This window comes from Neofelis nebulosa, chromosome 8, assembly GCF_028018385.1.
Source record: "Neofelis nebulosa isolate mNeoNeb1 chromosome 8, mNeoNeb1.pri, whole genome shotgun sequence".
NCBI lineage: Eukaryota > Metazoa > Chordata > Mammalia > Carnivora > Felidae > Neofelis > Neofelis nebulosa.
Window position 1 is genome coordinate 55,700,512 of NC_080789.1, and position 288,358 is coordinate 55,988,869.

The window sequence follows — 288,358 nt, forward strand, 5'->3', positions numbered from 1 at the left end:
AGCATTTCCAAAGTGCCTATATAATCTCAGCCAAGAATTTAGGTAGTGAAAATGCCCGTAACAGTACTATTTTGTATAAACTGAATTAATATTTTAATTATAAACCATCAAGTTGGTTAGTTTCTATCCACTAGAACTCTTATTTTGTAGCTACCAGAGCCTATTAAGCAATTTGGATTTAGCCTTAACTTTCTACTCATTCAAGGACATGCCTGTACTTCTGTAACTAAAAGTTTCTAGAACCATTTTTAATTTTCTTAGGGAATAATTACCAAGATATCCCAAAACTGATCTATCCATCAATATGTATTTACCATATATCGATCATGCCATAGCAACTGTCTTGCTGGAATAAATCAATATCTGTTTATCATGTATTCTCTCTTAATTTCTCCCTCTAATCTGTTATTGCCTCTTTGTATGCAGCTGTCTCTTGTTCTTTGAAGGATACCGTTGGATAATCAGACTATATCTGCAATACTGTGCTTAAGTACCATAATTTTTGAAGGACTTTAAAAAATAATCTGGAGGTTGATAATAATATTCACATGCTGCAATTCACCAAACAGGCATATAATACAATGTTTCTACGGAAACTAAGGATAAAAATAGCCCAAAGTTCACTTAAAGCACAATAATTGAAAAGTTGTCAATTTTGTTAGAACAAACTTCAGTGGGGCTCAAAAACTTAATCAGAAGTATTCAGAGAATTGCAGGAAAGAGGATTTGATTCAGTAAAAGTTAAAGATTCAAACTGTAACTACAAAGCAATGTGTCAAGTTTCATAAATAATATTTGAATTTGCAAATTATTTCAAATAAAATTCAAATTTAATAATACTTAGAAGTGAGCCAAGCACCAAAAAAAATTGGAAGAGACTGACAAAACCCTGCATAGGTACCAACAGAGACTAAATGTTCCTTGCTTATGAAACTTCTATGCACCCTAACATTTCTATGCCATCAAATGATATTATAGCATAAGCAGTTGCAAAGTATTTAAAAGATCTATGGTTCAAGCAATATGTTTATCACTTTCTATGCTATTTTAAGTGTTGAGTAGAAATGGCATACTTCCAAAGTTTTAGCAATGCACTCATTGACAAACATGCAGTGGATGATAAGTTACTTTCTATTTAGGGTTATACTACATGTTGTCAATTACTGTGTTAGAGATCCTATTTTGAAAGCAAGTAACAATGCATGGATGACATATCAAAATACCCTATAGCAGGGGCACCTGCGTGGCTCAGTTGGTTAAGCATCCGACTCTTGATTTTAGCTCAGGTAATGATCTCACTGTTGTAAGATCAAGCCCTGTGCCCGGCTCCGCACTGAGCACAGAGCCTGCTTGGGATTCTCTCTCCCTCTCTGTCCCTCTCCAACTCACATTCTCTTTCTCTCTCTCAAAATAAATAAATAAATTTAAAGAATACCCTGGAACAAACAACAAAAACAAAAAAACTGGAGTGACATTACATAATGCACAGAATTTAATCTAGACTCCAATACATTTTTATTCATTAAATTTGCCCCTGTGAAAGACCCGCCCTGGCCAGAAGAGCTTTGAAATAATAAGTTGGTACAAAAATACCGGGAGAGAAGAGGTGGGTCATATAAGTCAGACAAAATTTGTTCCAATTGTCTCTCATGTAAGATGAGAATGCTCGTAGAATCATGTTGAGGCAAGTATCACGAAGTGTGTGGGGTCCACATGCCATTGGATGAAAGGATGCACCTACCTGGTCTAGAAAGCTTTCTTTCTAAAGAAATTCATGAGTAAATTGAACAAAAGACCAGTCCTAGTTGATCACTGAATTGTAGGGTTTCCTAATCAATTTCATTACGTTCCAGGGGTTGCTGTTCTTGGCCAAATTAAGCAGAAAAGAAACAGGCAGAAACTGTTGGATTTTAGATTTCTGTCAATGTATTATAATCCTTTGTTTTCTGTGGATGATCCAGGAAGAAATTCAGCATCTGGGAACAAAATAAAGCAAGTTTCTGTATCTGATTTATAAAAATGTATATGGCTAGAATTCTGTGACAATACTAGGCTTTGTCAAGAATTTTATTGAGGGATCAAATATGTTAATGGTCTTCAAGTATCAGAATACCATGAAATGGTTTCTAAAGAGTCGCCAGAGAGTTTAGAGATTAGAAAATTATGATATTGACTACCTTGAGCAAGAAACTATTCTTCCTTGAACACAGTATTTGATTGCAATGTCAAATAGAAAAATATGATGATGTGACATCATGTACCTACAGCAGACTGACGAGATACTTCTAACAGTGAACATTATTATAAAGAAATAGTGTAGTATAAATAGCTTTCCCCATATTATACTGTTTGTTCTATAATGTGAACTTTGGCTCTTACAGATCTAACAGTTTGGGGGATGTAGAAAAAAACAAGAGAGATTGATTGTGTTTTTAGTACATCCAGGGAACACAGATTCAGATTTGGCCAGCTAGATTTCTGGATTTTTTATGTATCATTTCTACTCTGATAGATGACTATGATATACTTTGCTTCTTGGATATATATGAATAAATTTATGTTCCTGGCCAGCAGTTTCTGGATGCATTCTTTAGGATTTATCAGCTCCAGCTACAAGTACAGAAATATGAGCTAAGAGCCATAAAACCTTTTATATATATCTAATGCCACCTTCTCTAAAATTTTTTCTTGATAACCTTCCATTTTGTTTACTCTGCAAGTACATTACTATCCTTTCCACTTTCACTCCACTTATGTGAAATATGATTATGATGCTTAATTATCTTCAGCTATGATGTTCTTTCTGGTCTTAATACTTGAAATTCTTCGGGGGTGGGGGAAAGGCAACATATCTTTCTCTGATGTATACCTTAAAGTACTTAAGGTACTTTAAGGTCTACTAGTCTGTAGACACCTTACATGCATCAATTGAAAATCATGAACATGACAGTTGTGTAACCTGGTATGATCTAAATAGTTACCTAAATGCTGCATGGAATGTATTCTCTGATAACACGACCATAACTCCAAGTATCTAAATAAAGCATAAGACTTTTATGAATAATAGAGATATTGAGTTATATACAGCCACAAGGCATATTTTAGAAATGTCAAGCTGTTTGATATCTTACATAGTTTTGAATATCCTATCCTCACATCTGGTAAGACTGACGTTTACAAAGGGACCTTGTGATATTACTAAATCCACTAGATATGTAAGAATCGATACATTCTATAACAAAATACACTCAATTTTAGAACATAAAAATATAATTGGTTCAAATGTAGTTACTAATTATTTACTAATATTTTAAGTCAACTTCTTATTCATATATGAATGCACTGTTAGGTATTTTGTATCTTATTTTGCATCTTGTGTCTTTCCAAAAGTAAAAACTCTAACATAAATCAAACAAGAGCTGGAAAGTACAAATTGGTTAATTTTCTTGAGTCTGTCAGTGACCCAAGTCCACACAGTATAATGTGTTGAGAATTTTAGAGACCTCAAAAGAGGATGAAAGTATCCTGTATACGGAACAGATGTGAATCTTAAGGAGCCAGAAGACAGACTGTGGTAGTCACAATAATGCCCCCCCCTAAAGATGTCCGTGCCTTAATCCCAGAACCAGCAAATATGTTATGTTACTTGGAAAAGGAAAATTACAGGTGCTGATCTGCTGAACTTAAGGTAGGGATATTATCCACAATTATTTGGATGGGTTTAATGTAGCTGCGAAGGTCCATAAAAGTGGAAAAGTGAGGCTTAGGAGTAACGGGATATGAGAAGGACTCAGCTCACCTTTGTTAACTTTGAACATAAAGAACTACAGGCATCCTCTAGAAGCTGGAAAATATGAGGAAATAAATCATACCCAGATCCCACAGAGAGGAAACACACTGGCAAACACCTTGATTTTATCCCAGTAATATCTGTGTTGGACTTTTAACTCACACAACTGTAAAAATAATAGACTGTGTTGTCTAAGCCACAAATGTGTGGAAATGTTACAGCAGTCACAATAAATTAATACACAAGTCAAAGAACTGACCTGGAACCAGGGGAGTGGCAGACACCTGCAAGGAGCATGAGTTCAAGCATTAACTCACTCAAGCATCAACTCACCAGGTAGATGCCACTGGAGCCTATATAAGGTGGCAAAAATTTCAGCTGTATTTTGTTAAACACATTACACAAGGCCGAGTGTGGGAAAGCATGGAAATCTGAAGCCCCAAGCTGCTACAGACACACAGGGATTTGTACCTACCTGCAGGCCTTTTTCTACCCCCCCCCCCCCCCCCCCGGTTTCCCCACAAGCTTTACAGGCAGTCACATGAAAGATCAAAAAGAATACCAAGAAACTTGTTCTTGCAGTACTGGCTAACGAAAGGGAAAAGCAGCCACTGATGAAATTCTGCCAAGATCCAAAACCCCTGTCTCTGCTAGGGAAGGAAAAAGTTAACGTGAAGGAGTAAGAACAAAATCTGCCACCTTAGAAGGCTGGTGGAAACCCCTTGGAACTGAATGTTGTTTTTAAGAAATGTTTTTAAAGATAAAGACATATCTGAATTAAAATAAAGAATGAAAAGATGTGCCATACAGAGAAACAAAACAAAAGCAGAACAAGGCATCTAAAATTAAGAGGGAGTAGATTTCAGAACAAGGAATACAATCAGAGAAAAAGAGGGAATTGCATAATAGTACACAAATTTTCTAAGCAGACATGGCAACCATTAAGTGTGTTTGCACCTGACAACAGCACCATAAAACAAATTAGGCAAAATTGATACATCTGAAAGAAAAAAAAAATAGACAAATTCACAACTATAGTTGCAGGATTCAACACTCTCAGTAATTGATAGAACCAGGAAAAGGAAAATCAGTAAGGATATAGGTGACCTGAGCAATACTACTTACCTACTCTAGCTAATTGACAGTTATGGAAAACTCACCACCACCAGAAAATATGTCTTCTATCACGACAGATGTATATTCACCAAAATAAGGCAAAAATCCAAATCTTCATATATTTAAAAGAATAAAAATCATGCCAACTATGTTATCATAACAAATTATCAGTTATAGATCAGTTACAGAAATAAGTTTGGACAATCAGCAAAAATATTTGGAAATATAGAATTTTTTAAAAAACAACATGAATAAATGAGAAAGATTGAAAGAAAATTTAAAAAAGATTTTTAAATAAAAAATTAAAATAAAACATTTCAAAAATTTTAATAAAGCTGACATACTTAGAGGGAAATTTATAGCATTCAATGTTTATATGATAAAAAAAAAGAGATTAGGTTGGTTACCTTAATGTGTACCTTAAGAAACTAAAGAAGAGCAATAAAACAAAACAAAAATAAATAATGAAAATCACTACAGAAATTATTAAAATTAAAACCAAAACAATGAACAACACCAATCAAAACAAAGCTTATTTAAAAAAAAAATGAAGATTCATCTTTGAAGAGATGATTAAAGTGGACATAACAGTGAATAAAGTGGGTAGAGCCATAGTGACATTGACCAAGTAAAAATAAGAAGACACAAATTGCCAATATTGGAATGAAAATTGGGATAGCACTACAGTCTGTATGATGCTAAATGAAGTAAGAGAGAGAATGAAAAAAAAAATACCGTATGACCTCATTTATATGGAGAATCTAAAAAAACAAAAAAAACTGAACCCCCCCACCAAATAAAAAACCAAGAAAGCAAACAAACAAACAAAAACACAAAACCAAAAATCCCTCCAAAAAACAAGCTCCTATATTTGAGGAACAGGGCTTGGTAGAGGTAGAGATTGGGGGTGGGCCAAACGGGTAAAATAAATCAAAAAGGAGAAATCTCCAGTTATAAAATAAATAAGTCATAGGGGTATAATGTATAGCATGAAAACTATAGTTAATATCGATTGTACGTTTGAAAGTTTCTAAGTGAATATATTTTAAAAGTTCCCTTCAAAAGAAAAATATTTTGTTACTGTGTACAATAAAGGATGTAACTAGAGTTATGTGGTGATCATTTTGCAATATATACAAATATTGAATCATTACATCATATAGCTAAAGCTAATATAACATTGTATGTCAATTATACCTCAAAAAAATGAATCAAAATTTCAGGGGAAGACAAGTTGCGATGGAGATTTTGCAAAATGGATTAAATGGGTTACAAATGTATGATATAACGTCACTGAAGTAGATGAGGAAGAAAGTAATTGACCAAAATCATTTTGGAGTAATGTTTTGTCTAGATAATATAAGGTAAAGACAAATGTATACTCTGGCTGATAATTTTTTTTTTCTCATAAGGCTATAATTTCTCAATTCTTAAAGTAATATATGTATATTAAGGTTGAACAAATGAGTAAATAGATTATATATAATGAGAGCCCCATCTCTCTCTCTCTCTCATTCTCTCTCTCTCTCTCTCTCTCTCTCTCTCTCTCTCTCTCTCTTCTCTCTCTCTCTCTCTATCTCAGAGAAAGAGTTACAAATAACTAAGGAGGAATTCTTAATGCACACTGTAGTTTTGGGTTAGAGATGGAGATGTCAATACAAACTAACGTGTACCTTATAGATTATAGATAAATACAGAAATGCATACAATCATTTGTTTGGAAATGAGCTAACATGCTTACTGTGCTTGCTTTATACATATCCACAAAATCTTTTATATACTTCCCACTAAGAGGTGAAACTTAATTTTCCTCCCTTTGTATACATGCTGGACTTAGTTATTCACTTCTAAAGAACATAGAATGGAAAGGAAAATATTAACTTTTCATTGGAGAAACCTGGCAGAGACGACTTTAACCATGAGGTTTACTTCAATATCTTGAGTAATAACTCATGTCCATATCATGTACTCCCTGATAGGATGTTATAAGAAGGGCATTTCTCTTATGTGGTATTTTTTTCCCAAATCCATAGCCTTAGTCCAATCATGTGAAAACATTAGACAAACTCAAATTGAGGGACATTCTACATAACCTCTTAACCCTATGTGTTAAAAGTATCATGAAAAACAAGGAAAGATAAAGCTGTCACAAATTGGAGAAGGGGTGACAAATAAACATAGAAAAAAATCCCCCTGGAATACAAAAAACATCAGTGGAAAACTGGTGAAATCCAAATACAGTCTGAGTTCATAGCATTTAATCAATATTAATTTCTTAGTTTTGAGAAAAGTACCATTGTTATAGAAGATTTTGACATTCTGGCAGGTTGGGTAAAATGTACATAGGAAACCTTGTACTATCTTAGGAACTCTACTGCATATCTAAAATTCTTCCAACATAGGGGTGCCTTGGTGGCTCAGCTGGTTAAGGGTCTGACTTCAGCTCGGGTCATGATCTAGCAGTTTGTGAGTTCCAGCGCCACATCGGGCCCTGTGCTGACAGCTCAAAGCCTGGAGCCTGCTTAGGATTCTGTGTCTCTCTTTCTCTCTCCCCTCCCCCACTCACGTGTTTTCTCAATCTCTCTCTCTTTCTCTCTCTCAAAAATAAACATTAAAAAATTAAATTTAAGAATTAACATTCTTCCAACATAAAATTAAAAAGAAAAAGTGGTTTCAGATAGTCTATGATGACATTCATGTGTAAAGAGAAATAATATTATCAAAATAACAAACCAAAGTCATAAACACCTGTCCTAGGCAATTAAAAGTATAACTTCATCACAATGCTAAACCAACTATTGCCGCAATAATAGTAAGCATACAGAAGATTTTAATTTCGTATAAGAGAAGACTAATATTGCATTAAAAAATACATGTATCTTCAGTGTTATCAGACTATATGGTGTAATAGATTTGACAGGGTCAATTCATTTATATTCATATTATCATCACCTCTTTAAATGCTGAGAAAAAGTAAGATTAGGTCACTGACATGCAAAAAAATCTGTTGGCCTATTTTCCCAGCTAAACAGGTTTTAAATAGATTAAAATATTACAAGGAGAGTATAATAATTACAATCTGTGATGGCCATCTTGAGTGCACACCATACTCATAAAAGATAATTTTAAAACTAAAATACCTTGTCTAATTTATAAAATATTTTACTGAATATTTTTAAACTGAGACACAATCATGACTACTCTAACAATGGAAAAATTGTAAATAATTTATGTTAAACAGTTTTTAAAGGACTAGAAATATAGTTTAAAGCTTAGATAATAATACTTTAAAACACCATAGTATATAAATACTGGTGGGAGAATGATTTTTATTAAATTTTCACCAGTAAAAACATATATAAATGTGTGTACAACCTAGTTAATTTTCTACAGGAGATAAATAATGACCTGTTTTTATTAATTTAATTAATAAATTTTAAAAAAATCATGCACTTTTGTTTTTTCTTTCTATGGTGAGGATGACATACTAATTTCTCGAATATTTTCAGATACCTTGGACTGGTATATTTATGTTGTTATCTAATATTTCATATTGAAGATAAAACATTCCTGCAATGTTATATTTAAAATTAAAGTAAGTAGAATTAGAGAACTACAAATACGTACTCAATATTTACTTGGTGGCAAAGGATAGGTCAGTCTGTCTTAGAGAACTGAATCTTCCTTATCTTTCTGACTCACAGAACAGAATATTATTTACTTGAAACCCCTTCATAGACATTCTAAGGGGCTGAATTGTATTTCCCTAATTACATATATTGAAATCCTAATCCATAGTACCTCAGAATGTGGATTATGTGGAAACAGGGTTGTGGCAAATGTAATGAGTTAAGACGAGGTCATACTAGAGCATGCTGGATGAGCATCTAACCCAATATGGCTAATGTCCTCATAAAAAGGGGAATTTGGACATAGTCATGCATACAGAGAGAAAGCCATGTGAAGATGAAGGCCGATCTCAGGGATCTACAGAGCGGTTAAGGAATGCCAAAGACTGCCAGCACACCACCAGATGCCAGGTGGGGGCCTGGAACAGATTCCTTCACAAAGCCCTCAGAAGGCAGCAACCCTGTTGACATTAAATCTCAAACTTCTAGGCTCCAGAAGTCTGAGAAAATACATTTCTGTCATTTAAGCCACCCAATTTGAGGCAGTCTGTTACAACAACCCTAGCAAACTAACACAGATGTTTTCAGCCTCGCTCTGTTCCTGAGGCAAGGCTGACCAGGACGTAGAGTAGATTTAGAGACATTATCAGAAAGTCTGTTTCGAAAGGAGAGTTGTTGAACAGCCCCAGTATCCCAAATACTTAGAGCATCAGTATTACTGCTAAATTACAATGTATCCTTAACCCTACCACCACCTTGTAAAGTTTATGTGATAGAGCTTTTAATGCCTAATTTGACTTAGTTACCCTAATATATACTAAATCTGCACTCATCTTAGAAAATAATACTGGTTTCTTCCTTGTCTCAAGTGAGTTAAAATCAACAATATCCATCATGCCCATAAGCAGAGCTGAAAATTTATATAGAGAGGCTTCCAAAACAATTTAATTACTGGTAGCTAATGATGACATCTGTATATGACCATCTGTATAAAACAGATAGGATTTTATGATGCCAGAAGCATTTGTTGAATGAAAGAATGGTATCAAGAGGCAAGGAAAATACATTGTATCCTCAATGTTACTCTTTAAATTATGTATTGAACATTTTCTGTATGTATTACACAGGTGCATTATATATCTTTAGGTGTTGTGTCTATGCATTTAAGATATGTAACCTTAGCTGTGTTATAAAACTTGTTTCTGTGATGTAAGGTATAAACAACTCTATTGTATCTTTAAAACCAGAATAGTATCGCTTGTTTTCCCTTGGCAGAATAAAACAATAATCAGCTGGGACTATATATCAGGGGTTGGCAATCTGTGGACCACCACATGTTTAATTTGGGTCACTGCCTAGTTTTATAATTAAAGGTTTAATAGAACACAGACACGCCCATTTGTTTGTGTATTGTCTGAGTCTGTTTCTGGGATATAACCACAGAGCTGAATAGTTACCACAGAGAATGCATGGCTTGAAAAGTCAAAAATATTTATATATACTCCCTGGCTCTTTACAGATAAAGTTTGCCAACCTCTGCTATATATTATTGCATCAATATTGATTCTTTCACTCCACAGGGCCAATTTTTACCTCTGTTTCAAAGTACTGTGGTTAATAGAGCAGGTCCTTAGTCACAGTAACTGATAAATTCTAACTCAGCACGTGTTGCCATATTACCTGGTCAAATTATTATTATTTTTAAAATCTGATTCATCATTTGAAACTGAAGAAAAATTATAGTATTTAGTTATATGGTCTTGGTAAAAACTAAATTAAAGTGCCCATGTAAAAACATTACACAAATGCCTGACACTCAGTAAATACTCATTAAATATTCATTTTTATTAATAAATATTAACTCAAATTTAGTTTCCTTCATGAAACCTTCCTTCACTACCTATGTCCAATTTTCTGGGAAGTTTTGTAATCCTGACTTTTAAGTCATCTACTTTTTAGTCACCTAGTTTTCATCTAATTACACTGCATTAATAATGTCTAGCTATTAAGCTTCTTGAACACATGATCTAAAATAAAAATGAAAATTCAAACTCCCCACCAAAACAATTAAGGAAAAGAAGAAACAGAACAACCGGTGAACTTTTATCCAGGAAAAATAATAGGAAGAGAATCCTTATTTCAATTGCAAAATGTATGGTTGGTATTGGATAATTGAGATGACGTATTTACTAACTTCTATGATAGAAATTTCAAGGATATAAAAAAAGGGCTCATAAAAAGTTGAGTTCAAAGGAAAAGAGGACTTTTCTGTTTAAAAAGTTCATGCCATTGGTATGTTTCATTGCAAACATCTCCCATGTAAAAAATTCAATATTGAAAACATGCTGGGATAAAATAATTTTCTAATTAAGAGGCTCAAAAAAAATCAAACAATAAAAATGCTAAACTAGCTTCGAGTCATCTGAATGTCTCAGTTAGTTAAGCATCTGGCTCCTGATTTCGGCTCAGGTCCATGATCTTACTAGCTTGTCAGATCAAGCCCCTCTTGGGCTCTTTGCTGACAGCTCAGAGCCTGCCTGTGATTTTCTCTCTCTCTCTCTTTCTCTCTCTCTCTCTCTCTCTCTCTCTCTCTCTCTCTCTCTCTCTCTCTTCCCCCCCCCCACTCATGTGTACATGGCCACACTCTCTCTCAAAAGACAATGTTAAACTAGCTTAAGAGTTAGTTAATCCACAAATATTTTTAGCCTAATATGATCAAATGTTGATCATATTAATGATGTCATAATTATATAGTTTCTATAATGTTAATCAAAAACTGAAATGTCTGGAATAAAGGCTAATCATTTCATGTAAACATTGATGTAAAAATAATATTGAATTTTCTGGTTAAAAGGTTAATATATCATCAATGTAAAAAGTCTGTCCTCAGAATATTAATTTTCCCCAGAATATACAAAATATTATTTTCCCAATTTCCCTATTCCAAAAGGGAAAATGCTCCTACTTTACATTTTCAAGAGAATCTGACTTTATGTCAGAGCACATGTGTGGAAACTGACAGACTGAACATACATTCAGATATGTTGTGATAGGAAGAAAAAAGGTGGAGGAATTTCAAATTTAGTGAACAGAGAAATATAATTTCCTTGTGGAAAACTTGGTATCAGAAATAATATTTTTAATCATCTATTCTACTTCATATATTCATCAATTTCAGTATATTTAAGTTCACATAAACATACATAATTAAGTCTCTATGGGTATTTAAAATGACAAATTGCCATTCCAATCCACTTGGTTATATTTTTTAATATTTATTTATTTTGAGAGAGTACATGCATGAGCAGGCCAGGAGCAGAGAGAGAGGGAGAGAGAGAGAATTCTAAGCAGCATCCAAGTTGTCAGCCTAGAGCCTGATGTGGGCCTTAATCTCACAAAGCAGGAGAGCGGGAACTGAGCCAAAATCAAGAGTCAGACGCTTAAATAACAGAGCCACACAGGCGCTCTCCAATCCCTTTCATTCTTTAATACTGAAATATATTTCATCTCACTCATAATGATAAAAGAATCTTAATTTCAGTCACACCTTATCTATAACACATCATCTCGGCATTTTATTTCCTGCCTATTTTCAAAAGACAGGTTAATTGTCACTTAGTCTCTTCCACTTACATTAAAACTACCATGTCATGCATAAAAAAATACACTAAATATGAGTAAGCGAAAGGAAAATTTACATTTTTCTCCTGTTACCACAACATTAAATCCACAGCATAACAGGATACATGGAATTCAAAAATTCAACCCTAAAAAAGACAGGCTATTTTATATATATTAAAAATTAATAAAATTAAAAGTTAGCACAGATATGACTAGTTAGTGGATCCAAATTTCCCTTCCCAGCTCTAATAGTAGTTTTTTATCCATCTAAAATAATTGTAGGGAGCCTACAATTTTATCCAGGACAAATTAGTGGGTACCAAAATTATCCTCCCACCATAAAACTACACAAAAAACAAACAAGAAAACTAGAAAAATTTACAAACCAGCTGCTCTCAGGCATTGCACAAGAGACAGCATGAGGCTGTTTCCCTAGGGTCTTATAAATCAGAGAAGCACTACATCAACACCAGCCTTCTGCCTTAGAAACCCTTTCCACAGAGTAGTGCAGGGAAGTAAACCTAAAGAACAGCAATGGTGGAGGAAACAGTGGACTGGCCATTGGGCACGAAAGATAGCTGAACTATATAAAGCAAACATGTCTAGCTGTGCCAACAGTAACAAAATTTAGTACTTTTTAAAGGAAGATAACACAATCCAGACTCTCAGCAATATGGCATCTACTATGTCAAGCATAAAATCAAAGTTTATATTCTATACAAAAACAAAACAAGACAAAACAAAATGAAACCAAAAAGTGACAATAATCAGGAAAACAGTGAGACAAATAAAATGAAGGATGACACGGATGTTAGAATCAGCAGGTACATAATTAAAGCAGCATCATAAATAGGCTTTTGGATTTTAATTATTTATTTCTTTAAATTTATTTTATTTATTTTTTTTTGAGACTGAGAGAGCATGAGTGGGGGAGAAGGACGAGGAGAGGGGGCTCAGCATGGAGCCTGACCCGGGACTTGATCCCATGACCCTAGGATCATGACCTGAACTGAAATCAAGAGGCTCAACCAACTGAGCCACCCAAGTGCCACAGCATTATAAATAGGTTTAATGAATTAAAGGGAAGGTGGAGATTATGAATAAAAATATAGGAAATATTAACAGTGAAACAGAAACTATTAAAAGGCATCGAATGAAAATTCTACATGGAAAAAACACAATAAAAATGTCACTAGATAGATGAATGAACTCAGTGAAAAATCAGAAACTCAAGAGAAATGAACAGTTAATTTGAAAACTGGTTAAGGGGTGCCCGGGTGGCTCAGTCGGTTGAGCATCCGACTTCAGCTCAGGTCATGATCTCACAGTTCATGAGTTCAAGCCCTGTGTCGGTCTCTGTGCTGACAGCTCAGAGCCTGGAGCCTGCTTTGGATTCTGTGTCTCCCTCTCTCTCTCTCTGCCCCTAACCCCCTGGCATTCTGTCTCTGTCTCTCTCAAAAATAAATAAAAAGAAAAAAAAAGAAAACTGGTTAATATATGGTATTCAAACTGAAGGTCAAAGATTTGAAGGATTGAAAGAGAAAGAAAGAAAGAAAGAAAGAAAGAAAGAAAGAAAGAAAGAAAGAAAGAAAGAAAGAAAGAAAGAAAGAAAGAAAGAAAGAAAGAAACTGAAAGAAAGAAAGAAACTGAAAGAAAGAAGAAAGGGAAGGGAAGGGAAGGGAAGGGAAGGGAAGGGAAGGGAAGGGAAGGGAAGGGAAGGGAAGGGAAGGGAAGCTGCCTCATTGACCTACGGGATTATACCCAGATGTCAAATATCTTGTAATTTGAGTTCCACAGGAGAGAGAGATTGATGCAGAAAAATCACTTAAAGCAATAATGACCCCAAATTACAACATATAACTTTAATAGTACAAAGATAAGAAAGGGCTATGTGGAAACACACAGTTTTATGGCTCTTGTGTGGCTTGTAAAATGATAAAATATAATTTGAATATTTGTCTATGATAAGATCATGATATATACTGAAATCCCTAAAGCAATCACAGACATGCACACAAAAGCTGTATAGCTAAAATATCAACAGCAAAGATAATGGGAATATGAAAAATAACTAGCAATAAGACAGGAATGCAGAAACAGAAGAAACTACAAACATATAAATGAAGATGATAAATGTAAATTGACTAAACACTCAAATTAAAAGTCACTAAAAATGTTTAAAAAGAATACTTCTTTTTTAACTGTGGTAAGAATATCTAACATGACATCTACCTTAATAGATTTTTAAATGTATGATACTGCATAAGTGTAGGTATGATGTTGTACAGCCGATCTCTAGAACCCACTCATCTTGTATAATGACATTTTATATTCATAGAACACCAACCCCTGTTGCTCCCTCCTCCCTCTAACCCCCTCCCTCCACCCATGACAATCACTATTATATTCTGTAAATAATTCAACTATTTTAGATATATAAGTGAAATCACACAGCATTTGCTCTTCTGAGATTGGCTTATTTCACTTAGCATCCTCAAGATTTATGTATCATGTCACACATGACAAGATTCCCTTTTTTTAAGACTGTATAATAATACACCATTCTATACATATGGCACATTTTCTTAATAAACATATCCATCGATGGACATTTAGGTGGTTTCCAAATCCTAGCTATTGTGAAAGATGCAGCAGTGAACATGGGAATGCAAATATTTCTTCAAAATCCTGATTTTAATTTCTCTGGATACATACCCAGAAGTGAGATTACTGGATCATATGGTAGTTCCTTTACAAAAAGTGTTCTGACTATCCTCTTTGCCACAGTGATTGCACCATTCCTACCAGTGTGCAAGGGTTCCAATTTCTCTGTACCTTCAACAAATTTGTTATCTTTAGATTTATTTTTTATAACACTCATCCTAATAGGTATGAGGTGATATCTCATGGTTTTTATTTGCATTCCCTTGATGAACAGTGATATGGAGTTATTTTTTCATATACCTGCTGGCCATTTGTATATCTTCTTTGAAAAAAATGTCTATTTAAGTCTCTTGTTCATGTTGTAATGAGGTTATTTGTTTTTTTTTTCTGAGTAGTAATATTTAATTCTATATTTTCAATATTAGCCCTTACATCAGATACATGGCTTGCAAATATTTTCTCACAGTCCAATAGGTGATCTTTTCATTCTGTTAATCATTTCCTTTGGTTTGCCAAAGGTTTTTAGTTGATGTAATCACACTTGCTATGCAGAAGAATGAAACTGGACCCTTATTTTACACCATGAACAAATATTACCACAAAATAGATTAAAGACTTAAATGTAAGGCATACAACTGTATAACTCCTAGAAGGAAACAAGGGAAAAGCTTCATGACATTGACCTAAGCCATGATTCTTGGAAATGACAACAAAAGCACAGGCAACAAAAGCAAATATAAGAGACACATTTTTTAAGTATTAAAGCCCCAATCAGATTTATTTATATTAAAAGGGTAAAATATTCAAACTATGGAAACACTAAACATAAGAAGGCTATGTAACTCTACACCAAATACATTTCGACCAACAGTTTAATACCAGTGATAAGAGGAAAGCCCTAATAATAAAAAGGGTGAGTTATCAAGAAGACAATGCAAGTCTAGAAATGTATATAGTAGCAATTCAGATATGTGAAACAAAACCTAAAAGAACTAAAGGGAGAGATACAATCACTATTTTAGTTAACTATTTTGGAATTTCTTCCTTTAGTAATTGATAGAATGTGCAGACAAGTAAGGATGAAGAAGATTTGAAAAATACTATCAATAATCTTAATTAATTGAAACTTACAGACACACTGCCAACACTTGCAGCATATACTTTCTAAAGAGCATGTTAGACATTAACCAAGACAGAATATATGCTTGATCATACAGTCTTAATAGATGTCACAGGATTTCATTACACAGAGTATATTCTTTTACCACGACTGTACTAAAATTAAAATCAGTAACATAATGTCTTTAGGTAAGCCCCCAAATATTTGAAAATTCAGTAACACATTGGTAGATAGAATTGAAAATTTCCTTGGGGCGCCTAGGTGGCTCAGGTGGTTAAGCATCAGAATCTTCTTGGTCTAGGCTTAGGTTATGATCTCACAGTTTGTGAGTTCTAGCCCCACATTGGGCTCTGTGCTGACAGTGCAGAGCCTGTTTGGGATTCTTTCTCCCTCTCTCTTTGGCCCTCTTCCCCTTGTACTCTTTCTTTCAAAAATAAATAAATAAGCATAAAAAAGTAAAAAATTTAAATTTAAAAATTCCTTAAAATAAAAACTTGCAGAATATATACAATCAGAAATAAAAAAAATATAAATAGTACCATGTCTGCTCCAAAATTTTTCATTTAAAGAGCTTCTCACAAAGAAAATGTCAGTCTAATGGCTTCACTGGTGAGTTTTACTCATATTTGCTAAATATGCAAGAAAAATATAATACTAAGCTCACAAAACTCTTTCATATTTATAGGAAAATAAACTCCTCAACTTGTTTTTCATCAGTGAAATTCTGATAGTAATAATAATGACAATGACATTTCAAAAAGAGAAAATGAGTAAAGTCTCTTATGAATGTACAAAAAATATTCATCAAATATTGGCATTAATTCATCAATATAATATAAATAACACATCATGAACAAGAGGCATTTATCCTAGGAAAGCAATGTTGGTTCTAAATTTAAAATATATTACTTTAAATATATTTTAAATGTTCGATATATTCATAACATGAATGGAATAAAGGAAAAAAGCCACATGATCATCTCAACAGATACAGAGATAGCGTTAAACACATTAAACAGTCATTTATGATAAAAATAAAATCTCTCTGCAACTAGCAAGAGAAGGGGATTCTTCAATCTACAAAAGGGCATCCATAAAAAAAACCTGCAAGTATTATTATGGTATACAGAATATTGCCTCCTGTCCTAATCCTTCAACCCTGTGAATACATTACCTTGTATAGCAAAAGAGAGTTTACAAATATAATTAATAATAATTAAAACTTTGAGACTGGAAGATTATCCTTCATAAACTGAGTAGGGTAAATCTAAGAATACAAGTCCTTAAAAGTAGAGAGTATTTCCTAGATGTAGTCAGAAAGAGAACCAGAGAGATGCACCATGCCATTGCAAACTTGGAAGCTATAAGAAAGACGCCAAAATATGGATTGCCTCCAGGACCCGAATAATGCAAGGACACGGATTTTTCCCTAGAGCCTCAAGAAAAGAACAGTATACTGACACTGATTTTAAACCAATGAGACTTGTGTTGGGTTTTTAACCTACAGAACTGTAAGACAATAAGTTTGTACAGTTATAAGCCACGAAAATTTATGATAACTTGTTATGGCAGCATGAGAAAATGACTATACTCATAATCCATAAATGTTAACAGTGGCCAGTCTTTTCCCGGTGTTCTAAAAAAAAAAAAAAAAAAAAAAAAGCAAGGATTTGTCTACTCACCACTTCTATCCAACATTTTACTAAATTCCATATTCATTGCCCAAAGGCAAGCGAAAGGAGTAAAATGCATAATTTGGAAAGAGGAAACATCATTTTCATATGACAATTGATTGTCTACATAGCCTTTGGCTCAAACTTCCCTCCAAACTACCAGACGCAGGAGACAATAAGTGAATTTAGAAAAGTTAAACATTCAAAATGAATTTAATTTTTATATAAAGGAAGCAGCTGAGTAATTAAGTGAAAGTAAAAACATCATTAACAATATCACATAACCTGACATAATTAGGGATATATTTAGCGAAATATACTTAAGATCTATACATTAAAGTGACAAGATATTGCTGAGAGATATTGAAAATACCAACATAGGGGTGCCTGGGTGGCGCAGTCTGTTAAGCCACTGGATTCGGCTCAGGTCATGATCTCACGGTTCGTGGGTTTGAGCCTGCATCAGGTTCTGTGCTGACAGCTCAGAGCCTGGAGCCTGCTTCAGATTCTGTGTTTCCCTCTCTCTGCCCCTCCCCCACTTGCGCTCGCTCTCTCTCTCTCTCTCTCTCTCTCTCTCTCTCTCTCTCTCTCAGAAATAAATAAAATGTAAAAAAAAATGTTTTTTAAAAAAGAAAATACCAAAGTAAGTGGTAAGCTATATCATATTCTCTGATTAAAAGCCTCAATATTGTTAAGGTATCTATTTTCTATGAAATAATCTATAGATTCAACAAAATCCCAATCAAAACACAAGGAAGTTTTAAAATACATGTCACCAAGGTGATTTTAAAGTTTATTTGGACATGCAAAGAACCTAACACAACATCTGAGGTTTTACATGGGTTTATTTCAAAAATTATTGTAATGCTAGAGTAATCACATAGTGTGGTACTGACATAAGAAAAACAAAATAGGTTAATGGAGCTAATGAAGCTGAATTGACAATCCAAGGATAGATCAGCATTTATAGAATCATTTGGGAGACAGAACACAAAAAGCATGAACAATAATATAAAACAACAAAAAATTTCAAATCATACTATATAGTATTTTGAAGCTTCTCCTCATTAAAAGTCATTCTCGGGGTGCCCAGTCGGTTGAGCATCCGACTTTGACTCAGGTCACGATCTCACGGTTCGTGGGTTCGAGCCCCGCGTCAACCTCCATGCTGACTGCTCAGAGCCTGGAGCCTGCTTCGGATTCTGGGTCCCCCTTTCTGTCTGCCCCTCCCCTGCTCACGCTCTGTCTCTCTCTCTCAAAAATAAACAAACATTTAAAAAATTAAAAGGAAGTCACATTCTTTACAAGTGTGTCATTAAAAGTGTGTCAATAAATGGCACACCTTGGGAAAAATGTTTATTGTACTTCTATCAGAAACTAACATCTAGAGTATCTGGTTGTGATAGATACTCCCTCAAGGCAGATATATGAATGGGAAATAAGCACATGAAATAGTGTTTTACAGTGTGTACATCATCAGGGAGTACCAACTAAAAATGCAATGAGATATTATTATATACCCAGAGAATGGCTGTAATTATTTAAAAAATAACAGACAACACTAAATGTTGGTGATGATACAGAACATCCAGAACTTTGATACACCGCTGATGTATGCACATTTTCCCACTTGGGAAAAGAATTTGGCAGATTCTTATAAGTTACAAATACATATACTTTATAACACAACCATTTGCTTCTAGGTACTTACCCATGAAAATTCAAATACAAGGTTCTAATATGTACAAAAATTAAATAATATCATTTCTATTCATCATAGTCACAATCTGGCAACGACACAACTCAGTATGTATAAGGAGCATGATAACCAAATTGTGGACTTTTAAAATGAATATTATTTGCCGGTGAAAAGGAATGAACTATGGATACACAAAACATCATGAAGGAATCACAAAGATATGCAGAGAGAAAGAAGCCAGGCGCATACACATACACACACACATACACACACACACACATATATTTTGATAGTAAGAAAAATGGTTTCCTTCAGGTGATAAGAAAGAGGGCTTTCTGGTGATAATCACAAAGTCCTTTCCTTTACTAAATATTTGTTAATGGGGGATGGGTTACACTGGTATATGCATCTGTCCAAAATCTTTTGGGCTATATATTTAATATCTGTGCATTTTATTGTATGTAATCATAATTTTTTTAACATGGAAAATTATATCACTAGAAATGATACTAATTCCTGTGGCTGACCTTGACTTCTAGGCAAGCTGGCGTAATTTCATTTCTCCTCTAGATTTAGAAACATTTGTCCTGGAGAATACCCACCCTCTGCCTCCCTGTTTCTTTGAGGTGATGGTGGATAGTGCTCTGTGTTAGGTATTTTCCTCCTTTCAGCTCCCCCTTGCTTAATGTGAGGAGGGAGCCATGGAGTTTCATATTTAAATTCATGCTTTCGTGCCATTTTTTCCAGTATCAATCATGTATTATCACACTGAGATCTCTTCCAGTCATCTTCCTTCCCTTTCCTTCCATAACATCTCTGAGACAAGAAAAACTTAATGTTTCATTTCCATGAATGCTTCTTACATTTTTCTGATCTGCTAATACTCCCTCTCTATCACCTCCCCTACCACACCTTGCCAAACATACCTGATATACTCTGACCAGAGACATGAATTGCTGAGCCATGACATACAAAACCTACATAATATCATCATGTTCTATAATTTACAAAGACATGTTCATTCTTACCTCTTACTTGACATCTATAACAATTTAAGTACTGCTTTAATGGATTAAGCAATAGTTTCTCACAAGCTTGCTTGGACCAAATTCAGAGAAGTAGTAAGCAGAAGATCCTGGGTTTGAGAAAAATTGAGGGACAATGGGAGAAGGTAAAACATAAACTTTTACTTCCAATAAAAAAAAAATCATTCTCGGGGCACCTGGGTGGCTCAGTCGGTTGAACGTCCGACTTCGGCTCAGGTCATGATCTCATGGATCATGGGTTCGAGCTCCACGTTGGGCTCTGTGCTGACAGCTCAGAGCCTGGAGCCTGCTTTGGATTCTGTGTCTCCCTCTCTCTCTGCCCCTCCCCCACTCATGCTCGCTTGATCTCTCTCTCGCTCTCAAAAAAATAAAATAAACATAAAATTAAAAGAAAAAAGAAAAATTGTTCTCAACAGTCAAACATAATGAATAATAAGAAAATAACACATGCTGCCTAATACTTTTGACATAAAATCCAGAACACTTTATGTTGGCTGACATAAGTAGTTGTGGTTAGCCTAGAAATAAATCAGACGATTCAAGGCAGTTATGTAATCCTATGGCACAGGTGAATTGCAAGTTAGATCCTAAAGCTCCAGCAGATTTTGAGACTGTGTTTTCCCCTTAGATCTCCTGGCATTATCTCATATATTCTTAGTTTGACTCAACAACCTTTTATTCTCAAGGTGATATCTCATATACTTTCTTTGCCTAATCATTTATTTCTCCCTTTGTTTGTATTTTCACACAATATTCTTTGCCTTGGATAACACCCTTACTCATGTTAGTCCTGTCACAGTGACTTTGCAGGACATACATGAAGCTCTCTTTCTTTTCTGACGAGTAGATTGCTTGAATAGTGTGTAAGATTGCAGATTTAAAACAATAAGTTCCAGCTATCAATTATCAATTTTATTATACTCTTCAAAATGGAATGAGAGTTTGGTTCAGAAGGATCATATGGTTTTATGTAAATCTTAATACATAAGGCTATGTGTGTCAAAAGGTAAAATGTAAGACCATTGTAACAGAAGCCTAAAAGTGAAAAACAGGATTTGATTTAGTTTTTTGAAACAATGGAGGAAGGTATATAGGCAGAATAAATTACCTGACCAATTACATTCAATGATTGATTATATTCTTAATTGCTTCATTATAAAACTAGAAAGTCGAATTTTTAGACAATATCTAAGGGCTCTTTTAATTCAGAAGGTAAGTAGTTCGGGGGGCACTGGGTAGCTCAGTCAGTTAAGTGTCCAACTCGTGACCTCAGCTCAGGTCATGATCTCACAGTTCGTGAATTTGAGCCCTGAATTAGGCTCTGCGCTGACAGCACGGAGCCTGCTTGGGATTCTGTCTCTCCCTCTGTCCCTTTCCCGCTTACACACTCTCTCTCTCTCTCTCTCTCTCTCTCTCTCTCTCTCAAAATAAATAAATAAACTTTAAAAAAACACCAAAAGATATAGAGTTTGATTTCATGTAATACTTTACTTTCATTCTATTGATATATACAAGAAAACCACTACCTTCATTCATCTATTACTTTGAGTTAATTTTTCCTTTCCTGGTTAACCTAACAACTCAATTGAGAACATAAAAGCTTGGTGCAGTTATACAAAATCATGCATAAAAAATGAGATTAAGGGTAATAACTATTCTTTGAAAAACCTGAGATGATAAAACAGATATATGCAAAATAGCATGAGGGTGAACCAAATGAGACTTTAAGACTTTTTCTTTGTATCAAGAATTATTAACAAGTTCAACAGTGGTTTATAGAATAATGTGCTAGAATTTCATGTTCTCTCCTTAAAAGTATCCTATTTCCTAAAAAGTTTTATTTTTGTTTGTTAATTTGTTGCTTTTGTTGCTTAAACATTACACTCTTTGAGATTCAATCAGGATTAGGCTACATAGTATGTTCCTATAATTCCGTTACTATCCAGTGAAGTTAAGTACGGCTTGCCTTTGCTTATGGCTTTCTGACTTTGGTTGAACTTCAGTTTTAACTTTTATTACAAAATGTTGCACTTGACCACGTGTTTTCTATTGCTAACCATTCAAAGGCTGCATATATCAAATAAAAGCCATTTTTGCTTTTCCCTTCTTGAAATCAGTATTTTAAGTGTGTTTATACAGCAGTAATTATTTCTCCTTTGATAATTTGATAATTGGTTAATTTGATAAACTGAACATCCAGTTCTTCCAAGGGCCCTAACATCATTGTATTTACATCGAACAGAGCTACCCATGTACTTATTTTAATACTAAGAAATACTGTTATGGGGTGCCTGGGTGGCTCAGTCAGCTGGGCATCTGACTTCAACTCAGGTCAACATCTCATGGTTTATGAGTTCAAGCCCCCGCGTTCGGCTCTGTGCTGACAGCTCAGAGCCTGGAGCCTGCTTCAGATTCTGTATCTCCCTCTCTCTCTATGCCCTCCCCCACTCACATTCCGTCTCTCTCTCTCTCTCAAGAGTAAACATTAAAAAGCATTTATAAAAAAAAAAGAAAAAGAAATACTGTTATAAAGAATTTGCATAACTTTCTTCATGGTTTGCCTTGCTTAAAATTTTTCTCTAACAGTAACACATTATCAAGTGTTGTTAATTGGGAGGACTTTCATCTGAAGTGTTGGATGTAAAATACACTCAGCAGTAGCTATGAATAGCACTTTCTGAAGGGTTTCATTGTTTTAAGACTGGGTTAAATTCTAAACAAGGCCTACCACACAACCCATGGAAATACAGTGGGTTAGAGCACTCCATTTAGCTCCATATTAAAGGAATGAATAACCATTAGAGTGAATAAGACATTTAGGAAATTCTACAGAACACAGTGGAAAACATTTTTTCTAGCTTCCATGAGATTTAGAAATTACTCGTTATTATAGAGTTTAATCACTCTCATTCTTCACAGAGACAACTGCAAATGACTTTGGCCATAAAATCATCTTTCATCTTTAAAATTCCAGTTACCTTCTTGAATTTGCTACTTTTATCCATTACTGAAACTAGATGCCAATGAAAAATTACTTAATTTAAATAAATTTCTACCAAAATCAAAGTGAATAATTTTTTTATCACTGCTTTATGTGTATGTACAATTATTTAGATACAATTATTGGTACAGTGTCCATTATAAATAGAAAAAGTAAATCACACAATTGAATAGCCAAATAGTTTTTAAAGTAACCTTTTGAAAGTCACAATCTCAATTACCATATGTTTGCTCTAGCTTCTTTCCTCCTTGAAGCAAAATAATCCAAGTAAAATAATCTCTTCTCTGAATGTTTTGTACATTTAGACTCAGAAGTTTTCTCCATTATTCTTCTAAATATGGAAAAAGACAAACCAGATTTCCCTTATGTCCTATCTGGTTTATCTGAGTGAAGTTGGTGTATGTACAGAAGCCATCCTATTCTCATATATAATATGCATATAGGAAGTTGTGACAATGCTATATGTTAGATTTCATAGGGCCTATAAACAACAGGTGTGAAGTTACATTTGTTTATGAAATAGACGCAATTAGAAATGTTACATTTTCTTGTGCTCCCAGAATATTCCTATGAATCATAGAAATCAAAGCATTGCAATGTACTGAAGATCCTAAATATTAATTACAATGATTTGCACTTGTGAAAACATTATAGTTTAGAAAACACCCTTTCAGGGAGAACTTTATTTTATATTCAATGTGCATGAAGCATTTCAAAATAATTTCATGCAGACATATGAAAGATGAAATAGAGACTAACATGTTTTGTATCAGTTTGCTAGGACTGCCATAACACAATGCCAGTCTGGTGGCTTAAACACAAAAATTCATTTTCTCACAATTTTAGAGGCTGGAAGTGTAGGCTCAAAGGGTCATTAGGTTTGGTTTCTTCCTTAGTCTCTCTCTGCTTAGCTTGCACATAGCCACCCATATATGTGGCCATTTTTCTGTGCCTGCACATCTCTGGGGTCTCTTCCTCATATTGAATTAGGACCCACGCATATGACCTCATTTATCCTTAATTACTTCTTTAAAGGCCCTGTCTCCACCACTGGTAAATAGGTACTAGGGGTTAGAATGTCAACATATGAACTTTGAGGGGACACAATTCAGTCCATAAACATGTTTTTCGTGACTATCACAGTTACAAGGCAAGACTTTTCTTTATGTGTAGTTGGTGTAATAACAGAAGTTTAGGTATTTCCATCTTGTTGTGAGGACACCCAGATGCCTCCTATAACCTCAAGATAGATGGCTGATGACAGTTGTGCTCTTGTCCTCATGACTCTTTTTTTCTCTTTATTTGGGTAATCTAGCCTCTTCTCACATTAGCACTTTAAACACAGTACAACTTCTCACCACTCATTTGCCAAGTCACCTAAGTTACATATGGTTTGTTTCCGAGAGCTCTTACCCCTCTTATTATGGAGTTGAAATTTACATTTTGTAAAACTAACCATTTTTCAATGAACAACTCAGTGGCATTAAGTACAATCACAATGTTGTCCAACCACCATTTTTATGTAAACATTCTCTTCACCCCAAAAGGAAATACCTTACATAGTAAGCACCTCCTCTACATTCGTCCTTCTCCTATAACCTGGTAACCACCAATTTGCTTTTTGTCTCTATGGATTCACATTGTCTGTGTATTTCATATAAAAAGAATTATACAATATATGAACTGTTACAGCTAGCTTCTTTCACTTAGGTTTTGAGGTTCACTGATGTTGTAATAGTTATCAGGACTTCATTCTTTTTTATCACTGATTATTATCATATTGTACATACATATCCCGTTTATTTATCATTCACTGTTGAAAAACATTTGGGTTGTTTCCACTTCTAGGCTATTATGAATAGTGCTTCTGTGACATGCATGTACATATATTTGAGTACCTATTTTCAGTTCTTTTGGGTATTCAAATAGAAGTGGAAGTTCTGGATTATATGTTAATTCTATATTTAACTTCATTTAAAATTTTTTTAATGTTTATTCATTTTTGAGAGGGAGTGCGAGTGGGGGAGGAACAGAAAGAGAGGGAGACACAGTATCCAAAGCAGGCTCCAGGCTCGGAGCTGTCAGCACAGAGCCTGATGTAGGGCTCGAACTCACAAACTGTGAGATCATGACCCAAGCCAAAGTCGGAAGCTTAACTGACTGAGCCACCCAGGTGGTTCTTGAAGAACCATTAAACTTTTTCCTCAGGGGATGAACTATTCTACATTCACACCAGGAAATTATGATGCTTACACATTCTCCATATCCTTGCCAACATCTAACACTTTCCTGTTTTGTTGTTGTTGTTATATACCCATCCTAGCAGATATGAAGGGTTGTCATTTTCATTTCCATAATTATGTTAAACATTTTCACATGTTTATTGACTATTTATCTTCTTTAGAGAAACATGTATTCAGGTCCTTTGCTCATCTTTTTATTTTGTTTTCTTTTAATTGGGATATTTGTGTTGTTGAGTGGTAAGTATTCTTTACATATGTTGTAACTACACCCTTATCAAATATATGATTTGTAAATATTTTCTTCTGTTCTATTGATTTTCTTTTCACTTTCTTTAATGTTCTTTGATGCACAAAAACGTATCATTTTGATGAAGTTCAATATATTTTTTTCTTTTGTTCCTTGTGCTTTTGGTGTCATAATTAAGAATCCATAGTCAAATCCATGGTTATGAAGACTTACTTCTGTGTTTTCTTTCTAATAGTTTAATAGGTTTAGGGGCATCTGTGAGGCTCAGTCGGTTAAGTCTTGATTTTGACTCAGGTCATGATCTCACAGTTTTAAGACTGACCCCGCATGGATCTCAGCATGGAGCACAGAGCCTGCCTGGGATTCTTTCTCTCTCCCTCTCTCTTGGCTCCTCCCCCCACTCCTAGTCACTCTTTGTCTCTCAAAATAAAATGAACATTAAAAAAAAAAGCTTAATAGGTTTAGTGGTCATATTTAGGTCATTGACACTTTTTAAAACAATTTTGGGGGGCACCTGGGTGGCTCAGTTGGTTAAGCATCTTAATTTCAGCTCAGGTCATTATCTCGTGGTTTGTGAGATTGAGCCCCATGTTAGTCTCTGTGCTACCAGTGCAGAGCCTGCTTGGGAGACTCTCTCTCCCTCTCTCTCTCTGCACCCCCGCCCACTCTCTCTCTCAAAATAAATAAAAACTTTAACAAAATTGTATGTGGCATCAATGGTTTGTTTTCATCATCTTGCATGTGAAAGTCCAGTTGTCCCAACACCATTTCTTGAAGAAAGTACACTTTCCCCATTGAAGGCCATGGTACTCTTGAAAATAATTGGCTGTAGACATATGGCTTTATTTCTGGACTCTCGATTCTATTCCGTTAGAGTATATGTCTATCCTCTTGGTACTACACTATTTTGATTAGTGTATCTTTAGTAGTAATTTAAAATCAGGAAGTTTAAGTCTTGCAGCTTTGCTCCTCTTTTTCAGTACTGTGTGGCTATTTGGAACCCCGTGTGATTCCATCTGAATTTGAGTGTCACCTTTTCCATGTCTGAAAAAAAGGTTCTTGAAATGTTGATGGATGTTATATTGTATCTGTAGATTGCTTTGGGGGAATACTATCTTCCTAACAATAAATCTTCCAATCCATGAACACGAGATGCTTTTCATTCATTTAGATCTTCCTTAATTTCTTTCAATAATGTTTTACAATTTGCAGTGTGTATGCCTTCACCTTCTTGGTTAAGGCATTTTATTCTTTAGGTTTCCTTTGTGAATGGAATGTGTTGATCTTACAATCTGCAACTTTGCTGAATTCATTTATTAGTTCTAGCAGCTTTTTTTGTGGATTATTATGGGGATTTTCTACATATAGGACTATGTCACCTGCAAATGAAGATAGTTTTAGCTCTCCCTTTCTAATTTGATTTTCATATATATATACATATATATATATATATATATATATATATATATATATATATGTATATATTGTGGCTTACTGCTCTGCCTAGACTCATTAGAAGGTTAAATAGAAGCAGTGAAAGCAAGGCATCCCCATCTTGCTCCTGATATTAGAGGAAAAGCATTCAGTTTTCACCACTAAATATGATGTTAGCTGTGATTTTTTTCCTAATTTTCCAAGTTCTCCTTTATCAGTGTCAGATTTTGTGAAATGTTTTTCTGCATCAATTGTGATGCCATGTAGTTTTTTTTAACCCTTCAGTCTATTAATAATTGATTTTCTTATGTTGAATAACCTGCACTCTTGGTATAAATTCCACTTTGTCATAGTATATAATTCAGGTAATATGCTGTTGGACTAATTTTTTGCAAGTATTTTGTTGTGGATTTTTGCATCTATATTTATAAAGATATTGATCTATTCATCTATAATACTCTTATGGTGTCTTTATCTTGCTTTGGTATCAGGGTAATACTGGCCTCAAAGAATGTTAGGAAGTTCTCTCTCCTAATTTTGAAAAAACTTTGAATAGGAGTGGGTTACTTTTTCTTAAAAAGTTTGGTAGGATTCACCAGTGAAGTAATCTGGTCCCGATTTCTTTTACTGAAAGGTGTTTTTGCTTTATTATTATTTTTTTAAATTACTGATCTAATCTCTTTAATTGTTATAGTTGTGTTCTGATTTGTATACATATGTGTGTGTGTGTGTGTGTGTGTGTGTGTATATATATATATATGTATATATATATATATATATATTTTGAGTCAGTTCGGTAATTTGTGTGTTTGTGAAAACTTCCCCATTTCATATAGGTTATCTAATTTTTGGTATATAATTATTCCTACAGTTGTCTTGAAACTGTATTTGTATCTGTAACATTGATGGTAATTCCCCCACCTTATATTCTGATTTTAGTTACTTGTATCTTTTTTTTTTTTTCCTTTGTTAGTCTAGCTAAAGGTTTGTTACTCTTTTTTTACGTTTTTGAAGAATCAACTCTTGGCTTTGTTGATTCTCTTTTTGGTTCTTTTTTTTTTTTTTTTTTATTGTGTATCTATGCTCCAATCTTCATTATTTCCTTTCTTCTCCTAGCTTTGGATTTGGTTTGTTCTTTTTTAGCTACTGAAGATGTAAAGTTGGATTGTCAATTTGAAATTTTTCTTCTTTTTATTTTTTGTTACTATAAATGTTCCTCTACCCATTGCTTTCATTGCATCCCATGAATTTTGGTATGCTGTGTTTTCCTTTTTATTTGTCTCAAAGTATTTACTATTTTCCCATGATTTCTTTTTCTTTTTTTTTTTTTTGCCCCCCTGGTTGTTTAAAAGTATATCATTTAATTTATAAATATTTAAGGATGTTTCTAATTATCTTTCCTTTATTGATTTCTAGCTTAATCACACTGTGCTTAGAGAGCATTGTCATGATTTAAATAGCTTTAGTTATCTTGATTCCTGCTTAGGAGCCCAATGTATGGTCAATTTTGGTAACCATTCCACGTGCACTTAAATAAAACTGTATGCTGCCGTTCTTTGATTCAGTGCTTTCCATGTTTTCTTAAATTGTTAGATTTACTGGTTCTGTGCCTTCCAAATCTGTATCTTTATTGATGTTCTGATTGTTCTAATAATCACAGCAAGGGATGTGTTAGAAACATCCATTAAGTCTGTAAATTTGTTCTTCTAGTTATACCTAAATTATATCTTATGTATTCTACTGGCTATGTTTTTAGATGCATGCACGTTTAGAATTGTTGTATGTATCCATTAAATATTAACAGATTTATCAAATAAAGTATTTCTCTGGGTCTAATAGTAATTCATAGTTTTTACCTGCTTTTAGCACAGTGAAACCTTTATTACTCATATTTCCATGCTATAGTCTTTTAAAGTTCAGAGTTCTTATGTTTATTTATCTAGCTGGGATTGGGGGATGGGGCAAGCATATGGTGCTCTGCTACTCCATCATTTTAATTCCTCCTCAGAGTTCTTATGTTTAAAGTATGCCTCTTATGCATCTATTTGACAGATTTGGAGTAGTCACTTTCTGCTGCTAAGGCTTCCACTAGAGATGCAAGAAAAAAGTGTCCTCATGCTTTGTGTCTGTCTGAGTGTGGCAGTCAAGATTGAATGGGGCAATACAGGGGGGAAAATAATGCAATAAAATATTTTAATAAAGCATGTCTGTTGTGAGCAATGTAGTTTTTTTTTCAAGTTGGACAATTTTTTTTAAGTGGATCATTTAGCCCATTTTAAATTAAAGTAATTACCTTATTATCCAAGTAAATAACAAAGTAATTACTGGATGATAATTACATAATATAATTGTGTTTAAATTCAACACTGCAATATCCCACACACCACACCCTACAGGAAGACCACATGAGGATGAGCATTTACTATTTACAGGAGCTGTACCAACAGAATGCCAACTTAGCCCCTGACGCTTCAGGATAGGCTAAGAACCAGCTTTGTTTCAAAGTGCAGTTTCCCTGTGAGGGTGACTGCAGGTTAGTGGCAAAGGGCTCTGGGTTTCAGGTCAAGAAAGCAGACATGCATCTTAGTCTAGATGCCTATCCCCTGCCAGCATTATGTCTTAAATTGTATTTCTTGTTCATATACACTTTTTCTTGTTTTGGGTTTCATTTGTTTACTATTTTAAACACTACAACATCCATTCTGGATTCATTGACGTTTGACAGAAATACCTTCTATCTTATTTTTATGTATGTATTTTTCATTTCTTTTTTTTCCTTTTCTGTACTTCTGTCTGAATATTTTTTTACCCACTTACCTACTGCCTACAATATTTTTCCTTCTGCTTTATCCATCATTAAGCCAAAATAAGAATTTTTAATTCCCATTGTTGATTTTATTGTTATTGTTGTTTTATTGTTGTAGAAACAGTAAATCTACTACAGGAAAGAAACAAATGAGTTTATCTTAATATATCATTCTCTGTTAAAATTCTTCAAGTTGCTATCTGTTCTCTGGAACTATTAATCACAGTAATTTGACAGTCTATGTGTACTAATTCTATAATTGGTCACACCAATGGTCTGTTTGTCTTGTATATTTTAATTATTGCCTTTTCATTCCTTCCCTCTCATTTGGGCTTGTATAGTGGCATATCTTAATTTTATATTTAATAAAGGAAATTTTAACTAAAGAATTACAGTCCCTACATAATATTAATTTCATCAAGAAACCATTAATTTATTATGTTACATGCTACTCCATTATATCCAGCTGACTTTTTTCTTTACATTTTTTGTGTTTTATAGAATTACAGGTTATATCTCTTCATCATTTAATCATATAATAATTTCTGTTTTTTTACTGTTGCCATTGAGCAATCAGCCATCAAGTAATTTGTAAATCCAACCAAAGTATTCTCTTTGGTTATTTCTTTTTCATTAACTGTGCATTTTTTTTTAAATAAACATCTGTTGACTTACATTAAAAGTGATTTTTTTAAAAAAAATATAGTAGATGGAGCGCCTGGGTGGCTCAGTCACTTAAGCATCTGACCTTGGTTATGGTCATGATCTCACCCTTTGTGAGTTCAAGCCCCCTGCTGGGCTCGCTGCTGTTGGCAGTCCCACAGTCCACTTTGAATACTCTGTATCCCTCTGCCCTCCCCCATTATGCTCTCTCCCTTTCTCTCAAAAATAAACAAATATTTAAAAAATGGTTCAAATGTTAAATTAAGGCAAATAAATAAAAATAAATTAGCAAATATAAACCCAGCTGTTATAAAGCTAGTCATATAAGGTAATTGTGAACAAAAAATTACATAATACAGGAAAGTATGTATAATCATCTTATCACATAATACTGTATATGTCCAATATAATAAGGAATATTGATATTTCTATATCAAGCAGAAATGTAATCAGATGCATAGGTTTCTTTTTATTTTCTACTTCTACGTTCTTCATGGCTAATCTGTAGCCTTCACACTTAGATGAAAACATGGATCCAGGCCACAGGTAACAGAAAATAGAAGAGAAATTCTATTAACTCACAGACAATGCAAGCTAACTACAAATCATATTCTGGATCAGAGTTATGAAGTTAATTTACGTTAAAAATATTCTGGATCAGACTCATGAAGTTATTATTATGTTTAAATGAGCATAATGGTAAAGACCAAAAATACATGGCAATGGAAATCCTCATTTGGCATACTGTTTTAATCAGTATTGGTAGTTTTAACATTTTCAAGGTCTCTTTTGTTTATTTCCTGCATTAGAGTTACAGTTTCATTATCGGATGTCTCTCTCTCTCTCTGTCTCAATATTATTTACCTCTTTTCTTGAAGCCCATGCTGCCTCTTGGGCTGGTCAGATTCCAGAGTAATGACTTGTAATCTCCTGGGTGGGAGTTCCAGCACCAGAAGTCTAATGGGGAAAGAAGCCTATGAGTATATTAAAAATATTTTCTTTATCCTCTTATGATATCATGTTTCTCCCCTCAGGTTCAGAGGATGACATTCTATTCTATTTTTCAGGAACACAGATTATCTTAGATATATGTACGCTTTCATACTTTAATAGAAAAACTTAAAACATTCACAGATTTTATACCCACTGTATATTCTTTTAATTCAAATTACTATAGAAAACTCAAGTCTCCTACTTTCTTTCTTTCTTTCTTTCTTTCTTTCTTTCTTTCTTTCTTTCTTTCTTTCTTTCTTTTCTATCTATCTATCTATCTATCTATCTATTTATTTATTTATTTTTATATAGAGAGAGTGCACAAGCAGGGGAGAGGGTTAGAGGAAGAGGGAGAGAACCTTAACCAGGCTCTACACTCAGCACTGAGCCCGATGCGAGGCTTGATCCCACTACCCTAGAATCATGACCTAAGCTGAAATTAAGAGTCAGATGCTCAACTGACTGAGGTACCCAGGTACCCCTCAAGGCTCCTACTTTAAAGGCAAGTTCCTCAAATATTCCCTGTAACCTATTTTTTCTCAGTTACCATTTCTTTTTCTTATATATCAATCTTATTCTCAGCAACTAGGTACTCTTATATGATAACACGTGGTTAAGAATTTTCTAACACTGAGATGATGTTTTTCATCTTTTCTTATACCTTCAGTGAAGTTATTCTAATAGGAAGTTATCATAGAGTATATTAGGCAAGGTTGTCTTGCTTCCATTTTAATCAAGGAATGAATATATATATATATATATATATATATATATATATATATATATACACACACACACACACACACACACACATATATATAGCTTATGTCTATGACATTTTTAAAATATTGGTTTTGGGTTTCTCAATAAATTCATATTTTATATATAATTTTTATTTTTATTTGTATTTTCTTTTACTTCTGGATAGGATATTTTATTATTTTTTTATTTTATCATTATTTTTTTAATTTTTTTAATATGAAATTTATTGTTAAATTAGTTTCCATATAACACCCAGTGCTCATGCCAACAGGTGCCCTCCTCAATGCCCATCACCCACTTTCCCCTCCCTCCCACACCCATCAACCCTCAGTTTGTTCTCAGTTTTTAAGAGTCTCTTATGGTTTGCCTCTTTCCCTCTCTGTAACTTTTTTTTCCCCTTCCCCTTCTACCTTATATACAATTTTTAAACACCATTTCATTGGATTAGATTGCTGGATGTATAAACATATTCAATAAATAGCTTCTGTTTTTCTCAGCTTGATCATATATCAAAATTTTATTTTTGAGAGATAGCAACCTTCATGAATAATCTTTGTAGTATTCATGCTATGAAGTAAGGGCTCTCATATGTTTTTCTATCAAAATTTACCTTAGTCAAATTTCAAAATATGACCAATATTCTCTTTCTTGCCACTTGATGACAATTGCTATTTCTGAGAGCTCCCAATTTTATGCTTCTGTTTTTCCCATAACGTATATATATTATGTGAAATATAAAATTTTCCTTAAATAAATTTCTAATTTTCCTATGTGTACCTTCTAAGTATAATGTAGGAGAGTTTGCAATTATTGATTAATGTGTTAAATGGGAAACATATGGTCAAAATAGGTGAAAGATTGGACAACTTCAACAGAGAAGTAGATTCTATAAAAAATAATTCAGTGAAGACAGTGACATCACCAAAATGGTACAGTAGAAGATGTCAGCTTCCATCTCCCTACAGAGCATAATTAGACAGCTATCCATGAGCAAAGTTCTGGGAGAGACTCAGGGGTCCACTTAAAAAGTTTTAACAACAAAGTAAAGGAAAAACACCTGCGGATAAGTTCACAAGGGTAGGACGAACAGTTTCATTTGCCTTCATCATCTCCTGCCCCAGGCCAGCTCTATTTTTCACCAAAACAGAACTCCCAAGACTGAGAGGGCTTCCCTCAGCAGGAAAAGGAGATCAACTTGAGAAAACGGTTTCCTCAACTTTTCAGTGCTCTGCACAAAGTATCTGCTTTGGTCTCAACCCTCTCAAAGACCAGGAAAACTAAACAGCTGGAAACAAGGAACAAACACAGGGGCAAACAGTATCAGCCATATGGCAGGAGTGACAATGGTCCCAGTAGCCTGTACTGCAGAGGATCATGGCAACCTTTGTCACTTGAGGAGCTCAACAGCCCTTGTGGACATTTGCAACACCCAGCTTTCATCATTGAGGACTTCTCTTCATAGACCCCAGACTGACCCACAGAGGACCCTCACTGCTTTCTCCACTGAGAAAACCAACAGCCAACATAGCCACCATGGACCCCTTGCAGATTTTGCTACTGAAGTTTTCACCACAGGCTTTCCTGTTTGTAGACACCAGCTGCCTGAGAGCTTCCTCACTCCACACAGCTTCTTGTGGACCTGGTACCAGCCCTGACTCCTGTCACTGGCCAGTACCAATGTGTGTGTCTGCAGCTAGTCCCTAAAGCACTGTACGTACAAGCCACTGGCCCTCACCTCTATCACCAGCATCAAATTCTATGTGCACACCAGAAGATAGCACCTCCAGCTACTCAGACGCATGCAGACAGTCCACACCCCGCAGCTGCTTGGGTTCCCAGGCCAACCCTGACTCCTTCAGTGGACTGCACTAATATGTGTGCTTGCAGCTAACCCCAGGGGCCATGCACCTACATGCTGCCTGATCTAACTCTCCTCACTGGTCCCAACCATCATGCATGTGCCTGCGGCTAGCCCCTGCAGTCATGCAAGTATATGCCAACATACAGAAACCCCACAGCTGCTTGTGTGCCTGCAGTTGATTCTGACCTCTGTTGTTGGGTCCAGCCATTGACACTATGTGTGTGTCTATACTGGCCCTTTCTACCACATAAGATACCTTCATTCAGCCATCACAGCAGCATCCAACGCCAGTAGAATGTATGTTCTTCTCTGCATATGGATACCTTCTCCAGGATACATTATATATTAGGTCACAAGACAAGTCTCAGCAAATTTTAGAAGACTGAAATCAGGGGCAACTGGGTGGCTCAATCAGTTAAGCATCCAACTCCTGATTTAGGCTCAGGTCATGACCTCATGGTTAGTGATTTTGAGCCCCAGTCATTCTCTCTGCTGACAGTGCAGAGTCTGCTTGGGATTCTCTCTCTCCCTCTCTCTCTGCCTCTCCCCTGCTTACACCTGCTCTCTCTCTCTCTCTCTCTCTCTCTTAAAATAAATAAATAAACATTAAAAAAAGACTGAAATCCAACCAAGTATCTTTTCATCACAATGGTATGAAGCTAGAAATTAGTAGCAGGAGGAAAACTATAAAATTCACAAATATGTGGAAATTAAAGAACACACTCCTGAACAACTGATTTAAAGATGAAATCAAAACAAAAACAAAATACACACACACACACACACACACACACACACACACACACACACATATATATATATATATATATATATATATATATATATATATATACATACTGAAACAAATAAAAATGGAAGCAGAGCATATCAAAATTTACAGGATGCATGAAAGCAATGCTAAGAAGGAAGCTTATGAGAATAAATGCCTACATTAATGCCTACATTAAGAGCAAAAGATCTCAAACAACCTAACTATACACCTCAAGGAAGTAGAAAAAGAAAAAACGAAGCCTAAATTTAGAGAAAGAGAGGAGGTAACAGAGCAGAAATAAACGAAATAGAGATTAGAAAATCAATAACATAAATAAAACTGAATTGGTTTTTTGAAAAGATTAACAAAACTGATACATGTTTTGCTAGAGTTACCAAGGAAAAAAGAAAGAGGAATCAAATATATAAAATTATTTTAAAAAAGGAAACATTACAACTGACACTACAGAAATATAAAGGATCATTTGAAACTACTGTGAATAATTACATGCCTATAAATTGGAAAACCTAGAAGAAATCTTTAAGTTCCTAGAAACATAGAATAGAACAAGTAAAATCATGAAAAAAATAGAAAAATCTTAATAGAGAAATAATAAGTGAGGAGATAGAAACAGTAATCAAAAATCTCCTAACAAAGAAAGGCCCAGGATCAGATGGCTTCATAGATAAATTTCACCAAACACTCACGGAAGAATTAACATCAATTCTACTTACACTTACAAAAAATTGAAGAAGCATCCCCCACCAACTCATTTTACAAGGCCAGTATTATGCAGATACCAAACCCAGAGAGGAATACTGTAAGTAAAGGAAACTTGAGGACAGTATCTTTATAGAGAGGTATAGGATGTAAAGATTCTTAACAAAATACTAGCAAACCAAATTCAATAGCACGTTAAAAGTACAATATACCAACTGGAATTCATCCCTGGGATGCAGGGAGGTTTCAACATAGGACAGTCAACAAATGTGACACATGACATTAATGGAATGAAAGACAAAAATCATATGATCATCTCAAGAGATGCAGAAAAGAAATTTGACAAAATTCAACATCCTTTCATGATATAAACTCTCAACAAACTATGTATAGGAGAAATATACCTCAACATAAGAAGGGCCATATATGAGAAGCCCACAGCTAATGTCATACTCAATGGTAAAGAGCTGAAAACTTTCCATCTAAGATCAGGAACAAGACAAGAGAACCTATTCTCATAATTTCCATTCAACGTCGTACTCTAAGTCCTAATTAGGCAAGAAAAAGAAATAAAAGCCATACAAATCAGAAAAAAAAAGTAAAACTGTCTCTATTTTATGATGACATGATCTTCTGTATAGATGCCCTCTATTGACCTCATCAAAACATTCTTTGACCTAATCAACAAATTCAATAATGTATAAGGATACAAAGTCAGGATACAAAAATTAGCTGCATATTGTATACACTAACAGTAAACTATGTAAATAAGAAATTAAAAAACTATCCCATTCACAGTAGCATCAAAAACAATAAAATATTAGGAATAAGTTTAATCAAGAAAGTGAAAGGTCTACAGACTGAAAACTATACGACATTGCTGAAAAAAACTGAGGACACAAATACGTGGAAAGATATTCTATGTTCATGGACTAGAAAAATTAATATTGTTAAAATATCCATATTATCCAAGGCAATCTATAGATTCAATTCAATCCCTACCAAAATTCCAATGGCATTTTTCAATGAATAGAAAAAGCAATTCTAAAATTCCTATGGAACCACAGAGACTCTGAATAGCCAACACAATTTTGAGAAGAAACAAACATGGAGGCATCATGCTTCCTGATTTCAAACTATATTACAAAGTTATAATAATCAAAACAATATGATGCTGGTATAAAATAGATACATAACCCGAAGGAACAGAAAACAGAGTCCAGAAATTAACTCATACATATAGGGTCAACTGATATTTGTCAAATGAGCCAAGAATACTCAGTGGGGAAAGGATAGTCTATTCAATAAATGGGAAAACTGAATATATCCACATGCAAAAGAATAAAATTGAACCCATATCTCACACCACTCACAAAAATGAACTCAAAGTAGAATAAGGACTTAAACATAAGACCTGAAAATGTATACTCCTAGAAGAAAACATAGGTAAAGAGCTTCATGAATTTTTGTGTATGACATGAAAGGAGCAAGCAACAAAAGCAAAAATCAACAAGTAGGATCACATCAAACTAAATTCACAAAATGAAAGGCAACCTACAGAATGGGAAAAAAATTGTAACCATATATCTGGTAAGGTTAATATCCAAAATATACTTTTAAAAACTGATAAAAACAATGCAAAAATGTTTGTTAATGGCAAAGAAACAATCTAGTTTAAAAAAGGGCAGAAGACTTAAATAGATATCTTCCAAAAGATGACATAACCAATAACCAATAGGCACATAAATAAGTGTTCAACATCACTAATTATTGGGGAAATTCAAATCAAAACAATAATGACATATGACCTCACACCTATAATGAAATAAAAGTGATAAAAATGCTGAAGATAAAGAGAAAAAGAACACTTGCACACCACTGGGGGGAATATAAATTGGTACAGCCACTGTAAAAAACCAGTCTGAAAGTTTCCCCAAAAATTAAAAATAAAACTACCATATGACCCAGCAATTACACTGCGTATATATCCAGAGGAACTGAAATCACTCTGTTGAAGGGATTCCCATGTTCATTACAGTATTATTCACAATAACCAAGACACAGAAACAACCTAAGTGTTAACTGACGGATGAATACATAAAATGTGGTACATATACAGAATAGAATATTATTCAGCCATAAAAAGAAGGAAATTTTGCCATTTGTGACAACACAGATGGACCATGAGGGCAATATGCTACATGAAATAAGTCAGAGAAAGACAAATACTGTATAATCTCATTTATTATGTGGAATCGAAAAACATTAAATGATAGAGAGCAGAAGAATTAATTAGGATGTCATTGGGCTGCTTCTCTCAGAAAACAAAACAAAACAAAACAAAACAAAACACCACCCAAGATTTGGAGCTGGAGAAGCAGTCCATATTCTCACCATACATATCTGGAGTAGAACTTCCATCATACTGAACTGAGGAGAGAGGGAGAGGGTTGTGGCTCAAATGCCATAGGTTCTGTGTTCCTATGAGAAGTTGTAAGTGTTGTTAAACACATGTATTTCCATGTGCTTTGTGCTCTCAGGACAATTTCCACAATTAAAAAAATACAACATTCATCAGTTTTCATTGTATTTCTGAGGAGCAGGTTTCTGGAGCTTGTCATACTACCATTCCAGCAAATTCCTTGCTTCTTAAATACAAATTATATGGAAACTCAAGTGAAGGAAAGCAAGCCATCAATAAGAAAATGAAATAAATCTTTGAGTTTCACATAAAGTCAAGTTTCAGGTGGATACAGACCTATACAAGCTGTTAAAAATAGCATAAAGTACATGGTACAACTAACTGTCCCTACTCTACATGTCTTTTAAATATACATAGCACTTGAAGTTTTATGTTCTGTATTTGTAATCTGACTATGGTGTTGAATTTTTCAATTATAATTTTTCTGCTGCATTGTAACACTGAGAAAGAATGATATAAAACTTTTAAGTCATAACTTGTATTTTGAAAATACCTCAATAGTAAAAAGTACACAGATGAGGTGTTAGAATGGGAAGTTTAGAGAAGGCATTGAATCAACCTGTGACAATCATACATAAAAACTTTTGTTGTTTATTTTTTTGATATTGTATCTTATCATCCTCGACTATATATCACAAAAACTGAGATAGTATTTAAATTTATTGATAATCTCCTCAATCAGGGAAATGCTTCTATTTTAAGAAAATCCAATAAATATGACAGAAATACCAGTCAAAAGACCTAAAGTGAGACATATGTCAGATTCGTTGTTTTCATCTTCATCTTTAAACCTAACTGGATGGTTTGTTGTCTTAATATCAAATAATTTATATAAATTTTTCAAGTCCTTAATACTTTCTTTAAATTGGGGAACTCTAAATAGGAGTCTCTGAACTAATCGGAAGTACTGAAATTTTACTTCTAATAAAACATGTCTCTTCACATTATTTTTGAGTCAAGAGTCAACTGGAATCATCTCTAATCAACAGGCTCACTACTGTGAATGTTTCGGTTGCACCTGTGTTTTCTCAGCTTTCCCTTCTGCATACCATATCATTATATCAACTCTCAACAAGCGAGTGTCTTTTGGAATCTAATAAAAATATAATTAATTTTATGCACAACTTGTTTTCTAGTTCTTTAGTGAAAAAGGTTATCAGATTAGACTCAGATTTAGTCTGATATTTTCAGTTTCTAAATTACACTACTACTCTCACCTCCCTTTAGAATATTAACTTTGACAATAATTGGCAAAAGTATTAATAATGACTTCCAGAGAAGTACACACAAATCTCATGAAAATTGGATGATGGAGGAGATAAAGAACTCTGCTAAGTCATCCACAGCTTTGTAACTCTGAATGAAAATCTTCAACTAGAAAATATTCTGTTCAGTGACAGCAAACCATTTCATTTTTAAAGTTTCTATAAGATCATAATTCTACTATGCATTCTTTCATGTGTCATATTTGTAATGTATTTTTTATTATCAAAAATAACAATTCTTTTTAGAAGTGGATTAGAAAGATACCAGTTCTGAGATAACTTATTTTTAGCAAACTTCCTTCTACTATAAAAGACTTAAGGTCAAAATTCTGTCAACATACCTTTATCTATAATAGCAATAATTTTTTTTTTAATTTTTATTCCCTACACTGGTAACTAATAGAGCATGTCAACTTGAGGTACTTTTAAGTGACAGGAAGTTTCTAATTCACAAACCACATGTCACACTAGACAATCAGAACTTGACCTACAGATAATCTACCCCAACCTCTTAATTTTACTATTTAAGAAGTTGAGACTCAGAGGGTGAATGTGATATGCCCACCGTGCTTTCCAGTAGGGCTTTTCTAGAAAACAAGGTACCTCATTCCACTCCACTGTTCTTTCCTTCACATCATTTTGCCTATATTATGAACAACTTTCCCAAGTGCAATTAAAAAATATAGGTAGACCTACTTTTCTAAATATTTCTGGCCTAATTCAACGTTTCAGAATCCTTAACAGCCTACATTTTGCAACATATGAGCAGCCACCTCACATTCGTATTACTGTAAAACTCATCTGTACCTGCAAGCCTACAGCTATTGCTTACCTGCACCGTGCTATCTCCACACCATATATTGGCATTTGCTTTTCCTGGTCAATCTGAATTGTCTATTAAGAGAACATGAGCTCAGTGAATAATCTTAAAACTCTCTGCTTCCTTTCTTTGTCTAGATAGGATTTTTAACACATTCCCATTTTATTTAGACAAATGAAAATATTACAACATGTTGCTATTTGCTCTTCTCAGATTACTTTGTCATTGCCATCCTAGGATCTTTGCTTCTATGTAGGATTTCAAATGTAATTTCCACAGCATTGGTACTGTAGAACTGAAAGAACGATTTAGATCATATTCTGCTTTGATATTCCAATGGGTTATAATATAAGGTAATAGCTATGTTCAACTTAAAAACTGGTATACATAAATTGGGAACATCACTTAAAAAATTCTATTGGTGGCCAACCTACACAGTACCACTTTTCATTTCATTTTTTGGAGATTGACATCATTGCTTAGAAAGGATAAACTGATGATTTTTTTACTTCCTTTTCCATATGCCCACCCCATATTAAAACCTATCTTTTTGCAAATCCCATTTCTTTAGACCTGAGATAGGTACAGAGAAATTATGAGTTAACTAGATAGAGGATTTAGTTTTATACTTGTGATATAAAATATTTATGTAAAAGTTAAACAATGGGAAGAACATGAAGAAGGCTTAACTCTCATGTTGTGTTTACTCTATTATTGTCATTGAGGCCAATGGAGCATATTAATTCATCCTTTCAACATCTATTGAACATGTACAATATATAATACTCAATGACCTAACAGTATACAAACATGAATTATAAAGGATCACTGCTTTTATGAAAATACATATTTTCAAAAATGATGTATAAGAAATGTCTAACAATAATTTATTGAGGTTTATTTTTGAGAATGAATGAGTAGTAAATAAGAATATGTTATCTGAAGGGCACCTGGGTGGTTCAGTTGGTTGAGTGTCTAACCCTTGATTTCGGCTCAGGTCATGATCTCAGGCTTGTGGGATCAAACCCATGTTGGTTTCTGTGTTGCACGTGGAGCCTAATTAAGATTTTCTTTCTTTCTTTCTTTCTTTCTTTCTTTCTTTCTTTCTTTCTTTCTTTCTTTCTTTCTTTCTTTCTCTCTCTCTCTCTTTCTCTCTCTTTCTTTCTCTTTCCCTTTCTTTCTTTCTTTCTTTCTTTCTTTCTTTCTTTCTTTCTTTCTTTCTTTCTTTCTTTCTTTCTTTCTTTCTTTCTTTCTCTTTCCTTCTTTCTTTCCCCCTCCTTCCCTCTCCCTCTCTCCCACTCAGTACCTCTCCCCAACCCTCACAGGAACTCTCTCTCTCAAATAGAAAAAAAAAAAGAGTATGTTACCTGAAAACTAACATACCATTGATTAATATGAACTGAGCACTTATGATATGCCACACTCTTTGCCTGTATTAATCAATATATTTTTCTTCTAAAAAGACTACTTTTTAAGAGCAGCTTTAGGTTTACAACAAAGTTAGGAGAAAGAGATTTCTCACACATGCATATCCTCTCCTTATAAACATCAACAACCAGAATGGTACTTTTTACCAAGGATGAACCTATACAGACACATCATAATCACCCAAAGTCCATAGTTTAATTTGGTTCAATATTGGTACTATGGTATTATGGCATATTTTTTTAAATTCAGGTTTTCTTTTTTTTACATGTTTCTTATTTTTGAGAGACAGCATGAGCAGGGGAGCAGCAGGGGGGCACAGAGGATCCTCAGTGGGCTCTGTGCTGACAACAGTGAGGCCATCAAGATCATGATCTGAACTGGAGTCGGACGCTCAACCAACTGAGCCACCCAGGTGACCCTCAGGTTGTTTTCTAATTGTTGAGTTTTACAAGATACTTGCATAGTTCAAATAATAGCCTTATATCAGGTATGTATTTTGCAAATATTTTCTCCCAGTCTGTGGGTTGCATGCTAAATGTCTTTATACGGACTTTTGTAAAGCAGAGTTTTGAATTTTGATAACATCCATTTTATCAATTACTTCTTTCATGGATTGTGTCTTTTGTGTTATATTTAAAAGACATCACCATACCTAAGCTGATGCAGGTTTTCTCCAATTTATCTTCTAGGAGTTTTATATTTAAATTTAGGTCTATGATCTGTTTTGAGTTAATTTTTGTGAAAGTTGTAGGGTCTTCAAGTTCATTCTTGCATGAAAATATCAAGTTGTTTTGGCACCATTTACTAAAGAGAGTACTTTTTAAAAATCTTTTTTAATGTTTATTTATTCTTGAGAGACAGAGAGAGACAGAGCACAAGTGGGGGAAGGGCAGAGAGAGAGAGGGAGAAACAGAATCCGAAGCAGGATCCAGGCTCTGAGCTGTCAGTACAGAACCAACACGGGGCTTGAACCCACAAATTGCGAGATCATTACCTGAGCCAAAGACAGATGCTTAACCGACTGAGCCACTCCATTGTATTGCCTTTGCTCCTTTGGCAAAGATCGGTTGATTACATTTTCGGGGGTCCATTTCTGGGCTTTCTATTCTCTTCCATTAATCTATTTGTCTGTTCTTTGCTAATACCATATTATCTTCATTCCTGTAGCTTTATAGTAAGTCTTAAAGTAGGATAGTGTCAGTCTATCTACTTTCTGGGATTTTTATTGACTATGCACTGAATCTATGGATCAAGTTGGAAAAAACTGACATCTTGACAATATTGAATCTTCCTATCTGTGAACGTGAAATATCTGTTTATCAAGTTCTTCTATTTCTTTAATCAAAGTCTTGTTGTTTTTCCCCATATAGATTTTATACATATTTTGTTAGATTCATACCTAAATATTTCATTTTGGGAGGTGCTAATATAAACAGTGTTTTTAATTTCAAATTCCACTTGTTTATTATTGGTATATAGGAAAGCAACTGACTTTTACATATTAACCTTGTAACCTGCAATTTTGCTATGATTTCTCATTCTCATTCTACCTGTAGAACTCTTTGTCCAAAATGAGTTTCAAGAGGACATTTACCAATTTGTGAAACAGATGAGAAGAGAGTTGCTTTGGTTAAGAGGCTTAGAGAGATGGTATCTATCTATCTATCTATCTATCTATTTATTTATGAGAGAGAGAGAGAGAGAGAGAGAGAGAGAGAGAGAGAGAGAGAAATGGGGAGGGCAGCGAGAGAGCGGGAATCCTATGCAAGCTTTGCACCTCAGCACAGAGCCAGATGTATGGCCTGACCTCATGACGAGAGCCAAAATCAGTAGAATGCTTAACCAACTGAGAGTGACCCAGGCACCCCTAGAGAGGTGCTATTTCTTATACTTTCAAATATTTTATATTCAAACACACATTACAATTCCAAGATGAATAACAGATTCACTGATTGTCATTTTCTCATTAAAATCATAACTAATTTCTAATTTATAGAAGACTGATAATAAACTTGCCCATTTATAAGCCTTCATCAATATCCACATATTCATATTACTACTTTTGTTTTCTTAAAATTACCACAGTTTTAATTCTGAAACCCAAGGCAATTATAAGTGTTTTTCATCAAATATTTGTAGTTTCTCCCTGAAATGTTCCATATTTATAGACAGCTTAAGCACAGGTAAGGGAGTGGAACAGTTCTGAATTCAAATTTATTTTATATTCCATATGTTAGCTCTGTGGCATTGGAAAAGGAGGTGAATTTATGTATTGAACATTTACTATGTGGTAGGTATTGTGTTAAACATTATATATATTTCATCTTGAACATACATTTGTAAAGCAAATATTATTTTTCTGAGTGTATATCTAATGAGGATACAACTTACGAGAAACTGAATGGTTTGTCAAAACAATAAAATCAATAGTAGGACAATTTAGAATTTAGTCTATATTTGAGCCACTCTAGAGACTGCTCATTATTTACCACATGAAGCAATTACTTAACTTTATGAAATATTGTGTAGTAATAGGATTTGTTATAGGACTATTTTGTAGTCTTATAAATTAGCATATGTTAATGAACCATATAGATAATATGGGCTCAGCAAATGATGCCTCCTCAGCGCTTCATCCTCTCTCTCCTGTTGCGTCTGCCCTTTGTAATACCCTCTTTTAAAAAAGGCTTAAAGGGGTGCCTGGGTGGCTCAGTCGACTGAGCGTCAGACTTCGGATTAGGTAATGATCTCGCGGTCTGTGAGTTTGAGCCCCATGTCGGGCTCTGTGCTGACAGCTCAGAGCCTGGAGCCTGCTTTGGATTCTGTGTCTCCCACTCTCTCTGCCCCTCCCCCGCTCATGCTCTTTCTCTCTCTCTGTCAAAAATAAATAACCATTAAAAATTTTTTTAAAAAGGTTTATGGCCAGTACTTCAATTAATAAAATTTCAAGTTACTTGATATATGTCTAAAACTAAGATGTGATTAAAAAAAAAAAAAACAAGCATATAGATGATTAGAGATTTTTGTCAGTATCCCAAAACCATAAAATATACAAAATCTAATCTCTGTTATTTCTAGTTAAATATAACAATAAACCACATACATATATTTCCATTCAAAATGAACACTTTTTCATTTTCATTTTACTTTGTTGAATCACAAAGAAACTGTGATAAGGACCCATTTCCCACTACCAAGTAAATTTTGGAGTTACAGAGCAAGAACTTTATAAAACATGTATTTTTGGACACATGAACTAAGCAACAAAAAAAAATCTATGAACTTATTTAAGAATATGAAAGAATATCCTATTTTGTGAAACATGATTACTGGTATCTTTTTCCTTACTTCCCTGCTTTTAATGTCAGTTTCCTGAGTTAAAATCACTACTAGAAAAAAAAAAACATTTTGTGGAATTTTTAATAAAACTGCTTTAGAGTTAATTTCGGAAGAGCTTTTTCTTCTATAAGGAGTGCTATACATACTTTTATTCTTTTCTACAGCAGGAAGGTTTGCACAGCAGCAAGATTTAAGACAAATACCAGCGATCATTTTGGTTTGTCTGAATTTATTTTGCTCAAGCAGTTTCTGAAATTGCTTTTGTGGATTTATATTTCATTTTAATTGAGACAAAATGAGCAGTGTCAAGTGAAATATTGATTGCTTTTTAAATATGCTGACAGGGAAATACATCTTATTAGATAGTTGCTGGATTTACTTTTTAAATGGACCTGTGTCTTTAATAAAGCATTTAAAATATATTGACTAAATATTAAATATCCATCAAGAACTTTTAAAATGTGGATTGATAACATCTCATTTTAATTAAAACGTTTCTAATTTTACTTGAGAGAACAAGAAATTTCATTGGTTTCTCTTAATATTTTTGTCTGTATATTTCATTTCTCTGTAATTGCAGTAAGATACAGCTGTTCTCATTTAATTAATTTACTCCTAGGAAAACATATATGACTTATGTAAGTAACTAAATAAGAATAAATGTCTGAAATTTGCATTTTCTGGCACTTTATTAGAAGCGACTTCTGTATTTTAACATATAACTCAGTTACTCAAAACTGATTCCTGGTCATGTTTTCAAGCAACGGTTATATTATATAAAGCTATAATTCCTCTTATTAGTTAAAACCTAGGGTGGAGACTGTAATAGGATTCATCCTTCTTGAATTTCACTTCTGACAAAGATGATTATAACTACTCAGGAAAGTAACTGCCTGAACAATTGCTGCTGAGGGCTGCCTTTTTGTTCAGAAAGGCTCTAAGGTAATTATTCTTATTGTGCCTTCTGTAACACGGAGAACATAGAAATCAACAATACAGAAATTAATTTCAACAAAGATCCCAGATTTTAGGTTTCCTGCCTGATTTTAGGTTATTTTAAATATTTTTTTACAGTATCAACAATGAGGAATGTCAAGGGAGTCCCTCAGAAGATACGAGTAGTGGTCTCCAGGAGCAGTGGCCTCGTTGCTGTTGAACAACGAGGTAAGGGGTAGCTGCCTTCACTCAATGATATTTTGGTGCATTGCTATCTCTGTATCCATTCTTTTGTTTTACTAATTTCTTAATGAATAAGAAGGTTCTCAGCTGGCTGGTTCAGTAGGTTAAGTGGCTGACACTTGACTTCAGCTCAGGTCATGATCTCACGGTTAGTGAAATCGAGCCCCAAGTGTCAGGCTCGGCACTGACAGCACGGGTCCTGCTCAGGATTCTGTCTCTCTGCCCCTTTCCTGCTCATGAACGTGTTTTCTCTCTCTTGTCTCAAAATGAAAAAAAAAATTTAAAAAAGAAGGTTCTTAGCTGTTCTGCACTTTTAAATTTTCATAGACAGATCTCCAGGATAACAGACTGTCTTCACCATGGTTTTGATAGGAGAATGAAAGCATTACCACCAAGGGAATAAGGTTTTGACAACATTATTTTGGTCAAAGAAATCTTTTTTCTTTCCCCCTCCAAAGCATATCATAACATAGTGCAGAGTTCCTTTACCTAACCATTATGTCTATCCTTCACCTTTCTTCTATGTAAACACTGAAACTTCCAGCACATACACTTTACCCAGAAAGCAACACTATCACTATACTACTCTGGAGGGGAAAGTGCCTATATAGAGATGGTCATAGACACACAATAAAAGCCAATGACATTATGAGAACAAATTATCTCATATTCATAGTTATGTCATATACCTCATAAGGAATGCAGTTATGCTGAAACTCTCATGGAGCTACTATTACGAATTAAATGGTATAGTTCCTTTTTTTGTTTCGAATTAAATGGTATAGTTCCTTTTTTTGTTTCTCATTATGTGCAATGCTTATCGTCTATAACTCATCAGCTATCCAACATACTTTCCTTGTTCAGGGCCTTGCTCCTTTCTACAAATGGCTATATGTTTATGGGCAGTTGTCTTTATGTATTTATGTACGTATGTATGTATTTATTTTAAAGGTTTATTGATTTATCTTGAGAGAGACACAGACAGCATGAGCAGGGGAGAGGCAGATACAGAGGGACAGAGAGAGAATTCCAAGCAGGCTCTGCACTGCCAGTACAGAGCCCGATATGGGGTTCAAACCCATGAAACCTTGACATCGTGACCTGAGCTGAAACCACGAGTTATGGGCTCAACAAACTATGTTACCCAGGCACCCCTGGTCTCTTATTTTAAAATACGGATCATAGACTCTTTTAATACCAACAGGTACCATATCTTAGCCTGGATGCATGCTCCCACAAAACCAGTGTGGTGCCAAACTGTCTTTGAAGTCACTAAAAGTGCCAGACTTAAAGTGGCTTAGAAAATGTACTCAGACAGATGATAAATGAATGCAGGGAGAATAGTTTCCTTCTGCACATATTTCAGCAGGTTGGGTAATTTCTCTTTTTTAGGCACATGTTGACCTCAGGAATCTTCTAGGTAAATATGTCAGTCATAGTACTGACCTTATTAATAGATCACATATTGTAGTGCATATGTCATTAAGTAGCTGAAACAAAATTTGCCCTTCTGTAGACTGAGCATATGGAAAATTCATTGTGACTAATATCCTATACGAATTGTGTTCACGTTATTGTTTCAGCCAAATGTGTTTTTTGAAGATTGCCTTATTCTAAAAATTCTGGTCTGAATATGACTTACCTAGGTGAAGGTATCCCGAAATGTGATATGTTGTGGATTGTTGCAAATTTGAAGAATTACAGGTATCCTGATAAATGTCCCAGGTAAATCTGCAACCACCCCTTTTATTCAGCTCATTTGCAAAGTAAGAAAACTCTGAACTGCTTTAGGTTGGATAGTATTTTACAAAAAATAAATGAACTGATACTATATTTAACAAAGTATTGATCTACTTAACCACCTACATACACATGTGCATACTAAGTGTCTGCAGTTCAAATATTTGGAGAATTTTCTCAGCCAATAGTGGCTCTCCATATCCACATTTACCTCCACATGCAGCATCATCCTGTACACTCCAAGAGAGAAAAACACAATCTTCCTTTTCATCAGTCTTTCTCCACTAAAATGTCCTCACATTACACCTGGGACATACATGTTGTTGCAAAACACCTCTGGGTGATACATTGTCTTTTTTATGCCAATGATATGTGGGCCTGTTTTATTTTTCCTATTGGGCTGGTTTTTAAATATGAGCTTATTTCCAACCTTAATCAGGTCATGTATTTACAGGAATTTTACATAAATATAGTTCAAAAGCTCATGATGAAATTCATCGGTGTACATGTGAGAATCTGTCTTCTCACCCTTAAATGACTATTTCTCCCTTCTATGTTGTTTCATCACTGTCAGAGGCAGGGACCTGTTGTACGAGATGGGTTGCTTCATATTCCCGGAGGCAGCATTTTGTTCAGGCTGACCCAATGTTCCCAAGTCAGGCTGGATTTGGACGTATCGCACACTCAGCAGGACCTAGCCTGGAGAGGCTGGTGTCCAGGTGAAAGGAGGAAAGCCACCAGCAGATCAGGACAGCCTTTAGCTCTAGGCTTTAAGCAATAATGGCTAATGGAGACCTGAAGTTCCATTTATATTTGCTACCTCAGTTTATTCAGAAGGGGAAAAAATCCACAGTATAACACAACATAACAACAAAACAAAACAACCAACTTAGCATCAAGATAGAGATCACAATCTGAAGTAAAGACTGTGCTTTCTGTGGATGGTATTCCCTGTGTTAGCATTCTTAGAAATGTAAGTTGGTTGATAAGCTTTTAGGTCAAGCACAGATCCATCAGAAGGGAGGAGGCACAAACAGGAAGTAAATATAATTTGCTTTTAATGAGTCTTTGGTTCTCAGGCTTCTGACATAAAAAATAAAAAAAATAAAAGAATTTCCCTTAAGCTAATAAACTTATTTCCTTAAACACATAAAGACCTTTTAAATGATTTTATTCCAAATGTTTCAGAGACATTGTTTATATCATTACGCTTTTGAAATTTGAATGCTTTTGAAATTTTGAAATCTGACCAAAGAACAGATAAAAATTATTAAAATAATTCCTTGCCCAATTCGGTCTAGCACCTAGATTCTCTAAATTTCTATGATCTCTATGTTTTCTGACACCGATTCTTAAGAATGTCCTTTGATTTTATGATATAAGGAAAGCAGAGCCATTATTTGTGTTTGGAAACCAAGAGCCTTAACTTATATGAATTTGATTTAGTCTGTCTATGCTCAACCTGCATTCTTCAGGACTATGACAGCCTCCCCATACTGAGTACTGGCTCTTGTTTGCCTCCTGAGTTTTCTCTTCAAACACCTGTCTTCTACCTTTCTTTCTTTTTCCTTTCTTCCATTCACTTCCTTCCTTCCTCTCTCCCTCCCTCCTGTCCTTCCTTCCTTCCTTCTCTCTTTCCTTCTTTCAACAGTTTTTTTTTTCTTTTTTTAATGCTTTGTGTAGTTGTTTCCTAGGGCTAAATCAAGCAAAGCCTTCTCATAAAAATTAAGAGTGACAGTCCCTTCATCAAGATCAAAGATCAGAGCCACTAAACTGTTTCTCTTTTCCTAGAAACTACTGCAGTTTGTACATTTTGTTCCACATATTGGATAACTGAAAGGAAGAGAGGTTAATTTTACCAGCTATCTAAGCTGCACATCATCACTCCTCTGACTGTAGACAAAGAACTTACTTCAGAGAAATTTAAATTAAAAGCAGAGATTACAATCTTTGATAAACTTGTAAAATAAATGTTTGCGTAAAAATAAAAATGTTAATAATAAGTACTTAAGTCCTTTTTGAACTTGAATGCAAACTTTGAGGTTAATGACTTTTTAAAATTCTCCAGGCCTACGACAGAAAATTTAAAGTAAAATATTAAAAAGGTCTTACTTGATAGCAATTGAACCACAGGAGTTTAGTCATTTGAATATACAACTTGAAACTCAAACATCTTTTTTTTTTGAACCTATGATTTTCTTTCTTAAACATTTCAATGTTTCACATAGAGTTGACCAGCACAGGAATAAAAGGTTTAAAATTGCTGCTTGTTCGGAACTAGCTTGAAATGTATTTGCTTCAGTACTATACTAAGGAGGCCATAGCTGAACAAAACACATTTATTTTAAGGCATTCTATTTCAAAGGATATATTCAAATTTAAAAAAATCCAGGAAAACATGCAATGAAACAAGACATTAAATACATGCATTTTGTACAAAAGGTTAAAAGCACTGAACAAGCACCTGCAGAGAAAGTATACCTAGAGGGAGATATTTTGCCAACATTCTTGAGATGAAGGTCAACTATATTACATTTTGCTTAAAGGCTTCAACAAATCTAAATTTAAAACAAATTCTCATTTACCTTAAAAATTAAGTTTTACACAAATGAATGACAATACCATTCAATCAAATAGTACTTACTGACTGTATCCTATAAATAAACCAGTGTTCAATGGATCATAAAAAATGTTTTTTAAAAAAAGTGCCTTGCCCTTAAGGAGCTTACAATATAGTAGCTAAAATATAAAATAGAACATAACACTGTGATAAAAACTACGTTAGAGATTATGTTAGGAAGCAGTAAGTGGTACAGGTTAGAAAAACAAATTACAGAGTCAGACTAAGGAAAACACTGAGCAACAAGTTAAAAAATTTTTACTAGGGTCCAGGAGCCTTTATGAGACACTGATGACTTAGTGAAGAGAGAAATGACAATATTTAAGGTATGTGTTTTGGAAAAAGATTCAGAAGCTATGTACGTTATATAGGGAAGAGCTGAAATTGGAAGCAGGAAGGAAATATATGAAAACATGGCCCAAATCCAGGAAAATATAACGAGAGCCTGAATTAAGTTGGCATCAGTGTGACTGGAAAAACAGATATGTGAGACAATAGACGTAGATTTGAATGGCCATGGAAACTGGAAGTAGGTGGCAGCAAAAATGAAGAGTATAAAATGTCTTACACTGATGCAGTAGGTGGGGAAGCTGTTAAATGAAATACAAACACATAAAGCAAACTGTTTTGAGGTAAGTTTACAGTTGACTTTTAGAAATACTAAATGTCTAGGCAGAGGAAATCAATCTGAAATGTAAATCCACAGCCCAGACAGGAAGGAATGGCGCATCTCCATTGTAGTTTTTGCACAAAGGAAATGTGTGTATCATCAGGTGATCTATGTTCAGTTCTCTCCTTTAATGTCAGAAGGAAGAACAACACACAAAGCTATACCTACATGACCCCCGGGGAAGTAGACAAAACCACTTAGAGCACTAAAATCATTTAAGGTAAGCCTTTCAAAAAGGTTTCCATAGTCTTCCATTATGAGGGTAATTAGAATGGTTTAAGAAAATGTCTATGCAAGTGCTTCTTCAAATGTGGCTCCAAGACTATCTGGATCAGAATATCCTGGAGTAATTCTTACAAATGCAGACTGCTGGGATAGCAGTCAAACTTCAAGAGAGAGGATTTGTGATGTGTGGATTTTTAACAATCATTTCTTTGCTGTCATAGTCACAAAACCACTGGAAGGTACCACAGAGCACAAATTCTGGATTTTGGAACAAGATTGTAATAAAAATTCTTCACTTAACTGGCTTTCTGATCTTGTGGATGTTACTTAACTTGTGCAAACTATTTTTTATATGCAAAACCAATATACAAAATGACTCCCAACTTCACGGGACTGTGTGTAGATTAAATGAAACAATACTTTAAAAGTTCATAAGAAAGAAATCATGATGATATTTTCATCATTATGCTTGATGCATAACAAGTCTTTGATATTATTTATCAAAAGAATGAATAAAGGAAGGAGTGAATAAATAAAGGCACAGATAAGTAATGAAAGTATATATAACTTACATAAAGTGCAAGCTCTTATGATAAGGGCTATATGACGATGACAATGATGATGATAATAATGATGGCGGTGGTGATAACATGAAATTAGCCAAAATAATGAAGGAAATTCATATTCAACTACTATGTTCAATATCTTCTACTCACCAAATAATGAGCTTATTCCTTTTCTATGTGTTATCTTATTTAATTTTCACAGCATTGTGAGAAGAACAATGTCATATTTATCTTACAAATTGAGTAACTGAAGTTCAAAGGATTTGGTGGATTTTTTTCAGACTTAAGCCATCAGTATGTGGCAGGATAGTTTCTAATGCTGGTCATGAAACGAACATAATGTTTTTTCCACCATTAGTCACTGGGGACTGGCATGCACCTAAAATAATCCACCGAATTTCTTCTGGTTATCTCACTCAGACCAGAATCATGTACTTTCTTTTTACCTCCATGTTATTCTATATTATTATTCACCCAACTGTCCTATTTCATCCAAACCCTAAGAGATGGCTTATCAAACAAACAAAAAAAATGCATTTTACCTTTTACTTTCTAGAGGGAATAATTCTAAAATATCATCCATCCACCCATCTGTCCATCCATCCATCATTTATCACCCTGTGTGTGTGTGTCAAGCTCCAGCAGAGTATTTTGCATAGTATAGCTCCTGAAACAATATGTACTGATTAAGGATGAACTAGATTTTATTGCCTTCAACCACAGGAAGTGCCAGTTGATTGGGATAGTTTCTAATAACATCCTAGTTTAAAAGAGGAAATTCTTTGGGAACAAGTAGCATCTGTATATGTCTCTCAAACTGCCCTTTATCAATGGCTGCTACCTAATTCTCCTTTCAGAAAATCATAAAATATGAACAATTAGTTGAAATATATTATCAAAGATATCAGGCTTATTTTTAAAGATATACAAGCATAAAAAAGCAAAAGTTTGTTTTTCCATACTGATTTTTAAACAGAAACTAAACTTTATAATGAATTTAAATATTCTGATAATATAAAAAGTATTTTCCTATCCTGTTAATTCAATCTTACCAAGGCAAGAAGGGACACTGGATGGCTCAGTTGGTTGACGGCCCGACTTTGGCTCAGATCATGATCTCATGGTTCATGGGTTCGAGCCCTGTGTCGGGCTCTGTTCTGATAGTTCAAAGCCTGGAACCTGCTTTGGATTGTGTTCCCCTCTCTCTGCCCCTCCCCTGCTGGTGCTCTGTCTCTGTCTCTAAAAAATAAATAAATGTTAAAAAAAATTTTTTTAAATCTTACAAAGGCAAAGTTTTTAAGGCATATTTTATTTTATTGCAGCATGTGAATTTTTTGGTAGTGTTTCCTTTAATTATTTTCAGCTTTACAAAACCTGCACTATTCTTTACTGGGACATTTATGAGACTTTAAAAATGATTTTTATCTCCTTGACCATTGGAACATATTTCCAGTACAGAGAAAGGCCTTTAATAAATTATATGTTTTGCAGAAATAATCACTGACTCACTTTTACGGAAAAAAAAAAGGTTATCAATAGAGACACAATTACATTAAAGATAAATAATTCTCTGTATAGATTTTATGGTACTTAACAAAAAAGAATATAGATAATAAAATCCAATACTTAAGTTATACCTATAGTGTGCCAGACAATTTTTAAAGTATTTCATAATATCTTATTTAATCTTCTTAACCCTCTCTTAGACTAAGGTGCTCTTATTCATTTTATTGTAAAAAAAAAAAAAAGAGAAACACATAAAAGGTGTCTTTTTAAATACATTTCACAGTTAGACAGGAGTTCTAACTTTTAAGGTGCAAAGAAATGAACTTAACATGTCCATAAGAAATAAGAATTTTATTGGACAGTATGCTTAAAACAACTATTTTAGGGCTCTGTAAATTACATTAAGTCTAGACAGGTTAAAAATTTTCAAAAAGTGATATAAAATCACTGAGACATACTATTTAAAATGTCTAGATTTCAATAAATGTTTATGAGACATGCAAAGAAACAAAGCAGTCTAATGTATACTCAGTTTAAGAATATATTAGTCAATCAAAACAATCATAAGTGGGCCTAGAGGTTAAATTTATCATGGAAAAACCTCTGAGCAGTTACTATAAACATGTTCAAGGAATTAAACCATATTTAAATAACTGAAGAAAAATAAAATTACAGTGACATTAAAAGGGACTTAATAGATGGAAACTATTAAAAAACACATAAAAATTACAGTTGAAAGGACAATACCTAAAGTGAAAAAAATTCACTAGACTCAGTATCAGATTGGGATAGCAGGAAAAGAATCAGTGACATTAAAAAGATATTAACAGAAACTACACATTCTTAAAGTTACAGAGAAAAAGGAGAGAAGGTAAGTAACAGAACCTTAAAAACTAAAGAAACATCAAGAAAACAGAGTAGAAGGGAATTTCTTCCAACTCTTTTTATGAGCCCAGTATTATTCTGATACCAAAGTAAGATAAAGATGTTGCAAGAAAGAAAGAAAACTACGTCTCGGTATCACGCATGAACATAAACTCCCAAATCTTTAACAAAACATTAGCTAACCACATCTAGTCATGTAGAAAAAAATAACACATCATCACCAAGTGGTATCTATTCCAAAGCTGGTGTGACACCCAGAAACCAATTAATGTAATACATTATTTTAATAGAAGATGTAACCCACATAAGCATTTTATTAGATGAAAGAAAGAAAGAAAGAAAGAAAGAAAGAAAGAAAGAAAGAAAGAAAGAAAGAAAGAAAGAAAGAAAGAAAACCCTCATTTGAAAAATCCAACACCTATTTTTAATAAAAAGCCTCAACATACTGGGCATAGAAGGAGATTTCTTTAACTTGATTATGGGTATCAATGGAAAATCCAGGCCAACATCACAGGAAATTATGAAAGACTGGATGCTGTTACTCTAATATCAGAACAAGGAAAGTAATATTATGAAGTGGATATTTCTAGTCCATCTTACTTATGAGAACACCAAGGATTTATAGTTTAAGTAACATTTCTGGGCTTGCAAAACTTGCAACTGTAAGAGCCATGATTCAAACTCAGATTTGATTCTGAAGTTCATATGCTCACTCACCATGAGGCATTGTTTTGCCCTTGCATCTCTGTGGTTTAGTCCTGCACAATCCAAACCAATTAGAACAGTAGTTCTTACTATAGCATAACATCTACAATTACACATTTAGGTGGCTGGAAACAACTACAGAGATTTACCTTCCATAAAAACGTCATTTTCAACTTTGGAACTTCCATTTTAGTTTCAGTCTTCAGTTCTCCCTATCTTTTCATTGACATTTCCTTTAACAATGATTTTAGACTTTAAATCTCCTCCCAAATCCTTTCTTATTTTCAGTAGATAACTTTTATCCTTCACCACTCCTGTTACTTCGTCCAAACCAATCCTTAGACACCTTCAAGTATTTTATCACAGAATACTTTGTACATAACCTGTTCTTAAGTATGTGCATACAATGTCGTACTTTCTTGCCTTTTCTGGGATTTTGCTCATCAGTCATTTCCTTTCCATCACCCTTTGTATCACTTCTGGCTCCCTTCCTTCAGTCATTAAACATGATCAATATTCCCATCCTTAAAATCCCTCCTTTATCTCCCCGCCCCTCTCTACTCTGTAATCCATTCTATACAAAGTAAAATGGATACTCCAGGCTTCTAATGGATTCATTCAAGCTCACCATAGTGACAAAGAATAGAAAGGGGTTGCAAAGCATGCTATATCACTCCTCCTGGACCCCCTTCACAAGTCAGTTCCTTCCCTCGTTTTGCACATCTCAGTACATGACAGCATCATCTACCCCACTGCTCAGACCAAAACTCCAGGTGTCATTCCTTTTTTAAAAAATGTTTTAATGTTTATTTATTTTTGAGAGAGAGAGAGAGAGAGAGAGCACACGAGTAAGGGAGGGGCAGAGAGAGAAGGAGACACAGAATCTGAAGCAGGCTCCAGGCTTTGAGCTGTCAGCACAGAGCCCGACGCACGGCTTGAACTCATAAACTGTGAGATCATGACCCAAGCCGAAGTTGGACACCCAACTGACTGAGCCACCCAGGCGCCCCTCAGGTGCCATTCCTAATTAGTTTGGATCCCTTCAGGTCAATATTCAATCCATTACCACTGTTGCTGGTTGTTTTTTTTTTTTTTTTTTTTTTCACTGTTGCTGGTTTTACCTCCAAAATAAGTTCATAATCTAGTAACTTCTCACCATTTCCTGTTTCATTACTAGACCAATTTATCATCCTCTCTCACCTGAGCTATTTTAAGAGTCTTCTCTCTAGCTTTGTTTCACTTTTTTTCTTACAATAATCTATTTTCCACATAAACACCACATTCCTTTTTCTGAAGTATGTATCAGATCGTCCTCTTCCTGCTTCAACCCTTTCTATGACTTTTCATAGTATATGGAGCACAGCATAAACCCCTTATTCAGGCCTACAAAACACTCTACTGTACCTTGTACACATAATATGATAATATAACTTTATATTACCTCAACTGTGTGCCTAAATTCAACCACTAAAATCAACTCCACATTAAGTTACCTCTGGCCATTCTGTCTCCCTTATTGTAACTGATATTTCCATGGCTCACCTGTTATCATCCAGTCTACCTCAGATGTCAACCATTAAAGAAAGCTCTTTCTGACTGTTTTTGATATATTAGTTTCCATTTATCTACTTACGACAACTCCCTATTGCATTCTCCTGTTTTTTTTTCTTTTAGACCTTCTCAGTATCTGAAATTCTAATTTCATTTTTTACTTACATTTGTGTCAATATCTTGCCCCACCAGAAATATGACACATGAAGGAAGAAACTATCTTTTTACAAGCTGATAAATCCTCCAACATCTAAAACAATATCTAACACACAGCAGGTTCTTAGTACTTGTTGGATGAGTGAATAAATTAATTGTAATTACTCCTGTGTACCTATTACTATGAAAACTCTAAACATTCAGTGAGCTAAACCATGTAAATCATCACGCAAATAGTATGCGATATATGACTGTTTAGTTAATGGCCACGCTATCATTGGAATTTGTATTAATTACTAATTTTTAATTACATTATATTTTGTGAGAACATAGAAAATAACTGGCATTTAAATGTTTTTTTAAATATTAGTTTCTTCTTAAGTAAATTATAAATATGAAACTTTGTGATATATTCTCTTTTACTCAATAATATTTAACACTTATAGTGTACTAAAAATGATAAAAGGTATTAAGAATTCAAAAAATTAACTCACCATATCTAGTCTTGAAGAACTGAGATTATAAAGTGTCATTCAGAGAAAAAAATGCCATTTGCATTAGTATATGATAATTACTCTGCTGTAGATGTATTCAAGGCAGTGGGTTTGAGTACAAGCTTGATAGACCTTCCAAATACTTATCCCCAGCCTCAATTTCCTCATTTGTAAAATTAATTTTTGATTATATTAAAGAACTATCCCAGTTCTAAATATTATATACTAATTAATGGCCCATAAATTAGTATTGTACACTTACTTTAAATAAACAAAGAAAATATTCTGTCACAACTATTTCCATTTATTCTTTCAAAATTGTAGGATTGTAGGAGGATTTTTGTTTTGTTCCATTTCTACATTAATTTTGGCATAAAGTTGCATGTAGAATAATTACCTACCATACCTTTTATTTTTACCACAGGTCAAAAAATACCAATATTCACTACAGTAGACAGATTGTATTTATGCTCTCATTTCTTTTCCAGGTGAAAATATCTCCCTCTGGTAAATATTACTGCTTTGCTATGTAGGATTACAATAAGATGTCAATCTGTGAAATTTGGCAGTACATGAATTCACTGTGGGGAATCTCATAGATTAAAGAGCACCCTTTGTTTAATATCTTTGTTCCCTCAACAGAGCTGTAGGATTAATTGGCAAGCTGAATCATTCACAAAAGCCAAGCATTTTTTCAGTATAATGGCAGGAGGGATCAGATAAATTATAACCTATATCTCTGAAATTTTCAAATCAGTAGCCAAGCAAACTCTGACAGCTATTTAATTTTAGTGTCCATTCTCAATTACAGTCCTAGTAACTGGAAAAGAGGGCTTTGCTATTTTGAATCAATTTTCCTCTAGTTGTAGATTTTAAAAAGCAAAATGTTTACTGAGATAAAATCAAGATGATAATTTTCCATTATTTTCTTGATAGAAGTGCCCTTAAAAATAGTAAATTCAATTAATGGTTTAAAGTATGACTTCTTAAGAAGGTTCACTTCACTAATTGGTTATTAGGACTCTTTAACATTGATGACAATGATGCATATTGTAAATCTCTAGTATAATCACTAAAATATGGTTAAATATGTGTCACCTACAAGTTGGAGGTAGAAAAAAAGGAAATGATAATATTTGTATGATCTAAAAGTCATCAGGACAAGACAAACAGATAATATAACTTAAAAAACATGAGACAAATAGAAAATGAATAGTATGATGGTAGACCTTAAAAAAAACCCGTATTATTCAAATCAAAAAGAAAAATGCACCAAGTAAAAGTTTAAGATTGCCAAAATCATATAAAAAGTTATTCCAATTTCAATAGCTTAGTTAGACACTTCTATAAGGGTACTCAGAATGACTTAAAGAAACATGTGTGCAAATGTTAATAAAAAGAAACTGGTGTATTTATATTATACCAGGTCAATTTTAGGTAAGGGATCTTTAGCACAAATAAAGAGGAACACTTCATAATAGTAAAAACGTTATTCCAACAGGAAAGGATCATAAATTCTCTTGATATACCTCCCAGAGTTAATACAGTGTTGGGACTGTTGATTCTCACCATGGGTATATAGCAAGAAAGGTCAATGTTGGGGCATTGGGCTGGACATGTACAGGTTCAAGGCTGGAGGGGCCAGTTATAGTTAAGTTCAAGTCCAGGAGTGGAGGCAAGTGACAGGATAAAGGACCAATTCTGGGCCCATAAGTGGCTTCAGGGTCCCGGCTGTTGACATGGTCTTCTATGCCACTTCTATGGCTGTGGCATGGTCCTCCTACTGGCATGTACATGGTGGTGGTAGCTAATGCTGAGCCACTGGGCATGGGCATGCAGACAGCCAAAAGAGGGGTGGTGGCTCGCCCCAAGAGTCCATTTGGTGGTGGGGATCTGCTGCAGGGGATCTTGGCTGGCATTTTGTACTTGCACAGCCACAGAGGCCTCTGCTGGCTCCCATTATGGGTCCGAGGCTCCACAGTGGGGGATATGTGCAGGAGTAAACAGGGAGGGTCTCAAGTAGCTAGCCTCTGCTAACAGATACCTGCAAAAACCATGAAATTTGCAAGGGATCCACAGCAGCTGTGCCAGCCCTTGGTTTCTTCAGTGGCAAAAGCTGGTGAGGTCACCTGCAAAGCAGACCACTAGCAACCACTGTCAGCCTTACTATGTGGCTGATACTGATAATTCCTGTTTTTCTTCCTTGTTCTCAGCCATTTCTATACATCTCAGCTTTTCTGGGCTCTGGGTGATATGAAGCTGAATTGTCCTTCCTGCGGTGCCACCAAAGGCTAGGAAAGCTGGTAACTCACCCTGTTCTGCCTTTCCTGATGAAGAAATCTCTTTCTAGCTGGAATTTCCTGTTGGTGCTGAGCTATGCTGGCTTCAGGGGTTAGATGATACAGACAAAATGAAGCTGTTCTTCTTTCCTTTTGTGCATAATGATTTTCAGGTTTGTGTCCCACTATGTTACTGAGGTTCCTTAAGTAGACTCCAGACCTCTCCCAGAGAGCTGTTTTGTTCACAAACAGCTGTCTAGTTGTTGATCTTTTGTGGGGGGAAGAAGGCTGGGGTCTCCTACTCTGCCATCTTGGTGACAACACTCCTACTCACCATCAATTCTTATTCAAGATTTTCTTAAAAGGAATGGTTGCCAAATATTCAATAATCAAAAACAAATATATTGTCAAAATATACCGTCATGCCATTTGCTTTTTCTCTTCAATCTTCCGCTGCACATAAAAGATTGAATTTGAAGATATAAGGGTAAAAAGTTTGTTATTTAGCTAAACAATGCAAGAGTTTCTATTAAAATGCAAACTTTTCATAATATAGATCACTAATAATTTTACACATTTTTTTTCTAAAATGACTCAACATAGAAAAGGTTGTAATTATAACTGATAGCATTTCATGATGGAAAGCTACAAAAAATATAACATTTTTCAAAGAACATGTTCTTGATATTGATAAATTTAGCAATGCTTTCAAGTTTATATAGTACCCATTAGAATTCAAATTCAGTAGGGGCGCCTGGGTGGCTCAGTCAGTTAAGCGGCCGACTTCAACTCAGGTCATGATCTCGCCGTCCAAGAGTTCGAGCCCCGCGTCGGGCTCTGCGCTGACTGCTCAGAGCCTGGAGCCTGTTTCAGATTCTGTGTCTCCCTCTCTCTGACCCTCCCCCGTTCATGCTTTGTCTCTCTCTGTCTCAAAAATAAAATAAATAAACGTTAAAAAAAATTTAAAAAAAAGAATTCAAATTCAGTAATTGTGAGTTGACATGAGTTGGTGTATTTACTTAACATGGACATAGTTTCAAAACCAATACAGTTTGCTTTAAAGTCAAATCAATTACTCTAAAAAATTAACTAGTTTAGGTTTTATAAAAATGAGTTTTAAAGAAAAATTATTTTTATGCTCTATCCAAGTTTTGGCCAACTTTTAGGCATGTTTTGAAATATCTAAGTATGTAAATCTACTTTTTCAACCATAAATTATATTAACGCTAAATACAGATCAATTTTTCTCATTTAAATATACCTTCTGAACTGATAGGTGTTGTTTCAAATACATCTTCAATTCCTAAGTATAAAAAGAACTGCAAAATATCTCATTGATGTTTTTAATATTTATTATAAGTTGAAATGTCAACATTTTGTATTTATTGGTTTAAATAAAATATATTATTAAAATTAATTCACGTGTATTTTTTCTTCTTTTAGTTTTGATAATGAAACTACACTCACATTAAACACTCATGTGGTTTTCATTATATTTCTACTGAACACCACTACTGTTGATTATTTTGTCTGGTCAGAGATAGAATGTGTCTCTGAAATATTTTGATTCATGTATATAATTTGAAAATAAACTATCCCCTTGGGGCCCCTGGGTGGCTCAGTCAGTTAAGCGTCCGACTTCGGCTCAGGTCACGATCTCACTGTCTGTGAGTTCGAGCCCCGCGTCGGGCTCTGGGCTAATGGCTCAGAGCCTGGAGCCTGCTATCGATTCTGTGTCTCCCTCTCTCTCTGACCCTCCCCCGTTCATGCTCTGTCTCTCTCTGTCTCAAAAATAAATAAACTTAAAAAAAAAAATTTGAAAACAAACTATCCCCAATGATAGCCTATATCATACTGCCAATGTGCTAATTCACAAGCTATTCATTTCACCAATGAAAATCATTTCTAACATTTATTTTACTTATTACCAAAGTCAGGTGCTGAAGGAAATCAGGATGGCTAAAGTAAGGGTGGGAACTATTAATAGCATCTACCTATGTGGTCTTCCTATGAAATGCTAATAATCCCTGGAATCAGAATTTCTGACTTGTATAACTCACGCTCCTATAGTTTAAACTAACATACATGTACAAATATTACTGTCTCTACAGAAATATTTTAAGTAATTATAGATATTCTAACTACTGTGGCCCCACTTAAAATCCTGTGGGGGTGCCTGGGTGGCTCAGTCAGTTAAATGCCCAACTCTTCTTGACTTTGGCTCAAGTCATGATCTCACGGTTCATGAGATTGTGCACTGCTGACAGTGCAGAGCCTGCTTGGGATTTTCTCTATCCCTCTCTCTCTGCCCCTCCCCTGCTTGCTCACTCTCTCTCTCTCAAAGTAAACATTGAAAAATAAAACCCTGTGATTTATTGTGGTGAGTACCAGCAATAAAATTATATGTGTGTTTATAACTGCTTATCCAATGTGAATCACTACATAAAAGTACCAGGGTCTGAGTTAAAAAGACAATTTTTAAACCAAATGTTTTAAAACAGAAATTTTCTACCACACTTCTCTTTAGAAGGGGTGTTAAGAATACATATAGTCTTATATTCTCTTTAATTGTGCCAATATAAATAGGTAAAGATATTTATTTGTTGTATAATATGCCTGTACTACTTTTATGACAGATGACATAGCACAAAAACTTCACATGCAAATATTTTAGAAGAAATTTCTAACTGGTCAAAAATGTGTCCTTTGATTCTGAGTTTCTTAGGTTCCCCCAATTTTTCTCCAAATATTTATTAAATATGTGATCTCTTATTTCCCTGTTGATTTCATTCTTAAAAATGATGATTTAAAATCACTTTGATGAACTTTTTATTTTGAATTATTTTAGATTTACAAAAAATTGCAAAGATAGTATAGACTTCCTATATACCTTATATTTAATTTTCTCTAATATTAGTATGGTACATTAATTATAATTAGTGAACCAATGGTAGTACCTTGTGGTTAACTAAAGTCCATACTTCCTTCAGATTTTGTTAGTTTTTACTCAATATCCTGTTTCTGGTCCAGGAGACCATCTAGGGTACCACATTACATTTAGTTGTCATGTATCCTTTGGTTTTTCTTGTCTGGGATGGTTTCTGAGAATTTCCTTGCTTTTCATGACCTTGATAGTTTTCAGAAGTACTGATGAGATATTTTGCTAAATTCCATGCTATTGGGATTTGTCTGATGTTTCCTCATGATTAGACTGGGGTTATGTGTGTTTTGGAGGAAGACAACAGAGGTACAGCAAACTGTGAACACATCATATCAAGAGTATATGCGGCCAATAAAACTTTTCACTAACGTATACTTTTATCATATGGGAAGTATATGGCAGGCTTTTTTTTTTTTTTGGTCAGGTTTCTCCACTGTAAAGTTACTTTTTTCTCCCTTCCATTACTTTATCCTTCAAAAGCAAGCCACTAAAAGTAGACTACACTTAATGGATTCGTAATTATGTTCCAATATTTTAAAGAGGGCAGTGCAACTACATAATGTACTTAAGTTCTTTTGTATAAAAGGTATTTTTAACAAGAAAGTAAATTTTCTCAACTGGACTGTAAGTTCCTTGAGGTCAATATATGAAGACCTTCTCCTGGCACCAGCATGGCCTATATAAAGACTAAGTTGACCAATTAATATTTATAAAATGAGAAATGAGAAAACTACCAGCCTTTGTGGATGATAAAAGTAGGCTCTTCTTTCATCATAAGAGAAAAAGAGTACTATGTGTTTCCTTGTGTATAATATCTGAAGAATGGAAAATTTATGGTTGTCAAAAACTAATTTCCTTCTACACTTTCCAATGCACTGTCATAAGGCAAAGCTTTTAGAAGAGTAGACAACAATCATGATGGTTGATTCTTTTTTATCTTTTTTGAATCTATACACTGTTCAAAATCGAAGAAATAAGTATATGACATTTGCTAAACAGCTTACTTGATGAAAGGACGGAGTAACATGGGCATTGGGTGAGTATGAGACACAAACAAAAATACACTTTCCTGTGGGTTTATAAAAATACATTTCCTCTTCTACAATAACGGCTATGAGAAGTGATAGACAAGAAAGTCTGACATGTAGAAAGATTTCCTAATTTTTCTATACTTGCTTTAGAATTAATATACTCAAAGTTTTTTCTATAATTTCATTTCACTTAAATGAATTTTTAATATGTATCACAAGGCTTAATACTTGCTAAACTGTAAGAATCTTTCAAGAATTTATAGTTCGATTTTTCTCTTTGGAGATTTTAATTCTATCAGGTTTTCCAAAAAGACAGAGACTGACCTGAGTGAGTTGAAGTGGAGTAACTGAAAAGCAAGGTGGGCAAATCGGGATGTGCAAAGATGTAAGTATTGCTTTTCACAAAAACATTTTGTTATAGTTAGTAAACTATTCTATAGAGCTACAGATAAAAACCTACATACTTCACTCTACTGATTAAATTATAAACTTTCTTCTTATTAATTGTATGTTTAACATTTACAATTACCAAATTATTTTTGTTAAAATCTCCATTATATTTTACTTGGTATAAATGTTTATTTATTTTGAGAGAGAAAGAGTGTGAGCACATGTGAGGGGAAAGGGCAGAGAGCAAGAGAGAGAGAATCCCAAGCAGGCTCTGCACTGTCAGCACAGGGCTCCATTCCATGTACCATAAGATTGTGACCTGAGCCGAAATCAAGAGAGAGACACTTAACTGACTTAGCCACCCAGCCCCTCCAATATATTTTATTTTTCATTATTTATTTATTTATTTATTTATTTATTTATTTATTTATATTTTTTTGAGAGAGAGAGACAGAGAGACCTAGTGTGAGCAGAGAAGGGGCAGAGAGGAAAACACAGAATCCAAAGCAGGCTCTAGGCTCTGAACTGTCAGCACAGAGCCCGATGCATTGCTCAAACTAGGGAATGCGAGATCATGACCTGAGCTGAAGTCAGACACTTAACGGACTGAGCCACCCAGGCATCCCTAATATATTTTAAACCATAGCAAAATTGAATTAAAACCTAGGTAAAGTAGTACCATGTAACAATTAACCAGATTACTACTATAATTACAAATGACTATCTCTAAAATCATTTGCTTTGATAGTCAGGAAGAAAAAAAAGAAAAGAAAAAAAAAAAAACCAGCAGCACTTTATTTAATCTTTTATTGAATACCAGTCTTTGCAGATCAGACTTTCATTTCTTTTGGCCTTGTGCAGATCTCCCCTGCATTAAAGATTCTCATTGATTTCAAAGGAACTGAACTGCAAGGTAGGGAGTAAAATGAAAAACTGAACCTGTCTAATTTTTCTGCTTTTGTCAGATATTTACTTTCTACATTTGTTCTTCTCTTTGTCAGGACATCTCCAGAGGAAATGCATTATGTCAGAAGGGTCCTTTCTTGCTTGACCTCTCAAATGCATGATTTTCCAAAGGGAGTAATTTGTGCTAAGAGGAACGAAAGGTAGATCTCAAGAACTTTAAGTTTCAAATAACATTTGATATTTCACACTGACCTACAGTGGTAAATGACCAGATCAGTTGGAAGAAATAAAGGAAGCATTGTCTACATGCTCACTCTATTCAATTCACTTAGAAATCACTTCTTCCCAAGTCAAGAGTTAGCACTCATCAGATTTCTTCACTGATACACACATGGTAAAAACATGCTTTGCAATTTCAATATAAGTGCATGTGTGTGCCTGCCATCTTAGTATTTATGGTGTCTTAGCTCCCTAGACCATGGCTGTCCATGCATCAGAGAAGACCTTAAGCTGACTGGTGATTTATAAAAAAAAAAAAAAAAAAAAAAAAAAAAAAAAAAACAACTTTAGAAGAACATCTGAATAGCAACTAACACAGCAAACTATGGGAGAAGAACTAAACATAAAAATCTCTGGAGTGGGCCTCTTTGTCTAAATCATAGTCAGCAAACTATGGTCACAGGAAAAATCCAGTCTAACACCTGCTTTTGTATAGCTCATATGCTGATATATATGCTATATATACCTATTTATCTTTTTGATGGTTGAAAAAGTTGAATATTTTTGACATATAAAAAATATGTGAACTTCAACTTTCACTGTTCAAAAATAAAGTTTTACTGGAACAAAACCAAGTGCACTCATTTATATGGTGTCTATGACTGCTTTTGCACTTCAAGGCTGCATTTGCAACAGAGGCTATATGGCTTGCAAAGCCTAAAGTATTTACTACCTGGATATTTACAGAAAAAAGTGCTCAACCTCTGGTGAAACCCTTCACATCCACTCTCTTTAAATTGTGCCAAATATATTCTCAATTCACTATGATGTATCATGAAAATGTATTTGATAGACTCCAGAACTCTGCTCTACCTGTATACTCAAGTCAAGGTATAATAAAATACTTACCTTCATTGTTTATATGTTATTGTATATCTAGGAAGGAAGGTCAATGAGACAACTGGGTATGGAGAGGACAAGTTTAAAATAATAAAGAGTGAGAATAAAGAAAAAAAAACAGATCAGGTAATTCTGGGAGGTGATAAAAATAAGATATGTTCATTATTCTTACTTCACACTAAAGGCTATTCTAAATATTTTCTATAACTGTTGATTCATTGAAGACTTATTATAACTTATGAGGTATTTACAAGCATTGGTCCATTTTAGAAATGGGAAAACTGAAATAGAGAAAATAGAGCATGTCCATATCACACAACCAAGAGGTGGTAAAGCTAGGAGTCAAATCCAGTAACTCTCGTCTTGACCATTTGTCACTTTGCCTGATTAAGGAGAAAACCTAGAACCACCATTTATAGCTATATGATCTTAAAGAGTTAAGTATGCTCTCTGAACACCATCTTTATGATTTATATAAAAAAATGTGAATTAAAGTAACCTTGTAGATTTGAAAGAAAATAAGAAATTTCCAAGAAGTTAAGGTAACTAAAACACATAAAGCACTTGTCCCAGGCACTGTCAAATAGCACACATTTAATATAATTAGCTTTTTCGTCATAGGTTTTATCAGCATCAGTGACACCACATTTTAAGGACAAATGTTCACGGAAATGCAAAGGAGCAGATATCAGACCCTGGAGACTATAAGTAGAGAGGAAAAGATCAAAGACATAGAAGAAAACCATGTCTACGTGGTGAGACAGATGTGTAATCAAGTAATTAATTATGATAGCACATTGACAATGCAGACATTTACAAAATGCTATGGAAAGGAAGAAAAAGAAAGGTCTTATTTTTACCTTTAAAGAATGGAGAAAACTTCTCAAAGTTGAAACTAAAATGTACTGAAGTTTGAATGAATGTTTGCCAGGCAGACAAGATTAGAAAGAATAATCTAGGCAGAAAGAACCTAATTTCCTAATTTCTAAATGGAAGAGGGCAACAGTGTGTGTTTAAAAATGTAGAGCAGTCTGATATCTCTATCATGTGGATGGTGATCAGACAATAGAAAAGAGACCATGAGATGATTCCTAGAATATACACAGGTAGAGATTTTGAAAGATCAATGACAGACTTAATGATGTGGAATTTATGTAGACTTTGTGGAGCCATTACAGAAATTTTGTCAGGAGTGTGGTATTATCAAATTTTTCATCCTAAAGAACACTTTTAGTGAGGAGGATAAATTGCAGGATGCTGGTTCCGTAAGGGAAAGTTGTCAGTAAAGATGTCACTGCAATATTCTGAAGAAAGCATGTATGGTGTGACGTTAGAAAAAAGAAAATAGTGGTATCTCAGAAAATATTTAGAATCCATTTTGACTGGTTGTGGTGTTCCAATCCCTCTTCTAAGGTGGAGCCAGGGAGAGATGCCCTTTTGTACTGGGGAACATCCAGATGGTTTGTAAAGGCCTTGGGGCAAGTGAATACTGTGGAAAATATTCCTGACTTAAAATGAGACCTAGGTAGGGGCGCTGGGTAGCTCAGTTGGTTAAGCGTCCAACTTCACTCAAGTCATGATCTCATAGCTCCTGAGTTGGAGCCCCGCCTTGGGCTCTGGGCTGACAGCTCAGAGCCTGGAACCTGTTTCAGATTCTGTGTCTCCCTCTCTGCCCCTCCCCTGCTCATGCTCTGTCTCTCTCCCTCTGTCTCTCTCTGTCTCTCTCTCTCTCAAAAATAAACATTAAAAAAATCTTTAAAAAAAAAATTAGATGTAGGTAACAATTGGAAATTGTACCAAACGTAGAAGCCAAGTTTAAAAAGGGGAGGTAAGAGAGGTATGTAAATGTGAAATACATGAGCTGAAATGACCAACATTTCATAAAAATATATGGAAATACTTAACAAATGTGAATATTTATAAGGAAAACCAATTTCTAGAGGAATACAAATCCCTAATCAAAATGCATTTTATTTACCTTTGTAAATAAATGTTGGGACTAGTATTACAGACACTGAAAAATTACACAGTGGGTTGAATATAATTAATCTAAACTCTCTTTGGACCCAGAATGAGTACAGCTTTTCATTCCATTACAGGCTATTCGTTTATCTCATTTGCCCTATTTTAGGAGGTCGTCTGACTCTGGAGATTGGCGTTCCCATCATGATCACTGTGGAAAGCTACATTCAAAGGGTAAGTTAAAAAAGTGATCCTGATAATCACATAACCAGCCAAACGACAATTCTTTTAAAACCCTATACCACAAAAAGTTATGGCCCTTATTGAAGAGAACTGGAGGAAAGTTGTTGATTTTTTTCACTTGCCCCTTTAAATATCTTTGTTTCATGAATTCCGAACAACTATGAAGCCAAATGTGTGTGTGTGTGTGTGTGTGTGTGTGTATTTCTGAACAAAATAGTTAGCCTATACTAATTAAGCCTGCTTCAAAAGGGATATTGTATGTAAGCACTGTGTTCACATATAACATGAAGGCAAGAAAAAAGATAATAATTTAGGTTAATTAGTGTATAGTCAATTGTTGTTTAGTGTTGAATCTAAACAGGACTTTAAAACATACTACTGTGTGCCTCTGGGTGGCTGAGCCATCCGACTCTTGTTTTCAGCTCAGGTCATTATCTCATGGTTTCATGGGTTCAAGCCCCACGTTGGGCTCCATGCTGGCAATGTGGAGCCTTCTTGGGAATCTCTCTCTCTCTGCCCCTCCCCACTCGTGCTGTCTCTGTCTCTCACAAAATAAATAAATAAATAATTAAAAAAAATAAAGCATACTACTGGATCATATGTAGAATGGAGACCTGTAAAATATTTCATACTGAACTGTATTTTCCTCATAAATGCAATTGCTTTTTACACTGTAATAAAAACACATAATATAATCATTTTAAAGAGTTAAATTCAGTGGTGTTTAGTACATTCGCTATGCTCTCCAAGCTTCACCACTATCTCATTAAGAAATTTTTCTTCACTCCAAAAAAAAAAAAAAATCTGTTATTAAGCAGTCACGCTCTATTCCCCTATACCCTAGCATCCAGCAAGTCCTGATTCATTTCTGTCTTGGGGATCTGCGTATTTTATATGCTTCATGTAAGTTAAATTATATAGTATGTGAACTTTTGTGTCTGCCTTCTTTCACTTGCCATGATGTTTTGAAGGTTTATCTATGTTTACATTCACCAGTACTTCATTCATTTGTATGGTTAAATAATATTCTATTACATGGATATACTATCTATTATTGATCCATTCACCAGTTTATGGAATTTGGGTTGCCATCTTTTGGCTATTGTAAATAGTGTTGCTATGAACTTCTTTTAAACATTTTAATTGAACACCTGTTTTCATGTATTTTGGTTATATATCTAGGAGTAGAATTGATGGGTAATATGGAAAGCCTATGTTTAACATATAGAGGAACGGACAAACTGTTTTCCAAAGTGGCTGCACCATTTTAAATTCCCACCAGAAATGTATAAGGCTTCCAAGTTCTCTACATCCCAGCAGCACTTGAAGCTCCTCTTTGTCAAGAGATCACTTATGAGGGGCGCCTGGGTGGCGCAGTCGGTTAAGCGTCCGACTTCAGCCAGGTCACGATCTCGCGGTCCGTGAGTTTGAGCCCCGCGTCAGGCTCTGGGCTGACGGCTCTGGGCTGACGGCTCTGGGCTGACGGCTCGGAGCCTGGAGCCTGTTTCCGATTCTGTGTCTCCCTCTCTCTCTGCCCCTCCCCCGTTCATGCTCTGTCTCTCTCTGTCCCAAAAATAAAAAAAAAAAAAAGAGATCACTTATGAAATCTCAAGTTCCTAGGTTATGTTATGTGCTGTAATAAGCTTATTTATAATACATGACAATCACAGCAAAAGAAAAATAAAAATTATTTAATACATAAAGCACTGATACCTGTTTGGGATTGTTATGTCTTCGTGGATATCTCACTTCTTTTTATGAATTGCATTAATTATTCCATTATTAAATATACCCAGACTGTCCTCTATAGCAAAGGGCTACACTCCAGGAAAAATACCTCACAGATTCTTATCCCTTCTGGGGAAGACATTTCTCTTATGCTAGCCCCTCTCACTTTCCAACCTCACCTCAGGAAGGGAAGGAAAGAAAGCTAAGAAACATTTGCAAAGGGCACAGTACATATACTGAGGCCCATGAAATGGCTGATATTTAATCAAAAGATTAGAGAACACTTCTCTCTCCACACACCTTATCAGCACATCAACAGAATTCCAGAATAAAGAGTGGGTTGCTGATAAAAGGGTTCAAGATTACATCTGCAGAGGAGTTATTAGAAAATCTGAAGGTCAAAAGAAAAGACAGAAAGGCATTCGAAGAATTTCAAGCCTCCAGCAGCTACAAAACCAAAAAAAAATTGAACATAGCCCAAATCCTGGCCTGATTAACATAAAACCTCATACTAAGTGTCTCTTTATCTCAGTTCCTACTACCTTATATGTCTTCTCCAGGTTTCAACAAGATATGCTTTTCTTATTCTCTTGCCAGAGCTACAAGGAGATCTTTATTGGTTTTTGCCATAAAACCTGGTGAAATTACTGTTAATTATGTAAGGGGTAAAAATGCACACAGGACCAGTTTAAAACCAGCACTTTAATGAAAACTTTTGGAAATAGGTAACTTCCCCCTTATAATGGATGTAAATACCAATATACTTCCTTAAAAATGAAAAAAGAAGTAAAAATGGAAAAATCCTGAGCACCAGTCACCTCACACACAGTAAAAAACAGAGTTTCACCATCATTCATATATATATATACATATATATATATATATATATATTTAATGTTTATTTACTTTTGACAGACAGGGCATGAGTGGGGGAGGGGCAGAGAGAGAGGGAAACACAGAATCTGAAGCAGGTTGCAGGCTCCGAGCTGTCAGCACAGAGCCCGACGCGGGGCTTGAACTCACAGACCGTGAGATCATGACCTGAGCCAAAGTGGGACGCTCAACCGACTGAGCCACCCAGGCGCCCCTAACCATCATATTAAGAAAAGCGAAAGAAATTTATGAATAAGATCTGACAACATTTTTATTTGAATTTGGAGTTGCTATTCACAAAGTATCATTTACTTTGAAAAATCTACTGAAGGCCATGTTTTACTAATATTTGAAATCCTAATAACTGAATACTGAAAGCTTCAAACACAAACACACACAAAAAAGCATCATTTTCATAATAAAGCTTGAAAAGAGGTATAAAACTCACATTTGAATATAGGTCATATATTTATATGCTTAAAATTCACAGAGATGTATATAAAATATACATTTGAATATGGGTATATATTCATTAGTGCACCCGTTCAGGCTCCTCTTTTCGGGGGTGGGGAGGAGGCAAGGTGATATGAATGTGGAAGGGGTACAGAGGACAGAGCTCTATTGCCTTCATTGACTCCTCAGTACTAAATGCTGAACAAAAACATCAGGAACCAGCACCCACAAACAACATAGATGAGCTTTATCTGATTTTGCTCTGTTTTAGTTAGATAAGAACTAATGTGTTATTGTTTTTCCTGTGTTCAGGGTGTTTAATGTGAACTATTTCTCCATTGTTAAATAAACAAATTGAGACACTACTATGGACAAAATCATCTCACAATTCTTTGGCAAGATAAGGTACACTATTATCTCATCATGGATTTAACAGTTCAGACAGATAGTAGTGTAAATCCAAGTATCATTAAACACTGAATTTTTAAGGAATATCCATGCTATATTCTCTGGTGCTAATGCACTGTATAAATTCACCATCCTCTTTAATGGCCTTTGCATTTCTCATTTCCATTACACAGTGGGGTAGTATTATTTTTGCAATTCTGTTTGAAATGAAACTTTGGATACTAGAGAAAAAATATGTATGTATTTGCAATTTACATTTTTGCTGTTATTTAAAATAGACATTTAGGGGCGCCTGGGTGGCGCTGTCGGTTAAGCGTCCGACTTCAGCCAGGTCACGATCTCGCGGTCCGTGAGTTCGAGCCCCGCGTCAGGCTCTGGGCTGATGGCTCGGAGCCTGGAGCCTGTTTCCGATTCTGTGTCTCCCTCTCTCTCTGCCCCTCCCCCGTTCATGCTCTGTCTCTCTCTGTCCCAAAAATAAATAAAAAATGTTAAAAAAAAAAAATAGACATTTAACAGTTAAGCTATTTCCTTCAAGCAAAAAAAAAAAAATCACAATTGCTCTGTTTCTATAGTTCTTCAAATGTAAGTCATGTTCAACCCAAAAAGATTAGCTGAAATTCTATTTTACTTCATAGGTACTAATTCAAATGTTCTAGTTTGTATTCCTAAGCTTAAAACTTACTAAATTCTTTTGTAAGTATATATAGAATTGTCTTAATTTTTATCCATATTCTCATAATCATGGGCCTACATTTCTAGCTAGCATTGTAGTCTATCCGTATGAAACTGGTATTATCCAAAGCAAATCAAAAAGAAAAAGTGTGGGGGGGGGGGCGGCTAGGGAACCTGTATGATTCAGTCAATAGAGGTCAGTCTCTTTTGAGAAAGGATTGGGAGCAAATTTGTAGAAGAAAACCAAGACTATCCTTCATACAGTGTTTGCTGATGTTGCCACAGTGATTGATACAGAGCCAATTGATCAGGCTACTGACTTCCTGGCTGTACTCAGAACGTTTCCTATCATGCAAGAGTCAAAAAATATTTCTTTGTGCTTCTAAGGTTGGAGAGCTTTTAGTAAAATTTTCTTACATTTTATGGCCTCTACTGGAATCTGCCACAATCACTAAATGAGAACAACATTGTAGTGAGAGGGTATCATATATAAGAACAAAACAAAACAAAACACTTTCCTAAAGTTTCTTTATCTGTCCTGTAAAAAGATCCTATGGGCTTTCTAGATAGCCCAACAATGATCTTAAATTCTTACAGATACTCTGCTACACATAGTTTATCTGAAGTCATGTAAAGGTGAAGGAAGTAAACATGTCTGTTACATAAATATTTCTTTTTTTTTTTTTTTTAATTTTTTCAACGTTTTTTATTTATTTTTGGGACAGAGAGAGACAGAGCATGAACGGGGAAGGGGCAGAGAGAGAGGGAGACACACAGAATTGGAAACAGGCTCCAGGCTCCGAGCCATCAGCCCAGAGCCTGACGCGGGGCTCGAACTCACAGACCGCGAGATCGTGACCTGGCTGAAGTCGGACGCTTAACCGACTGCGCCACCCAGGCGCCCCTTTTTTTTTTTTTTTTTTTTTTTTTTTTTTTAAATTTTTTGTTACATAAATATTTCAAACATGTTCAGCTGCCTTTCCTCTCATGCATGCATACACATATAATATGACATGAAAGTTTATATTGGGCTTAAAATCTACTTTATTTTCAAGTAATTTCTAAGCTACTTTATTTTCAAGTAATTTCTCAAATACTATAATATTTTTAATTGAAATCAAGTGCATTGCACTATGCTCTAATTTGTATTTAATATTAAATATGACATTAAGTGATTGTTACTGGATTAACTGGGATGTCAAATTTAAGCACCCACAGATCTGATCAGGAAACAGCTATATTTGGGGCACCTGGGTGGCTCAGTAGGTTAAGCATCCAACTTTGGCTCAGGTCATGATCTCATGGTTCATGGGTTCGAGACCCACTTCGGGCTCTGTGCTAACAGCTCAGAGTGTGGAGCCTGCTTCAGATTCTGTGTCTCCCTCTCTCTCTGCCCCTATCCCGCTCATACTCTGTCTCTCTCTCTGCCTCTGAAAAGTGAATAAACATTAATAAAAATTTTTTTAAAAAAAATAAAATTTCCAAACAAACCAGTAGCAGATGTTTTCCTCATTTCCAATTGGTGACACAGTCCAATCCTGGAAATAATATAGCTTCATACATTTTTTTTCTTCATTTGCAAATGGTCTCTATTGTTGAACTGGAATCCATTCTTTCCTGTAGGGTCTACTCATATTTCTAATGCCAAAGTGTGAATGATTTATAATAAGCAAGGGCAGGGGTGTTACTCTACAGCTGTTCTCACTTATTAGAAGCACCGTGCATGTAAGAAAAAATACCAACCTTGGACAATACCTTTGCCTTCCCTACAGCCCTTGATCCATTATTACCAATGAGCCATTGTGCAGATTCTGCTCCTGTAAGCAATCTGTTCTAGTTATAATCATGGGCATTCTGTTCCCTAACAAGAATACTATGCCCATTCCCTCTAGCAACTGGTTATGTTATTCACAACAGTTATTTTTTATGATGCAATCTCCTGAAAATATTGCTTGGTTAAAACAAGAAAATGAACAGATATTTAAATTGTTGATCCTTATTTGCAGCTGCATCATGGATTAGAAATAAAATCAATACACTATTATATAGGAGCATCTAGTAAAAGGACGCCCAAAGTATGTAAACAAACATGAATCAACTACCAAAAGATTACTTGAGACATGGGAAATATTGCCTCATAATTATAGGATAGTTTATGTTGAACCATGATAAAATGAAAGTAAAAGAAATAAACTCTATACATTTTCAGAGAGGAGATAAAATTCCTTTTTTTTTTAAATCCATAAGGAGGGAAAATGGGGGGAAAGGACATAAAACACATTGTTCACCATGTATGTAAAATTTGTTTTGACTTCAATAGAACATTTTAAAATTATGGTTTCCTAAAGACTCTAGAAAATGTGCTGTGATGTATTGCTTTGTATTTGTGTACTGATAAATATATTATTATAATTATTATAATTATTAAAGAAGTTAAAGGGCTAGACAAGGTTCAAGGACTGGGCCAGTCTTCACTGGTCTCCTGTGTTTCTCCATGTTTTATAGCAAAACATTTTGTCCTTCACTATCTCCTTAAGAATGTTTATATAGCAACCATCATTGGAAGATAGAGATAGTGTCCCTCTCCAAGCCAAGGACAGGCTACTTACTGCACAGTGTATTAAAGGCAATGTTTCCCCTCTGGACCAAAGGGCTTACTGCCCATTATAATTTCTGGGTTCCTTAAGCTTGGTGTTCCTCTCCTATAATGAAACATATCATATATGCAGACATCACATGGTCCTTTTCAGGTTATGCTGTAAGAAGTAGAATTTAGAGAATCAATGCAAAAGCACTGATATTTTGGCCATTGTTATTTATGTAAATAAACTTGACTTCATCTTTTTTTTTTTAATTTTTTTTTAATGTTTACTTATTTTTGAGACAGAGAGAGAGGCAGAGCATGAACGGGGGAGGAGCAGAGAGAGAGGGAGACACAGAATCGGAAGCAGGCTCCAGGCTCTGAGCCGTCAGCCCAGAGCCCGACGCGGGGCTCGAACTCACGGACTGCGAGATCGCGAGATCGTGACCTGAGCTGAAGTCGGACGCTTAACCGACTGAGCCACCCAGGCGCCCCTTGACTTCATCTTTGATCCAAGAGTCCTGCGTCTTCCATCAACACCTATGAGAATGTGGCAGGCTGACTTGGCAGCTTGAAAATAGAGTAACATTTCAGAACCTTCATAGTTTTTGACAGTCAATGCCCAGAAGGAGGGAAAGTTTACCATTAGGGTTACAAACAGGAAGTATGATTGTATCACATTTTGGATTTGGGTGCACCATGGAGATATTATTAGCTTAGTATGGGTGAGCTATGTCTAGCTAAAGCATATTTTTTCATAAGAAAATACACATGTGCTAGTGATTGTTTTTTAAATACATATTTTATTGCATTATACCTTTTCCATGTTAACCCTCTAAGCAGAGTAGTCCCAAGTCCTCTAATAGCCAAAATGAAATCAATAGATGTTCACTTTGTCTTTAGCCCTGTAACTTTTTAGAATTAGAAAAAGAAAACATGATATTAAGACAAAGGTTATAGAAGAGAAACCTGCTGTCCCTACTTTAAGGGAAGATATACAAGGAAAAGCAGTGGTGACTTAGTAGTAGTTCATTTAGATTTATCAGGCTTATTTATTGAGATACTACACAATTTCTGCACCCGACCTGACAGGAAAATTACATCCTTGTAATCCTGGAGTTTAGAAAATTTTATAATTAAATATTTGTAGTCCTGTATCATATTCAGTCTGCATACTAATACAGCAAGGTAGACATACCAATTTCGTAAATGACCAAGTTGAGACTCAGAAAGGTTAAGGAGTCATGTTTAAGGCTTTTTAAAATTTTCTGAATGAAGGGGACAAGGTGTGGCCTCAGTTCAGTTGGACCTCAATTATCATGCATCTTGCCACCACTGAACACTTCTCTCTATAAGAAGAGTGAGAGCAGAGGGCAGCAGTGGCTGATTCAGAAGGCTTTTTGCCAGATTCAAGGCAGTGTTGCAGTGGCAACAGCAGCTGTCTCACAGCCTCACAGGTACATTCAATATCAACATATGCAATGTCCTGCATGTGGGCATCTGGCTCTTCCACAAAAATCATATATCAAGAAGTAAAATGTCCATTTCAGTATTATAGGTTAAATAGCAGACCTCATGAGCATACTTAATGTTCCAGGGACTCCTTAAAATACTTTAAACATATGTATTTATTTTATTTTTTAATTTTTTAAATAAAAAAATTTTAAGTGTATCTATTTATTTTTGAGAGAGAGAGACAGAGAGAGTGAATGGGGGAGAGGCAGAGAGAGAATCCCAAGTAGGCTCTGCACTGTCAGCACAGAGCCCAATGCAGGGCTTAAACTCACAAACCTAACCGTGAGATCATGACCTGAGCCAAAAGCAACAGTCAGAGGCTTAACCAACTGAGCCACCCAGGAGTCCCTAAAAATATTTACTTTAGAGAGAGAGAGAGCACACACAAGCTGGGGAAAGGGGCAAGGGAAAGAGAGAGAGAACCTTAAGCAAGCTCCATGCTCAGTGCCAAGCGTGATGCAGGGCTCGAACCCACGGCCCTGGGATCATGACCTGAACTGAATTCAAGAGTCCGAAGCTCAACCAAGTGAGCCACCCAGATTCCCTTCCCTAATATACCTCTCCGAGGTCCTGACCTTTCCATAATTGTTGGATAGATTAAAAACAGAAATAGAATCTTGCTACTCTCATTATGACTGTAGTTTTAGTGCTTAGTTCCAGGAGTTCGAGAAACAAAGAGTCACATCTGTGGTTTTTCCTGCCTTCTCCAGTTGATTATGAGCCTTTAAGAATGGGGTCAATGTCTTAGCTGTTTCCATTTTCCCATACCTCATTTCAGTGCTTGTCATATAATAGCTCCTAAATGTTTAATGAATTAATGATTGAGTTAGTGATTAACAGTAAGTGAAATACATAAAAAAAGAATCAAAAAAGAAAGTAAATTATGAGAGAGAATATGAACAATGGAAAGGATTATCTATTGCCAGTAAAGATGTTAAATGTAGAAAACTAGGAAGCAGCTGTTTCCTATAAACTCCAAGCTTAATAAGCTTCCTGTAACCCCAGAGTTAGAGTTAAAAATTTTAATAGTTTTTAAACTATTGATTGAACAATAATTTAGCAATATTTTTAGTAGTATTTAATTTTTTGATTATTACTTAAAAATTATTAATTAATGATAGTAATTTTTAAACCTTTCAACTATTGGTTGAAAGAAAATGCAAAAAGATAAAGGCCAAGGCAGAAAAGGAATTTTAAGTTACTACATTTTCTTGCTTCATGAGTCACTGATCAGGTTTTGCAATGCAGGAGATTTTCTTAATGACACGATTACATTACATACATCATTCATTTTTTTTTTTTTCAATTAGCAAGTCTTTTAGCAAACGTAGATTGGGCAGCTACTCTGTGCTATGAGCTGATATAAAGGGGTTATACTATGTGATTATACAGAGATAAGTAAAATAGTTCCAGTCATGAATTATTCCAAAGTCTATTGGATTAGAAAGACACAAAAGCAAACAGTAATAATACCGCATGTTGGACAATGAATAGGATATGGGTAAAGAAAAGTTGTACCAGTGCCTCCTGGTGGATCAGAAAAGGCTTCCACATGAGATCATGCTGACGATGCGTCGCTGTTCTCACAACAGAAAACATCTGTTTTAAGCTGACCTGATCTGTCCACCGACACAAGTTTTTACCTAAATATATTCCGTTCTCCACTAGAGACTCCATTCACAAATAATTACAATCCCTTTAACCCCTCCTTGTCCTCCAGTTCAATGGAGGACAAGCATGTTCAAATGCATGTTCAAATCTATTTTATCTTTGTAATTCTTACAAATGTGTATGTGGCGGGAGGGAGAAAGGATGCATTAGGAATTATAACTGACCTAAAAAAGAAAGAAAAATGCCCTAAGGTTTAATGATTTGTTTAAATCTGAACATCTACTAAATCTAAAATAATTAATTTCTCTTAAAAATGGCTCATATAAATTCTATACAATAGATTAAACCACTGCTCTTCAAACTAATCTTTGCAAGTCTAGACAATTATCAAATGTGTTTGTGAAGTCAATGCTGAGAATAATTGGTGGCAGGGAGAGCTGGTAAGTTTTGGCCTCCTCATCTTCTTTGACTTAAGTGCTCCCTCCTCTTATCTATCTTCTACATTTTAATATCACTTTTTAAGATTTCATAAAAATAAATATTCAATGATCTCCAAAGCTTGAACTTGCTTTAGTCATCAGAGAGGACCCTCCTCCATTATTACACATTACTGAAAATATTTGTAACACTAACATACGAGCAAGGAATATGGACTTTATAATGAACTTTGTTAACTACCTTTGAGTAATTAAGTAGTGACAATAATAGGACCTCAAATATGTGTTTGTGTATAATGCTAAAGTAACTCCCATGTTTGTTTCTGTTGTATTCCAATTATTCTATAATATGCTGACATGTCACTTTTCCACATGCTACATACCAGTTGTAAGAGCAAATAAACCAAATTTAATTCAATTCTTTCCATTCAATTCTGACCATGTAGTATAACTTGGCACTTGGTCAGAAAGAATGAAATGCATGATGACACACATTTTCTAATTTGTGAAATCTCAGAGAAATATCAGGTCATATTATGCAATAATTGTAGGGGAAAATGTAGTTTTCTCATTAGTAGTCAATGTTATACTATTAATGTGCTTTTAATTGTTTTTATTTAATAGAACTATCAAAAATATATAGCACTGCACAGCAAAAGAAAACTTCAACAAAGTAAAACGATAGCCTACAGAATGGAAATAACTATTTTCTAACCATTTATCTGATAAGGGTTAACATCAAAAAATAAAAATTAAAAAACCCTCATACAATGCAGTAATAAAAAACAAATAACCCAACTAAAAAATGGGCAAAAGACTTGAACAGACATTTCTCCATAGGAGGCACAAGAGTCTTATAGGTACGTAAAAACATGCTTAACATCATTAGTCATTGGGGAAATGCAATTAAAACTACAGTGAAACATCACCTCATCCCTGTTTGAATGATCAGCCTGAAAAAGACAAGAGATAACAAATGTTGGCACAGATGTGGAGAACAGGGAACTTTGTGCACTACTGGTGGGATTGTAAATTGATACAGCCACTGTGGAAAATAGTATGGAGGATTCTCAAAAAATTAAAATCAGAACATTGTTAGCAATTCTCCTTCTGGGAATATATCTAAATGAAATGAAAACTCCAACTCACAAAGATATTTGTAACCGCATATTCATAGCACCATTATTTACAATAGCAAAGATACAGAAACAAGAGAAGTGTCCATCAATGGATGAATAAATAAAGAAGTTGTGAGGGATGTGTATGTGTATATGTGTGTGTAAAATGAAACATTATATAGCCATTAAAATGAAGAAATCCTACCACAAACAACAACATGGATAGAACTTAAAGGCATTATGCTAAATGAAATAAGTCAGAGGAAGACCAATACTGTATAATCCCAGTTATATGTGGCATCTAATTATAAACCTCATAGGAAAGGAGATCAGACCTGTGGTTATCAGAGGTTGGGGGAAGATTTCAAGGAAGGTGGTCAAAGGGTACAAAGTTCAAGTTGCAAGATAAACAAGTACTAGGGATGTAATGTAAAACGTGGTAACTATAGCTAACACTGCTGTGTAATATATAGGAAAGTAATTAAGAGAGTAGATCCCAAGATTTCTCATCTCAAAGAGATAGTTTTTCTTTTTCTTTTCTTTTTACTTTATCCATATGAGAAGATGGATGTTGGCTGAACTTATTATGGTAATCTTTGCATAATATACGTAAATCAAACCATCATGCTGTGTGTCTTAAACTCACATAGTGATATATGTCAATTATTTCTCAATAAAACTGGAAAGCATGTATAGCAAAAGGAGAAGCAATCTGAAACAAAACAAAACAAAATCCACTAGTTTCCAGTGTAGTTTACTCACAGGGAAAAGAAAACCAAAGTTATTTTTATTTCGTAAAACATTGTTTAGGTTGAAATTTTGACTTTTCCATTCTTAGTATATGATATATCTGTTTGAGAATCACAAGATTTCTTCTTATATAATAGAATAAATTTCCTCCTTAAAATGAAAGATTCTTGTTGACTAAAGGAATATATTTTGGAAAGATGGAGAAAATCTCCCATTTCTAAGATGCTATCATGTAAAGTGTTTAAAAAGCTAAATGTAACTGTGATTTTGGGAGCAATGGTAAGGTAATTTACATTTATGCATGTACACCAGGCTTATTAGTCGTATGCTTCCTGCTTTATAACAGAAGCTGAATATTTTAAAGACCAGGAGGTTTGTTTTTCAGAGACTGTATCATAGCAAGTGTTGCTATTCTTTGAAACGCAATATATAACTTTATCACCTTAATGACTCCTCACAGAATCAGTCCAAGAATCTCATCAACCTTCCTCCTAAACTGTTGCCTTAATACCCATGGGACACTGTTTAAGTGAATGCTAAAAATAAAAAATAAAATTAGGCCTTTAACCACTCATCATTCACTCACATGAAAAACTTCCAAATAATTGCTAAATCTGTAATTTTTCAACATGCCATTACATTTTACCTGAGTCAAAATTGTTTTTAAATTTTAATTTTGGATTTATATATGTTCAATTTTAGGATAACACTCAATAGCTCTTCAAAGCCACTATCTTCCATTTCTTTACTTCATTCTAGGCAAATTGATCAGAGGTATTTTGAGGATTGGCTGTGTGCCCAGTTTCCACAAATGCCAAAGACTTCTGTGCACCAAGTTAATTAAAATTGACTGCTTGTTTTAGGCAGAAGAAACAGGCAGAATGCCGGATAGTTCTAAAGAGTGATTGAACAATTTAAGCAAACAGAATAACCTGCCTTCAAGCTAAAAATAAAAATAGTTTATTATGTTGCCTTTGCTAAAAAAAAAAAAATCCTTTAAAACTGTTGGCTTTATGTGAAAAAATTTGATATATACGCCTGAATCAAATTGAAAATGCTATACTAGTCATTAAAAAACATTAAAAATATGTAAACCATCACTTTTTATAAAAACTAGACTTTTTGTTGACCCATGTTTTAAGAAATTTGCTTAGATTACAAATATATGCTAAATTTATTTTACTGTCTATAATAAAAAGTTTATTTTCCAATATTATGCACATATATGTACTCAATTAACATCTAATTGCTGGAGCTCAGGAAAAAAATACAGCACAAATTTTCTTTTTTTTTTTTTTAATTTTTTTTTCAACGTTTTTTATTTATTTTTGGGACAGAGAGAGACAGAGCATGAACGGGGGAGGCGCAGAGAGAGAGGGAGACACAGAATCGGAAACAGGCTCCAGGCTCCGAGCCATCAGCCCAGAGCCTGACGCGGGGCTCGAACTCACGGACCGCGAGATCGTGACCTGGCTGAAGTCGGACGCTTAACCGACTGCGCCACCCAGGCGCCCCGTACAGCACAAATTTTCTTAAACACAGTAACAGTATTTGAAGATAGAATTGAGTTTTAAATAATAATCTGGTCTAAATGCTTGTGGAAATCTAGATTTTATTGCATTAAAGAAAGTTATCAACTTAAATATTTAATGTATAATGTTAACACAGCTTAATGAGCTAAAACTTGACTCTATAAGCATAGCTTGGTAACTTTTTAGGCAGGAAATGGAATGCTGCTAACTAACATGTAATGAGAGCCTCTTAACTGGCAGGAACATACCACATATAGTATATTCAATGTATACTATTGCTTTTAATTCTTATGTTAACAATATGAAATAGATACGTATATATGTTTTTTACAGATGATGAAACAGAAATAAGAGAGGGTAAGAAAATCCCTAAATGTAAGGCAAATATTAGGATTAATTAATTTGGATTAATTAAATCTATTTTAATTATTTCATTATTCTGAGTTTTGATTAGTCCCTTAAGTTTGCTCAATCTGTTCTTTTCAAATCGTTTAACTGCTGGATATGTAGAATGAATTTTTATTTGGAACTTTTTCAAGATCCAAGGAGTTTAAACATGAGCTTGCATCAAAACTATACAATCATGCATTAATACTCATGCATTTTCCTCAAAGAACTCAGCATACACTCAAGTTCACATACATGCCAGCCAAATTTGATTTTCTGATTTCCATGAGAAGATCAACTTAGATGCTACATATTATGAAAGGGTGGAGGACTCACAATCACTGGGTACCCAAAAGTTACACAGTCTTACATTAATAGAAGAAAATTAACTTTTGAGAAAAACAAGTCAATAATCTCAAAAGGCATGAGATTTTGAAGTCCTTTTATTTGAAAGTTAATTGCCTAACATATCTCAACAGGGCATACTTCAATTAGCTGTCTCTGTATTATACTCTTACCTTGCACAACAGAGTTTTTGAGATAGGGTACTGGAGCAGTACATGAGGTTAGCTTATGGGCAGTTGGGGGCTGGAAGTCTTCATTATCTTTTCCTCTGGTCACATCTCAGCCCACTGCAGCTTGATTTGCCTTTCCACTACTGAAACTGCCCTACTTGAAGCCAAGTGCTTCCTAATTGTCAGTTCCTTTTTAACCTATTCATCAAGTATTTTGAGCACATTTTGTTGCAAAATACTATGTTAGGTAAAGGATATGCATTGTTGAATAATAATGATGATAATTACGATAATGTTGATGTTAGCTAGCCAAAATCTTTAGGAATATACTTGAAGTCAAACAATTTAAGTTTCATTTCACTTGGTACTGTTAAGAACTTAATTCAAGGAAATGTGGAAATTTCCCAGTAAGGGGGAGTCTGAAGCGACTTCTTACAGGGTTTGAGTTTTCTCCAATGGTTATAAAGAGAAATTAAGGAATTCTGACCTAGATTAGATCTGTTAAGAAGTGTGGCCAATTAGGATATTTTGTATTTTAACAATTATCTAGGAGGTGGAAATAACTAAAAAGGGATTAGAGTTATCACCAGTAAAGAAGCAGTAATCACTCATTTTGGTTAGAAGGGCTTGTTATAGAGATATGAAGGGCCATGTCTCTGTCTTATTCCTTTCAAGGTCACAGAGTGACCTTGTCTACATCTTCCACTGAGAAAGATTTATTTTCTCCAATTATCACCTGACAGTTTCTCAATAATTACTAATAAAGTTTTCCAGCTGTTTACTATATTGCTAGCATCATTCTGAGCACTTTATTGTGTTAAGTACTTTGATCTTCACAAAAACCTATAAGGTAAGTATAGCTATTATTCTAGTTTACAAATGGAGAAGATGAGATAGAAGAGGAACAAGCAATTTGCCCAAGGTCATACTGCTATTAAGTGACAGAACTAGACCTGCAGTCTTCTGAATGCTACAAACACCAAGGCTACCATCTTGAAAACTAAAAATTCTGTGGCATGTTACATTACACTGGAAGAGTTGACTTTGTTCACTACCTTTCTTATTAAAATTCCTTTCCTTGGCTTTTGTGACATCATTCTTCCTTGGTTCTTCCCTCATACCACTCCTGTTTAATCTTGACTTGTTTCTCTTTCAGCCTGTTTTTGAATACAGATAATCCTATGATTCATTTCTTAGTTCTTGTCTCTCCCCACTGTATGTATTCTCCACAAGCAAAAGTATGCCCATAGTTTCACCTCCTCTATAAGTGCCAATAATACTTAAAGTTTTATCTTCACTTCTCTTGTCTCCCCTAATTGTAAACAATTTTAATTACCTAGATATTTCACATGCTGACAGTGAAATTAATTTATCTCTACTTCTACTACTACTAATGTAACTCAGGCCAAATAATCTCACTTAGGCTATTTCAAGTATCTTATTACTGACCTTCCAACTCCAGTGTTTCCCATTCCCTACCTGTCTTTTTCCTTATGTTCTCTTTGCATTATATATAATAGAACCTATCTAAAACTTAAAGCCAAAAATATTTCTTTCACACAATAAAATTTATAATAATGTCAAAGCAAATGAAATACTTGGTGTAAATCCACAAAGACTTGTATGGAATCTGTATTCTAGAAACAATAAAATACTATGAAAGAAATTAAAGAAGATTAAATAGAAAGAGTCATAACCTGTACATGTATCAGAAACTCAGTGCACTAAAGATATCAATTATCCCCAAGTTGATTTATAGATTTAGTCTTCTATAGTAAACCTTAACATCAGTAAGAATGACTCCTCTCACTTCACTCTTCTTTTTCAAAATTGTTTTAGTTTATTCTAAAATTTATACGGAAAAGCAAAGGACCTATGCCTATGCGTTTCCTTCTACCAATACCACACTGTATTGGTTAGCTACATAGTAAGCCTTAATATCAGTAGGAATTATTCCTCCCACTTTACTCTAGATCAGTGGAACAAAATAGAAATAGGTCCACACAATATGCCCAAACTGATTTCTGATAAAGATGTAAAAGCAATTCAATGTAGGATGGATAACTTTTTCATCAAATAATGCTAAAGCAACTGGACATCCAAAGGTTAAAAACATCTCACCTTACATTTTATACAAAATTAATTCAATATCCATCATAGCCTTAAATGTAAAACATAAAACTGTAAAAATTTAGAGTCAAAAATAGAAATAACCCTCAGGATCTAGAATTAGGTGAAGAGTTCTTAGACTTAACACTAAAAACATTACCTATAAAAGGAAAAATATTGATTCCTTGAACCTGTCCAAAAATTAAAAACTTCTTGTCAAAGGTAATTTAAAGATCATGAAAAGACAAGTTACAGACTTGGAGAAAAAATGTGAAAACCATGTATCTGACAAAAAGTTAGTATCCAGAATATAAAAAGAACTTTCAAAGTTCAACAGTAAAAATATAACACATCAATTAGAAAATGGGCAAAATACATGAACAGACACTTCACCAAAATATACACAAATACAAAATAAGCACATTTAAAGATATCCAATTCCAGGGGCGCCTGGGTGGCGCAGTCGGTTAAGCGTCCGACTTCAGCCAGGTCACGATCTCGCGGTCCGTGAGTTCGAGCCCCGCATCAGGCTCTGGGCTGATGGCTCGGAGCCTGGAGCCTGTTTCCGATTCTGTGTCTCCCTCTCTCTCTGCCCGTCCCCCGTTCATGCTCTGTCTCTCTCTGTCCCAAAAATAAATAAAAAAAAAAACAAAAAAAAAACGTTGAGAAAAAATAAAGATATCCAATTCCAGGGCACCTGGGTGGCTTGGTCAGTAAAATATCTGACTTCAGTTCAGGTCATGATCTCACAGCTCGTGAGTTCGCGCCCCACTTCAGGCTCTGTGCAGACAACTTAGAGCCTGGAGCCTACTTCAGATTCTGTCTCCCTCTCTGTCTGCTCCTCCCCCATTTGTGCTCTGTCTCTCTCAAAAAAAATAAACATTAAAAAAATTTTTTTAAGATATCCAATACCATTAGCCATTAGTGAAATGCTAAAATCACACTGATATATTATCAGTACACACCTATCACAGAATAGCTAAAATTAAAAAAAAAAAAAAGCGACAACACCAAATGCTAGCAAGGATGTAGAGACACTGGATAACTCATACATTGTTGGTGAGAATGTAAAATGGTGTGGATATTCTGCAAAATAGGCAGTTTTGTTAAAACTGCACAGGTATCATCTGACCCAGGATTTATCCCAAGAAAATGAAAAGTCAATCACATTCATGCAAAAACCTTTGCACAAATGTTTATAGAAACTTTATTCATAACAGCCAAAATAGGAAATAACCCAAATGCCCCTCAATGAGTAAAAGGTTAAACAAACTTTGGTATATCTGCACCATGGAAAACTAATCAGCAATTATAAGGAATGAATAAGGCCAAAGTAGCAACTTAGATGTACATTAAGGGAAGCATGATGACTGAAAAAATTTAAATTTAAAAGATTACATACGATTCCATTTATGCAACATTCTTAAAATAACAAAATTATAAAAATGGAGAACAGATTAGTAGTTGCCACATTTCAGGGATGGTTGGGGTGGAGAAGGGGCAGATGTAGCTATAAAGGAATAGCACTGGGGAACCTGTGTGTTGAAACACTTTTGTATCTTGACTGTGGTGGTGATCACATAAATCTACACATGTGATAAAATTGCCAGAAACACACACACATAAAAATGGCGAAATCGTCAAGAGCTCCATGGGTGAAGAGTACATGGAGCTTCTCTATGGTTTTTATGTTGTTGTTGCAACTTTTGGTGAATCCATAATTAAAGTAAAATTAAAACAATATTATCTCCCCTTTCCAGCATAAAATGTTTCATTGACTTCACACTGCTTTCATGAAAAATATCTAATCTTCCTAATTTTGCTCATGCTATGAAGCTTTACCTTTTGCCCAGATTTAACTCACCCCCTTGGCACTCTGGTAGTCAACCGTCCAAAACACACAAGCAAACACAAAATTTTCTTTGAACATAAACTTTACTGTTATCTCCAGTTCTAATGCTTAATGACCCCTCCCACATCCCTCAGCTCCAAGATTTGTTATTTTCACTTACTCTTCCTTCATACCAATTCAGGCATCATTTCTTCCACAAACAATATGTGACCCTACAGAACCAGATTAAGTACCAGTCCTATAATTTCTTACCATTTTTCATACATATTGTTGGCCACCAAGAATGTAGATATCTTTTTCTTTATTATTATTTTTTTAATTGGGAGTAGGGGCATTATTCCCATCATCAATCTTGGTATGAAACAACCCACTGGCACCATATATAATGTAAATCCCAGTTTCTCACTTTCCCAGGTCCTTCTTGCAATACTGTAGGCTTATTAGGTAGTGTCCCAGGGGTTCTCACAATCAGAAGCATCCTCCTAAGACATCAGATGCTAGTGACACAAAGAAATAGGGAGCTGACAAAAACTCTCTGGAGCCTGCAGATGTTGCCACAATATAGGGTAGCAACTTGCTCTTGCAGAGATGTGGAGGTAACAGGACTTCAGGCAGAACCCCCTCTTACTGGGCCTTTTTTTTTCTCCTCCAGTGTTTGCAACCTCAAACCTGTATTTCCACCTTTCTTTCATTCTTTAGTGTTTATTCAGTATTATTTCTGATAAACTTATTCTAGGATTAAAAGGATCAAAATTAGTGTCTAGTGCTTACAACTGAGAGATCTGACCCATATAATACAGTAATTTAGTTGAGTATGGTTTTGCCTACAGCCCTATCAGGACTGTAAAATCCCTCATTACAAGGGCTTGGAGTATAAACACCATGGCTAGCACAGCTCCATAAATCTAGCAGGAACAAAGTAAACACTGAGTAATATAAACAAATGAATTCCTCATATACAACACTTTCAAATCTGCTACCCCCTACTCTAGTCCTTTCTCTAGAGAAGCCTGAGATGTTGATGCCATTCTAGTTGTACAGCTTGCCTTTACCCACATCACATTGCCAAAATTCTTCCATGCCCCACACTCAAATAAATATTTCTTTCCTTCCGTTCCTCTGTACCCTACAATCACTTGTCATTTCAACACATCCTTTCCCCCTGACATACTGTTATGGCTCTACTCATCAGCGTTTCTCCAGTCTAATCACTTGCAGTCCATAATTTACATGGAACTAAATTAAAACTGAATTTTGATCACATCGTTTTTTCTGCTTAAAAGTATTCAGTCAGTTCCCAGTGGTATAAGATAAAATCTAAACTTTCTGAAGTAGTGTTCTGTCTCTGTATAGTCTGCCTCTTTCCTACACCTTCTGTCCCTCTCACACATCAACAAGCACTCTGTATTACAATGGCCTTTGCTAATAAACTTCCACCTTCCTGTACATACTAGTCCCTTTCATGTCTCAATGGCTTTTAACAGCAATTTTCCATTGTGTTAAATACCTTCCTCCATGTCCATCTTAGACATGTAATCCAATTATCAAACTCATTAATCACTCTCTCTGAAATGTCATCTTCAGTACTATTAGGCAGTTTGTCATTTATTATCATGCTTCCTCTTCATCACTATTGTAATGTGATTTTTTAACTGATGACATTAGTCAAGTGACAAGTACATAGCTGGTACTGAATAAGTATTATACAGTTAAGCACCAAAGGAAAAAATAAATCAATACATTTTTGAGAATGATAATGGATTACATCTCTATGTATATGGCATATGTATAAAACTTTTGAAACTTTAAAATTTTCTCAATTCATGAGAACATACAGTTCCCATTTCAGTATGGAGAATAATCATACCATTGGTGTCGTCAACATTCTATCTTAATATCTCCTTACTCAAATGAAGATTATCTTCAGTGTTATGTTATTGGAGGAAACATTTTGCCCAAACACTGAAAAATGAGTAGATATATCCTACAAAGTCTGAGAGATGGAAAAGAACTTAGAAATCTCAAATCCAAACCCTTTATTCTAATATGAGAATACATAAAATATTCTAGATCATTCTTATATTAAATTCGAGTTTATTCATATTATTCACATTAAGAGACTGAACCATCCAAATACAACCACCTGCACATTGATTTAAAGTATTTCTTATGAAAACTCCTCCACTCTCACCAGAAAGAATATCTGCAGGAGAAATTAAAGGAGGCTCATACAACTCCCCAGTATTCTATAACACTGTCCTTCTTCCAGATGCAAAAGCACCCAATGATAAGGAAGCTGAAGGAACCTCCATGTTCCCAAGGGTGAACCCACACATTATCCCTATCCCTCACTTCCCACACTAGGCTAAAATGCTAGCTTGTACCCAGGGAAAAGTGCCTAGCTGACCATTTCTCTGAGAAAAGTTTACAGCACAAAATTATGAATCATCTTTTCTGAAAAGACCGTCAGAACTAATTTTATCATGTCTTATATATTTTTATCTCATTCACAACCAGAAAACCAAGTCTCCCTGATATTCCATCACTAATCCAACACTTTTATTCTTTTCAGCCTCTGCATGCTGATTTTTTGCCTAGTCTCATTGTCATAGTGGATCTCATGAATCCTTTCCACAAGGCCCTCTGTAACTCACACACTGTCAATCATCAACAATACCATCTAAGCCCTTAAGCTCTTTTCTCAGTATTTCCTCCACTCCCTCATTTTTATGGAAATTGTGGCTACCCTTCAATGACAGTGCATGTCTTGCAACCCTTTCTCTAGTGGCTCTCTACCTCTCATGTCCCAACTACTTTAAATCATATGTCCTCATATTTTATCATCTATTTCTCTTTGTTTCAGTCACCTGTACATTCTTTTGGGGCATATTTATAACTGCCTTAAAATACCTCCTACTAGTTTCATAGTTTTTTTTCTTCTGGTTATGCATTATAATTTCCTATTTTTATGCCTGTTAATTTTGTGTTGGAAGCATGCCATTGTGAGTTTTGCATTTGGGGGTGCTTCATTTTGTTCTGGCATGCAGTGAAGTTTCATGGAATCTTTTTTTTTTTTTTTGATGCTTATTTTAAGATTTGTTATGGTAAATCCAAAGCAGTCATGAGGGCTAATTTAAACCACTAGTAAGACAACACTCTTCGTATTCTTTCCCATGTCCTATTTATTTATGATGTCTCTCTTTCTGACTCATGAGAACACAGTCTAGCTAGACTCCTGTGAGTTCCTAGAATTGTTTTACCTACTACATATAGGTGAGTTTCTGTTCTTTCCCCAGTTTTGTGTAGTTTCTTCACATGCATGTGGCTATCAGTACTCAAAGACTCAAGAGGAACTCCCTATATATACCTCCAGGGCTTGCTCTGTAACAACCTCTTTTCCCTGAATTAGAGCCATCTTTTATCCCCAGATACTGATCTCTGTCTACATAATTCAGCAGGACCACATGGCTATAATTGTGCCTATCTTTACTATGTTAGGACCCCAAAAATGGTCTCTAGGTAATAAACTGACAAAATCCTCAAAGTAATTTGTCTTCCTTCTTTAAAAGATTATAATCCTGTATTACATGGTACCCAATTTTTTTAAATTTTTTTTTTCAACGTTTTTTATTTATTTTTGGGACAGAGAGAGACAGAGCATGAACAGGGGAGGTGCAGAGAGAGGGAGACACAGAATCGGAAACAGGCTCCAGGCTCCGAGCCATCAGCCCAGAGCCTGACGCGGGGCTCAAACTCACGGACCGCGAGATCGTGACCTGGCTGAAGTCGGACGCTTAACCGACTGCGCCACCCAGGCGCCCCCATGGTACCCAATTTTGAAAGCCTTAGTCCTATATATGTATTTTGTCTTGTTCTAGTTGTATATCTAGTCCCTGTTACTTAATCTTGCCTAGAAGTCTCTATTAGTGTTTGTTTTAATTTTCACACTTTCGAATTTTTCATTTTTTGTTTTCATTAACTTGCATTATGACTGCAGTATATGAACTTTATATTGCATATCTTTCAATAATATGATAGGCTTTTAAGGGCTAATGTCGGGTCAGTTTCACTGAATATATCACGTATGCTTGGCATGCAGAAGTACTCTTTAAATTCAGAAAGCAATATTCATCATTTGTTTTAAGCATTTCGTCAACAGTATTTCTTTCCACATTTTCAATAATTTGAAAAAAAATGCCTGTGTCTTTATATTTTGCTAAGAAATGTGGTATCTGTTCATATAATAGTAAAATATTTCTCATCATTTCATCATCAGTTTTGTGTTACAACATGATGCTGTATCAAAGTATTTAACAGCTTAAAATTACAAAATATTTTGATTCAAAAGCAAATTTAAAAATCTCTGCTTTTAAAATGGTCAGTCCACACCACTTAATGAAGTTGCTGATGAAGGAATATTTCTAAGGTGTTATTTGCTGCTTTCCATTTAAGTTTAGTTACCTTTCTCCTTTTTTCTATCACCTTTTAAAAAATTTTTTTAATATTTATTTATTTTTGAGAGAGAGTGAGAGACAGCGAGCGAGAGAGAGAGAGAGAGAGAGAGAGCATGAGCAGGGGAGTGGTAGAGAGAACCAGAGACACAGAAAGAATATGAAGCAGGCTCCAGGCTCTGAGCTGTCAGCACAGAGCCCAACGCAGGGTTCCAACTCATGAACCGTGAGATAATGACCTGAGCCAAAGTCAGACATTCAACTGACTGAGCCATCCAGGAGCCCCTCTGTCACCTTTTAAGTTGAGTTTTTCTTCCTTTTTTTCTATATATCTCAGAATCTTTAAAATTAATTTTATTCTTTCATTCTTAATTTAATATGTTTACATGTATACTTATCAAATCTAAAAAAGCTAAATAAATATTTCTACTTACATCCAGAACAACGCAAAGATCTTGGACCACTTTAACTCCAATTAATCCTACCTACCTCATTCATTATTATTATTCAGTATCTTTGTCCATTTATTTTTACTTTCACATTAAGATAATATTATTAATGTGTTATGAATTCAAAGTTCACTTCAGTGTAGCATGTGTATCAATTTATTTGCTACCATCCCTTCTTGCATATCATCAATTTCTTCAGGGATCACATTCCTTCTTTCTCAGTTAGGTTTAGAAATTTCTTCAGTATGGTTCTATGGATGGAAAATATGTTTGTCTGAAAATGGTTTCATTTTGCTTTCATGCTAGAAAGGCAGCTTTTCTGATTAGACAACTTTTAACAATGATCATTCCACTTTATTTCAGGCTTCTATGTTTAGTATTGATAAATCTAATGTTACTGTATTTATAATTGATTCTTAGATAATCTGAAATCTGACTCATTTTTCTGTCTGGATAATTGTAAAACTTCCCTTGGTAACTGTTCAGTAGTCTAATTGTAACAAGTCTAGGTATCATTTTTTTTTTTTTCTTAATTGGGCCCATATTTTGTTTAGCATCCTAACTCTTAAAATTTTTTATCAATTTTGAAAATTTTCACTTTCTATTTCTTTATTTCCTGGCACCCTTTCAGTTTTTCTTTCTGGAATTCTATTTACATGAAACTAGAACTTTCTCCATGTCCTTTCAATTGTCTTTTTTTAACATTTTTAAAGCTCTTTGTCATTACAATGTGTTTCCAAATAATTTCTTCAGATCTATTAGGTGGTTAACTCATTTTTTCAGCCACATCTAATCTATTTAAATAGATTTTAATTGCATTCAATTTATTTTCATTTCTAGAAGTTCTCATCTATTCTTTCCAAATTGTCTGATATTGTATAGTATATATTTTTATTACTTATATTTTGATTAATGTATATATATCTACTTCCATTTTATGACATTAATATTTTATATATGAGATTTCCAATATCTGAAGTTCTTACACATTTAAAGTTTGCTGCTGGATTTTTGTTTGATCCTTCCTATCATCTTCCATGATTGCTTATTTCTTATGAGTTTTAGGTTAAACTATTAATTTGTAGTCAGCAGGGTTTAACTGTTAGAATTTTGGTTTTAAATTGTGTTTTTCAAGGTGCTTTAAATTGCTTCTTCCTTGAAGAAGCATGCATCCAGGAATATCTGTTGTTAATTCCCTTTTTTGTTAATTTTTTTTTGTTAACTTCCTTTTTTGAACTTAATTTCCTTGCATTTATAGGGAATTTAAATCCAAATGAAAATATTTCAAGAAGGCAGAGCTTTTCTTATAAATTCTCCTAAAAATTTTTGGGAGGAGCTATCTTCCTTTGCCTAAGGTCAGATTTTATATTTTATTTTTACACTGATGTGGCTGTTTAAAAGTCACATGTTTATGTAGGAGTCCCAGTTCCAGCTCCCCAACTGATATAGATCCAAACCTGATTTTCTAGAAAAGTCAGTGCCAACCCCTCAAGTAAAATAAAGTGGAAACAGAAAAATTTAATGCTGGCTGAAGCTGACTCTACGGTCGTCTTGGGGGCATTTACAGATCTTTCTAACCTAAGAATCTGGACTCTGCAGCTTCAAACCTAAGATCCTATTGCTGAAACTTCAACCTCTTCCATCGGTGGGCTGCTGTTATTGTGAGCACTTAGGCAGCTTTCTCCAGTTATTGGTGCCTATCTGCTCCAAGGAGGCAGTCTCTCTGCAGGTTCTCTACAGTTCCTTAAAGGCAGACTACCCTTGCTGGTTTCTCCACGGTAGGCTCATGATGGGCCAGTCAGATAGCTAGGTTCCATTCCAGCTTCAGTTTTGGCAGGCTCTGTGTGCCTGAGCCTTTTAGACTCTTGTACATCTGTGGACTCTGGGGTAAGACAAAGTTTCTTGCTCCCCCCCACAACAGTAGCACATCTTTTCTTTACAGGATCCTGGGTTCAAGTGGATTATCTTGTTATCTTCCTGGGACAGATGATTTTTGCCTCTCTCTTTTCCTTAGAAGCAGTGGGTTTGAAGCAAGAATTCTTGAGGCAGACACTAGAGGCAGAGTACTTTGCTTCTGTCCTCCCTCTGGACTGGATCTTCCCCTGGGGCTGGAAATCTATCTGTCCCTCCTCCAACAGTTTAAGAAATTTTCTTTGTATCAGAGAAGAATCCAGAAAATTGGGCCAGGTTTTTTCTGTCATTCACTCGTTGGCAGCCATTCCCCATCTGTACACCTGCTCCACTATAGAAGGCTCTCTCTGGTCTCTTGTCCTGCCTCCAGTCTTTATCAGAAATACCTGGTGCTGGTTGGCGGAAATGAATTTCAAAGTGGGTGGACCCTCTATAAGAACCTGGACTAAATGTGGTTTTAACAATTCAGGATAAAACCCTCCTCTATTGAACTTGCTAATTTTAAAAATGCTTATTTTTAATGGATAAGTAATTCTAGATAGGTTTTCTCTCAACAAATAGAACAAATCTGTGAGTGACTCATAAGCATTTGTTATTAATAAACATTACAGAACATCTTTCTTTGAAAAAAAAATGTCCCTTTATAATAATATACAATGGAAGCAGAACTCTTCCAAGGGGCAAAGGCAAATTTAAAATTAATTTTTGAAATCTTTTATATCTATCTCTTTCTGCAGATGTTCAACAGAGATGAGCCACAAGCCCAGTTGCCAATGCATTTAAATATAAATGTTGTTACATTCAGAATCACAGAATGCCAGACTTGAAAGGGAATTCAAATCATATCTAGGCCAGCATTTTTACTTTTATAAATTACGAAGGTGTGGCCTAGATAAGGTAAATTTTCTTTAGGAACACAAAAGACTAATTAATACTGTAGCATAAACTGTAACTGGTATTTCCTGTTGCTACTTTAGAACTCTTTCTGCAACTCCATGATACCTCTTCTATTGAAATGTTAGCATGTAATGAATGAAGACTGTGTCTCAAGATAGGCACTTCTCTTCCCCCAGGACGGATTTAAAGGAGAACTTTAAAAGACCTTTACTTAAATTCCCATTTAACTTCCTATAATGTCATTTCACCCAAACACTGTATGTTAAAAGGGAAATGTTATTCTAACTGCTTCTCATTATCTTCTGTACTTTATAGTTCACACATTGTTGAATGTAAGGGCTTGCATAAAAATATGATTCATTGTTTATTTTTCAGTCATTAATACCTAGGTCAACAAAGAAATATCATGGTAAATTTTTATTTTCACTATTATTCTGTGTTGTGATAGAGCCAAAAAAGGAGGAGGAGGAGGAGAAAAGGAGAGAGATGTTAAAACACAAAGCAAACAAACAAAAACAAAAATCTAACAGTTTATTATAAATAGACTTTCCCATACTTGTTGCATTGGTTCTTGGTTTGAATTATACAATAATCTCTGTACAGAGACTGGAGGAAATGAGAGAATAACACACTAAAGACTAAGACTCATCAGCACATTTACTTCTCTGGGCTACACCAGTTTTGACACAATATTAATAGCATGTGGTTCTGTCCCCATGAGCTTTTTGCTAGAATCACAGTTCCATTCTCCTCTAGTTCAAAATGCCCAGAACATTGAGGCAACCCAGAACTACCTTCTTTATGTCTCTCATTTTTTGGCTTTCAGATTACTGGGGAGACTAATGTTTGGCTAACTGCCCTACAAACCACTATAGGCTTTGCTGCCATCATTATAGCTATTCCTGACTTTGAGATATAGCTGTCTCACTCAAAAGCTTTTTCTTCCTTGGTGGTGCGAGGTGAGAGAAGTCTGGGTCCCAGAAAACCAAGCTGGCAACAGTGCTGTTGTTTTGACAAAATGCCCTCTGTATTCCTGCTGGAGGAATAAAAATCATGTATTTTAAATCTCTTTAACTTAGCCACAAGTATACAATGAAATAGGACATAAAACCAAAACGCTTAGAAGGGGAAAGACTTCCATTTAGGATAAGAAATAAAACATGCAACTACCTTCCATATTTTCTCTAGGAATATAATACAGTATCGGAATTTCCTCTCTCAGAATGCAAGAGGAGATTTGCAGATGCAATGTATCTTCGTCACTTAGACTGAGACTTAACTTTGTCCTGAATAAGACAGAGAAGTATTTGGAATTCAGGATATCATTTTAGAAGGAACCATTCTTCAAGGAATGCACTATCGACTTTTTACAGTGATCCTCACTGTTGCTATCTAGCCACAACAGCAAGAAAACTCTGCTTTCGCCAAGCACATCATATCAGAAAAAGGAGGAATGAATTAGGGATGACAATTATTATGTTATCATCCTTCCCCATATGGCCCATTCAGAGAAGAAAGGAACTTAGTTGTCTCAATTGCTATGTTGATCATTTTGGCAAAACAAACAAACAAAAAAAACAAAACAAAAACACAAACAAAAAAAACCCAACTTTGTAATGCTAAATAAAAAGACAGTCTTTTATCTAGGTGTCTGGGATTAGCAAAGTGTCTATCATTTACCTTTTTATAACACATTTTATCACATGACACTTCTTATTCTATGCAAGTGTATAATACCATCAACAATATTATGTAAAACCTTCTCCATACCAAGATAATCTAGTCTGTATAACATAATGGAACATAAAGAATGCTTTTAAAAAGAATCCTTTTAAAAGTCTCATATCAACATCTCATATGCACATGCAGTTGTTCATTCTGATCACTCAATATCATCTCAATGACTTTCCAGAGCAGGTGCTCAATACATTTTTATTGGAATTTTCTTCAGTAAAGCCCATCTCACATATAACCATGTCCTTCCTGCTGCTTTGCTGCTGGGCAATCATCTTCCTTGCCAAGCTCAGCCAGTCTCTCACTGGCTGTTTCTTTGTTTCCCACAGAGTTACGGGAAATGTCAGTTCTCTGAGTCTGGGTGGTACAATTCCTCCTCCCTATCCCTTATTTCTCTTTAGCGAAACCCTCAAACAGCCCTGGGCTTCCATTCATTTCCACGAGTCTGACACCCCTTGGAGCAAAGGAGGAAAATCTCAGAGACATGTATATTCACAACCATAGGGCCTCATACCTCAGAAATGAATTATTATACCCAAAATCCACTTCCAGTGTTTTGAGTTTTTTGTTTTTTGTGTTTTTCCTATACCAGAATAAGAGTATGATTTAGTAACAGGGAGTTCAAAGTGATGAATATGCTGGGCATTAGTTTATGTAGTGCTTGTCATTTTGTATTATTTTAATATCCATTTAATGGGTTTTTTTTGTTTAAATTTATTTAATTGTTCAATATGTCTATTTCTAGGCCCTCTAATTTAGGCTCTAATATCTGGATAACAATAATTAAATTTTAACTAGCGTTAGCTACTGTCTTTTTCTTACATGTGCTTTTATTCTTATACAATAAATCATATAAATATTTATAACATGTGGACTCTGAATTGAAAAAAAAAGCAAACTTTGTTTAGTCTTTGTCATCTAGCCATTTCATAACATAAAGCATTCTTTTATGTTCCTATCTTATAGAAGAGTATATAGAACCATCCAAATACTCTCCAGAGTAGAGAACCTAGGTTTCTAGTTTCATAATCTCATTAATCAGGTGTTGCTAGTAGAGAAATCAAAGATCACTCACTTAGTCTAAGTATATAAGATAAAAGTTATCTTCTGAGTTTTGGAATAAGATTTTACAGAAGAGGTGATATTTGAGCTGGATTTAAATTCCAAATGATATGAAAGGGGAACTTCTATGAACAGATACACAGTGTTTATGATATTTTGGGAGAAATCATTTAGGACTACTCTGTGGGAGCAGCTTACTTTATGTAGTCAGAATATAAGGCTACAAAATACTTTGGCCCAAGATACTGAAGAAACATAAAAATCACAAAGGAACTTTGTAACAGTAGAGTCACAATAAATCTCTGTTTCACAAACATTTTTTTTTTTCTTTGTAGAAGAAAGATGGGGATAGGAGACACAAAATTTAGGGAGGCCAATTAAGAGCATATTGTATTATAAAGGCACAAAAAGAGAAAACACTAATTTCAGAGGTAATTAGGAGAGAAAGCCAATTCAGGAAACTATGTTTCTTGTAATTGATAGGTTTCCAAGAATTGTTAATTAATTAAAAAGAGAGAATAAAGGAAATGAAAGAGACAGAGAAATCTCTAATATGTGTTTTTTAAAGGCAATGATGTAATTAATGAAGATAATAGCACAAACAGTAGTGCTAGTCGTGGAAATACTTAACGATATAACAAAGACTAAACTAAATGATGTCACCACAATTTATTAAGTGACATTGAATAAGTCCTGTAATGTTTATAAGGTTTAATTTACCTCTAATCAGGATAGGACTACCTGGCGTATAAGTCAAATGAAATAAAATATCTCCATTTCAGAAATTGGGAAACGAGTTTAAGATCACTTCTCTAGTAAATATAGAACTAACTGCATGCTATATCTAACTGCAGTTCTCCATTCCCTGGCTTCTTCCCAGAGAATGTGGATCTACTCTGGCCTGGGACCACTAAGAGAGCTTCTTTAGAGCCCATTGGCATGCAACCATACCTTTTCTAATGAGATCCGAATCACAACTATGGGGTCCAAAGGAGGGGCCCTTCCAAGTTTATTCATTCCTTAGGTACTCTCCTCAGCCCTAGTTCTTTAGAACTCTCTTTACCCTTTATAGGTAATCCTCCTGTTGTAGTTCATAACTTTATATTGACATGTGGCTTCTGTCTCCTGAGTGGACCCTGACTGATAGGTCCATTTTATTATGAGTAAATTGTGGCACAGGAATGTTAATTGATTTGCTTAAGTTCACACAACTAGTAATTGATAGAATCACTTTACAAACTGAAACAATCTGGTTCCACATCTGTAGCTGCTGTTTGTAAAAAAAGCAGGAGTGAACTAGATATTTGGCATATTGAATTACAGATATCTACGAGGTATCTCAATGAAAGGAAAAAATTCACTATTTTTCTTTCTCTTTATTCTACTTACCACCCTACTGTCAACACTTTGGGTCACTAACTGAAAGGAAAACACTTGTTTCTTTCACTCACTACTCACAGAATATTTCTGACACCAGATCATGGATGTTTTTTTTTTCCCCCACACACAATTCTGCAGTTCTCCATGGACATCTCTATAACTCAATTCTGAACTATCTACCTGGAGTTAGCATCAGATCTTACAGGTTAAGGGTGCATTCCCATAAGACTATTCTCTCCATCTCAGATGCCAATCACAAGACCAGGCTGTCATTTGTGACTCTGACTGCTTAAGTGTAAATCAGAAATTTCCTTTTCAGGCTGGATGATTTGAGGGATCAGTTTACCGAACTCAGGAAAACAGTTTACTTACTACATCTTCAGCTTATTAACAACCACATGGAAGAGATCCCCAAGGCCAGGTGTGGGAGGGTGCAAACTGGGCTTCCTTGTCCTTTCTCAGCTCATCACCCTCTAGGGCCTCTATGTGCTTGCCAACCCAGAAGCTCTCCAAATTCACAGTTCAGGGATTTCTGCAGAGGCCTCATTACTTAGGCAAAGTTGATGAAATCATCAGCCATTAGTGATGATTCAGTCTCCTGGCCCTCACCCGGCCCCAAAGGCCAGGGGTAAGTTCTGAAAATTACAACTCTCTAATCACAAGGTTACTTCCTCGGGCAATCGGCCCACATCCTATGATGGTCTAGAGGCTTTCCAAAAATCATCTCATTAACATAAACACAGGTGTGGTTGAAAGAGGCTTTTTATGTATACAAGAGACACTACTTTCACCTTCATGGCTTTGGAGCTATTTCAGGAACATGGACAACAGATCAAATATTATTAAGAAAAGATGCTCCTGTTGCTCTTACCACATAGGAAATTATAAGAATTTTAGAAGCTGTCCACCAGGAACAAGGATGAAGACCAAATATATACTGCTTATTATAAATCATGGTATCACACTGGATTACATTCATATCAATAATTTGACAATTATACTGTACAAATTAAGAGAGGTAGAGGGGATCTATGGATCTAGATAGTATAAGCAATTGCATCTATCATTCCAAAAGAGGGTTTGAAGAAGTGGGTGCAAAAAGAGTGAGCCACATGTTGGAGATGTCCACATGCACATTCCATTTGGCTTTTAAAGTATTCAACTGCATGGTTTCTTAAAACTTTCTAATTAGCATCCTACATTTAAAAATCAGGATATTTCACACAATAATCGAGTTTTTAGCTTCTGTGAAAAAAAAATTAGAAAATTACAACTTCAGAGGCAGCTGCTCAAAATAGTCAACAAAATTAACATTAATTACTCCATTTTGTTAGTTGTAGGCAATTTCTTTGCCTATTTATTATCTATCTTGGTTTATTAAAATAATAATTCTGTGACAACATAGCTTGTCTATGTTTCTTCCATTGTTACTCAGTACCTAGAGCTATTCTGAATATATATTACCTCAATAACTTGTTTTTACCTAATTTTTTAAAAAAGTAGAGGCAAAAGTCAATTTGTTGTGAGTTAAAAGCAAGGCAATGAAGGTATTGAGTATATTGCTAAAATAGCCCAACAAAAAGCTTTTTACTTCACAGAAAAAAATTTTAAAAAACTAAAAATTGTATTGTATACCTATATATGTATGAAATCTGATATATAAAATATTTTAGTATTTTTTAAAAGTTAATACTACACATTAGCAAGTAAGGTAGGTAATAAACATACTTATTCTTGAGTTTTAATAAATGTTTTGAAAGAGTATCTAACACAAAGTAAACAGCAGATTCTCATGATTATTGATATATTAGTAAAAACCTATGAAAAAAGACATACAATCTAAACAGGCACTCCATTTTTGGTTGATGTTTTACTGAAATTAAATTACACACACACCCACAAACACACACACACACAGGCACATGTGCACCAACCACCAACAAAACACATTCTAAAGTCATTACACTTATTCCAGGGTATAAATTGAATTTTAAGTATTAAAAAAGAAGAAGAAAAATCATATATTTGTTAGTGCTAAAAAACTTTTTTTGAAATTTTCAATGGTTTTATTCTTGGAAAATGCTACATGACAAATACCGAATAATTTTCAGTATACTTCCAACTCTCTCATTTTAATAATCTTTTCACACTGTGGATTATATCACCTGTTTTAATCTTTTTTTTTTTTTATAACATTTATTTATTTTTGAGACAGAGAGAGACAGAGCATGAACGGGGGAGAGTCAGAGAGAGGGAGACACAGAATCTGAAACAGGCTTCAGGCTCTGAGCTGTCAGCACAGAGCCCGATGCGGGGCTCAAACTCACAGCCCTCATGGACCGCGAGATCATGACCTGAGCTGAAGTCGGCCACTTAACCAACTGAGCCACCCAGGCGCCCCTCACCTGTTTTAATCTTACTATTCCTCTTCTAAAACCGTTTTGCCCTACTCCAAAATATTGGAACTCAATGCTTTGAAAGATAAGATCTTCAAAATGAAAGATTATGTCATATGCTTATTATATAAAGTGCTTTGCATCTCAAATGATGCTCTTATTTATATATAGTAACATAAAAATATACTAATAAAAAAAATTAAGAAAATATGTGGATCAAGCCCAGTACCAAGCTTAGCATGGAGCCTACTTAAGATTCATTCTCTCTCGCCTCTCTCTCTCTCTCCCCCCCTTCCTCCCTCTCATTCTTTCTCTCTCTCTCACTCTGCCCCTCTCCCACTTGCTCTATACTCCTCCTCTCTCTCAAACAAAAAGTAAAATTAAAAAAAATAACAAAATGGAGTCCCAGAGGCCAGAAGGGAGAGCGCTCACTTTGTAGCACTCACTGCAGTCCTTTGCAGACCCAACAGGAAGAGGCCTAATTTACTACTCCAGCAGAAGGAAGGGAGATTTTCTTTTTGCCCAGCCAATGAGAGATTGCCACAACTCAGCCAATGAAAGGCCACTACGCTGTGAACTTCCACTTTCTCCAATGGATTTTCTGTTTGTAACTTTCCCTCTCAACACTGCACTTTCCTCTATAGAAGAGTGTTTCCATCCTTTGTTCTCTGGACTTGCCTAAGGCTTTTGCTATAGCGTGTTTGTCCCAAATTTCAATTCCTCTGCTATTCCTAAATAGACCCGTTTTGCTAGTAAAACGTTTGTTTTATTTTCAAGGTCAACAAACCTTATGTATGTAAATAAGTCACTGACTAAATATGAATTCTACACTTACTAAATGATATTCCTGATTTCTTTCTTTCTTTTTTTTTTTTTTTTTTTTTTTTTGGAAAGAGAGAGAGCACAGGTGAAAGGGGCAGAGGGAAAAAGAGAGACAATTTTAAGCTTCATGATCAGCACAGAGCCTGACACTGGGCTTGATCCCATGACCCTGGGATCATGACTTGAGCTGAAATCGGATACTCAAGCAACTAAGCCACCCAAGCGCCCCGATATTCCTGATTTCTCAATTCTAATTTAATAGATGAATTCATAGGTACAGAATTTAAATCCACGAACCTCATTTATACTGAAAAGACTATTGCCAGTCTTCAGTTAAAATTATTTTCTAGCCAAGTAAAAATCTATTTTTTAAATGTTTTTAAATTAGGTGTTTGTTGTAACAATTCAAATTTTTAATTTAATCTTTTATGTTTTCTTCTTATCTTTGTACTACTGTTCTGTCCATATTTCTTTCCAACATTTCATTTATTTTTATAAATATTTTATAAATCCTACAATCTCTCCTTAGATTTCTGGCCTGCATTTACCTCTTTAAAATCTAGACTCATATAACATCTATTTGTTTGGGAATAAATATGTTTCTATGTAGCAACTATCTCAACTTTTCCATGTAGTTCACTCTTTTAATCTGCTGCATAAAGGTTGTGTTTCCCTATGTTTATGGGGATGGGGATACACGGTTGTGATTAAGAAATGCAAAAGTCCAATACCGCATATAGTCAATCAACTTAAAAAATAATTTTGAATATCTTCTGTGTGTTTTAATAATGAAATTTACTAATTTAATAATAGAATCATCACATCAGCCTAAATCTATGATAACCATAAGGATGCTAGGCATGCTTCTGGTTCCTGTTCCCTTTTCCAATAGTAAAGACAGATTTAGAAATACTACACTTAATCTCTCTCATATCATATAGCAAACAAAATATGTAAAAGTATAGACTATTGATAGTATAACCAGATATATAGAAATGTCTCATATATAACTGAATTGTATAAATGAGTACAGTGTATAGTTAAATGCATAGAAATGTATGTAGCGTAGAGTAACATGGACCTAATTATGGAATTATTATTAGAAACCTTCAAGAGTGTTTTCTTTAAATCAGGTCTTTTGTTTAAGTGCTTTACATATATTCAGAAATTTAGTGCAGTAGAAACTCTCTAAGGCAGGTATTCTTATTAACATACTTGGATGAAAACTGAGGAAATCTAAGAATAGGGAGATTAAGTAAATTGGTCAAGGTCTCTCAGTAAATAAATTATGGTGCTAAGATTCAAATTCAGGCAGTTTGACTCCAGCATTTGTCTTTTTTAATTTTTTTTTAATATTTATTTATTTTTGAGACAGAGAGAGACAGAGCATGAACAGGGGAGGGTCAGAGAGAGGGAGACACAGAATCTGAAACAGGCTCCAGGCTCTGAGCTGTCAGCACAGAGCCCGACACGGGGCTTGAACTCACAGCCCTCACGGACCACGAGATCATGACCTGAGCCGAAGTCGGCCGCTCAACCGACTGAGCCACCCAGGCGCCCCAGCATTTGTCTTCTTAAATGCTATGCTATACCATGGCATAATTTAGAAAATATAATCTGATTTCACTGATCTGTGGCAGACATATTTTAGGCATAAACAACAATTAACTATGAAAATACTAATATCTACATTGAGGAATTTACATAAAGTTTCATGTTCATCATCCCTAATGAACTTCAATTTCGGATGAATACATAGCTGCTGAATGAAGCTGAAGTTACAATGACATCAGTGATATAATTTATATGTGTGTGTGTGTATGTGTATTTATAGCATTATTATATTCATTTTTGCTAAATATCTTATAAAAGATAAAAGTTTACTGTCACATAGTCAGTACTGAAAATAATTCCAAATTCTGAGGAAATTTTCCCACTCTTAGTCATGGGAAAAGCCACTGCTGAGCTTCTATGCAGCTTCTTTTTGTATCTTGCAAAAAGATGAATGAGATGCAAGTCAATGTTACTTTCATTCATAGTTGAAAGACTGATATCATTTGGCCTATTTGCTCTATCATCATAAAGCAGAGATGAGAACTGTGATAGAATTCACATCTTCGAGAGAGGCTTATGAGCCTTACTTCAAAGAAGGTTATTCTCTAGACCAGACAACACTGTAGAATGTGAAACAAGGTAATACTCAGTCTATTTCTATTCATTGTAAATCTTATCTTATTCCCTTACATGAAGCTCTGTTGTACAGTATGGTATGGCTCTGTAATTCAGACTGTGTGTGAGGTTACAGGAAACAAAAGAGTGCTTAGTAAACTTTCATTCTTTAATTTCACTCCTTTGTACTTTGCCCTCCACAGGAAACAGATTCTAAATATATTTCATTGACTCTAATTTCCCAGCCTTGACTTAGAATACACTTGATATCTTCAAAATTCTTTTCGTTTGTAACATCAAAATTGATGTTATAGATACTTAAAAATCTCTTATTTAAATCATTTATGAAATCAGATAGGGTAAGTTGGGTGCCTTTTCAGTACCTGTATAAGTGCATAGGCATCTGTTTATATATGATATTTTTCATGGCAGACCTCTCTCCCATCCCATTTCCAGCACAACAGTTAAACACCCTTTTGCTATGCCTTTCATAAATCTGTAGCAGTAGTTGGTATTTTTAAGAAATGTGCAATGTAACGAAAGCCAGAAGTCATATACGCACTGATAAGAGTACATTTTTTTCCTAACATCAAAGAATGCTGAATGTATTATAAAGTAAATATTTATTCAACATTTAAGAAAAGCTGTGCTTTCAACTTGCACCAATTCATCATTTGAAAGCAAGGTAACAATCTCCTTGAGCTTGATGGAGAGAAGCCTTTGCCTTCTTCTAAGATTCTCTCTGTTATTTAGGATTTGTATTTTTCCTCATAATCACCTTCCCCTTTTTGAACAGTACTTACAAACATAAATGCAGTGCATCTGAGTCAAAATTACTGTTCTAACATTTATTAGTCATGGTAATACTGAGAAAATTATCTAACATTTCTGAGAATTTATTTCCTCTTCTCGTAATAAGATTTATACTACCTACCTCACAGAATTGCAAAAAGAAAACAAGTTAGAATACTAAAAATATTTAGTAGAGTACTTAGCACATATTGCCCTATTTTATATGACAGCAAATGCTACTTTATTTGCTTTTGACACAATAAGGTCTCAAATGACTTTAATCAACAGCTAGTCCAATCAAAGGCAAAATCAAAAACAAAAACAAAATAATTCTTAGCTTATTACAATCATACTTCTTTTGATTTGGCTATCTAAAAACCTGCTCAGACACTAACTTTTGGGTAAAATGAGGAAGATATTTTCCTTCCAAAATAAGACAAATAAATCATTTATAAATATACAGTCAAAATAAATAAATAACCAGGGGCGCCTGGGTGGCGCAGTCGGTTAAGCGTCCGACTTCAGCCAGGTCACGATCTCGCGGTCCGCGAGTTTGAGCCCCGCGTCAGGCTCTGGGCTGATGGCTCGGAGCCTGGAGCCTGTTTCCGATTCTGTGTCTCCCTCTCTCTGTACCTCCCCTGTTCATGCTCTGTCTCTCTCTGTCCCAAAAAAATAAATAAAAAACGTTGAAAAAAAAAATTTAAAAAAAAAATAAATAAATAACCAATGATAGTTATAAAGTTTAAAGTTAATCTAGAAAAGTTTTTTTTATCTTATGCTAATGACAATATAAATAACCAATGATAATTATAAAGTTTAAAGTTAGTCTAGAGGTTTTCTTATCTTCACATATGACAATGAAGGGGTGTTACTGTTTACAAAAAGATGTGTATTCTAAAATAAATGTTCACATAAATAGTACTACAATTTTTTTTAATGTTTGGGTTTATTACAGAATATTGGAAATATTACAGAGAATTGGGGCAATAGCTGACCCATCCACTTACATAAAATGATTTAAGTACAGAACTTACTTTGAGATCCTAAAAATGTAATTTCCATATTGAAATACATATATTTTAAGTCTGGCATTATGATACTATATCTTCTTACTTATATATTTATCAACATGTTTACTAGATGCTATCAAATATTGGAAGACTAAAAAAAAAATTCAGAATTTAGTATCCTTTCATTTTGCCAGAGAAAGCTACAAAGGCAGGGTGAAAATCCATTTTTTTTTTAATTTTTTTTTAACATTTATTTATTTTTGAGACAGAGAGAGACAGAGCATGAACGGGGGAGGGTCAGAGAGAGAGGGAGACACAGAATCGGAAGCAGGCTCCAGGCTCTGAGCCATCAGCCCAGAGCCCGATGCGGGGCTCGAACTCACGGACCGTGAGATCGTGACCTGAGCCAAAGTCGGCCGCTCAACCGACTGAGCCACCCAGGCGCCCCGGTGAAAATCCATTTAACACAGATATCAATTACCGAAGGAAAAAAAAAAAAAAAAAAAAAAAAAAAAACATTAATTCTAGAGTGTCTGAAGAACTTGATTTTCAGCAGAATCCATTTACAATCTTCAAAGTGACACTGACTCCATTAGAGGCCAAGTGTAAGTAAAGGATCAAGCTTAACAGAAGTGCTTAAAGAGCCATAAGTCAGGAAGAGCTTGAAAGTGAGGGGATTATTAAGGTTAACTGTTGTAAGATAAGGAGGTGAGAAACCTTGACAGAGCAACAAGATAGTTATCACTGCTTTAAGGTAAAATCATTACTTTATAAGGGGAATTTAATTTGTTCCTAAATAAAAGAAGATTGATTTTCGTTTTCATTTTGTAGGTTTTATTTTCCTATTGAAATTCCAAGCTGGGGATTGAGGGTGGTGGGAAGGATAGAAATACTGATGCATTGAAAACAGCTTGTTAAGAGAAATGCATAAGTGTGCATTTGTTTCTGTGACCATTAAGAACTGAAAAATGTAAGTCCCCAAACATTCAGCAACCTATTTTCATTTAATTTACATCACTGTTATATTTGCAACACTAGAAATTTTCACAAACCATGGAAAATTAATAGAAGACAGATAAACCTAGGAAACTGCCAACCTTTTGCATACACGTTTACCTGAACTCGGTTATTTTGCTAATGTAAGTAATTACTGATAATAGCAAAATGATAGTAATAAGATCTTCAGATGTGTTTTATATCTATCTTAAAAGAAATTAGGAGACAATTTTCAAGGTAGGGATCAGGATTCAAACAGCTCTTTCCTAATTAAGTGGGAACAGTTCTCAATTGGCTTTGGTAGAATCTAATCTTCAAAGCATAATGAAGCTAAATTGACAGAAAAACCCATACATAGAAAAATATAACTAAATATAACTACAGTGGATAAATACCAAGTCAGCAAAATCTACCATATAAATAGCTCTTCTCTCTCTCCAGCTTTTAAAGTGATGATTGCAACTTGGGGCAAGGTTCAGTTCAATTTTGTTTCTTAAGTTGTACAATAAAAATGATATCCCTTCTGCACCTACTATGGGCTAGGTGCTTTATTAGGCACTGAAAATACAAATATGAATGTATTTTCTGTTCTTAAGAAAGTCACAGTTTATAAACATGTTAAATACTGTATGGCTTTCTATAGAATGGGTGTTATAATACAGATAGAACACTGAATTATCTTTAAATGAACATAGTCAATTTCTTCTCTTAATTTTTCCCTTACCACCACTTTCAGCAAAGGTTTAATAATGCAGCAGAGAGTAAAAAATTAAGTTTAATAGTAGCCAGTGGCTTTCCAAAAATTCTGCAATTGCTTCAAACTGCATATGGAAGAATCAACAAATCTTTAACTTTTCATAACTGACTTATCGTTTCATGGTACTGCTATACTATATCAAAACGCCTCCACCCCAAACACCTGTTCTGTAGCATATGCTTCACATCCATTTCGAAGAATGTCACAGTATCCCGGTTCAACCATTGCTGCAGAAATTTCAGTTGTGTCAATTATCAAACGTTATATGGTAACTTCATTTATATCCTAAAAGGCCAGGGCTTTTGATTCACTACCAAGTTGATCCTCTTTAGAAGAATCCTCCAATACTTCAGGGTTATAGTTAAATCAGAAGAGGGTTGAAATTCAGAGAGAGATTTATAGCCTACATAGGCTACCACAAAGCCCACCCTCAGATACCAGGGAACTGGTGGGATGCTGGAATTAATTTTCTTGTTAAGTTTATAGCCAGTTATCTTATAGCCAATTTATCTTACATCTTTGCCATTTTTGAGCATCCTGCAATGTGACAGCCCTCAGGTCATCATCATATCCCACTTTGCTCCTCTCCTCTGCCCTTACTCCTATTTTTTTCCCTGCGCTATAACTCATGCTCTCTGAAAACTTCATTCTATGGAGAGCAATTTTCCCTAAATCCTCAGGCTCTTTATTCTTTAGTTGAAAAATGGCTTGTTGATGAGGAAATGACTTTCCACGAAGTCTTTTCAAGTCCTACATCCAATGGACACTAAATGTGTGACCTAGATTTCTATACTTTGATGCCTTCCAAGCTCTTTCACTTATTTACTTATAGTGGGAAGTGGATAAAAGCTGGGCTTCTGAGACTTAGTACACTGTACTGACAATGCGCCTTCCCCATCTTTGTCTTGAACTCTGTCACTTCTTCTAAGACAGTAAAGACTTTCTAGCTTTTATAGTGTTTCCACACATGTCACCTACCATCCTGACTCAGCAATTCCTTTTCTAATTATCTCCAAATATCTCCTCTTCATATCATTTTGGCCACCAGTGTTCCTTCCTTCTCATTCTGGGACTTGATAATAACTTGAAATAATAATTTCAGACTCTTGTCTTCTTAGCTATCTAACTCTGTTATTATCCAACTTCCAGTATTCCTCTACTTCCTTCTTACCTAACAGACCCTTTACTTTCTTTCATTTGTAGATCAAATTTAATAACCAAACAGCTTACCCAATATCTTGTCAATATTCTTAGCTCACTTTTCCAATATATTTCTATTCATCCACTTGGACAAAAAAATCATTCATCTGTGAATTTGACTGCGTTCTCTTTTCTGTCCCTAGGTTACTATAGCAGCCAGCCTCAAACTGACCTCCAATGATCCATGGTTTTGGCATGCAGCCTCCTACACTGGACCAGGATTGACCAGTGTGCAAAACAGAATATGGTAAAGGTGTAGTATGGAACTTCCAAGATTAGGTTATAGAAGACACTGTTAACTTCTGATTCTCTGTGTCTCACTCTCATGACTTACTCTAGGGGAAGCAATGTTTTGAGCAACCATATGGAGCCTCTTTTTTTTTTTTTTTTTTTTTTTTTGGAGCCTCTTTTAACAGTCATGCGAGTGAGCTTGGAGTTGAATCCTTCAGCCCATAGTACATCTTTACAAATTACAGCCTGATTGCAGCCTCATGACAGACCTTGAGCAAGAACTATAGAGCTAACCTGCTCAGAAATAACCGATCCATAGTAATAGCTTGTTACTTTAAGCTAGTAAGTGTGAGGGTAATTTGTTACACAGCAATAGATAATAGAGCTGCTGAGCCCTGCTAGGGAAAAAAATAGATAATTATAAAGACTTGTGTTACATTCTTGTGTCTTTACTTTCTATTCTGTGTTTCAATATTGTGTATTGAGTATATTTTCTTAAGTTTCTGCACTCTTATCAAACTTCCAAACTCCACCTCTGCTATGTCTTTAATTAAATACCTTAGACTATTCCAATATCTTATAAATCTTGGTTAGATGTATAAAATATATTAAATATAGCCCTTGTCAATTTTCTGCTATTAAAGATACATGGATACATTATATAATATATGCTACATACATGTATGTAACTATCTTTCAACTTTTTCTTTTCTTTTGGTTTCTTCCAGTTGACATTTAATTATGCCCACTTCATACCCCACAGCTTCCCTTAATTCTAATTCTTTATTCAGTTAAAGCTTTAGCTGAGAGTTGACCTTTCAAGTCAAACTTTCAGAACGAATTATTCATACTTTTCGCTCATTATTTCCTCTTTTCACATTATTTCTCATCAATGGCAATTTCGTTTCTGTTCGTAGTATTCCATTAAATTATTCTCACCACAATCATTAGTTGGTTATTTTTTATGAATGATAGGAATATATCCTTTGCAAAATAATCTTATTTAGCTTGATTTCTTCCATTGATTCCATAATGCCATACGATATTCTTTTTTTTTTTTTTCCATTTAATTCTCTGAACTTGGATTCTGTCTCTTTTGTTGTTGCTGTTGATCCCTTTTATAAAACAAATACTTGGTAGAAAATTTCCATTTGTTGAAATCCTTTTATGTATGTGATTAAAACATAACTATGGCAACTTTACTAGTCCTTAGTGCTTTAGAAATAGATCTCTATGGATTATTATTGAAAACATAAACTAAAAAGTTATTTACATTAGTTAGTATAAGGAAATGAGTATTTCCTGGGCATAAGGAGGTTTTTTAAATGTTTATTTAATTTTTGAGAGAGACAGCATGAGCAGGGGAGGGGCAGAGACAGAGGGGAAAGACGATCTGAAGCAGGCTCTGTGCTGGGAGCAGAGAGCCCGATGCAGGGCTGAAACTCTTGAACCAAACCATGAGATCATAACCTGAGCCAAAGTCAGATGCACCTGAACCATCCAGTGTCCCAAGCATAAAGAGTATTTCTATAAAGTGTTAAGAAGCTAAGAATACTTTGAAAGCAGAGATGACACTTGGTAAAATTATCCATATGCTTTAATTAAAAAATCAGTCAAGGGAAATGACAAATAGAAAGTGAATAGAGAGTATCCTCCCTTGACTCATCTATGTAGACTGACAGACCAACTTTCTATCACTACCTTATATCCTCGCTATAAGACTGAGTCAACAAAAACCAAGACAGAAAAGCTTCTCATACAACTCTGCTTCATATGTTTTCACTCTTATGTGGATCCTGAGAAACTTAAAAGAAACCCATGAGGGAGGGGAAGGAAAAAAAACAAACAAACAAAAAAAAGGTTAGAGTGGGAGAGAGAGCCAAAGCATAAGAGACTCTTAAAAACTGAGAACAAACTGAGGGTTGATGGGGGGTGGGAGGGAGGGGAGGGTAGGTGATGGGCATTGAAGAGGGCATCTTTTGGGATGAGCGCTGGGTGTTGTATGGAAACTAATTTGACAATAAATTTCATAAAAAAAAGAATTAGTTCTAGAAATATTTTACTTTTTAAACTCCAGCTTTTAAAAGAGTTCTCTGTGATCCAGATATCTTGCCAAGATAGTTGGAGTTCCCTCCTGCTAAACACAGAACATCTGACTATATACCCTTTTATCATCTGCTCTAATCCAAAGATTCACAAATTCTCATTTTATGGTGTCTTTAAAATACTAGTAATTTTTCCACGGCAGGCCCTAAGTCAAAAGTAATTATGTAAAAGCAATATAATAGTAGTAGTCAGGGTAGTATATGAGAGATGTTGCTTTTCTTTTCTTGAATATCTAAAATATATTAGGAGGTACTGACCAAGACTGTCTTAACATTCCCCTCAGGTTGACTAAACATAAGACAGGTTTCTTTCTGACTATAGAGTCTGACTCCCCTTTACTTGGAGCATTTACTTTAGAAAACTTGCAATGGTAAGGTTTTTCTGCCTCTTTAAGATAGAAATCTTCTCCCAGCCTCTTGTCAGTTTTATAAGCCAGGAATGTCTTTCTCAAGTACCTGGAAGCCATCTTTTAAAAATGTAATCATCAGAAAGACAGTGCCCCTATCTCCCAGGCTGCACTGGGGGAGATGAGCCTAACTTCATTATCCATCAGTTAGAAAACATGGATGGCCTAATCACATTGACCAATCTCCCCACTAACGTCCTTCAGTACCTTTCCACTAGGTTACCGTAACAGTTAAAAACTCTCCTGCATTTTGTTTCAGCAGAGTTGAGTTCAGTCTCTCCCCTGTTACAGTGGTATTCTATACAGGTACTGGGTGCCATTTCTCTTTGGCAGCACACCTATGAGGTGTCCTGGGGGACACCTCAGTGTACCTTGGGAAACCATCATTCTAATCTAATCATGGGTCTAAGAAGTAGGAAAAAGCAAGAATAGTAAAACAAAACAAAACAAAAAAAGAATATTTTCATAAAATACCTCCCTTCCCATTCCCTTCCCTGTCTCTTTTCTCTCAAATTTTACCTCACCTAACCCCAGTTTTAAAACCAACCACTATAGAGGAAAGGTAGGAAATATGATTGGGACTCTGGAATTCTATTCAAAACAAAGGACATTTTTTTCTTCTACCCATTTCTCAAAGTGTTCTGTGCCTCAGGATTCTCCCCTTGGCTCATTTCTCACCCAACAAAATCTCTCTAAACTATTTCATACCAAAACTGCTGTACCTTCAGTTACTATCAATCAGTTATTTTAAATGGGGTAGGATGATACAACTTCTACTGAGAAGGGGTAAACTTACATCAAATCCTTCAAAGGGCATTTCCAAATTACATGATCCTTCCCACTGCCCAATACTCAATATATTCACCCACAGCAGATTCTTCCTTTCTAATGGAGAATAATTTTTGTTGTGAGTTACTGCCATGGAAATGGATATTTTAGAAAGAACATTGGTAACTGTTGCATTCTGGTGACTCTCAAATGGGTTTCTATGCCTAAAGCTCTTTTCCTGACATCCAAACATGGATTTCCACTGTCTGTGGACATTTGACATATACGTCAAAATCAACATATCAGAAGTAAAAATAGTATTTTCTCACCCAAATTAATTCTGCATCTTATATTCCTAGGACAATGAATAGCACTGGGTCAAATTGATTCTACTTCCTAAGAAACTTTGCATATAATTACCTATCTTCACGTGCAGCGCTGCTACTCAAGGTCAGGTTTCTCACTTGGATTTTTGTAGGTCTTATTGTTCTATCATCCTTTAAATATTAAATTAGTTTAATTATGCTAAAAAAAGACATGTAACATTCCACATGAAAACTGCCCACAGAAGTTTAAAGCAGCCTTGTTCATAAATGCCCAAACTTGGAAGTAACCAAGATGTCCTATGCTAGGTAAATAAATAAACTGTGCTACATTGACACAATGGAATATTGCTTCTCACTAAAAAGAAATGAACTATCAAGCCATAGAAAAACATAGAGGAAACTTAAATCCATATTACTAAATGAAAAAAAGCCAATCTGAAAAGGTTACATACTATATGATCATAACTATATGACATTCTTGAAATGGCAAAACTATGGGAACAGTAAAACGATCAATGGCATAGGGATTGAATAGGGAATAGGCAGAGCATAGAGGATTTCTAGGATAGGGAAAATATTCTATATGATATGACAATGGATAGATGTCATTATACATTTGTCCAAGTTCACAGGATATATAACACTAATGTATAACATAATGTTAAACTATGGACTTTGGGTGATTATGATGTATCCATGCAGATTCATGAATTGTAACAAGTACTTCTCTCTGGCAAGGGGTGTTGATAATAGGGGAGGGTATGTACATGCGTGGGCAGGGGATATATGGGAAATCTCTCTACCTCTCAGTTTTGCTGTGAAAACAAAACTTCTCTAAAAAATAAAAGCCTTAAATCACATAACATAAACTTCATGATCCTTAACTATTTTTTAAGTGCATAGTTCATTAATGTTAAATACAGTGACATTGTTGTGCAACAGGATCTCTAAAACTTTTTCATCCTACAAAATTGAAACTACTGCTTACTCATTAAAACTCTCCATTTCTCCCTAACTCAGGCCCTGGTAACCCCTCCTCTACTGTTTCTATCAATCTGACTACTTTAGGTACTTCAGATAAGTAGAACCATATGGTATTTACCTTTTTGTGACTGTCTTATTTCACTTAACATAATGTCCTCAAGGGTCATTCATATTTTAGAATGTGATATCATATCCTTTCTTTTTAAGGTTGAATAATAATCCATCATATGAACATAGCACATTTTGTTTATCTCTTTTAACTTTTTTTCAACGCAGAAGTGTGAATCAATTTTATAAATGCAAATGTAATAACATTCCCTTGCTTAACATCTTTAGTAGTATCCTTTGACATTTAGATCGTCCTCAGTAAAGTTGATACGTAATTAATTAGTAATTTCATCTGTTTTTTCTTATTCATGCAGCCTCATCTTTCACCATTTCTCCTTAACTTGGCTTCTTCGTCACCCATAATTTTTTCATAGTGAACTTCTTTTAATTCTGTTAAGATTTGTTTTAAGTAAACTCTACACCCAACATGAGCCTTCAACTTATGACCCCGAGATCAAGGGTTGCATGCTCTATCAACTGAGCCAGTCAGGTGTCCCCATGGTGAACGACCTTTAGATTCCCAAACTTCTGAAGATTACACTCATTCCTTGGCTCTGATTTATATTGTCCTCCTTGTCATAAATACTCTAGTTTTGTTTAGTAAATTCCTACTCATCTTTCATATTATACACTAAGTGTTAATATCTTTTGGAACTTTTTTATAACCACCTTTGACTGTGTCACGTGCTCTTGGAATACATTCTTATACCATTCAGTGTGGTCTTGTTTCAGTGATTTTCACATATTACTACAACATTCTATCCTATTCTATCTCTCTCAATAGGTAATACACGCTGTGAAGATAGCAATAGCAACTATATTTTTCATTATCTTATTCTAAAAAGCTAAAAACATCGTGCTTACTAAATGGTCAGTGAATAAGCTAAATATCAAATAAATTAAACAATGAGTGAGGACTCAGCCCAGTTATTTTTTATAAGCTGTATTTTTAAAAAATGAAATAAATTACATTGCACTTTTTTAAAACATGAGATATTAGGAATGAAATTTTGTGATACAATCTACAAAGCTGTTCAACAATGTTTGAAGCAAGTGTTTGCAATTAAACAGAAACTCAAATCACCAGAATTTTCCATTACATAAGCACTGAAGTAAGAATTCAGCAGCAATGCAAAGTTGAGATGATAAATTAACAAATTACTGATGTCTTGCTCCAATTCCCTGGCCCCTTAGGCTTTCAGAACATGTATTTCCTTAGCAGGTGAATACTAAGAGTACTAGAAACTCAGAAACAAATACAAGTTCCTTTTTATCTGGTTCTGTCTTCATAAACTCATTTCACAATTAAATCCTTGATAGTTTTCATTAAGTCCAAGTATTTATCTTCATATGCTTCCAGCCACGTTGGCTTACTTGCAATTTTCAGTCAGTCTTACTGACCTCCTAGAAAATGAAATTCTACCCAAGAGTCCAGATCCATGGCTGAAATGGCATCATATTTTGCCCAGTTTCACTTACACTGACTTACTGCCTAGGTACCGGGATCTTTATATATCTTCTATACTTGACAACCCATTACAGTGACATGCACTTGCCTGCCCACCTTAAATACCATCTGCCACTATATTCACCTGCATCCTTACTCCACTTACTTGTTTAGAGATTTATTGGTTTATTTATTCGATGAATCCTTCTTGAGTGCTTACCTTGAACGAAGCACAAATGTAAAACCGTGACAGATGACTTGAAAGAGCGTTAGTATAAAGTATAGCGAACTTCACAGAGCATAAAATCTGGAACCATATGGTCTAGATCTGAATCCCAGATTTGGCACTTCAGAGTTGTGTGCACTTGGGCAGTTTACTTAAGTGTTCTCTTCTTCTGATTCTTTATTTGATGTGGTCAAGTATCCAAGGAAAGAGGTTGTATAAGCCTGCAGACATCTTACAGCTAACCAGGATACTTCTTTTAAAGTTTGTAATCATCTCCATCTAAGAATTCTGTGAGAGAGCAGCATGCCTAAAGATGAATTTATCTAATGGGAAAAACTTACCTATTAAGAGCAACAGATGGGGACACAACGGGCACCCTGTATTAGTGGCAGAGAATAAGAACAGCTCAGGGAACATGGAGCTTCATGAAAAAGGAAGTAAGAAAGTTAGCATCAAAGTCTCTATGTGATTTCTGAGCTATCTGAGTTCACCTTTTCTGCTTAGGTTTAGAGAAGAGGCAAGAGAATCCAACCTGCCCCCCACATCTACTGTGTTCATAAAATCCCAGTGTGTTCACTCCAAACACACATTCTTTTGTGTTTGCAGTCATGAAAACTCCAGAGCCTGCTGAAGAGGCAGTGGAAGGGACTAGAGTATCAACTGACATCACAACAAACTGAGATTATCCTTTCCTTAGTCCTTAGCCAAACATGGAACTCGTAGGGTTGACAAAAAATAAATAAAAGGCAGAGCAGCTCAGGGAGCAACAGACATAGGTCCTTCACTTAAAATGTCCCAGCCAATTTCCCCTGAAGAATCTAGGGCAGCTGGATAAATAAGTAGAAACACATCTACAATGACTTCAAAATCCACAGATTCAACAAAATTGGCTTTTGCCTCATCCACTTTATGGCTTAGTTCCCCAACGCTTTAGGGAAGGAAGCAAGGACAGGACACCTGACACCACATGTGGCTATTTAAATTTCCATTAAGTGAAATCATATAGAATAAAAAATTGAAGTCCTCAATTAATTATTTTTATAGAATTAAAAATTGAGTCTTGAACAGCTGACTCTTGAACAATGTAAGCATTAGGGGCACTGACCCCTATTGAGCTGAAAATCCACATACAACTTCTTCACTCCCCAAAAACTTAATTACTAACGGCCATAATTGGCCAGAAGGCTTACCAATAGCATCAACAATCAATTAACACATATTTTGTAGATGTATTATATACTGTATTCTTACAATGAAGAATGTAAGCTACAGAAAAAAATCTTATTAAGAAAGTCATAAGAAAGAGAAAACACATTTACAGTGCTGTACTATATTTATGGAAAAAAGTCTGTGCATGAATGAACCCACATAATTGAAACCCAAGTTGTTAAAGGGTCAACTGGACTTAACAGCACATGTAGCTAGTGGCTACCTATTAGCCCAGATGTACAGAATATTTATATCATTGCAGAAAGTTCTACTGAACAATATCATCTAGATACAGCAATTCTATTCCCAGGCATCTACCTTGGAGAAACCCACATACATAATTCAAGAGACAACTATAAGAATGTTTATACCAGATGTGGTTGTAATGGGAAAATACTAGAAACTGCCTAAATGCTCATCAAGAGGAGAATTTACAAACTCTATCATATGCATACAGTGGGATACTACACAACATTGAAAATTAATAGTAGGTATACACATTAGTGTGGATGAATATCACATAATGTTAGGTTAAATAAAAAGGCCACAAAAGAACCATGTAACAGTTAAAACCAAACAACATGCTGTTTAGGATAAGTATTTGGTAAACTTGCAGAGAAAAACAAGGGAATGAGCAACACAAAATTCAGGATACTGATTTCTTATAGATAATAGGAAGAAGTGATCAGGAAGGTGTGCAATAGGGATACCAACGTTATTGGGAATTATTCTATTTCTGAAGCAAGGTCATGGGGATGATGGTACTTACTATTGTACTTTTGTTCACATTTTGACAACTCTAAAGTCAGAACGGTCTTACAATCACTGTTAGCATGTAGCAGTTGTGAGGTGGTTGTTTTTGCCTTAGAAATATCTTATCCAAAATGATTTCTCTATGTTTTTCTTTTTATACATGCATAAAAATGATATGTCAAGAATCTGTTTAAATCTAAAGATCTCTTTTAATACATATTTAAAACTCCTAAGTTGAAAAAAAATAAAATTTAAGAACAAAAATGACCGAAATTTAAGGGGCACCTGCGTGGACCAGTCTGTTAAGCGTCCGACTTTGATCAGGTTATAATCTCGTGTTTTGTGAGTTCGAGCCCTGTGTCAGGCTCTGTGCTGACAGCTCGGAGCCTGGAGCCTGCTTTGGATTCTGCGTCTCCCTCTCTTTCTGCCCCTCCCTCACTCACCCTCTCTCTCTCACACATAAACATTATAAATTTGTTTAAATGACTGAAACTTAAAATTCAACACTATCTCCTCAAAACAGAAATATTGCTACTGTGCATACAGAAAAGTACATATCCCAATTCATAAAAATGACCATTTACCCTTGAACCCCACTACATTGCCTAATTTTAACATGGTCTTTAAACTGGTGGATGAGGTGAGGTGAGCATTGACAAAGTGGATTACAGTGATCTTTTAATAATAACCTATGAATTGTGAGAAAAATATTCTAAAATGGCAAGAAAACAAAATAGAGAATTTATGGTATCTTCTAGTGGGTTAAAATGTCCTAGAAGTTATCAAGTAAGTACAAGACAGTTTATCCAAAGAAAGCCATATTTCTCACAGTCTTATAAGAAAAGATCAATAACTTTCATGACTTAAAAGTTACAGGTCTCAGGTGTTCATTACAGCTGTAGCTGATCTATCCCATGATTACATTTCCTTTCGAAGAATGCATGTTCCTAGTCTTTGTTAGATACCCAAATAGAGAAATTTTATCGTTTCCTTGGAGGACTGCTTCTTGCATAGTAGAATGCAGCATTTACAAAAGCTTAAAGAGATTTCTTGGAGTAAATAGAACTTCCCAGCCCAAGCAATGTTCACAAAAGGCATTTTATAGAATATTTTTGCAAGTGGGTGACATGAGTGTTATATCAGCACAAAAGAGACAGTTTGGGGACAGAAATTTTCAAATCTAATTTCCTTAGGCAAACATGGTGCAGACTTGAATGTACTTTTTCAAAAACATGGGTGGAGTTTCATTAAATTAATTCATAGGAATACATACAATTCAGCTTCAGCACTCTAGAATTCAGCATTAAAAGGAGATACAAGAATTTCAATTTCTTACCTATCATTTTCATTTGAAAATAAAACCTTTAAAAGAGTATTTATTAATTTATTGCAAGGCCCAAAAAGCAGACAAAAGTTTGTCTTTCATTCAGCACTGTTATCTACTAAAACCACATTTTAGGTCCTCCAAAGCATGATTACTACCCTTGTTCGTCTTGACCCATTTTGTGCAAATGTTCTTGCTTTCGCTTTTTTCTCCTTCCTCAAAACCCTGAATACTGCTTTGGCTGGCTTTCACATGCCAAAAGATTAATATGCTAATTAATATTAAACATTCATACTTGGTAAGTCTGAGAATACCTCCCCCACCTGCAGAGGTAAATATCTCCATTCTCATTGCTAAGTTTTTGTTGTTGTTTTTTTTCTTTCTTCCTTCCTTTCCCTTCCTTCCTTTCCCTCCCTCCCTCCCTCCCTCCCTCCCTCCCTCCCTTCCTTCCTTCCTTCCTTCCTTAGATTGTAGACAGTTTGGAGAATCCACCAAGATATGGCTTCCTAACATTCATTGAAGAGTTCCTTCAGCAACAATTTCTCATTCATTACAAGTAGTAGAGAAGTAGTTATGTATTCTAGAGTATCTGATACTCTGGTATCAACAACCTTACAGTGGAAGATAAATGGTCATGAGCAAAGAATTCCTACATAGGATGAGAATTTCTGAATTTCCCTTGAGATTTAAAGATTTATTGGGGTGTAACCTTCCCTATTCCTCCAAAGAGGGCAGAGAAGTTATTTGAAAGGAGTTAAAAGAAAGAAGGCATGGTCTGAAGGTGACAGGGTTGGTCCACAAAAATGACTAGGGACAGCACTGCAAACAATTTACTAGAATTTGAAATCAGAAGCCAGCAAGATATTTGTTCTCTCAGTAGAGACAAGGGGAGGCAATCCTGAAAATCAAACCAGTAATTTATGTCTCAGAGAATAGACTGATCTAAATCTAACCATTTCACAACCCCCTGTATCCCCCCACCCCACCCCCCACCCCGCCCCCCAGTGTCATAGAATTGTATAAGCCAGGCACTCAGAAGTGCTCCCAGGGAGAAGAAGGTAGAGTGGGCTGGGAATTTTTAAACCTAAAACAACTGAAAAGAATCCTGGAATTTGATTTAGTTTTCCTGGAAATTACTAAATTAAGTTTTGGGCAGCAGGTTGAAACAAATGTGAGAAAAATATGAAGTCCAGGATAAATCAAAGCAGACAGTTCTGATTTTTGCACATCAGAATGTGTGACTTATGAAAATTATAAACACTGAGCCCTGCATGTGACTTGGCTAGTTGCAGTATGATGAATACCTTTTGAACTGTTATTCTGAGGTAGCATGAGTGCATATAGAATATCCAATAATCTTATTTCCCTTGGCTTCTAGTGAATTTACAGTAAGCTAATCCCCCAAACTTTCTTCAAATGATTTTTAACAGGAACTTCTACATGTATTCATATATTTTGTTTGTTTGCTTATTTTTTTAGAGAGAGAGAGAGAGCACTAGCCAGGGAGAAGGGCAGAGGGAGAGAGTCTTAAGCAGTTTCTACACTGATTTTTTCTGGGCTCTCAATTCAGTTTCATTGATCAATATGTCCATGTGCGGAGCTCAATCCCACAACCCTGGGATCATGACCTGGGCTGAAAAAAGACACTCAACTGACTGAGCCACTCAGGCATCCCTACTTGCATATTTTTAAAAACATAATTATGTGAGCTTGTATTTCCCACTCTGGCCATTAAAATGAACAAAGAACCCCTGCATGGTATGTCATGGAAAACACATGAGAACTAAAATTCAACGAACCTGGGTTTGAATCCCACTTGGTTACTTAAAGAAAGAAATATTATGTAAATTATGTAACTTATCTTGGACAATTCTGTATGAAACAAATATTGTTTTACTTTCTCCTTTCCATTCTTCAGGCCATTTTAAATTTGATTCTTTATTAGCACAAGATATTTGAGATTTTTTATTTTAGTTATCAGTCTTTTAAATCTATAAAATAAGTGCACATGATCAGTGTTTTGTTTACTCATTATTAATTTCTTTAATTTTCCCTTGAGGATGGAATACTAAAGTTGTTTCAAGGCAGCCCCATCTTAACATGTGTGTTCCCAGTCTCCCTTATAGCAATGAATGAGCACGTGACACTGGGCACCCTTATTAGTGGTGTGTGGGTGTTTGATAAAGCTTCTGCTTTCCTGATTAAAGGAGGCACTGATTATTGTTGTTGTTGGCCCCCTTCCATTTCTTTTTTTTTTAAATTTTTTTAACATTTATTCATTTTTGAGAGTAAGAGAGACAGAGCATGAGTGGGGGAGGGGCAGAGAGAGAGGCAGACACAGAATCTGAAGCAGGCTCCAGGCTCCGAGCCGTCAGCACAGAGCCCTACATGAGGCTCGAACTCACAAACCGTGAGATCATGACCTGGGCCGAAGTCAGACACTTAACCGCCTGAGCCACCCAGGCGCCCCTGCCCCCCTTCCATTTCTAATTCCTGTACTGAACACAGATTTGGTATCTGAAGCTGCAGCAGCCATCTTTTGATAATGGCATAGATAACAAAATTACATTTTCAGGAAATGGAATAGAGAGAGGCAGAGCCTCGGTTCTTAGTAACCCAACTGAACAATTATAAAAACTCTGGTGCATTTTTCACAGATAGAAAAAACAAAGTCCTAAATTTGTACGGAAATACAAAAGAACCCAAAAAGCAAAATCAATTTTGAGAAAGAACAAAGCTAAATAAATATACCACACTTCCTGATGTCAAACTATATTACAGAGCTACAGTAATCAAAAGAGTATGGCGTTGGCATAAAAACACACAAATCAATGAAATGCAATAGAGAGCCCAGAAATAAATCCATGCACACATGGATTAATAAATTTTTCACAGATTAGCCAAGAATATACATACAATGGAGAAAGGAATGTCTCTTGAGTAAATCATGTGGGAAAACTGGATAGCCAGATGGAAAGGGATGAAATTGGGTCCCAGCTTATACTACACATAAAAATGAACTCAAAATATATTAAAGACTTGCATATAATACCTGAAATCATTAACACTCCTAGATGAAAACAGAGGGAATAAATTCCTAGACACTGGTCTTTGAAATATTTTTTTGGGTTTGACACCAAAAGCAAAGATAACAAAAGAAAACAAACAAGTAGACCTACACCAAACTTACCAAGCTTCTGGTCAGCAGAAGAAACCACCAACAAAATGAAGACAACCTATGCAATAGGACAAATATTTGCAAGCCACATTTCTGACAGGAGATTAATATTCATAATTTAGGAGAACTCCTACAACTCAATAGCAAATAATAATAATTAGTAATAAGCCAATTAAAAACTGGGCAAAAAATCCCTGAATAAACACTTTTCCAAAGAACATACACAAATGGCCAACAGGTACATTAAAGGTACTCAATATCACTAATCATCAGGGAAATACAAAAGAAAGCAAAAAACAAAACAAAAAACAAAAGACCATGATGGAGTATCATGTTACACCTGCTGGTAACCCTAGCATCCAAAAAGATAAGAGATAACAAGCAATGGCATGGATGGAGAGAAAAGGAAACCCTCTTGCACTGCACTTGAACTGGTGCAGTCACTATAGAAAACAGTTTTTAATTTCCTCAAATTAAAAATACAAATATCATATAATCATGTAATCCCACTTCTAGATATATACCCAAAGAAAATGAAATAATTATCTTGAAAAGATATCTACACTTCTATGTTTCATAGTAGCATCATTTACAGTAGCCAAGTCATGGAAACAACCTAAGCATTTGTCAATAGATGAAAGGATAAAAATGTGATATTTATATGGAATATTATTCAGCCTTAAAAAAGAAGGAAATCCTGTCATTTGCAACAGCGTGAATGAACCTGGAGGGCATTATGCTAAGTGAAATAAGCCAGACAAAAAAAGACAGATACCACATGGTAATATTCATATGAGAAGGAAAACAGGGAAGGGAAGTGAAGGGAAGGGAAGGGAAGGGAAGGGAAGGGAAGGGAAGGGAAGGGAAGGGAAGGGAAGAAGCCAGACAGAGAAAGATGGATACCACATGGTAACACTTATATGAGAAAGAAAAGAAGAAAGAGAAGGAAAGGAAGAGGAGGGGAGGGGAGGGGAGAAAGGAAAAGGGAAGAAAAAAAAGAAAAAATAGAAAATGAATAAAGAATAGAAAAGTGTTTGCCAGGGGCTGGTGTAGAGGAAATTGAAAGAGGTCAGTAAAAGGGTACAAATTTTCAATTATAAGATTGAATAAGACCTCAGTAATATATAATATGGTGACTGTAATTGATAACACTATATTATATTATTGAAATCTGCTAAGAAAGTAGAACTTAAGGTAAATATGTAAGATGAAGAATGTATTAACTTGATGGGGGAATCCTTTTGCAATGTATGCATATAACCAATTATCATGTCGTACACTTTAGATAACTCACAATCTTGTCAATTATATCTCAACGAAGCTGAAAACCTACTCCTGTTTGCCACCAGCTTAATGGCAATTAGTATTATTGTATTATTTTTTAGAATAAACCCAAAGGCTATTGTGGGGGAATTAGTGCCAAAAGGCACCAGGATCCTCAAAATCTGCATTGCTCTGTTGCAAAGACAGCCAGAGCTGCCTGTTTCTTCCTTTTATGCTGCCGTATCGTTTCAATTATACATACAGAAGTGGATAGGGTATGAATCGGACTTCCTGGGTCTGTACCCAGAAATTAACTTTTCAGCTTTAGAATGGGAATAAATACGGCAAACTTTGGAATGGTCAGTTGCCAAAATCAATTTCTGTACAGTCTCTGATTTTATGCTGTATTACCTATAGCAGGGCTTAATTACTGGATTTTCCTTTCTGTGATATGAGAATAAAGATGAGTAGTTTAAACAGGACAAAAAAAAAAAACACTCTAGCAAATGCGTAACTCCAAATTTCTCAAAAGAAAAATAAACTCTTATTTCTTTAAGCTACAGTGAAATGTGTTTTGTTATTGCAATTAAGCACAATGCATACTAAATAGTAATATGCCACCTGTGTCTTAATCCAAGCAACTACTATCAATATTAAACCATATACGAATAACAATAGGGCTTTATGGCATGCTTCTAAAAACATTCTTTAGCCTGGGAATTTATTATTCAGCACATCCTATGTAACATTGTTAAACAATTTATAAATACATGTAACTCAAACTCCCAATTGTTAGATTTTGGCATAAGATAGTGCCATATAAAACTCTTACTTTTAAATTTTTTTAAATATTTAATCAAACAATAATAAGAGCATATAAAATTTAAAGTTTTAAATTTTTTTTTCAACGTTTTTTATTTATTTTTGGGACAGAGAGAGACAGAGCATGAACGGGGGAGGGGCAGAGAGAGAGGGAGACACAGAATCGGAAACAGGCTCCAGGCTCCGAGCCATCAGCCCAGAGCCTGACGCGGGGCTCAAACTCACGGACCGCGAGATGGTGACCTGGCTGAAGTCGGACGCCTAACCGACTGCGCCACCCAGGCGCCCCTAAAATTTAAAGTTTTAAAAGAAGTAAGTAGGCCCTTACACCCATCAGAGTACATACCTTCAAAAAAGCAAAAAGTGCACCTGGGTGGCTCAGTCCATTAAGTGTCTGACTCGGTTTCAGCTCAGGTCATGATTTCATGGTTTGTGAGATCCAGCCTAGTGTCAGATTGACAGCAAAGAGCCTGCTTGGGTTCTGTCTCTCCCTCTCTCTCTGTCCCTCCCAAGCTCATGTGCACACTGTCTCTCTCAAAATAAAGAAATAAAAAAAAAAAAAAAAAAGTAAGTGTTGGGTGAGGATGTGGAGACACTGGAACGCTTGCATACTATTAATGGGAATATAAAATGGTGCACCCACTATGGAAAACAGCACGCAAGTCCCTCAAAAAACTGAAGAATTACCACATGATTGAGCAATTCTACGTTGGGATACATGCCCCCCCCAAAAAATGAAAGAAGACACTAAAATAATTATTTGTACAGCTACTTTCATAGTAGCATCATTTCCAATAACCAAAAGGTAGAAATAATCTAAATGTCCACTGGTAGACGAACGAATAAGCAAAATATGTTATACACATTCAGTGCAATATTATACAGCCTTACTTTTAAGAAAGAAAGGGAATTCTAAAGAATGCTACAACATGGATAAACCTTGAGGACATTATGCTAAATGAAATAATCCAGTCACAAAAAGACAAATACTTTATGATTAAACTTACATGAAGTACACAGAGAAGTCAAATTCATAGGGACAAAAAGTAAAATAGAATCATGGTTGCCAGTGACTGAGGAAAGGGAGAAATGGGTGTTATTTAATGGATATGGAATCATAAGATGAAACAGTTCTGGAAGTTGGTTGCACAACAATGTGAATGAACTCAACTACTACTGAACTATACACTTAAAAATAATTGAGATGGTAGGGGACGCCTGGGTGGCTCGGCTCAGGTTATGATCTCACAGTTCGTGGGTTTAAGCCCTGTGTCAGGCTCTGCACTGACAGCTCAGAGCCTGGAGCCTGCTTTGGATTCTGTGTCTTCCTCTCTCTCTCTGCCCCTATCCCACCCACACTGTGTGTCTCTCTCTCTCTCTCAAAAATAAACAAACATTAAAAAAATTTAAGAAAATAATTGATATGGTAATTTTTATGTTAAGTGTTTTGGGCCACAATTAAAAATTGAAAAAATAATTGCTGGAGCCTAAATCCCTGAATTCTTCCTCAAAAATGACCCAAGTCCCTGCTTCTCTTTTCTCTATTTTTCTCAAAACTGTGTGTGTATACATATAATTAACTCACCATTTAATACTTATTCTGACCGTTTATGTGTTGTTTACTGCTGATTCAAGTAATGATTCATGATCACTTTCCCTATATTCAGTAACTTTTTGTACTTTCTAGAGTCAATAATGAAACTGATTTTGTATCTTTTGTTTCCTATGCTCTATCACAATTTTTCCAATGAAATTACAAACCTCTGTATAAAATAGTCTCCACATTATGTTACACATAAGGTACTCAGTCATTTCTTCCTTCTCATTCTATAATCATGAAGCCCTCACAAAATTATCTTCCTTCTCCAATCTGTACCGTTTGCTGTCTAAATTGATGGACAGTTACCTTCCTGAGACTCCCAGTTCTGTATTAAATCCTGTTTCCCAGGTTCTTTGCTAATTCCTTTTCTGGCTGACACTATTATTTAATGCTTCACATTCTCCTAAGTATCCTAAGATAGAGAATTAGATGTTTTAAGAAATTCTTTGCTTATAAATTACCTGTTTCTTTTATATTCAACTTTTCTTAGCGGGGAGGACTGGGTATAGATTTTTAGATAACATTTTTGCTAAGAATTTTAAAGTAGTTTTACATTTTCTTCTAGCATGAGTGGTATTGAGAGATTCTTTCCCATTTGAATTCCTGATCTTTGGTAAGTAACCTATATTCTCTCTTTCTTTAATTTTGCTTTTGGTTTCTGTAACTTTTCTGTTGAGTACAGATGTCTGGCAATCTTTGTTGTTCTGTCATATAGTGTTTGGAAGCAGTGTGAATGGGGAAAGGCAGTCACCTGATATGCTTCATTGTATGGTAATCACCTAAAGCATCAACCATATTATTGGAGAACTTCATGCATTGGAATCTACAGTTTTTTATTTTCTTTTTTTTTTTTTTTAATTTTTTTTTTTAATTTTTTTCAACGTTTTTTATTTATTTTTGGGACAGAGAGAGACAGAGCATGAACGGGGGAGGGGCAGAGAGAGAGGGAGACACAGAATCGGAAACAGGCTCCAGGCTCTGAGCCATCAGCCCAGAGCCTGACGCGGGGCTCGAACTCACGGAGCACGAGATCGTGACCTGGCTGAAGTCGGACGCTTAACCGACTGCGCCACCCAGGCGCCCCTACAGTTTTTTATTTTCTGTGTTTCCTCAGGCTACTCAATTTCTCCAAAGGATCTCCCCAACCCCTTCCAGGGGAATACACAGTTGGCTGTATTTCAGTACTCTTGAAGCCTAACAATGCAAGAGGGTGCAGGAATGAAGACTTACTCTCCTGTTTCCATATACCACTTTCCCCCAGCTTTTCATGGTCTTACTTCTCTAGGACTTTAGTCTTTATGTTCCAATTTATGTATAAAAAATACACAGTCTTTGTGGAAACAACAGATCTTATGCAAATATTCAAACAAGGGAGAAGATGTGAAGATCTCACTAATTCTTACAAATGCTCTCACCTGTTTCCCTTGTTTCTGGCCAATCCACCCATCTTGCCTTTATTGTCCTGTCTGCTGGCTCCCTGAAGCTCTCTGGGAATATGAGGCTTGAATTATCTTTCTTGTCATAAATATTCCCCTTTGAAGGCTCTTGATGTTTAGCTTCTTTAGGTCTGCTAAATCTTTTTATTCATTTCTACTACCTGTTAATATTTATTCATCATTGGCTCTTTTTTTCCCCATGAATCTGTTTATACATGTTTGTACATTCTCTTTCTGATACTATCACATTAGCAAAATTTCAGTATGGAAGCAGAGGTAAACACTTTCATCCAATCTACCGTGTAACAAGCATTCTTTACACTGTATACAGGACTGGCCGGAGAGATCTAATGAGAAGAAAATAAAAATATTGCACAAATTTCAAAGTATCACAAAACCTAGTGTTATACCTATGACTATCATGCTCTCCAGTTTAAAACTTTATTTTCCTCTTTTTGACGAAACCTAAAATTGTCATCGAAATCCTGACACAACTTCCATTTTCCATTTATTTCTCAAAAGTTACAGTAAGCTTAAGCTTACTCATTTTGGTGCCTCAGTATTTAGTTACACAAAGAACCATATATTACCTTACTTAAAACAGTAAACTAAATTATTTTTACTTCCTTGCATACCATGGTTTTCATTCACTTATAATCATGTTAAATATCATTGTTCCTTTTTAAACATGATATTCTGTATTTCCTCTGATATGTCATTCTCTTTGACTGAAAGGACCAATTTTACTTAGGAAGTAGAATATTTGTTTGAAATAAATTATCTTCCATGAAAATAAAATGTAAATAATCACCCAGGCAATTCTCCAATTTTCTTCATGCATTCAATGTTAAAACTATAACACAGAAGGAAAAAAAGTCCACAAAATGAAGGTCACCAAATACAGTCAGTTAAAAAAATCAATGAATGAATACAATTCAATCTTAAAATGTTTAAGGACACCTATTTTAAAATAATGATGAATGCTTAATGCTTGAATTGGTTTTTCATGCATATATAGTGACATCTAATATTTCATTTTCCTAAATTCCTTATGGTTTGTATGAGAAAAGTCACTGCCTTGAAACTGATACCCAAATCAGACACAGTACTAGTCTACCTGGAAAACAAAACACAAAAACAAAAAAAACTAATCTTTCACACTGAGCCAATTCAATACCTGAACATTTAAGACTTCTTTCCAAATTTTAATTTTATGATAAACTTGAACAAAAAGATGTGAGATTTTGTTTTTGCATGTTTACGTTCTATTAGTATGATTAATAGTGATTAAATAAAATTTGACTGTTTAAATTGTCTATTATTTGTCTTCTCTGAAAATATTATTTTTATACATTTCAAACATATCTAACATCATTTATTTATTTATTTTTCTTTTTACCATTTGTTTAATTTTGAGAGACACAAAGAGACAGAGCACAAGCAGGGTAGTGGCAAACAGAGAGAGAGACACAGAATCGGAAGCAGGCTCCAGGCTCTGAGCTGTCAGCACAGATCCCAACACGGGGCTTGAACCCATGAACCGTGAGATCATGACCTGAGCCAAAGTCAGACACTCAACCGACTGAGCCACCCAGATGCCCCTAACATCATTCATTTATTAAGATAGCATATTAAAATTTTGCAGTAAAATTACTTAAATTATAATTAGTATTCATATTGTAATTTTGTGTACAGAAATTTTCTATATGTATAAATGTTAGATATACATTTCAAAAAAATGATACCATCTTAATTTTAATTTGGTAAGAAACAAGGCTTTACAAGATCAGAAATTTGGTTTTAAACAACATCTAAATATTTATTTTTACACATCTGTTTGGGTTGAGAAACATACTAATTTGATATAGTTTCTTGTTAAATATCTGCCACACAGAGTTTGCAAAAATAGATTTTTTAAAAAGTAAGTACAAACATTTTTTAACGAATACCTCAAACTTCATTCCTGCTGAATGAACACAAAATTAACTCAGAGGAATTACTTTATTTGGGCATACTAAAATATACCTATATAGGTGGATATAATCATATCTAAACACAGGTAGGTATAATCATAGTTAACAACTAAACAGATAAACTAAAACAATTTTTCACCTTGCCCAAAGATACTTTGTTTTACAAAGAAATCCCTTCAAATGTTTTTTCAGATTTAACTTAAAGTATTTATAGTTCGGGGCGCCTGGGTGGTTCAGTCGGTTAAGCGTCTGACTTCGGCTCAGGTCAAGATCTCACGGTCCGTGAGTTCGAGCCCCGCGTCGGGCTCTGGGCTGATAGTTCAGAGCCTGGAGCCTGCTTCCGATTCTGTGTCTCCCTCTCTCTCTGACCCTCCCCCGTTCATGCTCTCTGTCTCAAAAATAAATATACTTAAAAAAATTTTTTTAAAAAAGTATCTATAGTTCTTTCATATGCAATGCTATGGTCTAAATATTTGTTTCCTCCCTTCCACCCGCCCCCTCCACCCACAAAAACTCTTATGTTCAAACTCAATCCTCAATATGATGTTACTTGGAGGTGGAGTCGTTAGGAGGTGATTGAGGGATGAGGGTGACCCAATGAATGGGATTAATGACTTATTGAAAGAGATGTCAGAGAGCCCCCTTGCCCCTTCTGCCACACGAGGACACAGGGAGAACACAAGGTCTCACCAGACACAGTGCCTCCATCCTGGACTTCCTAGCCTCCAGAATTGTGGGGAAGCTATTTGTTGTTGAAGTAATTCCATCTATAATATTTTGCTATAGCAGCCAGAACTCAGACATGCAACTTTCTGACAACACATGACTTGTGCTAAACATAAATATGAATAAAAATTATACATTTTCCAGTATAAATAAGCAAATTGTATATTACTTTAAACCTCAGCTAAAAAACATACCAGGGTATTTTTTTTAAATACTGCCAGGTATTTTAAAATAAACGCCAGGGTCAGTGGCAGATGATCAAGACTCTTCCTAACTTTGCCATTTCTCTGTAGTTTTGCTGAAGATACGTCATCGTTTAAGTTATTAATTTTATACTAAGAGGACTGGAGCATATATATCCTCTTAATTTCCTTAGAAAACCAACATTCCCTGTTTATCATGTTTTGCAAGTTTCAGATGACTTAATGTGAGTATACACGACAATGATAAGAGTATTAGGAATACTGGATTTATCTAGAGATCTGCCTAAAACATCCAATCATAATGCTTTCATTAAATGGTAAATGATGTAATTCAGTACGGAAATAAATTTAGCTTTATGTGTTTTATATTCATACAACAATAATACTGATCTCCTCCGGAAGTTCATTGCTCAAGTCTTCTTAATCCTTTGGCTTCCTTCTGTCCTTTTCATATGGCTTCCTAAACCACTGTGTTGTAATAGATTCTCTTTCCCTGATAGAGAAACCTGGCCTGTATGTTAAGATTAGACCTCCCACTGCTGTGCATAAGTTAATAACTAGAATAGTAAAGAAGCATTTCAACTGAATATACTCAAGGCAACACTAAAAACCTGGATGAAAGTCTTTCATATCTTATCCCTTTTTGAGAAAGTTGAGTGGTTTTTGTTTGTTGTATCAAAGAGAAAAAAGAGACCTCAGGGTACTTGGGTGGCTCAGTCGGTTAAGCATCTGACTCTTGACTTAGTCCCAGGTCATGATCTCAAGTTTCATGAGTTCAAGCCTCACGTTGGGTTCTGCCCTTTAAGTGCAAAGCCTGCTTGGGATTCTCTCTCTCCCTCTTTCTCTGCCCCTTCCCTGCTTGTACACATGCACGTGCTTTCTCTCTCTGAAAATAAACAAACATTAAAACAAAGAAAGGCCTGAATTTCACTAATGTATAAGCAGGCCAACACAATTGAAATACAATATGATTCCTAAATTTAGCAACGTAGGAGCTCAGAGCCAGCCATAATTGTGAAAATGCTAGCTGCAGGGAATGTATAACAATCTTTGACAGGGCTCTGCTCTCCAGGGATTTTAAGATTTACTTTAAATATTAAGGGACAAAGACACCCTAGCTGGCATCTGGCTACAAATGCAAGACTTTTATTTGTCTTGAAACTATTTTCCAAGGTGTTTTAAGAACTGAGAATTCTTAGCTAAAACTAAATATTGATAATCTGTTCAACCATCTTTTGTTTCCAAAAGGGACACTAAAATTTACTCTTTTTTTTTCTTTATGAAAGTATTCACCCTTTCTTATCCAAAACACTTTTATTTGCTTTTACTCAGATGTGCTTTTGGAAACAGTAAGAAAAAAACTCCATTAGAGTAATAGAGGAGCAGCAGTAAGAGAGGATTAAGACTGCAATTAAGGTTTGGAATAGACGCTGAGCCAAAACCATCCAGTTTGAAAATACTAGTCTATGACAGTGCAGTCCTGGAACATTTGAAAGTCAATTTTTCCAAAGATTCAAATATATTAGGCTCACCATGAATTTTAGTGATCAGTTCTTCCTAAAATGAAAAATCCTATTAGTCTAATAGTAGACTATTAGTAGGGTTGAAGAACAACCCACTGCTTTGAGTTGTAGAAGTATTATCAATCAAATAAAGCTTGTTGGCTTTATTTCTTGAATTTGAGCTTCTGGTTTTTGTATTTAATAATTACGGTTTATATAACATGCAACATTCTCTCAACTCTGTATTTACATTTTGGTAACTTTGTTTCCATTGATCCACTGAAGATAATTTACTTATTTTGTCATTGTTTTATTTAGACTGAGACTGTTTACTGTTTACAGGTTATACAGACACTTTCCACAGAACTATATTCCTTAAATGCACTGCATAAGTAAAACCCCGTTTCTCTGAGGCACAATCTCTAGAAGCTAATTTCTTAAACATCATCACCCTCCCTGAAAGGACTGCACCATCATAATTCCCTCCTGGCGGAAAAAGAAGACAACAGTATTCCTTCCTTCGTGATCCAAAGAAATCTTTCCCTGTTGGTCCTAGGTTTATGGCAGCAGAAAAGAGAAGAGAGGGCTAGGGTGATAGTTAGAGGTAACAGAGCTGGCTCATTCACCTGTTGATATGCTGCCTCTTTTCCAGATTCCTTTATAATGAAGCTTTCTTGATTCCTCTTAACCTTAAACTTGCACTTCCAGTTGCCAATGCTGGGCAGTGAAAGTCCCACTCCAGTATCTTATTACTGCTTTATAAAGAAAGTGTAAACTCTTGATAGAATAATCTGCAAATATTCACCATTAGTTATTTTAAATATTGCCCACGGACAATATGTATGCAACTCAATTGCTATCAGACATTCATTAAACTACTTTATAGAGTAAATATCATAGCATTTTGGAAAATATAACCATTTTAAAAGATAATAGCCAAAACTTCTCTTCAGAATTTTCCTCCCTTTCCTTTCCTATTTTTTCTGTGTTACCTGTCTGTATTTCTTCTCACACACACAACAGACATACACACTTTATTCTAAATACAGAGATGATGCTGTTTTCCACTTTTTTTGACAAAAAACTACTGTCAAAGGGCAGAAAGGAAAACACACTGTCAAAGAACTATTTCTGTAGAATGATTCCTCTAGGGACATATTTTAACATCAGTCATAGTAGGAAGAAAGCATTAATTCAAAAGAACACTTTTAAATTTGGAGGTGTGCACAGAGCATATATATGCAGAATATATAACTTATATATGTTGATATGAACTTCTGTAATATCTAAAATTTATGGTTTGATCAGAATTTCCATGTTTCATTACTGTGGAGGCCATTTCAATCATATGAAGATTAACTTTAAGGTCATATAACATATTTCTTTAATATATATATTTAGGAAATTCTGGTGGGAACGTCAGATTTGTGTTAAAATACTATCTCTAATTATCTAGAGATACTAGGTCAGAACCAAGCAAAGTTCACCATTTTACAAGTTTAACTCAAATTTTACTGACTCCAAATATGATTTAAAAATAACTCTAGGGTTTTAGCTCTTTTTTTCACTATGTGTAGAGAGATAACCATAAAAACAACTGATCCTCTTATTTAGTAATCAAAACAATTTCTTCAAATTATCCTCATGAATAAAGACTATGATTTGAATATGTTCTCAGAACAAAGTAATATTAAGAAATCCTATTTATTCCTCTCTGAATCTCTATGGAAGCAAATAATTTAACTGCTAGATGATTGATAAGTATCCCCATTACAACAGAGTATTATTACTGTAGTATTTGCTATAGAGGAAGATATTGCAAATATATTTTGTTTTTATCTCAGACATCTTCACAAAAAACAATTTTAAATTTTACATATCTATATAGGTATATAGGTATATGTGTTTACGTGCATGTATAAATGCATAGACCTGTATATCTATATACATTCATGTAAATGGTATTATTTTCTTAATTTCTCTAACACTTCATTATTAGTGTACATAAATGCAACATATTTCTGTACATTAATTTTGAATCCTGTGACTTTGCTGAATTCATTTATCAGTTCTAGTTTTTGGTGAAGTCTTCAGGGTTTTCTACATATAGTAGCATGTCATCTGCAAACAGTGGAAGTTTTAACTCTTCCTTACCTTTAGATACCTTTTATTTCTTTTTCTTATCTAATTGCTGCACCTAGGACTTCAGTACTATATTGAATAAAAGTGAGAGTGGGTACACTTGTCTTGTCCTGGTCTTAGAGGAAAAGCTCTCAGTCTTTCACCATTGAGGATGATGTTAGCTCTGGGTTTTTAATATATGGCCTTTATTATGTTGAGGTATGTTCCTTCTAAATCTGCTTTCTTGAAAGTTTTTATTATGAATGGATGCTGTACTTTGTCAAATGCTTTTCTTTTGCATCTGTTGAGATGATTATATTTTTTATCCTTCTTCTTATTGATATACTTACCATGTTCATTTGTTTGTGAATATTGAACCACTCTTGTATCCCTGGAAAAAAGTACCACTTGGTCATGAGGAATTGATTTGACTTGCTAATATTGCTAATATTCATCAAAGTCATTGGCTTGTAATTTTGTTTTGTTTTTTTTTTGTAGTGTCTTTGGTTTTAGTATCAAGTTAATGCTGGACTTGTAGAATGAACTTGGAAGTGTTCTTTCCTCTTCTGTTTCTTGGAATAGTTTGAGAAGAATATGTTTTGACTTTTCTTTAAGTGTTTGGTAGAATTCACTTGGGGAGTCATGTGGTCCTGGGCTTTTGTTTAATGGACATTTTTGATTACTTGTTCAATTTCATTGCTGGTAATTGGTCTGTTCACATTTTCCATTTGTTCCTGATTTGGTGTGGGAAGGTTCTATGTTTCTAGGAATTTATCAATTTCTTCTAAGTTATCCAATTTATAAGCATATAATTTTTCATAACATTCTCTTATAATCCTTTGAATTTCTTTGGTGTTGGTTGTTATTTCTCCTCCATAATTTCTGATTTTATTTAAGTCCTCTTTTTCTTGATGAGTCTTGCTAGAGGTTTATCAATTTTGTTGATCTTGTCAAAGAACTAGCTCCTGGTTTCATTGATGTTTTATTGTTTTTTGGTCACTATTTCATTTATTTCTGCTCTAATCCCTATTATTTCCTTCCTTCTACTGTCTTTGGGCTTTGCTTTTATCTTGCCTCTGAGGTACGCCTGTATAGCTATATATTTACCTCTTAGAACAGTTTTTGCTGCATCCCAAAGATTTGGGACTATTGTGTTTTCATTTTCATTTGTCTCCATGTGCTTTTTATTTCCTCTTCGATTTACTGGTTGACCCATTTACTGTTTACCAGCATGCTATTTAACCTCCATGTCTCTATGTTATTTCCGATTTTTTTCTTATGATTGATTTCTAGTTTTATACCGTGTGGTCAGAGAAGATGCATGATATGATATGTGATATACATACACACTCACAGACACCTATGCAGGTCATATGATTTCTGTGGCAACTATTCACCTCTGCCATTATAGCATGAAAGCAGCCACAGACTCATAAATTCATAAATGAATGAACTGACTGCATGCAATAAAACATTATCTATAAAAACAGGTGGGAGGCTGCATTGGGCTATTAGTTTCCTAGAGCTACTATAACACATCACCACACATTTGGTGGCTTAAAACAATGAGTTATGCTCTCACAGTTGCCTGGCCCATTGGGCTTAAATCAAGGTGTCAGCAGGGTTGATTCTTTCTGGGCACTCAAGAAGAATCACTTCCATGCCTCTCCTAGCTTCTCTTAGTTGCTGGCAGTCCTTGGCATTTCTTTGCTTCTAGATATAACTCGTCAATCTCTGTTTCCATTGTCGCATAGTATTCTCCTTGTGTCTCTTCTTACAAAGATACTACTCATACTGGATTTGGTCTCAACCTAGGTTTAGAGTAGTCAGAATATTTTTCATTTCACATTCTACCTCAAGATGTAACCAGCCCATCAAATGAAGGAGAATATTTCTTCTTTCCTTGTATATAAGCTGAACTTTTGACATATTTTGACAGTATACTATGGAAGTTAGATTGTGTAACTTTTAAGGCTGGATTTTAAGAACTATGTTCATGAAAAAATAGATGTCTTAAAATCCTCTGTGATAAAAATCATTGCCAGGTGCTGATTTAAAGTTACAGTTGTTTCATATAACCAGTTAAGTGTTTACCTCCTATTTTCTGAAATAATCTATGTAAAATTGAAAAATAATTTTTTAAATACTTAAATGAGTTCACTGTTGGTGCAATATGGGACAGATATATGTTTAATTTTGATAAATCTTGTATGTGTAATTGGAAATGTATTCTTTTTCCCCCTAAAGCGCAATGCCTTTTGTATTTCCATTAGCTTATTTTGGTTAAATCGTTTTCAAATTTATTATACTTTACTAATACATCATCTGCTTGTTCTATTAACTATTGAGAGGTGCTAAAGCCTCCCAATCTGTTTATAGATTTCTTTATGTCTCCTTTTAGTCGTGTCAATTTTGTTATACATGTATTTTTCCAACTTCATTGAGATATAGTTTATATCAATTAACTGCACTAACTTTAGAGGACAATTTGATAATTTGACATATGCATGCACCTACAAAACCATCACCAAAATCATAAACATGTAGCTCACTCCTAAGTTTCCTCATGCCCCTTTGTAATTTCTCCCTCCTATCTTTCCCCAACTCCCCACTCTAGTTGTTCAAGCAGACACTCTACAGATTTCTGCCACTATAGATTTCTTTGTATTGCCAGGGATTTACATAAAATTTCTCATATACTATTAAACACAGTTTATAATTCACTTAGTCAAACAACCTTAAAACGATGCCATTTTAATTTCAGTTATTTGCTTAGATTCTCTTTTATTGATGTTTCATGAACATATTAAATACATTTTTTTATTTTATAACTTCAAACTTAATTCATATGCCATAATTGTCCTATTAAAAGCTCAAAGAACTCTCTTAAATATGGTCTATGTATACTTGATATAAAATATTTTATTCATGTATATATTCTTAGGAAATTGTTTTATTTCCTATCATGGTCATATTACTTAATGATTTTGAGAGTTAAGATAAAACTGAAATGTAAAAAAGAAAAAAACCTTAATGGATTATTTTCCTTTAGCTTTAACCACTTTTCTAAAGAATGAATTATTTTGAAGAAGGAAATTTTTTTAAGTTTTTAATTTTTGTGAATTCTTTGTAAAAAAATTAAAGAAATTTAGAAATGGATGATGATAGCAGCACAGGGGATATAAACCTGTGTACTCAGTTTTCAGTATGGAAGAGCTTGCAAATCCACTACTGTAGTTCAGATTGGACCTTTTATAGGGAGGAACTGGAGGGTACTTTATTTATCTTTCAGTTAGATGTGCAATAAAGAATTTTCTTTCTTTTTCCAAAATTTCTTACATGGAAAGTATTTTATGTCCTGTCTTCTGAAATTTTAATATTATGGTTAAATTGAATACTTCCGTAAAACTGTTGGTTTAGAAGGTTAAGCTGAACCCATACTACTAAACAATAAAGGCAAAATAATTTTCATAAAATGAATTGATTCAAGATATGAACACAAGAGGAAAACTCTTTATCAATAAGGAAAAGAAAACATAAGCTAACACAAAATACAAATGGTATCTGAAAGCAGAATTTAAGGTAATGTTTACTCAAATAATGAGTTTTTAAAATGGGTCAACTGAATACTATTGCAAATTGTATGGAAAGTTTCTAAAGTTTCACAGGGAATGTCAGCTTATTGACGGTTACTAAATTAATTTGTCTACTTCATGCTTGGACTTGAATTGTTCAATTAAGTAATTTGAATGAATGAGCCAGCATCTGGTCAATAATGAGGTATTGAAGGTTAGATGTGATGTTTAGAGGAGTGGCTTTCCTTGACATCACTTCCAATATCCACTGAAAATGTAGCTTTGTTTAAGTACCAGAAGCTGTTCCCTGAAATCAATGGACTAAGTGATAAAACTGTCACAAGATTAAGGGATCCATAATCATATCAGAACTAATTATTCTATCCTAACACCTTTTCCCAACCAACTTCTCCCCCTAGTGAGTGCACTGCAGGATCATGGAGGAAAACATAGGTTCACATATGCATATTTTGCATTGCTTCATTTGGTTTACATTCCATGAGGAGAAAAGTGAACAACAGACAACATTATTCCTTGGGCATGTAGGCAATACATAGCAATGGCAATAGAGGTAACCCCAGTGCTGAAACAAACAGTCAAATGGGTATAAATAAAAATGCATTCTTTGAATATACTAATATTGTGGTCTATAAAACTCTACAGAAACTGTTTTACAAACGGCTTCTTATTTAATTTTACTCAGTTACCTCTCTCCAAAGGGTACTTGCATTTTAAGTACTCTATAATTATATAAAAGTATGTTCACATCCTATAATCATCTAGGCAGATATATTATTGACTCCCCAAAATAGAATTATGTAGAAACATAGCTTAAAGAGTTGGAAGAGTTTCCTAATAGGAATTTGAGTAACACAAATTGTCTGTAATAGGAGTGAGGGGAGGGAAGCTTCCATGGCTCACTTATTCTGATAAAGTCTCATGTATAAGTAAAAAATGAGTAAAATCTCCATAATGCTTTAAATATCAACTATTTCAAAACAAAAAGGGTTTTTTTGTTAAACATAAACTATATAATGATATCTCTAATCTTCCATTCTATTTGGGGAATCCAACAGAGATTTAGATATTATTATTCCAAATTTGAAATAGGAGAAAAGTCATAGGCTTAAGAGGTACCCAAGTTCAAAAAAGACCATGACACTCTGGTCCTATATTTTATTGACTCTTTATTATTCTGTAATGGATTCATTTATCCTTGAAACTTTAGTTATTCTACAATAAAAATGCTTGTCAAGTACTAGATCCTAGGAAAATGAATGTTTAAAATATGACAAAATGCCTGCCTTCACTGAGATTTCATAAACAAGAAAACTAATATACAGTACCATTTAAATAGTTTTGAATTAAGTAGGAGAATCACAGAAGAATAACGGGTACAGAACTGTAGATGAAGTATACTATTTTAGTTGTTTTATGGACTGAATATTTGCATCTCTCCCAAATCCATAGGTTGAAATCTTAACCTCCAGTGTGGCTGTATTTGGAGATGGGGCCTCCAAGGAATTAATTAAGGTTAAATGAACTCACAAGTGCAGAGCTCTGATACAACAGAATTAGTGTCCTTATAAAAAAGACAACAGAGTTTGCTCTCTCCTCCTCTGTGCCAAGGAATTGAGGAAAGACCATATGAAGACATAGCAAGAAGGCAGTCATCTATAAGCCGTGAAAAGAGTCATCACCAGAAATTTGCCAGCAGCACATTGAACAAAGGCATTTCTGTTGGTTAACCCACCCAGTCTTATGATAATAAGACTTATTCAGTAATAGCACCCCAATCAGATAAGACATGTGGTGAAGAAGACCTCTCTCTCAGAAAAGCGTTATGTTTACTGCTTACATGAAAAAACGATAAAAATTATGGGAAGAAATGAGCAAGTAAGGAGATAGGGGAAGCTAGGCAGAATTTCACGTAGGGGAAACAATAATGACAAGGTTATAAAGCATGAATGGTAGGTATGTTTGAAACCAATTAAAAAGTAGCACAAAGAAATTTGGCAAAGATTTCAGATGTAATTCATCTGAAATATGTCAGGGAAACATAGTTGGGAATTAGAAAAATTGGCAGAGATCAGATCATATAAAACCTACCATATAAAACCATTACAAGTGTTTTGGATTTCATTCCAAGGATGATATAAAGCTCTTGAAATGATTTGAGCAAGGTAGAGACATGATATGATTTATGTTTTTAGAAGAGCTGTATAGCAGTCCTAATTATGAATAGACATGGATAGATTCAAGGAAACTAATAAGGGTAATTCTGAAATACTTCACATGCCACCTTAAATAAACGTTCCATTATGCCAAGTAGTAAAGGAGACAATAGAATCTCACTTGAGCAGAATGTTGAGTTTTATTATAGAGATAGCAGTGTAACCTTAATAAAAAAAAAACATTTCTGGTGTATTTTAAAAACAAAAACATAATGTAGCAACTTTACTGAATAATTTGTTCTGAATTTAGTGTTATGTCCAGTGTTAGAGCAGACAGCAAGATACACACACACACACACACACACACACACACGTACAAATTTAACATATATATCTGTAAATATATTTGTATAGAAACAAACTTTATAACAAATATGTATGTGAGAGAGATGAATAACTCCCATAATTATGTAGTTAGCATATGGATATGTCCATAAAAATGATATTATGACTTGAATAATATGACTCTAGGAGATAAAGGATCTTACATTCCAGTGGTATAACAATGCTACAAAAATAGGAGAGAGAGAGAAAGAGAGAGAGAGAGAGAACCTCAATTCTAAGCTCTTTAGAAACAGCTACAGGACATTAAAAGTTATCAGTAGATGGAAAGAGGACAGGATGAAAACTTTGAGAAATGAAAAGTTAAAGTGAATTATATTCTTTAATAATGTGATCTTTTTAAAGTATCAGTTTATTGATGAAAGGAAAAGGATAACCATCAGCTTTCTGAAATTCATTTGAGCATGATGAGATCACTATAGACCTAAGATAAGAAGATCTATATTTATTTTCAAATAGATAAGTAAGAGGAAATAGGTAATGACACAGTTAAACAATGAAAAATACCATGTGTAATTGAATATAGATTTAATTTTTCAGTGGAAAAGGAAGATAGATGGTATGATTAAAACAATTTCAATAATAAGTAGATTTCCAAAGATGAGGTGTATTTTAGACACAGAAATCAAAATCGAAAGTCCTTCACAAAAGAAGGCTAGATAAACTTATTCAGACAATACAAACAGGAATGCATGGCAGAAACTCCTTTATGTCCTTATGTATCATAAAATCTTGACTGTCTTATGAGGAGGATTGCTTGTACCACTAACCCCTCTTTCATATTCATTTAAGAGTAGATGACAACTTGTCCTTGAAATGTTCATATTTTTCAGAAGAGGCTAGGAAATGCTGCAGTCACAAATTCACCCTCTCATCTAATAGTTTACATGACAAACAGTTGCATTCCTGGTGCATGTCCAGTGCAAGGACTTTACAAAAGGACCCAGAGACGCTGACTCATAGCAACTCCACAAACAGGTAGCTGCACCATTGGAAACACATGGTATCTCCCACTCAAAGTTTATCCTAATGTTAAATAAATGTGGATTTATAGATATTCAAAGCAAGGACTGATTGTATTAAAGATCAAAATATTATCCAGGCATCTGATGTTCTTTGTTTATTCTGCAACTTACTCTGAGCCTGGTCACAAACCTTTTAGACTGATGGACGTACAAACCCAAACCTGTCTTCTTTAAGCTGGTAAATTAAGTGGTTAGTAAATTGGTTTTCTGCTTTTTAAAAGACATTCTTGGTACACAGGTGTTTTCATAGCTGTGAAGAATACAGATCCTATTGATTTGAAGAATAAACAAGAATGGCTTCTGTCAAAATATTTATAAATTGTTATGAAGAGTATAGCTCTTCTCTATTACCGTAAATTTCATGAAGCAATAATTCTGCCATACTGACAAGAAGGGTTGCATGATTCACACAGTAGGTATGGAGCAATCAAAACTGACCTGGATACAACAGGACAATTTATGAATCAATCAGTTATAATATCCCTATTAAGTCAACCTCATATACTTGCAGGGTTGTTCTGAGAGATGACATTTTCCAAAAGCGAATGCAATGTTTGCTGACCTTGAAGGAGTTAAAAAAAGAGGAATGTATCTCTATGCTTTAGTCAATACACTCTCAGCTCTATACCTGGTTTTCAGGTGACTATTCAGGAGATAAAATTTATTCATTCAAGGGATCTTAAACCTATATATTTCTTGGGTTGGTTGTAGGAATAACTATAATTCAGGGGAAAGAATCCAACTGTGTTTTTTTCTAATATGTGTGTATATATTAGGTAAATATACTTAAAAAAAACATGCACTCACACACACACACAAAACAGTATGAATAATGATTATAACTTCCTTCTCAAGTTAAATACAATAGCACCACTGAACTAATGCTATGAAAATACAAATTCTTTATTTAAAATGTAAATCTTGCACAAATATTTGAGTTGCACACTACTTGAAATTCATGTGCTATACGTTATTAACATAATGCATTTTCAGAACCTTTTGTAATTCCTATCCCTATGTGTATGTGAATATGAACTTATTTCCTGGAAGTTATCTCTCCTTGCCTCAGTTGTACCTTATCTGAAAACAGATAAGTTTCTCTCAACATACCTAGAGAGATCTAAATTCAGAAAGAATAACTCACACCAACCAAACTTAATATAACTCTGATAAATTATCCAGAATATCAACTTCTTACATTTAAATGAGAAATAGAACTATCAAAAAGACTGGATTAGTTACCATTTTCCTAGAAGTTGAGGTAGTAATGACATATTTTGTTTTTCAGTTTTCCCTACATATAGGATATGATAACATGTTTATTTGCAGACTATAACAAGAGCCACTTACATATTTTCCTAAATTTTAGTTAATAAAATATATTTGAGATTTTAATCTCAATTTGGAGATATAATAATATTTTTAGTATTTATCAGATTTTTTTAAGCACAAAGTAAGGGGAAGGATGTCCATTAATAAGAAATTCTACTGTATCCATTCACTTAATATTTAGTGAGCAACTACCAGGTATTGGGCATAATTACCAGCATGGGATTACAATTTTGAATAAAATGGTCTCTGCTTTTGTGTTTTGTTGGTTTTTTGTTTTGTTTTGTTTTAGAGAGAGAGGAAATGCCTGCATGTGCTTGCTTCGGGAATAGGGACAAAGAGAGAGAGAGAGGGAGAGGGAAAGAATATTAACCACGCTCCATGCTCAGCATGGAATCTGACGTGGAGCTCAATCCCATGACCCTGGGATCATGACCTGAGCCAAATTCAAGAGTCCGACGCTCAAATGACTGAGCCATGCAGATGCCCCAAACTGTCTCTACTTTTAAGGGGTTTACATTCTACTTGAGAAGACAGACAGTAAGCAAGTAAACGTACAAAGTAACTTGACATGTAATGTTAAGTTCCATTTCCTTTTTTTCTTTTTTAATAAGGATGTCTTTTTTATTGTTTATTTATTTTTGAGAGTGAGAGAGAAAGTGGGGGTGGGGCAGAGAAAGAGTGGGGTGGGGAGACAGATTCTCTGTGCTTCATGAAAAGCCCAATATGGGGCTCAAACCCATGAAATGTGAGATCATGACCTGAGCCCAAGTCAGACACAACTGACTGAGCCACCCAGGCACCCCAAATTCCATTTTTTTTATTTAATTTTTTTTTTTACCATTTATTCATTTTTGAGAGAGAGAGAGAGAGAGAGAGAGAGAGAGAGGTGGAGCGTGAGTGGGGAAGGGGTAGAGAGAGAGGGAGACACAGAATCTGAAGCAGACTCCAGGTTCTGAGCTGTCAGCGCAGAGCCTGATGCAAGGTTCAAACCCCTGAACCAGGAGATCATGACCTGAGCCAACGTTGGCCACTTAACAACTGAGCCATCCATGTGCCCCCTCCATTTTCTTTATAAAAAAAAGTGGGGTAAGGACACTAGAAAAGGCCTGATGACTGTAAGGGTTATGTTTTTCATACAGAGAGTGAGCAAGAAAAGTTTTCTACTAATGTGGTCTTTAGCAGAGACAAAAAGGAACTGAAAGTTAGACATGTAACTGTCTAGAGGAAAGGCATGAAGAGAATGGCAGTGAATGGTCTTCAATGACAGAAAAAGCACAGCAGTAAATGATTATGTGATACATTTGACAATTTTGTTCCATAAAAATATAGATAAATTGCTTCTATTTTCTCAGTAAAGAACATTATAATGATCATCTTTGAAAAACTTATCTATGATTAGTTCCTCAAACTAGATTTTGAGAAGTAGATTATGAAACATTAAAGTTGCCCTATCAATGGGGAAAGATTAAAATTAAAATTAAAAGAAAAGGTTTTAAAGAAAATTGACACAATTTAGAATTTTACTACCACAGTTTGGCTCTTCATTTCACTGGATTTTAGCCAGTTTTGATCATCACTGAATACTTTTTTTTTATTGCTTTAAATAGTTGCTGATATAAAAGGCCAAAAAAAAAAAAGAAAAATTATTCATTTTTCTGATTACTAATTATGTTAGTTGGTTCACTTTTTGTAAGTTACTTATCTTTTTAAATCTCCCAAAGTTGTGGGGCGCCTGGGTGGCTCAGTCGGTTGGGCGTCCGACTTCGGCTCAGGTCAGGATCTCGCGGTATGTGAGTTCGAGCCCTGTGTCGGGCTCTGTGCTGACTGCTCAGAGCCTGGAGCCTGTTTCAGAGTCTGTGTCTCCCTCTCTCTCTGACCCTCCCGTGTTCATGCTCTGTCTCTGTCTCAAAAATAAATAAATGTTAAAAAAAAATTTTTAAAAAAAATCTCCCAAAGTTGTTACTTATATGGTAAAAAATCAATTAACTCTCTTATATTTTTATAATTTTTGATTCATTTTTTTCTTTGGCATAATAAATTATATATTTTAATTTCTTCATGAATCATTTGTTTTGCATTTTTCCTTTGAATTTATTCTAAGAAATCTTTCTATATTCCTACAAATAAATATTTTCCTCTATTTTGCTTTGACTTTATATACATTCATTTAGATTAGGATGTTTATAATTTTCTCAGTGGAGATTAGGATGTTAGCCTCTTATTTTCTTGTTTTAAACATTTCCACTCTTCCTAACACCTCTCATGGAATTTTCCATTCTTTCCTTACTGTTGTATTTTGCTCTTTTTTACATATGAATTTCCTACACATACTAACAAAGATTCTCTCTCTGACCAAACTTTAGCCAGGCTCCACTGAGCCCTTTCTAGACCAGGCCTGAACTTGGGCCTATAAAGACTTAATGAAACCAGTAACTAACAGTTTCTAACAGCTTAAGGCTGCATCGCTAACATCCCAATTCCTCTAGCAGTAGACTGCCTTATGCTTAGAGTAGGCACCAAAGGGATCAGAGTTGAGAGTAAGAGCAACTTCCCTTGTGTCTGGGAGTCCCAGGGTTTCTACATCATTCTAGCCTGCACTTGACTTTTAGCCAATTCATTGCATTTTTAGCTCACACATATTTTTTATTTTGTATATCTTAAATATACTTCTATATTTTCTTTTGACATAAGAATTCTTGTCTATATGTCTCCTAAGGCAAGGGAAACAAAAGCAAAAATAAACTATTGGGACTATACCATAATAAAAAGCTTTTGCACAGCAAAAGAAACCACCAACAAAACAAAGAGGCAACCTACCAAATGGGAGAAGATATTTACAAATGATGTATCTGATAAAGGGTTGACATGCAAAATATATAAAGAACGTCTATAACTCAACAACAAAAAATGATGCAATTAAAAAAAATGAGCAGAGTACTTGAACAGACATTTTTCCACAGAAGACATATAGATGGCCAAGAGGTACATTGGAAGATGCTCAATATCACTAATCACTGGGGAAGTAAACAATGAGATGTCACCTTATACCCATCAAAATGGCTAAAATTAAAAGGATGAGAAATAACAAGTGTTGTCAAGGATGTAGAGAAAAGGGAACCCTCATGCACTATTGGTGGGGATATAAGTTGGTGCAGCCACTGTGGAAAACAGTATGGAGATTCCTCAAAAAATTAAAAATTGAAATGCCATATAATCTAATAATTCTACTACTGGGTATTTAGTCAAAGAAAACAAAAACACTAATTCAAAAATGTATGTGCACCCCTATGTTTATTGCAGCATAATTTACAGTAGCCAAGATATGAAAATAACGTGTCCATCAATAGACAAATAGATAAGGAAGATGTGATATGTATGTGTGTAATATTACGCAGCCATAAAAAAGGTGAGATCTTGCCATTTGTGACAAAATGGATGGACCCAGATGGTATTAAACTAAGTGAAATAAATCAGACTGAGAAAGACAACTACTATACGATTTCACTCTTATATAAAATCTAAAAACACAACAAATGAATAAACAAACAAATGAGTAAACAAACAAAAAAGTGGAATCAGATCGGTTCCAGAAGATGGCGGCGTAGGAGGATGCTGGGCTCACCCTGCGTCCTGCTGATCACTTAGATTCCACCTACACCTGCCTAAAGAACCCAGAAAACCACCAGAGGATTAGCAGAACGGAGTCTCCGGAGCCAAGCGCAAACGAGTGGCCCACGGAAGAGGGTAGGAAGGGGGGCGAGGCGGTGCGCGCTCCACAGACTGGCGGGAGAGAGCCGGGACGGAGGGGCGGCTCGCCGGCCAAGCAGAGCCCCCAAGTTTGCTGGCAAAAGCGGAGGGGCCGGAGGGACTGTGTTCCGACAGCAAGCGCGACTTAGCTTCTGGGAGGTCATATGTTAACAGCTCTGCTCAGAAAGCGGGAAGGCTGGAGGACAAAGGGAGGGAGAGCTGCTGAGCCCCCAGACGGCAGAGCTCAGCTTGGCGGGGAACAAAGGCGCTCGCCAGCGCCATCTCCCCCGCCCATCCCCCAGCCAAAATCCTAAAGGGAACCAGTTCCTGCCAGGGAACTTGCTCGCGCAGCGCAAACACCCAACTCTGTGCTTCTGCGGAGCCAAACCTCCGGCAGCGGATCTGACTCCCTCCCGCTGTCACAGGGCCCCTCCTGAAGTGGATCACCTAAGGAGAAGCAAGCTAAGCCTGCCCCTCCAGCCCCTGTGCACCTTGCCTACCCACCCCAGCTAATACGCCAGATCCCCAGCAACACAAGCCTGGCAGTGTGTAAGTAGCCCAGACGGGCCACGCCACCCCACAGTGAATCCCGCCCCTAGGAGAGGGGAAGAGAAGGCACACACCAGTCTGACTGTGGCCCCAGCGGTGGGCTGGGGGCAGACATCAGGTCGGACTGCGGCCCCGCCCACCAACTCCAGTTATACACCACAGCACAGGGGAAGTACCCTGCAGGTCCTCACCACTCCAGGACTATCCAAAATGACCAAACGGAAGAATTCCCCTCAGAAGAATCTCCAGGAAATAACAACAGCTAATGAACTGATCAAAAAGGATTTAAATAATATAACAGAAAGTGAATTTAGAATAATAGTCATAAAATTAATCGCTGGACTTGAAAAAAGTATACAGGACAGCAGAGAATCTCTTGCCACAGAGATCAAGGGACTAAGGAACAGTCACGAGGAGCTGAAAAACGCTTTAAACGAAATGCAAAACAAAATGGAAACCACGACGGCTCGGATTGAAGAGGCAGAGGAGAGAATAGGTGAACTAGAAGATAAAGTTATGGAGAAAGAGGAAGCTGAGAGAAAGAGAGATAAAAAAATCCAGGAGTATGAGGGGAAAATTAGAGAACTAAGTGATACACTAAAAAGAAATAATATACGCATAATTGGTATCCCAGAGGAGGAAGAGAGAGGGAAAGGTGCTGAAGGGGTACTTGAAGAAATTATAGCTGAGAACTTCCCTGAACTGGGGAAGGAAAAAGGCATTGAAATCCAAGAGGCACAGAGAACTCCCTTCAGACGTAACTTGAGTCGATCTTCTGCACGACATATCATAGTGAAACTGGCAAAATACAAGGATAAAGAGAAAATTCTGAAAGCAGCAAGGGATAAACGTGCCCTCACGTATAAAGGGAGACCTATAAGACTCGTGACTGATCTCTCCTTTGAAACTTGGCAGGCCAGAAAGGCTTGGCACGATATCTTCAGTGTGCTAAACAGGAAAAATATGCAGCCGAGAATCCTTTATCCAGCAAGTCTGTCATTTAGAATAGAAGGAGAGATAAAGGTCTTCCCAAACAAACAAAAACTGAAGGAATTTGTCACCACGAAACCAGCCCTACAAGAGATCCTAAGGGGGATCCTGTGAGACAAAGTACCAGAGACATCACTACAAGCATAAAACATACAGACATCACAATGACTCTAAACCCGTATCTTTCTATAATAACACTGAATGTAAATGGATTAAATGCACCAACCAAAAGACATAGGGTATCAGAATGGATAAAAAAACAAGACCCATCTATTTGCTGTCTACAAGAGACTCATTTTAGACCTGAGGACACCTTTAGATTGAGAGTGAGGGGATGGAGAACTATTTATCATGCTACTGGAAGCCAAAAGAAAGCTGGAGTAGCCATACTTATATCAGACAAACTAGACTTTAAATTAAAGGCTGTAACAAGAGATGAAGAAGGGCATTATATAATAATCACAGGGTCTATCCATCAGGAAGAGCTAACTATTATAAATGTCTATGCGCCAAGTACCGGAGCCCCCAGATATATAAAACAATTACTCATAAACATAAGCAACCTTATTGATAAGAATGTGGTCATTGCAGGGGACTTTAACACCCCACTTACAGAAATGGATAGATCATCTAGACACACAGTCAATAAAGAAACAAGGGCCCTGAATGATACATTGGATCAGATGGACGTGACAGATCTATTTAGAACTCTGCATCCCAAAGCAACAGAATATACTTTCTTCTCGAGTGCACATGGAACATTCTCCAAGATAGATCATATACTGGGTCACAAAACAGCCCTTCATAAGTTTACAAGAATTGAAATTATACCATGCATACTTTCAGACCACAATGCTATGAAGCTTGAAATCAACCACAGGAAAAAGTCTGGAAAACCTCCAAAAGCATGGAGGTTAAAGAACACCCTACTAACGAATGAGTGGGTCAACCAGGCAATTCGAGAAGAAATTAAAAAATATATGGAAACAAACGAAAATGAAAATACAACAATCTAAACGCTTTTGGACGCAGCGAAGGCAGTCCTGAGAGGAAAATACATTGCAATCCAGGCCTATCTCAAGAAACAAGAAAAATCCCAAATACAAAATCTAACAGCACACCTAAAGGAAATAGAAGCAGAACAGCAAAGGCAGCCTAAACCCAGCAGAAGAAGAGAAATCATGAAGATCAGAGCAGAAATAAACAATATAGAATCTAAAAAAACTGTAGAGCAGATCAACGAAACCAAGAGTTGGTTTTTTGAAAAAATAAACAAAATTGACAAACCTCTAGCCAGGCTTCTCAAAAAGAAAAGGGAGATGACCCAAATAGATAAAATCATGAATGAAAATGGAATGATTACAACCAATCCCTCAGAGATACAAACAATTATCAGGGAATACTATGAAAAATTATATGCCAACAAATTGGACAACCTGGAAGAAATGGACAAATTCCTAAACACCCACACTCTTCCAAAACTCAATCAGGAGGAAATAGAAAGCTTGAACAGACCCATAACCAGCGAAGAAATTGAATCGGTTATCAAAAATCTCCCAAAAAATAAGAGTCCAGGACCAGATGGCTTCCCAGGGGAGTTCTACCAGACATTTAAAGCAGAGATAATACCTATCCTTCTCAAGCTATTCCAAGAAATATAAAGGGAAGGAAACCTTCCAGACTCATTCTATGAAGCCAGTATTACTTTGATTCCTAAACCAGACAGAGACCCAGTAAAAAAAGAGAACTACAGGCCAATATCTCTGATGAATATGGATGCAAAAATTCTCAATAAGATACTAGCAAATCGAATTCAACAGCATATAAAAAGAATTATTCACCATGATCAAGTGGGATTCATTCCTGGGATGCAGGGCTGGTTCAACATTCGCAAATTGATCAACGTGATACATCACATTAACAAAAAAAAAAAGAGAAGAACCATATGATCCTGTCAATCGATGCAGAAAAGGCCTTTGACAAAATCCAGCACCCTTTCTTAATAAAAACCCTTGAGAAAGTCGGGATAGAAGGAACATACTTAAAGATCATAAAAGCCATTTATGAAAAGCCCACAGCTAACATCATCCTCAACGGGGAAAAACTGAGAGCTTTTTCCCTGAGATCAGGAACACGACAGGGATGCCCACTCTCACCACTGTTGTTTAATATAGTGCTGGAAGTTCTAGCATCAGCAATCAGACAACAAAAGGAAATCAAAGGCATCCAAATTGGCTAAGATGAAGTCAAGCTTTTGCTTTTTGCAGATGACATGATATATTATACATGGAAAATCCGATAGACTCCACCAAAAGTTTGCTAGAACTGATACATGAATTCAGCAAAGTTGCAGGATACAAAATCAATGTGCAGAAATCCGTTGCATTCTTATACACTAACAATGAAGCAACAGAAAGACAAATGAAGAAACTGATCCCATTCACAATTGCACCAAGAAGCATAAAATACCTAGGAATAAATCTAACCAAAGATGTAAAAGATCTGTATGCTGAAAAGTATAGAAAGCTTATGCAGGTAATTGAAGAAGATATAAAGAAATGGAAAGACATTCCCTGCTCATGGATTGGAAGAATAAATATTGTCAAAATGTCAATACTACCCAAAGCTATCTACACATTCAATGCAATCCCAATCAAAATTGCACCAGCATTCTTCTTGAAACTAGAACAAGCAATCCTAAAATTCATATGGAACCACAAAAGGCCCCGAATAGCCAAAGTAATTTTGAAGAAGAAGACCAAAGCAGGAGGCATCACAATCCCAGACTTTAGCCTCTACTACAAACCTGCAATCATCAAGACAGCATGGTATTGGCATAAAAACAGACACATAGACCAATGGAATAGAATAGAAACCCCAGAACTAGACCCACAAACGTATGGCCAACTCATCTTTGACAAAGCAGGAAAGAACATCCAATGGAAAAAAGACAGTCTCTTTAACAAATGGTGCTGGGAGAACTGGACAGCAACATGCAGAAGGTTGAAACTAGACCACTTTCTCACACCATTCACAAAAATAAACTCAAAATGGATAAAGGACCTGAATGTGAGACAGGAAACCAACAAAACACTAGAGGAGAAAGCAGGAAAAGACCTCTCTGACCTCAGCCGTAGCAATCTCTTACTCGGCACATCCCCAAAGGCAAGGGAATTAAAAGCAAAAGTGAATTACTGGGACCTTATGAAGATAAAAAGCTTCTGCACGGCAAAGGAAACAACCAACAAAACTAAAAGGCAACCAACGGAATGGGAAAAGATATTTGCAAATGACACATCGGACAAAGGGCTAGTATCCAAAATCTATAAAGAGCTCATCAAACTCCACACCCGAAAAACAAATAACCCAGTGAAGAAATGGGCAGAAAACATGAATAGACACTTCCCTAAAGAAGACATCTGGATGGCCAACAGGCACATGAAAAGATGTTCAACGTCGCTCCTTATCAGGGAAATACAAATCAAAACCACACTCAGATACCACCTCACGCCAGTCAGAGTGGCCAAAATGAACAAATCAGGAGACTATAGATGCTGGAGAGGATGTGGAGAAACAGGAACCCTCTTGCACTGTTGGTGGGAATGCAAATTGGTGCAGCCGCTCTGGAAAGCAGTGTGGAGGTTCCTCAGAAAATTAAAAATAGACCTACCCTATGACCCAGCAATAGCACTGCTAGGAATTTATCCAAGGGATACAGGAGTACTGATGCATAGGGGCACTTGTACCCCAATGTTTATAGCAGCACTCTCAACAATAGCCAAATTATGGAAAGAGCCTAAATGTCCATCAACGGATGAATGGATAAAGAAATTGTGGTTTATATACACAATGGAATACTACGTGGCAATGAGAAAGAATGAAATATGGCCTTTTGTAGCAACGTGGATGGAACTGGAGAGTGTGATGCTAAGTGAAATAAGCCATACAGAGAAAGACAGATACCATATGGTTTCATTCTTATGTGGATCCTGAGAAAAGTAACAGAAACCCATGGGGGAGGGGAAGGAAAAAAAAAAAAGAGGTTAGAGTGGGAGAGAGCCAAAGCATAAGAGACTGTTAAAAACTGAGAACAAACTGAGGGTTGATGGGGGTGGGAGGGAGGGCAGGGTGGGTGATGGGTATTGAGGAGGGCACCTTTTGGGATGAGCACTGGGTGTTGTATGGAAACCAATTTGACAGTAAATTTCATATATTAAAAAATAAAAAAAATTAAAAAAATTAAAAAAATTAAAAAAATTAAAAAAAAATTAAAACCTCAGATGTTATTCAGCTTCAGTATTTGTCTCTATAATAATAAAGGCTACTATTTCTTTAATATTAAAAAAAAAGTGGAATCAGATCTATGCACACAGAACAAACTGGTATTTGCAAGAGGGAAGAGGGGATCAGAAAAATAGGTGAAGGGGAGAGGGAGATATAGCATTCCAGTTAATGAATGAGTAAGTCATGGAAATAAAAGACACACTATAGGGAATTGCTTTTCTAGTTTCCTGACTTGAATGCTCCTTTTTCTAATGTCCTGACAAAGTGATAAAAATAACATACACTTGTACTTTCTGAGATGGCATCTTCTACTGCCGTTACCTTACTTTTATCTAGATCTTTGTTTTGCTTTGCTCTTATTTTTGCTGCCCTGTTCAATGTGTATTTCTAGACATTTAGAATGACATTTGTCAGAAAGATACTTTGATTTGTTAATTTCAAGAGTTTACAGGGCTAGATCTGATTCAGTTCCTGGAAACCACTTTAGACCCTTTGCACTCATATATGTAATGTGGTTTGCAAAAACATCTCCCGGTTTCCACTGCTTTTTCAAATTGGCCTGTGGTACTTTCCAGTTAACCCTTATTGGAGAATTTACTATTCTGTTCTCAAGTCTATCAGATGCCCTGTTCTCAGTTCCATTTTCTACTTTTGTCTCACATAGTTTTCTCATAGATATCCGTGCATGTTTGGTTTTGCTATTGGAAAACAAATCAAATCACCGATACACCAAAAAAATAAAAAAGATCAAAATATATAATGTAATAAATAAATCCAGAAAGTCCAGTATTTAATAAATGCATTCTGAGAAGCATAAACTATTCAAAATTCCAAAAATGTTCTTGCATAGTAAATAAAAACTATAGTGGAGTATATTGCCATGAAGGAATAAATATCTAAAGGTATGGAATTCAGTTAGGTATCTGATTTCTCTGTATCACTACTATATACTAGAAAACTGAGTGAACCATATGCAGCCAATATCAATCAAGAATAAGGGTGCAATGAAATTATCCTTGGACACAAAAAAATCTCAAAATATAAAGTCATAAATTATTTCAAAGGAAATAATTGAGAAATAAGCTTCAACAAAATTAAGGTACAAACCAAAGATTTTGGCAAGTTAATCCAACTCAGAAAGACAAGAGCTATGCCACAGGCTTTGATAAATTAGTTCAGTTTGGAATACAAAATGGAAGAGGCATAATACAACCAAAAAAATGTACTTGACGGTATGGAAATATATAGAAAATGGGGAATTATTAACTTAGAACAACAACTGGCTCATAAATGATACACTATTTTCATAATTAGAAAATGAAGCAGTCACCACTGATTTATCCAAATATTATTCAATAAGTCTACTAGGGAATGAGAGAGGAAAGGTAATAATAGTAGTATAGTTGAGTTAATCCATCATTTAACATACTAGGAATACAATAAATGCCCCAAAATGGCAACAGTTGGTTAGGTATATAAGCATAATATTTTAGAACCATATGATGAATTCTAAAGCAAATATCTAGAGGGATTGATAGTTGTTGCTTCGGAGAATACAATTATGGGTAGGAATGGAAAAATAAAAGGAATCGTTCCTTTTACCGTTGCCTTTTAATATCACTTAGCTTTTATATATGAATACGTATGACCTGTACTTAAATAACTGAAAATAAAAACAAAGTAATATAAAAATAAAGAGTTTATCAGTATAGAATAAATGTGAAGTAGACTTAGGAAGACAAAAATGATACATTATAATATGGGAGAAGACTAGGTGATTCTCTGATTACTGATTTATATGATCATGGTGATGATATGAATAACAACATTATCATGATGAAAATGACTTCTATCTGTTATTTCCAACCAAGTCTGTGCTGAGTTAAACTTTGGACTTAATACTTACTAAATGCAAATAATACATAGGTAAAGAGATTAGTTTTAGTCTCCCAGGAACAAGAACATTAATATCAGCTGATTGATCTGTTAACAGGTTAATAGGAATGAAAACAGTGTTTAAATGATTGATACATATATTGATTTATAACATCAACTATCTTGGGTGATAATAGATACAACACCTTTTGAGATGTTCAAGACTTCCATTTTCTTTTGATACTTAAAAAAATCCAAACCTTTAATATTTACTGTTGCCAATAAATTCCATATCTTAATTCAGATTGTGTTTTTTCCACTCAAAGAGTTTTAGAACTTGATTTACTTTGTATCCTCTACTAAATCATACCTGGAGGTACTGTCAAAAGTTACCTCCGTACTTCTCAAACTGTGTTGCATGCTTTCTGGTTTCCTAGGCATTAGATTTAATATGATTATTTCAGTTTGATTAGAACACCGTTTGCCTTAGGAATCATCCGTATCTTTTTGCTGCTCACAATAATTAAAATTAATCAGATCCTTCCTTTTCATGGTCTTGAGATTTAATATAAAATATGCTGGAGGCTTGGGATTCTCCAGGAGGGAAACTCTCATTATTACAATTTTTTCCCCTTTGAGAGGATGAAATGTATTTTTAGAACAACTCAAACTTTTCAATTAATAGAAAGTACAATAGTAATCTTTATATGGTTTTGGTGTCAATCCTGGGCTTCAGTTCTTGGATCCCAAGGGAAATATTACAGAAAAAAAATCCTTACATGCTGTTAATTTATATATCAACATAACATATATTAAAACTTACTATATAAAATGTAATTTCTTGTTTATTCAAATTAGATGACTCCAATGGATTTCTGGAATTGGGACGCCTTTGTTAAATAATATGCAATTTAGGATACTGAAGCATTTTAAATCTGTGCTCATCTTTTAATATAACTAAAGAGACTTTGTCTTTATGAACACAATAGAATATTTTAGAGAAATTAAGCCTATGCTAGAAAATGCATAATAAATTTACTAAACATGGGATGTTCATCTATTATTATATAAAGCAGTCTATAATAAACTATGTACAACACACTTTGATGTGTCCCTGGATTGTTATTCCTTAGAATAACACTAGAACACTGAAGAAACCCACACAAATTGGACACTAAGTTTGTCTTTTATCCTAATCCCCACTGAAGACTCTCTCTTTTTTTTTTCTTGTTTTAAAGCTATAATTCTTTACTCCCAAACCCAACTTTTCCCTTTTTTGCTATTCAGCTTTGCTCTACAGTTGCCTTTGGCATATGGGAAAAATTAACAAATCTAGAAAATTAATTTGTTCAACATTTGCCAGTGAGAGTAACGTTAAAATCTTTCTGAAGTTATATTTCTAATTGTTCAAACTGAGGATCATTAGAAAGGGCTTGAATTTGAGAACTTAAAATAGCACCAATAGGCTTTATCTCACTGTGGAGAAATCCTTTCCTTTCAAAATGTCTGTTATATGAACTGAGCTCATTTCAGAACTCATAACAATGCTAAAAATAATAATTGATATTTATTGAGAGTTTTCTAAGTGCTGAGCAATGGCATTAGCTTTGACACTTCTCACCCACATCCTCTGAGTGAGGTGTTATTTTTAACTCAGTTTTATAGACGAAAAAAGTTAGATACAGAAAGATTGAGTGGCTGACCCATGTTGTCCCTCAGACCTATGCCATGTATTTTAGAAAAGCCTGTCCACATGGTCATTATAACATTATGGTGTATTCAAACAAAACCTACAGTTAAAGACAGAAATCATGTATCAGATTTCCCTCATTGTTTTGGTAGTCACATTTGGATATGTCAACTTGGTACTCTAACCCCTCTCCTGCTCCATGGATCATGCCCTCTGCCATGCTTCAATATGCATACACTAGTGATGTCTTTACCCATAACTCCACCCTCTTCATTGTAAGCATCCTAGTCTCTAAATAGTACTTCTTAACTTTACAGCTTGCTCTTGCTAGTATCCTGTCTCAAAATGTGTGTGACCTTCTGGGACCAAATTTAACATTTATAATACTAAAATTTAACTATTGCTTCACTGTTTCATATCATGACTTCCCTTCCTTGCAAGCTGAAATCCCACAGTCCTTTGTTAAATCACTCCTTTCAGTATATCCTCAACTTCTTTGTAACTGTCTACTCATATCAAATCTACCTGGCAAAACCTCAAAACCAATTAATTCCGATCCTCTTCCTGCACGGCATCTGCACGTGTATCACATTGGATAACGTGCCTATATTGAAGTAACAAAATCAAAACGCAACCACTAAAGAAAAGCTTTGGCACTCACAAACATGCCAACTATCCTCATGGTAGATTTATAAACACTTCGAGTTTTCCTAAGTATGACCATCATAATCATTCTGTATTTTCCCAGCCACATGCTTCACCCCTCCTTATCTCTTCCCACTCTTGCACCATTTGAATCAGACTCTACCTACAACTTCACCAAAATCAGTCTTGTCAAGGTTACCAGTGATCTCAACATTGTTACATCTAATTGTCTATTCTCAGTCTTTATCTTACTTGGTCAGCAGCAATTAACACAATTGATTACTTGATTTTTTTTTTTTATTTGGTTAAGGGACATTCTACTCTGATTTTATTCCAACTTCATTAATTATTCTCCTCAGTGCCTTTTTTAGTTCCTTCTTTTCTCCTTGATCTTTAAATGTTGGAATTCCCTGAGGCTCAGGTTTTAGAGTTCTTAACTTCTCTGACTTCACTCAATTCAGTCTTTAGTAGTCTTATGGCTTTAAAAACCATTAATATACAGATAACTCTAAATATAGGTCTCCAGCTATACTTCTCTCCTCTGTTTCAGGTGCATTTATCCAAAGCTTTCAATATCTCTATTTTTATGTCAAATTGGCCTCTTACACCTAACATACCAAATTCAAACTCTCACTTTTAATCCAAACCTATTCTCCTGGTTTTGCTTTTCAGTCAGTTGTAATTCTTTCAATATTTGCAAAAAAAAAAAAAAAAAAAAAAATTGAAGTCTTTGGCTCTTCCTATCTCTCACAGTCTACATCAATCTTTCAGAATAAATATGCTTTCAAAATAAATCTATCATATAACAACGTACTACTTTCCATTGCTTCTATCCATGTGTTCCAGCTACCATCATATCTCCACCACCTACTCTCAATGTTAGAGTCATACTATTACTTTTAAAATGTAAGTGTTAAGCATGTCAAACTTCTCAATATCCTCAAAAGTTTTTATAAAATGGTAGAATAAAGATGAATACAGTGAGATATAATGTCTTATATTATGCCTGTCAGATTTTAGCGACTACCACTCTCTTCCTGAAACACTCTTTTGTATCCAAACATCCTTAAAATCATATGGTGAAGATGTTCCCACCACAGGGTCTTTGCATTTGCTATTCTCTCAGGCTAAGTTCTTTCTTCTCATTTCCATGACCCCACTCATTGCTTCATCTTCTGTAGCTTTCTGCTTAAATGTCAGCAGATTAGTGAAGTCTTTAGTGCTACCTGTATGCTTCCTTATTTATTTTTTCTTCACTGGATTCAGCATTACCTAACACAATGTACATTTTACTTTTCAGCAGTTTACTATCTATCTTCCTCATGAGGATGTGCACCATGGGGGGCAGGAAATTTTTAAAGTTACACTGTTCACTGTTATATACCATACATTCACTGTTACATACCATAGAAAAGTGCTGCCAAAGCAGAAAGGCTCAATACATATTTGTTGAATTAATTAGCAAAATAAACAGGTGTCTTCACTATCCAGATGGAATAACACAATATGGTAAGTCCAGAGAACCATCAGTAAACCAAACCAAACCAACCAAAGAATAAAAATAATGTTAAGTTCTGGGAAATCTACATAGATGAAATGAAAAGAAAAAAAAAGGGCTACTTTGCAGATATGCTCTATGCCCTCTCCCCTCCACCCGCTACACTCACTGCTTTCAGAACTACTTAAGAAAAAAATTAAACTAAACTACACAGGTACGTGTAGACAGACGTGTAGACAGCACTGTAGGATTACTCATCTATGATATAAAACACCATCAAAAATTCTGTGAAGAATAGTGCAGCTCAATGTGCCACAGCTTTTCAATTAATTTCAATTAATGTTTATAGTATTCCAAGACAGGCCTGGCAGATTTCTTCCAAAGTATCTCTAAAAGAAAGAAAGAAAATGTACAATGGGAAAGGATCAAGAAGCTTTTACAAAGTGGTAGCCAATAATACTGCGAAGTACTTGGAGCTCTAATCCACTCCTGATTTGTGGTAAAATTATGAATCTTGTCCACCTTCTGGTTGAATGCAGTTACTACTGCTACTTCTCATCAGTGAGTTGTTACCAGTTGTGTGCCACTTCTTGGCTAAAATACTCAACTCCTAGCATAACAGCTTCCAGAGCTGTGTTTTCTCTCTGACATGCTGACCAGGTGTGTTTGAGACTGGTGGATGTTTCATTAAAAACCTGGGTTTCCTTTTTTTTAATGTTTATTGATTTTGGGGAGACAGAGTGAGGGAGAAGACACAGAATCTGAAGCAGGCTCCAGGCTCTGAACTGTCAGCACAGAGCCTGACACGAGGCTTGAACCCATGAAGTGTGGGATCATGACCTGGGCCGAAGTCGGACACTTAACTGACTGTGCCCCCCAGGCGCCTCTAAAAACCTGGGTTTTTTACTGACTATGATAAACAGATATCCAACCCTCAGTCTGCACAAACCTGCAGTACAAGTAGTATAATGGAAGAAAAATCCTTATCTATGCCTAGATCTCTGTATTTATAGATCTCTGTCTCCATTTCTACCTCTATGCCTAGCCTATTCTGAATGATACAAGAGTAAGTCAAGGAAACAGCCATTTCTCTTAATACAGATACATCTGTCCTTTGTTTGTTTAAGTTTTTTTTTGTTTTTTTGTTTTTGTTTTTGTTTTTTTTTTGTTTTTTTTGTTTTTCTTTTTTAGCAGATGAGGGAGCACCTAGGCTGCTCAGTTGGTTAAGCATCCAACTCTTTCAGCTCAGGTCATGATCTCATGGTTCATGAGATAAAGCCCCACATTGGGCTCTGTGCTGACAGCATGGAGCCTGCTTGGGATTCTCTCTCTCCTTCTTTCTATCCCTCCTCCAGTCACACTCATGGACTCTCTCTCTCTCTCTCTCTCTCTCAAAATAAATAAATAAACCTAAAAAAATAAATTGTAGCAGATGAAATCATTCTTTCATCGAATATTTTGATAACCATCTGAAATATATTTTTGAAATCAAGTGGGTTTTTCCTATTGTATCTGTTATATATTGCTGCATAACAAACTCCAAAATTTAGCAATTTAAAACAGTGAAAATATATTACCTTACAGTGTCTGTGGTCCGGGAATTCAGGAGTGACCTGACTGTGTCCTCTGTCTCTGGGCTGATCAAGGGCTGTGGTCTTCTCAAGGTTTGACTTGGGGAGATCCACCTCTAAGATAATTCATGTCACTGTTTGTAGACTGCAGTCAATCCTTGTTGACTATTGGCAAGGATCATCTGTGTCTTGCCTGATGGGCCTCTTTGTAGGGTAGCTCACAACATGGCAACTGCCTTCCCTTCAGAGCAAGCAAGCAAGCAAGCAAGCAAGACAATGAGAGAAGTAAGGCAGAGGTCACAGACTTTGTAACCTAATCACAGAAGTGACATATTTTTGCTGTATTTTATTTTTTAGACATCAATCATTAGGTCTGCTCCACATTTAAGAAGAGGGGATTAAACAAGGGGGTAATTACCAGCAAGTAGAAATCGCTGGGGGCCATTTCAGAGGCTGTCTACCACACCATTATTAGCCTTTGACCCACTTTTTGGCTAATCAGTACTTAACTGGTCAAGCAGGTGCCTTAAAACATAATATATTACTTATCATCATATTACTTACCATCATTGAAAAACTTTAAACCCAGTTTTTAAAAATTAAATCCAGTATTCAAAACTTAAAAGAAAATGTACTATCTTGATCTTAACAAATTTAAAGGAGTAAACTGCATATATCCTGAACATTCCTCATCTATAAGAATTTGCATGGTAGATGATATTCTTTAGAAAAGCATTCCATGATCATGGATTGGAAGAACATTGTTAAAATGTCTATACTACCCAAGGCAATCTATACATTTAATGCAATCCCTATCAAAATACCACCAGCATTTTTCACAGAGCTTGAACAAATAATCCTAAAATTTTTACAGAACCCTAAAAGACCCCCAGGTTGCAATCCTGAAAAAGAAAAACAAAACTGTAGGCATCATAATTCTGAATTTCAAGCTATATTACAAAGCTGTAGTCATCAAGACAATACTGTACTGACATAAAAACAGATCAGTGGAACAGAATAGAAAACCCAGAAATGAACTCACAACTATATGGTCAACTGATCTTTTAAAAAAAGCAGGAAAGAATATTCAGTGAGAAGACAGTCTCTTCAATAAATGGTGTTGGGAAACTGGACAGCAACATGTAGAAAAATGAAACTGGACCACTGTCTTACACCATACCCAAAAATAAATTCAAAATGGATTAAAGACCTAAATATGAAACAGGAAACCATAAAAATCCTAGAGGATAACACAAGCAGTAACCTCTTTGACCTCCACTATAGCAACTTCTTACCACACACATCGCCAGAGGCAAGGGAAATAAAAGCAAAAATGAAATATTGGGGCTTCATCAAGATAAAAATCTTCTGCACAGTAAAGGAAACAATCAATAAAACTAAAAGACAACTGACAGAATGGGAGAAGATATTTTCAAATGACATATCTGATAAAGGGTTAGTATCTAATATCTATAAAGTACTTACCAAGCACTCAAAAAGCAAACAACCCAGTTAAGAAACAGGCAGAAGATATGAATAGATACTTTTCCAAAGATAACATCCAGAGAGCTAACAGACACATGAAAAGACGCTCAACATTACTCATCATCAGGGAAAATACATATCAAAACCATGATGAGATACCACCTCATATCCATCAAAATGGCTAAAATTAACAAAACAAGGAACAATAGGTATTGAAGAAGATGCAGAGAAAGGGGAACCCTCCTGCACTGTTGTTGGGAATGCAAACTGGTACAGCCACTCTGGAGAACAGTATGGAAGTTCCTCAAAAAACTAAAATAGAATTACCCTATGATCCAGAAATTTCACTACTAAGTATTTACCCAAAGGATACAAAAATACAGATTCAAAGGGGTACATTCACCCTGATGTTTATAGCATTATCAACATTAGCTAGATTATGGAAGAGTCCATATGTCCATTGACTGATGAATGGATATACAAGGTGTGGTATACATACAATGGAATATTAGCCATCAAAAAAAAAAAAGAAATTTTGCCATTTGCAAGAACATGGATGATCTAGAATATATTATGCTAAGATAAATAAGTCAATCAGAGAAAGATACCCTATGATTTCACCGCATGTGGAATTTAAGAAACAAAACAGATGAACATATGGGAAAGGAGGAAAATAAGAGGAGAGAGGGAAATAAACCACAAGAGACTATTATAGAGAACTGAAGGCTGACGAAGGGAGGTGAGTGTGGGATGGGTTCAATGGATGATGGGTATTAAAGAGGCCACTTGTTATGATGAGCACTGGGTGTTGTATGTAAGTGATGAATCACTGAATTCTACTCCTGAAACCAATATTGCACTGAATGTTAACTAAAATTGAATGAATGAGTGAAGGAAAGGAAAGGAAAGGAAAGGAAAGGAAAGGAAAGGAAAGGAAAGGAAAGGAAAGGAAAGGAAAGGAAAGGAAAGGAAAGGAAAGGAAAGGAAAACCATGCCTAGTTCAACTGAGGGTTTGTTTGTTTTACACTTAAACTACTCCTTGGGTATCATTAATTACTCCCAAGAACCCAGATAATTATGGATAAGTCATCCCTTCTGAGCACTTATCTTTCTATCCACCTTCCTATTAAATATCATTACATGGAAAATTCACCAATCTTTCAAAGTCTAAGCATCAAAAATTTTAAAATCCTTTAGTAGGTTTAGGTTGTATTTGGAAGACACATGTCCTTAACCCTTAGCATGACCTAGAAGGTTCTGCCAATCTCGCCATATATATTTTGTACCACTGCTCTCCCTATTTCTTTCTGACACAGATACACTGACTTTCACTTCTTTTCCTGATATTCACTTAGATAACTCTCACAAGAGAAATTATAATTTTATTGCGAAAAGAACAAATGACTTATATTGTATCCATCCACATGACAGATGTGACTGCCTCATAACAATGAAACTCAGCCATATAGTATATATTTTGAAATTTAAAAGGGGTTACAAACACATACACATAAATATATACATACACATACATGCATGCACACATATAAAATACAAGAAAGCTTCTTTCCCTAGTTAAGCCTGAATTTTTTAATAACCCCACACACATACATATACATGCATGTATACATATAAATACATACACACACATTAATAGGGGTATTAATAATTCAAGCTTCATCAGAGAAAGAAGCTTCATTGTATGTAAACATATCAACTTGTAGTTGACTTGATAGAAAATTGTTTTTCACTTTTTGGAGGTATGTATAGCAAATCCTCTTAGAAATTACAAGATATATTACAACTGTTCTAGTATGAAAGTTTTATCTGAAAATTGGCATTGGATACTTCATAAGCCAGCTGTCACCTAATTACAAAACCTGAAAATCTTTTAGGAGGTTTTACTCTGAGTTGAAAATTCCACATAAAATAAGTGAAATTATTTTTTAAATCCTAAAGTCTGCAGTTTCATTTCTTATTTGGTTTCATATACAACAGGGTCTAAATAAAAAGAAAACATAGGATTAGTGACAAATGAAAATGGAAAAAAATATTCTTTTTAGGGAAAAAAGAATCCCAAAGTATTAAATGAATAAATAATGTTCTTGATGTTGCCTTCCCACATGATGCTCAGCAGTTTCACTTAACCATGTGTAACTCTTGAAGCCAGCAAATGAAACAAAATGTTCTAGTTTACCTCAAGAGAAAATAAGCCACTTATATTTGTTTATTTCTAAACCAGTTATCTCTGGAATAATTTGAGAATATTTCATTAAATTCTCAAATAGTTTTGCACTTGTAATTTAATGAAACTAGATTTAGATTTTCCTCCATAATAAAACACAGAAATATTAATAAATTGCACAAAAAGAATATGCACCTTGTACCAAAAGTTAGCTGTGTGCAGTGTTTACAAATGCAAGCCACCTTATATAAAAAAAATCCATTATACTTACAAAATGTTAACCTTATAATATTGGGAACTTTAATTTTCATATCAGATTATTTCAGTATCCATAAACTATCAAAGAACAAACAGGATTCTCTTTAGTGTTGATGTACTAAATGGAATGGAACTGATTTGTTTTAACAATAAAATAAACTATAGCCTAATATAGGTAAGTAACTCAAATATGGCTCCAATATTGGCTGTATAGTTGTGCCTAGATTTGGCTAAAAATTTAAGAGAATGCAAAGTGGTTCTTCACAGCATCATGGCGCTAATAACTTAACCATCTCTGTTTTTATGATTCTTTTACTTACTCATACCTTTGCAAATCTCACCCTAGTGCTTCTTTGCAGACCCTCTTTATCCTCAACTGTCATTTTACAGGTTCACCCACATTTTTTTTGTCTTTATCTTTCAAATTCATGCATGTTTTTTTTTCTGTTATATTCCAAATTCTGTTCTTTTCATATGTACAACTTTTTATGCATCGCTTTGTTTTACTGCTCTCTTAAAAGCTACGCTATAAAGCTACGCTGTATGAGCTTTAGATTTTATAATCAAACACAATTATCAAGGTTTTTTCAAAATGAAATGCTATGCATACTCAAAGCACACGATGAGCACAGAGTGATGTATGGAATTATTAAGTCACTATATCATACATCTGAAACTAATATAATACTGTATGTTAACTAACTGGAATTAAAATATTTTAAAAAGTGGTTACTTCCAAATAAAATATACAGCAAATTTTCTTGTGTTTGTATATTTTTGTAATTAATAACTTACATTTTAGTATACTTTTAGATTTATGGAATTATAGACCAGATAGTGGTATACTTGCTACAACTACAGAATCCATATTGAAACATTATTATTAAATATAATCCATAGTTTACATGAGACCTCACTCTCTGTGTTATAGAGTTCTCTGAGTTTTGGCAAACGCATATTGCCATATATCCACCATCACAGTCTCGTAAAGACTGGTGTCACCACCCTAAAAATTCCCTGAGCCTCACCTAGCAATCGCCTCTGAAGAGGAGTGAAATATACTAACCAAAAATATGTCTTTTTGGCATATTAATTATTCTTAGCTGATTATTTTTACGGAACTGCAGATAAAATAGCTCTGAAAACTGAGTGCAAGTTACCCATTTGTAAAAGACATTTACACTTATAAAGGAAATCTCTATTTGTAAGGGTGTCCACCTGTCTATACCACAAGAGGATGACTGTAAGTCTCTAGAAACTCTTATCAATGGAGAAGACAAAGACTTGAATCTGTATAACAACCTCACCTTTATTCACTGTGCTTTTTTTTAGTAATCTCCCATAATTGGCTACACCTCCCTTCGCAGCCCAACATCTCTTGTCTTTAGATGGTATAAAAGAGATGGCATATAAGGTGATAGCTTAGGACATTTTAGGTAGTTCTCAGTTTTCCTGGGTATCGCCATGTACACAGGAGGTATACATGTTATTAACCTCCTGTTTGTTTTTCTCCTGTTAATCTGTCTTCTTAGTTGAGAAGTTAACCGAGAAGCTAGAGGGGGGAGAGAAAATTATTTTTCCTCCTCTCCACTTCTTTCTAGAGAACAGCTGGTAATCACATACCTTTTACTATCCCTATGGTTTTGGTTTTTCCATAATGGTATATAGTTGGAATCATTTATTATGTAGCCTTATCGGATTGACTTCTCTCACTTATCAATATGCATTTAACATTCCTCCACGTCTTTTCATGGCTTGATCGCTCACTCTTTTTTATGGCTGAATGGTATCCCATTATGAATACATACCACAGTTTACCCTTTCAGCTACTGAAAGACATCTTGTTTCCAGTTGTAACTATGGGTAAAGCTGTTATAAACATTCATGTGCAGAATATTGTGTGGCAAAGTTTCCATCTCAATTGAGTAAATACCTTAGGAGGCCTGTTTAAGTGGTGGCAAAGTGTAGTATGTGTGGGAGAGGGAGCATTCTATACTCTTATGCTTAAGTGCCAGTCTTATAGTGGACCTGGGTTATGACTTCACAAGAGCTTCTCCGTATTTTTCCTCTCTTATTTGAGGCAGGAAGTCTAAAAGGGGCTGGAATTAGATGATTTCCTCTCCCTTAAGTCAGATAGGACTTTAGGGAAGTCTTTTCCTTTGTAGAAGCTGCTAGAGCCTTTTTTCACCAAACACTTCCTCTAGGTGTACGTCAAAATGATCACCTTTCCCTTCCTCTTGGCCAAGCACATGGGGATTTTTCTCTGATCTTTACCATGAGAACCTGGTGGGACTCCTGAAGGCAAAACACCCAAAATGGGGGTGGGGATCCCCAGAAGCTTTTAACCCACAAACTGGATCCACATTCAGCCTCCAGCAGTTTAGGAAGTTCCTCTGTAAGTGTTCTTCACTGGCGGCAGTGACTTCTGCTTCGGCTAAACTGTTCTATATTCTCTGCATTTAACTTCTCTCCAGTTTCCAGGGTGGCAGTTTATACTGTGACCTCAATTCTCTTATGGATCTAAGAAATGTTGTTGATTTTCAGTTTGTTTAGCTTTCTTCCTGTTGTGAAGGTTGAAGTGATGCCTTACAAGTTCTTTACATGTTCGAGTGGGAATTGGAAATCTTTCAAATGTAGTTTTAATAACAATTTTCCTCCTCTCTGCTCACAAGAAAGAGCATGTGGTGAAGGAAGAGACAGATCAATATTGTCTGCAAAATTCATGTTTGGAATATAAGTCTAGTATACTATTAAATAAAACTCCAGAAACTTTTTTCTTTTTTTGAACTAGTGACCAATATGCCTTAACGTTCCCCTCCCCTTGACCAAACTTTTGATAGGCTTTTTTCTGACTCTAGTCCCCTGACCTCCATTTTTTTAAAGAGACTTTGCTTTAGCTCACTGTAAAATTTTCTTCTCTCCCTTAGACATGTAAATCATTTTAAAATCCTCTTGCTAGCTTTACAAGCCAGAAATGTTTTTCTTAAGGAGCTGGGACTATCCCTTTGAAACGTAATCTTCAAGGGCAATAGCACCCTGTCTCCCAGTCTCTGTGAGAGGGTAAGAGCCATACTTGTAGTGCCTTGGTCCAAGTTGTAAAACCACCTTCTTTCCCAAAGAGAAATTTGATTTTTCCTTTGGGTAAAGCCAATTAGCAAACAAAAATGGCCTGTGTTTCCCCTCTCATTCCACTGCTTAAAAGTCTTCCTATCATTTGTTTCAGCTGAGTCAAGGTCAGACTGAATTCTGATCTCTCTTTGCTATTGCAGTCTTGCATGTATGCATACATGTGTGTGCATGCATGTGCGTATATAAGAGAGTGAGAGGGACCTGAGACAGAGAGGGAGAGAATGATGATCAACTGGCCACAAAAGTAGTATAATTTTAAAATTATAAAAGTATGTAATTTCCACAATCCTCAGTTTATATAAAAGGGAGTTAGTAAGACTATAAGTAGATCATACAGTATATATAAAAGCACAGTGCAACTCTACATATCTTTACAGAATCAAGTTTTCCAGGAGTGATTCAACATCTAAAAATCTAAATGAACATTAAACTATCATTAGTAAATTATGCAATTCCCCCATTCATTTCACTAATGTAAAAGGCTTGCGTCATTTACTAAATTTGAAACTGCCTCAATTCACTATCTTTATTAGATTGAACCATAAGAAATTTCCTTTTATGTAAGAAAAAGATGGTTTAATATTGGCGATTTCATTTGGGTCAATCTAAATACAATGTAATTAAAATAATGGTCTCTCTAAAAGAGTAATTTTGACAAGCTCTTCACGATCCAGTGTTTAATATAAAATACAATGATAATTATTATAATAAGTATTCAATTTATTATTAATTGGACTCCAATTATATTAGTGTCACAATTTTGTAAAAGATAATCACCATAAAAACAATTTCTACTTTTAACCCTCCCCCAAACTATCCTCATAAGTGAACAGAGGAGATCGTCCCAGTCCCAGTTAGTATCTAATATTCCAGAGGTAAATAAAACAGATGCATGTTCAGCTGAACACAGCACATAAATATGCATTTCAATCATTTGTCTCTTACCTACTTTTGCAATTGCAAATTATGGTCTTTTTAAATTAGAGAACACAACAGAGTTGGGTTAAGAGTTAAAGTGATGTTTCCTTTAACAAAGTATGGTGCCAAGTGATCTCATACTACAACAGCTTATTCATTCACTACAGTAATTTATTTACTTCATTAAAATATGTTGGATTAAATAGACATTTCAGCCTCACTTGCTGTATGGAGAGTCTGACTTTAAACTAAATGTCACTGTAGTGTATTCACCCCCTATCTAAAAGAAGAAAGAATGGATGCTGCAAGCTTAGTAAGAAATCACACTCTGTAAAATGACAAGATTCAGCATAAGAAATTAAATTTCTATCCTCAACTTCCTTCATGGGAAAAGAAATCTTACATATGTATAAATATCATAATAATAATAATAATAATAATAATATGATTTTAAGTAAAATGAATCTCAAAGACAGCATACTAGTAGCCCACTCAAGTACAGTAGCTTCTTCTTGGATAGGTCATTAAGCTTGTAAATATGTTTTATACATACATGTGTATAAATTATGTATATATACTCACACACACATATCATACATACCACAGGGAATAATTATTCAGTGGGGTTTTGACTAATTGGTGACAACAGATTTAATACACAACATTCAATATTTATACATACCTATGTATGAAATATATGTATACATATATTATTTTGTTTGTGCAAGAGTGTACATTTCCCACTTCCAAATAATCTGGTTATATGACATTTTAGGACAAACTCAATAATATCTCCCCACTTCAAAAATGTTTCAAGTCCACTAATTATGCAAATATATGAGGGATCCAAAATATTCTGACTGTGGATGGTAGTCTTTGTGGCTATTAGCATAATGAAGTCAATTTTATTGGAAATGAAGAATTAAAACATGTTAAAAGAGCCAAAGTAATTAGATCCTTTTACACTTTCATAGATCTAGATTTATGTTATATTAATGTACAAAGGCTAAAAAATGCTTTATGTGCACAACTAGAAAGATAATTTAACTTAAATTCCTAGTGTTAGTAATGAAGCGTATTCCAGATTATTTTCCAAACCATGAAATTTGTCTCCAGTCAAGAGAGGTTTGTGGGGGAAACACTGAAAGCATCTTATGGAACTATCACTGCAGATATATTTATTTTCACCTGAAAATATCTCAGATTAATGTCTAGTGTAACCTTTTTGAGTGAGTGAATTCAGTGAGGGTACATATAGAAAACAACTACATATATTGGTTCAACCACATTTCACCAAGTGAATGTCTGTATTTTTCCATGGTCATATGCTGCCTGGTCTCAGCAGCCCTCCTTTAGGTCACGTTGGGCCATTCATCGGTCCTGCAGGACCCTCTGAACAGTCCAGCTTTCAAGACTCTGAAACACTTTCTGCCGAACTCCTTCAACCTCCTCAGCTCTTGCCTGCCACCGCCCAATGACACAGGCTGCAACCTCTGACTGCTGCAGTTACTCTGTTCCAATAGACCACCTCATTTGGGTCTCCATCAGGATAACCGACACCCAGCTCCTTTTCTGGATCACACATTGCCTACCAGAGGCCCATGTTTTCTTGACATAATAATTGCTGGTGATACAAACTTCTCTAATATTTCTTTCTTCACTCCAGCCATCACCGGAAGTTCCAGCTGGCCATTACCCTCAAAATTCACCCCTTTTTTTTGTTTGTTTTTTTACAGAGGACATCCAATTTCAGAGAACAGATGGTGACTTCTCCAAAGAATTCACTCACTAAGGCCCGCTCTCTCTCTCTCTCCCTCTCTCTCTCTCTCTCTCTCTGTTACACTGAAGTGCTTATAAAATTTTCAATTGCTCATTTCAGCAAAGATCTAGCCAGGCAATAAGACACTAGTTTTCTCTTTGCAAAATACCTTCTCCTCCTAACCAACTTTGTTTAAAGTGGGGCAGAAATATCTTCTGGAGAAAAGACCATGGATATGTCAACACATCACAGATTCTAGACTTGTCCTTTTCTATTTTCTTTTCTTATATAGACTGTTAGTGAGTAATCAGGAAGATAGCATCAGGACCTTTTTGTTTGTTTGTTTGTTTGTTTGTTTCATACATCTTTCCTGAATGGGTCTGGCACTTCTTTTTAGAAAATGGAGATATTTCTCTCACATCATTCCAAGATAACAAAGACAAAATTTAATACCACCAACCTGTCACACAGGTTTTTGTTGTTAATATTTTGGTTGCTTAGTTTTGCTTTTTCTCTCCAAACATTACATCAGACATTTTGAATATATTCTTAGGTTGATTTTTAATGAAACCAAAATGTGTTAAAACACTTGATTGATAAAGATTGTGTCCTAATTTCTAAAATGCACTCGGCAGAGAAATAATATGTTTTTGAAACTTGAGACAGCAAAATCTTTTTTAAGCTACTCATTCAAAATCTGAAAGATTAAGCATTTATTGTTTAAATGTTGTTCTAATTGGTATTTCCAAGACTCTGCCCAAAGGAATCTATTAAGTAGATCACTTTTTTTTTTTTTGAATGGAATCTCTGGTAAGTGTAGTTCATAACTATTAGGTCATAAGGCATAGCTACACATTTAAGCATTTATATTTACCTTCTTAAGACAAATAACATAGGACTTTACTCATATGTGGAATCCATTAAGCAGATCACATTATTTTCTTTGAATGGAATTTCTGGTAAATGTAGTACTATTAGGTCATAAGGTATAGCTACACATATAAGCATTTAAATTTATCTCCTTAAGACAAATACCATTTTACTGGTATGTGGAATTTAAAACAAATGAATAACAAAAAGCAGATCTAAATACAGAACAAACCGATGGATGTCAGAGGGAAAGAGAGTAGGGGGATGGGCAAAATGGGTGAAGGTGAATAGGAAGTACAGGCTTCCTGTTATGGAATGTGTAAGTCACAGAGATGAATGGAACAGCACAAGAAATATAGTCGATGATACAGTAATAGGGTTAAATGGTGACACGTGGTAGCTATACTTGTGGTGGGTATAACATAACGTATAAACTTGTCAAATCACTATGCTGTACACCTAAAACTAATGTAACATTTGTGTCAACTACACTCAATAAGTAAATAAACTTTCTTAAAAGTCATATTTACATCTAATAAAGTAAAAAAAATTAAGTCACAGTAGAATGTTATGCTTCATCATTTTTCCCCACATATTGAGTTATTTTTGAAGAAAATATATATTGGAATACTTGTTTTTTTGGTTTTGGTTTTTGTTTTTGCTTTGTTTTTTTTTTTAATCATTTGGAAGAGGCTTACATTATTCCTATGTCCTAGTCTGTTCAGGCTACTATTCAAAAGACTGGGTGGCTTATAAGCAACATTTATTTGTCACAGTTCTGAAGTTGGGAAGTCCAAGACCAAGATATCAACAAATTCAGTGTCTGAGGAGAACCTGCTTCCTGGTCATGGCCATCTTTTACACTATGTCCTAACAGGTACAAAGAGTGAAGGATCTCTCTAGAGTCTCTTTTGTAAGAGCACTAATCCCATTCATATGGATTCCACTCTCATGATCCACCTATTAAGGGCCTCCACCTTCTAATACTATCACCTTGATGGTTAGGATATTTTTTTTTTTTAGATCCAAGTTAGTTAATACATAGTGTAATAATAATTTCAGGAATAGAATTTAGTGATTCCTCACTTACATATAACATCCAGTGCTCATCCCAACAAGTGTCCTCCTTAATGCCCATCACCCCTTTATAGCCCTCCCCCCCCCCTTAAAGAGAGTATTTAAGAATCTCTTATGGGGCGCCTGGGTGGCTCAGTCAGTTAAGCAACCGACTTCGGCTCAGGTCATGATCTTGTGGTACATGAGTTTGAGCCCCGTGTCAGGCTCTGTGCTGACAGTTCAGAGCCTGGAGCCTGTTTCAGATTCTGTGTCTCCCTCTCTCTATGACCCTCCCCTGTTCATGCTTGATCTCTCTCTGTCTCAAAAATAAATAAATGTTAAAAAAAAAATCTCTTATGGTTGGTCTCCCTGTCTGTTTATATATTATTTTTGCTTCCCTTCCCTTATGTTCATATGTTTTGTGTCTTAAATTCCACATATGAGTAAAATTATATGATATTTGTCTTTCTCTGACATACTTAACATGATATATGCGAGGACACAAACAATTCAGTCCATAGTCGCATTGTTGCTTCACCTCTCTGGTTTACCCTGGGTTTCTTAGTATTCTCTTGGAAACAGAAATTCAAAATGAAATATTTGACATGAATGTATTTGTCAAGGTTTATAATTTGTATGAATGAATATATAATATTTATGCAATAGGTGGTATTTGTGTGTAAGTGGAAAAAAATCATGTGCAGAGGGATTATGTTGTGTATACTGGCCAAAAATTTTGAATATTGTGCATTATTACACTTCTTGATACTGATTGCCAGGGACATTTATGACTCCAGTGCACAAAACACACTCTTATAAAGTGTTTCTTTTTATAGGCCTCTTCAAGATCACATTATATATGATAAAAGTTCCTTGGGGAGCCTGGGTGATGGCTCAGTCGGTTGAGCCTCCAACTTCGGCTGGGGTCATGATCTCATGGTTTGTGAGTTTGAGCCCTGTGTCGGGCTCTGTGCTGACAGCTCGGAGCCTGGAGCCTGCTTCAGATCCTGTGTCTCCCTCTCTCTCTGACTCTCCCCCACTCACACTCTTTTCTCTCTCTCTCTCTGTCAAAAATAAATAAACATTTTTTTAAAAATATTTATTTATTTTTGACAGAGAGGGAGACATATATATATATATATATATATAGACATATATATACACTATACTATATAAATATATATATACTATATATATATATACTATATATATAAATAAATATATATATATATATATATATATATATATATATATATACCATTAGGAAAAAAAGGTTTAATTGAAATACAAATTTAATAAAAATAATATCTACAAAACAGCATATTTTTATTAGAATATAGTTATACACTATTAATCAATATTCATTTATTAATAATTTTCAGGTTGACTATTTCTAATTTGCATTTGAAAATGAATAGTCTCGGGGCGCCTGGGTGGCGCAGTCGGTTAAGCGTCCGACTTCAGCCAGGTCACGATCTCGCGGTCCGTGAGTTCGAGCCCCGCGTCAGGCTCTGGGCTGATGGCTCGGAGCCTGGAGCCTGTTTCCGATTCTGTGTCTCCCTCTCTCTCTGCCCCTCCCCCGTTCATGCTCTGTCTCTCTCTGCCCCAAAAATAAATAAAAAACGTTGAAAAAAAAAAAAAAAAAAAAAAAAAAGAAAATGAATAGTCTCACAAGGCATACAATTTTCCCTCTGTGAAAAATGCTAGTTTAAATAATTTGAGTATTGTTGATTTATATCATTGGATAGACAACACAATGGATCATTTGCCATGTACTTAATCTTTTATTATAAGAGTTGACCAAATTTTAGTTAGCAGTTAACACTTTAGCAAAACTTGAAATTTTTAATGGTACATTACTTTCAAAACCAACAATAAAAAAGCGATAACGAAAGAGACACAAGTCTCTAACAGAAAATAAGTGTCATTTCTGGGATTATTTCATTATTGCTTAGTGATTATAGATAATGGTTAGTAAATGAATACACAAATATTTACTCTATGGCACTACTTTTATTCGTATAGTCCAATGATAGTACAGTTTTACTATAGTCTCTCATTATATTTCCTACACTCTAATAAAAACCACTAATTGCATCATTCTGCAGCAAAGCGAACAGGAAGAGCAGAAACTTGAGGATGATGTTATGCTCTAGAAAGAGAAACTAACCTTGACAATACACAGGGTTAGGGTAAAATTCAAGACTAAATCAGAAGGCTAACTAATGATAATCCAGGTTCATGGGATAAGAAAAGAGAAAGGGTCTATATGAATATGAATAATGTGTCAGAAATAAGTTTGGGGCACCAGGCTGGCTCAGTTGGAAGAGAATGCAACTCTTGATCTTGGGGTCATGAGTTCAAGTCCCATGTGGGGTATAGAGATTAAATAAATTTTTAAAATCTTAAAAAAAAAAAAAAAAGGAAAGAAGTTAGACATGCAAGAGTCACATGTACATACAACAATAGAAATGAGGAAGCTGAGATACTTGAAGTTCAATATCAAAGCAATATTCAGTACTACTCAAGTAAATACTTGATTTAATGCATTACAATTAATAAAGACTGCATGCGTGTGTATGAAAGAAAATAAGAAATGATTATGACATAGAATGTAAGGAAGGATTAGAGATAAGACTTAAGTATTAATTAAAGCACATATGTTGAAGACGTTGAGGGCCAAGCTAAGGAATGGTAAGCACTGAGAAGCTTTTGAAAGTCTGAAGTTTGAAGAGAGTTTAAGAGAGTTACTAAATTGGAAGGTAACACTGTCCGTAATGTGGAATCTGTTACAAAAGTAACTAGATTGCATACATATTCAAAGCATTCTGCCCATATTGTCCATAAGGTCCAAAAGTACTTAGGCTAAATCCTTGTTTTCTCACTTACTAGCTGTGTAATCTTGTACCAGACAATTAATTTCTCTGTGCCTCAGATTCCTCTTCTGTAAAACAGGGATAATAATCATACCTACTTCATAATATTATAGAAATTCAACCAAATAATCTATTGTTTGTAAAGCTCTTAAAACAGGGTCTCCAGCACAGTAAGTGCTAACTACTTTTGGATACATTAATCATAAAAGTGAATAAAACAAGCAAAGAAAATTGTATTAGCTCTTGGAAAATGGTCAACAGTTACCAACAAAGCACTGATTGAAATCTTTCACTTAAGAGATGGTGATGGCTGGAGTGTTAAAGCCTCTCATGCAATACCTCTGGTCACTCCTGAATCAAATGACTATTCATTAGGGGTTTCTGCTGTCCAAATTTATTTTATTCAAAATACAGTCTCTCATCCCCAATTTTGGGTTTGGTACAGTTATTCAAATATCAGTAACCTCTGATGGATTATGGATCTATCCAGATTTCTGGCAATTCACCTAATACTAGTCAAAACTTCTGACCATTGATGGGAGAGATTCAATGATAAATCAGTTGTCCTAACATGATACAGAGATGAGGCTAAGTAGACGGAAATGCCATAGTAGACACTGAGATAAAATTCCCAGACTTCAGTGATAACATATCACTCACTCACACACACACATTCCATATTATTGTTGCTATCGTTTGTTCAAACACAAGAAAATATGTCACCTATATCTTTACATTACATGCTAAATATTTAAATGTTTTACATATTTATAAACTACAATACCAATTCCTAGCATAAAGACAGAAAAATAGACTGGTGAACAGAGAGTAGAGCCTCAAAATAAATCTACACATATATGGTCAACTGATAGTCAACAAGAGTGTCTGAATACACAGTGGGAAAAGAATAATCTCTTCAACAACTGGTGCTGGCAATGTTGGATATCCACATGTAAACGAATGAAGTTGGACCCTTATCTTCTGCCACACACAAAAGTCAAATCAAAATGGATTAAAAATTTAAATGTGAGACCTGAAACCATAAAACTCTTAGAAGGAAAAAAAGAGGAAAATCTTCTGGAGATTGGTCTTGGAAATGATTTCATGAATATCACAGGCAACAAAGCAAAAATAGACAAGTGGGTCTATATAAAACTAAAAAGGAAACAAATCAACAGAGCATAAAGGAATGGGAGAAAAAATTTGCAAACCATGAATCTGATTACAGGTTAATATCCAAAATATGTAAGGAACTGCTACAGCCCAATAGCAAAAATAACTAATAGACCAATTAAAACATGGGCTAAGGCTTGAGCAGAAATTTTTCTAAAGAAGAAACACAAATGGCTAACAGGTATATGAACAGGATGCTCAACATCCCTAATTATCAGGAAATGTAAATCAAAACCACAATGACATTATCACTTCACACCTCTTATTATCAAAAAACAAAGGACAACAGTGTTAGCAAGGTTGTAGAGAAATTGGAATTTTTGTACAGTGGAAGTGGGGATGCAAAATGGTACAGCTACTATGGAAACCCGTCCAAAGGTTCTTCAAAAAATTAAAAATAGAATTACCATATAATCAATCAATACCACTTCTGGGTATTTATCCAAAGGACCTGAAATCACAATCTCAAAGAGATATTAACACTCCTATGTTCAGTGCAAATATTCATAATAGCCAAAATGTAGAAACCACCCAAAGGTCCATTGATGAATGAATGGATTTTTTAAAAATACAATATTCATTCAGTGAACTATTACTCAGTCATAAAAAAAGGGGGGTGGGGAGGAAATCCTGCAATATGTAACAACATGGACGAACCTGGAGAACATTATGCTAAGGGAAATAAGCCGGTCACAGAAAGACAAATACTACATGTTCCCTCTTATATAAGGTATCTAAAATAGTCAAACTCATTGAAACAAAGAATAGAATTGAGGTTGCCAGAGGCTCAGAGAGACGGAAATCAAGAATTGCTAATCAAGGAGCATACAATTCCAGTTATGCAAGATGCTTAAGTTCTAGGGATGTGCTGTACCACACTGTGCCTATAGATGACAATATTGTATTACACACTTAAAAATCCATTAATAGGGTAGAGGTCTTGTTCTTACCACAATATATTTTTGGAAAAACTACCATTACCACACATAAATTTCACATGAATTCTCTAATAGTACCTACTATTCAATCCATATTCAAATTGCTTCAATTTCCTCAAAATGTCATTTGTGGCTATTTCCTTTCCAGGATCCAGTGACTGAACCTGGACTGTCTTTTGTTTAATCTCCTTTAACTCAGAAGAGTCCCCTGACACTTTGGTCTTTCGTGGAACTGACATTGTTCAGTTTTCTTGCGGGTTATTGACAACCCCAATTTGTCTGATCATTTTCATGATTAGAGTCAATTTAAAACTGTTCTGAACAATACTACATAGGTGATATTACTTCTCATTGGATCATATTGACAAATATCTAATATCAGTTTGACCCAGTTAAGGTGGTGCCTACCTACTGCAAAATGTTATTTCTTTAAATTTTTTTTTTCTCCAAGTATACATGCATTAGAAACTAGAGGGCTGTTTGTAACTGAGACTCTCTCCTCAAATTGTCTCATAAACAGGTATTTTCACCTAAATATGGCTTTTTTTTTTTGCATCCTTGGTTCAGAATTCTTTCCCAAACTAATTTGTGATAACATGTATGGTCTAAGGAAGTTCACAATACCAACCTATGAATATTCCTAATTGATCCCAATAAGGGAGTGTCAGCTTTATTCCTCAGAAAACAAAGTTCTGCTTTGAGAAGTACACTTTACTATCAGTTTTATCTGTAGGTAACTTGATCTTAATCACTCCATTTTGTGGTTCACTTCATTTAGTAGTTCCCCCTCATATATTTTGATTTAGGGTCACAGATACCTACTATTTTTTTTTTTAATTTGTACCTATTCTCTTTACTTTGTCGGGGGTGGGGGGGTGTGAGGTTCTAAAAGGAGCAGAAATAACTCTAATTTAAAATAAGAAATGCCTGGACCTGGCTCCTTCTGTAACTGACATTGTCTCTCCCTACATATTTAGAACCCATTTAACTGTACCCTCAAGGCACTGCTTACAATATGTTTGCTCTTTATGAGCACCCCCCTAGAGTCTCACATGGCTCTCTGCCTGACAGCAAAAAGTCACTTCTGCCCAGAAACTTTTGCTGTCATTCTAGTCTCTATATAGCGATAGCTTGTATCCATTGTGTACCTGTTCCAGGAACCATCCTAAGCACCATACATGTATCATTTAATCCTCTTACCACCACAGGCCATTTTAATTATCTTCATCTATATATGATCAACTTACAATACAGAGAGCTTTGTTCCAAACCCATGTCACAATTGAGAATTCAAATCAAGACTTTCTGTTTATTAAGCATCTTCCTTTAATCTCTATGCTCTGGTGCCTCATGATATACAACCAGGCTCTATCAGAACTTGAATAAGCAACTCTCTCTTAAATCAAAGCAGAATATGCTCCTCTGAACATAATGATTTGAGCAGAACTGAATTTCTCCCAATCGGTTGCTGAAAACAAAAGCAAAACCACTAATCTCCCTGCCTCTAAATGACTTTTTTCTTTTTTAAAGATTTAACAACAACAAAACAAATAACAGCACACCACAAAAATTCTTTATTAGCTTAGCTAAGCTGCTGGTTAGCACTTGTTCACATTTGGCCATTTGACTGCATTGGCTAACTCAAGCAATTATGTTTCTATCACTGCTACAGGAATATCTTATACTTGCACCTGACGTCTGGAACTCTGAACTCCTAAGTACCCAAGCAGAGAAGAAAGTATCACTCTTATGCTTCTAGGATAATACAGAATTTAGCTGCATTTCTAGAACTACCACAGAACACTTGATTCTTCTTTCATCTTCTATTTTTTTTCCCTCCCTTGCAAGGAAAAAAATATTAATCAAAAAAAAATCTGGTGAACTGAGAACAGTTATTCAAAATTGTAATTGCTCCTCACCTATTTGGTGATCTAGCAAATTTTTGCACTAACTCTACTAATCACTGACAAATAGGACGAGTGTTCGGATATGTATATGTATGTGTATATGTATATATGAATGCATATATATATCTATGTATGCATACACATAGATACAAAATTTTGCAGTGGGCAATATTTTTTGCCTGAAACTCTTCTGTGATGTTGGTATTACTAAATTGACTTTATTATATTTACAGTGCATGAATTGTGTTTTCCTATCCTTGTACTTTTAACATTTCTGTTTTCTAATATTGAAGTTAGATCAGGAGGGAAGGACGCTCCTGGAAAAAATCTGACTTTTCTCCTTTTCATGGGTTCCTATTTCTCAACCTCTTCCATGTAATATTCACCTAATGGTAAATAGTGGGTAAATACCATATATAATTTATTTAATAATATATTTTAGAAGAAAACAAAGAAATATTATTTTCTTTATAACAATAAGAATTTACCCATATCCTATATCATCGCTCAAACTCTGCTTCATAATGTTGTCAAAAGAAATTTAAGCACCTTTTCAAATAATTCAAAACTTAATTAATACACTGTGTCATTTAACAAATTTAAAATAGATCAAAATATTTTTAAGTCATGTTTGAGAAGGATTGCCAAAGATGGATTGAGGGAAAAAAATGTATGATTGAAGTAATATAAATTCAACAATTTGATAGAGATGTAATATAATTGAGCAATTCAGACAATATAAAACCTTTTAAGATGGAATGTCTATAATTTAGATGACTTGAATATGAATGAAGTTGATAAGCACAACCTTTTACTAATATCTTCTTTGATGCTGAGAAGAGAACGCTTTGCAGAGGTATGTACTAATTGACCTCACTACCTACAATATGATAATGCAGTATTTTATTTGAAAAGCTGAATCACAACGAGTTGTTTACTTTGTGAAAAAGAGTATGAAAATTGTTTCCTTCAACGTTTTTTATCAATAAAGTAAAACACCTTTTGGTCATCTCATCTCCAAATGACTTGACATTTAGCAGCTTAAAATGCAATTGGCACTAAATATTAAGCATTCATCAAAGCAAATTCAGAGCAAATATTTATATGTCATACTTTCAAGAAAAAAATGTTAATAGCACTGAACCAGTGATTTCAATTACCAAAAGGAATACAGGATTGTCAGATATGGAATGTTGACAAGACAACCTTTACATTCTCATCCAGAGTCATTTCTTCTACCTGCTCTGTGACCAGAAGAGTTAGCTCTCCACAGGAGAATTGTGACTGTATCTGACTCTTTGTTACTCAACCTCACACATGTGGGGAAAGAGACACAAATGTAAACCAGAGAAATACCACTTTGTTTCAAATGTAGCTTTAAAAATATTTTTGTTGTTTTTGATTTTATAATATACTGGTTACGATTTTGAATTTGATAGCCTACTAGACCTGAATGAGAATCTTAGCCACAAGTAAGTTTAGTGAAGTTGGGGATCTTATATAAAATCAATGATTCTCTGTTTTCTCATAGGTAAATGGGAAAGATAACAGCTACTTTATGAATTGCTCTACTGTGATTGGTTACTTTTAAGTGTCAATATGGTTAGGTTCTAGTCCCGTAGATTTCATCAAACAACAATGTAGGGGTTGCTGTGGAGGTATTTTGCAGATATGGTTAACATTTACAATCAATTGACTTTAAACTGATAAGAACAGATACTACACTTGATCTTAGTCAAAAGGCCGAGAAGCGATTACAATCAATTGACTTTAAATAAAGCAGTCTACCTTTAATAATATTGGTGGGCCTCATTCAGTCAAAAGGCCAAAGCTGGGCTTTCCCAGTGAAGAAATTCTGCTTCAAGGCTGCAATAGAAAATCCTGCAAGAGTTTCCACCCTGCCATCCTCTCTGCAGATTTTGTATTTGCCAGACCTCACAATCGGGTAAGTAGGTAAGTCCTTTCAATAAATTCCTCAATATACATATTCCCCCAATGGGCAAGAATATATTCCTCCATTTATTTGGGTTTTCTCTTCACAGTATGTTACAGTTTGCTCCGTAGAGCAATAATCTGTACAGAATCTATTCCTAAATATTTGTTATTTTGAGTAATTGTAACAATTGTTCACATGTTAGTTTGTTGTTTCTGATCAGTTTTATTATTATTATTATTATTATTATTATTATTATTTTAGACTTGCATCTACCAAACTTATGAAATCTTTTATTTAATCCTATATTCATTTAAATATCTCTAGATAAAAATAATAAATTCTGGTAACAATGAAAGTTTTACTTCCTATCTAGTCTTTGTATTTTTGTTAACTTATCTTTATTATTGTGCTGGCTACTAGTAAAACTGACTTTGAGCCTCATGCCTTTTTTATGATCGAAAAGAGAAATCATTTTTTTTAATATTTATTTTTGAGAGAGCCCAAGTGGAGGAGGGCCAGAGAGAGGGGGACAGAGGATCAGAATGAGGCTCTGCACTGACAGGCTGACAGCAGCAAGCCTGATATAGGGCTCAAACTCCTGAACTATGAGCTCATGACCTGAACTAAAGTTGGACGCTTAACCGACTAAGCCACCCAAGTGCCCCAACAAGGAGAAACCTTTCAACATTTCACAATCTAGTAGGAGTTTTTGTTTTTGTTTTTTTTCAAGTTGTTTTTTATTTATTTTTGAGAGAGAGGAAGAGTAAGAAGGGGAAGGGCAGAGAGAGAGGACAAGAGAGGATGAGAAGCGGGTTCTGCACCGACAGCAGAGAGCCTGAAGTGGGGCTCGAACTCACAAACCATGAGATCATGATCTGAGCCAAAGGCACATGCCTAACCGATTGAGCCACCCAGGCGCCTCCTCTAGTAGGAGTTTTAATGTAGTATTTGTTATATAAAATTTCACACCTTAATCTAATTTTCTTGTATTTTTAATTTGCTGAGAAATTTTAACAAAAATTGAGTTTGTATTTTAACTGTCCTTTTTTCTCCATTATTGAAATAATTGTGTAAATTTTCTCATTCTGCTAATCTGGTGAATTACAGTAATTGGTATCTAAACGTGAAAACAATATTGCATTCCTAGAATAAAACCAATCATAAGTGCAATTTGTAATGCACTTGAGTGCAGTCTTTAATTTGGTTTGTTAATATTTTGTTTACAATTTGTAATTCTATGTTCATCAGTTAACCTGGGTTTCTCTTTCTTAATATGCTTGTCTTTTCATTGTCAAAATTAGGCTGCCTTCATAGAACTTTCCCTTAAAAAAGTATACGGAAAGGTTTATGTGAGATTGGACTTGATTTTTCCTTATGTGCTTAGTATAATTCATTAATGAAGTTTTTGTGGCCTAAATCTTACTTGGTGGGATTGAAAAATATATATTATAAATTCAATTCCTTTATTATTTATAGAACTACACAGATTTTTTAGTTCTTTAAGATTATATAAACTGTAATTTCTTCAAATTTATCTATTTAAAACAGCATATAGCTGCATTTTTATTTAAAATACATTTTTAATGTTTATGTTTTTTTGAGAGAGAGAGAGAGAGAGAGAGAGAGAGGGAGTACATGTGAGCAGGGGAGGGGCAGAGAAAGAGAAAGAAAGAGCAAATGAGGGGGGGGGGCAGCAGAGGGGGCAGGGAGAGAGGATCTAAAGCAAGCTCTGTGCTGACAGTAGAGAGCCCAATGTGGATCCTGAACTCACGAATTGTGAGATCATGACCTGAGCCAAAGTCGGATGCTTAACCGACTCAGCCACCCAGGTGCCCCCAAAAATATCTATTTAATCTGCAATTCCATAAATGTATTAATATCCTTTCTTATAATAATACTTAATGATGTTCCTTGTCCATTTTTGGTATTAGTTTTTCTCTTATTTTCTTGACAAAATTTGCTAGATTTATCAGTTTTACTAGAACTTCCCCCACCCCCCGCCAAATTCTTAGGATTTGATCTTTATTCTTGTTATTGTATTTCTTTCTCATGAATTTCTATTTCTTCTCTTACCTCTGTCTGCTTTTTTGGGTTGAATTTGCTTTTCCTCTCTATTCTCTAGATACAGCCTGTCTCTTTTGAGTCCTTTTCCCTCCTTCCTCTTTCTCTGTCTTCCTGTTCATTATTATCTCTTTGGTTGTAAGTAACAGACTATTCAACCCATCCATTAAGTTTTTAAATTTGGTTATTCTACATTTCAGCTGTGAAGTTCCTAGTTTTCTGCCACGTTTAACTTTTCTAATATTTCTAAAATACTAAATATGGGTATTTTATATATGAGTCTGATGACTCCATTATTTAGAGCTTCTATGAATCTATTTCTATTGTCTGTAGTTTTCTTTGGTTTTGATCATGTTCTTTCTCTCCTACTGGCTGGTTAGTTTTTTTATGGAGCACAGAACATTCATCAAAATTGTAGAAGTACCTTGACGTGCAATACATCATATTAATCTCCGAGGAACTTATCTTTGCTTCTGCCCTGTACTAAGGGGCACATTTAGTCTGCAATCACTTAGTCCAATTTCAGGAATTGATATTATTTGGGCAAATGGCTTCACTGGGGTGCCCTCTTGTGTTCCTAACACCAATTTCTGCTGCCATGGCCCAACAACTAAGTTAAAACCTCAGCTCGACTTCTTAGCCTACTCATTTTCCTTAAAAATTTTGACAAAAAAAAAAAAAAAACAAAAAAAAAAAAAAACAAAAAAAAAAAAAACAAAAAAAAAACAGGGCAAAGGGTCATGTATTGCTAATCTCATCTCACTGGACTTCTATCCTGTCCAGATTTGGCCTATAACCCTCCATTCTCTTGTTAAGTATCTGGTGCCTTCAAGCATATGTGTCATATACTTTTTCTAGTGAATGGTTGACTCTCATTATTGGTCTACCATAATCCAGACTGTGTATCACCTTTGACTCCCCAAAGAGATCTTTAATTACTTGAGAACAGGATTAAAATCATTTCTGGATAAAGGTAGGCACAAAATTTCGCATTCCATTTAACTGAATAGTTGATCACTCTCTTCTTTTTGAAACCTGTTCTTCACATGGCTATCAATTTGATTTCTCCCCTGATTATCTGCCTACTGCAATGCCTTTTCCTTTGCCTCCTTTGATAGATTCTCTTTATTTCCTTAACATTTCCTTAACACTGCAAGTCCCCAGGGCTCTGCCTCTTAACTTCTTCTCTTTTACCTTTATAACCTCTTATTTGATGAGCTCCATCAGTCACATGTCCTTATCTATGTGCTATCTTTATGTCTATTTTTGCACATTTCAAATTTATACCTCTAGTCAGACTCCCCTCTGAGTTCTGAGCAGATTAATCTGTCCAATTACCCACTAGATATTTCCAAACTTATTCAATTTCCTACCTGACAGAAACTCAACATGCCTTGAACACAACTATTCTTCTTCATCTTTTAACCTGCTTTTTGCACAACTTTTCCCTTCTCAGTTAACAAAAACCCTGTCAAGCAAAAACCTTAGCAACATGCTCAACTCCAGTCTCTCTTACAGCTTACATGTGCTGTTTCTATACATCCTTTTACCTTTGTTTTAGAAAAATAAAACATCCAGTCCCTTCTCACCATATCCACTGCTATTTGCCTGGTGCACGCCACCATTATTCCTGATCTGGATTAATGAAGGTCTCAGTACTCAGCACAATAGCCAGAGTAATCACCTCAAAACATAAATCAGATCATATAACACTCCAAGGACTTCCTCTGGCACTTAGGGTCAATGTGAAAATCCTTTCGATAATATACCTCCCCAATCTTTTCACATGCTATTTCTCTTCTTTTTCAAAAGTCCCAGCTTCTTTTAGTTCATCAAACATTTAAATGGTTACTAATTAAAAAACAGTAATTAATGAATGAAATTCATCAGGATTAGATAAAATCATGCCTATCTAAATATGATACAATTCCAAGCATGCAATGAATAATCAATTGTTTTATCATTGTTGTTTACCTATTTTTAATTATATTTTTAAAAAGCATATTTAGGTCATGTTAGCACATACTATTTTAAGAATTTACATCTCCGTATCCTTGAATCTGCCTTCCTAAGTGCCTTATCTTGAGTGACTCTGCACAATATTGATTAACTTTCTAAAACTGTATGTACTACATTAGCAAAGAAAATACTTCCTTTAATTTATAGACTAAATACTTAAAATGGTTAGGCTCTTCACTGTGTCTATTTTGGCCTCTTTGTCCCTATTAAAAACTAGTAGAGAGATTTTTATTATAGAATTTGTGATTCCTACTTAACCACCATTTTGTAACCATCTGTAAATATTAAGAGACACTTATTCATTGATTTGTCCTTATACAAAGTCCATTACCTGACCATGTTTTGACCCTTAAAGAGGTTTTCTCCAAAGATGAACACTAGGTGCCCATTATGATTAACTCAGCAATGTAACAAATTACTACCTCTGTGAACTTTTAGTCATTGACAATGGCCTTCCAGATTTTACTGCCCTTACAAGAATTTTACAAGAGTATTTGGACATGAGTGTTACAAAAGAAACCATTGAAGAGGTTTCAGGTTACATTTCATCAAATGTTTGGTTGCTCTGTCATTGGTAATATAAACACAACAGTAGATAAAGTACTTTTTAATCAGAGTAATCCTCAATGGTACCTCACAAGAACTAGTTCAATCTGGTTTTTATAACTTATTAGAATGTTTTACTATACACATCACTTGAAAAGCATATTACTAAAATATTTTTTATTCCTTGACTAATTTATGCAACCACAAAGGGGAAAAGATGTAGCACATTTTTTACCACGTAGATTCTGAGAAAATCCGAAGGCAGCCACCACATATATTCTGAAGTAGTCACATATCAATGATAATTTTAGTTAAATGATAGTCATGTGATATCAGTTTCTTAGAAAAAATATTAAGGACCACTTCTAAAATAAGGTAATAACCAGAATAGATATGAATCTTTAAAAAAAAAAAAAAACAATGTTCATTTCCTTGTTTTGGGTCCCTACATCACAAACAGGACGAATCAGAATCGATATCTATTGTAATTTTGGAAACTTTCACAGCTTTTCCCAGTTCTGAGCCTTTAACAGACAATATTGAGTTATTTTGTATTTTCCATAACCTCTCAGAATATATGGACATGGATGCTATTATCTGTACTGCTTCCGGTTTTTTGACATAAAAATGATCATGTTCTTCAAGATTAGGTTGAAAACTGAACCTGACCGTATTTGTGTTTTTCTTAAAATTGGCATGTTCCACAGAAGGAGATATGGAAAAATGGTGGTCTACCATTTTTTACGTATTTAAATATTTCTTGTCCATTCATTAGATATCGTATCCACTCATTTAACCAACTTTTTTAAGGAACTACTAGATCCTGTAGACTCCAGGGTAAATCACATTGTTCTAGTCTCGAATGCCCCCTGCAGTCTAATGGAAAAACTGTCCCTACTGCTATTCTGCTACTACTACCACAAACTATTCCCCGCACAACACTTAGTTATGTTCCAGACATGGTTCCCAATTCTTCACATGTATAATTCTGTAGGTTATATCTCATGTAATTTGTTTGTAACAATTGTTCTAGTTAAGGTGACTTCCCTACAACAGGTAAAATACAATAAAGCATGTTAATTGCTATTCAGGAGTAATTGCTGTTTTTCAGTGGTTTCCAATGTTTAGGAATTACAACACATTGATAAAATGGATTATCCTACATAAAGATGCCCTATTGCATATATTTTAGGAATCATTTGGCAATGGAAAACTGAAAAACAAAATATTAGTATTTTAAAATAATTCTTACCCTAAACAAGAATGTAAAAAAAAGCTACTTAATTCTGAGGGAAATAATATAAGAAGAGAGGAGAAATTATTTTTATAGTTCTTTTTCTATTTATTTACCTCCAGTAAAGTTAAGCAGCCACCCTTTCCCTCTACCCACTTCAACTAACATGTACCTAATTATCTTAATTGTCTTTTGATTCATGTAAATCTTATGGAATAGCTACTATTATTTCAAAAATTACAAATGAAGAAAATAAAGTTTTCAGAGGTTGTGTGTTTCATATAATGTTACTGAGTGAGTAAGTAGTTGAATAAGAACATATATTTAGAAAGTCTAGCTCAAGATCCTGTGTGCTTAACATTACACTATCTTGGGGCATGTCAGTGACTCAGTTGGTTAAGCGGCCAACTTTGGCTCAGGTCATGATCTCGCCATTCTTGAGTTCAGGACCCGTGTAGGATTCTGTGTGGACTGCTCAGAGCCTGAAGCCAGCTTCAGATTCTGTATCTCCCTCACTCTCTCTGCCCTGCCCCTGCCCGCCACCACCCATGGTCATGCTCTCTCGCTCTCTCTCTCTCTCTCAAAAATAAATAAAAAACATTAAAAATTTTTTTAAACATTACACTATCTTTCCCTCAAATCATCAGATTCATCAATTTTACCTACATCGACTTAGGGTAGAAAACTCAGAGAAGCAGGTTTTTCCATTCTGAATTATCAGAACAAGCATTATCAGAATAAGCAAAAAAGTCTACCTGAGAATATTAGACATATGCAATTTCATCAACAATGAAAACACTATTGCACTATTATGGCAGTTACTAAATCATGAAAAAGAAGAAAATGTCAGGCAGTAAAGATAGATTCCAGCCTTTGGAACTAAACAACCCATGTTTGAATTCTCTCTCTGCTATTTGTAAATTGTGTGACCTTAGCCAAACCACTCAACCTCTCCGTGCATCAGTTTATCTTTAAAATATAACAGTAACTACCTCATTATATGATCATAAATAGTAAATGAATTAATATATGTAGGGTATATAGCAGGGCCTGGTACGTAGCACTATCTGAATTATAACTATTGACATTATTACCACTCATTATTGGTTCATACACATTATTACTCAATGTAGAAATAGCTTACTGAGATTCTCTTTGTAAAATAGGAAAAACCCTATAAGCTTCATGTAATATACTTAAAATTTTGTCATTTTATTTAGTATTAAAAAATGCTTGGGTTGTTGTTACTAAGTTGCACTGTGCCCTTAATACGAGAACCTAAAATGTTCTATTTGGTCACAGTAACAAAATGCACTTCTAATTAACATCTTTATCTGTTTTAAAAAATGGTTTTAAATGGTATGGATATTGATAAACATGTGATAACAGTGAGTGTTTACTTTTTAGTATCACAGCCAAAGTTTTTACTCCTCTCAGAGGTCATTTTTTTTAAGTTAGCACTTTACCTGCTAGAATATTTCATTTCTGATATTGATGTCCTTATTCATTATATCTATTTTTTTTATTTTAAATTGCATTGTATTGCTGTTTCCAAGTTTTGCTGATAATAAGACAATGTTATGCATTTTAAAAAGCATTAGGTAACAGCTGTAGATAACTTCCTCTGAAACAGACACAATGATAAATGCCATATGTATATTAACATATTCAAACATGTCAATTAATCACCATAACCTTTTAATTATATTCTATTATTATTAAGATAAAACAAGAGAATTGCTCTTTGGGAGTCTAAAGCTGTCAAATGGTGCCCTTTTTATAGATTTAGTATTTAGAAAATCAGGTTGCCTGCAAATAAAATGTTTTAATCCTTCCTTTCCAATATGTATTTCTGTCATTTTTTTTTTTAATGTATCACATGGTCTAAGACCTTCAGTAAAATGTTGAATAGATGTGGTTAGAATAGATATCCATGCCTCACTCTCAAAGTCAACACATGCGGTCTTTTACCAGTATGAGTTAGTTGTGAGTTTTACATAAACATCTTTTATCAGGTTGAGAGTTTTTTATCCTGAAAGGAGGGTAAGTTTTGCCAAATGCTTTTAATCATTCTACCAAGGCAATTATAATGTTTTTTATTTAGTCTGTGGCCACAGTGAATTACACTGATTGATTTTTAATATTGAGCTAATTATTGTATTACCAGGATAATCCCCAACTGTCATTAATCTTTCAATATATCACTGGATTTGATGGTTTTTTGTTAAAAACTTTTGTGTCTAGGTCCATAGGAGATTTTGTTCTTACACAGACTTCTTTCTTGTAATGTCTTCATTTAGTTAGGGTTTCAGGATAATACTAGTCTCATAAAATACACTGCACGGTATTCTTTCCTCCTCAGTTTTCTAGAAGTGTTTATGTAGTATGGTTATTATTTATCAACCATCTAGGGATAAATTTCCTTTTTATGGAAGGTTCTGTTTTTGTGGTTGTTGTGAAAGCAATTTCTTTAACAGATATATGGCTACTCATATATCTATTTTTTTGGTTGAGTGAGCTTTGGTAATTTTTGTCTTTCAAGGAATTTTGCCACTGTATTTAATTAACCAGGTTTCTTAGTAGATGGGTGTTAATAATTCTCTTATTATTCTTATTATGTATGTAGGGTCTGGAGTAATGTCACCTCTGTCATTCCTGATACTGGAGATTTGTGTCTTCTCTCTTTCCTAATTTTATTGGTCATTTCAAAGAAACAACTATTTATTTTTCTCTATTGTTTTCTGTATGCAAAGGTTTAAAACAACTATATATAATCACCTAAAACAGAAGACAATCCAAATGTCTGCCAAGAGTTGAATGAATAAACAAATTATGGAATATCTATACAATAAAATACTAGTCAGCAATTATTTTTGATACACTGAAAAACATGAATGACTCTAAAAATAATTATGCTGAAATGAAGGTTGGACTAAAAGGGTACATACTGCATAGATTCCATTCATTAAAAAAAAATCTTGAAAAGACAAACTAAACTGTAAAGACAGCAAATCAGTGCTTTCCTAGAGATGGGAGGTAAGAAGACATGGATTTTTAAGGGGCACAAGAAAACTCTTTGAAGTGAGTATTCAGTTTATATCTTGATTATGGCAATCATTTCTTACATGTATTTACTTAGGAAACTCATCAGGTTATACATTTTAAATGTATGCAGTTTATTGTAAATCAATTATACTTCAATAAAGCTATAGAAAATAGCCAAACCTAACAATTTCATGTGGTTCAACCTATTATCATCTCCATTTCACAGAACAAGAACCAAAAGGAATGGGATATAAAGTACTTCTCTTGGGGCACCTGAGTGGCTCAGTTGGTTAAGCTATCAACTCTTGATTTCGGCTCAGGTAATGATCTCGCATTTTGTGGATTCAAACCCTTCATAGGGCTCTGTGCCAACAGTGCAGAGCCTGCTTGGGATATTCTCTCTCATTCTCTTCTCTTCTCTTCTCTTCTCTTCTCTTCTCTTCTCTTCTCTCTCAAAATAAATAAACTTAAAAAAATAAAATTTAAAAAGGATACTTCCCTAAAGTCAAAAAGCCGGTAAGTTATAGTGATAGGATTTGAAGCTATAGAATATCTCCAGAGTCTGAATATTTACACACTATCTCATACTACCCCTTTATGTGTTTGCTTATTATTTTTATTTTTTATTTCTTTAAGATTTTATTTTTTAAGTAATCTCTACACTCAACATGGGGCTCAGATTAACAACCCCAAGATCAAGAATCACACGTTCCACTGACTGAGTCAGCTAGGTGCCCAATGTGTTTATTTTTTAAATTACATTCCCCAACCATCCTTCTGCCTTTAGGCCTTTTTATATTTTACTTGCTATCATTTAAGAAAAACATGTTATATTTATCTTAATCAATTAGTCAACTTTACTTTCTTTCTACTAATGGGTACTATTGAGACCATACTACATTATTTTCATTCTACTGAAGGTATACTATAGATCAAATAATTTTTGAGTTTTCTTAGGACAAACAAGCTCACAAATCAACATATGTACCTATGAAACAAAATTTGTTATATACAGGTAGTATTTTTGAGGGCAAATTGTCCTCAGATGGCAATTTCCCCTCAGATATATTACCTGTATATAGCAAATTATGGTAAGTACTATTACCATATATACTTGGCATATATGTTGTTCAGATATAACAACAGGAGAGAATCCTCACTCCTCTCATGTACTCCTCCAAGGGTTGGGGCCCTCCCCGGTAGAATGTTTATCATACTTTATTATAATGAATGATGTATTGGACATTCCTCTTAGTGATGAGACAAATGCTCCTCTAGGAAAAGAGTTGTTACATTGACCCTTGTTTACCCAGAGCAAGAACATAAAAAATGTTGAGTAAGAATTTGTACAATTAGTGTAAAAGATGCATGTTTTGGAGAGGAGCCTAGAGACTGAGAGTAAACGTTACTAAGTCAAGTCAGTAACCTATACCAGTTGGATTATGAGGACTACGAAAAACTGAGTTTAACTTCAGTGAAGGCCAAGACCAGGTTCAGTGGCATGATGGAGCTACACACTGGAAAAATATTTGTCCAGTCTCTCAACTACAGTAAGAAAAAAATGAAATCTTTTCCAAGAAAAGTCTTGTGCTGAGTTCACTGTATCATACATATATGCATGCTGCACAGTGCTTCTAAAATATGCAACCTGAAAGTACAGAGGATTTTCAAACAATAATTGGAAGGTTCCCACCATGTTCAGAACACAACTTTTACATATAAATGTAGCTTGGGAAATATCGCATAATACATTTCAATTTTTTCTTTGATATAAAACAATTCATTAGAGAAGTGATGAGGGTTGTATACTCCAGAATTCTTAGGCTAATAAATATCCATATATCATATGATTTATAAGGCTTAAATGATAGCATCACAAGAGATAATTAAAACTCTCAAAAACTTACTTAGCAGTTTTATTCAAAAGCAAAAGTATTACTCCTTGAGATACAGGAATTCCCATGTTATTATTAATAATCTGCAACCATTCTCCCCATTTTACTTAATTATCCTTTCCTTTAAATCAACTTTATTTTCCTCTCATTTTGTCTTTTTTCTTAATTAATATACAAATACCTACTGGGATACAAATAACCCCAAATACTCTGCTTGTGAAACTCCCAAATTATTAAGTGTAATTTTAATTATGATTAGCTAGCATGGGTAAAATATTCATCACAATGGGAATATAATAATCTCATTACCAAAAAACTATTTGACTCAGGTATTTATCTGTCACCATGCATTTATCTCAAAAGGCTAGTTACCCATCAAAACATTGCTAAGTAATTTTAGCAATTTTCTGTGAACATAAGAGAATAAACTCCACCTCATGCCTCTAATCTCCTGCCTATCCTTTATCCCCAGGTGAGTTTTAATCATTTGCAAATAATATGATTGTGTATTTATTGTAAGTGCATATAAAGAAATATAAACATGATACATGTTAAATTTGAAGATGTGGGGGCGAAATCACTTCTTGGAAATTTTCAAAGGAACTATTTCCACAATTATTAGACCCCTCAGTTTAATGCACACAGAAATAGGCCACGACTAGGAAGAAAGATTTATTGACAAGAACTCTTCCAGAGTCCAGTTGGCTGCCTCTTTACCTCCAACCCAGAGGAATGGTTCAAAGGATTCCCCTGTAACTCTGCACAGGAAGACAAAGCGAACCTGTCCCTGACTCAGGCCGGCAAAAGCTAAAGTGGGCTGTGCCAGCTTGAGAGAGACGGCTGCATTAGGAGAGGAGTGCATTTCTGGCATTCATCAGGACAAAGCTCAGGTCGGCATTTCCTCTACACCAGATTCTGCCACAGGAGAAATAGTGTATAGATCGGAGGTTCCCACCACCTCTTCCTCAGGTTTGATTCATTTGCAGAGTGACTAACAGAACTGAGGTAAACATTTTACTTACTAGATTACCAATTTATTATAAAAGAGTATAACTTGGGAACAGCCAGATGGGAGAGATGCATAGGAAAAAGTATGTGATAAGGGGCAGAGAGCTTCCCTGCTTCCTGGGAGCACCATCCCCCCTGCATCTCCTTGTGTTCACCAACCCCTCTATCTGAACCTCATCATTTGGGTTTTTTTGTGGAGGCTTGGCTACATGGACATGATTAATTAATCACTGACCCCTGGCAACTGAATCAAACTCTAGCCCCTCTACCCTCCTTGGACTGAAAGTTCCAACTCTCTAATCACATGGTTGGTTCCCCTGGCATCCAGCCCCATCCTTAGGGTCCCCCTTGATATTCTTAGGGGCCTTCCAAATTCTCATTAACATAAACTAAGATGTAGTTGAAAGAAGTTTGTTACGAATATTGAGACATCTTCATTGCTCTTATCACTTAGGGAATTAGAATGGTTTTAGGAGCACTATGCCAGAAATGGGGACAAAGACCAAATATGCATTTCTTAGTATAAATCACATTATCACAGTGTGTGTCTACCAAAGGTTGCACAAATTCCAGCAGAAAGGAGCTGGGATGATGGCAGATTTCTAAAGACAGGGGATAAACATCTGCCTAGGTCATAGAAATTGTAGACAAAGGAGCCTATAAGGAATGTCTGGAGGAAAAACTCAGTCAGCTTAAATATCTGTCAGTCCCAGAGAGTGAGAACTAGCTTCCAGGGGAAAATCTTTTCCTGCTCCTTTCCTATTCTCTTAAACTTCTTTTCCACATCCCCTAAACAGAAACTGCTATTAAGATTAGAGAACAGGAGAAGGAGGAAGAGGAGAAGCACAATGGAGAGAAAGAGACAACATTCCAAGTAAGGCTCCGTTGACAGCAGGCTTGAGCTAGTTGAGAGGTTTGACATTAAAACAAGTTCAGGGACACTTCTGTGGCTCAGTTGGTTAAGTGGCTGACTTCAGCTCAGGTCATGATTTAATGGTTTGTGAGTTCAAGCCCTGGGTAGGGTTCTGTGCTGACAACTCAGAGCCTGGAGCCTGCTTCAGATTCTGTGTCTCCCTCTCTCTCTCTCCCCTCCCCCACTCACGTTCTGTCTCTCAAAAATAAATAAACATTGCAAAAAAATATTTTTAATAAAACGAGTCCAGAGTTTGGACTAATAATTTGTACTCAAAATTCCAATTTCTAAAAAAAAAAATCTTTTTCTAATTATTTATCTTTGAGAGAGAGAGTGTGTTAGTGGGGTAGGGACAGAGAGAGAGAGAGAGAGAGAGACAGACTGTGGATCTGAAGTGGGCTCGGCACTGATAGCAAGCCCAACACGGAGCTCGAACTCACAAACCATGAGATCATGACCTAAGCCACCCAGGTGCCCCTCAAAATTCCAATTTCTTAATTGAGATTATGTTTGTAATTTTTAGGAAAGACATTGTTTGGGGACTCAAGGAAGTAGACACTAAGCTTGTACATACATATTTGGACAAATTTCTATGAAGAAAAAGAGTTGGGGCCAGAGAGGGCCGGGAGAGCCTTCAGACTTGAAAGCAAGGTGTTATGCCTGTCTCCCTGAAGGAGCCAGGGTGGAAAGTGTCTCAGCCTGCAGAACATCTCTAAGAAAGTTTTTTCCAGACAGATGAACCATCTTAGAGTCAAAGTTGCCTATTAGGGGAGTCCTATACCTTGCGTAAAGATAGGATATCTGTTGGATGCAGCCATTGGCTATGGAAATCAGTGCAGCCTATGGAAATCAGTGGTGGATTCAAAAGGGCTACAGCTGGCGACCATCAGAAAACAAAGCTGTTTGCCACAGTAAGAGATACGAATGACACATTTTTTATAACCATCAAAGTCACACACTTGCTTGAATTGTCATATGGGCAACATCAAGTGACTCACACCACACAGATGTTAAAGGGATGGTGGGAGATAAAATAAGGTATTTTTATTTTATCAGAAGACATGTGTAATGTAAATACCTGTGGCCTAGACAGCCCAGAGTATCCCAGCACCCTGTGGTCACTATTTCATTTAAAAAAAAAAAAAAAAAAAAAAAAAAAGAAATGACTCAAGACCCATTCCAGGTAACAGCTATGTGCTACAGGTTCTAATGAGTTACCTACTCCCTCTGACCACCCCACCCCCACCTTGCAAAGTAATAAAAATCAATCTCCTTAACTTGGTGAAAATGACTTGCTGCATGTACGCTCCTGAGTTATTATATCCTACGTAGTGTCATTTGGATTCTATTCTTGTTTCCTGGGGTTCCTAGGACACAATGGTATCCAAAATCTACAAGAGCAATTTCTTTTCAAAAGTTTGAAAGTATGTCTCTGGGAGTGGCTGTTTAATTGGTCAATGCAGTGGGAGAACCGGCCGGTGTTTCCAAATTTGTAGATTTGTTTGGAAAACCCAGTGATGGCTGCATAACCAAACCTCCTGTGTGCCATAGCACATCTATGATTTGATGATGAAAACTGCAATAATTTCTTCCCTACCTCGTGCCATACCATAAACCTGGATCCAGACCACAGGTTATTGATCAAAGCAGAAGAAACCTTTTTTCTCCCCCTAGCAGTCCCGCTCCTTTGCTTTCCTTCACTAACCTTCCTGTTTTCTTTCTTCAAGCTCCATCTGCCTTTTAATTAAGAGTCAGAATGAACCTTTGAACTATGAACATCTAAAAGGCTTTTTAATTCTAACTCATTTGTTTCCAGAGATGAGAATTAATTAATTTATTTTTTAAGTTTCGAATGCCATTTTCTGTAGTTTGAATTAATCCTCTGGGCCAAAGGCCAGGCCTGGTGCCAGTGGATGGAGTTTCCAGGCAGGCAAACAGGGCGCAGTCGGAGCCCACAGGGTGAGCGGTGTGAGCAGCAGGGTGAGGCAAGTACTATGGACCCACACAGAAAGCTTAGGATGGGACCCACTGAGCCTCGCAGGCAGCTCGTAAAACGGCAGAATCCGGCCCCAGTCTCTACAGCCTGAACACTCTTCCCAGAGGAAGCTCCGGGGACGCCGGGATTTCTACAGGATCCGGAGGAGAATCCTGGGCCCAGAAATGTCAGCTTGCCCCCTAGCTCCAGAGTCCCTGCCTTCCAGGCTCATTTGTAAGGAGTCTGGCTCACGCGACCTATCCCGCAAACACCAATCCTCCCGACACCTAACCACCGCCCCCCGCCGTCCCCCCCACAACTTCTCCACACAGAATCCCACAATCACACTCACAGTGCAGCAGCTCCTCGCCCCAGAGGCCTAGCAAGGCCCGCGCCCCCTTCAAGAAAGGCAGCACCTGACGCCAAACCAGGAGGTGAACTGCGCATGCCCCGACTGCAAAGCTGAGGCCCTCTCAGAGCTCAGAGGGAGATTGGAAGGGGGCAGGGGCTTCAGGGTGCAACCCTGGGGCGATAACTTGACACCTGCCGTGGTCGAAAGCTGTAGCAACACTAGCATCCTCCCAACTGAACGTCTTCGGGGCCATTTGTTCTCCCCTGCAGCTGTAAGTGTCCAAATTGACCCACGAGACCACCATTGCCTGTTATGGGAGCCTTTTCCTTGAAGAGCAGCTGCAGGGCATTATTCTCTCTTTCTGGATCAGCTCATCAGCATCTTACCTGGGGGCGGTGACTCCTTCACCTCTTTCTTTCTTTCTTCTTTCTCTCTCTCTCTGTCTCTCTCTCTCTCTCTCTCTCTTTCTTTCCTTCCTTCCTTCCATTTTCTTTCTTTTCTTTTCTTTCTTTCTTTCTTTTCTTTCTTTCTTTCTTTTTTTCTGGCTTGTCAAGTTTTAGTCACTTCAAAACCTTAGAGACAGTTCTAGTCTGGGGTAGAAGGTGGCCTCAACCCTCAACATCCAGAGTGGCTCTGATCTTATCCCTTCCTCAGGCAGGACAAACCAGACCTCCTTCTCCAGCTGCAAGCTGGAGGTCAAGGCCTGACTGTGGTGGGGACCTTGGGCCTCCAAATGCTCACCCCAGAAGAAAAGATTTGGTTCGCTGTAATGAAGATCAAAGTCTAGGCCTCTCCAGCTTTCCTTCACCCTGAAAGAGGGGCAGGGAAGTGTCAGCTGCTCTTTGGGGACAGAGGGAGGAAACATCCATTTCTCCATCTGGCTGCAGGGAGGAGGGACACAGGACAAGAGGAGCCCATCTGTCGCCTTTGGTTCTGCCAGCTCCTTGAGGTGGCTAGGCTGGGGCAAGAGATGGGAGACAGCTGTCTGGCCTGGATCTTCTCAGGCCAAGGTGGGAATGGGGGCCACTTTAACTTTTAACTTTGTTTTAAAGTTTATTTCCTTTCACTTCTTAAATAAACACACACACACACACACACACGACTTTTTTGTGGAGTTGGACATCCACTTGATCTGTGGGCAGTCTGGCTTCCCAGCATCACTCTTCATCAAAGTTCTGACTCAGGAGGAAATTGGCAGCCAAGTCCTCCCCTACCCCCACCCCCCAAGAGAAAAAGACCAGGATTACCAGATTCCCTGAGAAGCCCAGGGCCTTCAACCTCCTTATAGCTTCCTTCTGTGGCTTCACCTAGAGGTAGTTCATCTGCAGGGCCTCCTAGTCTATGGACCTACCTCACTCTCCACATCTGCCAGCTCCCCAGCGGTCTCATGTAGCATCTGGACGAATTGCCCCTGTTGTTGGCTAATTGCTGCGAAAGCTGAGGGTTCCTCTAGCCCAGAGCTGAATGAAGAGATAAGCATGGACTTTTAACCCCCTGCTGACATTCCACAGCAAAAACCAACTTCATAGAGTAAAAGTCTATAAATGAGCAATGAGCATTTCTCAGCCAAGTATTTTTTTGTTTGCTCACTTACATTGGCAGAGATTGCATGATCTTTAGTGGGTAACATTTTATTCATACACTGTAACACAGATTCTGACCAAACTTTTGTGTAGAAGTTATGGCTGTAAGCACTGGGGAGGCAGCAGTGAAAAAAACAAAAAAACAAAACAAACAAAAAAACACAACTCCTATCTCTCTCTTATGCTTACATTTGATTTGGGAAAAAGAAAATTTAAATTATGGAAAAATTTCTTTAATGTTTAAAATATGTGTGTGTGTGTGTGTGTATGTATATATATAAAATTTACACCTACACGTACATATACATACCTTTATTAACACATTTATTAAACATTGACACTTTGGATTTTAGGAAACAAGTTTTAACGTCATTGGTTAGATAGGTTTTAGAAAAATACGAAACATTTACACAATAGTTAATTAGGAAACTAGCTTTTACTATAACACAAGGTAGATAAAGCCATCTTAAAATTGTTAAGCATTGCATGCTTTTCTGCCATGGGAAAAACTTATTAAAGCAAAATTAATTATTAATAACAATATATTGTTTGAAATAAAATACAGAGGGTTTCTTAAGGTTTTTGAACAAGGACACTGTTCATACACTAAAAAGCAGTAGTCTGAGTTAAGGTCAGAGTATCTACTGATTAGTGAATTTAATGAATATTATTTGGGTGAGTTTATATCTCAAGTGTTGAGTGCACAGAAGGCTTTTTGCTCTATTTTTTAAATTAAGTCAGTTTCAATTCAGTTCTCAGAAAACTGAGGATAGATAAATTACTGACATCTTGATAAGTCAGGAATAATGCCTAAAGTATAACTTGCACATTTTATCTATAGGCTTCATCAGTTCTTAATTTGCAACTGTAAACGTTGACCCTATTTTACTCAATAGAAAATTGTGTTCAAATGGATCTACTCTAAGGGCATGAAATAATGTTTATAATATAAATAGGAGATGAATTTTACTCATCTCGGCCTTCTCTTTAAGTGTGTTCAAATTTAAATCAGGATAGCTCAGGATTAAATGAATAACAAAGCAAAAAATGCAGTTTTTCCCTCTCCACAAAGGGCCTGAGCCCAGCCTACACACCACAGAAATACTTTGATTACTTGTAGACCTTTGCCAGATAAGGCAAGAGTCCAGGGCACTAGCTCCTTATCTCACTCCAGCTTATTCTAAGGATGTAAAATTTGGTGCAGATTCCCGACTCATAATGCTTCAAAGTGTATACCTTTTATCCCATGCTACAGCTGTTTCTGTGAGCCAAAGGTAAAATAATGAGCTATTATTGAAGAGAGCTGGGGAAGTCCCCAAACAGCAAAGATGGTGTGACCATCACAAAATCCATTGACTTAAATGCTAAATATAAAAAATATTGGTGCTAAACTTGTTTGAGATGTTGCCAGTAATGCAAATGAAGAGGCTGGGGCTGGCAGGACTACTGCTGGTGTACTGACACGCTGGGTTGCCAAGGAAAGCTTCTGGAAGGTTAGCAAAGATGCCAATCTAGGGTAAATAAGGAGAGGTGTGATGTTATCTCTTGATGTAGTAATTGCTGAATTTAAGAAGCAGTCTAAACTTGTGATGACCCCGGAAGAAATTGCTCAAGTTCCAATGATTCCTGAAAACGGAGACAAAGAAATTGATAACATCATTTCTGATGCATGAAGAAGGCTAGAAGAAAGGGTGTTACCAGATTAAAGGATGAGAAAGTACTAAATGGTGGAGTAGAGATTATTGAAGGCATGAGGTTATATTTCTCCATACTTTATGAATACATCAAAAGATCAGAAATGTGAATTCCAAGATGCCTATGTTCTGTTGAGTGAATAGAACATTTCTAGAATCCAGTAAATTGTATCTGCTTCTGAAATGGCCAATGCTCACCAGAAGCCCTTGGTCATAATCACTAAAGATATTGATAGAGAAGGTCTGAGTACATCAGTTCTGAATAGGCTAAAAGTTGGTCTCCAGAGTGTAATGGTCAAAGCTCTTGGTTTGGGTGACAGTAGAACCAGATTAAAGACATGGCTACTGCTATTGGTAGTACTATGTTTGGAGAAGGATTGACTAAATCTTAAAGATATTAAGCCTCAGGACTGAGGAAAAGTTGGAGAAGTCATTGTGATCAAAGATGATGCTATGCTCGTGAAAGGAAAAAGGTGGGAAGGCTCAAATTGAAAGCTGTATTCAATAAATCATTAAGCAGTTAGATATCACAACTAGTATATATGAAAAGGAAAAACGAAATGAGAAGTTAGTTATGACACCATGTTTGGAGATGGTGTGAATATGATGGAAAAATGAATCATGGATCCAACTGTGGTTGAAAAAACTGTTTTAGTGGATGCTGCTGGAGTGCCACTCTGTTAACTATAGCAGAAATTGTCATCACAGAAATTCTCAAAGGGAAGGATCCTGGAGTAGGTGGAATGGGTGGAACAGCAGGTGGCCTGTTCTAATTCCTAGAGTAGTTCATTGCTGCTATTAGTGAACTAAAAGAGAAAGCTCAAGGCAGTGCCCCTCACCAATAACTTCAGGGAAGTCAACTGAAGAAAATGACTGAAGAAAAGGCTGGCTGATGTTGAAGAAAATCTCTATAGCCATGAGTTACTAGTTTCAGTTGACAGTCAATAATGGTTTGCTGCTGTCATCTTCCATGCTGAAAAATAATTTATTTTCCATTTTTAGTAAAAAGACATTTATACATTCCTAATAACTGAGTGCAAAAGCCATGTTCCAATGTACCCCTTTCAACTGAAATCACTGAGGCATTTTTACTACACTTAACTCTTCTGTTAAAATCAGGATTTTAACACTTGCCATCACCACATGAGAAGTTAAGAAACAGCCTTTCTGTGGAGAATAACAGTTGTGTGCAAGGTAGAGAAATATTCAATTATGTGACAATACTTGGGTAATAAAAATTTGTTTCCAGTTAAAAAAAATTTAACTTGATTTGTGAAGAAAATCATATTTGATTTTGGCATAACCATAACTATTTCCTCAATAAATGTGAATTTTATTAGTAAATGGAATGGGTATTCTTGTTGCTTAAAATTGTGTAGAACATGGAAATACAATATATTTTGGTAGGTTAAAAATCTGGGAAATTATTTCTGTGAATGGTAATTGATTTTAGCAATTAATATGTCACTCTGATTGCTAATGTAAAAAATGAAAACCTTTACCCCATATTTAGACAGAAATAAATTTTCATGCAGAAATGGAGAAGCCGTATATGTACAACCCTCAATATAATTAATCTGCATATGCTAAAAATATTAGACTCTAATTAATACTTTAGGGCTATTTAATCTCTATTATGCCAGTGGAAAAATTAAAACATAGTATATCAGTCTTAGAATAACTCAATTATTGAAGCACCAGAATTCCTGCCACAATTTTTATTCATTTTTAGTATATTAATAATTTTTCTAAAATAAGTAAAATAATTTTAGTATATTAATATTTTTTCTAAAATAATTTAGAAAGCATATTATCAAGGAAAGCAATGCTCCAGAACTGAAAAAGACATAATCCTTACCTTCCAGTTTAAAAAAAATAGAAAAAGCATGCAAAAATGTTCAATACTAGTTTCCTAAATGTCATATCTGAAGAAACTGTAATGAGAATATAAGAAATGGAATTGGATTACACTGGTCCCTTTTGGTGAAAGTGTAAGAAGTCCAACTCAAATTATTTTAAGGAAACAAAAATACTCTTGGCTCATATAACTGCAAAGATAAAAAAAATCAGAGTAAGTATAGTCTGGACAATTATGGATCTAGAAACATAAAAGAAACAAAACTATCTCAGCTCAGATTCCTTCTCTTTGCTTTATTGTCAAACAGCCTATTGCAATCTAATAGAAAACGTGAGTCTTGAGGGTTGCTATCTCAAAGAGTTGGTATGACTGGAAATTCCACATTACAAAGCTTATATGAAGATACGGAGAATACTTGAGCAGTAGTTGCATGTTGAAGATCCGGTGTATAGATTGTCAGATGGGCAGTATGACAGTGGTTTAAGTTGAACATTGTAGTTAGTAGATGCTGCTTTAAATTCTACACTTGTGTTCCTAAGCTGAATGATCTAGGGCAAATCATTTAGCCACTCAGCATGTCTTACAGGGCACAGGCTTTGCCAAATAATAAAGGCTTGAATACTGTTGGTCAATGTTATTGTCATTATTAACTTATTATAGAACCATTGCTTGAGGAGGCACATCTTTTGCAAAGTGTAAAGTGTTGTGGAGATAGAGATAGGAAGTCAGGAGGAGAGGTTATTTTATTCCCATAAGGCTATTCTATGATCTCCTAAAACACTGGATTTCCATAGAATTTCTATTGACATTCACCACCACATCTACTTACTTACCAGCATTTGAATCTCATACATGTCAACTGGATCATTGCGCTCAGCATATAAATCTGAAGGTATTGCTCTAGTCTGAAAAATATTCTGAGCGGTGCCTGGGTGGCTCAGTCAGTTAAGTGTCCCACTCTTTTTTTTTTTTTTTTTTCAACGTTTTTTATTTATTTTTGGGACAGAGAGAGACAGAGCATGAACGGGGGAGGGGCAGAGAGAGAGGGAGACACAGAATCGGAAACAGGCTCCAGGCTCTGAGCCATCAGCCCAGAGCCCGACGCGGGGCTCGAACTCACGGACCGCGAGATCGTGACCTGGCTGAAGTCGGACGTTTAACCGACTGCGCCACCCAGGCGCCCCTAAGTGTCCCACTCTTAATTTCAACTTAGGTCATGATCTTACAGTCGTAAGATTGAGCCCCGTGTTCTGCTCCATGCATGGAGCCTGCTTAAGATTCTCTCTCTCTCTCCGCCTACACCTCTCCCTCACACACTCTCTCAAAAAAAAAAAAAAAATGTTGAATACATCTCTCTTTTTTACAAATAAAAGATTTGTTCTTACTCAATATCACCACTTACTCTACTTCCATTTTGTTTTAATCCCATTCTGATAGTATTGTAATGTTTTCCTACACTCAGGTAAAAACTGTAATATTGTAAACCCCTGGTAGAGGAACTGTGAGGGTTTAAGTCTATTCAGTTTTATTAAATAACTATTTCGCCAAATAGTTATTCAAAGTAGTTGTAACAATTTAATTTGCACTTCTAGGATTAGTGGATAAGGGTTTCTGATATTGTGTATTCTTGCCAGCCTTGATAGTGTTAAGTCTTTTGTTTGTTTTGTTTGTTTGTTGTTTGTGTGTGTTTAATTTTGGTCACAATAATAGAATGATAAATCATAATTTTGAACTTTGGTGATTACTAGTATAATTGAAAGTAACTTTATATAATTATTTGTGTATTAATTTTTATTTTGTTTTAAATGATTTACTGAATATCTTCATAAATTTTGAATATTAATTGCTTGTATGCATTAAAATATTTTCTTTATCATATTTTGATACAAAGGTTTTAATAATAAGTAAATCAACTTTATCAGCTTTTCCATGATGGCTTATGCTTTTTATCTTCTTGTTTTAAAAATCCCCCTTCCCTGAAATCACAAATATATTCTTTATATGGATGCCTTTAAAACTTCTGAAGCTTTTCAACTTAAAAATTTTAATCTGGGACACCTGGGTGGCTCAGTTGATTGAGTGGGTGACTCTTGTTTTTGGCTCAGGTCATGATCTCAAAATTTGTGGAATCAAGCTCCAGCTCCCATCAGGCTCTGTGCTGACAGTGCAGAGCCTGCTTGAGATAGTCTCTCCCTCCCTCTCTCTCCCTCTCTCTGCCCCTGCCCCACTTGCTAAAAATGGAAGAAGGAAATAATTGTGAATGAACATAAAGGCAACACTTTGGGGTGGTGATAATATTCTGAAACCAAATGTTCATGATGGTTGCACACCTATATACATTTTCTGAAATAACTAAAATGTATACTTAAATAGATGAGTATTATGGTAGTTAAATTATACCTAAATAAAGCTATTTTTAAAAATGAGTCAATAGAATCTTTCATATTTATAGAATAAAGAAGCAAAACCAAATGATATAAACATATGCTTAAAAGGCATTTAAGATAATTCAATATGCATTAATGATAAAATCTCTCAGAAATTTCAGAATGGAAGAAAACATCCTTAACCTGAAAAATAACATCAACAAAACTTACACCTAACTTCACACTTAAAAAAAGACTAAATAGCTTCTTCCTTGTAATTTGAAACAGGTCATGGACACCTAGTGTCACTCTTCTTATTTAAGATTTCACTAGAAGTCCTAGCCAATGCTATAAGCAAAATAAATTAAGTAATTAAAATGCATTTAGATTTAAAAGGAAAAATTAAGACTGTTATATTCACAAAAGACATGCTTGTTTACACAGAAAATACTAAGAAATGTACCCCAAAGTTCCTAGGAATAAAAAAACATCGTCCAACAGACATTTATAACATTATCTTAATAAATTCTGTATTAACAGAATACAAGGTCTATATGTTGATTATATTTGTTGTATTTATTAGCAAAGACGAATTGAAAGCTTAAATAAAGGGTTACCTTTAAATTGCTCCAAAAGTTAGATACTTTGGTCAAAATTCTAACATGTGTAGGATTAGTACATTGAAAATTATACAAAGCTGATAAAAGAAATAAAATACATAAGTAAATGGAGAGACATATCATGCTCTTGGACTTGAAACCTGGATGTAATTATGATATTAATTTTCTCAAATTGTTCCATAGATTAAAGAAATCCCAATGAAATCCCAGCAGGACTTTGTGTAGATATCTACTATCTGGATCTAAGTTGTTTATGGAACACAAAGTTACTATTATAGCTAAAATGATTTTGAAAAAGAATAAAGCTGGAAATCTCTATATCTGATTTTAACTAAACTATATTTATCTACAGTAATCAAACTGTTAAGGGTGAGAGAGAGTCTGCATTGTATGAATAGAGGTCCTTGGATTCCCCACGGAGAAGATTTAGGTGAGATCCACTCTCAGAATAAAGAGAGCCAGAGGAAGTAACAAGCACAAAGCAGCTTATTAAAGAGAAAGTACACTTTCAAGGCCGGAGAGCCGGCAGGTTCTGCGATATAGAACAGGCCCCTAGGTCGTTTTGGAATTGGATATTATTGGGTCTCTCTGGGCTAAGACATACAGTGGGGTGGTCTCTAATCCTTTTGGAAAGTTGTCATACAGGTGGGGAGGGGGAGTTTTTGATGCTACAAGCTTTGTAGCAGGGGGGGTCAAGCAGCCTTTCTCCATCTGGTTGCGCTGCTCCCGCAATGCAAAGGTATTATAGTGACTCTAGGGGTTCCCATGGGGCAGAGGTGGAAGAGGAGAGAGCATGTTCTGCATCTGAAGCTCTTGGTCTGTCAGGCCCAAGGTCTCGGACGCCAGAAGGTCAGGATGTTGGGCTCAGGGACTTACAATGTGTTGCTAATTTATCAGCAGCAGCATTGCCTCCAGCTCCTGTCTCTCTAATTCCCCTTCATGGACTTGGGACACTGCCTCCGGCCTTGTTCCACTGCTCTTGTCTAGCTTCTACCTAACAAAACTAGTGTAGTCTTTGTGAGAGGATAGACATACTGATGTGCAAAATAGAATAGAGTCCAGATATAGACATGTAGAAACATAGTCAATTGATTTTCACAAAGGTGCAACGATAATTCAATGGAAAAAGGATAGTCTCTGCAACAAATTGTGGCATAACAACTGAATATCAATATACAAAAAACAATTGAACATGATCTCTGCCTTTGTAGGGTAGAAAAATCTTTTCCTCTACCCATCTTAGGTTACCCAGCTGGAGCCCTTTACATGAGACTAGCTAAAGACAGATTAATGGCAGAGAAATAAACAGGTTAATAATATGTGCATAGCACCAACAAGTGGGAGTACCTAGAGATCAGTAACAAAATTTGGTTAGATCTTGGGTGCTTAGATCATCTCAGGCTAAAACAAAAACAAGAGAGAGAGAGAGAGAGAGAGAGACAGACACACACTGAGATTTGGGGCTTCTGGACAAAAAAGGCAAGTTATGGGACAGTCACCAGGACAATAATGATAAACAGAGGTTGTTTAGTTTTCCTGATAGGAATCTCTATAAGAGACCATTTATTTCATAAATGTAAATTTCTCTAAAAAGGAAAATTTGCACACTGTTTCCAGGGCTTTTCTCATGTCTGGTGGTTCTCAGTGGCCTTTAGCTCACAATAATTTATATGCCAAAGAGGCATATTTGGGGATGCCATATTCTGGTATCTCTCACCTTATATTTCATACAAAAGTTAATTCTAAATGAATAATAAATCTAAATGGAAATGTAAAATGATGTAAAAAATGTAAAATGATGTAAAAATGATATTTTTACAAGAAAACTTATGAGAAAATCCTCATGACCTCAGATTAACCCAACTGCTCTTTGTTAAAACATCAAAAGCATGATTTTAAAAAAATTGGTAATTGGGCTTCCTCAAAATTAAAAATTTTTGCTGTGAGAAAAATATTGTTAATAGAATACATAGAGAAGCTAAAGACTGAAGAAAACATTTTCTCCGTATCTGTTGAAGGGCAATGTGTAAAATATTTTAATTAATTTGAATATTTGAGGGCGCCTGGGTGGCTCAGTCGGTTGAGCGTCCGACTTCAGCTCAGGTCACGATCTCACGGTCCGTGAGTTCGAGCCCCGCGTTGGGCTCTGGACTGATGGCTCAGAGCCTGGAGCCTGCTTCCGATTCTGTGTCTCCCTCTCTCTCTGCCCCTCCCCCGTTCATGCTCTGTCTCTCTCTGTCTCAAAAATGAATAAACGTAAAAAAAAAAAATTTTGAATATTTGAATAATAATTTACCACTGAAGATATACTGATGGCAAATATGCACAATAAAAGATGCTTAACATCATTAGACATGGAAAAGTAGAAATTAAAAACTCAAGGCAATAACCTTAATGGGGGATGGCTATCAAGGGGGCACTTGTGATGAACACTGGGTATTTATATGTAAGTGATGAATCATTAAATTCTACATCTGAAACCAATTTTACCATATATGTTAACTAACTAGAATTTAAACAAAAACTTGACAAAAATATAACCACTGCATAACTATTTGAGCGGCTAATTTTTTTAATAACAATAGTAAGCATTGAGGATCTGAGCAAATGTTAAGTCTCATTCATTGTGGGAGGGAATGCAAAATCATATTTTTTACAAACCTAAATATACTCTTAAAATATACTCCAGCAATTCCATTCCCAGGTGTTTTTCTCAGAGAAATAAAAACTTCTGTTGACAAACTAACCTGCATGTGAATGTTTGTAGCCATGTAATTTATAATTGTCAAAACCTACAAACAGATGTCCTATGGGTGTGCTCTCGTACAATAGTGCGCCACTCAGTAATAAAAAGGAAATGCTCTTACAAGCAGCAATGTAGATAAGTCTCAAATGTATCATGCTTCCCGAAAGAAGCCAAAATCAAAAGGTTACATACTGTATCACACTGTGTGATTTTATTTATTCGACATTCTGGGAAAGTCAAAGCTATCAGGAAGGAAAATAATTAGTGGTGGAAAGAGATAGGGGGAGAAATTGAGGAAAAGAGATTTTTTTTTGTGGTGAAAGAACTCTTCTGTATTCCAGTCATGGTTGTGATTACCTGTCTCTACAAATATCTCAAAAGTCACTCAATGTGTATATATGCATTCATATCAATTCAAAATTGAGACACATGATATAAATATAGACATAGATATCTGTATATATATATATATATATATATATATATTCCAGTCCATAAATTTTATGTGTATGCATATGTGTATTTGTTCTAAGTAAGCTAGTGACTGCAATTTTCTTGTATGTTTATCTACTTTTCTACTTACTTCTTGAGATATTAATTATTTCTCTCAGCTTATGTAACGATCTCTTAAATATACTGAAGAATCAAACCAGATTACAGAAGTTTTTAAAAACTTCTGTAATTATACTAAATAATTACAGAATAATTCTGCAATTATACTAAATGGCAGCATGACAAAGGATACTCAGGATTTATAAAAGCATTAATTTGAAAGATATGAGTACTAAGATTTATTAAGATGTTATTTGATATCAATTTAACATATTTCTTTTTTTTAAGTTTATTTGTTTATTTACTTATTTAGAGAGAATAAGTTGGGGAGGGGCAGAGAGAAGGGGAGACAAAATCCCAAGCAGGCTTTGCACCCTGAGGGCAGAGCTCAATGTGGGGTTCTAACTTACAAACTGTGAGACCATGACCTGAGCAGAGATTAAGAATTGGACGCTTAATGGAATGCGCCCCTCAATTTAACATGTTTCTAATCTTTAAGCCAATCTTTCTTCAATCACATTTAGAGTTAAAGGAAACCATCACAAAACATAGGCATATGTGAATATACCATAGTCGATTAAGAAAAAAATTATTTAAATATTTACATAAATGATTATTTTAAAATATTAACATGTAGACTCACAATTATCTCATTTGGTCACAAGCTACAACTGGTTGCATTTCATCTGCTTTGATCACTTGTATCAATTGGTAGTAATTAATGATTTTAATTAAATTAAACAGACCATTTCAAAATTTTATGTGTACAGTTGTAATTCCTCTAAAAGTCATAAGCATATGCCTAAATAGTTCATACTTATTAAAAGGTTTTTGACTGTTGCAATAATTGTAAAACACCTACAATTCACCATTGAAAAATTAACACTTTTCTGAAGCATTTGCAATTTACCTAAGAGCACAAAGCTAGGTCTTCACTAATTAGAACAATACTGGCATAAAAACACATTTATTCAAATGAGAATAAATAAAACATACTCAGCATGATTATTTCATATATATAATAGCTAAGTAATAATTCACAATAAAGATGTAATGCTTCTGAAGCTGTTGGCTCATTATTCTGTCAGGGAATGAGAATAATGGCTGTTGAAAATTTCTTGTACATGTCATTATATTCTAACTTCAAATATTTAAAACCCTTTACAGACTACTGAATCCATTGGCTCATTCACTAAATTCTCTAGCTTTCGAGTTCACAGAAGGAATTCTTTTGTATATGCCCGTGCCAAATTTTCAAGTCCTTTAATTTGTTGTTCTGTTATGTTGTTTATTGGCATTGACCCTTCACCCTTCTAAATATGCCCTCAAACTATGTTGCTTGAGTAGGTCAAGAAGTATTAAACAGGAAAAATACATAGTGAACACTACGTGGATCTTTAGAGTAGAAAAGCAAGCGTTTAGAATAAAAGCGAGGTACAAAAGAGGTACAAAAGGGTTTGAAACTGTAAGTATCAATGTTATGAGGAAGCTGATATCTCTCCTAGTCCTATTTGTGAGCTTAAGACCACCATAGTTTTTTAAAAAAATTTTAATGTTTATTTTTGAGAGAGGAGAGAGAGAGAGAGAGAGAGAAGGGGAGGGCAGAGAGAGAGGGAGACACAGAATCCAAAGCAGTCTCCAGGCTCTGAGCTATCAGCACAGAGCCCCATGAGGGATTCAAACCCATGAACCACGAGATCATGACCAGAGATGAAGTCAGATGCTCAGCTGAGGGAGCCACCCAGGCACCCCAACCACTATAGTTTTAAGGCAAAATATTATATAAACACACTGTAAACCAGATCTCAAACTAGTTGTCTGTAAGACAGGCTTTCCTAGCCATGTTCCACTAAAAATGAAAAGTAAATACCTCCTGGAACACGCAATCTTCATGAGTGAAACTCCTCTGCTGCCCATAATCTTAACATCCTTCCATTTTACACATTTTATGTCAGTGTCTACTTTCTGTAAGAATATGAGTTTGAAACCCCTGTAAATCATACCAACTGATTGAAAAGAAACAAGATCATGCCTGTGCTATGAGAAAAGTCACTTTCTTCCCTTATAATCTGGGAGCTTGCTGGTAATGACAACAACAACTTTAGTTACCTTGTAGTTAATATTTGAAAGGTTACAGGTGGTTTTTACTTAAGTTTCTCATTTATTTTTCATGACAGCATTGTATATAAAGTGTTCTAAATGATCCTTGTCCAGATTTGGTAACAAAGGATCAGAGGGATTATATGACATTTCCAAGGTCACATAGCTATAGTTTAGGACTCTGGCATTCTAATTTTTTTCAATGTTTATTTTTTTTTTATTTTTGAGAGAGAGAGAGAGACAGAATGTGAATTGGGGAGGGGCAGAGAGAGAGGGAGACACAGAATCTGAAGCAGGCTCCAGGCTCTGAGCTGTCAGCACAGAGTCCAACGTGGGGTTCAAACTCACTAACCATGAGATCATGACTTAAGCTGAATTCAGACGCTTAACCGACTGAGCCACGCAGGTACCCCAGGACTCTGGCATTCTAAAAACCAAACAATAGAATGAAGAAGCCATGAAAAAATGATAAACAGTCAAAATGATAAACACTAGATAAAATATAATATCTCTACAGCCATGTTAAAAATTATCCTTTTCTGTATTTATATAATTCATCTCTTGTGGAACAGTTTTAATAACTATCATGACAATGCCTTAGTGGCCAGGCTCAATCACAAATGTAACCAAATAAGAACTTTTAGGCTTCTGATCAAGGTAAAAATTTGAATTTCTCCTTTAAACATGTAACTGTGGCATATAAAATATTAAAAAAGAAAAATACTCAAAATGATATAAATGAGATTAAAAGTCCATACCTCTTGTCCTGTCCATGGACAAGAAACAAATCATGAAGGCACATTCATGAGTAGAGTTTAAAACACAGGTTTTGGGTCCAGAATGAATCAGCACTGACCAGGAGTTCTTATTTACCTGAATGCAAATCCAAAATTCTGTGCTCGCTCTCTCTCTCTCTCTCTCACTCCCTCCCTCCCTCCTCTCTCTCCCACACACACACACACACACACACGCACACACGTGCTCACATGCACACACATACACACACACACACATACTATCATATATCTACCTAGATCTAGATCTTATATCAGGGTAAAATAATAATTAAAGCCAGGTGGACTGATAAGAGGGTAATCTGTTCAAAGCCTATTTGTGTAAGCTAAAATTGTTTATCAGGAGTTGAGTTGTTTCTGAAGACATACATTTCTATGTCTCCAGATATCCCAGTAAAAAATCTCAGTGTAAGACAAACCTAGGATCCACTGATTTTGAGAATGATGCAGCCAAACTCAGATTTCCTGAGTTTCATATCAGAAAAAATCAGTTTCTATGTGGGAAGCACTAGAAGAGAGACACATTGAAGCTATGTATGTATAATTTCATTATATCATTTATGAACATCGGTTTCCTCTTAATTTTATCACAATTTTCATGCTGTTATCAATAAAATATTTCACCTGATAGATCTTTCCATTAAATTATAAATTAAGTAAGGTAAAAGAATATTTTCCTAAATCTCAACATAGTTATTTCATTTTTATTTAAAATAACCAATGACTTATTGTCAAATATGGCCTAGCAATGATAATATGATAATGATAATGGTGATAATGGTGACATTCATTCAGGAAGCAATGCAAAATATAATAAAAGAAAAAGCATTTTAAAGAGGATGTAAGCATAAATAGATTTGGTGTTTTATATTTCTTTGATAGAATAGACACTTAGTTTTCCAAAAAGTTGTAATGCATTACAAATGAACACATCATAAATATATTCTTTGATCCTTATCATGCATGAACAATCTTTTTTCATTTTTCATAGTATATGTAAATATATTTTTATATAAATAAAAAAGACATATTCATAAATTCTTCCATATTCTCTTTCACAGGTAGGTGAAAGCATTATTTTCCTAGCAGGGATTTAGTCAAATCAAAATTATCTGCCTGAATGGAAGCCAGAAGTAGCACAGATAGCCCCTAAACAAAAGAAATATGAAAACCACATACACTGACTTTTCAATGTTATGAGTTATGTTTACAACATTTATAGCTTGCTATTAACTCTACATTTAAGAGGGTGTTAAAAACCAGTTTATATTCTTGGGGAGCCTGGGTGGCTCAGTCAGTTAAATGTCCAACTTCAACTCAGGTTATGATCCCACGGTTCGTGGGTTTGAGCCTAATGTTGGGCTCTGTGCTGACAGTTCAGAGCCTGTAGCCTGCTTCAGATTCTGTGTTTCCCTCTCTCTACACCTCCCCCTCTTGTGCTCTGTCTCTCTCTCTCAAAAATAATGTAAACATTAAAAATATATATATATATATATATATATACATATATATATATATATATATACATATATATATATATATATATACCAGTTTATATTCTTGAAGCACACACTAACTGATGGCAAGGAAATACAAAAAAAGAAATTGTTTCGTGGTGAAGCCTTCCTGATACTAAATGTATGACATAAATCATGACCTTATAAGATAATCAATGTGAAAAACTGACCGATTATTATACTGAAGTGTAGTAATTAAGACAGGCACTTGGAGCCAAGTATTTGATCCCTAGTTTATTTACAAAATGCATGATTTGGGAAAATTCTACAATAAAATCTATACCATCATAGTTCCTTTCTCACATATCACAAGGGAGTGGTAAGCATGGTGGAAAGTGCTAATTTTTTCAATGTCTTTTTGAGACCAATTCTTTACCCTATCAAATCCCCATTCTTTCATGACAACTGAGTTCATCCAGGTATAAAATTAACAAGATTTTCATTCAACAAATTCATTTCAATACCTGAATGACCCAGTCTTACTATGTCCTCAATACTCTGGTATATTTGCATTTACAAGAGGAAAATAACATGTGTATTTTATAGTTAGTAAAATTTTAATCATACAACAAAAGCAAAGTGAAAATATTTACCCTGTGGGTAATGTTCAGAATATAGTATGGGCAGGGCATTCTTACATTATCTCTTCTTGTTCATTTGTTTCAAGTTTTTAGTTTAATACTAGTTACATAACACATAGTGTGATATTAGTTTCAGGATTAGGATTTAGTGATTCATCACCTACATAGAACAGACAATGCTCATCCCAGCAGGTCATCCACTTAGCCCATCCCTCTGCCCACCTCCCCTCCAGCAACCCTCACTTTGTTCTCTATAGGTAAGAGCTTCTTTTAGGGTTCTTTTAAATCTGTTTTTATATGAAGACAACTAATCGGCACTTAAAGCAAGAGTTGAAATCATCTTATTTCAGTTCTGTTTCACTAACTAAAATTATAGTATATTAGGCTATTTCTTTTTTCTTCCTTTTCCTTTCTCCCTCCAACTTTTTTTTTTTAACTTCCCACACTTCAAGTGCTGTTTATGAGCTCAAACCTATCTCATAACACAGCTTTGGTACTTAGGGTCTAGTATGAATTCTATCCACTACACAATTTCAAGTACTTGAAAGAATGCCAGTTGCAACCACTTCATGATAAAGCAGATTCATTGCAAGAAAAGCAAGCCTAGGGTCTTACTTCAGCCAGAAGGTTTCTGAAATTTTTATTGATTTGTTTCTGAACAAGGCTAATAAGATTGCATTATTTATCCAGGAGTGATGTTAACATCCCAGGTAAGCAAGAGCCTATCCATTTTTAACTTTTATGATAAATTCACTTTGGACTTGAACACATTAAACAACCACTACTAATGTTATATCACTGTATGTGTAATAAAATGTTACCGAGAGGAAGAATATATTCAGTTGATGTGTGAGGAATTACAGAACATAAATAAAAAGCTCTCAGATATTTTTAAACACTATAGAATCTACCAGTTTTCATTTAAATGCCAAGAAAGGAAACATATACAAACATTCACACATAGATAAACATTTTTGTAAAGGTGTCTCTCACAAAGTTTGAAGTTCTCTCTCTCTAATTAAATCCATAAAATGGATAGGAGAAAGTGATTTCTTGAGATCACCTTCCCGTGTGTATAAAGACCACACATTGGTATTCAATGCTATCTTCATCAACCATGCTTCTAGGTGACTTCTACTGTTCTCTTGGCTTAAGCAGAAAAATGGAATTTTGAAGAAAAAAAGAGAAGCTTGGAGCAATGATTTCTAGTAGCTGAGATTTAACAAGGGTAAAAACATTTAAACCCTTTGTTTTATGGAAACTGAAATAAAACAGAGAGAAAAGCAGTTTTTTTCCAGAGGCGCCTGAGTGATTCAGTTGGCTCAGCCTCTGGCTCTTGATTTCAGCTCAGGTCATGATCTTATGATCTTGAGATCAAGCCCCATGTGGGGCTCTGCACTGAGTGTGGAGCCTGCCTAAGATTCTCTCTCTCCCTCTCTCTCTGCCCCACCCCCTCAAAATAAATAAAATAAACATTAAAAAAAACCATTTTCCCCAAATTTGTTTCTATAGGAAACATAAATGTTTCCTTTCAGAGCTTGAAGGAACTAGTTCTCTGTCTCCAAATCTACACTGTGATCAAAACTAAAAAATGAGAGGGGCGCCAGGGTGGATCAGTTGGTTGGGGGTTGAACTCTTCACTTCGGCTCAGGTAATGATATCAGGGTCATGGGATAAGAGCCCCATGTTGGGCTCTGCACTGAGCATGGAGCCTGCTTAAGACTCTCTCTCTCCCTCTACCCCTCTCCCCACTCACACACTATCGAAAATTTAGAAATTAAAAAAAAAACTAAAAAATGAGAGAAGTGGATAGAATCAGTGATTCAGCAACTGACAAAAAAATGTTCTCTTCCAGGCACTATAGTGACAACCATTATTAAATAGAATAAGGCTGTACCCTCACTTTAAGTTCCAAACCTCCTTTAAGGGATAGCACCAGGGAGTACAGGTATTGTCTTGATCCAAAATTTAAACACTGACACTATGAAACAGAACCTTTCTCCTTGCTTTCTCTTTTAAAATGTTCTATTACCTAGACACCATTTGGCTCTTTCCTTCATTTTCTTTCTCTTTTGTACTGTTGATGGCTACTGGAAAACAAGAAATGTCACTTTGTTCAAGGAATTCACAGTTTCATGCGAGCAAAAGAGAAAACAGATAAATAAAAATCCAGAGCAACAAAGAGTTCTTAGTAGAGTACGAAAACTTTCTTTTAGACTACAGACAAAAGCAAGTCAGCTCTTAAGGGAATTGAGAAGTCTTCACAAAGGAAGTGATTTGTGAGTTGGGACTTGACTGTTGAGTAGAATTTTGCCAGAGTTGAAGAGCAAAGTGGGCAGTAAGGTGGCAGTGTGCTGTTGGTGGAGCTCAATGCTAGAACTGAATAAACCCATTTGGCATGCTAGGTGGCTATTCTTTGTTCATGGGGTTTTGCTATCATTAAGTCATAAAACACATTAAATCATTAGTCAGAGTGTGACTTCCAAAGATGTCCATGCCTATTCCCTGCCCTTCAAGAATAGGTAAGCAGATAGGAAAGGTCCTTGAATTAGAACAGAGGAAACTATACTCTTTTATGCATGATGAGGCATGTTTATTTCTTTGGTGGGTAGCACTTACCTCAGCAACAGAGGTCTCAAGAGGAAATGACTTTCATTCTCCACACTGACAAGGGACCTGTCTTTATTGCCCTCTGCAGCACTTAGCACACTGTGGATGTTTAATTAATGAAGCCTCTCTTACTACAGTGAGTAATGTTGAATTCTAACATCCAGGCTTATGTTTCACTGGTCCTACAATGGAAATTTAGAGCTTCTTCTCAAGTGCAGAGTCAAATGACAAGTTGGTAATTCTCTTCCTTCAAATGCAGGGTCAATAGCACTTAACAAAAGGCTCTTTCTTTTAAATCATCTTGTTCAGTGGCTCCTAACCTGGTGAGTGTTTCTCATAGCTATAAATTAAAATCTGACTCATTTATACTAGGCTGACTACAATCGATGGGTAACTGTGGATTTCAAGAATATTAAATATAAGACTCTCTTAATGTGTTTATCACAAGAACATTCACGATTTGGCATTTAATCTTAGTCAACAGTGGAACATTTTCTACATTTAATAGACTTCCAAAGTTTTACCCTTGAAAGAAAACAAAAAAAGTGATTAACAGCTTTACAAGAATGTTTCTAGTCTTAAATGAGGTTGGTTCTTCCCTAATACTGAACTATATCAGTGTTCAGAATTTAAAATGAGAATCAATGAAATAAATTTATTCTATACTAGAGTATTTTTCTTATACTGTCAGTGTAAGTTTATAAGAGATAAATCCAAGTAGCAAGTCATGGAAATCCTGGACTACAAAAGGCCCATACATTCCTATAAAGATTTGGAAGATTCACATATCTGACCTAGAATTAGATTCCATTAAAATTTTCTGACCATTAAAAACACATTATAAGGTATTTATAATTAATAACAGTACAAACATAACAAAACATGTATAAACACATACACGTGCAAACCAAGTAACAAACATTATGTTCTCCTTAGTAATGTCATGCATTATTAACTAATTACACAGTGTTTAAAACGTAAACATGTTTCATTATTAAATTGCAATTGTGGGATATATTATCTCAGAAAGAGAAAAAAGGAATAAACAAAATCAACAATAACAACAGAGGAAACAAAAACAGAAAATTCCAAGTAACACTGATATCGACCCAATGTCTCTTAATATATTCTTTGCAATATGTAGGGTAATTATAATCATGAACACAATGAAAGCCAGGTTTTAATTACATTTGGGTATTTTTTCAGAAATTTTGGCTGCATATAAGTTAGAGTCCCCAGGAGAAATGTGGTCTTAACTTTTTATGTCCTAATCTGATCAGTTCACTTAGAATTTCATGTTCTTCTGCCATTCCTAGTATGATGTCAACACTTTTGTTTCACTGAGTTTCCCAAAAGAAATGTTGTTGTAGGATGCTTATTCAATAGTTTTTTTTTTTTTTTTTTAACATTTTTTATTTATTTTTGGGACAGAGAGAGACAGAGCATGAACGGGGGAGGGGCAGAGAGAGAGGGAGACACAGAATCGGAAACAGGCTCCAGGCTCTGAGCCATCAGCCCAGAGCCTGACGCGGGGCTCGAACTCACGGACCGCGAGATCGTGACCTGGCTGAAGTCGGATGCTTAACCGACTGCGCCACCCAGGCGCCCCTCAATAGTTTTTTAAAACTTTCTTTAATTTAAAATTTTTTGTAGATTTATAGAAAAGTTGCAAAGAAAGTACAGAAAATTCTCACCTACCCTTCATCTAACTTACCCTAAGGTTAGCATCTTATACAACTATGGTACAATGATAAAAATGAAGAAATTAACATTGCTATAATGCTACTAACTAAACTACAGACGCTCTTCAGTTTTCACCAGTTTCCAATAACAATTTTTTCAACACCAGGATTTAATCCAGGATCTCACATTACATTTAGATATTCATGTTGTATCTCCTTAAATAGCTAAATGTAATGAATGGATATTATGGTAGGTGTATGTTTCACTATTTAAAAATTGAAAAGAATGTTTTCCAAAGTGTTTGTGTAATTTACATTCCCAACAATAATGTATAAGTATTCCATTTCTTCCACATCTTTGCCAAAACTTGGTGCACTTCTTAATTTTAATGATTCTATTTGTGTTTAGAGGTAAGCCACTATGTTTTTAATTTGCATTTCTCTAATACCTAATGATGTTGATCATCTTTTCATGTGCTTATTTGCTATACTTGTATCTTCTTTGGTGAAATGTCTGTTCACCCTAATTTCTGGTTGTTCATTGGTGGTATATATCACTATGCATTCTTTTCTGAAACAATCAAAATTTTACAAAAAAATATATATATATGAAACAACAGATTTCAAGACACTGGATGTTAGTCAACAAAGGATCATGATCTCTGAAAGTTGAGAAAGAAACTAATCACAGGCACTATGATTGCTCTAGCTTATTCCCTGCTGCAAATAGAGGTAGGGGGGACTCTTTGAGCTGAGGCAACGGAGCTAAGAGTTTGGGAAATATAAGGCTAGAGTTTACAAGACAGGGTACTGGAGAGGAGAAAGATGCACAACGGGAGGGAAGGGGTCAGAAATCTGAAGAGGGAGTTGCGGGAGAATTCACCAGAGTGCTAGAAGCACGTGCATGTGAGGAAACTATCTATGAATGGGGAAGAAATGTGTTTGAAAAGATTATAGAACACTTCTAAGCATTCACACCAGCCAACCTGGAAAAAAAATACATTTCATGGGCATCATTGGCCTTATCTGATTTTAACTGAGTTTTCTTTATGATGTTATTTTGTTTCCTTGATTTGAGGGGGAGGGCGGTTAGCTGCTCTAGGATTTAGATTATATGTATTTACTCAGTGTACTTTCAAATAGTTTTGTCTTTATACGTAGTGTAAGCTTTACAACAGCATAATCCCAACTGCCTCCCTCTCATCATTTGTATAATTGTTGTCATACCTGTCACTTTCACATATGTGATAAACACACATTACTAATGTTTTTTTTTGTTGTTGTTATCACAGACTGATAATGATCTTTCCGATCAATCAAAACCTTGTAAAAAAGAAAAAGAATTTTATTTTATGTTTACTTGTTTCATTTTCAGTGTTCCTTACTTCTTTGTGTAGATCCAAGATTCAGCTTGATACCATATGTCTTCTTCCTAAAGAACTTTTTGTAACATTTATTCCTGCAGTTTGTGTTTGCCTGAAAAAACTAAATGTTTATTTTATCCTCGTTGTTGCAGAATATTGTTTCTGGTCATAAAATTCTGAGTTGATTTCTTTCGGTGCTTCAGAGATAGCATGCCACTGTTTGTTAACTTGCATATTTCTTTTTTTTTTTTTTTTTTTTAATTTTTTTTTTTTCAACGTTTTTTATTTATTTTTGGGACAGAGAGAGACAGAGCATGAACGGGGGAGGGGCAGAGAGAGAGAGACACAGAATTGGAAACAGGCTCCAGGCTCCGAGCTGTCAGCACAGAGCCCGACGCGGGGCTCGAACTCACGGACCGCGAGATCGTGACCTGGCTGAAGTCGGCCGCTTAACCGACTGCGCCACCCAGGCGCCCCGTTAACTTGCATATTTCTGACCTCTGAACATACTAACGCTACCCCAGCATTTGAAGTTGTTTCCCCTGCTCTTCCCTTCTAACTGCCATGAGTTTGTTGACCTTCCCTCCCAAATTAAGTTTTGTTCCAGAGAGGAAATAAGAGAGAAGGGCGCCACGAATTTTTTAAGTGTTTGTTCCTATGCATCTGCATTTCGTTCCTTCCCCTAATTCTATACTGCGGGAGAGACTTGCTCTATTTTCTCGCTTTTTTTTTTTTTCTAGGGAGAATTATGGTGAAAGAGCCTGTAAGAAGCTGTAACATGGCAGACTCCCCAGTGTATTTGTAGCCTCAGAGGCTCTACCCTTGCATTTGTTTTTTGGTTTTTGTATTTTTTAATATTTATTTATTTTTGATAGAGAGGGGGGGAAGCATGAGTGTGGGAGGGCAGAGAGGGAGGGAGATACAGAATCTGAAGTAGGTTCCAGACTCAGCTGTCAGCACAGAGCTCAATGCGGGGCTTGAACTCACCAACTGCAAGATCATGACCTGAGCTGAAGTTGGACGCTTAACTGACTGAGCCTCCTGGATGCCCCTCTACCCTTGCATTTGACCATCCTTCACCAACATGTCAGTAATCCTAGCTCCACTCACCTTGTTGGTACCTGACTGCATCTTGTTTTTGGTATGTCAGCCAGAACTCTGGTGGGTTCAAGATAAGTTGTGAACTTGCTTTTTACCAGGTTTTTTCCGTTGTAAGGTTGGGGGTGATGCATGGTGTATCCAACAAAGTGCGTTTAGCTTTACAAAGATCCTTATGTCCCAAGCATAAGTCTTCCTGAAGCATGTACCTCGAACTCTTCACTTTTATGAATATTCCAGGCATGAATGAACCAAAGAGAATCAGTCTTAAAGGGGTCATGGTGACAGAAAGAGAGTTCAAGCATATCTAAATAAGGCCTGTGTTGATAGACGATTCAATGATCATACATCCTATCACCACTCCCTGTGCTCTCAGTCTTTCAATACATTAACACTGAAAAACATCCAATTTAGAAGAGGAAATTAAATTTTGCAGCCTAGAAAACATGTGAACTAACAATTTAATTTCATTTAAAAAAAAGAGGGAAAGAATGAGGAGAAAGAAAGAAAGAAAGAAAGAAAGAAAGAAAGAAAAAGAAAGAGATTGATTGATTTAAAAAATATCCAATTCAGAAATATGAAAATCTTTCTTACTGCACAAGTAAGGTCTCTGCCTTGGAAAAAAGGATGATGCCCAAAAACTAAACATGGGGCACAAAATCAACTCTTAGGGGTATTCAGGCTCAATCTTAGAATGCTGTACTAGAGTTCCTTAAATTCCTCCCTCAGTGATGAGGATTTTGAGGGGTATGTTGTAGAACACACTCTCTGGGGAAAGAAAATATCCCTAGCTGTGGGGAAAATAGGTACCCAGAGATGAAAAGTTAATAGAGGGTTCCAATATTTACCATATTTTGCTATTTACTTTGTTAATGGTGATCACATAGGATAAAATATGGAAATAATTTACAACGTATTTCTTGAATCACAGATTTAGAGAAATAATTATAAAATTTTAATTTCCCTTGATATCACAATATAGTATCCAGTATTGAAGTATAGTAGAGAAAATAACTTTCAACATTAATGTGCACTGTTCTGGTAAAGAGTACATTTCTTAAGGGGACAGGTGTGTTTGGAGGTTCCTATATCCATTTTTTTATTTCCAGTAGAAATGGACATCTCTTTGCTCCTACAGTGATAAATACTTGTTGAATAAAGGAAAGAATGAATACATGAGTGAATGACAGACATGGACCAAGATAAGTCAATAGATAGCTACAAATATGGTTACTTATCTGCTTGCTTTATTTCCCTTTGCAGCATACCTTTAGAAAGGCTAGGGGTGCGTAGGTGACTCCGTTGGTTTCTACTCCCACTCTGACTCTTGGTTTCAGCTCAGGTCACGATCTCACGAAGAGATGAAGCCCAAGTTGGACTCCGCATTGGGCATGGAGCCTGCTTAAGATTCTTTCTCATGGGCTCTCTCTCTCTCCCTCAAAAAAAAAAAAAAAATAGAAAGTCTCTATTAGTCAGCTTTTGCTGTAGCAAGAAAACAATCCCTAAATCAATAGTAAAAAAATGCTGCATTACAACAATAAAAAAATTATTTTGCACTCACAATTCTGTAGGTCAGTTCTGGTCTGTCCTTCCCTGCTCAGCTCTATTGTGTTCAGCTCCGCTCCTCAAGTTGTCCTACTCCACGACCCAGAAACAGCTTTGAACTGGAGAAAGCTATTCTCGTGGAAGAAGAGAGAAGAAGACTTATTGACCTGCACAAGTGGGCTTAAATCTTCTATTCATACGTGTTACACCTCATATAGGCTCCCATTCTCTTTGTCAAAGCAAGTCTCATGGCTAAGCTTGAAAAGGGGTGAGAGACTATACTGTACTCACAAGGAGACCTGGTAAGAATGAAGATATACGATGCTCCTACAGGAAAGAGTAGATTATTGAGGAAAATCATTTTCATGTTTTGATGCATTTTTATGTTATCTGAGAATCTAGAGGTCTATCTATATGAGTGTCACACTCTTCTGTCATGATGGACATAAACCCCAGAATATTATTTTCCAAAAATTTTTAGAACCATCTTAACTTTGTGTGAACAAATATTTGTGAGATTTACATATTGTTTGAATTCTGAGGATGCATTTTAAAAACATATTTGTCTACTAAATAAGAATACTCCTTTCAGGTATTTCCATTCTTTGTGGGATATAAATATTTATCATTATTTATCCAGTTGACATATTCAATTGAAGCTCGAAAGCACAAAGTTTTAGGAATGTATATATAAACCTGTAAAAACTTCTTAAAAATAAAAGAAAAAGAGGACATTACCAAAACTGTGAAAATGTTTTAATAAATTACAAGTTCTACGGTTAAAATAAATATGTGTCTCAAGTGGAAAAAAATAAATTTCTGGAAAGTATACATTAGAGACAGAAGCCAAATACTTTTAAATATAACAGTCCTTCTCTAATTGCTCCTAAGACACTTAAGTGCATGAGTTTCTTCTCTGTAACTTGTAAAATTTAAAGTATGGAATACAATAGATAATTTATACTAGGTTGGTTAAGAAAAAACTAAGAAATCTTTCTACACACCCATGAAAAGTGAGAGGAATAAGAGTTAAACAACTTTCTATAACAGTATAAAATTAATTTTTAAATGAGTATGTCAGTTTACCTAAACTGATTTTGGAGACAGACATAATTCTGCCACTAAATGGAGAGTCACAGAATATTTTAAGAAGAAAGTTTTCAGTTACATTAATAGAAACATCCAATCTTCTTTAATCGATGACACTTTAAGCTCTGTATAATTATGTTAGGACTACACAAAATCACTTTTAAGATAAAGACAATTTCTATTTAAATAATCCTAATATTTCTATTTAATAAAAATTATTTATGTCAAGTTATATCAGACTATCTGCAGAATTGGACAAAGTGGATTAAATACTGATAATTTTGTTTTCCCTTACATAGCAATATTTTTTATTTTGGATGTAACCTGGAGCTGAATTATTTTTTAAAAAAATTTAATATTTATTTATTTTTGAGACAGAGAGAGACAGAGCGTGAGTGGGGGAGGGCAGCGAGAGAGGGAGACACAGAATCTGAAGCAGGCTCCAGGCTGCAAGGTGTCAGCACAGAGCCCAATGAGGGGCTCAAACTCAACAAACCATGAGATCCTGATCGGACCCTTAACCGACTGAACCACCCAGGTGCCCCTGGGAGCATAATATGTTCTATCTAAAGGGTGTAGAAAGCTGGGAAGAAGTACAAGGGACCTCGCACATAGTAGGGAAAACAAAGACTGGGAAGCAAAGACCCATCAAGGGCAAAATTGACACCTAATCCCAACCACCACTCCCTGTCATCGGTCAGATTTGGGGGAAGAGCTGTGTTAAAAGGGAATTTATGATGTTGTACACTCTGATGTATATTATGTTAAACCCTCTTCTGTCTCTTTCTACCTAAGTAAATGTATATTGTACACTAGTGTTTAGGAGACTAATATTGTTTCAGTGTGGTGAAAGGATGCTGAGTTGATTACCATGTAATAGTTGTTTTTGGATGGCAGCAGAGTGAACATATGAAAAAGTCAGATATCTGAAGGATGTGAATTCTAATATCTGTATATCTACCTAGAAATTGGTATGTGTGTTTCTTCATATAAAAATAAGTATACATAATACCTATGTTGAAAACTAGTGCTCATATGGCACTTGAGAACTGCAAAGTATTTTTATGTACTTAGCTCTCACAAGAACCCTACGGAGTAAACATTTATATTACCTCATTTCACAAAAGTGTTATTACGTGTTATTCCCAGGAGTCAGAGAAATCAAGACTGCAACCTGGGTCTCCACAAAACAGAATTCTTACAAATCACTTAAAATAAAGAGCAATGTTTGAAAAAGACATAAGCGTTGATCACTACATAAATGTTTCCAGTGGAGAACATTATACCCAGGCATCTGTCATTGTGACCTTTAAAGAGGTACTAGAAATGTCATGTCTAACCTAAATAGCATACCCAATACATGCTGAAGTGTTCCACAAAGTCTAAGCTGGGGACAAACAAAGACAATCTGTCAAGCCAGCTGTTTCCAACATTTGACAACACACTCTCCTTCAGCAAAAAAAAGCTTGTCTCTGATACTGTTCTCCACTCAGTGGTGATAATTGCCACTATGCCAATTTTTCACATATTTGAGGATTTCCATATATCTAATCCAATACATGTGGGGTCTCTATTCAACAGGGTGAACACAGCCCTGCTAAGCCACTTTGGCTTATAATGTAATTAGAACTTGAATTTGTAGATAATTTGATTTTTTTTTCTTTTTTTCCTTTTTTTGCTTATGGATCAGACAGAAAGAAAGAAATAGGGTAAAATGCCACTAGAACAATTTCATACTTTTCTTTCTTCCAACTCCAAGTCATTTATCATTTATTATAATATTGGTTTTTTTTTCATTTAAGCTGAATGTTCAAAATGCCAGCATTATAATAGGAAAATACTGATTATTATATTTTGTGTGAAGTTAATCTCTATTAAGACACCTCAAGCTGCTTTCTGCTTTTTTTATTAGAGAAAAACACTAAAGAAATGAAAATATGAAGAAGAGAATAATTGTTGTATGCCTATTTAATAACTGAATAAAATGTAGAAATTCCATTAAAATTGGTTTTGGAAAACATATTTTATCAGATAGTAATACAAAATTAGCCTGAAAAGAAACAAAAGGGAAAGGAGTGATCGAGAATGGAGCAGAAATGAAAGAGAATGAGGAAAGAGAAATTAGGATATGAATCGAGCTGTGAGGAGATCCGCAGGCAAAATGAGCAAAACAAATGCCATCAATCTTTTACATTTCATAAAGTTCAAATTAAAATAGAGAAAATATGTAACACATATTTGGTAAAAAGGAAATGAATGCATCAGTGACTGATCTTTGGCATCGTAATGGGATGGCAGAGACTGGTAGTTGCCCAACCCTCATTTTCCCTTTCTTCCTCATTACTAGGGTTAGGAATGTGCCCTGTTAGAATAGATTTGTCGTTACCTCTTAAAATTAGAAGTGGCCAGCTAGCTACGTTCTCACCATGGGATGTAAGTAGAAATACTGAGTGATACTTCTAGGAAGGTCCATCTGTATTGTTTGTACTAGGTTACCCTGAATTAAAACAATGATTCAACAATCTCAATGATTTACAACATGACTTATTGTAAATAATGATTCATACCTCGCTCATACTGTGTTATTGGTGTTTCAGCTGTTCTCCGCATATCTTTTATCCAAGGATCGCATTTAAAGAAGCTTCTCCAATCTGGGACATGCTATTTTCTTGGGAAAAAAAGAAGAAATTTCAAAAGCAGCTGATGATTATTAAAGCTTATGTGGCCTATGGGATACCCATTCTCATTCTATAGGTGAAAACAATTCTCATGACCAAACCCAAATCAGTGGGTGGGGATATACTATATTTGGATATAATACATTTGGTATAAATATGAGAAAAAATACACATTTTAAAAGAAAGTCTACTTTAAAACTTATTTTCTAGAAAAGATGAATAATGATTAATGTGAAAACATGAGTTGCTGTGTATAATTATAGTTCTGAGTACTGGTTTTCCTCCAGCTTTGAGGGCTGTGACATTTTCATTAAATTTATACATATTTATGCTTATATATGTAAAGGATTAGAAAAATACACAAGATTTTATTTATATGATTCTATTGCATCTCACTCTAGGAAAAAAGTATCTATGAAAACCATATGTTGTGAAAGGCCTTTGGGCAATGGTAACCTGAAGCATTCTGGCATTCCCCTACACTATAGAAAATGATACAAAGCTAAATAAAATTATCAAAACCAACAATTTTAAGTAATAAAAATCACCCAAAGGAAGGCAATAAATTGAGAAATATTTATTCCTGAGAAACAACAAATGTCTGGTATAAGAAGGCAAGTATTTGTGGCCATCTTAGCTGGTAAATCTCAACTCAGGTGAAAACTATACTTGTACCATTTTGAAGTTGATAAGATAATCCTCCAATTTTGCTACAAGCAATGGCACACTCAGTTAAGCACTGAATACAGGCTAAATGGAGTAACAATCTTCTGCTTTGCTAGCCAAAAAATTACCAACTCAGTTTCTAATGAATAGGAAAAATCCATATTATTGTTAGCCTGAAATTACGAACTTTGTCAGGAAGTTTGGAAGTCCAATCAGAAATTAATTGAAGGGAGCTTGAGTGGCTCAGTTAGTTAAGCTTCTGACCGGTTCAGGTCATGATCTCGCTGTTTGTGAGTTCGAGCTCTTCATGGGGCTCTGTGTGAACAGCTCAGAGTCTGGAGCCTGCTTCAGATTCTGTGTCTCCTTCTCTCTCTGCCCCTTGCCTGGTTGTGCTCTGTCTCTTTCTCTCTCTCAAAAATAAACATTAAAAAACTTAGAAATTAATGGAGAGATATAGGAATATCTAGATATTCATCACAGATGCCCAAAGTATTCATCAGTGGAATGGTACCACCAGTAGAGTGTGAAAGCCAGGAAGACCTGAGAACTGGCAGGAATGTTGAATATGATCTTCAGCCACACACAACTGGATTAGCAGCTGGAAAATCCGACTAAAAACATAGTTCACATTTACACATACTTTTCATACATATAATGTGGTACTTTCAAAGAATGTTTGAAAACTTGATGACTTGATGATGAAAAAATGCTATTTCAAGCTTCAAGGAAATTTCTGAATTGTTTGTATAGAAAAACATTGTAAGAGATCCTACTCCGAAACAAGAGAAGCAATGAAGCAATTTGGAACTAAATGTTCTGTGTAACAATATAAAACTTACCTTTCTGAACTGCAGCCCTGAGTACCTCACCAAGCTAAAGGCAGTTCTGAGAGAAGAGAAAACTTATTTTATTTTTCTCATCTATTTGAACCCTGGAAGAGGCTGAATACCTGTTTGGAGTGATGATAATAGTCATTGGTAGTTGTTAGGGGGGGTGTGGGAAGTGGAGAATTGAGTCCTTTTAACATTATAGTAGGCTTAGACAATGATTAGCAGAAAACCAGCCAAGGAGCAAGACACAGATAGCTATTCCAGAGAGAGCGATATCAATTGTCTTGTTTCAGGAATTTCTCATTGTATTTCCCATGTGCTATGTCTAACCTTTCAAACATGCGATTTCCAAAAGTAATTAAAACTTTAAAACATGACCTTTGGCAATAAAAATTGAACTTAGGGTCACCCTAACAATGATTGGCTAGGGTATTTGAAGGACATTCAGGATGGATTTCCAGACCATGCAAGCTTTCCCTTAGAATTCTTAAAAACAAAACAAAACAAAACAGGATGCATGGGTGGCTCAGTCAGCTAAGCAGCCAACTGTTGATTTTGGCTCAGGTAACAAGCTCATGGTTCTTGAGATTGAGCCCCATATTGGGCTCTGTGCTGTGCTGACGGCACAGAGCCTGCTTGAGATTCTCTCTCCCTTTCTCTCTGCCCCTCCTCTGCTCACATGTGTGCTCTCTCTCTCTCTCTCTCAAAATAAATAAATAAACAAACATTAAAAAAAAAACCAAAAAGTGAAAAAGAAAGATATAGAGAAAATTTTACAAAATACTTTGGATGGAAAGCTCAATAAAAGAATGCAGCTGTTGCAGTCTTGTTGGACAGGACCTTAAACTTTCATTTGGGTATTAGAGGAATGGATTATATTCTGAAACACGTAGGATTTGAGAATATTCATACTTCACTTTGGGATCCTCTCTACAATTATTTTGAACACTGATGTACCATTTACCTATATGTTAGAGTAATCTCTGTCTTCCATATTGACCAGTCTCACCATCATGGCCAGCGTTGGATAAATGGGCCAGGGAATAAAAACAGACCTTGGCCAGGTGTTTACAGCTGTTGGGTTACCACCATATAATAAGATGTTAATTGTTAAAATTATCTCAGCATGATAATGCTGGGTGGATGCATTATTTGAGAGTGACTTTTTCAGAAGCAATATCCAAAGATCATTGTGTATACACTGATTTTTAGGATTTTTCCTTTGATGCTACCTTCCAAAGGTGTTTTTCTGAGGTTTTATGACTCTGATAAACAGTCACAGCTATCATATGGAAAGTACCTGTGCCAGATTATAATAGTGCTCTCAAGTAAGTGCTTTCTTATCCATATATCACTTTTTCCTTCCTCTTAGCTTGAACCTGCAGGAATCAGATGTACCAGAATGAAGACAGAAATCATGAAACAGTAAGGAAGGAAAAGAATAAAGAAGCTGATCACACATTTTTTATTTATAATCATTTTTTAAGCCTCATTTGGGCCCAAGAGAAAGATACTGTTAAGTGAATGAGAGGTAAACATTTTTATTTAGATCAGAATGGATTTTTCAAATAATTGAGAATGAAACTTTTAATACCTGAAAGTGAGTTAAAAATCTATGGTATCTGCCTAAATTGTCTTTCAGTGATAGACAGGAAAATTCATGGGATGCCTGGGTAGCTCAGTTGGTTAAGTGTCCGACTTCAGCTCAGGTCATGTCTTACGGCTTGGGGGTTCGAGCACCACGTCGCGATTTGTGCTGACTCAGAACTTGGAGCCTGCTTCAGATTCTGTGTCTCTGCCCCTCTCCTGCACATGCTCATGCTCTGTCTCTCTCAATAATAAATAAATGTTAAAAAAATTATTAAATAAAAAATAAAGAAAGAAGGGAAAATTCAAAATAGTATTGAAACACAATATTGTAAAAAAAATAATGCTGTTTTATAATTGCACCCCAGGGAATCATTCTCATTTAGGCTAATGATTTTAATAGCACTCTGAATAAACTGTATATTGGATATATCTATCTGCTTGTGTACAGTTTTGAACATAATAAGAATATACTAGAATGTAATCTCCACAGAGCAAGACATTTGTTTTGTATACTGTTATACTTCTAACACACAGGATACCACCTAGTATATTAACTTTATTGAAGAAAAAATGTTATATCTATGATTCGGTAACCTGATTTTTCCTGTAGCATTATAATTATGAACAGATATCTTATACCAATTATCAATTTGTTGCCTTTCAGCTCCAAATTTACTCTTCAATATATGTGTGATTCTCTCCTGATTGGATCTAAATTGCTACATATGTATATCCATAAAAGAAGAACTCCATAGTAATTTTACAACTGTTTAATATTCCATTAATTTTGAATTTAACCATATATGGAAGCAATTTGCTAGTGATAAAAATTCAACTTGTTTTAAAATTATGGCATTATAAATAATATATGCTGAATATGCTTTTGTATATGTATTTGAGCACTGGTGATTTGACAGTCTTAGGTTAAATCATAAAAATTAAAAATACTGGATCAAAGAGTATATTAATTTTTATAAGCCATTCTATGTGATTAACATGTAAGAGGAAAAAATATCTTATAGATAAGCATTTGTGAAAAAATGTAGAAAAATCCAAAAAAATAAAAATAGTAGTTAGAATGTAACAAGGTGTTATGGATCTTTTATTTGTCTTTCTTACATTATAAATATAAGATGATTATAAGTGCTTTTATCTTCTACTTCCTCCTTTTTGATATTAAGAGCTGGGAATATTTCAGAGTTTCATTATAAAAGAAGACTTTTTTTCAGTTTGCTTCTAAAGTTAGTAAACTTATGGGGCGCCTGGGTGGCGCAGTCGGTTAAGCGTCCGACTTCAGCCAGGTCACGATCTCGCGGTCCGTGAGTTCGAGCCCCGCGTCAGGCTCTGGGCTGATGGCTCGGAGCCTGGAGCCTGTTTCCGATTCTGTGTCTCCCTCTCTCTCTGCCCCTCCCCCGTTCATGCTCTGTCTCTCTCTGTCCCAAAAATAAATAAAAAACGTTGAAAAAAAAAATTAAAGTTAGTAAACTTAAAAATGAAAGCAAAAGATACAACAACATTTTATGTTTATTTTATGCTACTTTCTTTGTTCTGTGCACTGAAATATGTTAACTTATTTCAGTGGAATGGCTGTTTTGGGAATTTGCTTAATGATTTACTACTTTATGAGATATTCCTCCCTAGCCTTAGTGAATTCTTTTTTATAATTTGTTTGTCATAATTGCTACTTTAGCACATTATTAGGTCATACACAGTATGCTAAATATTATCCAATATTCACAAAGTCAGTATGGAATATGTCCACATACTGGTAAAATGCACCAAAAAATACTCACTTTGAAATTTTTTTTTTAATTAGGAGAAATTTCAAAATTGAACTTTGGTCTGTCTCTCTAAGAATTTCATATTGTATGGTAATATTCTAAGCATATCCACATTGGGTTTCTATAAATTAACCCTTAACTAGACCCCTCACCTCTAATACAATCTTTCTACTTTTTTCTGAAATTTTCGCATGTCTAAATTTTACAAATGTTGAAAAGAGCTGACTGTATTTCAATCTTCATAAAGTACTTTTAAGTTTATAAAGCACTAAGTTGTCTTATGAATAGTATAAAACTAATCTTGTACATAATAAAAGGCTATATTAGTTGAATCAATTTACGTAGACAAGTAAAAAATATTTATAAAGAAAGTAGAAAACTGCAAATATTATTATTATATATAATAAAAGGAATTTGAAGTAATTTTCCATCAATAACAATTTATAAATCCTAGCAAGCAGCTTAGTATACATACCAGATAGTGGATTTTGCATTTTCTATGTCTCATGATTTTGATTTGTTTTAGGATATCACTTTGGTAGTTAGTTTGTGATTGTGTCAATGATAATTTTTTGTTGTTGTTTATTTAAAAAAATTGTCCTTTTGCAGTAGGCTGCTTGCACATTAGCTCCCATTTACCCCTACTCCCTGGTGATCTCACCATAGTGCAATTCGTACCTTGAGTGTGGGTTTCACCTAGTTTTTGATTCTAGCAAATATAATAGAGAAGAACTGATAAGATGTCACTTCCAAGACTGAGATACAAAAATCTGTGACTTCCATCTTATTCAAACCCTCTCTCTTTCTTGCTCTTTTTGCATGTCCACTCTGATGAAGCAAGCTACCATATTGTGAGGTATGGAAGTCATAAATTGAAGCAAACTTTCCTCCAATTCAGCCTGAAAGTAACTGCAGCCCTGGTGAAAGCCCTACCGGTATTCCTGTGAGAATGCAGAGGACCCAACTATGCTCAGTCTAGATTCCTGACTCACATAACTGTGTGATAAATATGGCTGCTCTGAGTTGCTAAGATTTGGGGTAAGTTTTATTAGGTAACAGTATATACTTAATGCATTCATCATGTGCTTTGATCTGACATCTTGAACAATTTTAAATTAACTTTTTTTTTTTTTTTTTTTTTTACCGGGCAGTGAAATGAACTATCCCTAAAATCAATCAGTATTGCAATTCATCGGCAAAAATGGGAAGTGTCTGAAATGGAAAAGTGAAAGGCAAAAATAGAATATTTTCCCTATCTATTTTGTTTATTAACACTATCCTTGGACCCCATTTGTATCGGTTCTAGGAATGGGCTATCTAGAAAACAAATATCTTTAGAGTTACCTGTTTAAACAATTCCAGTGGATCCAATCTCAAACAAAATGAAATCTTAGTGAAAGTGATGAGATTTTTGAAATTCCTTGTGCTTTTTAAGATGGAATGAGGTTGTATCTCTGTGATACCACCTCACACCAATCAGAGTGGCTAAAATGAACAAATCAGGAGACTATAGTTTCTGGAGAAGATGTAGAGAAAAGGGAACCCTCTTGCAATGTTTGTGGGAATGCAAACTGGTGCAGCCACTCTGGAAAACAGTGTGGAGGTTCCTCAAAAAATTAAAAATAGAGGTACCCTATGACCCAGGAATAGCACTGCTAGGAATTTACCCAAGGGATACAGGAGTGCTGATGCATAGGGGCATTTGTACCCCAATGTTTAGAGCAGCGCTTTCAACAATAGACACATTATGGAAAGAGCCTAAATGTCCATCAACTGATGAACAGATAAAGAAATTGTGGTTTATATACACAATGGAATACTACTTGGCAATGAGAATGAATGAAATATGGCCTTTTGTAGCAACGTGAATGGAACTGGAGAGTGTTATGCTAAGTGAAATAAGTCATACAGAGAAAGACAGATACCCTATGTTTTCACTCTTTTGTGGATCCTGAGAAACTTGACACAAGACCATGGGGGAGGGGAAGGGGACAAAAAATAAAGTTAGAGAGGTAGGGAGCCAAACCATAAGAGACTCTTAAAAACTGAAAACAAACTGAGGGTTGATGGGGGGTGGGGGGGGGGAGGAGAAAGTGGGTGATGGGCATAGAGGAGGGCACCTGTTGGGATGAGCACTGGGTGTTGTATGGAAAGCAATTTGACAATAAATTTCATATTAAAAAAATAATATGGAATGAGGATTATGTTGGCTCATAAGACTGACAACAAATCATTTAGATTGGTTATAAATGAGTTATACCAGCAAATGGTCCCAAATGAATTAATGGGATTGACTAAAAGATATTTTCTTCTATCAGAGGTAACATTCTGTTACTTACAAATAAAACAGTTATCTGGTGCAAAATGCCAGGGGTCTTGGTGGTGGCTTTCAGAATTGTTCATATTAAATCTAGGGAGAAATATAAAAATTGAATGAGGGAGAGTAGTTTGGGGGGTGAATTATGGTAGTAGAAGAACTGAATAATGAAGAGTATATATAGTCACGTGTGCATTTTAAGTAAACTTTGATTGAAGTATATCACATACACATAAAAGTGCACATATCATAAGTGTACAACTCAAAAATTTTTCACAAAGTTAACACACTATCAACACAGCATTCAAAAGAAGAAACAAAATAGTACCTACCTTCTAGAAGCTATTTTCAAACTCTAGTCTAGTCACTACATTCTTAGAAGGTCAACCACTAATACAGCCCATTATCTTTTGCCTACTTTTAAGTTTTATGTAATGGAAACATACATTATGTATTCTTGAGTCTAGCTTTTTCACAATGCTATTGGTGTTTGTGAGATTTGTTTTTGTTGATGTTTATAGCTGTAGTTCATTCATTCTCATTATGGCACAGAATTGCATTGCATAAATATACCATAATTTATATATCCATTTGCAGTTAATGGACATTGGTTTGCTTCTAGTTTGGGGCAATTACAAACAGTGCTGGAATCAACATTTTTTTAAGTGTCTTTTGGTAAACATTTGTATATAATTTTGTTGGTTATAGACTTGCAATAGAATCGCTGAGTCATTAGCATAAGAGAGTTCTGTGTTGGTAGATAATACCAAAAGGTTTTGCAAAGTGGTTATATCAACTTATATTTACAGTTTATGTAAGTTCCATTTTTACACATGCTAAATAACATATAATATTATCCATCTTTTAAATTTTACTTGTAGGGGTAGGGGAGGTAGATAATGATTTTAATTAAGGTATTGATGTGTGTGATATTTTCTGGTGTAAATTGATGTTGAATATTTTTCATGGTTATTGGCCAGATTGATATCCACATTTCTAAAGCATTTTTTTTTCAATCCATTTGCCCATTTTAAATTGTGTATTTCTTCTTTATAGATTTGTTAAAATTTACTAAACATTTTAAATATGAGTATTTTTCTCATATATGCATTACCCTGTCTTTAAATGTTTGAAATAATTAAACAGTGATAAACTTAGGCCTGAAACTTTCTATTTGAAAATATTTAATTAAAAAATAATTCCTGTGAAAGATACAGGAATATTCAGATTTTTCATATCCTCTTGTACTTATTTGGAAAGTTGAGATTTCAATAGATGCAACCATTTTATCTAATTTACAAATTTTTGCTTAAATATTTAAAAATATATTTTTAAGCATAAAGAAAATGCAGATACTACCATAAGGCCTCAATTTGTACTTAAAAGTATCAGTGAAATTAAATCAGAGAACAATAAAATAAAAAAACATTTATGGTCAAACTGATCCTAATGAGTTATATAAGAGAAGTATGTCTAAAGAAATGTTTGCAGCTAAAGCAAACATTCTATACATGTTCATATTTATACAGCTCTGGGTAGCTACCCAGGACTGGTCAAGAGCATCATTAAAAATTCTAAAATAACTAAATGCCTACAGTTCTCCAGCTATCCTTCGTGGCACATGCTACAGAGGTACATGAATAAAAATCATAATTGATTGCAAAATCAGTACATGCATTTCAGAGCCTCTTCCTTCTTGAATTCTGGAGGCTCACTTTTGAACCTTTCTTTCTTATCTCTGCTAATGGAGTCAATATATAAAGAGCTTGTCATCTCTGATACTAATTTAAATAATCCTCTTTGTATCTAAGTTTCAGAGAAATTTCAAAAACGTAAACATTGGAACACAAAAAAGAGCAAAGCACACTGTGATACAATAAGAAATATATATTTGGGAGATGCCGGGGTGGCTCAGTCAGTTAAGCATCCAACTCGGCTCAGGTCATGATCTCACGGTTTGTGAGTTTGAGCCCCACATGGGCTCTCTGCTGTCAGCACAGAACCCACTTCATATCCTCTGTCCTCCTCTGTCTCTGACCCTCCCCCCTCTCAAAAATAAATAAACTTTTAAAAAAAGAAATATATATTTGTTTTTTGTCCCCAGTTCCTGACACAGGCTTTTAAACCCTTGAAATCTCCAAAGTGATAAGTGTCTTTTGTATGCTAATAAGATGTGTGATTGCTAGGGGTACCTTGGTAGCTCCGGAATGGGAGCTCTTTACCAGTAGGACCAAAGCATGATTATTGGAGCTTTCAGTCTCATGCCCTGACTTCTGGAAAGAGGAACAGGATGGGGTTGAGTTCAATTACCAAGAAGAAAATCCACACGTTTGGTGTCAGAAATGTGTGAGTAAAAACAGGTCACAAAACTAACAAAGGATAATAGCTCATACACTTAGAGGCAGCTTGTCAGGGATGACGACTTCCTAGGTTGGTTTAAATGGCTGAATTAAGAGAGAGGAAGGCAAAGAGCATTGGATAGGATTTTCCAGGCACAGAGAGCAACAGGGAAAACCATGGGACTTCCAGAAAGAATACAACATTTAGAGAACAACCAGTTTTCAGTACTGATGAATTAGATTATTCGTAAGGAGAAATTGGTAGGTGAGGGTAGAGATCTAAAACTTCAATCTTTTGCACTGGTAGAGGGATCTGTACAGAGAACGGAAGCACTGTTTGCACTTAGAAACTTGTATGTCACTAGTGTCCATGATGAGGGATTTTATATTGATGTGTTGACAACGACATTTTAAGCAGTTCAAAGAATTATTATAGATAGCATCATAGCTGTCTTAATTTAATAGACTAAAATTCCAAGGCTATAAGGCAATTCATTCTCAGTTATTTCAGGCATATAAATAATTTTAAAAATTACATGTAACTGACAAGTATACACACACTATATCATTTATTTACATATTTGTTTATACCCAAATTTATTTATTTATATTTGGATTCAACCAAAGAAGCTTTTGCTAACCATGATTGGTGCCCTACAATGTATAACAGATTTCCTCTTGAAATGATTTATGATGGGGCAGTTTTCAAGTAAAATCTTAGGTTATTTTGCTAGGCTGAGTTGAATGCCTCATTTGAATACATTTGAATAAATTTGGAAGAGCTCCTAATTGAAAATTTTTGAATTCTACTATTTTCTCTTAACTCTGAGAATCTTTCAATATAACAAAACAAGTAGAGGCTTCTGGAAAAAAATTAAAAGTGGGCACCATTTTATTTTTTGCTTTGTAATTAAGCACTATTTAAAATTATTAAGAATCTTAAAAGTGCCTGAAGTTCCAGAGTGACTATCACATTTGTCTTCCAGTATGCTGTAGAAATTTAAAATGTAAGGGCACTACTGCGTCCTGTCTCTTAGAAATACCCACCTCATTGATCATTCTCATTAACCACATAGAGTCTCAGCGCTGTCCATGCCTATCAGATACCCTGTGATCAATGTTTTCTCCACGTGATTACAGATTAATTACATAAGGAAATGAGAAGACAGTAGGTCCCTTGCCTGAGAATGCTTACAGAACACTGTGATTCACTATACCCTGAGATTCAAATATCAAATTTTACATAGGAAATTAACTTTTCCCTGTTGGTATGAATATAATTAGTTTAATGCACCAGTGAGAAAGATTTAAAGATCATTTTATGGTAGGGGCGCCTGGGTGGCTCAGTCGGTTGAGCGTCCGACTTCAGCTCAGGTCGTGATCTTGCGGTCCCTGAGTTCAAGCCCTGCGTCAGGCTCTGGGATGGGATGGCCCAGAGCCTGGAGCCTGCTTCCGATTCTGTGTCTCCCTCTCTCTCTGCCCTTCCCCCGTTCATGCTATGTCTCTCTCTGTCTCGAAAATAAATAAATGTTAAAAAAAAATTTTAAAAAAAGATCATTTTATGGTATAGATTTTCTAGAGTTTCATAATCTTTCTTGAAAAAAAGGCATAATTTCTCATACTTCATATATGTATAACTTACACTTCTTTCAAATATGAGAGGACTTAGTTCCAACCAATGAGAAATGGAAGATGGAACATTTTCCATCCTTAAAACAATTCTGAGGTTAAAGGGAAGAACATTCTTTCAAAAAGTATGCTTGAAATATGGCCACAGGGTAGAATTATGTTGATTACTATATGTTATATGTACATGGCTATTCATAAATGTAAATTCTATATATGGCCTTTGGCCTTTCATTAGTGACAGTTACATACACATAGAGTTATGATTTCAATGAAAATTTATGTTTTGAGCTGATTATGATTTTTTAAATTTCAAATGTATCTTTAAATTCTCAGAATTTTGCTTGTAATTTTAACTTAAAAAAATCAGAACATGGAAATGGCTTGTCATTTATTGATATTACCAATCAATTATTTAAGGAACAAGTAATAATTTCTGGCAAAAGAATTATAAAACATACATCCTAATTCTTGATAGTTTCCATTGTTTGTCTCAAATTTTAATTGTGTGGAATTTGATTACTTTTGATGATTGGCTACATGAAATTAATAGCTGTGCTTTCTGTTTATTTATTTGTTTCCTTTTACTTTTAGATTGGCAGCTCTTTAATTCCAAAACTGTGTATTTATTATTTTTTGCTTAGCAATGGGAAAGTGTGAAAAGAAGATAAGACGTAGCTCCAGAAATAAAGAATTAAAAGGCCTGACAACTTAAATCATGATTCACATACAGTTAACTGTATGTAAAATTAAATTAATATAACCCATTTTTGTGGGTATAAATATTAACGTTCAATTATTTCAGAGCAGAAGTAGCAGTGGATCTGTAATGTCTATTTACCTACCTACCTAGCTATCTGTGTATTCCGAGAATGACCAGACTATATTAACAGCATATTTAGAAGTGTTTTCTTATGCATACAATATGTATAGACATATAGATAATACGAATAGTGTTCTGTCTGTTTCTATTTCAGATATTACCACTGGTTAGGCAATTTCATGGTTCATACTAGTGTACAAGAGGGTCAGAAAATACAGGGGCGCCTGGGTGGCGCAGTCGGTTAAGCGTCCGACTTCAGCCAGGTCACGATCTCGCGGTCCGTGAGTTCGAGCCCCGCGTCAGGCTCTGGGCTGATGGCTCGGAGCCTGGAGCCTGTTTCCGATTCTGTGTCTCCCTCTCTCTCTGCCCCTGCCCCGTTCATGCTTTGTCTCTCTCTGTCCCAAAAATAAATAAAAAAACGTTGAAAAAAAAATTAAAAAAAAAAAAAAAAAAAAAAAAAAAAAGAAAATACAGAATCTTCCTCTGTGCTACAGACATAAAACAGATAAAATAAATTATATCTTACTTTTATATTTAATCCCCAAATCACCTAAACATGATTATTCCATGGCAGGTGGCCAATATACATTTGCTAACTTTTTATTTAATCCATTGGTTGCAATTCGATTGAAACATGGTTTGTAATTACAACAAATTTTCCTTTTCCTCTTTCAAGACTGAGTATAACTAGTAATCTCCTGGATATGAAGGAAGAATAGAATCTAATATGTATCAATCCAATTAAGTATGGCAAAAATTTATATAATTGTTTGTAATTGAAACCAAAAAAAGCTTTGAATAAAAATGCACTTGATTGGTTTTCTTGAGAAACATAATAGGATTGTTATATTAATAAGATAATTCACAATTTGAATATAAAGCATTCATGTCCCTTCCAATACTGGAAACGTTTAGAGGAAAGATTTATAAATGACAAATGCAGGAATTTGTATAAAGGCAAAAGTTTTGCTACTGCAAAAAATGTTTTATTCATTTCTCTTTATGACTTCGTATGGGTTACATACTTGCTTACATATTTGACCTTTTATGAAAATCCATTGCTAGTAAAAGTCAAAGAATTTATTTTTGTGGTAAATAGATTGAGTAGCCATGAGCTGATGACTTGATCGTTATTTTTCTCTAAATGCTTTACTGTGCTGTGTAAGTGCACAAGGATTTCTTAGAAGTTAAATATGATTCATTACATCTAAATTTAGACATTAAATACAATTATATTTACTATATGCAATTAGTTACCTTATAGTTATCTTCTAGATGTTTTAAAATCATTTTCATTATCTATTTTAGTCATGATTTTTAGTCCTTTCCTTGTACTAAATTTAAATGTTTTTTACATTTTTCCTGTGTTTTCAGGTAATGTGACTTTTATTTTTCTTTGACATTTCATAATCAATTTGTGATTTATAATGACAAAATTGGGGCCAAATTTAATTGAGGGGTGTGCATTTTGTAAAATGTTGAAACATTAAAATTTAGGATGTCACTTATAATCCATCATATGCATTTGGGATAATGTTTGCCATTTATCTGATTTACATGATAAATGGTGATTGTTGTAAACACATTTGATTTAGGGATATGAAGGTGGTGACTTTACTCTGCAGGAATTATGAATTCTTTTCTATAGCTGTGTCATTACAATGGTCACTTACATATGCATTGGGACGCCACTACAATATCAATAAAATAATGTGCTACTAGTTTCTATACTTGTTTTAATGAGTAATTTTTGAACTAACACCAACATATTCTTAAATGTGTTAAATTCCAAAGAGCGCAGAATATATATGATATATATATATGTATATATATAACAAATAACATATATTTAAGAAAATATATTACATACAAAATAAATGAGCTCTAAGATATCACTTTACATATACACGTATGCACACCTATGTATACATATGTGCATATGAATATGTGTGTACATATCTTAGATATTCATATAAACACATATCATATTTTGAAAGCACATCAAATATAATATACCTAGGAATAAACCTAACCAAACAGGTGAAACACCAGTACTCTAAAAATTATAAAACACTGATGAAAGAAATTGTAGATGACACAAAGAAATGGAAAAATATTCCATGCTCATGAATTAGAAGAACAAATATTGTTAAAATGTCTATACTATCCAAAGCAATCTATACATTTAATGCAATCCTCATTAAAATAAGACCAGCATTTTTCACAGAGCTAGAGCAAACAATGCTAAAATTTGTATGGAATCACAAAAGACCCCAAATAGCCAAAGCAACCTTGAAAAAGAAAAATGAAGCTGGGGGCATCACAATTACAGACTTCAAGTTATATTACAAAGCTGTAGTAATCAAGACAGTATAGTATTGGCACAATAAGAGACACAGATCAATGGAACAGAATAGAAAACCCAGAAGTGCGCCCAGATGTTTATAGCGACATTATAATAGCAAAATTATGGAAACAGCTCAGGTGTCCATTGACTGATGAATGTATAAAGAAGAAATTGTGTGTGTGTGTGTGTGTATACATATTACTGTGTGCATATATATATATATATATATATATATATATATATATACATATATATTACTCAGCCATAAAAAAGAATGAAATCTTGCCATTTGCAATGATATGGATGGAGCTAAAGAGTATTATAAAGAGTATTATGCAAAGTAAAATAAGTCAGTCAGAGAAAAACAAGTCCCATATGACGTCACTCATTTGGGAATTTAAGAAACAAAGCAAATGAATAAAGGGGAAAAATAGAGAGAGAAAGAGACAAACCAAGAAACAGACTATTAATTATAAAGAGCAAACTAAATGGTTACCAGAAGGGAGGTGGGTGGGGGAATGGGTAAAATAGGAGATGGGGTTTAAGGAGTCCATTTGCTGTGAAGAGCACTGGTTATTGTATGGAAGTGTTGAATCACTATACCGTATACCTGAAACTAATATTACATGAAAGAAAGAAAGAAAGAAAGAAGGAAAGAAAGAAAGAAAGAAAGAAAGAAAGAAAGAAAGAAAGAAAGAAATATTTATATTGTAGCATAAAGTACACTACCAATTCTTTTATCAGTTCTTCACTGAAATTAACCACTAAAGTACGATTTTTCACAATACCATCCAGATTTTCCAACAGATTTTTATAAATTCCCTACTGTTTTTTTTTCATTATCCTTTCTATATTCAGTCTGAAATTTGCCTTCACACTTAAGACAATTCTGTTTAAGTCTACTTGAACCCAATCATTTATACTTTGAGGATTCAAGTTTGTCTTTCGAGTTGTTGGCACTTGTTTGGGAAGATGAGTTAAGTCTTTAGAAATGCCAAGTTCCTTGCACTTCTGGCTATGGGCGAAAATACTGAATAGCTTATTGGAAACATAAATTGTGGAGCTTAGCAGAAATAGAAGTATTTTTTTGTGTATGTAGTTGTATGTGATAAAGGTGTGTGTGTGACTAAAACATTGGAATTTAATATGGAACAACAATCAGTAAATTGGCAGAATGAAAAATTTTTAAAAAATAAAAGCAAAACAGAATCCAAGGAATCACAAACATTGGAAAGACTGATGATAGGAGCAGAATATGAGGAGCAACACTCATTATTAATAGAGTAAGCCTCATTATAGAAGTCAAGACACATGAGGTTTCAAAATTAAGGAAACTGTAAGAATTACCAAATTTCTCCTTGTGGAAAAACAGAATATTATCTAAGAGGGGATTATTAGATTTAGCAATTGGGAGATAGTAATTTTAGTCACTACAGAGCAAATTGGAAAGCAGATAATAGTTGATACTAGAATGAAAAGGATTTGAATAATTTAAGGTAGTCAATTTAATCTATTATTTTTAGTAGACCTTCTCTGCATCACAATTCTATAATAGTCAAATCATGAATAACTTAATAACTTTATGCTATAAATTATATGGAGCTCTTTTAATGTGTTATATTATTCCACCTTCACAAATATTCCATGACTTAGTATACAGCCTTCATCTTATCTATATACAAACTACAGGAGGTTTAGGAATTTACCCAAGAATTCACAGGGGAGGAATGATGGAGATAGGGCATGAAATGATGTACATAGTCTGACACTGTGTTTTTGTCTGCTAAACTCACCCTTCCCTAGTATTCTGAATCTCCTCCACTGGGCTCTCTAATTTATCAGAATTTTGAATTATGAAAAGTACTGACTCCATCTTGTTATTATTTTTTCATGAAAATAGCTCTTAATCCCAGATTTCTAACAAGTCAATATCAATGGCTTTCCTAGTTAATGGTACTTATGGTATTTATGTCTACTAGAAAGGAAGGGTTACAGGAATAATTTTGAAAATATTTATCTTGTTTTCAGCCACTCCCTCCCACCCAAAATACAAAAATACTTGAATTTCTATTATTTTGTGTTGTCACCAGCCTTCAAGTTATCTATAAATACCTACCTGGAACTTTCTTAATCTGTGGTTTCAATTTTCTTTCATAAAGCTCTTTGTTATTTGTGTTTTTAACCCTGACAGTGGAGCATTTTGAATGTATCTCATTATATCAAGTCCTCAAACTCCTTAAATATCATGTATTATCCTGAGATATTATCATGATCATCTATCATTACAGTTTTCAAAACAGAAATATCTATTGAGGCACTATCTCTGACCCAATAATTGGTCTCTCCTCACTCTATATTCTTTTTTTTTAATATGAAATTTATTGTCAAATTGGTTTCCATACAACACCCAGTGCTCATCCCAACAGGTGCCCTCCTCTATGCCCATCATCCACTCTCCTCTCTCTCCCACCCCCCCATCAACCTTCAGTTTATTCTAAGTATTTAAGAGTCTCTTATGGTTTGGCTCCCTCCCTCTCTAACTTATTTTTTGTCCCTTTCCCCTCCCCCATGGTCTTGTGTCAAGATTTTCAGGATTCACATAAGAGTGAAAACATAGGGTATCTATCTTTCTCTGTATGACTTATTTCACTTAGCATAACACTCTCCAGTTCCATCCACGTTACTATAAAAGGCCATATTTCATTCTTTCCATTGCCACATAGTACTCCATTGTGTATATAAACCACAATTTCTTTATTCATCAGTTGATGTATATTTAGGCTCTTTCCATGATATGGTTATTGTTGAAAGTGCTGCTGTAAACATTGGGGTACAAGTGCCCCTATGCATCAGCACTCCTGTATTCCTTGGGTAAAGGAATTCCTTGCTGGATCATAGGGTAGATCTATTTTTAATTTTTTGAGGAACCTCCACACTGTTTTCCAGAGTGGCTGCACCAGTTTGCATTCCCACCAACAGTGAAAGAGGGTTCTAGTCTCTCCACATCCTCTCCAGCATCTATAGTCTCCTGATTTGTTCATTTTAGCCACTCTGACTGGTGTGAAGTGGTATGTCAGTGTGATTTTGATTTGTATTTCCCTGATAAGGAGCGACGTTGAGCATCTTTTCATGTGCCTGTTGGCCATCTAGATGTCTTCTTTAGAGAAGTGTCTATTCATGTCTTCTGCCCATTTCTTCACTGGATTGTTTGTTTTTTGGGTGTGGAGTTTGGTGAGTTCTTTATAGATTTTGGATACTAGCCCTTTGTCTGATACGTCATTTCCAAATATCTTTTCTCATTCTGTCGGTTGCCTTTTAGTTTTTTGTTGATTGTTTCCTTTACAGTGCAGAAGCTTTTTATCTTCATGGGGTCCCAATGGTTCATTTTGCTTTTAATTCTTTTGCCTTTGGAGATGTGTCAAGTAAGAAATTGCTGCGGCTGAGGTCAGAGAGGTTTTTTCTTGCTTTCTTCTCTAGGGTTTTGATGGTTTCCTGTCTCACATTCAGGTCCTTCATCCATTTTGAGTTTGTTTTTGTGAATGGTGTGAGAAAGTGGTCTAGTTTCATTCTTCTGCATGTTGCTGTCCAGTTCTCCCAGGACCATTTGTTAAAGAGACTGTCTTTTTTCCATTGGATGTTCTTTCCTGCTTTGTCAAAGATTAGTTGGCCATACATTTCTGGCCCAATTCTGGGTTCTCTATTCTATGCCATTGGTCTATGTGTCTGTTTTTGTGCCAATACCATGCTGTTTTGATGATTACAGCTTTGTAGTAGAGGCTGAAGTCTGGGACTGTGATGCCTCCCGCTTTGGTCTTCTTCTTCAAAATTATTTTGGCTATTCAGGGTCTTTTGTGGTTCCATACAAATTTTAGGATTGCTTGTTCTAGCTTTGAGAAGAATGCTCGTGCAATTTTGATTGGGATTGCATTGAATGTGTAGATACCTTTGGGGTAGTATTGACATTTTAACAATATTTAATCTTCCAAACCATGAGCACGGAACGTTTTTCCATTTCTTTGTATCTTCTTCAATTTCCTTCATAAGCTTTCTATAGTTTTCAGCATACAGACCTTTTACATCTTTGGTTAGGTTGATTCCTAGGTATTTTATGATTCTTGGTGCAATTGTTAATGGGATCAGTTTCTTTATTTGTCTTTCTGTTGCTTCATTATTAGTGTATAAGAATGCAACTGATTTTTGTACTTCGATTTTGTATCCTGCAACTTTGCTGAATTCATGTATCAGTTCTAGCAGACTTTGGGTGGAGTCTATAGGGTTTTCCATATATAACATCATATCATTTATAAAAAAGGAAAGCTTAACTTCATCTTTGCCAATTTTGATGCCTTTGATTTCCTTTTGTTGACTGATTGCTGATGTTACAACTTCCAACACTGTGTTAAGCAACAGCGGTGAGAATGGACATCCCTGTCGTGTTCCTGATCTCAGGCGGAAAGCTCTCAGTTATTCCCCATTGTGGATGATATTAGCTGTGGGTTTTTCATAAATGGCTTTTATGATGTTTAAGTATGTTCCTTCTACCCCAACTTTCTCGAAGGTTTCTATTTTTTTTTTAGTTTTTGTAACTTTTTTTTTTATTTATTTTTGAGACAGAGAGAGACAGAGCATGAACAGGGGAGGGGCAGAGAGAGAGGGAGACATAGAATCGGAAGCAGGCTCCAGGCTCTGAGCCATCAGCCCAGAGCCTGACACGGGGCTCGAACTCATGGACCACGAGATCGTGACCTGTGCTGAAGTCGGACGCTTAAACAACTGAGCCACCCAGGCACCCCTGGAGGGTTTCTATTAAGAAAGGATGAATTTTGTTAAATGCGTCGATTGACAGGATCATACGGTTCCTTTCTTTTATTAATGTGATGTATCACATTAATTGATTTGCGAATATTGAACCAGCCCTGCAGCTCAGGAATGAATCCTACTTGATCATGGTGAATAATTCTTTTTATACGCTGTTGAATTCATTTGCTAGTATCTTATTGAGAATTTTTGCATCCATATTGATCAGGGATATTGGCCTGTAGTTCTCTTTTTTTGCTGGTTTTCTGTCTGGTTTGGGAATCAAAGTAATGCTGGCTTCATAGAATGAGTCTGGAAGTTTTCTTCCCTTAATATTATTTGGAACAGCTTGAGAAGGATAGGTATTATCTCTGCTTTAAATGTCTGGTAGAATTCCCCAGGGAAGCCATATGGCCCTGGACTCTTATTTCATCGGAGATTTTTGATAACTGATTCAATTTCTTTGCTGGTTATAGGTCTGTTGAAAGTTTCTATTTCTCCCGTTTTGAGTTTTGGAAGTGTGTGGGTGTTTAGGAATTTGTCCGTTTCTTCCACATTGTCCAGTTTGTTGGCATATAATTTATCATAGTATTCCCTGAAAATTGCTTGTATTTCTGAGGGATTGGTTGTCATAATTCCATTTTCATTCATGATTTTATCTATTTGGGTCCTCTCCCTTTTCTTTTTGAGAAGCCTGGCTAGAGGTTTATCAATTTTGTTTATTTTTTCAAAAAACCAACTCTTGGTTTCATTGATGTGCTCTACAGCTTTTTTAGATTCTATATTGTTTATTTCTGCTCTGATCTTTATTCTTTCTCTTCTTCTGTTGGGTTTGGGGTGTCTTTGCTGTTCAGCTTCTATTTCCTTTAGATTTTGTATTTGGGATTTTCCTTGTTTTTTGAGATAGGCCTGGATTGCAATGTATTTTCCTCTCAGGACTGCCTTCGCTGCATCCCAAAGCGTTTGGATTGTTGTATTTTCATTTTCATTTGTTTCCATATACTTTTTAACGTGTTCTCTAATTTCCTGGTTGACCCATTCATTCTTTAGTAGGGTGTTCTTTAACCTCCATGCTTTTGGAGGTTTTCCAGACTTTTTTCTATGGTTGATTTCAAGCTTCATAGCATTGTGGTCTGAAAGTATGCATGGTATGATTTCAATTCTTGTATACTTATGAAGGGCTGTTTTGTGACCCAGTATGTGATCTATCTTGGAGAATGTTCCATGTGCACTCGAGAAAAAAGTATATTCTGCTGCTTTGGGATGCAGAGTTCTAAATATATCTGTCAAGTCCATCTGATCCAATGTATCATTCAGGGCCCTTGTTTCTTTATTGACCATGTGTCTAGATGATCTATCCATTTCTGTAAGTGGAGTGTTAATGTCCCCTGCCATTACCACATTCTTATCAGTAAGGTTGCTTATGTTTGTGAGTACTTGTTTTATATATTTGGGAGCTCCTGTATTCGGCACATAGACATTTATAATTGTTAGCTCTTCCTGGTGGATAGACCCTGTGATTACTATATAATGCCCTTCTTCATCTCTTGTTACAGCCTTTAATTTAAAGTCTAGTTTGTCTGATATAAGTATGGCTATTCCAGCTTTCTTTTGACTTCCAGTGGCATGATAAATAGTTCTCCATCCCCTCACTCTCAATCTGAAGGTGTCCTCAGGTCTAAAATGAGTCTCTTGTAGACAGCAAATAGATGGGTCTTGTTTTTTTATCCATTCTGATACCCTATGTCTTTTGGTGGCGAATTTAGTCCATTTACATTCAGTGTTATTATAGAAAGATATGGGTTTAGAGTCATTGTGATGTCTGTAGGTTTCATACCTATAGTGATGTCTCTGGTACTTTGTGGTCCTTGCAACATTTAACTCACAGAATCACCCTTAGGATCTCTTATAGGGCTGGTTTAGCAGTTTTGAATTCCTTCAGTTTTTGTTTGTTTGGGAATTCCTTTATCTCTCCTTCTATTCTGAATGACAGACTTGCTGGATAAAGGATTCTCGGCTGCATATTTTTTCTGTTCATCACATTGAAGATTTCCTGACATTCCTTTCTGGCCTGCCAAGTTTCAGTAGATAGGTCTGCCACTAGTCTTATGGGTCTCCCTTTGTAGGTTAGAGCATGTGTATCCCTAGCTGCTTTCAGAATTTTCTCTTTATCCTTGTATTTTGCCAGTTTCTCTATGATATGTCATGCAGAAGATTGATTCAAATTACATATGAAGGGAGTTCTCAGTGCCTGTTGGATTTCAATGCCTTTTTCCTTCCCCAGATCAGGTTCTCAGCTATGATTTGTTCAAGTACACCTTCCACCCTTTTCTCTCACTCTTCTCTTCTGGAATTCCTATGATGCGGATATTGTTCTGTTTGATTGCATCACTTTGTTCTCTAATTCTCCCCTCATACTCCTGAATTTTTGTTTCTCTTTTTTTCTCAGGTTCCTTTTTTCCATTATTTTATCTTCTAATTCACCTATTCTCTCCTCTGCCTGTTCAAGCTGAGCTGTGGTCACCTCCATTTTATTTTGCACCTCATTTATAGCATTTTTAGCTCCTCATGACTATTTCTTAGTCCCTTGATCTCTGTAGCAGTAGATTCTCTGCTGTCCTTTATGCTTTTTCAAGCCCAGCGATTAATTTTATGACTATTATTCTAAATTCTTGTTCCATTATATTGCTTAAATCATTTTTGATCAATTCATTAGCAGTCTCTACTTCCTCGAGTTTCTTTTGAGGTGAAATTTCCTGTTTCCTCCTTTGGTTAGTCCCTGCAGTGGCTCCAAACTACAGGGCACTTCCCGTATGCTGTCTGGAGTAACTTGTATTGGTGGGTGGGGCTGCAGTCAGACCCGATGTCTGTCCCCAGCCCACTGCTGGCGCCACAATCAGACTGGTGTGTACCTTATCTTCCCCTCTCCCAGGGGCAGGACTCACTGTGGAGTGGTGTGGTCCCTGTATGGGCTGCTTGCATACTGCCAGGCTTGAGGTCTTGCTTCGATGGGATCTGGCCAAGGGTGTATTAGACAGTGTGGATCCTCAAGGTGCACAGGGGTGGGAGGTGCAGGCTTCGCTCACTTTGCTGTTGGTGGTCCCTTGCGGGAGGGGCCCTGCAGCACTGGGAGGAAGGCAGGCCCGTGGGAGGGATGGATCCACAGAAACACACTGTTGGGTGTTTGCGAGGTGCAAGCAATTTCGGGGACGGGAACTGGCTCCCTTTGGAATTTCTGCTGGGGGATGGGAGAGGGAAATGGAGCTTTCAGGCACCTTTGTTCCCCCTCAGAGCTGAGCTCTGTCTTCCAGGGTTCAACAACCTTCCCTCCCAGCATCCTCTTGCCCTCCCTGCTCTCCGAGAGCACAGCTGTTGACTTTTAACATTCCAGATGTTCAGTACCGCTGGCTGTTAGAAATCACAGAGTCCAGCCACTTTGCAAGGGGCTATGCTTGCCTGGGGGGGGGGTGCCCTTCCACCGCCCAAGCTCCCTCCCACCAGTTCATGTAGCACGCACCTCCTCTCGCCCTTCCTACCCTCTTCCGTGGGCCTCTTGTCTATGCTTGGCTCTAGAGAGTCCAATCTAGTCTTCTGGCAGTTTTCTGGGTTATTTGGGCAGTTGTGGGTGGGATCTAAGCGATCAGCAGGACGAGGTGAGCCCAGCATCCTCCTACACTGCCATATTCTTCTTTTTTTTTATCTCTCCTCATTCTATATTCTAATGAGAACTATGAAAAGGCATGTAGATGCCTGCCAGTGACCTTTCTTACCCTTGCCTTCAATATTTCTGATACTTTCTTTGTTCATCTTTCTCCAAACAAAGATACTGGGATTGTGTATCAATTTACAGAAACAGAATACAAAAATTTGTCTTTGCTTATGCTGTTCAGCCTGCTAAACAAGACACATGCCAACTGCTTTCCTCAAGACCAAAAAATGAAAAATAGAGTTAAATTGCATGGAGACATATTTCCTACAAAATTATTTGTAATATTTTAAATTAGTCTCTTGCATTTCACATGTCTATCAAGGCACAGAAGTGAGAACAACATGGATGATGATGTGCAGTTAGACCTCCTACTGAGATGATACTTTTTCTGGAATGGTCTACATATTATGAGGAGATGATTGACCTTGGACCCCAGACCTCCAAAAACAGAAAAATGGCTCTGATATGCTTTATCAGTTAAAGTTCAAAGCTCAACAAACTATAAACCAATTTGCCTCCTCAGTCCTAATTAGCTCTCTAACTTCTCATTCATAAAATCAGGATCAACAGACACCTTCCCATGACCAAATACACAATTGTGGTATTGACACAAATCAAATATCAAATATTCCTAACACAGTGGGATATGTTAGTCATGAAAATCTATACATTTTTACATAAAGCAATTATAGGAATTAGAAAGAAAAGTGAATTCTGGGACACCTGGGTGGCTCAGTTGGTTGAGTGTCTGACTCTTGATTTTGGCTCAGGTCATAATCCCAAGGTTGTGGGCTCAAGCCCCACATCAGGCTCATAATGAGTGTGAAACCTGCTTGGGTCTCTTGCTCTCTCTCTCTCTCTCTCTTCCCCTCATCCCTGGTCATGTGTGTTCTCTCTCAAAAATAAAATAATAAAATAAAATACAAAAGAAAAGAAAATTCTAATGAATGTCTAGAAGAATATAGAAAGGAGATACTCCTATATATTACTGATGACTATAAGAGTGTGGTAACAGCAGCCTTTCAGCTGTTTAGAATATCAGGCCCAACATCCTGGAAGTATGCAATTCTAGAACACCAGTGAGATATGTACATCCCAGAGTTTGGATTTAAAGAAACCCAACCCATATTCCCATTCTAATGGGGAGGTACTCATGTATACAGAAATGAGTGAGTGAATGAATGGATGTACACCTAGATGTACCAGTCTAGATGCACACAACACAGTGGTGATGCCAGGGCACTCAATAGTATAACTGAGAAGAGTTTAACAAGAACAAACTATTCACAAAGGGTTTAGGGAAAGGAAGGCACAGCACGTCAAGGCTGGTGACAACAGAAAGCTGTGACACCACTCAGCCTGAAATCACAAGGGAAAGGAGGAGCCTCTGAACCCAGAGACCTAGCTTTATGGAATCAACAGCTGAAAGAGCTGTTGTCTCCCCTGGAAAAGTAAAGCCTGTGCACGGGAACCCAGTGAAAGGAACCTGGGTAACAAATACCCTGATGTTATTTCCTTCCCATCTTCTTAACTTCTGCTAGTGCCTTCAACAGAAGGAACCAAAGTGAAAGGCAGAGAGCAAGGAAAGCATCCAGGATGCAGACTGAAGCTGAGAAGTATGGGATGGTTTTGGTGAGACAAGAAAGATATCTAGTACAATGGTAAAATGCATTTTCAGTGAAAATTTATTCTTCCACCTATCACACACGTGAGATTGTGTTTAAAAGTCTGAAGTCTGAACTGCTGGAGGGGCGCCTGGGTGGCGCAGTCGGTTAAGCGTCCAACTTCAGCCAGGTCACGATCTCGCGGTGTGTGAGTTCGAACTCCGCGTCAGGCTCTGGGCTGATGGCTTGGAGCCTGGAGCCTGTTTCCAATTCTGTGCGTCTCCCTCTCTCTCTGCCCCTTCCCCGTTCATGCTCTGTCTCTCTCTGTCCCAAAAATAAATAAAAAACGTTGAAAAAAAATTTTTTAAAAGTCTGAACTGCTGGAAATGAAATTGGGTAAGGGGAAGATAGGGCTTTAATTTTATGTGCCTCTTAGTCAAGGAATGAGTGAGAACAGTGAATAAAGGTAATTTTTAACTTCTTTTTGGTATTTTCTATGTTTACCAAAGTCCCCTTATAAAACTAGCACTAAGTTTGAAATAACAGTTGAGATTTAATAAAATAGTAAAATTGTGCCTAATTGATGTTTTATAAATTAAATTTAGTTCCAACATGGTAGAATAAACCATCACCACACATTTATCATTTGGCAAATTCAATTTTTTTTTAGTCAAGGCTTTTAAATACCAATCATACATAAATAATTCACAACATAATTCACACTCATAGACTGAATAGATTTAAGAGAAAAGAAGGGGAAGTCTAATTAAGTTTTTCCTATATGCTAAGAAATTTGTTAAATGCTATTACATAAACTATCTTAACATATAAATCAATCTTGGAAGGCACAGATTTGCCTTCTCTATTCATATAAGTGGAAAAAATTAAGTTTACAAATTTGAAAGTATTTGTTAATGTACTAAGGGAAATAGAATTCCTTATCTAAGTTTTATTAAACATATATTTTTGAGAACTGAATATTTTTCAAGAATGGGTCTAAACAGGGAATAATGATTCCAAATGGAAGTAAAACCTCCTACAATGATTTTCATCCACTGTGTGCATTTTTACTTTTAATAAGTCAAACATTTGAAACGAAAAATAAATGCATAGAGGCAGTGAAATACCAGAACATTATCACTGACATTATATGGATAGATGTTTGTGGAAACATTTTTATGAAATAATGTCATTCAATTGAATAAATGAAAAACTACTTTGGAAAGTAAATGCAAGAACTGTGTTTGCAGTAGCTTGTAGTATCCAGATACTAATGACCATGGAGGAAAAAGGTATTTTGAAAAATATATATGACTTTTTCAGAATTTTTTTGCATAGATATCCTACAGACTGCTGTATTAACAAATGGAAAAAAGCATTTGATCTTAGAAAGTATGTATTATTTAAATATTTTAATATTAATAATAATGTCTTTTTAGTTTTATGTGGGTGCTTCATAGACAACACAGAATTGAGTGCGTTTTGGAGAAAACTTTGCAGTGATTCTTTTTTTTTTTTAATGTTTATTTTTATTTTTGAGAGAAAGAGAAACAGAGTGTGAATTGGGGGAGGGGCAGAGAGAGAGAGAGACACACACACACAGAGTCTGAAGTGGGCTCCAGGCTCTGAGCCGTCAGCACAGAGCCCGATGTGGGGCTCAACCTCGTGAACTGTGAGATCATGACCTGAGCTGAAGTCGGAAGCTTAACTGACTGAGCCACCCGGGTGCCCCTATTTGCAGTGATTCTTAAGATCAGAGATTCGAGTATTTAAGGATGAATTCCAGGAAGACCATGAGTAGTTTAAAATAGTACAAAACCCACGTATGTAAATGTGTGTGTTTGTGTGTGGGTGTGTGTGTTTGTGTGTAGGACTATGTGCATTCTTCCTCAGGAGGCGATTCACAGTTTTTATGACATATTTTAGTATAAGCCCTGAAAGCTGGTTTTTCTTCCATGTAAGGCTATCTTGACCAAACACACTGTCTGCCAAGGACTAGATAAAGACACAGGGCTCTCCACCCCCATCCCCCACCAGGCTCTTCAGGTAACTGACCAGTTAGGACACTTGTTTTTGTTTGTTTGTTTTGTTTTCTCTTCTTGCACTTTAAATTCCTGCTCTTCTGTTTTAATTTCACCAATAAAGAATGAGCTGACCAAACCCTAGATCCCCGACCCTTGACCCCAATAGAAGCAGAACTCAGGCCCACACTCTCAATCTCTCTTTACCCATGACCTCACTGCTTGGCCCCAGCTGTATTAGAAGTTGTAATTAATAAACCTTGCCTCTTTCAAAGTTTCCTGATGTTTATTGCTGAAGGTATCTTGCAATAATAATACAAGCCACAAGGGCAGTCAAGCCACGACACGGGTTATCAATAGGCTGAGACCAGCACAAAATACACATTCAAATGATTGTAATATACAAAAGTTTATAAAAAGCATTAGCTCTGAATTTTGGAAATGTTAGCAACAAAGAACTGATTCTGTCATATTTATATTTAAAAATTTTAGAAACTAAAAAGAATAAGTTATAGCAATACATCATACTGAATGAAGTTCAAGAAGTCATTAAATATCATTAGATTACCAAAAGTTTAAAGATAGAACAATCTAGGCAATTTGGGACCAAATCAACAGTGTGAATCATTCCTGGGTGTACTAATTAGGCAAAAAGAGTGACTGGTAAATGAATGATGCCCTGAAACAGAATTAGTGTTCTGTTATTCATAATTGATATGTTATATGAAGAGCAAAAAACGGGTGGGTAACAGGTTGCAGTTTGAGTTAAATCACGTCGTAGTGTACATTATCTTGAAAAAGTTTACAACTTTGATTAATCTAATGTAGCAAGAAAAAAAGACCCTGTTCTTATGTTTTGGGTTTCTTCCTTTCTCTAATATCATAAAATATGTCAATTTTTACTTTATTCATTTGTTGTTCAATTTTTGTGTCTATAGCTCTTTATTCCAGTTGGTATTCAATTTAGTATATAGGATATTGAACTCCAGCGTCAACAAATTCTCCTATAATTCATGCCAACACATACAGAATCATCTCAAGTGAACATTTTTCTTGTTATTTTTGGTGTAATTTTATTCCACTTTGCTAACACTTTTTTTTAAGGGGGAGGAAGGCAGTCTCCTGTCCCAAGATAACATTGGGAGAATTAACACACACCAGAACATCCTGCCCATGCCAAGGATTAGCACACACTGCTCTTATCAAACAATCATGCATAGAAAAATGAGGCCCAGCTTCCTCCATCACTTCTCACTTTCATGAATTGTGTACCATGTTATCTTTTAACTAACATGTCAGTTTCCTTAGGGCTGCCATAACAAAGTACTACAAAATTGGTAACTGAAATCAAGAAGAATTTATATTCTCTTACAGTGCTGGAGGAGAGAAGTGTAAAGCTAAGGTGTCCATCCGCGATGCTGATACCTTCTGGAGGATAGGGGGAAAATTATTTCAAAACTCTCTCCTAGCTTCTGGCATTCCTTTGCTTGTAGCTGCATCACTGATCTCTGTCTGCATTATCATGAGGACTTCTTTCCAGCGTGCATCTTGTATCTCTCCTCTTATGAGGACACAAGTCACTGGATTTCCAGCCCAATATAATCTAATATGACCTCATTCTAATTACTTCTACGAAGTCTGTTTTCAAAAAAGTCAAATTCTAAGGTTACAGATGCACGTGAATTTGGGGGGACACTATTCAACCCACTGTACCTAGGAATCATTTTATGTGGTCAATAAATAGCTTTATTTCTATAATTTGTGAAATTTACAGAATAAGGCACAAGAACCCACTTTTTATCCCCTTCCATTATCTCACTTTGTAACAGAACTTCAGCATTTATTTTTGTTGCATTTCTTTTATTATTCCCTTTCAAATGTAGGAACTCTGTTTTTTTTTTTAATTTTTTAATATATGAAATTTACTGTCAAATTGGTTTCCATACAACACCCAGTGCTCATCCCAAAAGGTGCCCTCCTCAATACCCATGGGACTCTGTTTTTTAAACAAGCTAATTACTGTTATCAAATTAATGTTTCAGATAAACCCTAAAGTGACATAGCTGAAATATCCATGTTTCTCTTTACAAGGTTAATTAAAACACACACACACACACACACACACACACACACACAAAGAGAGAGAGAGAGAGAGAGAGAGAGAGAGAGAGAGAGAGAGAGAGACCCTGAAGTTATTTTGGGAGACTAAGGCAATAGATTTGGATACAAATTTGTAAGAAATATATGAACTTGGATCAGCTTTGTCATCCATTAAAACAATAGCTATGTTCTGCCTCGGTCTGCATGGTTTATGTGTGAATTCTTTCTAAATGATATCTTGAGTGGTTTTACACATTTATTATGTGAGAGTAGCAGCACTTTGCCTGTCCTCTTCTGTTCTCACTCTGACACCATGTGTCAATCTAGATATTAATTTGAATACCAGCACATGTAAAAAATACACTAATGTGCAGTTAATCCAGGAATGTTCTGTCTGTGGTGACTGAAATTTCACTTCAGAAGACACATCAGTGCTTTTTAATTTGAGCTGAAATTCAACATGCCCCCTGCAAAATCTCCTTGCTTCCTCAATGAATTGCCACTGCTTTCAGGAACAGATGATTATTCAAATTCTGAGGGTATACCTGAGAAAACATGACTATGGTTACAAATAGGGAAAGAAGATAGTGGGTGTTTTGGCAGCTAGAAAAAGCTTCTTATGCTCCTCTCTCCCAGTGTGAAGAACTAGAATAATGAAGTAGGGCCCCCAGCTGTTCTAGTTCTTCAGGACATCAATTAAGCCATGTATTTCTGAAATCTGTTTCCATTCCTCAATTACATGCATTTTTTGGATACACGTTTATCACCCTCTAAATCACATTCCAATTATGCTGAGGAGGATGGTGAGAGCATGAAATCTAAGCCTAAGCCCCCTTGTTGGTTAAAAGATAAGTGGCTCTCACACCACTCATGATGATACTTCTGTAAATATTGTACTAATTTAACATTGTTCTGGACCTTCAATTTTGGCAATGACACTTGCCATGTTTCCACTTAAGTGGTATCATTTTCAAGATTCCTAATATGTGTTGTACCTAGAGAAAAGGCTTCAATACTTTTATTTTTTTTAATTTTTTTTTTCAACGTTTTTTATTTATTTTTGGACAGAGAGAGACAGAGCATGAACGGGGGAGGGGCAGAGAGAGAGGGAGACACAGAATCGGAAACAGGCTCCAGGCTCGGAGCCATCAGCCCAGAGCCTGACGCGGGGCTCGAACTCACGGACCGCGAGATCGTGACCTGGCTGAAGTCGGACGCTTAACCGACTGCGCCACCCAGGCGCCCCAATAATACTTTTATAATATAAAACAGGAAGGCAAGATCAAATATTAAAATGGTAATTAATTGTACACTTCAAATTTCATGAAATTGTAATTGCATATTAACAACTACAAGTGCCTTTGGGTCTAATGAAAGAATTTAATTTTTATGATGCAGAAAGATTGTCTCCAGAAATAATGTTCTTTTGCACTGTGGTCAAACTAGCATAATTTACCTTAATAGTCATGGTGTTTAATCTGTCATTCTAGGCAACTCTAATAGTTATGGCAGAGCTCATATCTTCAAATAAAGATTGCATATAAAGTCTCACAAGAACATAGGAGTTTATAATTCCAGAAAGTATTCCTCTGACAGTAGATAGCTCTTGTAAAAAATGTAACTGGACAAAATTATTGGCCTAAATTTTTATCCACCACAGCAACCTAATTTTAATTCCTGCAGTGACCTATTAAATCCAAGGGGAAATATGTAAGTTTCTTTTAAGAGAGAGACAGAGAGAAGAAAAGAGTGAGGGAGGCTTTTTGTTCAAATAAACCAGGAAGCATAACTGGTAAGCTTGATTCAGACCAACTGAAATAGTTCAAAAAATGAGGGTAGGCCAAAAGGGTGAAGTTACAATGGCAATGGTTTGTTTCTAATTTCTCGAAATTAAATCCCTTGGTATCTCTTCAGTGAGGCCCACTATATAATCCAGCATATGTACTATAGTCTTCCCTTGGCTCTTGGGTCAACTTGGCACCTAGAAAGGCAAGCAAGAATTATTCCTGGTCCTAGAGTTTAGCATTTTAACTTGAATTAAGGGTTATTGTCATGTAATTGTTGTGGGTATTATAAAATCTATTAATGGAATTCTTGTTGATATGTTCCACCTTGTGCAACACAGTATAGAGATCTAATTCTGGTCTTGCTATAAGCTGTGTCACTTCAAGAAAATCCCAAGTCCTTTGAATCCTAAATTTACCATCAGTGTCACGAAGCTAATATTACTTCCTTCTGTTTACATACATAATCAAATAAACACAGGCGAACAAACTATTTAAAAAAAGTTTATATTAAAAAGATAGGCATTTCTACATTTACAATTGTACCTAAAACCATAAAATACCTAGGAGAAAACTTAACCAGAGAGGTAAAAGATCTACATGCTGAAAACTATAGAAAGCTTATGAAAGAAATTAAAGAAGACACAAAGAAATGGGAAAACATTCCATGCTCACAGATTAGAAGAACAAATATTGTTAAAATGTCGATACTACCCAAAGCAATCTGCATATTCAATGCAATCCCTATCAAAATAGCACCAGCATTCTTCACAGAGCTAGAACAAACAATTCTGAAATTTGTATGGAACCAGAAAACACCCCAAATATCCCAAGTAATGTTAAAAAAGAAAACCAAAGCTGGAGGCATCACAATCCCAGACTTTAAGCTGTATTACAAGGCTTTAGTCATCAAGATAGTATGGTACTGGCACAAAAACAGACACATAGATCAATGGAACACATCAGAAATGGACCCACAATGTATGCCCAACTAATCTTTGACAAAACAGGAAAGAAGATCCAAGGGAAAAAAAGACAGCCTCTTCAGCAAATGGTGTTGGGAAACCTGGACAGTGGCATGCAGAAGAATGAACCTGGATCACTTTCTGACATATACACAAAAATAAACTCAAAATGGATGAAAGACCTAAATGTGAGATATAAAACCAGCAAATCCTAGAGCAGAAAACAGATAACAACTTCTTTGACCTCGGCTGCAGTAACTTCTTACTGGACATGTCTCCAGAGGCAAAGGAAACAAGAGCAAAAATGAACTGTTGGGACCTCATCAAATAAAAACCTTCTGCACAGCAAAGGAAACAAAACTAAAAGGTAATTGACGGAATGGGAGAAGACATTTGCAAATGACATTGGATAAAAGATTAGCATCCAAAATCTACAAAGAGCTTACCAAACTCAATATCGCCCCTCCAAAAACAAATAATCCAGCGAAGAAATGGCAAAAGACATGAACAGACACTTTTCAAAGGAGACATCCAGATGGCTAACAGACATGAAAAGATGCTCAACATCACTCATCATCAGGGAAATACAAATCAAAACCACAATTAGATACCACCTCACACCTGTCACAAAGGCTAAAATTAACAACTTAGGAAACAACAGATGTTGGTGAGGATATGGAGAAAGAGGAATACTTTTGCACTTCTAGTGGGAATGCAAACTGGTGTGGCCACTCTGGAAAACAGTAAGGAGGTCCCTCAAAAAAATAAAAAATAGAATTACCTTATGACCCAGAAATTGCACTACAAGGTATTTATCCAAAGGATACAAAAATGCTGATTCAAAGGGGCACATGCACCCCAATGTTTATAACAGAACTATCAACAATAAGCAAAGAATGGAAAGAGCCCAAATGTCCATTGAGTGATGAATGGATAAAGAAGATATAATGTGTGTGTGTGTGTGTGTGTGTGTGTGTGTGTGTGTAATGAGAAAGATAAGCATCATATGATTTCACTCATATGTGTAATTTGAGCAACACAACTGATGAACATAGGGTAAGGAAAGGAAAAATAAGATTAAAACAGAGATGGAGGCAAACCATAAGAGACTCTTAAATACAGAGAACAAACAGGGTTGCTGGAGGGGTGTTGTGCGGGAGGATGGGCTAAATGGGTGATGGGCATTAAGGAGGGCACTTGTTGGGATAAGAACATCATGTAAGTGATGAATCACTCAATTCTATTCCTGAAATCATTATTACACTATGTGTTAACTCACTTGGATTTAAATAAAATTGAAAAATTAAAAATTAAAATATTAAAAGGAATTTCTACAACTCCAGAGAGCTTACATGCATTCAGAATTCATTCACTCAAAACATGTTGAGTACTTGGTATGAGTCAGGTTCTGATTTGCAACAGGCTTATAATCATGAAGCTTACTCTTTAATTTAGAAGACAGTGTGTTATAAAATAAGTAAAGGTGATTTCAGGGAGTAGTACTCTACAAAAAGAAGCAAATGAGAGAATGGGAAGGAACCAGATTAGAGAGAGTGCTCATTACTGAAATGAAGATAAATAGATAGATGATAGATTAGATAGATGATAGATCGATAGATGATAGATCTGTACATATTTTACTATTATATACACACACACACACATGCACACACACACTATATAATACAAGGGGAAGTTGTATGCAAAATATTTAGAGGGCCTAGAGTCTAGTCTAGCACTTAACGTTAGCAGAGAAAGAAAAATAGCTAATATGACTAAGAAAAAGCTAGTGAGACGATGAAATCCTGATTAGGAGTATGATGCTGAAATTAAACAGAAATTCTTTAAAAAGGAGGAGTCACTTCACAAAATAGTCACAATGATGCTAAAAGGTGGAATAGATGAGGACAGAGACATATATTTGGGGTATTTTTTTTCTATTGCCTTTTTTATTAGGATTGCTTTAAATTCATATATCAATTTACAGTGAACTAATAACTTTTATATTCCAAATTCCATACTGAATATCCTTATTCCAAAACAGAATATGCTTTCTTTGTCATTATTTCAGATATCATTTCATGTTCCCCAATAGTCTTTTAAAGAGTTATTTATATATACATTTCATATTTGAACGTTATTTTCCTCTATCAAAAATGGGCTGTTTTGCCTATATTCCCACCCACAAAGAAAAGTCCTGTTAGTCAATCTGTCAGGTCCCCCTGCTCCAGAATTATGCCTGCAAACTCTAAGAGTCTGAATTTGCAGTGGGTAAGCTGATTTAGTGACTAATCTGGAGAACCTCATTAAATGTATCACTACACAGAAAGAGGTATTTTTCTTGAAACCAGACTCAACTCTCATTTCTGTCCACAAAGCGTCCTTGAAAATCACTGTGAGTGTCTTGGAACAGAAGAAAGGGGATAAACTAGTCCCTAAAAAACAAATGCAACTCAAAAGTAAACTTAACAATGGTATCTAGAGATATTTCATGGTGTTTAATGCAAAATAAAGCCCTTTGAATCTGGAAGGCCAAAGATGTTAAGACAGCAGGAAAGCAACAGAGTGAGAGCGCAAAGAACATTCAGTAACAAGCTCCCCGGGTAGTCCTTAACTCAAGTTTTAATAATGTACAGAAAAGGCTCAACTGAGAAGAAAAATATAATAATTTCTAATTGCTACCTGGGAAAACACCATATAGTGTGATGTAAAAAGAATCCTCAAATCAAACTGTTTTATTATTTTTCGTAATAAATTAATTTTACTTCCCTTACCCAACTTACACCAGTTTTGTTGAAGTGGCAATATGCCCAGATTTGGAAAACAAATAAACAAAAGAATACAAACTACTTTTCTGGCTTTATTACGGATAGACATGACATAAGACTCAGTCTTGACCACTGCACTGTATGTTAAATTCAACAGGGTTTTGTTTGTTTGTTTGTTTGTTTGTTTGTTTTCAAATCTAGGTATAATGGCTGGAGCTGGAGAAGACAGAGAGGACTACAGAGGCCTCAGCCCTAAATGCCCTTGAAACCGTAGCCAAGAAGGCCTTAACATTCCCCTCAATTGACAACTGTAGACATGTTTCTTTCCTGTCTAAAACATGTAATTGCAAATTATTTCTCTGTCCCACTAAGATGTGTACGAGTCTCTTCTTGCCACTTACATGAGTCAGGGAATGTCTTTCTTAAGGAACTAGGAAGCATCTCTCTGAAATATAAACATGGTAGGAAGAGAGTACCCCTCATTCCCAGTCTCGGTGGAAGGAGAGGAGCCTAACTGCAGTGGGTTTCTTGTTCTGGATTGTAAAACTGCCTTTGTCATGAGATAGGATAAAGTTTACTTTTCCTTTGTGTGTGGCCAGTTAATCAACAGGTAGCCCACAATCCCCCCCGTCTTGCTCTTCAAAACGTTCCTGGTTTTGTTTCAGTAGAATTCAGTTCAGTATCTCTCCCCTGTTGTAATACTCTTGGAACAAAATTGACTTTTATTTGTTCATCTTGTCCAGCAGGTTTCTTTTTCCTTAACAGCTGCTACCCTGGACCTGTGATGCCTATCCCTGGATTTATTTGTTCTGTGAAAGAAAATTAATATCCATTTTATTCCAATTACTGTTATTTGTGAAAATGTAAGCCCTGATACACAATTGTCTAAGGAAGTCAGAAATTTTAAAGTTGAATCACAGCGTATAACCACTTGGAAATTCAATCTTTTTAGGCACATAAAACTAGAGAGAGAATAAAAATGGAGAGAAAATAAGAAAAGTACGATGCAAGTATTGAACTAAAAGACTGAAAATCAATCCAAGTGAGATAATTTGTGAAAAATAGTGGAGATAGGGAAGATTAGGCTTTCTACAGTGAAATTTAACCCTTGCTATCTCAAAATAATTAGAAATTTACTTCTTGAGAAAACTAATCAACTTTTGTTGAGGGTTGTCTTGCATTCTAACAGAGAAAAAGACAATTATTTGCCACATATCGTAAAATATTTTTAAAAACAGAAAAAGAAAGTGTGATATAATTTAGTTTGAGTTTACTTATTGTTTACATGTGCCTATCCAATAAGCTGAATCTTGTGTAAGGAAACCCTAGCACCCAACTACTAGTCATTCAGAAGGGAAACACAGAGAAGCAATGCCATCCCTAATTAAATTAGCTAAATGTTGCTGTCTGGATTTATCTAGCTGCCGTAATTTAATCAGAGCTAAATGAGATTATCGTTTAATTAAAATTGAAACTAATTAATTGTTCCAATTGTTGTTTCTATGAAAGATGCAATTTCTTAACAAAGCCACTGTGATGAAGTGAAGAGATTCACTTAGAACATCGCCTTAGGACCATCGCTGTGAATTGAACTCATTCACAATATCCATCTTCTTACTTTGGATTAACACACAGCATCGAAGAGAAAATATTTACTTTAAGCATCAGGCCTTCTAACTGTAATAGTTCCTAAAACAAGAAAGTTATTTATTCCCTAAAATAACTTTTTGAAGAAATAGAATGTGAACTCAAACAATTACAGAATTTGACTTGAAAATTTTACCCTAAATTATCTGACTTCCATTTCTATTGACATTACTTATAAATATTTTTTTTTATTTTTTAATTTAACAAAATATTTCTGTTAGCTGATTTGATTGATCTTTCCGACTTACCTGATTTCTGTTCTACTACTCTGTCCTGACTTTTTCTTCCATGAACTCTGCCTTGCTTAGGCATCGTTCATCCTAATCCATTGAGAGCAATGTCATTTCCTACCATTTCTATGTTTTAATGATGGGTTGCATACTGAAGATGTGGACGGGAGAGGGGTCAGGATTTGGGTGCTACATATGTAGCAGTTTGAGCAAAGCCAGGATGATACTTTGCTAGCACGTTTGGGAATCTATAAGAAGTTCTCACCAGTAGAAAGCCCAGATTTAGAAACAAAGTTAAAAACAATAGTTTTACTTTCTGCTGGCTTTGTTTCCTCTTCAGCAAGTTGAAAGAATTGACACTATTTCTAAGACCAAAACATTTCTTGTTCTATTTTTCTTGAACACATCTCATTATCGTTTCACTATCCTTTTGCATTCTGAGATCAAGTTTGCCTTTCCACGTCACCAGGTGACAAGGGAACCAAGAGAAATGTGACTTGAGACAGAATGGCCTCACTCTCCACTGCACATGAATGCTCTAGTCCTGTGTACCTTGGTGGAAATGCGATATTCTTTCTTAAGTTTAGCTCAACAAAGTATCAGTGTCCATAGAGTGGATGAGAAAAATAAGGAGCTTGACTCATGAACCTTACAGGCACTGTCGGACTATCTTTGTATAATCACTCTTCACTGGCTAAAACCAGGGGACCGTTGAAAATTACTTTTGGCTAAATGTCAGGCTGTCTAAGGGAGATAAGTTTTTTTTTTCTTTTTTAAAGAAAAATATTCAAACATAATATAAAACATCAACATTCTCAAGGTAGAGAATGCTTTAGGATGTAGAAGTCTTTTTCTCCCTGTATGATTTTTATTCAAGCCTCCGAGTGTATTCACAGCCCAAGGGGAAGGAAGAAATACACTGATGTCAGAATCCCAAGAAAGCTTTTGCCCTTAATTCATATGCAGTCTTTGGGCTCACTTCATCCTTTTCAGAGACTCAACAGCTCCTCTCTTTTGTTCAGGTTGTGGCTGCCTGAGGTTAGAGGAGTTGCAGCTAAATCATCCACCTAGAAAGTACACTGGATGATAACAAAATCCATAAATTGACTGCAGGAGAACCAATCTAATCATATTTTTGACATCAAATGGCTTTGTGATCTTGAACAATTATACTACCTTTTAGAGCATTTCCTCGTCTCTGATGGAAAGGTATGATTAAATCACCTCACAGGCCCCTTCCAATTATTTAACATTACTCGTTTTATTCCAGAATGCAGAGAAAGGGTAGGTGCCCTGTAATATTGCCCAGACTGAGGTAGTAGCTGGTAATAAAGAGGCAAATCCAATTTATCCCCAGCTTTCAAAGATTCCATGTTGTAATGGGAGAACAATGAGCAAGAAAGGTCTTCCTAGAGGTTACTTAACAGACTTCATGTAATATGGTTAGTACATGGTTCCAAATCCGAAGAAGAAACAGTGGGACTACAAAGACCATTACAAAATTCCTTATTCTTTAGCAATATATATATTGCCCAATGGAGGATACAACATGTAAACAGATAAATTCAGTGTGGAATAACACTTTCCGTGATACAGGAGTACACACACTGCAGTAACATACATATGACAGTTATATCACCCAAATTAGAAGGTCTAGGAAGATAGAATCTGAAGCTGTGGTTTGAGTCAAAGCATAAATTTGTAATATCAATTATTTCTTCATATAGCTTCTCCAGAAAATCAAAGACAACTACTAATAACCCCCAAGATATTTTCTAGGACGTTGAGCCATGTTTCAATGAGCTGAAGCAAAAGAATCCAGAAGAGAGACTTGTTTCTCATTAACCATTTAAATACACAGCCAAACATATATGTATAAATTTTTACTTAAATACTGAATACTTTATTCCAGGCACTAAGCATAATGCACAAAAATGGCATAGGTCTTTAATTAAATTCACAGTTTTGGGGGGGCGGGGCTGGAGGGGGGCAATAGAAACCAAGTAAGAAACTAACAAATAAAAAGTTGTAAGTTAAGGTTATTGTTATACAGAAATTTAATAAGATGTCTTGATAGAAAATACAGAAGGGGCCAAGCAACTTATTTTAGCTTGGTGGCCAGCAAATTCTCCCTGATGAGATTACCCTTAAGCTAAGACTTGAAGGAGGGGTAATCCAAAGATATAAAAAGCTGGTTTCTGTGTCAGATATACATGAATGTGTTAGATAGGAGTGAAAAAGAGAAGGCAAAACATCCAGAACGCATTTTCTCAACTTATTATTCTGGAAGAGATAAATCAAAGCATTTCATTGAGAAAAGTGTCGCTAAGGATAAAACAATACAATACAAAACAAAACAAACAGCTGAGCCTAGTTAAGCGCTTGCTTTATATTCAAATAACTTAATCGTTTGTTGATTTATGAAATATTATTTGCTAACTGGTAAGCAGTCCATCCACTGACAAGTCCACTTGTCTAGACTACACCAGACATGGGAAATAAAACGGGTGAAGGTCCTTAAAGAAGAATTTGGCATGCTCCCTGAACAGAAAATGGACTGCTGAGTCCAGCGTGTACCACGTTTGAGGAGGCAACAGATGAGAGTGTGAAGGGGTCAGATTTCCCAGACTCAATTGGACATATTAAGAAGTCTGGATTTGTTTTTACATATAACCAGAAAGCACAGAGGGCTTTTTAGAGAGGAATTATATGTTCCAATTTATACTTTTTTTTCTAAAAAAAATGATAATTTTGTTGGCAACCTTCTCTGCCACAACTAGCATAGGTTCTTGATTATTTCTGCTGAGGTTTATTCAGCTCATTGATCAACTTCATTGATACAGATAACTAAAAATTAACCAGTCTTCATAAGTTTGTGCAAAAAAATAGATGCATAATAAAATTCTAATATAAACAAATATCACACAGTAATACATATAAGATGTGAATTTATTAAACACGTACTTGAGTAAGATAAAAAAAAATTCCTTCCACTGTTTATAGCCCATTTATTCAAGTTAAATAAAGAAATTGAGAAAAAATACCTGCAGAAGTATAATTTGCCACATTTTTTCCCAGAGATTATTTCCCTGACCACCAATTTTTGTGGAAGTGCTTTTATGAGCAGTCTCAGACAGAGACATGATTAGAGGAGGAAGCAGGGCAGTCTTTGTTCTGCTTCTGTGATAAAATACAGTTCTGAGAATTTTTGGGGCAATGTCTTATCAGAGGAGAGTTAATCTCAAGGAGTATGTCAATGGAACAATTTAAACAGATATCAAAGAGAATTAAATAAGCAATTACATTAAATAAGTAAATGCTCATTTCATCATTAAAACTATTAAGATAGAATTTTTCAAAGTGCTTAGGTATCCAAGTTATTTGTGAGCTTTTGAAGGAAAGGACAAAAATTCGGAAGCAAATCACATTGATACCTAGCATGTGGGTTTCTGAAAATGTTGGTCAAAGTACTAGATCCCACTAAAGAGTATATTGATTTAATATGAAGAAAGATATGATTATCCTATAAGTGGACAAATTCTACTTAAACAAACGTCTAATTTTATTGACATTTTCTTTTTCTTTCCCAGGGTAGAAGGGCAAAGCATACAAATGCCACTTGGACCTGGTTTATAATTAATGAGAAAAAAGCAAATGAGCAGAAGTCCTGGCAAAGAATATGTGTTGCATAAATGCATTTTAAATGAGTTAATTGGTTGGATATACAGAAGTTACCTGGATCGTACACAATGTCAGGTAGCAACTTATAATAGGATAGGAAGAAATTCCTGAAAAGTGTCAGACATAAGCCTTTAAATGTACAATGGATTTATGCTGATATTCAGACAAATGAGTATATCATTTCGTATTGAATAATTACAAAAGAAAGAGACTACTACTTATTATGCTTGCAACATTTAAATTTACTTAAACTTTTTGAGACTCATTTTTTATTTATAACAAGAAAATATTTAACTCAAAGGACTATTGTACACACACAAACACACACACACACACATATTAAATGTACACACATACACCCACACATGCATACTGATCCTAGAAACTTGTAAGTTATTAACAAATAAAAACTACCACTTTCTTAAATTATAAACTCTAATGCATTTACTTTCTATTTTAATCAGCACTACTTCTGGCTTGAATCTGAAATTGGTTTTGGCCATGAAGTCAGTATTCAATTCCAACTTCTAAATTCATAACACATACTGAAGCAGAGAGATTCTTTCAACCTCCACTGTAGATGGTCAATTACAAATGACTATTTGTCTACTCCAGTTAGTGGTTTACTTTCCTGTGCCCAACTATAATTACATCCCTGTCCTGGATACTGACCCAGTTGATAAGGGAAAGTTAATCTGCCTTGTATTACAAAATTTTAGTCCTCAGGAGCTGGATTTTATTTGTGTCCCCCAGCTTCAGATGAGGCCCCTTCTTTAAAGCACGATGTTGACATTGACTGGAAGAGTAGTTGATACTGACCAGAAATCCTTGCTAAAATTGTACCCTAAAATTTTGTCTTTTCCTTTGATCTCTCCCTCTAATAGGAAAGTGAATCTAGGAGGGTGGGGGAAAGGGCAAAGTGGATGATGGGCATGGATGAGGGCACTTGTTGGGATGAGCACTGGGTGTTGTATGGAAACCAATTTGACAATAAGTTACATTTTAAAAAAAAAGGAGAGCAAATCTAGATTTTTCTAACACAGGAGATATCACTTCTTGCAGTAGAGAATCCCTATATCGTCTTGAAAACAATCCTGTGCAAATATTCAGATATATTTATATAGAACACTTATGTAGTATTTACAAACACAATCTAATGAACAGAATTAACTGAATAATAATTGGCTATATATTCAATCAACATTGCTGCCGATGTGTAAATAAGTGACTGAGTGAATGACTGATTAGGAGCAGGTTGATGTCAGGTTAATACAATAAAAAATATAAAATCACTAGTGTAAACAGGTCTAATCTCAACACTGAGCATGAGGTGATCATTTTGTATTCCATTTTCTACTGCTACAGAATATCTGTTAGTAAACTTTTGCTGTTGAAAGAGCCAATTATGTGTTTACAAGTGTATCTATAATTTTACACTAATAGAAACATAAATAGTATTATAGAGCTCTTATTGTTTTTAGAAGCAATAATCTTTATTATGACAAAAAAGCTTCATGTTTCCTGAGGATTAGGATTCTAATGTATTTATCTCTGTATCAATAATGTTTTGTATAGAGCCTGGCACATAGTTGATATCTCATATACTCATGTTTGTTTGTTTTTTTCCCTCAGCTTTTCCTGTGATGCAGTACGAATGTATTTCTTTAAAATTTTTTTAATGTTTATTTATTTTGAAGGAGAGAGACAGCGTGAGTGGGGAAAGGTCAGAGAGAGAGAGAGGTTGCTATAGAATCTGAAGCAGGATGCAGGCTCTGAGATGTTAGCACAGAGCCCAACGAGGGGCTCGCACTGAGATCATGACCTGAGCCGAAGTCGGACGCTTAACCGACTCAGCCACCCAGATGCCCCGATTGAAAGAGTTTTATATCTAAGGTTTGTAAATTCCACATTTTCTACATTCAAGATTTTTGTCTAGTTATGATTTCTAAAACTTGATTTAACATTTACAAGTACAATTTGGAAAGAGAAAAAATAGACTCAATCCCTTTACAGACTAAGAATGATATGCTATTTTCATTCTTGACATGCAGGAGTTTTGAGATGATGAGATTATAGAACATGATAAAATTATATAGCACAGCACTTATTAGGAAAATTATAAAAAACTAAAATAAATAATAGTACAGCAGTTCCCTGGATTGAATCAAATTAGAAAAGAGCAGATAGAGGGTACTTTTCTATTTAATTTTCCCAGAAGCATTGGATATTCATCTCTGCCCTGAGGGAACTATAATTTTAAGGCTTTGTGCCTTGGCAATCTCTGTAGCTGCTCTTCCCTTTCTCCAATCCTTTATCATGACTGATATCTGAAGAAACACGGCAGATCTTTATGATAATCTATGTGTCAGAAGACAATATTTGGAGTATTTGATATTTTTGGAGCAGTTTAATATTCTTTGAAAAAGATGAAATTAGGGGTGCCTGGGTGACTCAGTTGGTTAAGCGTCCGACCTTGATCTCAGCTCAGGTCATGATTTCAGGCAAAGTAACTAAATAATTACTATTTAATTTAATTAGTTCCTGAGTTCCAGCCTTGCATTGTCCGGCTCTGTGCTGACAGCATGAAGCCTGCTTGGAATTCTCTCTCTCCCTCTCTCTCTTTCTCTCTCGAAATAAAGAAACGTTAAAAATTTTATAATAAAAAAAGGAAAAAGATGAAATTAGATATATACCAAAGGGAAATTAGTAACAAAATTTAAATAAGTGAATATAAGAGATAAAAATTAAATCATAAAAATATTCAATCAAAAACTAACCCATCAAAGAAAAAAAATGATCAAAGTAAACAACAGAGCTAAAAGGATGACAGATTTTAATCCAGCTTTATCAATTATTACATTAAATGTAAACACTCTGAATTTACCAATTAAAAGACAGTAATTGACTGACTGGATTACAAAGAGGGCCCTAGTTTTATTGTGGCAACACTAAACCCACTTCAAAGATGGAGAATACATAGGTCAAAAATAAAATAGTGGGAAAAATATTATGTAGACACCAATCTAGAGAAACCTGACATGGCTATATAACCATTAGAAAAAATATACACTTCAGAAAAAGGAAGATTACACAGGATAAATATTATAAAATGATAAAGTGTTCACTTTACCAGTAAGATGTAACAATCCCCAGATTACTTATGGCTTGAACAAATGAACTTCAGACTACATGTGAGAAACAAACGAAATAGTGAAACAAGAAATAGGCCAAAGCACAAGTGTAGTGGGACCGCTCAGTAATGGATCGCAGAATATCAGTAAGACTATAGTAGTCTCCATCCCACAAAAGCAGGATATATATTCTTTTCAGAGGCACATGTAACATTTTCAAAGCTATAAAACAAAGACAACACAACAAATTTGAAAGAATTCGATTCATGCAAAGTATATTCTTAGAATGTAATTAACAGAAAGGTATCTGGAAAATTGTTAAATATTTAAAAATTAAACAGCACATCTATAAATAACCCATGGGTTATTTATAAAAATAGAAAAGTAGAAAACATTTTAAATAATAATATATGTATATATTTTTTAGTTTCCAATTTAATAAATAAAAGTACAAAGAAGGAACAATACAGAAAAGAGCAGAAATAAATAAAATTTAAATACATTATTTATATGCATGTATGTATATATTTATATATATTTAAATCAATTTAACTAAATAAATATTTACTAAATAATTACTATTTAATTTAATTATTTAATTTAATAAATTATTAAATAAAGTATATATGTGTGTATGTATGTATGCATATATCTATATAGATATACACATATATTTATCTATATGTTTAAATCATCAAGTTTGTGGTGATTTGCTATAACAGCCTTAGGAAACTATCTGGTGTATTATAATACTTGATTTTTCAGGTGTTAAAACAATCATATTCCTTGGGTAAATCTCACTTGTCCATTTGTATAATTATTTTCATATATTGTTGTTCAGTTCCCTAGTATTTGTTGAATATCTGTGTCTATATTCATAAAATATATTGGTCTGTGCTTTTCTTGATTTATCTTTGCCTGATTTTGTTATCAGGGTAATACTTGCCTCATGAAATAAGTTGGGAGATATTCCCTTCTCTTCTGTTGTTTGAAAGAGTTTGTGAAAGATTAGTGTAAATTATTCTTTGTATATTTGGTACAACTCATCAATTGAAACATCTGCACCAAGAATTTTCATTGTGGGTAGTTTTTTGTTCTTTTGAGGTTTTTTGTTTGTTTTTTGTTTTGTTTTGTTTTGTTTTCTTTTTCTATACTTTGTCTTTCTAGGAATCTATCCACTGCATCTAAATTATCCAACTCCTTGGCAGTTAGTTGCTCAAAACATTCTCTCATATTTATTTTTTACTGTTGCAAGGTCAGTAGTAATGTCCTCCTGTTCATTCTTGATTTTAATAATTTGAGTCTTTTTTCCCTCTTGGTCAGTCTAGCTAAAAGCTTGTTGATTTTGTTGACATTTTCAAAGAACCAATTGTTGGGCTTTAAAATTTTTTTATTAGTTATAATTCATTAATTTACATTCAAATCCTTATTATTTCCTTTGTTGTACTTCCTGTGGGTTTAGTATATTCCTGTATTTCAATATATTAATATGGAAATTAGGTTATTGATTTAAGATCTTTTTCTTAATTAATGTAGACATTTACAGCTATATATTTCCCTTTAAACATGCTCTAGCTGAATTCCATAAGTTTGGGTATATTGTGTCTTTCTCTGAATTTCAAATCATTTTCTAGTTTCCCTTGTGATTTCCTATTGATCCATTGGCATTTATAAATGTATTATTTAATTTCTACATATTTGGAATTTTCCAGTTCTTTTGATATTAATTTCTAATTTCACTACATTGTGCTCAGAGAACATAATTTGTATAATTTTATTCTTTTTAAATTTATTGAAGTTTTTATGTCCTAGAATATCATCTCTCCTGGAAAATATTCTGTGGGCACTTGTTAAGAAAACATATTCTGCTGTTTTGGGTATAGTCTTCTACAGATGTCTGTGAGGTCTAGTCGGCATATAGTAATGTATTTTTAGTATAAGAATGAAATACAAAGTTGGAGACTCGGTATGTCTTTTCATTTTCCAGAAACATCATCCTCACAAATGTCTCTTTCAATTTTAATGTTTTCTTATACTCAAGAAATGTGTTTTATTCTTTTTTTGCCTTCCTAACTATCATAGTAAACATATTTATTAGGTTTAAGGGAATTACTTTATTTTTATGTCTCCCAATTGCTATGATTAAGCACCTCTGCTATAAAATCAAGGACCACGCTATATACACTAAAATGCAACTAAATTATTTAATGATATTATAGCTAGTTGGTGTTAGGTTGAACACTCATGGTAAATGATTCTTGTGGTTCATTTCCAAAATTCTTTAACCTTCACGCTTACAGGATCAAATATTCTCTCATTCAACTAATTATGAAATATAATTGAAAATATATTTCTATTAATTTGCTCTTTAACATAATACAAGTTCATGTACTTTTGACATACTCTAAGTTAAATAATAGGCATATAAAAGCCATTTTCTTATAGTTAAGTTGAAACTATGACATTTAAAAATATAATATATATATATATATATATATATATATATATATATATACACACAAACACACATACACACATACACACACATATATATAATCTTTGTCCATTATAGTATGCAGTTCCAGGCCCTATTTTTAAAATGAAAATAATTCAGGAACTTTAAAATTAAACAAACTACTAGAGACAGCAGAAAGTAAAAGAGAAAAGATAAAAAAAATATAGTAAAATAGATTGGCAAGTCCCTGGAAAATTGCTGCATGCACAGAACTTTCCAAATTAGAAGTCATGGTCTTAGGATAATACATCTGCAACAGCTGACTTAAAGGACATTAGTTCAGGGCTTTATGAGTATTTATATCTTCTGTAAAAAATTTATACATTTTGGAATCAAAAGTTAGTCATCAAAACATACCACAGACATATTTCCTTTTAAAAAGTGAAGCCAATGATTTAAAACAGAATTTACTTCTTTAGTCTTCTTATAAGCAAGATAAATTTTCTCAGTAAAAAGGCATTTTCTAAGCATATTGAAAGTAACTTCTAGCTGCATAAAATATCTTTCCTAAAATATTAAAATCTTTGTTAATTACTGTACTATGGACACTAAAGAAGAATATGTAGACTTTCACAATATTTCTAAATGACCTAGAATAAATTTTAGGCATTCTAAATAGATAAGATATTATTTCCCCTTAATCTTTATTTTAAAAATTTCTAACATTTATTCATTTTGAGAGAGTTGGGGGGGAGGGGCAGAGAGAGAAGGAGCCACCAAATCTGAAGCAGGCTCCAGGCTCTGAGCTGTCAGCACAGCATGGCATTGGAGCTCGAACCCAGGAACCATGAGATCATGACCTGAGTGGAAGTGGAACGCTTAACCAACTGAGCCACCCAGCCACCCCTTTCTCCTTAATCTTTAAATTAAAGTTCAACTTGTAATGTGCAAGTTACTTTTCATAATAAATACCTGTTGTGGGGGTGCCTGAGTGGATCGGTCAGTTGAGCGCCCTACTTCGGCTCAGATCATGATCTCGCGGTTTGTGGGGTTGAGCCGCGCGTTGGGCTCTGTGCTGACAGCTTGGAGCCTAGAGCCTGCTCTGGATGCTGTGTCTCCCTCCCTCTCTGCCCCTCCCTCGCTCACTCTCTGTCTCTCAAAAATTAATAAATGTTTAAAAAAATAGAAATAATAAATAAGTAAATAAATAAATATCTGTTGTGCACAGGATAATGGCCTCCCAACAATGTCCATGACCTGATCCCAGCAACCTGAAAATATGTCAACTTCATATGGCAAAAGAGACTTGTCAGGTTAAAGAACTTGAGATGGGGAGATTATGAAGGATTATGTAAGTAGACCCAAATTATGATATGATCCTTAAAAGAAGAAGAAAGAGGCAGAAGAGTGGGTCAGAGAGAAAAGACACGAGAACCAAAGCCATGAGCCAAGAAAACAGTGGCCCTACAGTTGCCAACAACTTGAATAAGCAAGGAAACTGAATTCTACCAACAACCTGAAAGAACAGAGGAATCAAATCTCCCCTGAAGTCTCTAGAATGAAACACAACCTAGCAAACCTTGATTTCAGCCTGGTGAGACCTGTATTAGACTTCTGACCCTCTGTAAGGACTCTAGATAATAAACTGGTGATTCAAACATGAAAAATAGCTAAGCCTCTTCTACAGTGAACCACTGAATGAAAGATGGAGACATTTTGCTGGTGCTGCTCTCATTCTGTCCTCCTCCCATCAAAAGGAATGTGTCCTTACAACCTTGGTAGAAGGTTGGGGGTTTAAGCGAACTAAAAATTTCTTGAGGATTTGGGATATTTGAAACAGGAGTGAGAATGTAGAGACAGTGGTATTTGAAGTAAAACAGTAAAATAATAATTCAGAAGAGCTGGGTGACTGATCAAGTCTCTTCTTGTTTCCTGCATTTCATAAAGGATCTGGGAGTGAACTTAGAGATTATCCAGCACAGATGCACCAAGCCACTGGGAGGGTAAGGGAATAGTCCAAGAGCAGGAAAGTAATAAGAGATAGATGGGCTCTTGTCACTCTTACCTAAATGTCCTCTCTTTCTCTGTAAAACACTGGCTTTCCGTACAACATTGTACATCTTCCTTAAGCACAAAGGAGAGGAATCAAGGAAAAGATTCTTTATAAAAATTTTATAATAGTCACTCATTGTAGCTAAAAGGATACAGAAATAGAAAGGTTACAAAGGACACTTCTTTAAAAATCATTCATTCTAATAGGACTTTGACAAATGACCTCATATATCTTTCTCAATGCTCTCATCTAATTCAGTTTGTATAATCTTTTCTAAATGTATTACCCCAAGTGGCATAACTGACAATGGTTCATAAAGTTTGTGAATTTAATAGTCATAAATTGCTATATATTTATTTCTTAAGTTTAAATAAAAGAAGATTCTAGTGTAAAAAGAATCATATATTTTAAGAGCTATTTAATTGTAGCACACCGTTCACTCCCTTAAGTAAGGAAACCATGCTATCCAATGGTATCTTGCTTGGAGCTTCAGGGGGGTACAGGCCTCAGGGGGTAAACTGGCTTGACAGCTTATGCTAACATTTGTGTCTCCTAATATCCCCAAAGGTTGATAATTGGAATAAACTGGAGTTTTCCTCATTCCGATACTAGGAGATTTACTGGACTAAAAGCATATGATGGATGAAAGAAGAAATGGGTAGGGAAGAGATGGATGCCCATTTCTTGAATTCCTATGTGCTGATGCTGGAAAATATTGAGCCTGAGCATAAACACCAGCAAGCAAACCATCCTAAAGGTGAAAACAAGGCAGAGGCTACAATGGTTGCATTACTAGTGATCTTGCTATGTCCGGGGCCCTGCATTATCCAGTTAAGTTATTGTGCACTTACCCAGGGTGCTAACTCCTTTACAACTGACAACAGTGGAGGTAGGAATCATGTAAATTAATGGGATTTTTACTCTACATAGGAAGCCTCACAATTCTCGGCTAACTGCAAGGGCAAAAACTATAGTATCTCCCAAGGTACAAAGGAGATTTCAAACTACATTAACTATCAAATTCTTCAGGATTTACTCCTTCCACTAATCTGATATATAACCAGGTTTTATTTCTGACTCCATACAGGCTGTAATGTGGACCAGTTGTGATGGTGAGAGAGACTGTCTGCTCCATGCAGCCATTTGGGATCTAGTTCCATTTTAGCGAAGGGTCTGCTTATTCTGCAGGGCTTCAGCATATTCCACTGGCAATGGCATCCCACAAGCTAGTGACCAAAGAAAGAGATCTTTGGAAGGTACTCAGGGACATTTTAGTGGCCAGAATCTCTGTTTACATTTCACTGGCTAAAATTGGGTCACTTGGCCCCAAGTAGATGCAAAGATCCTTGCTGATGTATTCTGAAAAAAAAAAAAAAGTTTATTTATTTAATTTGAGAAAGAGAGAGAGAGAGAGAGAGACAGCACAAGTGGGGAAGGGGCAGAAAGAACGAGAGACAGAATCCCAAGCAGGCTCTGTGCCATGAGCCGCAGAGCCCAATGCAGCTTTGACCTCACGAACTGTGAGATCATGACCTGAGCCAAGATCAAGAGGCGGATGTTTAACCGAGTGTGCCACCCAGGTGCCCCTGAACGTTTTTAAACAGACATCATGATATTGGTAGATAACTCTCTGTTCCAGTAAATATCATTAAATTATTCAAATAAGCAAAATTAGCTCACGAATAGATTCCACATCTAGCAGGTATTTCCTCTGTATTCTCTTGATCCTGCATGTACTACATTACTACGAATATTCTAAATGAGACTAGTTCTCTGCCATCCACTATCACTACAACTCGGCATTCACACTCCTGTTAAAGCCTGTAAAATCAGCTGCAATTCTGTTGCCTAATAACTAAAACACTGGGTGACACCTATAATCCGCCTCCAGTTCAAATACTGTAGGTAGTTACTCCAGATATCCCTGAAGATTCAGTTGAACAATTATCCTTGAGAAGCAGATTTTTAATCAAGGAAATAGGCATGGTTAATTATGCACATAGGCTGTGCTTTAAACGACTCTTATTAACTGTGTGCTTCACCTCCTAGCACACAACCCAGCTGTGACATGGCAGTGCCTCCTTTAACTGATGCTTTTGCTGAAACTACAGTTAGAGGCAGACTTAATCCAATTAACAAAGCCATCCTCATGTGAAAAGCGAAACACTGCTGACAGTTGCAAAGACTCCCATTAGTGATTTTCTATTGCTGTGTTCTCTAATTATATCCCTCCACTACCACAAAGGTGCCACAAAAGACCAGCAAACAATGAAATAACAAAAAAAGCTACTTTCTGATAGAAAAACTGGAACACAAGGATCTGTGGCACAATATTAAAAATAGGCATTCACTTGAAAAATGTGATTTTTAAAATGTCCCACATAACCCTGTAACTTGTTTTTTTTTCTTTTTTTTCTTTCTTTTTTTTTTAATAGGTTCCATGCCCAGCACAGAGACCAATGCCCGGCTTGAACTCACGACCCTGAGATCAAGACCTCAGCTGAGACCAAAGGTCAGACACTTAACTGACTGAGCCACCCAGGGAACTCTTTTTTTTTTTTTTTTTTTTTTAATGTTTACTATGGTGTGAAGAAAAACGTTATAAGAAAAAAAAATCAATGGAGAATCAAAATCTGAAATAGCCTGGAGTTTTCTAAATTCTACTAGAATGAATTTCATTGTGAGTACTGGATCCACGTAGTGTAATTTATTTTTAATGGGATTATTTGAGTAATTTTTTTTAAGATAAGGTGTTCATGTGATATCTCATAACAGTGAACATTCTGCCCTGTTGCTAAAACAAAAAGGAAATTCAGAATGGAACAGCCTGTGTCCTCACATTATGGTCTTTATGATGTGTTTCATATCTGTTATAAGAGCAATACAGCTGGGAAATGAGAGTCCCCGCTTTGTATTTAATATAAAGTGCCACTTGTTTAACCTGATTATGTCACAGGTCCATAAGAAAAGGGGATCGAAACATGGTATTTTTGTTTAAAGATCTGAAAATATGAATTTATATCTGAAAAGTATGTTTGAGAGGAACTTCAAAAAAGCTGAGAGTAGAGATTATAGCATCACTTTTAGGTTTTCATAAGCCACCTCTTTTCCTTAACAAATTTTCATGGTAGAGAAATGAAAACTGTGAGGTATACATTTTTTAACTTTAATTATGTTTTCTCACTAAAGAGCATAAGCATCCTGGATACACTCATTTTCATATAAACTGTGGGAATCATATTCTTCTGTGTAGATAATTGTGAATTCTGCTCAGGGACTATATTACATTTTCTCAGAAATGTCCATATCAGGGCTCAAACAATCAAATAACAGAAACAGTGGGTGATATTTTGTTAAAGGCAGGAAGATATAATACATAGATATGGTTTTATATGGATAATAGATATTTATATGCATATGATCATATATAAAGATGTATAATTGTGGCTTTACTATACCATAATACTTAAATACATGAGTAATAATTATATTTAGATTTAATCACATAATTTTAATATGATATCAAATTATTCATATCTATCTATCCACATCTCAAATGTTGAAGATGAGATTAACAATCTTCTTGAACTCTCAGAAGACCTTATTATAATATTCGATGAGTCACTGAACCCTCATACTAAGGATTGGTGAGTTAGAATTGATGAGTAACATCAATTATTTATATCATAATATATATAATATATAGATTCATATTATGTATATCAATTATATTGATATCAATTATACTGATATAAATAATTGAGAAATATAATTAAGTGAGGAAACATTCTAAAATTATTCTAGATGGTACAATGCTAGACATACAAAAAACGTCTCTGCAAAGGCAGCAAGTTAATTTTATAATCATAATAACAGAAAATAAAACTTTTGCCCTTTCTGGGACTAATGTGTGTGGTTTAGTTTTTCCATGGATGTCTAATCGAATGATCCAGAGAATCACATAAAACTCTTACCTAATCAAAATGCAAAATGCATTGATGTGTGATGCAATTAAGCAATAAATTCTAAATGTACTCATTAAATAGGAATTGAAAATAAATATGATTTTAGGGTCAAGTCCTTTAAAAACTGAGTCAGTACTAAAGTTGCAATAATTATCTTAGCAGTTACACTTCTATGAAGTTCAAAATATTAATCTGTGTATCGACAGTGCTGAAGTTTTCATTACCCTTATAGAAACAAAACCAAAACACTACTCATCTCTTTCCATATTAAATTTAGTTTTTAACTACATGTTACTGCTTAATATGAGAATCACATTATTTGTATGGTAGAACTTTAATTTTTACTATAAATAGAAATTTTTAGAATAAAAAGCTATGTGAATAGTAACACTTTAACATAGCTGAGAAAATTAGCATTGTTGAATGAAAAAAAATTCACAATAGGAAAAAAAAAACTTAAATGTAATATATTTTATTTTACTCCAGTATATTTTTATTCACTGCAAAGTGCTGCTATTTTACATGAAATAAAATAAAATAATTCAAAGAGATTCTATCCAAATATTTGCATATTTTAAAATAAAATTTTCTTCCTATAAACAAATGGAGGATTAATTTTCCCTCTGTAATCTGATAGACTATTTAATACTACAAGAGTTACTGTGAGTATTGTAATACACATAGAAAGGTTTCTGGAACAGCTGTAGGGTGTGAAGTACAGGCCCCAAATTGGATGAAAAGACACACATACACACATCACTCACATTTTCTTTTCCTACATATATAAAGAATTATGGTCACAAAATCATAACATTTTGGTGAGGTATTTCAAAATTTTCCCATGACTCTTAATTTTTATTTTAAAAATTTTTTAAACTAACCTTGCAGTATTTATTACGAAATTTATTCATGTATTTAAAATTTTCAAATTGTATTAAAAAAGAGGTCCATGGAAAAATTAAGATATTTGCTTTTGATACTTGTTTGTGATAGGCAGATTTAAAAATAGAATTTAAAAACATGAATTCATGGACACATGGGTGGCTCGGTCGGTTAAGCATCTGATTCTTGATTTCGGCTCAGGTCGTGATCTTGAGGTGCATGGGATCGACTCCTGTGTCAGGCTCTGCACTAATCTATGAATAAAGCCATTCCTGCATTCATATGTCTCTGCAGATGCTTTTGATGCTGCCTGGTTGTCTTACTGCCCTCACTTATCTGCTTGCTGAAACCTTTTACTCATCCTGGCTTTGAAGACCCAGATCAAATAGTATTTCTCTGCCTTTTTCCCCCAACAGTCATTGATCCATTTACTCCAGAACTGACTGCCTTTTAATCTGCACTCCATACACCTTTGCCTGTTATTTGGTTTTGATATTAGTCACAAAGTATTGTGACAAATAAAGTATTTTTATTTGTCTTTCTACTTAACTGCAACTATAGTTTCAGATCCTCAAGGACAACACATCGTTTTTAGTCATAGACAGAATGAAATTTAAAAATCCTAGCCAGCCTCTTATCAGTTAGTCAACTTTGGACAGTATGTTAATGTGTAGTTTTCTGGTTTGTAATATTGAGATCATAAAGTCAATTTCACGTGGTGATTTATTACGCTAAGTGAAATAGGTCAGAGTGAGAAAGACACATACCATACGATTCCACTTAAAAGAGGAACTAAAAAAATAAACAAACAAAAACAGAATCAGAACTATACATACAGAGAACAAATTGATGGTTTCCAGAGGGGAGGAAGGAGGTAGGGGTTGGGCAAAATCCATTAAGTCACAGGAATAAAAAGCAGAGTGAAGGAATACAGTCAATGATATTGTAATAGCAATTAATGGGGCAGCTGGTACCTACAATTGTGGTGAACATAGAATAACGTATACACTTGTCAAATCATTAAATTGTACACCTGAAACTAATGCAACATTGTGCCTCAAATAAGGAAGGGAAGGGAAGGGAAGGGAAGGGAAGGGAAGGGAAGGGAAGGGAAGGGAAGGGAAGGGGAGAGGCAGATTTAGGGATTATACTACTAAAGTGAACAGGGGCGCCAAAGAGCAATTTAAAAATAGTGATACAGCCATATCAAGGTAAGCCCTCATGTTATCACGTCAAGAAGTAGTAATAAAAACATATTATTAAGGGGAAAAGGAGGTAAACACTAAACAGATACCAGATAAATATAAAAGGTTTTGCCTCAGGCTTGGAGAACTTAGTTAAAAAGTATAGACAGGGATTTACCACTTTTCATTATATTTCTGTTTCACTATTTCATTTTTTGTGTGTGAAACTATGTATGCATGCACTGTTTCTATTAAATATTAAAACATTAAAAGAAAAAGGATTGCAAAAATACTTCTACTTCTGAATAATTCTTAAGGTACAAAATAAAAATTATTTACATATGGAAAAAAAAAGATAGATTTAGATAGAAAGGGTAAACTGCTTAACATGATGCTTGGCATAACATAAATGGGCCCAGTTCCCAGTGCAACTCCCGTACACTTACTTGTTCAAGTTTAAATGTCCAGAACTACAATCACTTGCTAAGTGCTGAGTATTCTCCTTCATTCTCCTATTTATCTTCAAGTCACAAACAGGAAAAAAAAAATAATTGCACTGAATTGAATTATGTGTGAATATTTTTTTTGCTGGCCTAACTTTAAAAACTCTTATTATAAAATAATACAGAAGTTAAAAGATGAAAAAATAAAATGAGTAAACATTCTATTGATCTCAAACATCACAGGTAAATGCGCACACATATGCAATATACATATGCCTACATGCACATACACAATGCCTTCTCTGTACTTTATCATAAAAGTGTATTATATGTATTATATATCAGTTATTATAACATGATAAAATATACAGTATGCATAGTATATATATTGTACTATATATATTATATATGTATATTTTAAAATATCTAATATATAATTAAAATATATAATGCTATATGCTATGTATAATTTTATGTATAAATACATATGCATATTTTATCCTATACTCTTCATTTTAATATTATATTTCAATCATGCACATGGTTAAATATAGTAAGACACATTATTTACACTGCCCGAATACTATTGTATCAAGTGATATATTATCATTTACCTAACCATTCCATTGTTTTCGAGAGATAAATGGATAACTTTGTTAAGGTTTTGTCTCAAAAATGTAACATATACACATTTGCTCCCAAAATGAATGTTTCCTTTTATATAAAGTTTTTTTTTCTTTTTTATGTTTATTTGATGTTTTGTTTGCTTTTCTTTTTTGAGGAAAACATGGAGTACACTAAAAACTTAAAGTGTGTTTAAAACTTAAATACAATCTCTTTTGTTAATTAAAATAATATTGGTAGAGGGGCGCCTGGGTGGCGCAGTTGGTTAAGCGTCCGACTTCAGCCAGGTCACGATCTCGCGGTCCGTGAGTTCGAGCCCCGCGTCGGGCTCTGGGCCGATGGCTCGGAGCCTGGAGCCTGTTTCCGATTCTGTGTCTCCCTCTCTCTCTGCCCCTCCCCCGTTCATGCTCTGTCTCTCTCTGTCCCAAAAATAAATAAAAAATGTTGAAAAAAAAATTAAAAAAAAAAAAAAATAATATTGGTAGAAACATACTGAGCACATACATTAAGAAATATCAGATGTATAAAAGCTTATTTTAAGTTTTTAGGAAACTGTTGTAATCACACCCAAAGAAAGAAAGCCATTCAACACACAGTCATCAAAATAATTGGTTTACCTGCTGAGTATTTTATGAATTCAAAAACACTATTGCTCTATTACTAAAGAGATGTTACAGAAGTAATGTCATCCGGGTTACAGATTCATCCTGCTATCTTATTAACAATCTTGTAGTTTATTTTAGTTTTCTTCTTTTCTGTCACTTTTCTTCCTTTTGAATATTCACCCTTAATAGATTTTTCCTTACTAACTTACAAAATGCTTTAGTGAAGTGTTTTTAATAATAAAATAATTAATTGAAATGAGTGACTATAAATGTATGTACCAATATCCATGGACTTTTATTTCTACTATTGGCATGATATTCTCAATGTAACTTCCCCTTTATTCATCTATTTAAGCCAACATCGTCAATATTTTTCTAATATCCATCTGGATAAATTACCACCATAAATAAGTTTGGATGTTTGAGATACATCAATGCCAGATCAGGTTAACAGCTACGAAATGCAGTAGCTTACTATAATTTTGATTTTGTTTTTGTTGATAAAGTTGCTAATTTTATTCTAAATAATGCAGATATTGTTAACTAAAGTAGATGCTGTTTTAAAACTGACAATTAAAAAATCCTTAAAAAAAAAAAACAAAAAAAGAACATCAGTTAGACGTTGTTCACCGGGCAGAGACGACACTAATAACAGAGCTGGAAATTTGGAGACAGAAACTCTTCACTGGTAAAAGGTTGAGAGATTCAAAGTTGACCAGGTTTCCTTCTAAGGCTGGTGCTGCATGGGAAAACATTAAGAAACAGAAAACTGGATCATTCATTTGCTATAACTAGTTGAGTTCATCCAGTTATTAGAGGAAAGACATGAGCTCAAACGAGACTGATCAAGTTTCTGAGTAAATAATGTAAATTAACAAAAAGAATCCAAAATCTTGGGGCCTCCAATATTTGAAAAGTCAACTACTTCTAGGCCTCAAAAGTAAGAGATGTGACTGAAATATAATTTGGATGGTCAAGGTCCATTAAGATCTATACTTACAAGATTAGATTAAGAGTGGGGTCTTTCTCATCCAAACATGGTCTTCCAGGGAGGCCTCAAGCTATCCATTTTTTTTTTGAGACAAATAATCAAGGAAGTTAAAAACAGAGAAATAAATCAGTTTTAGAAGTTTCATCTGGACAGGATTTTTAGTGTGGTTATTGGCTGATTAAGCCAACTAGAAATAAATAGATTTCAAACCCACTAAATTTTTAAGGAAATTGTGTAGTCAAATAAATTACTGACCTGAAAATGCTTTGAATATTTGAATCTTAAAACAACCCTTGGATCCCCAAATTTGAAAGAACAGTAAGCCTCCAGAAGAGGGTTCATCAGACATGTCTAGGGAGGAAAATAGACAAAGGAACCCCCTCAGACTGTTGAGCCTAAAACATGGACAATAGAGGAAGGAATTCCCCTTAGAAAGCAGAATCAAGGGGTTCACCAGGAACTTTTATCACTGCCATAAAAACAGGATTCACCTGCAGGAGTTTGTCATTGCGATGCTGTGGGTTTTAATAGGACTAGGGTCACCTCCTAATAAAAGCGTTTGCTGCAGTTATGGGAACTAGTATATGTGTGCCTGTAATGGGGACTATAGAGACAAATAAACTGGTTTTTCATTAACAGAACACCAGATTGTGTGCAGCTGCATTTAAAAATGAAGGAAAGAAGCACACATTGGACTTCTTGATCTTTGAGCTGAATAAAACTCCATTAAAATTAAATAACTCCATAGGACTGTGGAATATTTGTTTGGGAAAGACTGTGAGGGTGTTCTGGGTGTGGGGAATATCTGCATGTTGATTTTTGTTAGCCAGAGTGAAAAGTGTCCAGAGAAAGCTTGCTTTCTACCAAAGATTTATCCTCTTTCTTAGTGTCATCTTACTGGGGTACAGTTTCCCAGAAAGAGATTATTTTTTTCAACACTCCTTGTCTCCTGGGAACTTACATGAATAATGTAATCATTTTCTAAGAACAGAAAGCATAGGTGAGAAAGAATATTGGGATAGAGGGTGAATGAATCAAGATAGCTATTTTTGTATGGGTTTAGTTTGAGATGGTTATTAGGTATCTGGTTGGAAATGTCAATGTCAAATATGCAGTTAAGGAGATTGTTTTGGAGTTTTCTGTATTAAAATCCCTTTGGCTTATTAATGGTTATTGAGGCACACTCCGTAGACTGATGTTAAGGGGAGTACTAAGGTCATGCTTGGTTTCTTTCTCTATTTTTATAGCTAGTATTAGAACTCTATCATTTTAGAAACCATTTGCCCTAATGGCAAGTGCCATTTTCCAGAAAGGAAAAAAAAAACATACAGCATAATGGCTCAAGACAATGAATTCAGGGTGTATGGATTTATATTTTGTTGTGAAACTTTTTAGTTATATAACAATATCAGTTTCTTCAAAGTTTGTGTCTTCCTATGTAAAATGGCATAAACATCTGTCAACTTGATGTAAGGATTAAATGAGCTAGCATATTTAATATGATTTAATATGTTAACCATAGAAAGTTCTTGAAATGTCATTAAAATAAGATGACATTAATTCTGACAGGTATATTGATAATTCCCCCCTACTGTGCACAAATTCAGTACAAAATCACATTGTACATTTCTGGGCCAAATGGTTCATGGATTGAGGAGTGATAGTTTAATGCTATCATATTTTATTATGAAGCCCAATGAGTTTTCTTTTTAGTAAAACCATGATATCAAACCCCTAGCTATATTTTTTAATTTATAAGTGAGTCTCAAAGCCATAGTCTTTTAAAAACAAAGTTACTTTTGCTACTTTTTCTTGACAGAAAAGAATAAAATCCATTTATATTCTGCCTATTGACATAATGTTGTGAAATATTCCTACAGTTTAGACCATTAATTTTGATTAAGGGAAAAGCAAGAAAAGGGAGTTGCTTGCTCTTTTTTTTTTCAACTATTAACTGCCATCAATCTCCTAGCCTTCAATTCAAACTAAAACTCCTTTTCATAGATATCTTGTGGATACTGGAAAATTTCTATGGTTTACTTTCATTTCACAATGTAAGGAGTACAATCTGTGGAATTCTGCCTTCAAATTTAATATCATAACAAACACTTAGTTTTAATGAAAAGTTGAACTAAAGGAATATCGCATCTGACTTTTCTTTCCTGTTTTCAGCTCTAAGATGGTGATTTTAAATAATATAACTCTTTTGCACAGTATGTCAGAGACATAGGAACATTTTTCATATATTTAAAATGGCACATCACAAGTTATTAGCCCATAAATTTAATTTCCTTATTACTAGTAGAATGACTAAATGCTTTCATCTGGTAACCTTGCCTGTAACTAGTTTCCATGTGACATATTTCCAATGATGAGAGATTTTAAAAAATATTTTCAGATGTTTTTTGTCTTGCCCAGAAAAAAGTTCTTACCACTATATAACAATGGTGGGATGACCCATTTTAAGATTAGTCCAACTTCCAAAAATGGATTATAAATGATCCATGTATATATAATGCTCCTAAAGTGTAGTAAGTGGTGCTATTCACTGGGAACATTTTGATACTTCAACATTTGGCAAACAGGGGCAACAGATTTTAAATCTACTTGCTCTTAGAAAATAGCAGTTTTGATTATTTTAAACTTGGCTGAATTTGCTAAAGTCACTCAATAAACAAACTATTGAGAATGTATTTCACGCACATAATAAAAAGGCAAAATTCCAAAGCAAACTAACAACAAACCAATATATTCCCAGGCAGGTGTTTTCCAAAGTTTATTAAGAGAAGCAGGAATAGTACAGATGCTCTGGGAACATTTAACAATAAAAGTCCTCATGCTGCCTTACTTACAACAGGAAAGAGTCAAGCAAAAGTGTCTTGTCTTCCTACTCTGCATTTGAAATCTCTGTTGAACTGGAAATTCTACAAGCATAAATTCTTTCCAATTAATCCTAATACAGATTGGGGTAGGTACCCTACTCTTCATTTTCCTACACTGCATTTGAAATCTCTGTTGAACCAGACGTTCTACAAGCATAAATTCTTTCCAATTAGTCCTAATACAGGTCGAGGTAGGGACCCTATCTCCTCCTAATGGTAAAACTGCCAACCAAGACTACTTTATCCTTAGCAAAATGCAATAAAAACAAATTAGTGTCAATATCTGGGTAAAGCACAAAAGAAAAAGAAAAAAAAATAAATTCCTTAACAAAGTAATTAATTTATAAACATTAATATTTCATACCACACAAGAATATAAAATGATTGACCAGAGTCATTTAGATGACAAAGATAGGCCTGCACAAGTATGAAGGGTAGACATTGATTAAGTCCTTCCAGAGGTGTATAGAACTATAATCCTGGCTGCATCATCGTACATGATAACAACTGTTGCTTGTTCAAGCCTTGGGATTTACAGAGCACTTTACTACCTATACCTTCTTCAATCATTTATTCATGTATTCAACGTATATTTATTGAATCCCTATCATATAAATTTGAAGCTGAGTTGTAAATTAAGACATGGTGACAACCATACAGATGGTTGTTGAAGTTAGAAAGGCAGAAGAGTACTTCCCAGGAGAGTATGTATTTAGGTGACAAAAAAGAGTAGGTTGATCAAGACACTGTGAAAAATACTAATATTACAGATTTGGGTAGAGAGATGGAATTATTGGAAAAGAGTAAATGTGACAAATGAGGATGGAGTTCAAGACATCAAGGGTATTAAGAGTATAAGAGAGAGGGGTAAGCATCAAATGATGAAGAAGTTCAATAGAACAAAGACTAAAAGTTTGGTCATTACAATTTCAAGCTGGCTGCTGATTTTCGCAAAGGATATATTTGTTGTGCTTTATAATTAGACATGGATTATATTCACCACCAAGAGGGCTAGTTAATTAGCCTCCAAACAATCTGTATATCATCCACTGGACTTGGCTGATTGGTTCAAAAATAACTATATGATCTACACTCCAGCTGACAGAGATCTTCTAAGTTATTGGAAGAAAACAATTATTCCTATTCTAGGAGATGAGAGCCATAGGAGATGTGACATGTTGATTTTTAAAATGGCCAGAAACCATCATCCCTCCTTATAATAACACTTTTTTTCTTTTGCAATCTTACTTTCCAATAAGAAAAGAAAGAGGCGCGCCTGGGTGGCTCAGTCAGTTGAGCAACCGACTTCAGCTCAGGTCATGATCTCACAGTTCGTGAGTTTGAGTCCCACATCGGTCTCTGTGCTGACAGTTCAGAGCCTGGAACCCACTTGGATTCTGTGTCTCCCTTTCTCTCTGCCCCTCCCACACTCATGCTCTGTCTCTCTCTGTCTCAGAAATAAGACATTATAAGAATAAATGGATTAAGCTGGCCTTATGACTTTCGTTAGCAAATATAATGTGGAGGAACTGATGGTGTGACATTATGATCCCAGGACTAAAAAGCCCCAGCACATTTCTGCCCCCTTTACTGTATTTCTGCCTCCATGAAAGCAAACCTGGATAGCCCGTTGGATGATGAGAAAGCATATAGAAGAGAATCAAGTTCCTCTAGGCAACGGCAAACCAACAAATCACCAGAAGCAGAGTTCAGAACTTCCCTGGCTGACCTAAAGCTCACTGAAGATACATGATGATACCCAAATGAGATTAGAGGGGGAAAAAAAAACCCCAAGAACTTCTCAATTAAGTACAGTAAAATAACTGCTGATGGTCAAAATCATAAGCTAATTAATTAGAGCTTGGAAAACCATGGCAGGAAACCAAATCCAGTTTGTTGGATTTGGATTGTTGCCTGTTTCTATAATTATTGAAACACAGTGCATTCATCTGTTTATGTATTGTCTGTGGCTGTTTTAACACTACAATGACATGTAGCGTTGCCTAGTTGCAACAGAGACATTATGGCCTACAAAACCTAAAGTATTTAGTATATAGCTCTTTCCAGAAAAAGGTTCCTGACTCCTGAAGTAGATCATTGTTGTTTTATACCACTAAGTTTTGGGTGACTGGTTACACAGCAATAACTATCAGCTACCAGAGTGAAAATTAGGAGTTCTCAGGGACTATATGTCTTGGTGTATGGAGGTAATCCCGGATGTATTAGGAAAGGATGAAGCTGATGGGTTGATATGAGCAAATAAAAGAGATGGAAAAGATAGAACACCAGTAAATTTTAAATTCAGATTAGCTGTCCTTGTGGTCCAAATGCACCTATTTTTCTACTAAAGAATATGCAATATCCCTTTATAAGCCTCCATTAGTAATTTATTTTTCTTAAGTTAGACTTAAATTTTACTATTTTTAAACAAAAGAGCCTTTTGTTTAAACAGGCTACACACAAGAAAAGTTTTTAAATTACTTAATATAAAAAGTAATTTAATAATTTATATGTGCCCTACAATTCATATCACAAGTACTAAAGCTATTTTTATTTGAGTTGGATGAACAAAAAATGAATTATGGAAGCAGAGAGAAGGCTATAGCTACAATTATATATCATAATACTAATATATATTATGCATAATTCATTGTCATTATTAAATATTGATTATTTCACTATCAAAGCTGCCTAGTATGGACAATTAATTATGTGTCTGTGTGTGTGTGTGTGTGTTTTTAAGATCCTAATCAAAAATTGTTCTAGAAATATTTCAACTAACAAATTTGTATTATACTTTTAACAGAGGAAATTCAAACACTAGCCACATTTTGAATACAATTGAAAATATTTTTGAAAACAAGATAGTTAACTAAATAATCACAAATTTGCCATATGATTTAGCTATCTTCATTACATCATATCACCCTGTATTTAAAAATTTTAATACACGTTTTTAGACCAGTTTTATGTTCACAGAAATATTGAGAGGAAGATACAGAGATTTCCCATATACTCTCTGCCTCCACACATGCATGTTATTCCCTACTATTAATATCCCCACCAGAGTGGTATATTTGTTATAATTGATAAACCTACACTGACACATTATTATCACCCAGAGTCCATTATTTACATCAGGGTTTATTCCTGGTATTGTACCTTATATAGGTTTGGACAAATATATAATGGCATACATACACCAACATGGCGTCATACAGAGTAGTTTCACTGCCCTAAAAATCCTCTGTGCTTTATGTATTTATCGCTCCCTCCTTCCAATCTCTAGAAAATGGTGACTATTTTACTTTCTCCATAGTTTTGCCTTTTCCAGAATGTTACATAATTGGAATCATACATTACGTGGCCTTTTCATATTGGCTTCTTTCACTTAGTAACATGCATTTAAGTTACCTCTGTGTCGGGGCGCCTGGGTGGCGCAGTCGGTTAAGCGTCCGACTTCAGCCAGGTCACGATCTCACGGTCCGTGAGTTCGAGCCCCGCGTCGGGCTCTGGGCTGACGGCTCGGAGCCTGGAGCCTGTTTCCGATTCTGTGTCTCCCTCTCTTTCTGCCCCTCCCCTGTTCATGCTCTGTCTCTCTCTGTCCCAAAAATAAATAAAAAACGTTGAAAAAAAAATTTTTTTAAAAAGTTACCTCTGTGTCTTTTCAAGGCTTGATAGCTCATTTTTTTAGCACTAAATAATATTCCAGTTTTTGGATATACCACAGTTTATCCATGTACCTACTGAACAGCATATCGGTTGCTTCCAGGTTTGGCAATTACAAACAAAACTGTTATAAACACCAGTGTGCAGATTTTCATGTTTACATAAGTTTTCAACTCTTTTGTGTAAATTCTAAAAAATGCAACTGCTGGATCATAAGATATGACTATGCTTAGTTTTGTAAGAAACTACCAAACTGTCTTCCAAAGTAGCTGTACCATTTTGTGTTCAGACCAGGAATGAATGAGAGTTCCTGTTGCTCCACTTCCTCACCAGCATTTGGTGGTGTCAGCTCTCTGGATTTTGGCTTATCTGGAAGAGATTATGAACATGGCTTTTGTTTACTGCCATAAACCCCAAAAAGATTCTCAGGGGATTTTCAAGTGTTTTTAAGAGTTATATGTAGAGAGACATTACCAGTTTGGATCGAGGTTGATTGGGAAGGTACAGAATGAGAAACAACCTCTGGAGCCCCAGAGTTCTACTGACAGGAAACAGACTGAGATTGCTCAGCTGCAAACATTTGGTGATTTTAATATTAAAATAAGTATGATGTAGAGGGTGGAGCCAAAAGTAAAGAGAGTATAGACTAGAGCCAGAGTAGCAGTATTAGTCCCAGACCTTGAGACCTAATCAAGAAACTTTCCTAACTGAATTTTAGAATTGTTACGAACGAAGGACTACTTTGTGCCACTCATTTCCCCCCTTTTAACAGAAATGCCAATGTTACATGACCACTATAGCTGTATGTGAAAAATACAGATGACTTACCTATTTAATTTTGTAGGTCTTCAGATAAAAACCAACAAATGGTACATGAAGAAGCGTACTTAAGGAATTACATAGGAAAGCTTCATTCATATGTGGACATGACCTATGTGATGAGATTCTAGATTTTGAGTTAATTTTGTAATTAAATTAGATTTTGGGACCTTTAGGAAAGTGTGGGTCTATTTTGCACATGTCAGGGATGTGAATCATTGAGGGCCAGAGGGTAGATTGTGTTAAGTATCCTCTAAGAAGATCCTCAAAGATTTAGACTTCCTGGCATTCATAGCCTGTAAAATTTCATCTCCTAATTTATGAATTAGACCCACTGACTCACTCCAACAAATAGAATACAGTGAAAATGGTGGGATGTAAATTTCAAGATTAGGTTATAAAAATAATATGGATTCTTTCTTGGGTATTCTCTCTCATTCTCTTACTCTCACTCTCTGATAACTCTGGAGATGTCAGCTGCCATATTGTGAAACAGCCTTGTGGGAAAACGCATATATAGAGAGTGAGGCCTGTTGCCAACCATACAAATGAACTTGGAAGCGGACACCCCAAAGTTGAGCTTTCAGAGGAAGCTGTAGCTTTGGTGGACAGTTTGAATACAGCTTTATGATAGACCATGTACCTGTGGAAACCAGGAAGTTATGTCCAGCTTTCTGACACACAGAAACTATGAGATAATAAATGTATGTTGTCTTCAACTACTAAATCTTGGAACAATATGTTAACCTCAATAGATAACTAATCTGATATTTTATTCCCGCCAATTTTGACATTAAAAATCAGTATTAACAAAGGGAAGTAAGACTGAAAGATAATAGTAATGTTATTTATGAGTGGATAGTCATATATTAACTGCAATCATTATTAATTTCCCTTGCTGGGATTATATCTATCTTTAAAATTATTGTAATACTCTTTTAATAATTTTATTTTTTGTGTGTGGGACAGTTTGCAATTTTTAATTTATTTTTACTTTTTATCTTATTTAAATCCAACTTAATTAACATATAGTGCAATAATGGTTTCAGGAGTAGAATCTAGCAATCCATCACTTACATATAACACCTAGTGCTCATCCCAACAAGTGTCCTCCTTCATTCCCATCACCCATTTATCCCATTCCCCCACCCAACACCCTTCCAGCAATCCTCAGTTTGTTCTATGTATTTAAGAGTCTCTTATGGTTTGCCTCCCTCTCTGCTTTAATCTTATTTTCCTTTCCTTCCTCTATGTTCATCTGTTGAGTTTCTCAAATTCCACATATTAGTGAAATCATATATCTGTCTTTTTCTTACTTACTTATTTTGCTTGGCATCATACACTCTAGTGCCATCCACGTTGTTGCCAATTGGAAGATTTCATTCCTTTTCATATATATATGTATATATATATATATATATATATATATATATATATATATATTCTTCTATACACACACACACACACACACACACACACACACACACACATGTATATACACCACATCTTCTTTACCCATTCACCAGTTAATGGACATTCGGGCTCTTTCCAGAATTTGGCTACTGTGGATAGTGCTACTATAAACATTGGGTGCATGTGCCCCTTTGAATCAGCATTATATCAGCATTATATCCTTTGGATAAATACCTAGTAGTGCAATTGCTGGGTCGTAGGGTAGTTCTATTTTTAATTTTCTGAGGGACCTCTATACTGTTCTCCTGAGTGGCTGCACCAGTTTGCATTCCTACTATCTTTCAATAATTTTAGACTAAGGTTTTTGCCTCAACCAGATAATAATAAAATTCTGATAACTTATATTCTCTTTCCTGTCCTTAAACAACAGATTATAACAGTGCTCCCAATATTTCCAGTTGTGAATGTAATAAAATATGCTTAGTGCAATTTAAAGTCCATGAACATTTACATCACATAAATATTGGTTTTTACTCGTAATTGTAACATAATTATAGTACATGTAAGCACACCATAATTTCTGTTTGAAAATTTAATGTATATA

The 288,358-nt window shown here is 35.2% G+C and overlaps 1 non-coding gene and 2 pseudogenes across 1 annotated transcript; 2 read left to right on the top strand and 1 right to left on the bottom strand.

The window, feature by feature from the left end:
• The first annotated feature begins 29,318 nt into the window (after positions 1–29,318).
• Positions 29,319–29,452, top strand: LOC131484190 (small nucleolar RNA SNORA31). The gene has a single exon (XR_009248092.1). It is a non-coding gene; the product is annotated as a small nucleolar RNA SNORA31 (small nucleolar RNA).
• Positions 29,453–59,546: 30,094 nt separating this feature from the next.
• On the top strand, positions 59,547–198,414 carry LOC131483815 (60 kDa heat shock protein, mitochondrial-like; annotated as a pseudogene).
• On the bottom strand, positions 179,194–179,307 carry LOC131484230 (U2 spliceosomal RNA; annotated as a pseudogene).
• Positions 198,415–288,358: the final 89,944 nt, after the last annotated feature.